The sequence below is a fragment of the Coloeus monedula genome (genome assembly GCF_965178545.1).
Source record: "Coloeus monedula genome assembly, chromosome: 5".
Classification (NCBI taxonomy): Eukaryota; Metazoa; Chordata; class Aves; order Passeriformes; family Corvidae; genus Coloeus; species Coloeus monedula.
In genome coordinates this window covers 27,813,279-28,101,636 of record NC_138785.1, presented here as the reverse complement: position 1 = coordinate 28,101,636, position 288,358 = coordinate 27,813,279, and the positions used below count along the sequence as shown (strand labels likewise).

Sequence of the window (288,358 nt, the reverse complement as noted above, 5' to 3'; positions counted from 1 at the left end):
TATTAATCGGGTGACATACTCAGGACCCGAGGTCATTCTCTAGGTAAAGATTCACATCAAATAAAATGTCACAAGAACTTAATTTCTTGATCATATATTTTAAGCTGTAAATATATTCAAATCCATGTAACATTAGAAATAACAGATAACAGTTCTCTCATATTTCCTTCATGGGTTTAAAAATGTTCTTACATGGTAGAATTCTGGCAGTATTTTGTGTTTGGAAGGGTATGGGTTGTTTGTTTCTTAAATGTTTAATGGTAGGTTGAAGATAACTTTTCAGTGTTATAAAATTTGAAAAAGTGACAGGGAAATAACCTTGAAAGTTCACAGGAGGCTATAAAGAAAATATAAAGAATGTAAAATGTTACATTAAGATTTATAGTCATTTGCTGAAAGCATTTAAATATATTGACCCATGTGTTAGTGCAGGCCTTTTATTATTAAGTGAATATGTTCTTAGTTTTAATTGCTTCTTTCCTGTTAGAGGGATTTTATAAACTTGGACTAATAATTATTAACTTTGAAATCTTACATATCGTGGGCAGTTGTGATTAACTTAAATTTAGGTGAAAGAAAGGTAAAGCATCTGTGATTCAAACACGGACACAAAACAGATGATACTGATTATATCGGTGGGTATAGGACTAAGCCATTTTTTGTGATTGACACCACAGAGATTGCAGGGCAGGATCACGGGGAACCCAAAACCAATATTTACGTCACTGAGCTCAGCAGGAATTGGCCAGCAGACCAATGGACTCTATAAACAGATTATTTGAAAAACATAAAGAGGACCATTGCAGGAGCAGTCAGATAGAGAAGTCTAGACCCCTGAACTCTGCTCTTGGCTCCTTACATATTATTGAATGTCTCAGTGCTTCTCATTTCCATTTATGAAATGAGACTACTATTTATTTACTTTTCCAAACACTTTGAGATCCAAAAATTGCTTGATATTAATAAATTGTTTGCAAGCCAAGCTCTGGCAAATCCCCTTTGTACTTCTGGCATAGGAGTCCCTCTGGCAAGGACATGAGGCTGGGGTGACCTGATGTACTCTTGCAGTACAGAGGAAGCTCAGGGCTGCTGTACAGCTCAAATGTGTCCACCAGCACAGAGCCTTTAGTGCAGAGCAGCCCTGAGACAACTGTGGGCAACTGCAAAGGCCTGTAACACCCCAGGGGCAGAGTCATCTGTGTGCCCTCACCACAGCTGCTGGCACCTCCCCAGGCTAAGGGCTTGGAGAAGATGAAAGGTGAGAAATGGCCATTAAATGAAGGTGAAATGCCAGCGACTGCCCAGGCAGACTCTTTTGGAAAAGGCCATGCTGCATGCAGAGTTTGTTCGTAACAGACTGGGCTGCAGCCGCACTGTGGAAGTCAATGCCCGTCCCCCCACTAGAGCTTCCTGCTCCTTTTGAGAAGCTTTGCATAGCACCCGTGGCCAGAGATGCTGAATGGCTCCCCAGAGTTGGAATTTGCATTTTAAATCTCATGGCTCCTAGGTGATACGTTAAGCTCTTTCTTGTCTGATGGTTTCTTAACCTTTTCTGGGCCCTGTCTAGGCTTCTTCATGCATATCACCCCTTAAAACCCAGTGAGACTCTCGGGGGCCTTACATTTGCTTGTACCTTGAGAAAAAGTGTGCAGAGATCATGACAGCAGGTAGTATTTCTCTTCATGTGGTCCTCTCCCCATCCCCTACTATTTCATGCTTCTGTGCTGCTTGGACTATGGCTGCTGTTGAGTTTGAGCTCTCCTTTCCATTTCAGTGTTGTAGTGAAGGCAGAGCAACTCAAGGAGCCACGATTGCAGAACCTCTGATAAAAGGCATTATGGAAATGCAAGAGCTGCTACCATTAATGTACTTAGTACTGTTCAAAGTCTCACATTGATTAATTAGTTGATTTGAATTTTTCTTCCTCTTTGCCACAAAAATAGGACCTCTCTGTATAGTAGAAGTATTGATTAAATTGAAAGTTAAATTGCTTCTATTGGATAGCCCCATTTTCTAATACAAATCCTTAAATAGTGACATTAGGATCATTCTACAGTAACAGGCCAATATGATATCAAAGGGAACATTACTTTTCCTAGCTGTTGTTTAGTAGTGAAGAAAAACAGCAAGAACTTGTTTACATGCAAATGTCATCTGTATAAAATGCGGGGAAATGCTCTAAAGAGAAGATATTATTACAAAGGCATAATTTTCCGGAGGCAGAAAAAACAGGAAGCATTTCATAGTCATCAGGAGTCTCTCCATAAATCTGTACCATCAGGCATGCTGTGCGGTTGGCATGTATACTGGTCTAAAAAAAGCCTGAGACCCTCAGCCTGGAGACTAAGAAGAAGGGGAAATGCAAGCAATGTGTCAAAGAATTTGCCGTCTGTGCTGAGCAGAAACCAGATGTTTTTGTTAGTAATTATTATTATGATAATTCATTTAAGCAGGAATAAAAAACGGGCATGATTGTTTACTGCAGCATGTTTTCCCCAGACAGTCTGGGAAATGAGAAAAAAAATCTCAGAGGTTTTACTCCTGGTTTAATGAATAATTTTTTCATTTAACCAGGAATAAATATGACAACAAAAATCGTTTTCATACATATTGCCCAGTAGCTGTGAATAGACATCAGACACTTTTTTATTTGACAAAGTCACTAGAGGCTGTTGAGGAATGTTAGGGAAGGTCACTTTGAAATTTTCTTTTTTTTTTTTTTTACACATTTTACCTCCTACTGAAATGGCAGCTGAACAGTGGAATAACTGAAATACTGGCAAAAGATTAGGTAAGTCTAGGTGGTTCTTTTAGATGAAAATCATCTATTGGGAAGGGATAGTGCAGTGTGAGCCAAGCTTCTGTAGATTTCTGCAGGATATCCATTGGATTTCGCCCTGGCATCTCTTACAAAAGTTGATTTCATATGTGTACAAAAGCTTAAAATTATCAAGTCCTTCTCAGTTCCTGGTTTGATTAGGAGATCCCAGTAAGCAGGAAGTCATTTTTTTCTTACTGCTCGCTGCCACAGCAAATGAGTAGCTATCAGTAGTTTTTTTTAATACAGATTAGAGAATAGTGTCAAACAAGTGCTCAGCAAATATAAATCGTGTTGATGTATTTAGTCTGAGAAGAGAGAGAATCGTTTTCAGCTGCTATCCTTTCTGTAAGCATTAAGTTGGAAGCTTTGAGTGAGTTAAATAAGTCCTATAGAAAAATTAAAATCTAAACAGAGTCTGGAGGAGTTTAATTGAGCAAGTGCATTATTGGGAGTCTCTCTGATGGTGAGGGTTAATTTATCACACCAAATCCAATCACTTGATAAAAAACCAGCGTGGGTTTCATTTACTTTGATGAGGTTTATTGCAAGATTCCAGAAAATCAATTTCACTGTGAGCCATATTAAACCCAGGGGAATAGAAACACTATATGTACTACACATAACTTCTTGTTATTGCTTACTGGATCACTGGGGAAATTATATGTTTACCATGAAGAAGGACTATGGCTACGTTCATTGTCTTGGGTGACTCCCAGCCTGCCCATCACAGTGAAATAAAACAAAATGGTAGAGTTTGGAATCAGCAAGACTTAACTTGTCTTCATGTAGCCTGAGGTATGGAAACACTCAGCAATGGTGATGTGATTTTCCAAAGGACTTCAAATAACTGTTATATTATTTGCTTTCGCAAACAGGTGCTAAATGCAGGCAGTGCAGAGGCTGCTGCTGCTTCACCAACCCCAACTAATTCCTGATCCCAGAACTTCTTGAGGTACAAAGGCAGCACTGACAAGCAGTTACTTGGAAATTGTCGAGTTTGATCTGCTGGTTAGGGACTATGAAGAAAATTTTAAGGAATTTCTATTGTGTATTTACTCTTTCTGTCTGTCATGGGTTAGCATAGCTATGGACGTGATTCTCTTGCAAAGAGGTGCTTACAGCTTCCTCTATGACCTAACAGAACCTATCAACTGGCTAGTTTGAATATTGACAACTTTTTAAGCCGCTTAAAGAGCTTGACACACCTCTGTGGTCCACATTTAAGAATGAACAAACCCCGGGAAAGCTCTCTCTTGTTTCTGGCCTTTGGATAGGTAACTGTGGGGGGCCGGGGGGGGGCCTGTGTGGCCCAGCAGGGCCAGGCCCTGCTCGGGCCAGGCCAGGCCAGGACACAGCCATCCTGGAGCCATGCGGCCCTGTTCCACCAGCGGCCCCCCCACCCCCCCAGCCCTGCCCCCTGCTGAGGCTGGGGCTCGTCTGAGACCGCTGCCCCGCTGTCCAGCAAAGATCGTGTGACCAACATGACCAACATCATAAGCAAACTCCAGCTGCAAGGCCCGGGTGAGGTTAACCCTTTTAGTGCCGTAAGTTTCCTCCAGAACAGATGAAACCTGCAGACATCAATTCTCTCCCGAGTCAATGCCATAAAGACACCAAAGTCAGTGAAGAAGGAAGAACTGAAACCCTGAGGAAGGAGAAAGAGGAGATGCTTCGAGCTTAGAAGTTGGAATTCTATTGTAAAGCTATGGTGGTGATGGACTATGATATATCAGAGTACCCGTTGTAATTTCATGAAAGCATGAGGGGTGGAGCATTCAAACTGTAATTGTGAGCAGAAGTACTTGTGCTGAAATAAGCAAATGACAGTAGATGTAATTTGATGAGGCCCCTTTGCTCCCAGGGGAGGAGGAGAGCCTCTATTCCTAGAGATGAAGATGCTCCCAGAGATGAAGAGAACCTTTGTTTCTGAACAGCTCAACCTTAAAATGGTACCCCAGTAGCTCAAGATTGGACCCTCAAAAGCAGTTGTGGGGAAAGTTGTAAGTCGGGGGAAGGGACTCTCATGCGAGCAGAGAACCAACCCGGCCGGCTGTCCGACTGTGACATTGAAGCCATGAAGAGAGCTTCTTGTGGAGATGTCTCCATAGCATGAGCAAGAGAAACTCGTCTCCCTAAGTGAACTGAAGAAAGACTAGTATAGAGGTGGTAAACTGAAAATCTCAAGGGTTGTCTTTTTACGTTGTCAGTGGGAGAAGGGAGAAAGGTGGGGGGAGGAGAAGTATTCTGAAGGTGTGGTCTGATTTTTTTTCCTTCCTTTTAGGTCTGTTAATAAACTTCTTTATATTCTTTTAAGTTTTGTGCCTGCTTTGCTTTCTCCTAATTCTTATCTTACAGAAGGTAAATAAGTAAGTAATGAGTATTTTGGACCAAACTGCTACACTGTCATCCCTTCCTATCTGATTTACATACTTGTTGAATTTTACATGAATTTAAAATGGTAGTAAAGTAATTTTGCATTAAAAGATTATGTTCCCTCTGGCAATAGCAGGTCAGAAGCTCATTTGGGGTTGCACTCAATAGATGATTTCCTGTTTCACTTTTTTTTACACACCAGTAAAGTCAAAACATGTTTCAATTATTGGTATTTTTTTTTTCTCCCCATCTGGCCTCACAGATTATGACATACTAGTTATGTTGAAACTGGCATAGTGGACAAAATAGTGTTTTTTACATAAGAAAACTTAGATTGCAAATAAATGTACTGAAGTCATTTCCCATACAAAATGTCATCAGAATTCAACAAAGTGTCTTTCAAAATCAGATGCATGTTGCCTGTTTCATAAGGATTTTAATCCTTTCTTTTCTCCAGTGTTGGGCTCTGTTGTGCTGTGACAGGGAAGAGCAGCTCTCTGTGGCCTCCGTGGCTAATCAGTGGCTAAAGTGAAAGAGCAGAGCAATACCTCCATCAATCTATGTTTCTATCTGTATTTTTCCATGTGAGTTTCATGAGACCTAGGATGGGACAGCTGACACGGTCTACATGTAGTTAAATGTCCTGTTTGATCTATTTTTTTGGAGTAATGAAGAGCCTAGCTCCACTATTAACTTTTGAGACTTCTTCCTTAAGATGTAATTCATGTTATTGTTTGCAGTTTTATTTCCACATCATATTTGGTAGTGTCCCGATCCAAAGCTCTTGATTAGGCCCAACTCCCAGTGAAATGTGTTTGGAGTAAGAGAGGATAGAAGAGAAATGTAACTGTTATTTAAAAGTATAAAGTCTGTTATGATTTATAGATGGTTGTAAAAGCATTCTAACAATGGAAAATCAGTCTCCCAAAATATTTATCTTAAAAGTCCTTCTAGCAGTTTTCTATCTAGATGTGTTTACTTACAGGTTTCCAAGGTAGTGCACATGTATATGTTGAAATAGCAATTAACAGACTGATTCACAACAATGTTGTCAGTAATCTTTTTGACTCTGTACACGGAAAAAAGTTACACTTTTTAATTAACTATTTCAAATAAGTAATTTTTAAAAAAGCAGAACTCACAAATTCAGTAAAGGAAATTTAATATGGACTTTCATTAACTTGTTGCCACTCTTTCCCTTCCGTGTCTGTTCTTTGTTGTATTTTCAAGTGTGAGCTCTGGAAGTGTAGGCCAGTCAGTTTTATTACATGACTGAGTAAAAGTGTGAAAACAAACAAGAGTGCTTAAAGAGGAAGGAGCACCTGCTCTTGTTTTGTGGTGTTCTTTTGAATCTAGTCACTGGGACTTTGGTGCAGAGTCACTGTCAAAAAGAGGGTGTAGATTTGTCATGGGCACTCCTGTGTTTGCATTGGATTTTGCAAATCCAGGATAAATTGTGTGCCTTTGTGTTCTAAATTGCAGAGTTCATTATGCGTTAGATTTATCTCAAAGGGAGATCAGGCTGAAATACCAATACCTTTGAATACCCTATCCACAACATCGCTTGGGTTCTTCATAGTTGTGTTTGTTCTTTGTATACGGAGCATTTGAGCAAGTAAGAAGTAGCCTAGAGCTGGTGAATACATAAGATCCTTTCTGAATCTGGAGTTTGTCTATTCTCAGCTCAGATATATTTCTGAGAGCACAGCCTGTGGCTGGGGGGAAGTCAGTGTCTTCAGTAAATGAACAAAAGCTTGAGAATCTAACACCAAACACATTAAAGGTGTTTTGGTATTGATATCCATACACACTTGTTTATTTGTAATATCTGGAGACTAGTTTGTGTACATGTGAATGTTTTCATACACCACACACAAGAGAATACAAAAAAATCTTTAGTTTTTGTCAAATATTTTGTTCTTTCTTCCATTCTTTTCTTTGTATCTCTGCACCAAGGAACTAAATCATGCTTCAGTAGCTAAACAAATTATGCAAAATTATACACCATGAATATTTTATACTCCAGAACCCTGAAGCAAGGACTTTGAATGGCTTTATGTCTGCAGCAACCTGGGTCATACCCAGATGAATTCCATAACTGATAAGTACCCTTCTTCCTAAAACTTTACTCAGGTCTTTATTTTATTATTTTTCTCTGCATTTGTCTGTAATTATTAATAGGACTGTCTCAAGGGTTTTATAGTATGTAATAAAACAGAAGTTACTGCCATCAGCCTTCTTTCTGCTACTGCATGAGGCTGGGAAGTTATTCCCCTTATAATTCTGAATTTATTTAAAATTTCATATAGACCAAGTAATGTGACAAAAACAAGACTAAGTATAAAAAACTAGCTAAACCATGCTTCATCTCATGCTGGACTGCACCTACTCTGATATATCTTTTCAAAAATTTTTTTTGGTACATGAAAGTATATTTCCTTAGAAATATATTTCCTCTTTTTCAGTAAAACTTTAATTACAAAACCATGTAGATGTTTTTTAGGGCAGGACGTAGCTATGGTGCACTGGAAAATTAGAGTGCTTTACAGAAAATATTTTAAATTTTTCATTATTTAACTAGTTTTAATTAGCAATCTTGTCCTGCTTCCATCTAATACTAAAGAGCTGGCATCTTGAGATCACATGTGTTTGCCCCTGAAGTGGATGGCAAAACAGAAATCATGTAATTATAACTTAACAAGGATTCTTTGGCACTGCTTGCTGGTTCCTGGGATGCAGAGCCTGTGAGTTAATGCCGTAATTTTTACTACAAGTGGCACTGAAACAGGCAGGGTAGGTACATTTCAGTGTGCTCATTAATTTTCAGTGTGCTCCAATAACTAAATATCATGGGCAAATGATGAGTCGGTTTGTAATTTTGGGGGGTAAAGTGTGCTATTTACTATTCATATAGTACCACTAACTTTTCAGGAGCTATGACTCCTCTAAAGTCTCTACTAATTCATCCAAAGAATGTCCTCTCACTCTTGGAAATAGGTTTGGGGATAGTCTATCTGTTTTCTGTCCATTTCATCCATTCCATGCATTTTCTTTATGCCAACCTTGTTCAAGATAAAGGGAAATTTTTCAGTTAAAATAAAAACATTCACTGCCACAGGTAATCCTAACATCATATTAAAACATATTTGGGTTTAGGTCATGCCTACTGCTGAAATATTTTAGTATTGATCTATTTGTCCTCTCATACAGTTTAAATTGAGTGTGCCAATACAGACAAGACAGTTGATGAGAAAGGTGCGTGTTTTGAAAGGTATTTGAGAATTTATTTGATTTAGGTATGTACCAGAACACTTTCTTGAACTGGAGCTGTAAAAAGAAGCTATGTGCTGCAATGTCTGTGACTTACACCTGTTTATGGGAAGTGTTCTCTAATTGACTGGCAGGGATGGTGCCAGTCAGTTAGAGAACACTTCATGGCTGCACTGCTCCTCAACTTGCTCTTCTTATTTTGGCAGAATTTGCAAGGATTTTTGCTCAAGTGAAATTGAGCAAAAGTTATTGTTACTGTCTGCTGGCCATGATGGATAGCACTATTCCAATATTAGTTAGCCAGTGTTACTAGGTAAACAGTAAGCAATGTATATAAGTGTACCTTACTGCCTGACAGACTGTGTATTTGTATCAGTATAGACTGTAGAAAGGAGGAAGAACATACTTTGTTTTCACCTTACAAAACTGATCAAAGTTAGCAACAAAGCGTGTTGCTCAACGGTAGTCTCTAAAAATGGTCTTATTTTACATCGTTCTTTGTGCATTGTAGAGATGTTTTGGTTTAGGTTTGACTATTCCATGTTTCAGTGAAACATAAAAATTAGAATTTATATTGTTCATTATTTTTACAGCTCAGTGGAAAGTGCAAATAACTTTCATAAAATATTGGTAGTCAGATAACATTGTAAAATATTATTGATGAATTAACCTGAGATCCAGATCAGATGAATGCAATGTTTCCATTTTACTACAGAATGTGAGTGTAGGCTGAGAAAGCACAACGCTAATATTACAATTTCCTGATGATTTTATAGTGTTTTACCTTTTAAAAGGTTTTTTACACTGAAACGCAGAATGGTCACTAATGTTGTAACTGACCCCATATACAGGATACAAGATTAGAGAAATACTACCTCTAGATTCATATAAAATAAAAGTCCTGATAAAGAAAAGTACTATTTAAACAATTGTAGAAATGGGACCTTTTTCAAGAGAGAAATGAAACGCAGTGTTTTTAAGAGAGAACCTCCAACCTAGCCTGCATTAAAAAATGTGTAAGTATAGTCCATGTTTTTTATGTAAGTGAAAAATATTGAATATTTATTTGCTTCCTCGGAAAGGAAAATTGCAATGCTCTGTCCACACATACTTCCAAATGCATTATTTCTTTTTTATATTAAATAAATCTTTCAGAGGAGGGAAAAATGTACACAACTTTATTCAGAAGTAGTTTACAATAGAAAAGCAAGATTTTAACAACTTTTAATAGAATAGTGCATATATTTTGTTTGCTTTTTTTGGTGGACTTTTTTAGTAACATTTAAGTGTGAGCCACTTGGTATAGCACACACAGCTGCAGGAAAATAATGCAAATTTTGACATTTGAGGTTCAATAAATTGAAGCTTTGTTAACTTTAAACCAAAACTCTAGTGTTTTGTTGTAAGCAAGCAGTGGAATTAAGACTATGCACTGAGTCCTAAAATGATTCAAGTCAGGAGGTGTTTGGTTTTGCTGAAGCCTGAGCATTTAAGTTAACCGACAACTATTTTAATCTTTTGAGGAGAACCAGTGCTCCTACATTTTTCAAACCCTTTGCTTCATTCTGTCTTTCCCACACTATGTATTTGGTATATTAGACCTGAGATATGCTGAGGCACATAAAACAAATGGAAGTCCAACTCCCATTGGAACCCAGTGGAAGTTCAGTATCTTCCTCCTTCAAAAACTCCAGCCTTACATGACCGCAGTATCTTTTTTTTTCCCTTTTTTTTTTTTCCCCAAATCCTTGGCATTGTTATTGATTACAGCATAAAAACATTAAGAAATACACAATCAGGGAGTGTAACTGAGATGAGGAGGAGTTTGGATATTTGAAGGAGGATGATTAAATGATATGAATTAGGCTGGGAAATACATTCTGGCTGTGGGAGGACACAATTTGGCAATTTCAAGTTGGCAGAACAGAGTAGTCTGAAGCTTGATTCTGACTTCTGTGATTGAACTTCATACCAGTGGGGGGAAAAAACTTGAAAAATGCCTGTGAGGATGAGGGAGGAATGAATACCTGCTCAAGGAAGAGGATTTCAGTTTGTCACTGTCACTCACCTTTTTGACCTCACACGAGAACAGGTGGGAAGACAGAAAGAAAGATTATAATCTAGATGGATTTATTCACAGCTATAATACAGAGGTTCTTAAGAGAGAATCTTGCTAAGATAAGCTTCTGCTACAATTCAGCTGTGTATTTTAAGGGACTTGAACATGTAATAAAGTCCTTGTGGATGTAGACCATTAGAACTTGGGTTCAGTAGTAAGTTGCTAAGTTCAAACCAAAATCAATGTATTCACTGATATTTATGCATTCATGATAAGTTCTAGAGTACTCGAGTGCTCAAGTAGTTATTCCAAGCCTCTTTCTTATTGTTCTTGATATAGCAGGATGGGTTTATTTTTAGACTATATTCTTCTTGTCAATTGAAATTTAAATGGCTTCAGACCATCCTTGCATCAAAATAAAAATTTGTGTATATGCATGTATGAAATGTTAGATCTTTTCTTGTCTTTTGAGGTGCTAATGTTTGGTTCTTGGAAATATTTTCTAGCTCTAGGGACAGCATTTGTGTAAGGAATTTGTTTGAGATTAACTACTGGTACCACTTAACACTGATCCTGCATTTAAAACTGGCCACCTTCAACATCTCAAGTTTAATATTCTTTTCATATGAGGTTTTTATTTGTAGTGAGAAACCAAAAAAAAAAAATAGTTACAGATGTAGAATGCTGAGAAAGGTTTCCTGTTTTACATTCTTCTTCAGAAGTTCTAATAAGAGATCATTGTAGAGAGTGAGGAAACATAGCAGAACTGGAGGCTCTCCTTGGTCAGGCAGACCTCCTATTAGGAAGTTGCTAACCCATATGGTACACTTGGGATAGCTAAGTTCCAGCATCTAAATGTGTGGAATTGTAGGACGTATCTGATTTCCAGTCTTTAAAGATGGGGCAACTCATAGAAGTCTCTAGAACTGTGACTCCCCTCAGGTCATCCATTCCTCATAGCAGCTTGCTATGGTAGGAAAGGTCTGAGCTAAAATTCCTAGGGAAGAGACCACAGGATAAGGTGCCTTCAGGTCATTTATAAAGCTTTCTGACTCTCCAGCATCCACAGGAATTCAGCTCTGCTACCAGGTTGAATACGTAATGGTTTTTAGCGCAGGACAGTTGGCTGGATTGGGGATGGCTGATAAAGCATATTTCAGAGGGATGAAGCAGTTGTACTCCGGGAATTCTTTTAAATTTGGTATCCAGTAATAAACTTACTATAGTGAGACTTTGCTGTCCCTTACAGAACATGTTGAAGGACAAGGTGTGTCCAGGAAGGTAGAAGCACTTAATTTCGTTTCCAAATGTGTACATCTATTTGTAAATGGCAAAAGAATTTTGCCTTTGAGGCACAAAGCTTGTACAGAATGTAAATTAACTTCAAATTGAAATAATTCATGGTTCTGAGCAAAAATGACATAATGGTTGTTATAACCGTGTTTATGAAATGCTAAACTTTAACACACAGCAATCAGCCAAAGCGATAAGGCGGTGTAAAAGACTGCACACTTAATAATTGTAAATGTTACATGAGTGCGAGTTGCTTGATTAAATTTATTAGAAATGTGTTACAAGCATTTTAAGAAATAAAGCATTTATCACAAAATGATGATTTCTTCACTTAAGCTCATTAGAAAATCACACATCAATTCATGCATAATTACAGGGGAATTTCTGCCACTCACTACAAATCATTACCACATTAACTAAAGTTGACTTAATTTATCTGTGATTTGGAAAAGGTGGTATCTAAATAGGAAAATTAGCTTACGCAGGGGATAAAACTATCAACATCCCTACAAAGGACCTAGCCTTCTCTTACTTGTTAGACAAAGATGCACCTTTTAAGTCTTTTATATGTAAACCTCGTACTTTTGAATGAGCTCTAAAGCTTTTCTTTCCATGTCAGAATCCCATATTATGGATCCAGTGCCAGGTACTTAATGAATCGTTGATAGTCAAGGCACGTTTACTTGCGCCAGACGTACTCATTGTTTTTAATGATCATTGCAGTTTGAGATTGAATTGAAAGGGTTTGGGGGAGGCTGGGAGATGGGAAAGGAACAAGTTTTGCAGTGCTGGCAAGCTGGTCCCACAGCAGCAGAGCTGCTTTCTCCCAACACCCACAGCATTTATGCTGCACTGTGTTTACATTCCCGCAGTGTTTACAGTGGCCATAGCTCTCCTGTGGCCTGTTGTACCTTCTTTCTTTCCCAGACTTTGCATAACTTTGAGGATGGTTGCAAGTGACAGTGTCCGAGCTCGTCGTGTGGCTTGGTCACCGGGTGATCCTTTTACACCTAGTTTGCGTGCTTTCTGTTTGTTAGCTCACGAGAGCACTTGTGAAGGACTAACTGAGGCTCAGAATAATTACGCTGCGTGCTCATCTGTTCAGGAGGCATTTCGAAACGTAGTCTTTGAAACTCAGGACTCTACATTTAGAGAGAAATCGCTCTCTAACTTTGCAGCCTTTCATTACATGATGCATGACTTAGTTTAAGCATTTCCCTATTCTGTATTCAAGTGTTGTATCATTCTTACTATTGAAAAGTATTTGTGTCACAGTTATTGAGTCTAATTAGAAGGGGGTTTTGTCTATTTTAATCTGGGGCATTTCAGTCACAGAGGCACCTTGCAGGGAACAATGGGCTGTGTATGGAGAGGTGAAGGAAAGCAGATGAAGACCAGATCAGGGAAGTCAGATACTTTTGGTCTTGGTTTTGTTGTCAGAAATAATGTACCTGGAAATACACGCTCAGTTTTGTAGTGAAGTACTTTGTTTTCAGCAGCCCTCCTGAGGGGTTCTTGTGTGTCCTTTGTTTGGGGTCTTTTGTATAAGCTCAGGATCTGCAAATTGAAAGTTATGCCCCTCCTTCCACATTAGCACCTCACATTTATAGACTGAAGCATTGTTTCCTGTTTCTTTCTAAATTTATCTCCCTGGCAACATACAAGCCACTTGGGATTCTTTAGCTACTAACTTTTTACTTCTTTTCTGGTTTCAAAGAGAGTTCTAAGAGCTGAGTAAGTTGTAATGTTGAATTGTGCATTTTAAGTTCATTACGTTTAGTGGCTTTAGTGTATTTTCATGTCATTTTTCACAGCCTTTAGTAAGGTAGGATGTGAATGTTGCATGAGTTGGCTGTGCCAATGAAATGGTTTGCAATTGCCAAAAAGGGCAGTCCTGCTCCCTCCTCCTTTCTGGTTCCTGTCTGACCCTATGTTAAGCTGACTTGGCATACTAAACTGACAGAGAAAGGTTCACTTTTTTCAAAAAAGAAAAAGATTTCTTACCAGTGTTGCTGGTAAGAAATCAGGTAAGCTAAAAAGTGCCTTGAGAAGCCCTCTATATCAGTGCCTTTCAATTAATAGATTGGTTCAGGTGTCTTTAAAAACCTGATGTATATAGTCACAATGTCTCTTGAGTCTGTTTTAATTTTTTTTTACTATTTTTCCTTTTTCTATTATTATAAATAATATTTTCATATAAGAATTATGATTGCCATTGAAATAGATGATTGTTTAAAGAATTAATTTGACAATCTGAGATAAATAATGCCATTTTCAGTTTTAAGAACTGGAAGGTATACATTTATATCCTAAATTTATAGGGAAATAATATCTCAGTACCTTGTTAATACACACATTGTCTATCCATTTAAGAACAAAATTTAGAGAAGGTCTTAAGTTGTGCAGCTCTTACACTTTTAGAGAATTTTCTTTCTTTAATCTTGGAATAGTCACTTGTAACGAAATTAGTAATTTGATTGAATGAATTGGGTTCTTAATCTTATTGCGCAGAAAATTCATGCTATATACAGATTTCATGTGTTAAGCTTTCATTGCTTCTGAATTTCAAGTTGGTTTTGATGAATCTTGAAGTGGACATTGCATTTTAGGTAGGAGGCAGTATATTCAGTAAAGAATGCCAACTTTGCCAATGGTTGAAGACACTGTAATGATAAAAAAGAAAAGGGGGGGAAAAATCCAAAACAGCGATCTGAGCAGCCCTTCTACTGCGGTGACAGCAGCAGTTTAGTACATTGTATCAAAATGAATGAGCTTTGCATAATTGATTTCAACATACTAGTGGCCTGAGGTCTAAACTGCTCTAACCCAGAACTTATTAGCCACGCTACAAAGAAGGGAGAAAACTGCAGTCTGCTACAGGGGAGGTAGAGAATAGCATTGCTGTTAGAGTAAAAGCATTAAAAGTAGGACAGAGCTACTAGGAGCTACCCCTTTTGTGTATGTATTGGGGTTATTCTGTTCATCTCATTCAAATATCGTAAAAAGCTATTTTAGAGTCTTTGTGCAATACCAAGTACTGAGACATAGAATCTTACTACTTAGTAGGTTTTATTACCTAATTTGGATGGCATGCCTGCACAAAGTGTAAAAGCTGTGCTATGAGATCTCTTGTAACTGGGAAGCATTTTGAATAAGCTCAGCAAAACTAGAGATGCAAAAACAAGCAAGATGCTCTTTTGGGATCCACTTTACTTGTTTTTTGTTGCGCATTCACACACAAATACTGGGTTTATTTAATAATGTTCTGCTCTGGTGTGAATCAACAAGTGTGTTTCCTGGAGCTTCCTAAAGAGAAGAGGATTATGTGCATTACAGAAGCACATATAACTATACTACAGGATGTGAAAACACTAATAGTTGGATGTAAAATAACTGTTGAACAAATGAGAAAATGTAATTTTAATGTCCTGTTTCCTTACTGCATTGTAAGTATGGTACTGCATGTTGTCTGTTTTGCTTTGCCTCTTCTGGAAAGGTACTTGTGAGTATATGAACAGTCTGGATTCATGTGAGTATATGAACAGTCTGGATTCATGCAACAGACTCCTGAGAGTAGAATGAGTATATATTTGATAGAGGAAAAAAAAAAAAAAAACTTTTCTGACTAGAATCAAAGGTGGGTAGCTGAGGTGAAGGACTGGAAAACGAGATTTGAATGAACTAATGTGTTCAGTGTCAGGATTCCCAGGCTATTAGACTTCTCCTTTAGAAAACCATGACAAAGCTCTTCATTAGTGTTCGTTATGCTTCAGCCAGCAATGTGAAATACTGACAGTGACTCCTTTAAACATGGGTATTCTGCATAGATCAGCATCAAGCACCTTAGTTATGCCCTGGCTCATATAAGGAGCTAAATGGTATTAAGAAGAATATTGCACATTTATCAGTAGTGTAGTGTTTATTCTGAGAGGATCCAGAGCTGTGATTGACTGAATGAGGTTCAGTACTCTATAATTAGGAGACTTTATAACCTATTTTTAAAAAGTTTGACTAAGGAAAGTTTGAGTAAAGAGAATCCCATGTTACTGGAAATGTTTTATTCATTTATTTTTTTATTTGCACTACTTTCACAGAATCTTCATAACCTTCACAGAACTGTAGAGGTTGCTGAAATACCCTATATTGTTTGAACAGAAACTGCCTCAGAAAGATAATGAGGTAAATCTTTGGTAATTTTTGTTTGGTTTTAGGCTATTTAAACTCATGTGATCCTTTACAATAGAAAGTTATGATCAGGTTCTTGTGACCTAATGGATGTATTGATCTATATGACCCATTTTGAAGTATCTTTTCTGTTCTGGTAAAGACATCAACTGGTTTCAGAGGCTGAATCATGACTTTTGAGATTTATTCTGACATTATTGAAGGAGAAGAATACTGGGATGTAACAGCTTTAAAAATATTCCAATGCTATTCTTGAGAATGTCTGGCACAGTTCATATGCAAAAAATTGTGTGGCAGTTCAGCTTTGCCTTACACCACAGGTTTGACTGATAGTCAGGGAAAATCACCCTTAATAATAATAACAATGATAATATGAAGGTCCTGGAGGACTGGTTGGAAGCACAAGCATGCCTGCTAACCTTTTTTTGCTTGTTTGCGAAGTAACCTAAGATGGACCTTTTCACGTTAAAATAAACACCAATGGAAACTTTGGATTACTGTAACATGCCTTTTCCATCAAAGAAACCTTGTTGGTGAATAACCTCACAATTCTAGTAACTCTTGATGAGAATTCTTGCTCTGTGGAGACCTGGATGACAAAGATATGCATGTGACATACACAGATGATTTCTTAAATTGTTTTTACATCTTTTCTCTGATGTTCATTCCTCAGAAGAGGAGACAGGCAAAATAATCAGGTCCAGTTTTGGAATGGAGAAACCATTTGTGCACTGTTTTAAGCACCATCAAATCATACTAACATCAGTGGTGAGCCAAGAATCCTCAGAATGAATTGTCACGGGACCGTTGAACAAGAAGGAAACATACCCTTGTTTAGTTTCTTATTCTTTCAAGGTGTTTGCTACATTTGACCACATATAGGTATCTTTACATGCTTTATCTTCTGAATAACCCTTTTCAATATTTTGAAGAAAGCTGAGAGAAGAAATACAGAGAATCTTTGATAGGAATCACAGTCTCTGCCTTCTTGAAAAGCTGGTCACTGAATCTGTTTAAATACGTAGTGGGCTGGCCTGTTCCCCCAGCAGGACAAAAGAGTTGACATAAACCAGTGGCTGAGTTTTCAAGGGTGAGGTTTACAGTAGGTGTTAACAGCAAGAAAGTGGAAAAAGCAATTAAAAAGATGAGTGTGTGTGTTCTAATTATGAGTGAAGATAGTGTAATCTGGTGCTTTCCTGTCATGGATTAACCCCAGCCACCAGCTAAGCCCCACACAGCTGCTTGGAGAAAATCAGGAGGGTAAAAGCTAGAAAACTCATGGGTTGAGATAAAGACAGCTTAACAGGGAAAGCAAAAGCCACTGTGCTGCTCTTCAGCTGGGGTGGAGTTAATTTTCTTCATAGTGGCTGCTAGTACAGGGCTTTGTTTTGGATTTGTGCTGAAAACAGAGTTGATAATACAGAGATGTTTTTGTTATTGCTGAACAGGGCTTACACAGAGCCAAGGCCTTCTCTGCTTTCTGTATGGAGACACTGGCAAGGAAGTTGGGGGTGCATAGGAGGCTAGGAGGGGACACAGCCAGGACAGGTGATCCAAACTGACCAAAGGGATATTCCAGCCCATGTCACATCATGCTCAGTATATAAGGTGGGGGAAGGAAGGAGGAAGTGGGGGATGCGTTTGGAGTGATGGCATTTGTCTGCCCAAGTCACCATTATGTGTGATGGGGCCCTGCTCGCCTGGAGGTGGCTGAACACCTGCCTGCCCATGGGAAGTAGTGAATTGATTCCTTCTTTTGATTTGCTTGTGTGTGTGACCTCATTTTAAATTGTATACACATTTTCAAATTATAAGCATTTGGGATTAATTTCTTCAAGCCAAGCATCTGCCTCAGTTAGGTGGCATTGTGGGAGAGTTTCAAGTTTGTCCATTTCTGAGAACAAGGTTAAGGAGTAAGGATGTTTTGCCTATCTTGAAATTAATGCATACTTGTTTTGCTTTTGAAGCTCTAGCTAGTTTTCAAGCAGAGACTTGAAATTTGTCAGGGCATCCATCCAAGTCTGCATACAGCTATGTTAAGCTCTCCATTTTTGGTCAGTTTGCGAGCCTCTGAAAATCCAAGCTAGCCTGCACAGCAAAGCAGACTTGTCAAAACCTAATGGATGAGTACAAGATTCACAGAGGTGTTCAGTATTCTGACCAGCTTTAGGTTTGGGGGGCAGGGAAGTACATGTTTAAGTAGGAGCTGTAAGCCTCAGTATGTTTGTGCACGTTGCTCTGGGGCTGTAGAGGCTCTGTGTCCATGCAGCAACCTCTGTTCCCTCAGGTGTTTTTGATGCCTGCTCAGCTGAATACACTTAGGACTTTGGGGTCTGAGTTGTTTGCTCTCTGTTTATCATCTCTTCCCGTTCCAGCACTGTGCAGTGCCAGGACTGATTTTCCCTTTGTCTTCACGGAGCTCGTGCCATTGTAGCCTGAAGGAAAGCTGACATGACTGCATGCAGGGTCGGGGCGGGGGGGATTGGGTACAGGAACCCCAGGAGAGGCCTGGGGAACTGGGGAGAGCAAGGAAGGAGGGGTAGGAGCTGGAAAGCGTGGTGGAGGGAAAGTAGGTGGAAGAGAAAGTAGGGGAGGGTCTTTGCAGGCAGAAGGGGGACCAACACTTGGTGCATGGGAGAAGAGTTAGCAGGCAGGATGGGGACAAGAAGTGCTGAGATTGAACCAAGGGTATTAGAGAGCAGGAACAAGCAAGATGGGCGGAATAAAAAAAGGGGCAGGAGCTGACATGGGTGGGCATGAATGGAAGTAGAGGGGAACAACAGGAATTGTGCCCTGGGGTACATTTTTTTTCTCAGCAAGTAGAAATTCCAGAATGAAAGAAAACCAAAGCGTGTTTTGGTGGCATTTCTCATGTGCAGGTTAAATATTTGGTTTAATGATATATTTGTTAATACATGGTTCTATTAGAATGCAGCATCTTCGGGGCTCTGATTCTGCTTGATTGTGATTGCTAAAATACTGTGTATGCTTTTGGCACACTAATGTTTTTATTCCATGAGAATAAGTACACTCTCATTACCATTTCCTAGTTACACCACAGTATTACTGAATTTTCTCTCCTGTTCATTCCTGGTATTTAGGAGCGAGGCTCTTTGTGTAGAGCTGCAACAGTGGGTTTTGATGGTTTTTCTTCTACTATCAAAGACATACATATATATGCAGATGAAATCTCTTTCTATTCCATGATCAACAACAAACTGTTCCATTAGTAATAAAGCATGCCTCTGCTATGGGGCAGAGCTGAACTCAGAGGCAGGCTCATCCTCCACGCCAGTGCCAGCTTTGTTAATTAGATACCTGCCATGGAGGGTTGTGGGAGCTTGTGTGAGCAGGAGGAAAAGCCTTCCTGTTTGCTGAATACGAAAGTAGGCCGGGTACCCCCACCAGCTGGGTCTCCAGGATTTTATATATTTTGTTCTGTTATCAATATTTTCCTCTTATCCATAGCTATTTCCTGGTAAATTCACCTTACCTGCAGCTAATAAAGCAAGAGAGAACAAGTGTTGGGCTCTGAGAGTGATCTGATAAGGATTTGTTTAAAAGCTGTGCAGCTGGCATTCCCGTCTTCCCTTCCTAGTTTTCCTGGGCTCACTCAGGATTTAATGACATTTCCTTAGGCAGCAAGTGGCCTGGGACATGGAATACTGAATTTACATCTAAAGAGGCAAAAGGTGATGGTGCAAATACATCTTGTAGTCTGTATCCCCACTTTGGCAACTCTCCTTGGCTTTCTAATTAGTTTCTTATTGACTCGTCTAATTTCAGAAGGGAAAGAACCAGTCTACTTGAGGAATACCTGTGGCCTTCCGTTGTCTTTGGCATGATACAAATGGAATTATTTTCCCAGAAAATAAAATTACTTGCAACTGATATAAATTAATTTTGCTAAGAACATTGGAGCTGATGTTTCCCTGGATGTTGGATGACTTTATTCTTCAGGATTGTTGTGAATTAAAGAGAGAGATTCCTCATCATGGCCGCTCTCAGCATAACAATGCATTTGTTAGATGCCATAGACAACTTTTAACTAGAAATTGTTGGTCTGTTTGTGTACCTGTACATATTAATATAAAATACAAAATTTAATGCTTTCAGTATACTGTTCTTTGAGCTGTCTTGCTTTGAGCCACATCTCAGCTTAAGGCATCTCAGACGTGAAGGCGAAGTTGTGATTCTCTGCTCTGAGGATGAAGGCCAGGACAGGAATGCCATTGCTGGTGTAGGCAGTGGAGAAGCACTGATGTAAGCAACCCTTCCTCCCCTCTCCAGGTAACTGCTGCCTACATACTCCAACTCTTTTCTTGTTCAGTGGGGCAGGAGTAGTTGCCAGCATAGCTGTCCTTGCCAGAGGTGAGGTGAAGCAGGAGCTGGACCCCTATCACTACTCCCAGCAATACGGTAACCTATACAGAACAGCTTGCTTTCCCATGGGTTGAAACAGCCATCCATAACCAAAACTGCAGTTATTAAGGAAAAAAAAGGAATTTGTTGTAAAGCAGTAGCGAATCAGAATAAGTGACCTGTAATTTTTAGTGCAGTGTTTTGGCTTAGTTTTGCCTAACATCTCTAAAGAATCAATCAGATGGAGTCCTTTAAAGTCCTTGAAGTAATAGTTCAGATCAGCTAGTAATTGGTGAGTGGCAAATTTCTTTTTTCCACCCAAGTCTCCCTACTAAATGTTCGTTTCCACCTGTTGTCTAGATGCTGTTCTAACAAGTAGTAATTGTGGGCTGACTAAACAATCATAGTCTGCTAGGGAGGGTGGTTTCCTTAGAAGCTGGGAAAACCTCCACATGGCTGAACTGATACTTAAGCTTTGCTTCCAAATCTGTGTGCAAGATCCTGATTTTTCCAGGGTTCTGAGCAGATGTTAGTCCCTAACAGTTTTGATACCCAGACCAGCTGTATGCACTCCTAAGTAGGACCTTACTGAACTTTCCTAGTTAATGGTATTACTGGTTAATGGTTGTCTTCAGAGCATACCTTGCCTGCATATGTTTTTAACTGTGCCTGTGTTGAGTTTGGGAACTTAAAAAGAAAGTGATTTTATAGTTGCCTCTGGATTATTCTCTTTAGGCATGGAAGTAGAAGAAGAGCATGCAGTCCTGCTTACTTTGCATTTGTTTTTGCCAATTTAAAAGAAGAAAATCTCTGAAGAAGCTGAAGTGAGGTAGGATGAGCCATTTTCTGCATTTTGCATATTCAATTACTGGTAGTTAATTCCTCTGAGAATTTCTTGAATATATATCTACTCGTGAATCTTAAACTCCAGATGCTGGTTGAGACAAGTACTAATTAAACAATGACTAGCCTTCCAAACTGCCCCCCTTGAGAGATTTCAAACCCAAAACTCCACAAAGAAAGCACCAAGGTGTTAATTTCCTTAACAAAAACGTTGCACAGAGCTACCCTAAATCTCCAGTTCCAACTTCTTTATAAAACATGGTTTATTTGAAAAAAAATTTTGGATAGGAGACGATACTGAGGACTACATAGTAGTCTGTTACTGATACTACAGAGTAATCTGTGTAAGTTCATAGAGGCTTGCCTTTCCCAGACAATGAGTTAACATCTTGAAATCAAGTTTATATGATCTAGTTTCCCCATATAATGGATGTGGTTTTGGAAAGAGCACTGATAAAAGTTATGCACTGATTGAAATGGAAATTCTAAACCACCTTCAACAGAAGTTTTGGTATAGAATGTAAAACCACCTGGTCCCTCTGGAACTCAGTAGAATTCAAGCCACCAATGCAAGCCACCCATTAAATATTTTAGTTCACCTGTTTCCTCCATGGATTTTGTGACTATTAGAAAAACTATCTTTAGGGCTAAGTGCTAAAGAGACTCCAAATGCTGTTCAATCCTGCATTTTGAATGAGGAGATTATAGGAGGGATGGAGACCATTTATGAAGTACCCTTCCCTTCGTCCTAAAAAATTCTATACAAATCTTTCTCTAAGTAGGAAAATCATAAAAGAAGTGCTATGCTAAAGTACTAAATTTACAGACAGTGATGGCTATCACATGTAAAGAAATTCTTTTATAAGAACAGATAATACTAAAGGGTTATAAATTATTAGCTGCAATTAGCTAGTAATTGACTAAACAAAAATATCTCCTCCTATGGTCGTTAGCTAACTCTGAATTCTCTAGCCTGTTGCTAAATCCTAGTACTTTGGAAGGACTTGCTCCTGACCTGTTCCTGTAGCTGATGGTCTGCATTCAGCAGGAGCTGCTGCTGTCCAGAAGCAGATTCCAGACTGCAGCTAAGAATTTCTTGGGGCAGTCGTAGGTAAAACTGAGAGGTTTCTGTTGTTGAAAACTGCAGCAGTGGTTTAAGAATATTGTAATAACTAATTGGAGCCTAGAGAAATCATTGTCCTTTGTTTTCCTGAGGACATATGGAAAAAGGTGAATCAGGTAGATGCATAGATGAATTAATTTCCCTTGCTCAGTAGGGATCCATGTTTCTGATGACCAGTTTTCTTTCTCACACCTGGATAAAAGCAGGTGTTGGGGGGAACAGCTGTATCATCTTCTTCCCTAACAAGATGAGCAGGCCAGCACAGAGAGCCCATGTTTTTGCCTTATTTACTCCTTTATTTTCCCTAGAGTAGAAAGGGAGGTGCCTCATCAAGAAATGCAGCTGAGGGAGTGGCATGCTCCCTCCTTTTCTAGTTCTAACAAGGGGTGGTGGCTGGGAAGGCATGAGGTAAGCTATGAGGAAGGGACTGTTGCTGAAAAGGGAAGTTACAGTGCAGCACCACCTATTCCCCTACCAGCAGTGGTAGCAGCATCTGAATCTCTGGGGTGGCAGCAGAAATCCTACCATTTCTTAGTGTGCTGAGCCAAGAGAAAACATTCTCACAGGCAACAGTGAACATGTCTGATCAGTCAGAAGTATTTCAGACATATTCACAGTGAGTGTACCTGTGTTGTATCTGGTGGGATGGTCTTGTGAGCATTGGGCATTCCTGAGTTCTGTATTTGGCACCCACTTTGTCCTTTGAGAGGCAGCAGAAATTTTGACTTAGTACAGGCAACCTACAAATCCCATCATACGTCAAGAATGTCAGAGAGTCCTTAAGAGAACCCTGAAGACTGTTAGTACCTGTCTGATGGTGTATACAGAATGAGTGGAGCAGTGCAGAGTGACAGTGCCATTTGCACAACATGTGGATGCTCCTATGAAGTGGCCAAAGGACAGAATGCACCTGCCACTCTTGGGGATACCAGAAGTGCTGTCCCAGATTTACCCCCTGAGATGCTCCCACTGGCAAGATGTGTATAGCTGGGTAACTGTTCTGGCTGCAAGGAAGCCCTCCAGGCTTTTCTACAAGCCCTGCCTCCTTATCTGACTCAGATGAATAAAAAATTATTTTTGAACCTGTGTGCTAACATTGGCTGCTGCTAAAATGGTCATAAAGGTGCTGAGCAGACAGTCTCATCACCAGCAGTACATTGGGAAAGGACTGGATATGCCTTTCGGTCAAATGTGCTTTTTTTGACATTTCAGCAATGAGTTTTATTAATAAGGCCCTGCAAAAATTCCAGATTAGTGCAGGTCTGTCCTATGTCAGTAACATGCAGAGAACTTTCTTCTGTCCAGAATAGGATGGTGAGGTATCTGCAAGGGTTTTTTCTGTATCAGTTTTCTTCTGGACTGACAAGAATGTAAGACATGAACTTTCATGCTAAGGGAAAACAATTTTATTGTGGTTCTGTATCAAGCTAGTTTAGGACTGGGCCGGTAATTGCAAGTTAGATTTTCCTTATCAATTAACAATTTTTGTGTACTGTGAGCATTTTTTTATTAATTCCTATGGGAGATTTCTGGTGATAAATGTTGGTAAGGACTTACCAACTATGCATTGTAGCTATTTCAGGATTGGTTTTGATAACACATAGGCTTACTTAGTGCCAGCATTGTGTCTTATTTGGAGAGCGCTGTCTAGCAAGGGAGCCCGTGGGTAGTCTGGTAGATATTGTGGTAAAAGTAATGTTGCTAATGCAAAAACTGAGGATATTTTTTATGTAGTTGCTATGGACCTACTGAGTCACTACATACAGAGACTGAACTTTTGCTGTCTTGAATGTTTTTTATACCCTGTGAAGATGGTATTCTAACTGCTACCAAATCAGAGCGGAAGCATTTCACACTTGGGTTTGTTCAGGTGTGAAGCAATGCTGGAGGGAGGAGGCTCTGGAGGATACAGCCATCAAATTCAATCATTATCTCTGAGAAGAACAGACGCCGTAGTCTAGAGGCAGGCAGGAGTGTGAACTGATGTGGTGCACGTTCATCACAATATGCTGCTGATACTACTTAAAATCCTGACTTACAGACACGCTACTCCTTGATGCTCCTAAACAGTGCAGTGATGCTCAAACTGTGTGGTGGGGAAATGGCTTCAGGTGTAGGCAAGCATACTCGTACACTCAGGTCTCACACCTGCAGGTTTTTGAGTGTAGCCTCCTACAGAGAAAAAATTAGCCTGTTCACTAATTTCAGCACAAAGTACCAAACATTTCATAGCTATTAAAATCTTTGTAAAGTCTAGCTTTCTGGCTGTGTTCCAGCCTTTACTAGCAAACACTTCCTTCAAATTAGTTGTCTTTTAATGCGCTTTTGCAAGAACTTGGTGATGCAAAATTTCAGTTTAAAGGAATATACGTTGTTGGGTTTTACGCTTCTTCACTATGTATATCAAAAATACGTGTAACAGCCTGATTTAACTAGAAAGAATTGGGGGAGTAACCAAACAAAATAAAATGTTTATTCTGATTGCTAAGTACTTTGGGCCAAAAAGGACTGAATGCTCTTAAGTATTTTGTACAAAGTTAGATGCTGGTGCTGTGTTACTGTGTAGGCAACCATTATGTACCCACAACAGCAGCTTCCACAAACAGCCTTGTGGACCGCCGCCGTCTTTATTTAGAAGAGGAGAGTTGCAATGTGTTTCATGGTTTTGTCTATAAACCTTGCAGAGATACTCTTGCAAGGGTTTGAATGTCTTGTGAGCAGGGTGGCACTCGTGATAGTGATCAGAGCTTATCTGTAGTGCTGCTTATTTGGAGAAATTAAGCTGTAGATGTGGCGCAGGCTGCCTGTGGCACAACTGACTGCATCTTGATACTGTCTTTCTCACAGAGACCATAGAATCATATGGCACGTTCAAATTGAATCATTAGAGCTATAAAAAATCATAGAATTTCCTAAGTTGGAATGAACTCACAAGCACCATCAAAGTCCAACTCTTGGCCCTGCACAGGACAATTCCAATAATCACACCATTTTTCTGAGAGCGTTGTCCAAATGTTTCTGGAACAGGTGCCATGACCACTTCCCTGGGGAGCCTGTTCCAGTGCCCAAACACCGTCTGGGTGAAAAACCTTTTCTTAATATCCAACCTAAACTTCCCTGGACACAGCTTCAGGCCATTCCCTTGGATCCTGTCATTGGTCGCAACAGAGAAGAGATCAGTGCCTGCCCTTCTGCTTCCCCTCACGAGGAAGTTGCAGACTGCCATGAGCTCTCCCCTCAAGCCTCCTCTTCTCCAGGGGTTGGTACAGAATATGAGCAAACTAATCATCATAGCAGAATGGGAACATGGGTTCAGCTTCCTGTTTTGCTGTGTTTTTCAAGAGCTTCATTAAATACAGGCTTACGTTTTCAGATGATGCGTATCACCCTTTCTGAAAAATCAAGGCCTTGCAAATTTACCTCAGGTTAGACATCCCAAATGAAGACTTTCAGATACCAATGTTCCTCTTACTTTTCAAGGCTGGGAGAGATTGGATATGGTCTTCCTTTACTTACAACGCTGTAGTCTCTTTGGACCTTTGGATTGATCAGAGATTTCTCATATATATCAGTCTGTTCTGGACAGGTCACTTGCTTTCCCTAGTCTAAAGAGTCCTTTTTTCCTTCCTCTCACAAGACCCCTTCCTGCCCAGAAACTTCTTTTCAGGGTATAATTCTGTATCCTTTTGATTCTAGGTAAGCATATTGGGGAAAAAAAGTACTAAAGTAATACTGAATTATACAAGTTAGGCAGAAGGTTTTGATTTTGTTGGTCTGTTTTCCTGTTTGGCAGAAGAATGTTCTTGAAGTGAAGTGTATCTCACAACATGGAGTGGTTTGGGGATTGTTATTTGTACTTGGTATAAGTAGACACATGTAAAACTGTGCAATGCTAGAACTCTTCTCTACTTAGCCGAGACTAATGTTATTAAAAGAAATGGTGGATAAAATAGGAAATGAACATCTTGTTGCCAGGTCAACCACATTCCTTGTTTGTAACTATCAATGTGTGTATGAGAAGGATAATATGCAGTGAGTACAGACAAGAGCTGAAAGCTCTTCATAGCACCGTGGGAGGGAAGGATTGTAGAAAATAATGCCTTTAGCAACAATGACCTAAACCCTTCATTCTCTTATCACTCTGTGTACATGTCAGTGAGAAAGAGGGAGAATTATTAGAAGGATCAAAAGGCAAAAATCTGTTTCTTGATTAACTGTATTTCAGTTTCCTGAGGGGACATACAATGTGTTTCTGTGTGTTTACTCAGATCTCTATGGTGTTGAGAGACAGCGGATCAAAGATGTTGCCTCACTTAAATGGCCCTCAATTTCCTTGTGTTTACAGTAGATGATTTGTTGCCTTTCCAGGTTTTGACTTTAATCCTGTAAATGTTATTTTTAGGGTTTCATTACTAACCTTCTTGTGAAATCTACTTGCTATGCGATTAAAAAAAAAATAAAAAGAGATAAAAGAAAGTTCAGGGGTTTTTTCTATTTGTATCATCGAGCAAAAATGTTGTTATGATGAAAAAATGCAGTGGTCAGAATCTTTCCTCTTTCTAGGCTGATTGTATGGAAGTCTAAAGAACAGTGGTTCACCTGTGTGAGAAACAGTGATGTTTGAATTAGAAGGTTTAATATAAGTCTGTGACACCACTAAACGTTTAAAGTGCGTATTTGGGGAGTGTGCTCTGCATCTTATTGGTACTGATTGCCAGAAAATTAGGTATGATTCTAATTCTGGTCTCTTGTTCTCTGTGTCCACAAGAGCTAGGAATTCTGTGGTGGGGAAAATGTGCTCACACTTGAAACAGGCACTGCCTGTCTCTATTCAGCAGGTATTTTTGCAACCTATAGAAAGTTGTACAGACAGACTCCAAACAGATTCCCTTTCAGTTTAAGTGAAATTATACAAACCAAGATAACTTTTTTAAAAGAGAAGATTAAAAGTTAGGCTTCCAAGTAAGTGCAATTTTTTTTTTTTTTTTTTTTTTAATTCTCTCCCTGATGATTACCCAGCCGTTCTTGTTCTAATCTGTAGAGGACTACTAGATGCTCAGCATTTAAGAAAATCAGGGAACTTAAGTATCTGTACATCATGCAGATGTGAGTCTGACAGACACCCAGTTTTGAAAGTCTTGCCTACTGCCTACAGCGTGGGTGGCCAAGAAATTTTAGTTGGGTTCCTTGGGGCTGGGAGATGGAACCGCTGATACAAAACACTGTTTTCTAGCTGGAAATAACTTTATAAAAAATGGCTGTTAATTTTCTACTCTAGTGTGTTTCATTTTCCTTCCCTTGTTTCGTAAGACATTCTTCATTTGACTGTGGGGAAATCAAGCCTAAAGTATTCTCATATCATGTGTTACAGCTGCTTCCATATCATTTTCTCTTCTATTTGCATAAGTCAGAACAGAGCTGAAGTACTCTTCTTTCCAGAGAAGATTTCTGTTTTGGTGAGGAGGAAAAGAAACCCAACAACTTGCCTGATAGGCTTAGAAACCTGTAGTTTCATCTTCACAAAAACATGTTACAAAACAAAGGAAAACAGTGGCCTTTGCAGAGATAGCTCAAGAGAGAGAACCTGGGGAAACCCAGGGTATTTTATTATTTCTGAAATGCAGATTGCAGAGAAGAAGGGACATTTTTCTGCACATGAAAGCTCTGTCTTTCTTCCTTTCAGCCAGCTCTGAACGTAGCAATGCAGTATTTGTCTTCGATTTAGGATAAGCATGTGATTGGCATTAAATGTTTGAGTGTGTGTCTTTCTTTTATCTCATACAAGTACTGTTTCCCTCTTTCTGTTCAGCTAAGTCGTGTTGTGTATTTTATGCAACCTAGAAGAGTCTCTGTTCTTAGTCTTGATATCTGCTTTCTCAGCATTTATTCATTTTTCAATTGCCTATGGAAGTGGAAAGGTTAAGATACAGAAACTGAGCTCTGTGATGGCAAAATCTTTCCTTGTAAAACTCCTGCTTACATTTTGTCCTCAATTTTGTTCTATACACTTCAGCTTTAGGTTAATCACATACCGTGTTATATACACGTCTTCTGTTCTTCCACAGGTGCACACTACATGTTCATGGAAACAAAATTCTGATATATGTAGGCAAGCTACAGCAGATATGATAACCCATAAAATACATGACATAATGTTATTAATTGGACAATATTACCTGGCATAACTTATTCAACACAGAAGGTGTCATGAAATTATCCATATCCTCTTTACTGCTTTTGTTGTAGCTGCGTGTGTGTACAACAGCATGTTACTGATACATCAAATTCTTTGTTTTGATAACCAGAAGTGTTGTTTGGGCTTTGGTTTGCTTCCCTGTATTCTGTCACACTCTATTAGAAAGCTTTGGGTAAAGAATGTTCTTGGTAAGGCAAATTAGGCCTGCATACTGCATGCTTTTACTAATTATTTTCTGTATTCTCTTTTAGATGGATACTTTTCAGGTTGGTCTTACTCTTATGCAAAATTGTCTTGATAGATGAGTAGCTCAGAACAGCATCTGTAATTTATGGATATAGAAAATGTGTGCAGTCTCTCACTGTCTTTACAGATGTGCTTTAGGGCAAGTGAAATGTTCAGATAATGGAAAGGGGGAGTGTTAATAAATCTCAGTCAGGAAGACAATACTTACTTCTTTTCTTTAAAATAAATTCAAAGCTGAATTCCAAATTACTGTTTTAAACATCATTGGTGCTTTTTTTCTTCATACTATTGCTATTGTTAAATTGAATGCTAGATAATGTGCTTGATGTGTAATTCAAAAATACAAGTAATTAGATTGGGATATTTGTTTTCCAAAACAGAACTGGTAAATCACTCAGACTCCATAAAAATGTAGACTAGTGCTTTTGATTAGTTGTTGGTGTCATTTAAGTTTCTATCGGTGTTTGTTTCAGAATCAGAGAGTCTGTTACCATATATTGGAAAATGACTGCTGCAGCATTAATAACATTATTGCAATCTGTAAGGACTGCGAAGAAAATGAACGGTACAGAAATTGCTGCTGTGGAACAGACCAGTGATCCGTACAGCCTCGTATCTTGTCTCTGACAGTAACCAATATGTGATGATTCAGAGGAAAAAATACACGCAGCCAATTGTGTTATAGTGTACCACAGAGGGAAATTTCTTTCTGGCCCCAGATGGTGCTCAGTTTATGCCTTAAACCATGAGGATTGATAGCCATTGTAAATTTTACCTTAGCTAGTGTAACCAAATTGGATTGCTCCTTGTTGTCCGTAACCTGCCCTTCACCTGGCCTTCATAGAATTACAGTCTTCTCCCTTACTGCTGGATTCATAGCTTTTACATTTGCTGTTTTAAGCAGATGCAGTAATGCAAGTCAAAGACTTGTTCCACCATTTTATATGTCACACACATTGTATTTTTCATCAATAACAGTCTAGTTCAATGCTTTTAGGTAAACTGAAAATGTTACTTTTCAGTGGGGCAGAACAGATACTACACTCACCCTGTGTGAGTTCTCTGCTATTCTGAACGTGTGAGCCTTGGTCTTGGAAGTAGTTGAAGGGTAGGCATAGAACTGACGCTCTAACACTTTTGTGTCATGGCAGTGGCCTGAAAGGATCAAAATTGTGTTTGGAGCATTACCACACCCTGCAAATCTTGGCCTCAACAGTCTCTGAAGACTGTTCATAGTGTCCTTTCACTTCCTACATTCCTACACTGGAGTGCAAACTGCTATTAGAGAAATGAATATTGTTCTATTACAGTGCGTATGTGACATTTAGACCAAAACTTATGAAAGTACACTGGGTTCAGCTGTAACAGAAATAGAGACCAAGTTCTTTGTAATAAGCTTTGGTACACTTCATGTGTTGTGCACCCATCTAATAAAACCCCATAGTCTGAGAGGAACTGTCTGGGAGTCTGGTAAAATAGTTGTTGCAGACAAAAGCTGACCTCATTTTAGGCTGTCATTCATGATGCAAAACAGCAGAGGCTTTTGAAACTGCTTGCACTGATGCTGCTGCCCTTCAAGACCTTGGGTACAATCTAGTTTGATGGATAACAGCACTCCATGTCTTACTGGTTTGTGCTTTGCCTTTTACTAAGTCCCTCCCTGTGTCCAGAGTAAGAAGAATCTGCAATAGTACTTACGCAATTACTGTCCTTCGTGTCTTTGCCTCTGCAGGTGCAGATCAGTCTCTGACATCACAGATAATATTAAAAAAGCAGCAAGCAGTTATCACAGGAAGCAGATTTTGCTCAGCAACTTGGAAACTTGTCATTAAGTCCTGCCTTTCTGCCTTCCAAATGCATGCTCCTCTGTCATTTTGTTCCTTCTTGAGAAATAATTAAACAACTCATGTCTCCTTGCCAAATGACCAAAGCCAGGGAGTCTGGGTATCCTGAATGACAGTGGAGCGCCATAACAATCTTGGGAGGACAAAATTTCCTTTCTCACTGAAGGGAGGAGGTTCAGATTTGTTTTATACTCCTTCAGTATTACTGATGATGAATCTTCTGGAGGGATCATCTGGGTTTTAAATCAGCATGAAAAAATAACTCTTTTGTTGGTTGGTAAGTGGCAGTTTTCATGTGGCCAATCTCTGAACCTCAGCTGATGGAATCCAGAAGGAATTGTCCTTGAGTTGTCAGGCTGTATGAACTGGCACATTGCCTCCTCCTTTACAGCAGATTCTAATTGTACCAGCACTGCAGTAGTTGAATACTCACTCAAAGTGATAACGTTTTGTATGTTAGTGAGAAAGTCCTTCCTTGTCCTATGAAGGAAGGGGCTTGTGGTGGTGATATGCTGCTGCCTAAACTTTGGAAAAGGCTTCTGTCATCCTGGACTTCCAGTGGCAGGGTTGGTCCTCATGGGCTTGTATGGTTCTGTCCTCTCACCCCATTCCCCATTCTGAGCTGAGAAACAGGACTGTAGCCACTCAAGTGAAATTCCTTCTGAAGAAACCTTTAGGTTTTCTTCTCTAATATGCCTCCTTTCTTCCAGCCCATATTGGTTGCACAATGGGGCATCCCACTTGGAGCCATCTGGCTGTGCATCTGCAAATCTGGATACAGCAGTCTCTGCACTCAACAACTCCAGAGGAACAGTGTTCATTTGCAGACATGCTGTCTGACAATGGGAAATTAGTAGATTTTTTCAGAAGATAAATGAAGTTTTTTATGCCAGCAGATGAACTGGAAAATTCTGCTGGCCTAATCTCAAATCCCAGATTTCCTTACTCTTGATCTTCCATATAGGTCTACAAAACATTTTAAAATAGTGCATAGGTGGGATTCCAAGGCACTGCAGTCAGTGGACTGCATACTTTGGGGTAAAAAAAAAAATCAGTTTGGTGCGGTTTAAAGATGAGATGCAGAGACAAAGTTTAAAGACAAGAATTATGAGGAAACCAGTTCTGTGGTTATTGATGCAGTTGACTAACATTACATACAAAAAAGCAAAATGCCTTTAAGCCTTCAGTGTTCAAATTGTTCACTAAGTAAATCTAACATTTCTCCAAAGCTCTTGCTCTTCCACTTGCTCTGTGATACACTTTACCTTACTCTTAACTGCCTCACATTCTTCCTCATTTTAATTACCTTATGTTTGTTTACAAGTTGCAAAATTCAGAGATCCCCAGGCCACAGCTTTAAGAAGAAAGCATGTTTTTATATTGAATAATGTAGATAAGCCTGAGTAGGTTAATGGGAATCCAGGACTTTCTTCAAAGTCTCGCTGTTCAGGTTTGTAGTAAGCCTTGGTACACTCTGGCTGGGCTTTTGTAAAATGGCTGAACGACAAAAAGGGGATGTGGGATGGTTGAACTCTCAGGGGGGCATGTCCTGCAGTGGCACTTACACAGCTGGAGTAAGACATGCCTGCCCCTGCCACCCAGTTGTGCCACGTTTCTTTCACTTTGAAGGAGTACCACCCTGGACTGTGGGAGCTTCCAGCAGTGTGTTCAAGGGACTAGGGAAAGTCTTTAAAACTGAGCTCCCCTCAGTAAATCCCGGCCAACTTCAGGCAAATGAAGATGAACAAAAATCTTCCTTGCTGATCCCATGCAGTCTTTTAGACCCTGTTGGCCCCAGCATGGTTGCTTTGACTCAATAGCCCCTCCTTGTCATGGAGGCAAATTCTTGTTTCTGATGTCTGGAAGTCTCCCTGTTCCTGTTGATGTCAGGGTTCAGCTCTGCCATGGGAGTGAGATGCTGCAAGTCATCTGTGTGATTGCATCTTTCAGCTCCCTGAAACAGCAGCCTCTTGGCCCACCTGTTCAGCAGTGCTGCAGGAGTTCCTGGGCAACAGCAGCTCCCACTGCATTTCAGAAAGGTGTGACTAATGCCTCACATGGCTCTGCTAGCTTCAGAATAAAATGGTGCCACGGCATAATCACACTATTCAGGCAGGGCTTAGAAAGGGGGCCTAGTGCAGGGGTGCTGAATGAGTTAACAAACGCTCATGGAATGGTTTTACAGAATGAGGTGGGGAAATTTTCTGCTGGGCAGGGTAAGAAAGCAGTTGTTTTGCATCATGTGCCAGCCAAAGCTGTGAGAAAGAAAAGAATATTCTTTCTCTCACTGATGTGCTTTAACCTCCCTTTGCAGGGATGGAACTCATGCAGTGACAATGTCTGGATGCTGCAGATTACTCAGGAGAGCATGTATTGTGCAAGCATCAGGTTTCATCAGTGCTGGATTTTGTTTGGTTTTTTTTTTTATGCAGCATAACAGCCGTGTTAAATTGATTTGTGTAAGCTGTGGAAGCTGTTCAATGAGAAGAAGGCTAATTGTTCCTTCAGTCTGTTCTTCTCCTGTCCCTGTGTGCATCCAGGGAATCTCAGACCTCCTGATAATCGCAAAAACACATTCACATGGTGTGGTATGATTTGTGTTTGATGCACAAAATGGTGTGCATTGTGATCTTCCCTATAGGTGTACTCAAGAGGCCAAACCTCATTTTTGTTTGGCTTGTCCCTGAGTGCTGTTGAATGGACTTATTGAGCAAAATAAGCATAAGTGCCGATCTCTGGTTTTTCACCTCAGAAATTAATAGTACTTTCTTGAGGCAGACTCCCTCAACTCTCAAGGCTGTAATACTGCTGAGTGGTTAGGCCTGGAGTGGGTTTGGGGACCAAGCTGCTGTGCATAGGTGAGATCATGATGTCAGGCCCAGACAAGCTGAACTAAACACACCTTGGAATTTGCTGTCAACATTACACATCCTTCCTGGAAAACAGCTGACTTACTTTCTTTTCCTTCAATTTTTCTTCAACTTTTTCCAGTCGTATACGGCAAATTTACATCTGTGTGAGATGCCAGACTAGCATGTACCTGTACCAGCTGCCAGAAATTCCCCTCCAGGAGAAACAAAGCAAACCCACCCATCCCCAACACAGTCACTGTGTGCTCTTAGAGTCAGCCTAGACTTGATGCCAGTTGATTGTAAGAGGTACTGTATGACTCCTAAGTGTTTCTTGTTAACACTGAGTAGAGGAGGGACAGACATGTTACTGCTAAGATTTAGTATTGAAATATGGACAGCATGAATCTACTTTCCTTAACAAAGTTAACTCATAAAAATATTTAATGTCAATGGCCAAATACGCGTTATGAATGCGATAATTTAGGAATTTTTTTGCTGTTAAGTTTATAAGCCAGGCATCCTAGCTAGGCAGCGTTATGTGTGCTGTGCTGAGTTAGTTGTACTCATAGGGGATGGTCTGTTACCTCTGTTCTCATTAGTGCCTTGGATTTTTTTAGGATTAAGCACACTTTGAAAAAAACCCAAAAACACTTCAGACATTATACACAGAAGTAATTTGCTTCATTACCCTGGAATTCTAGAGAAGATCTGCATGTCTTTTGATTCACTACTCTGTCTTTATTTATCAGTGTTGTTCCCTAAGACATGCTGTCAGTATTCCTGTGAAAATGTCCTCTAATGCAGTAGGAAGCAATAGCACCCACTAATCTCTTCTAAATTGCTCTTTACTGCTTTTGATTGCTGAAATGTGATAAAGTAAATAAAATTGCAGGCTTTTCTTGCTTCTCTTGTATTTCATGGATATTGTTATTATTTACTTTATTTCTAAATAAATGCAGACCAGCACATTCACACACATACAATTGAAAGTCAGCTTGGGTCTCTTGCTGTTGCAAGTTATATCAAGCACCACCATTAATGTAGTGACTGTTTTCTAATGGATAAGACACTTTGAACACTTTCTTCTTTTGCTTTCTGTCACTGCAGCACTGATTGGCTCTTCTGCAACAAAATTGTCCTAATATCTGAGAAACCACTGCTAATGTTCAGCCCAATGGCCAGTTCATGCTGATTTTTACTGTTTTGTCAGCTTTTTTTCCCTGCAGATGACATCCCAGTTGTCTATCGGTCTAAACATCTCATCTTCTCTGTCCTTCTCTTTTAAGATGTACACTTCTGAATGGTTGTGCCCTGTTCTGGTTTGTGAATCTGTGTCTTAAATGTTGAAGACATTATCACATGCAGTTTTTGAAAGAAAGTCCTTGTACAATGTCATTAATACTTTTCTATCTGCAGAAAATACCATGATTGACGCTTCCTAGCATTACATTTGTCTCTTTCATAGCTGAATCTTACAGACCATTCATTCTCCACCTTAGTAATTTCTTATTGATGACCTCTCAGCTTCTGGCAGCAGTTCTTCCAGTTAGCTCCCAAGTGCAGAATCACAATATGTTTTTGTTCATGTGGGACTCATGTCAAATTTCTATTGTTCTTGTCACCAAAGAAATCCATTTCTTTTGGGGTAGGTATTGCAATCTTCCTCTTATGTTGGCAACAACACCCCACATCAATGACTCTCATTAGCCTGGTTGTTCATGCCATCGTTATTAAAGAAAGTACTAAACTAGATTTATCCTTGAAAAACTCCAGTAGCCAAGCTCCCTGCTGTCTGAAATTCTTCCCCTTAATACTTCTCATTGCTGTTTTTCCTTTGCATAGCTGCCTACCCACTAGGCAGCTGACATATGGTTTCCGCTGGAAATGCTTTACTGAAATCTACCTATACAAGATGGACTGAATTTCTTTTGTCTTTATCTAAAATACAGAGTCTCTTACCATGTCAATCTGGAGAACTCTTTAAATTTTAGCCCATTTTGCCTTTAAGTCCATGTCACTCATTAGCCATCCTTTCAAAATTTGTTCTAAATTCTCCCATACTCCTGAGGTCAAACTTAGAGGACTGTATTAATGAGTATTATTTTCCTATTCTTAATGCAGGCATTACGTATACTGTTCTCCAGTCAAATGACATGACTTCTAACTGGATAGCCTATTACAAAAAATACTTGCTACAAGGCTATAGCAGACAATTATTTCTGATGTATCATTATAATGGAGCTGTGAAAATGAAAGGTGTAGTTCTGTCTAGCTTTATTTTCTGAAAGAAACTTCTAAGGCAAGGTGAGAGAGAGCTCAGTTTTGTGCAATATGGGTGAGAAATTCTTGTCTGTTTATTTTTACTTAGCCTTTAGTCTTTTTTAATGTATGCATGGGTTTTCATTTCAGTGGCTGTTTACAAAAACAGATCTTCTTCGAATAAGAATGGAAACAAAATGAATAATACAGTGGTTTCCATTAAAAAAAGAAAAAAGTCAACCACTGTCATTTTATACAAGAAAGGAAAATGACTTTGGTATCTCTCTTCTCACCAGCTGAGTTGGTAATAGCAATCGAGAAGCACTGAAATAATGTTCTTAAAGAGCTGTTCTCATTTTGATAGGGCTGTCTTTTCCTTGCATTTTAACAGGTTTTGAGCATTCATCAACTATCTTGAATGTGACGTGACATGGCAGTGCATGTTATAATAATTTTATAGTATTTTATTAACATAGGGAGTATGATGATAAATTATGCCAGCTGTGTACTCATTCACAAGTTGTGGTCAGCAGAATGTAATCTCTATATCAATCTAATTTAATGACTTTGATGGGAATTTTTTTTTTTTACTCTCTACTTCTTTGCTTCATTATGAACTTAACCTTAGAAAGGCAGAATGCCATCTTCTGAATTGAGATTAGGGCCAGCATTTAGACAAGACCTGTTCTCTTTTTAAGAAAAAGCTGTGAATTCTCTAATAAACCCAATGTTGGGGACCACTGCATTGCATTAATTTTTTCATAGTGCTGGTGCCTTGGTGTCCCATGGTATTCAGTAGGGAATTGCTGTTCAGGAACCAACAAGGAACAGAGGAAGTATAGTTCTGAGTCACTGGGAGTCCATCTGTGAAGGTGTCTAGTAATATGCTGACATCAGGGAAGTTACTGCCAGATGGTCCAACCATGGACCAAAGAATATTCTTTGATTTCACTCCATCTTCCATTTAAGTTTTCAGTTTGCTGCATATAGATTTCGTGGATGATGGGGTCTGTTTAAGAGGCAGTCAGACTTCAACTGAATGGTGCACGTGAATATAGTAAGCAAAATTTGGCCCATTTTGTTTCATCTTCTTGTGTCTTGCAGAAGTGTCCTTCAGCCAGAAAATTTCCACATTTAAAAAATGCCCAGAACAGCATTTGCATGTTTTTCCTTTTTCAGAGCTTTGAAAAAGGGTAGAAAAAGGAAACATAAGTATGGTTATCATCTAAATTGCATTGTGTGATTGACTCTGTAATAATAAACATTTCTAAGAGGAGCACATAGACTTTGTATAGAAGTTCAGTGAAAAAAATACGTTTCGTAATAACTTCTCAGACCCCAATTTTGCATTGATGGCAAATAAAAAAATAGTAGAAAAAAGTTGCTTGGCTTTGTTGCAATATGCAGAATTTGTGCACAAACCTTTTTAAATAGAAGGGACAGTTTGATAAATGTGTGGCCCAGTATTGCAATCACACACAGAATGGACAGCTGTACTATCAATTCCCCATCAGTAGTGCAGGGTTTACATTCATATCAGACACTAATGTAAATGTCTTTACATTTTCCCTTTGCTTAGGTATAAAATGATTTAGGTAATGGATTCTTCATTGCACTATGCCTTGTGGCTGTTCAGCTCATTTAATTTGGTACCTTACCTACTGTTTTCTATAGTAGGTAAGAAGATCATATAGTGTAGAAAGCTGTAATTTAATAAATATTTTGAAGGCTTGACAAGGTGTTTTGTCTTCCAGGGATCTCCATCTCAGTTTAAATATTTGCATGGATTTGCAGCTGCATGTTGACGTGGACATGTAGCTTCTCCTCTGCTGTGGTATTGCACCTGAGGAGGAAACGAATTACAAAAGTATGTAAGACATTTTTTAAATTCTTTTTGAAAGATTTCTAATCCTCTTAAAGTGGCCCCCAAATATTCATGCTTTTATTGCTCCTCAGAGGTGACCAGCCATTACATGTTTCTTGTCTGGATCTCATACTTCGTTTATGGATAGTCACAAGTTATCTAATAATAAGCAAAAGGGAGATGAATTGTCTGTAGACCTTGAAGCTTTTGTGTAAACCTTTGAAAAGATTTTAATGTACCAGGAAGGGTTAGCACTGAGCACCCCAAAAATGTGCTGTACTGTTGCAGTCTCACAAGTACCTAACAGTCCAGATAAGCTTCGTAACGTGATGTTGGATGTTCCTTGCTTGTCTTGGGACCAAAAAGCTGTCAATAGGTTGCAATTCCTTTTGGTACTATAATATATTGTTACAGAAATCTGTATATATACTGGTAAGTATAACTGAGCTTTGTTGAATGCAGAGATGAACTTACCCTCCTATACTAATCTTTCTTTGCAGGTGTTTTTTCGTATTAGTTACAGGACGGTCAGGTTTTCTAAATGATCTAAGTGGCATAAGATCATAGATTTCATTCAGAATAAATTTGGAGGTCTCAATTTTTCTTAAAAACAAAACAAACAAACAAACAAACAAAAACCCCCCCAACCAACAAAAAAAAACCCCTCCAAACAAATTCCAGGTGTACTTTCAAAAAACTCAGGAGAGTTGGTTTCATGTCTGCTTAGCCCTTTAAAGGCAGTGCGGTAAGTTGTCATTTTCCCCAAATGTCAGCTTCTTTGGTTCTGCACCTGCTGGTTGGCAGCTGAAACTTTTGCTTTTCTGACTTGTGACACCTCATGAGCCTGAATTCCCAGCTTCTCAGTGCTGCAGTTCCCACACTTCTTAGCTATGGAGTAGTCTAGCAGCATTGATTTACTTGAAAGGAAATCCTGAAAATCCTGTTTGGTAGGAAACACAGATAATTTAAATTTTTATTCCTTTAGGGAACAAATGTTCCCTAGGTATGTTCTGAAAGTTGGTATTGTTTGTGTAGTAGAAGCATGAGAATTCCTGCCCAGCTATGCTCCAAAGTCCTTTGGATGTCTCTTGGAAATCCCATGCTGAAATCTCAGTTTTGTATAGGTGGATTTCTTTGGCTGCATTCAAAAAGGATCAGAAGCAGGGAGAAGTTATTGCCAAGTTTTCTGTGGCAAGGAGAAAATCATGTATTGATGAGCTAAATTTGAACTTTTGTTTCATTTTGCCATTTGTGATCATTATTATTGCCTACACTAGAATAATTCTCAGTTTGTCCTATGCTGCAGCTATTACATCCCATCTGTTGGAGAGATGCAAATGTAAACAGGCAGAAAAATACCATCCCAACTCAATCCATGTATTTTGACATCAAGGCAAAAATCACCACTTTTCAGTAAAAGAAACTACTTGGAAAAAATGTTCTCTCTCTCTGCTTATCTTGGGTGATTTCATATCTACTCATAACACATCCATTCAGTGCTTCAGAAGAAGCAGGAGTGGAGGGTGTTGCACTGCAGAGAAGGCCCTCGTGCCTGCTGGTGCATGAACTGTATCAGACAAGCCTCCACTGATTTTACTAATGCAGTGGTGCAAACAGTAGAAACTGCCTAAGGCCCTTTCTGTGCCTTTGGAGTAATGGTAACATTTGGTGGAGTACCGGCAGCAGTGGTGATATTGATGCAAGAGCAGAGCAGTAGGGGGAAAGTGATAGCCAGATAAGGTAGTAGCTGCTGCTTACTAAGTGAAATAGGGGAAGAGAGTAAGTGCCTTGTGTTCTGTTTTTCCAGTTTGGTAACTGCAGTACTTCAAGTGTTGTGGCCATGTGAATAAAGTGGTACCATCAATTTGAAGGATGGTTTAGATAATACACCTTCAGTGTTCAGCGTAAACGCTGAAGGGACAAGTTCCACATCACTTCACTTCTATGTGCCCCTCCTTTCACTGTCCTTGCTAACAATTTCTCTAATTCCCCTGCCCTCCCTCTTTGAGCAAGGTATCACACTTTCATTGTTTCTTCTATGCCTTTCTGTGAAGGGTATTGTATTCTCTTCCTATGGCTGTTAGTGATGTGCCTTAAATCTTCTTTACAATGTTGCTCTGCCTGTTGGAAAGCAAAACAGAGCATTGACTGTGGATATAATGCAGACTTGTTTGAAGTGGTAATTAAATAAGAAGCAGTATGTTGAAAGGCAGAGTTACCGAGTGCCTAAGAAGGGAGTGGAAATTTTAATACTTTCATGGTCTTCTCCAACCTTTCTCTTAGGAAGATAGAAGGCATGAGAAATCTACCGTTGGGAAAGAAGTTCTAAACAAAATGTTGGTTTACAGTGAAGCTCCTGTTTGCAGGCCCTTGCAAAAAGTGAAACCCTCAAAAGCTGCTCTGACTTCAGTTTCCAGTGAAACTCATATTTGATTATTTCTGGTTTCCAGTTTCTTTGACAGCTCATCATCAGTCCCTCCTCCACCTCTCACAATTTTAAGATCCTGTTCAATAAGTAGAACAAGTATAAACATGGTTCTGTGCTCCAGTTGTCCTGGCCCAGGGTGGGGGAGGATAGGGGGAGAGGAGGGGAGAAAAAAACATGAAAAGGCAAACCAGCATGTTCAGTGGGGTGTTTTAACAGGACAGATCACTTTTTCCTTTAAGTTTGGAGTGTTGCCCTAACTTTGAAATTCTTTACTCTCTGGTCTCTTCTGGCTAGCCCTAGGTCCTTTTCATTTTTCTCTTCCCAGCCTACGTTCCCCTCCCTCCACAAGCACTGCTGACTCTGCTCCCTTCTGTTTCTCCCTTGCCTACGCTCTCAGAGTATCATTGGCTCCATGCCTCACTCAGCCAGGATAGTGTCATGAATACTGCATACTGTTCAAATGTGCATGTCTGATGTGCAAAGTTCTAAATTAAATGCTTCTGTAGATAGAAACTGTGGGGGGAATATCACAAATCAGAGTCAAGAAAATTGCTGTGTTTTCTAGAGAGAGAAAACACATTGAAAATAGTCATTTGTAAATGACACATATGCCTAGTGAGTGAATCATATGCAGTGTTCTAAAACCTAGGATTTATCATAAAAATCATGTAAAAATAGGGACCTCAAGTTTGTGTTTAATCCCTATCTCCAGGGCAGTTCAGCTGTACCTCAAACATTGCTACTAATGTTTACCTAACCTTTTCAGAGGGATTTCTGTTATGAAAATCAAGTAAGCAAATTAGATTTGCTGGTGGTTTCTTATATCCCTGAACAGAGAGGATATTTTACTTCTTCCTCTTTGCATCAGCACTTCATATTCATGTATGTATATATTAGCTGATTTCTCAGTATCTCTCTTCCTCAGATGGAGCATCTCTCATTCTTTCAGCATTTGCTCAAAGAGTCTTCTATCCAGACATCGCTCATCCTTGTTTTCTCAGCTCTAAATTCTAAGTGGTGTACAGTCAGTGGATTTTTTGAAATGTAGAATACTAAACTGGACAAACTACTTCAGGGGAGGTTTGTTAGCTCTTAATGCTGTAATGTTTAGGAGGTTTAGTTTCTTCTCCTAACAGTGTGACAGTCTTGATTTATGTTTGATTTCAGAGCCATTCTAACCCCCCAGGTTGTCTTCTGTCTCCTGGCTGGTCATCCAGTATTTGGGCAGTTAATGGTTGTGACCTTCAGCTCACTGACAAGGGAAGTATAGCACTTAGTGTTTGTCTTTACTGAGGCACTCCTATTTATTTCAGACCACTTTCCATTTTCTTATGTTTGTTTTGTATTCTATACCTGATCTCCATCAGTTTTTTCCCTTTTCAACTTTCCTTGTCCGCACACACAGCAAGCGTATCGCATCACCCAAGGCATTAGCGAAATGACTGCTCACTATGAGTTTTAGTAAGACAATGAGCTAGTGATGATCCTTCAAATACAGTTTTTGAACTGGGAATGTGCATGCTTTATGTAACTGACATTCCCTTTGGTTCACTAGGGAAATGTTGCATGACATAGGTCAGGGCACCATTGATAAGTTCTAATAATATCACAGGAGTTTGGATTGTTGTCATTTGTGTTGCCTGCTACTGATCACCTTGCTATCTTCTCCACGCCAGTAGAACAACAAATCTTTTTTGTTCTCTATTCTTGCCAGCAATTACAGTTAGGTGCACTGAAATCTGAATCTCTGTGTTCTCCTTTTCCTACTCCGTGTATCTGCCTTTTCCCAGTCTTTAAGTATCTCTTTGTCTTCCACAATTTCTTTAAGACTTTTCTTGGAAACTTTTCTCGTCTACAAGGTTGTTGTCATTGCTTATATCAGGCTGACACTTTTTACTTATGCTTTCTTGTAATTATTTGCTTGTAGGTGTCAGGTATTATACAAGAAAATGTCAGCTTTTTGATTAATAGATTCTTTTTAATTACTATTACTGCCCCCTCACATTTAGCAAACTCATTATTTAATAGCTTTTTGAGAAGAGACTGTTGTTCTTTTCAGATATTTGTGATGTGCCTTTTCTATCTTATTCTGGAGATTTGGGGCCAGGTTCAGACCTAACCTCAATGTCTCAGTGTCTTTGGCTGTCAGGAGACGTGATCTTCAGTCCAAAGAAGGCAAGGGCATTTAAACTCTCTTAAGGTAAATCATCCTAACTGTGCCCCAGGCCACATTTAGGAGGTGAAGCCATCTTTGCTTCTTGCCCTTCAAGGCAAGCTCAGCAGATATCTGGCTCATCTGGGAAATGAGCTCATTGAGTTTACATGAAATACTTCATTCACTTAACTTTTCTCCCCTTTGAATGTAGTACTTCTTTAAAGTGCCTTTACAAAGTTGTCTTTCTTCCCTTTTACCACACATCACGGGTGAAAACCTTGCCTGACTGAAATCAGTATAAGCTTCAGTTAGGTCAGAAATTTCACCCTAGAATTTAAAATACAATTATGTTGTGAAATCCTTAAGTAATGTGGTCATTTTTCTAAGCTCACTTGTTCTCTCTAATGACTCTTCAGTCAAAACTAAGTAGAGAATAAGGAAAGCAGTGCCTATAATCTTGATTTTTGTATAGAAAAAAACAATATTACAAGCTAATTTTTATGCTTTCAGAACAAGGCCAAGTTCTCTGCAACTATTTCATTACATGTTAAATAAATCTGGATAAAGAATGGATCTGTGTCTCAGTGAACAATCTCAGCAAATCTGAGTTGAATTGATGACCTTGACATTGGCATTACCTTCTCATGTTTTCACTTTTCCATCTGTAAAATGAGGATAATGATACTGGTATTTCTTTAAAGCCTCTGGAGATCTTTGGCTGAGAACTTTTGGCTATATTCTGTTAGTGGCACTTCTTTACTTTCCAGAAACCCTTTCAAGCTTCCATTAAAAAAAAAAAAAAAAAAAAAAGAGTTCAGCTTTTTGTACTGGCACTTGCAGACTTCAGTGTTGCTAGACCTGTGAGATTTTTCCAAAAATGAGTCATGAGAAATGGGCTCTTTCTTTTGCAGCCCTTGGTCTTGCAGCTGAGCTAGAGAAGGTTGGTATTTTTGCTTTGCAGCAGAAACACCCACCAGTTTTGATGTTTGCTGGGAACAAGCGTGACAGTTCTCTTGCAGTTAGAAAGGGAAGCCTGTATTGGACTCTCCTCTTAGAGCGGTTCTTTTGGAGTCCCAGTAGGGAGCTAAGTGTCTTTTAGAATATATTTAAATTAATGAAGGGATTAAAGGATGTTGGTGCTTAAAAATAGCACAGAGCTGTTCTTAATGACATAGAATAGTGGTTCAAAAGGGAACAGCTCTGACTACACCATTACGTAAGAAATAAGGAGAAAAGAAATCAAGTTTGCTCGAAGACCAAAAGTCCTACATTTGTAGGAGAGGAAGATAAAGAAACTGAGAAGTCTTATTACATTGTGGCAGTTTCTGGTAGACCATGAAAGTGAAGACTTTCTAATTATCAGGAGGGGAGGGTGTGTGGTTTTTTGTTTTGTTAAACAACTGAGGATTTCAAATGAGAGAAGTAGTTGTTACATAATATTTAGCACAGAAACATCCCAAGGTTTCTGTGCGATTCCCTTGGCATGGAGTCAAGCAGGGATAAAGTACTTATGTTTCTATGTTTCTTAAAATGACTTTTTCAACACGCTGAATGGTTCTGGTATCTCAGGGGAACAGTCTAGGCCAGACTTGACAGTGGAGTTGCATCATAGGCTGCCATCCCAATGGAAATGGGAATAAGCAGACAACTTCCATTAGAGCCTACTGTTGAGATTACAGCAGCTTGTTGGAAGTACTGTTTGCATTCCAAAGAGTAATTGCACATCACTAGAACATGTCCCTCTTTGTTGCGTGGTAGAAAAAGTCGATACTGGCTTGGCAAAGAAAGGAAAGAGAATTGTTTACTGCAAGTGGGAAAAGCTTTAGGCCCGTATTTCTATGCCATGGCATATTCTGTCTCCTTCCTTGCGGAAGACTTTAAGAGCTTGTACACTTCTATTCTCAATGATTTACAGCCTTATATGTTTTCCAAGTCTTGAATCTAAGCTGCAATTCTGTTTTTTTTCTTTAATGTACTTTCAAAGCCAAGGTTCTCCAAACTTCAGCTGCTAGCTTGGGGGAAACCGTTCCACTGCCTATTAAATTTTACTGTGAAACAACTTTTCCCCAATAATCCAATTTTTCTTGATTTCTTCCTGTTAATGCTTAGATACTTCTCTTTATTTTAACCCACAGATTTCCTAGTTTCACATCTTCAAATATTTGCAGATTTTTTGCAAGCTGTTCTTATGTCCTCCTCATTTTAGGTCTGTTGGACTCTTTGGATGTCTGCCCTGTGAATCCTTTTATTTATTTTCCCACATTAAGGTGATTGGCACTGAATGCATAGTCCTAAAATGATCCTTTTCTATGTACATCTTCTGCTTATGCCTCTGCTTGTGCAGCCTAATCTTTCATTTGGTAATTTGTTGCCAAAGCACTTGGCAAATTTGTCTCTCACAAATACCTTTCACAGGTCATTGCTGAAAGTTTTCTGCCCTACTCTAATGCCAAAATGCAAGTTAGCTAATTTAAACTCCTGAAAGACATTAGCACAGAGAAATGATTGAAAAGTTTATTGGGTGGTGGAAAGCTTTCAGGTTAACAGTTTTGCATTCAAAGGTGATTGCAAGGAAAGGAAGGTGGGAAGAGAAGACTATCTGGGTAATCTCTGTACCTGAGGAAAACCTATGGTAGCCTGTGACTGCTGTAATGAGCCTTGGTGCCACTGGCGGTTGGCATCTTTCAGCTCCACTGCCTTGCCCTGGAAGGCTGGACCACCACGAAGCAGCTACAAGATGAGTAGTAGAGTGCAAAAGCTCATTTAAAACTGCAGCTGCCTTTTCCTCCCTGTCTTTGCCAAGTATTTTGTGGTGAGAGCTAATGATCAGCGTTGCTGCCTCCCTGCGTGCTCCCCCTGAGGAGGGCGCAGGCCGCAGCTCGGAGGCGTGCAGCTCACGCACCCTCTGTAGCTGTGTGAGCCCTGCTCGCCTTTACTGCAGCTGATGTTCACTTGGCTGGTTCTGTGCAGGGGTGAGCGATCCTGCACAATACAATATGTCCCTTTTCTTAATATCTATCTCATACATTTGCTGATGGTTTTCAAGTTGTATCCTCTTTGTATCTGTAGCTGAGACTGCTGCCTTCCTAAGTCCTGGTGTGGGATTTGCTTTACTCTAAGGCGTTTGGGTTATTTTACCAGTCTGCATTTCCTTAGCCTATTCCTCAAAGCATTTTTCAGTTAGAACAGTAGTCAGATAAAATATAAAGGGGACTTACAAGAAAGACTGAGAGATATTTTTTACCAAGGCTTGTAGTGACAAGACAAGGAGCAATGGTTTTAAACTTAAAGAGAGTAGAATTGGATTTGACATAAAGAAGAAATTTTTTTATGATGAGAGTGGTCGGACACAGAAACAGGTTGCCCGGTGAAGTTGTGGATGTAGCTTTGTTGGAAATGTTCAAAGTCAGGTTGGATGGGGCTTTGAGCAACCTGATCTAGTGAGTGATGTCCCTGCCTGTCACAGGGGGATTGGACTACATGAAATTTAAAGGTCCTCTCCAACCCAAACCATTTTAAGATTCAGTCCTGAAAATAATTTGGCCTATTTGACAGGTATCTGGATGTTGAAAGTTGTGTCTGTTCTTTGTTCAGTGGTGTAGTTTTTAATGTCCTATCAAGTTATCTGAGTTCAGTTCTTTTTTTCTCAGCCCAACAAAGCCTGGGATAAAACTGTTTTCTTTCTGGGTACTAATGCTTGATTCAGCTGTACAGGTTCTCATTGCCCCTTTTGTCAGCCTAGGAGAATGCATATGGGAAGTGCTTGTTGCACCTTGGGTTTTTGTCATATGCTTCTGTTCAAATGAATGCTTTGTTCTGTGTTTGCTTAGCTAGAAGAAGAAAGCAATTCAATTTCAAGCCATTGTAAAGACCGTGTTCTACAAACCAAACTTCTTTTTACCTTCCTGCTTTCTCTCCTTTATCGCATATTGATTTACCTTACTCAATTAAGTTGGGCCAGGCCCAGCTTTCTGCCCAATTATGTGTCTCAGTGTCTTGCAATTTCACATCTTAAGCAGAGCTCAGGCTTGTTCCTCCATGCTGGGATCAAGCTCTGTAACTGCAGGTTCTTGCTGTGCATTTTCTTTGGGCTCATAATGGGCAGACAACGTGCAGCTACACCTGGAGGTGAAACAAGTGGGGTCCACTGCAGACATTGAACAACTTCCATGCAGAGCGTGGGGTTTCTGCTCCTCCTGCTTTCCCATGTGGCATCAGCATGGAAATGAGCAGGACTGGGCACAGAGATGGATTTGAGAATTTACTTTATGGGTGTTTGAGTTGTCTCTGCAGAAGGTGGTGTTGAGGGTGCACAGCCTATGGTGTCTTGAGCACAGGTCCATTTCCTCCAGAAGTGTTCTTTCTTTCCCTACCAGCAGCACATAGATTGGTGTTCAGTGTGGGCTAATTGCCTGGACATGGAAAACTAAATTGGGGCAAAACTTCTGATCACTTCTCTAAGGAAAGCAGCCTAGTCTGATCCTGTGTTATATCCCAGATGTTTGCTGGGATGGTTAAACTGGCCAGAGGATGTGGCTCCTAAACTGACCCGACTGATTACTGTTGCCAGAGGGGTTTAAGCATCTGAATGGAGTCTGGGTGTCAGGTGAGCATGGGGGTAAATGAGACAGGAGATGTGGGAATGGCAGGAGTTTAGATGAGTGCGGCACTTCTGCTTTCCCTGACACCTTTTGAGACATTCACCTAACTCGGTGTCTCCTGAGGTTTTAGCATCTCATCAGGATGCTGGGAGAGGCAGACCTGCTTTGCTGCTGGCCACTTGCTTCCCCTGTGCTGGCAGCTAACTGACCCCCTTAAGCCAGCTCAGCTCACTAAACCTCCAGAAAATTGACTGTTTCTAAAAATGTGAGTTCTCCAGCTGTCTCAGCAGATCAACTCACCTCTAGAGCCAGTTCCACAGGGCAGCAGGGAATCTCTCTTAGGAGCAAGGCTCACACTGACCGCTGTTCTGTGAAACAACCACCTGTCCTAGCTCCTTCCCCTAGGCTGAGGGTTGGTGCTTCACCAATGCCTTTAGACTGCCTCTAAACATAAGAAAACAGTAATTCACTGACTTAGCTGCACCTGGTGTAGAGAAAGATCCAGTGGAGTATTACAAAAGCTGCTTTGAGATTCCTGCTATGTTTTTGAAAGAATAGTACTGTATTTTCAAGAAGTGTCTTAGCATGCACATGGCTGTATAATTTCCAAATTGCATATATCTAGCCCAGAACACTAAAGTTTTTTATTCAGACACTGTGATCCATTTTTGTACTACTTTGTTAGAGCATGAATTTTCAGTCTGAAAAATAATGTTGTTGTCTCAATTTCTGTTGCCAGAGGTTGGTCATACAGGACTGTCCTCAGCAGAAGACAGCACTGTAGTTCATACCAGCAATTCAGCTTTTATGCAGTAATAATTAAAAGAAAAAAAATTGTGTTTATTTACTGGCCAATTATCCAATTTTTTAAGATTGGTCTTCACTGAAAGTTAAAATGAAGAGAAATGCAAAAGGAAAATTAGGTCATTAATGTACTCTTTGCTTCTAGTTTTCACTTCATTTGATTGTAAATTGTTTGCAGTAAAATTGCAAATTAGTAGCTTGGATAAAGCACTATGAATTCCTTCAATATCAGATTTAAATGAGGAAGAACTGGGCCTCTAACCTTCATGGAGTAAACTGTAGCTGGATGTATTCCTAGGGGCTTATTATCCATTCCTCCATATTATTTGCTTGAACTCTCAATTGCTCACTGTTCAGTGCACATTGGGTGGATGCTGGAAAATGCCTAAGAAGATGTGAGGTGGAAACTTAGGCAGTGGGATGCTCTTACTGCCAAACACAGACATCAGAGGATGTGCCACATCCCACAGCAGGCATCCGAATGGGAATGGCTCTCAGAAAACCATGTTGCTTTCCAAGCCTAGTGCGAAATTTACATCCTGAGCTGGCGGAGAGACAAGGGTTACACTGAAAATAGGTTTTCCACATTTTGTAAGAAGAGCAGGTTGAAATAGCCATCCCTCCTGGAAAGGAAAAACACTGCATGAAGTGTCAGTTCATGAAGTCAGTTGTCTCCATACCTCTTACCAAGTAAGGAGAAGTGTCCTAAAATGTTGGTAAGGTAAATTTTGCTTTAGCATGAGATATTACTACTGTCACTTCATTTATTTTATGACTAGGATAATTTCTTCCTGTTTATCGCACAGCTCTTCATTGCCTGTGGAGCAGTGTCTTTTGTTTCACCTTTATTGCTTTTACGAAAAGCCAACCTGACAGGAAGAAGGCTCTTAATGGGCAATATCCTGAATTTTGAGAGAATAGCCATGGAGAGATCGAGATCCTTTTATAGAGGGTCTGTTGGGTGTGGGGTGGCTGTGGCCAGCCTGGAGGGAAGGGTTGGTGGCTGGAGGGACATCTGTGTGTGCTCTTGCTAGACAGGCATTTGGGAATAGGGTGCTCCTATGATAGAGAAAATTTAAGCTCTGGTTTGTATGCATAAATAACTGGATCCAGGTACTAATTAGAGATAATTTGTCTAGAAAGTAGAAGATTAAAGGAACTCTTTTCTTCCTGTCAGAACAATTTTGTCTGCATTGTGCTGTCTGATAAATCAGATTGCTTAATAGGGGTGTCGTGTGGATTTTTTGGATTTTCCAAGAGCAAATCAGAATATGTCGATATTAGACCCAAGGCTTCTTCCTTCTCTGGTGCACTCCTTATGTCTATGGAAGAGCTTCTGTCCCCTTTCCTGTTGGGTTTAGCTCCCTTTGTCTGCTATGTGGTGGCTCCTGATAGCTGTGCAAGGTACTCGTCTGGTTGTCAGTGGGAAAGGTTTCTTCACCTCAGGCATTCAAGATACAGTGCTTGTCACATGTCCTGTTTTTTGAACTTTGAACCTCTGTCTAATTCTAACTTATTTTTTCTGATCCAGTGATCCTTCAGCCTGGAAAGGATGAGCAGGAACATTCATCTGTTGTCAGCCTTGTTCAAGCCATGGGGAAGTACAGTAGTTGCTGTTCTGCTCTGGCTGTAAAACAGCAAATAAGAGCAAAACATTTGGATAGGACAAGCAAAAAAAAAAAAAAAAAAGGTGTAGGAAATCCTGTTTATCTTTCTCACTGAGTAAGCACAGCCATACACTCTGTGAGTATGGCATACACAGTTTGGGCTGTGTATTGATGGGAATACAGGGAGAGGAGGTTACCTGCAATTGTTAACAGTGCCATTAAGATGAAATGAAACAAGGAGATAAAAGATATGGGAATTTGGGTTTGAGTTTTATTGGTTTGGCTTGTTGTTCTGTAGGTTTTGGTTGGTTGGTTTGGCTGCTTTTTGTTCTGCAAAGATGAGGATGTCTTATCCGTGACTTTGTTGCTCTGGACACTGTGTCCTTCTTAATAGTTGCTTCTCCTTTTGAGTAATGTTGGTTTAACACAATGCAGAAGCCAAGGCTCAGATAAGTGCTGGATGTCTGGGGCTTTTTCCAGTGGCATATATTGTGTCACTAGAACAGTAAAATCTCAGCAGCACCAGGATAGTGTACCTGGTCCACAGTCACAGCCTACGCTGGCTCGGGAGCTTTTATTGCTTGTGCTGTCAGTGCACATTAAGGGTTAGTGAGCAACATGCACTAGATTGTTTTAGACATGGGCTGTATATTATTCCTAACATCCCCTGACAGACCATGCTACCCCAGCTGTGCTGTGTTGGTAGCACCGGAAGGAATATCAGCCACCGTTATTGAGTTTGGAATATAGGTTCATTTACAGCCTCAAATTTTTATTTGTTATACAGAGCTTTATAAAATGGACATCTGTGGTGATGACCAGTTTCTGTCCAGAGGTGAATCTTCTAAAAGTTTGTTAACAAAAGTAACTTCCAAATACTGCACAGATTTAGAAAATCATGTGTTACCTATATTTCCCAATGAGGGATGTTTTCAAGATTGCCTTTACACACTAGATTTCCTTAGGAGTAATAAAACATAATTTTAAAATAAAATACTATATTTTGTCAGAAAGCAGAAGAGAGAATGCTTGATGAGTATTGAATTAGTATTAGCATTAGAGCAATGTTTCTTGCTCAGTTGTTTGTGAAATTTGTGGTAGACTAGTCTGTGCTTAAGAGGGCATGATCCTATTGCCGTTGGACCATTTGAGTTATTTGTGGACCATGGATAGACAAACATTAGATGCAGACAAATAAATTAATTTTTCTGAGTGGTCTATATTTGCTTCTCATCTGGCTTATGTATCTGCTGTATATATTGTATGTACAGAGGGGTGTGAAAAAGACTCCAGCTTGCCAACTCAGATCTTGGAATGAGGGAAGAAAGGAGAGCTGGCTCTGACTGTTCAAAACAGAGATGTTCATGAACTGAGAAAGATGAGGAAGATAAAAAATCTGGAAAATAGGGACATGAGTGGTAAAACATGAAAAGAAAAACAGAGGGAACAGGACAAAGGAGGAAAGGAAACATAAGGAAATTGAAGTGAGATTGTCAAAGAAAAGGGAAAATAAGGGGAGCAAAATAGAGGAAAACAGAAAAATTATATAGTTGTCAAGTCTTTTTTTAAATATGTAAAACTCTAAGTATTCCAAGAAGAGAATGCGTATGTATAGAAATGAATATGTAGTTTGAGCTTTTTTAAATTTAGGCTGTAGTCTTGAATTTTTCAAATCAAACTGGAGACCTGTGGGCTTAGTGGAGCCATATCCCATTTAATTGCAGTACAAGATGAACACATTAGTGGTATCTCACACAGGGCATTCCTCCTTCTTATTGCTCCTCTGCCCTGGGTTGTCCCTATTGTGCCATGTGGCCAACAGTGATAAACAATGAGGTCTCAAGAGCTGATTCTGCTCAGAAATGGCTGCCTGTAAGCAGGTGAATCCACACATACCAGTTTCTGGGTTTGAAATCTAAAAGTGTGTGTGAGACTGAAGAGTGGACACAAGGAACATCATGTTACTGTGTTGTTTTGCATTACATTGGAGTATTTGAATTGTTGCAGTAGTCAGCAGAATGGTAAAGAGCATCCAGTGCATGCCTAAAGTGTGTGCTGAGTGGGCAGTAGAAACACAAAGAGAAAAATGTTTCTGTAAAACTTGTTTATTTGGGAAAATGTGTATGATTGTTAATTGAAACACTCACTTCTGTCTACTACAGGAGGAACACCAAAGCAGACAAAGAGCAGCAAACAGGCACATTTTTGGAGCCCTATCTAGTCTACAGCTTTTGAATTCTTCCTTTTTCCAAAGTTTAATGTGAACATTTAAAATCGGCTCTGAAATGTATCAGGAAACTTCAAAGAAAAGGGCAGTTTGAAAAGAGAGGGGAATGTAGTACTCAGATCTGTATATCAGGGTAAAGGAAACATGATTTATACTCTTTCTGTATCTGTAAAGCTGTGGTATTTCTAGAAATTCATTTCAAACTGAGGAGCTCGAAATAGAACTCCAGTTTAGGGAGAGCAGTACTGCTCAGTTTACTGCACTGGTATTTACAGCCATAATCTGAATCTTTCTGTCCCTTAGAAACCATCAATCCTCTCGAAGGTGTGAGCATCTTCTCACTCTGTCAGATTTGAATATTTAATCTAGAGAATGAACTTGAGTTTAAATGCGACTCCTTTGGCAATGGAAACTGCCTTTGAAGTTTTTGGATCTTCTACATTCCACATTTCCTGTTTTAAATTAAAAGAACAAAGCACTCTCAAATAATGCACTGTAAGCACCCTGCATCTCAGACATGAGGAACCAGACAAAAGGAGGACGTCTGGGGGCATTTAATTCATCTTCCCATCAAACAATCTGCCCCAGGTAAGAGCAGCTCAGGTGAGTCAGAGCTAGCAGGGTTGGTTGTATCCTCAATTACAGGGCAGCCCAACTAACGGCTTCATTAAAAATCTTACTCTTGTGCTGTGTTGTAGACAATGATGAAATACACCACAGTAGCCATGGTAGGATGTAAAATTATGATCTCTTGGAAAGCCTCCCCTCCCCACCCCACCCTGCCCCCCAAAAGCCCCAAATTGTTGTCATCTGCCCTTCTCTGAATTCCATAGGTTACTTCTGATCCAGCTTACATAGACCTTCCAAGGTTTTCCACTGTCCTTAGACCATGGCCTCTCCCAGCTTCCAGGAGACAACACTTAACGATCCTGCTTAAACTGTGGAACTTCTTAGGAAGTGCCTATTTTTCAGGAGTTGAGATCAACTTGAAATTTACCTAATTGCACCAGGTCTAGAACATTTTTTTCAGTCTAGACTCAGGCTGGGGATGATTCATGAGGTTCATGATGGATCTCTCACTCTGGGATGAAGGATGTCTTCTCATCTTCGTGTACTACACCCTGGAGCATTCGGTCTTAGACTCAAGGTTGTGCTGTCCCTGTGCATTAAGTGGCAAAATGTACAGGGTAGATTCCAGCAGCATAGAGGACAGAAAGCTCAGCTTATCTTTCACCAACACCATTGCTACCACGTTAAGGCTGGACAAGATCAGCTTGTCTGTAGGGATCAGGGAGTTGAAGCTGTATCTAAGCAAGGCAGAGGTGAGGACAAAGGAGAGCTGAAGGATGCCTTTGGCCAAGTCTCAGTTGTCTCGTACAGTCTGTAATTTAGAACCACTGCTGAATTGGCAACCACTGTGATTAATGATTTCTGCCATCTCTAGTTCTTGGGGAGATTCTGTCCTAGCTTAGTTAAAGATTTTATAAGACTCTCCTGTCCCAGCTGGGCTAGAGCAGTGCACTGCACATGGGCATAAAGCCATTGGTTCTTAGGCAACTGCAGTCTCACAGAGTGCTGCAGCATTTCCCCCGGCAGCTCGTGCTCCTGGTAGCACAATGCATCACTTCTTTGCCCTGAAGTACCACTGCAGCTGCTGGGCCAGTGGGCAACTTGAAGAGGAAGCAAGAGCTTGGACTGCTGACTTTTTGGTGATCTGGTTTGTAAGACTCTCTCTCTCAGAAGGAACCTGGAACAGCTTTTATGTTAAGACATCTGTTGTATTTATAAACCTGCACTGATGCTTGAAGAGGTGTTTGAAAAATTGTATATGCCATTTTTAGAGGAAGTTTGAGAATCCTGGTGGACATCATATAGATCAGACACTTCATGTATAATCATAAACATCGTGTATCATCATAAAATGCTAAACATCATTCCACGGGTATGTGTATCTTTGCGCAGTGACAGGAATCAAGGTTATAGACAGAATGGCAGGAAATGGAAAGAAAATAGTATTCCCACTGTTATTAAAGATTCAGTGGTCAGTACAGCTTGGATATTACCCTTTAAGTAATAAAGAGTTTGTCAGAATGACAGAAGTAATTACTGGCAAGTTTTTCTTAATTCTTACTACTATTATTATTATTTGGCTCTTCTGTTCAACTGCTCAACTTCATTGCTTCTTTTTCTGAATGATCAGGTGTTCACTTAATGGTAGAAAATTTTGACCAGACTGATTGTAAGAGATTAGCATTTCTTTTTAACCGGATTCCACAAGCTGATCAGAAGGACCTCTCCATAGGAATGCTGGAAGAATTGAAGGCAGCTGAGCTTTTTGCTTTGGCAAAATCTTATAAGTGGTATCAGGTGGATTCTGTTGGGATGGGAGCTGGTTGCTGATTACAAGTGAGGAGCCAGGGGTGCTGTGGGAGAGGATCTGTTGATGGTTATGTCCACATCACTAATTAGTGCTGTGCAGTAGGAGCAGAAATATAATGCTAATTACAAAATTCTGGTCCTGAAAACCTCATGTCCACATGAATGTATTTTTGAGGTGTTGGACTAGTTCTGGTTTGGTTCCACATGCTCCTCCAGTGGCTTGAGTGCCTGGAGTGTGCTCCTGGAGAGCTGCTCCAGATTTAGTTACACCCTGAAGGAATCCTGTTAGGGGTCTCCAAGGCAGCACTGTGTTCTATTGGGAAAGCTGCTGATCTGAACTACAAACTGGTGTAGACATAGCTGTTAAATGTCTGGTCCTATCTCCTGAGTAAGCAAATTGAGACCACAGGAACAGGCTCTTGGAAGAAGTGGCAATACTAGTTCTGACTTACTGTTGGCTAAAATCAAGGTCCACTAAGAATTATTATGTTACAAAAAAAATCTTAATATTGTTGACTTGGTTTCATATACAGGAGAAAATAAGGAAGCTCTTTCTAGGGCTAAAACTAAAATGGGAATCAGCATGAAAAGAAGAGAGTAGAAGTGCCAGGAACACCACTGCAGTTATGTCTCTAGGATAGCTGCAGTATTTTGACATAGCCTACGATGACTAAGCCACTGGATTTAAAAAGAGCCTGTGTACTGAGAGCATAAAGATGTTATAGTCTTATACAAGTATTCTTAAATGTTTTTATTTAAAAAAAACCCCAAACACTCCACCCACCTTAAAATCAAAGTCTAATTACACAGAATGAAGATGTCTCCTAAGCAGTCTCACTTGGAGCATGTGCTGCCAAATAAGAAGAATTCATATGAAGTGAGCTATATTACGGTAAGTCAGCAAAAGGGGGGTGATAAGGGGGGTGTAAAGAGAAACTGCTCAGTTTCCTACATGTAACATGTTTACTAAAGGCCCACCTTTGAAATCCTGTCACTTTAATCACAAAATTTCTGCTTATTGAGCTGTGTTGTTCAGATGCCTCATAAGCAACTCCTACAAACCTGAACAGATTTCACAAAATTCGAAGTCTTTAAAGTCCTAACACAATTAACTTTGTAAAGTTTTTTTACTGAATGGGAAAGCTTTCTTAAAAGTATTTTTAAGTACTGTGTTGGTTTTTGTATTTAATGTGACAGTCAATCATATCTTGACTTTGCAGCCAATAGTTTATTTGAACCTAAATCTGTGATGAAGAAATCTGAAAATATGGTTTGCTTAACAAATTCAAGTTAGTCTGCATTAATTTGAACGTTTAGATACTACTGGAACTGCACCATCAACAGGAGATCCTCTCAATTCTGGTTAAGCACATTTTCCTCCTGGTCTGTTGGCTGCCTAAAATGTACTTGAACTGACTGTACACCTTGAACCGATTTGGATTTGTTAGTTTCCTTCTTCTGTCGTTTCCTTCTTCCATCCAGATTTGTACGCCTGCCCTCCAGCACAACATTACTCAGATACCTCTCATCCTCCCGCACCATCAGGCCAGCGCCTTCGCTCTTTGAAAACATGTAGTTGCAATTTCTACAAGTCATGGAAGAAAATTACATAATCTTAAAAGCTATTGCTCTGCTCACTGCATTAAATATTCATATTTCTACCCTTCTATTTCCATCTCCTCTCACAAGTACTTCAGCCCACACGGGTGCACCTTCTGCAATTGGGGAGCTCAGTCCTGGCCTGCACTCTCAGCAGAACCCAGCAAAGTCCTGGCAATCTTTCACTGCCATTTTAGAAAAGGATTGACTTTTTAATTGTTTTTACATAAATAAGACACAATCATACCTTTTATATTGTCAGTGCTTGCTGCAAGCTTTTTTTCTTAAGCACCAACCCAAGGAACAGATTTTTACAATTTGGAGCTGCTCAGTCACTTTGGATGGCTTTTTAATCTCGAGAGGCCAGATGGAAGCATGATCCTTCACCATTGCATGTTTTGCATAATGCAGGGATTGGAATTAAATTTTGTTTGCACATAGTCATAGATGTGTAAGTATATAAATGTTTTTCTTTTCCATCTATGCATTTTCTCTTCTAGTGTTTTGGTTTGGTTGTTTTTTTTTTTTTTTTTTAAAGACAGCTTTCTACAGGGGAAAACTGTCACAAACAAGCAAATGCTATGCCCTGACAGAAAAGCTTACGCAGAAGAAAACAATGATTTTGGTCAAGGAGATTTGAGACAGAACCTGACACTCAAGTGCTAAGTTTCTGAGAGAGATGACTTACCTTTGTTTCAGAGCACTGATAAAACTGCTGTTGGACTGATGTGGAATGATGGGGGTTTTTAAATCATTTCTTCTGAAGCTTTATTTCAAGCTCTCCTACAATCCTAACTTTGATTTTAGTTGTATTTATGGATTTATTCTTTGCTGTCAACTGCAATCAACTGATTGAAATCCATAAATAATAAACATCAGGTTTCAATTTAAGATGCAGTAACGAGATGCTATTGGAAGAAGTTTTACGCACTTTAGCAGCTTTTTATAGCTGACTTCCCCCAGAGCAAGGTCCTGACACATTCTTCGTGAGAGGGAGCGAATGTCTTTCCTGCATGTTTGTCCAGACCCATGTGACAAATCCTACCTGGCAACTGAAAGAGAGGACACTCACACACCTGTTTACATAAAATGTCCCAAGCCATATTTTAGCATCTTACCAGTAAGATGAGCAACTGAACCTGCTTTACCCCTCATAGGATACCTAATATTAAATTAAGAGCTAGAAAATAAAAAATTAAAAAAGAAAGACATACTAACATGAAAAAACACATTTTATTGCACTTAAGTTATAAGAAAATAAAATTTCTAAGTGAATCAAACCATAGACACAATCCCTTTAAAGGTTGTTTTCCTCCATCATGTCAGGTTGTTACATAACTAAAATTAACCAACTGGAATCTGATTGTTTTAAATCAGACTATAAATAAAACAAAAACAAAAACAAAAAAAGGAGGAAAAAAGATCGCCTAGGATACAGTGTTAAACCACTTTCACAGTTCAGCTTGAGTTGTGGCTCTTGGAGAATGAGGCAAACCATTTGACTCTTTCGTATCTCATTTTGTTTGCATGTGACATCTTTACAAAAACGTAAGTTTTTGCTCTGTCAGTTCCTCCCAGCAATAACTGTAACAGTTGTTTTTTTCTCAAATACTGTAAAACACTAAGACTGACCAGCAACTTTATTTTAATTTTTGTATTTTATAATATTTTTAAAAAATTTTGTCAGTTTTTTTTTTTAATGTATGTTCATTCCATTCACCACAGCCCTCACAAAGAAAAATTTCCCCACAGAACAGGCTGCAATAGCTTTGTTCCAAGGAATGTGTTTTAATTTTTGCCCAGAAAAAAGAAAATAAGCTTTGCACACACACTCAATTCTTTATTTGCAGGCAAACTTCACTCTTAATTGTCTGAAACTCTTCCACTCTCAGCCTCTTAGAGGCACAGTTGGCTCAAGTTTCAGTGGCAAAAAGTCTTTTTCTGTAACCAAACTAGAGCAAATTTGGAATTCAGTCTGGGACTAAAACGTCACAGCAGAAAAAAAAATAAAAAAAAATAATTTGCTTTTCTTTCTTTCATTTAGCAGCATAAATAAGTTTGGCCACTGGGAATACAGTACAGGGGTGGGACAACAATCCCGTAATTGAAGACCTACTTCTAGCACCAGCATTGCGAATTAAATCCATCAGAGGACTCTCAAAACCCAGGACAACTTGCCACCTCAGAGCAACTTATGCATTGAAGAGTGTAGATGGAAGCAACAGTAAATAGATTAAACAGAGGCTAATACTGTGATTGACATTGGCAATGATTGGCAAAAAAAAAAAAAAAGAGGAATAAAGAAAAAAAAGAAAAAGCTCTGATAAAACTGTACAAAACAATTCACAGTAATATTTTAGCTTTTCCACACCAGGAATGGACTCTTTGTTTTTGTTTTTGTTTGTTTTTCTCATTGCAGATGCTCTCTAGTTTTTGAAAGTCAACCAGTGACTGCTCGTGGAGGTTGGAAGGGACCTTGGAGGGAGTCCGGTCCAACCGCCTGCTTGGAGCGGGGCTAAGGGACAGCGCGTTGCTCGGAGGGGCTGCCGGGACCCAGGGTGACCCAGGGGTGCACAAGCAGGCTCGCCTGTGCAGCTTATTTCAAGATCTTTGTGGTAAAATAACTTGTTAACAAGAACTGTAACATTTTTTTTTTCACTCCAAACTGCTCAAGGAGCTTTTAGAGGAAAGTGAAGAAATTAATTGCACCTGGTTTCATTTCAAAAGTTGGATTTTGGCAAAGCTGCCCCGGTCAAAAGTGTAGCCTTTTTATGTGACGAGACAGCAAAAGCCTCTCTTGTCAGTTATAGTTTGTCATCTTTGTCTTCTCCTTCGTAGTCTGTAGGTCTTTAGGATCTGTTGCCCCAAGGCAACATCCTGCACCACCAAGGACAAGGGATTTTTTTCCTTTTTCTTTTTTTTCTTTTTTCTTTTTTTTTCAGGGGGGAGGGAAAGGAGAACATCGTCTACACGTTTGGACAAATTCATCTTTCTGCCCTTCACTTCATATCGACGTCAAAGTCCAACACCAGCAGCTTTGTTTCCTCAGTCCCGTTGCGGCTCCCAACTGCACACACCAGCTTTGTGTTAGAAGCTCTGATTCGCCACACGACGCCTCCACTTCCCCCACTCTCCAATGTGACTAGATTTCGGATAAATTCACCCGTTTTCAAGTCCCAAAGTTTTACAGTCCCATCGTCTGAGCTGGTAATTACAAAGTTCTTGTTGAACTGTAAACAGGTCACAGCACTCTGATGCTTGTTGGGACCTGTAAGAGTAAACAAAAACATTTCTGTTTGTAATTAATTAGAAAGCAATGTCAGACAGTGATGCATCTACAATAAATACCTTGCTATTTGCATACAGTTCTTTCCATCTACTAGAATTATTAGAGAACTATCTGTTATAACTCCTGGGTTTGTACATTAAAAGGTACAGAAGCCTTGCCATGCTTTCAAAAAGTGAAGGCAGGTATAAAAAAATTCCCCACTATTTTCTTTGTCTCAGTGATCTTGTTCTGCTGTGTATCAGCAGAAAGGCAAACATACACTTGGGCATCCATGAAAATTAATTTAACCATCCACAATGAGGTGACCGCTGTAAGAATTTGTCTCCAAGTCCCTTTGAAGTGTTATTATGAGATTACTCCATCAGTAAATATTGACAGTTATATGCTGACATATAAATATATATGTTAAAGCAGCAGTCTGCTTTACAGGCAAATTTAATTTTCTGCTCCAGCCAGCACTGCTGCATATGATATATGAGAATGATATAAGACCTTTTTTGTGGGGAGAAACACAACCATGTGTTTGTGTGCACGATGCCTGAGTGGCAGCTGTCAACATGAAGGGAAAAAAAAAAAAAACACCAAAATAAAGACAACATCTTCCATTTGCATCTCTTGATTTATTGCAACAGACAGTGTACTTTGCCTCCTGATCCAATTAATCTGTAGGCTTTGAAACATTCAAGTGACCCCTAAATAAATACATTGACTGTCTATTTTGAGATGTAATTTCCTACATATTTCTGTGGCTTATTAGGCTAATATACCCATAGCAAATTGCCATCAGTCCAGACCATCTGCCTTTCATAATAGGCAAGTGATTTGAATAGATTAGATTAAATACATTTTGTTCTTCTAGTTCAGAAAAAGATCATACAGCTGTTATCAGAGAAATATTTAAGTTGTAAGTGGTCGGCACTTGTTTCTTTGTATGTATTTATTTTTTTTAATGCAGAACCTGCAGCACAGATCACTGTAGGCTGCTTGATTTACATGAAGGTAAGCTTACCTTGCAATGTCTGTAAACATTGTCCTGTTTTAATGTCCCAGATTTTGACTGTAGAATCAGCATTCCCAGACACAAGTATATTGTCCTTGAGTTCCATTCCACTTGTGAGTGACTGGTGGCCTGTTAGAGTGTGAATGCAGTTGCCTGTCTCCACATCCCAAACTCGGATGGAAGTGTCAAGAGATCCACTCACCACATGGATACCATCAAACTACAAGAAAGGTACATCTATTACAAACAGTTATATTAGCATCTTACAAAGAAGGCTATTAAGCATTTAATTGACTAAATGCAAGGTTAGATACTATATATATTCAGAATTTGCAGTTCAAAGTAAGAACTCAGTAGAGATGGCCACGTTTGATACCAGAGCAGGCGATTCATGGTCAGTGCAATTCTCTGTTGTAGACATGGGCTCTTGAGGGACATGGTTTGAAAAGAGACTCTGAGCCCCTGGTCTTTGAAATGTAATACATCTCCTTTAAACACAGCAGATCCTGACTATCCTGCAGCATGCAACAATAAGATACTTTTCCTGAAAAAGATGTTAACAAGCCAACCTTGCTTTTTACAAGTCAGAGGGACTTTAAGCAGGAGAATGACAACAACGTTATTCCAGAATCATCTACACGAAAGTTACAACATAGGGAAATGGAAGGAAATGTAATTGAAAAATGTGGGGTTTAGCTATTTTGTTACCCTAATTGTGTACAGTAAGGAAGTGTAACTTTCCAGTCATTTTAGGGAAAGCATACAGGCTAAGATAGGAGATTCTTTTGACCATGTAGAGAACAGAAAGGTGGAAAATAACTTGAGCTATAGTGACAATGACATAAGAGTCCAGAATTCTCAAAAAAGGAAAAAAGCAGTGGAATAAAACCAGTGGGCTTCAAGAAGGAATACTTAAAAAACCCGAGACTTCCTTCCCATGAGGATTTTATGTATCTGTTCTCCGAGGGGAAGAAGAGTTCAGGACAGTTGGCACTTTCTTAAAGACACAAACTATCCTGTGTGAAAGAAAGATGGGAAGTATTGTAAATTACTGAGACCCACTTGGCTAAACCACAAGGAATTGTACAAAAAGTAGAAACTAGATCAATAGATGTGTATAAAAGAGCACACTGGGACAAAACCAGAAAGGCAGGGCAAAACACAAGATAAACCTAGCAAGAGCCATTTCACTATTGTGTAAAAAAGTCCCAACCAAAAACAAAACAAAAGAACCACACCAAGAGGAAGGCCAAAAGAACCTCATTTATCCTCGGTGGGAAGGAAACACTGACTGAGGCCAGCTATTTAACTTCTTTGTTTCAGTCCTCAGCCATCCAAGTGTAGGCTCACAGCACTAACGCCAATGACAAATGAGTACAAGCTTTTGCTAGAATGGGGGAACAAAATCACATAAGGCAAGTTGTTTTAAGACAATCTCAGAGACATCTGCTACTATCTTTGAGAACCCATGGAAGACAGACAAGTTTCAGATGGCAAATACAGTTCCTTCCTTTATTGAAGGTGATCAAGGCATCAAAGGAGATGACAGGGTAGGCGAATTATGGATCAACCAGTCTAACTTCAGTTTCCACAAGGACCTTTTAAGCCCTGAGTAATGTGGTAAGTAGCAGCAAACACAGATTTGTGGGAAAATTATCTTAACCAATATGATTTTTTTTTTCCTGTAATGGAGTAAAAAGCCATGTGAAACACCAAATGTCTTGGTTGTATTTTTAAAAAGAGGGAGACAAACTTGATGCGGGGACACTATTAATATTCAGAACTTTGTTCACAGTACTATTAGAGATACCAGAAAGTTTCAGAGAGGTCTGGCATTCACTATTTTCATTAAGTTTTGAGTGACATTTGAAACAGTAGAACTGACCAAAGGTGAAGAGTGTAGAAGTGAAAAGTGTGGAGATCTGAACTTGGCAGGGAATGAATGAAGGTACAGCTGCAGCCTGGGAGAAGGAAGGCTGGGCAAGAATCTTGGTTATATTTAAGGCAATCTGACACTCCTTGTCCATGTGGACTAACTGGTACCTGATAAGGCAAGGAACAAACCCAGTTAAGGGAACTCCACTATCTGGAGCCGCTGCTTTTTATAAGACCCGCAGAAAATTAGTATCTGAGATCTCTGCAGTCAGACATGGTTGAGCATGGCACCTAGATTCAAAAGAATGGAGAGTGACTGGCACACAGACTGCTTATCTGCTGCATGCACTGCATTCCTGGTGAAAATACACTAAAAAGGACCCTCTGGTATCTGAATGGAAGGCACAAAAAATAACTTTTCACTTGTAGCATTGATAAGACTTTGACTGGACCTGGTTTGGGTCCCCTGCTTTCAAAAGAGGATGGGAAATAATCTGTCTTCAGATAAACAGACAAGGAATGCCAAGTAGCCCAAAAGACTTGGGAACACTAGAGAATATTTTTCTATCCTAAAAAGAACTAAACCTGACTGATGTGACAAATTTTGAATTCCTTTCCCCCTTTCCCACAAACTAATCGTATTCCATGTTCATACGGTATTCAGAAAGAGAGCTTTAAGGCTGGGCATCAAGACAAATTGACGGTGCTGCAGTGAAACAGACAATGATTTGGATCAGTGAGTTATCCATGAACCTTGAGAATCTGTGGATTACTTCAAAGGCAGGTAAGAGAGTAAGAAAACGCAACAAGTTCAGTGGTCTTCAACTGCTGCACATAAGGATCTCTGGAAAATATTAGGTCTACACATGGGGAAACATTGTGATATAACAGAACCTGCCATGGAGCAGGGATAGGGAAGACTGGCTTATTTCATCTCATTCTTCTATTTGTGGAAGCTCTGCTGTTTGGGGCTACTTCAGGCTGAAGGGCAGGAGACACCATGCAATTTTAAAGAATCTTTCTGCTCCAAACCTGTAAACACCTGTAGCCTCTAGCTTGCCCTCCCTGATCCCCTTCCCATTTGTTTCAGAACGTATCAATGTGTAACATAACCCAATTCTTTGATCCATTATTACTACAGTATCAGAGCAAGACATAAATATTCGTAAGCCAGAACAAGAGCCACCGGTGAAGATAAGGTAGAATAACATCTGTTCCCAAACTGCCCCATGTGAAATACAATCCTCAGAATATTTTTGAGAGAGCAGTAGGTAGTACACCATTTTTAACTTACTTGCTGCTTGTCTAGAGAACACTCCTCAGCATATAAATGTAAGAGAAGGGCTGGAGTTTTTGATAAATTTTGCTACATATTTTTGGGAAAGGAAACCAATTAGAAACTTTGTTCATATTTAATATATTATGGTGAGATATGAAATACTTTATGAAAAATATCTCTAGCACTGACCCACAAACCAGAGCAGTTACATGTTGAATGCCATTTCCCAATTTTGAACTGTCTTTGTTGATTTCTTTTTCAAGTCCTGCCAGATTGTGGTGTGAACAGGCACAAGCATGAAATTAATTTCTTTCGCTTTTCAATGCCTGGAAGTGATGCTTTGACTCTATGAATGAACAAGATGATGTTTTGGGTTAGTAAAGGTAAGAAGACCCAAGACATGAGGTCTGTGTGTATCTTTACCAGCTTTGTGGGTGACTGGTGGGCAATAGAGAGATGCCACACAGTAGCACCATAATAACCTGCACCTACATTAACATGTTGCTGTTGAAAAAGCCTCACAGTTGTATATCTGGCCTGTACTCAGAGAAGAGGAAGTAGAAAGCTAGAGATTTACATAGGATCATTAAAATTTTAGATTCAGCCTTACTGTGAATTATAGTTTGGAATTGGAAGATGGGACTAGAAAATGAGGATAAACAGATCTCCATAAATCAGAACATTAATCCAATAGGGTTTTTGGCACATTGTCAATTGCTATATTCTCTGATTTATTTAAAACAGTAAGTTTGGAATTTCTTGGGGAAGGCAAAAACATAGCTCCGAAATACATGCAAGATTAAAAAAAAAGAAAATTCTGAACCAAACAACCCATTAATCCACAAAACAATATAACTTGATAGTGTAGAGATTTGGGCTTTATTGTACTGGGTCCTTTATAAAAAATGCTACTAAAAAAAATTTCAGTTTCTAACTTAAGACAACATATACCTAGTGTAACAAAATGAAAAAGGGGTTTATCACAGATGCCTCTGTATTCCTGTGGTCTCTATAATTCTGTACTAGGTACCCACAACTTAATAAACAAGGTGAAATAAACTGACTTTAAATGTTACTTAAGGAAACTAAAGCAGCAGATAAAAATCACATACCTGTAACGAGTAGACTCTGTTAGTATGCCCTTGCAGTGTGTGCAGACAGGTCTCTGTCTCTGGATCCCACACTTTGACCATAAAATCATATGCACCACTTACAACCCTTCTGCCATCATATTGAACGCACCGAACTGCAGCGACGTGGCCCATCAGAACGTGTAAACACTGGCCCGTCTCTATGTCCCACACTCTCAGCGTAGCATCTCGAGACCCACTGACCACTCTGCAGGAACGAGAAAACCCCTCTTGTACTTAGCAATGGACGTAAAAATACTACAACAATTTGGCTAAACTTGGCTACAAATGGGTTCTGAGTTTTAATTTGGGACATTAGATGGCATTGGTGCACCAGCCGCCAAAGTGCTGGCTTGGTGTGATGTTTGATTAGGGTCTCAAATGACTGGGGTGCTCTTCTTCCTTGCTCTACTCACCTCCTCAGGATCTATTTGATACAATTAGCAATCAGTATTTTAAAAGCCACTTCATTCCTGACCAGCAAAACAATGCCATGAGAAATTCTGTGGACTGTTGTATCTACCTATGAAAGCTTAGGAACATGGTGAGCTCCAGCCAGTGCTATGGCCTTTGTTTTAATAACTGAGCTAACTAATTGTAACAAATAAACAAAGATCTTTAGAAATTTCACTTTTCATAAAGTAACAGTTGTTCTGCTTGATTTTTTTTTTTCAGTTTATACTTCTATAAGCTTTTTTGGGCAATAACAGAAATGAAATGGAGTGAACAATAATGGAATTTATATAGAAAAACCTCATCATTCTTCAAAAAAGAAGAAATGCAACCAACAGTTTCTGTCAACAGCTCCATACCACAGCCAAGTAACAGAGCTCTGCCAATGTTTGTTGAATCAAGACATGATTTACTGTTGCAAAAATTATGTTATAATCAGTTAAAATTTAAATAAAATACCGCAGTGACAATACTTAAAAGGTTATTTAGTAAAATGAGTAAAAGTTTGTAGCACTGACAAAAGAAGAAATTATTCAGTGTGGGAGACTGGATCACGATGTAACAAAGAATTAGCTTTGCAGTAACGCAGACTGTGACTTTTTGAAGTACATGACTCAAGTTTCAGTTCTTCATTTAGTATTCTTATGCTTCTGCTTCTATTAATCATCTCCTCCCTTGTGTTGGTTTATGTTTTGCCTGGTTTGTGTTTCACTCAGTGCTGGATGAGGTCCCCAGGTTTCAGGAGCACTTTCTGTGAGCACAGGAGTGTAAAAGGCGGCCAGGCTGTGGCTGTAGCTCTGCACAAAGCCTCACCTTTTCTCATGGAGATGCATGCAGCGCACGGTGGAGGTGTGTCCATACAAGGTGTGGATGCATTCCCCGGTCTCAGCATTCCAGACTTTCAACGTTCTGTCTGTAGAGCCACTGATGATGATATTGTCCCTCATCTGTGATGACCACACTCCGCCTGTATGTCCAACCAGTGTTCTCAAACACTGAAAAGGAATATTTTCCTTAGTTACCCTTCTGACAGAGGGGAATGGAAACTTTAAGATAAAGCAGTCTTGGAGGTAACAGCCGGCTCTCATAGCAAGAGCCAGAAGACCCCTGGAGACTTCTTTCTGATTGAACAAAAAAACTCCCCTTTTTAAAAGATACTCATCAAATTTCTCTCAATTGTTGGTACTTCAACTATAAAGAATTTTTCTTGTAATCTTCCCCTTTACAAACTAAGCTGTCTTTCCAAATTTCTCAATACAAGGACGTGTTTTGCAGCCTTGAGTCATTTCCCTGGCATTTCCCCGAGTCACTGCAGGATTTCCAATAGCTTTTTGAAGTGTACTAGAAGTGGAAAGAGCACACACTTGGTAGTTTTATCACCAATCTATAAACCATATATTTTTGTTGTATTTTTCTGTTTGTTTATCCAAGAAACACTGCACTCTGTAAGCCACAGCTACAGCATCACTCCTGAAAAATCATGTTTCAGACCTTCTTCAGACTTCACTGTTGCCCAGGAGAGAATCCCACACTACGTAAGTACAGCCTCCCTTCTTTGATCCCAAACGTACAACATGATTTCTCACCATGTACAGACAGTGTTTGCTCACACCTTCTTCTATAAAACCCCTGTCGGCCCAGAACAATGGCTTGTCTCTGTCTCCCAGCCTCTTTTCCTTACAAGTAATGACTATATATGCTTTCCCACCAGGCAGCAATAAATGCTAATTAGCACAGACAAGGAAAGATCCTTGCAAGACTCCTCTAGAAACATACTCCATGAAGATTCTGCATTTACTTTAACAACATGATCTCTATAATTACCCATTTTCTAACCCATTTAAATATGTGCCATGTTTATTTTTGCATTGTTCTATTTTCTTCAGTCCTGTCGTGGGGATACAGTCTTTCAGTGCACACAGCCATCTACTTCTGCACTATATTTTTATCAGTCAAACCTGTAACTGCACGAGAAAAGAGGTCAAGGCAGTTTGAGGATCTCTTTTGCTGTAATCTAATGCTAAGTGGCATTAATTGCTGTGGCCTTCCTTTAACTGTTAGTTGACTCCTCTTGACGCAGTCCAATATTTTTTATCTGAGATAATGTATCCTAAATACCCAGTCTTTCATTGATGCATTTTAGCTTTCTAACTGTCCTGTCCTGGCTCTTCTCCTTGTGATCATACCTTTTGAAAATGCACTAATTTTAAGCCAAAGGTTACTTTAGAAAAAAACCTAAAAAACAAAAACCATCAAATACAGATTATCTGGATCAACTCTAATAAGAAAAACCATAACTTTGGTAGTTGTTAACATGTGAGTTTCTGCTGAAATGTTTTATTATCACTGCATGCTGTATTTTTATCACATGAATTTTCTTCCAAAGTATTTTTTCTGCATCAGTGACAGTATAGTAATTCCTGTTGTTAATATCCTGCTCTTCCTAGCATCCTTGAAAATGGCTTGCTTTTTTGTTGTACATAGATTTTCTGTTCTTTAACAATTTTTAAACCAATCTTCTGCAATTACTGGCTCCTAGCTTAATTCACTGCTATCAAATCCATCTTTTTCAGTTCAAGGCCAATGTTCACTTCTACAGTTCTCTTTTTTCTTATTTCATTCAATGTGCTCATATTTTAAGAAATCATCATGTTAAAGCAGTAAGAACACAGAATCCTTATTTTGGGCTTTACATCTGTCAAGGGAATTACTTAATCATGTTCATTTGCACAAACCAACCTTTAGGGTTTCTTTATTTTATTAATTTTTCAGCATCAATAAGCATGAGGGCTGATACAGCATGCTTCCATCTTTCAGACACAATTTCTGGTTCTCTTAAAGGTTTGTGGTAAATGGTCACACTAGGTTTTGTAATTACTTCCAAAAAATGACTGAGCAGTAATTGTTAAGTCATGCCACTGTGCTCAATTTTATATATTTGAGGGAACGTTTGCTTTTGGGAGTGTGGTATGTACAAAGGAAGTATTTTTCATTTGTGTTTAGGTTGCCCTTTTCAATTAAAATAGATGTAAATTTCATTATGGGATCCTTCATTAGACAGTTTGTTGTAGAGAAGCCAACAGCAGCAGGGTGAGGGTGCCTATGGCTCTTAATTTTATTCTTACCCACAGTAGGATTAACAATCCCTTCAAGGATCTTCTGGGCATGCAGTGACAAATGCTGAATACATCCAGCTTCAACATTATGAAGCAGATACGTTTTACATCTTAAACATGCAATCCTCAGCAGCTGTCCTGTTGTTATCTATACCATTAAAACCAAGCTAAGTGCACACAATACCAGTTTAAAAGGAAAAACTACTGTTTCCTCAAGGCCTTTTCGACATCCTTGGTCAGCCAGTCACCTCAAAAAAAACCTTGTGGGCTGAGTAGCTGTGATGTTCTAACATGACTGAAATGTTCAGTACTGTCTTTTTGATTGCACATATTGTTTTGCTTCTCTAAGCCAGAATTAAATTATTGAAGCTTATTAAATTCCTGCCTGAGCTGGATCTAATTTAATAGGAAATATTTAAACCTAAAGCCAGTTAATTTTTTTTTTTTTTGTGGCTCAGCAATATAGTAGCTTGGAAAGAAAAACAAACTCCGTACTTGAAATCTGAGCCAGTAAAATGAACACTCCATTTCAAAAACTTGAAAACAATAGAAAGAATGCTAGAAGACAAGTGAGAAAGGGAGATCCAGAGGGGTAAAAGCAGCCTAAGTTAAGCTTTAAGGAAGATAAAGTAATGTTTCTGTCCAAAATCTTTAAAATCCATGTCACAAATGACTCCACAAGAATAGCAGAATTGCCAAGAGAACAAGGATATATGCCAGTGGTAACATGAGCAGCATTGCAATTTCACATCAAGGTGACTTTTTTGAACTGGAGGAATTTCTGCGTGGGAAAAGGCAACCCACATGTTTATCTGGTACATCTTCCAAGTCCTGCCCCAGAGGCCCTAAAGGGCACCCTGCAGCACGGTCTGATGGCACAGCAGCATTTTTGCTGTGCCAGTGCTCTCTACCTGTGGCTCATTTCCCAAGGAATCAAGCGGAGCAGCCACCTCACCTTGCCTGTCACCGCTGACCACACTTTGAGCGTGTTGTCGTCGGAGCCGCTCACGATGCGGTTCCCGCAGAACTGCAGGCACGTGATCACGTGGTCATCGTGGCCCTTGAGCACCTGGCAACCAAGAACACAAAGCAACAGTCACAATTTAATGCAGGAGATTAGAGAGAAGCAGGAGAAACAAAGTGCTCTTCTGATTCATAAATTACAAAGTGCTAGAGTTGCTTCAGTAATAATAAGGCCCCTTAATCCCGTGTGTCAAGTCCAATTTACCACCAGCTGGGACCAAAGAAGGTGTTTTCCTCCTTCCATGGAGTGATGCTGCATTGCTTAGCAGGCACACTACAGTTACTGCAAGCGTCCTAACAGCACCAGGAAAAATCACTAACAAAAGTGGGCTGAATTCGTAACTGGACATTGCTCAATTCCTCTGCAGTTACTCCATCTCTTTATTTTTCAGTTGAGTTACTGTTACCTTTTGGTTCAATCTTGAATAAAAAGGATGGGCTGATTGTTTGCTGAGTATTTGTATTTCAGTGGTCAAGGCTGACTACATCTATTTTTTTTCCCTTACCAGCCAAGCATCGTATTGTGTTAAATGCCAGGCAGCACCAAAGTCAAAAACTAGAAAACCATTAACTCAATTAAATACAAACAAAAGCACCAATTTCATGTGCTGGGAATGCGGACTGGAATGTTGCTTTATAGAGGTGGGATTGTCAATGCTTGATTTTGGAAAAACTGTAATTCTGTATACAGCAAAAAAAAAAAAATCCTTAGCAGAATACATAGGATGAAGAATTTTTTATTGAGGATATCCGAACATTTTCCAAGATGTTCATTGGAATGAAATGGCATTTGGATAATGCCAGAGGCTGTAATTTTAATAATAATTCCAAGATAACTTGATGTGGCATATCAAGGCAAGAAATACAGAACCGTTGCCAGAGATGTACATAAGTCACGGCCAAATAAACAGCAGGATACAGCCATAGGTTTTCCATGGGTATTCTTTTGTTCTTATTTTATTTTGTTGTTTTTAATTAAGAAAGCAGGTAAATCGCCTTAAAACCTTAAAAAGCCATGAGTATGGGTTTTCTTCACATTTCTGGCTGCTCGTTCATTATCAGGTTTGATTAGAGAGTTGCTATTTTTATTTACAAAAGGTTTGAAATATTGCTTCATATCTTCATATTGGAAAGGATGTAATGATAAATATAAACGTCATTAAAATAATTTTAACATTCAGAAAACCCCCCCAACATCTTAACACAGAATGAAGTTATTGTCTTGTGCTGCTCAATTTAGAAGAATACATTTAAAAATAAAGCATGAATTGATCACAGAACAGTTGTGGAGTATTTTTATGTTGCAACATGACCCAGCTCTACCAATACATACATATACACTTAGAGATATACAATATATGTGTCTGTATGTTTAAATATAAGTATTTCCAATCAAGTCTCTGCAATTATCTGTCTCAAAGAGACTGGCATATTTATAAGAATTCATTAAATTGTACAGAAATTATTCGAAGAGCAGTGGAAGAATTCTGCAGTATGGATCATAACACATTCCCAATATGGGGGTCAGATTATAATTTAAAGCGAAAATACAAATTATTTTTTCTGGAGCAATTCACTGCTTTTTGTGCATGGATAGACTTGTTTGTCCAAAGGAAAGAACCCAAGCCACGAGCTGATCCTGCTTTGTTCACGGCCCCGTGCACAGAGCTCAGAACCTCACCTTGGGCGATTTCAGCTCTCCTCGCCGCCAGTTGGTATCAATCCTGTGCTGTCTGATGTAGGCGCTTTTCCACGGACTGTGTATAAAGCCTGGTTTTATTACTTTCCTCCTTTTGATATGTAATGGTTCATCAATCCCTAAAATGGAATTTTGAAAATGGGGGGGAGGGGAAGAGATGAGGCCACCCCGCAAAAAACACTTTCCCTCCCAAACCTTTACTGTGACCCCTGACATTAAAATACGGCAGAAATGTAACAACCGCCTGCATGCCAACATTTGTGTGTCAGTGACACCACCCTGCTCCTCCGAGATTTATACTCTGTCTGTCCTTGTCAGTTCAGCATAATCATTACCATAATCATGACTGAGAATGCTCTAGTTCATTTTGCCTTGCTGGCAACCTCCTAGCTTGAGTTTGGATCCCCCTTTCTGAGGCAATGCAGCAGAATATTGCCTTTTACAAATGGGTATTGTCCAAAAACCTCCTTAACCACTCCTATGCTTATTCAGGAACAGTTCAAGAAGTCAACCTTTCTGTCAGTAGTTCTCCACTCTGGTCACCCATCTTTAAGTTCACTGTGACTCCTAGTATTAGTGAGCTTTTAATTACTTTCTTGATCTGAAAGGCTCAGTGCTTTTGGTATTGTCCTCTCTTGGCTGGAATTTAAGTATAGCTATGCCCTTTCTGACTTGACACTTAAGCAGCAGTGTTTTGTTTTAGCCTTGATACTACAGATACAGCTTTTTTTACAATCTCTCACCCTGCTCTCTTTTCTATGCAGCTCCTCTCTCCACTGCATTTCATTACTGGCAGGAGTCTTGTCTCTTACCAGTATGTGGATTTCACTCCTCTGACTTTAGCCCCATCTCTGCCTTCAAGTCTTGAATTAAGGGCTCCTTCATGTTACTGAGCAGCTCAATGAGGCTAAGCAGGCTGCAATACTGGTCTGCTTGCCTGTGCTCTCCTGCCTGGATGTATTTATTCTTACTTGTAAACTCACAAACGTAAGCTCATTCCCCTTTCAACCTTCTCCTTTTTTCTCACTCTGTCCCTTTTAATGCATTTTCACTGAAATTTTTAAGAGTAGAATCTTTAGAGAAGATCCAGGAGGTTAGACACCTGCTTTCCATCACAAAAGAAAACAAATTAGTTTAGGTGCCTTTACAAATAGCCAGCTACAATTGACATTGTCGTGTTTTTTGAAGCCTTTGCATCAACCTCTCACAAGTCTTTGTCTCCGTACTCCAAGGCAGTCTGGACAGGGTCCTGTGTCCAAGACAATACTGCTCTGGGATCACATGTATGTGGTCTTACCCCCCCAAAGAGACTCCTTGTTCCTATAATTCTCCTTAAAAATAAAAGCTTACACTCTTCATGTGCACAAATACTTTCATGGGAGCCTTTTTTTGCCTATTCATATCAGTGCTGGACCACCATATCTTCTTGAATTGGCATGAGCAGGATAATATCCATGTGGCTAATGGACTGTGTGTCCCTCTCCAAGCAATCCTTTTAGCTCCTTCTCCCACTACTGCATGCCATCTCTGTGTTAATTATCCTACCAGTGATGTGAAATTACAGCAGCCCTTCTACCAACCACTGAAACAGTTTTTCCTCCATGTTACAAACTGCCAGACTATACTCCTATCATTTTTACATCTCAGCTGTTATTTCTTTTGGTTGCATTTTGAATAAACATAATCCTCAAAAAGCAAACCCAACTGTATTCTAAAACCATGCAACTGGTATACTTTATAATAAGATACTCAAGCCTAAACTCTAGCACTCCATGGATTATTTCTATTTCCTGCTTTCAACAGAGATACATACCATGTAGCCCAAAGCATAACTAGCACTAAATCTAAAGTCACATGAATTGCCTTCGTAAAACTTTAAGCTTATTATGTAAATGAACTGCACTTTTTATGACAGCAACACTTCGACCATTACATCCATCATTTTGCTCAGCCTTACCCTCCTCTTTGCATTTCTCTCTCCAGAGAAGATTATCTTCAGCCAGAATTCTCCAGTAACGGCATGTCTGGGCTGCCTGCAGAAGGTCCCTGGGTTCCAGGAATGACAGCACATACAGTGCCAGCTGTAAAAAATAAGAAGAAAATGTATTTTCTGCACTGCTTTTGAAGAGAAAAGTGAAACAACTCCATTTACTATCACACATCAGGGGCTGAAATACAGAAAATTGGAACGATAAATTATTAAACAATCTCTGAAACTTAAGAGACTCCAGTTTATTCCTGTGGGCATGTGGAAATGTAACAATCATCTTAAGTAACTAAATCCTTACAGATCATATCACAAAACAATTCTTGCATTTGCAAGAAAATAGATGTCAGCTGAAATACTTATTACATTTTTTAAAAATGTAATCCACATTACTTTGAATCATTAGAATTATTACCGAAGTAATTATGTCTATGTTCTTTTAGCTAACAATTACACCAAAAGTTATTTTGAGAGTTGAACTAAGAAGTACAGTGCTCGCCATGTGAGCAAATAGGGATGTGCATTGTGATGGGTAACATCACTCAGAAAGCCCAAATATAGAAAAGTAAGTGCTACATTCACCAGGGCTCAGAAACACTCTGCAGCCGTAGGGAAGGCAGTACAGGTATCGCTCATTTTCTGTTCAGAATGCAAACACACTCCTGGGTGGAGTTACAAGGAGCTTTATGGATTGGGATGCAGTAGGATCAAGATATGTAACTTGAGTACAGTGTGCTATCAAAACCACATAGCAAATCCTAATGAGCCTCAGAAAGTAAATATGAGATGAGCTTTCCATGTGACAAACTAAAGCTGGGAAAATTCAGACCTTGTCTGACTGAGCTAAGCCATATAGCTTAGCCCCACAATAAAGCCCCCAAAATCTCCACCTATATCTTCAGATGTACTGAAGGCTTAAATAGAGACATGTAAAACAATCCAAAACACAAGGACAGCTATCATTAAGGGCTTCTACTTGACAGCAACAATGCAACTCCCTAAGCATGGAAAATAAGTGTAAGATGCAGGGAAGTCACAGGAAATGCACAGAGTCCCAAAAAACTCTGCAGAAAGAACAGTATTGATAAACAGTGATGCAGAGAACTACTAACGTGCTCACACACTGGGGTCTTTGTCAGTAACAGGATGCAGAAGCTGTCAAGGAAATCAGATCATCCACTTCTCCTTCTGCTTGCCGTGTATTTTGTTTAGGACTTTCAATTTAATTTTTAGCTGAAGTTATGAGATAGATAGATAGACATAAACAGAATCTGCCCTTCAAAGCAGCAAAGACTGAAATTTACTGAGGAAGTCATAACTGCAGGCTGTTGGCCTCAGGAGATTTTTTACCTTATTTTGTGAGAAATATTTACTTATTTATTGTTTTTTATTAATCTAGACAAGCCAGTGACTGAGCAGGAAATAAATAATCAGCACGTCACAACTGTTTGCATTTTGGTGGCACACACACCTTGTTTGCAAGTCATCACCTGCAGCTCACAGGGAGCACACAGGACTCCACATTTGAGGGACCTGTGCCTTAAATTATGTGTTAGATCCCGTAGGCACCCCAGGCCACAAATCTGAAGAATTTTCTCCTGTCCTCACTCAGGCAGTCAGCATTTGGGATCTGTTGTAAGGCTCTCTATTACAGGAGCAACAAGTCCTTTTAGACTTTCTGTCGTAATTCCTGGCACGTGAAATTACTGAAGAAGTGTTGTTTCCTAGCACACATCACATAGACCTGCATGTGGCAAAACTCAAACATGACACAGATCCTTTCCATTTTTTCCTGAACGTTCCTCAGTTGATAGCAGTTTGTTTAAATATTACTTGTCCTATATATACAGACACAGACATTTGCTAAGCTGGTGTTAATTAAACCTATGAGCCAAATGATTCTAAACCAGGTTAAATATGGGTAACATTTATTTTAGATTACATTTATCTAAATAGTCATCAATGGTCAACACAGCCTGCAGCTGACTTTAAGATTAGTAGTGGATAAAAGATGACATCCCTTTGTCTCAGCTCATGGATCTAGTTGTAAGAAAATTTCAGGTAGCAAAGATCTGACCTTTGCCTGAACTGGATTTAGGACTACTCTCTTGCAGTGTTAATAGCACCCAATAGTAAGCGGTCTCTTGCCTTTTTCTTCATTTACATACACAGAACCAACAAAATTTCTATGGCTGATTTCAGCAAAACTCTTTATCTATTGGTTTCTTGACCTCATTTTCATAAATAATTCAAATAATTATTTCTAAAGTCCCAGCAAGAAAACAGGAGTATTTATTTCATATTAATTGTTTGACTGCATGTTTTCTCGGGGGGAAAGCAAACATTTCTTTGGTTATTTGGCTATTAAACTACTATCTTTGCATATCAGAAAATGGTTTTGAAGCAAAGCCCTCCTGTCCACATCATCTTCTTGTTCTGGTTTGGTAGTAAAATCAGTGCACTGCATCCAACAGCACTGGAGATAAGTACAGATGTTAACGTGGAGTGACAACCCAAGGGAGCGTGTTTTCACAGGATGCTGGCTCCTCTAGGGAAGCCTCTTCACAGAATTACTGACCCCAACAACTCACTCGTGCCCCCACAGCTCAGTGCGTCACCCCCCGTGCAGCCAGCACTCAGCAGCTGGGGACAGCACTGCTGGGGACATCTGGGTGAGGGAAGAGCAGAGGAGATGGTGGAGTCAGCTCAGTGGCTTTTTTTTAACTCGGGTAATTTTGGTGACAGTGACTCGGGGTTAGGAAGCGAAAATTATTCAAGCCAACTCCACTGGTGAAGTCAGCCTGTCATGAAGCTAAGCATTGCAATATTCTGGTTCAAGAGGCAGGAAACCCACTAGAAATAAACAAATTAAACATCAGTAGTTTACAGTGGAGTCAAGAAATCTAAGTGAGGAAGTTTTACTGCTAAGTACTGTATCTTTTCTGTGAAGAAATTGTGAAAACTGAAATTATAGCATGATCTTTAGTTACAGTGTAACTAGATCACTGGTTGTACTTGAATGAGTATTGCCACAAAACCATGCAAAGAGAAATTATCTTTGAGTTCCTGTTATCAATTCTCTATTAAATTTCCAGGCTGAATAGATGCAGAAGTGGCAAAGTATCTTCTGTCTCTTCCAAATATAAAGTCTTTGTTGCCTTCCTCTGCCTCTGATGCTTTGGGCAGCTTCTCTAGAAACAAGGCAACCATGCAGAGGTGCTGCTGAACTCTTCTCCTCCCCCAGTGTCCTTTCCACTCCCTGAGAAGGTTGCTGCAGAAAGTGCTTCCCTAAATACCAGTCTCATGTCCTGTGTACTAAGTTCATACTTGCTGCATAAATTGATTCCAACCCTTATAAATGCCAGCCAGCAAGGGAAGGCTGGGACACTTCCAGACTTGTGAAGATATGACAGTGTATTAAAGGAAAGAAGGGTTTTGTACTACTAAGTATTCGAAAATAGGATATATGCCAGAAAAGATGTCAAAGAACAGAGACATGAAACAGTCTTCAGGTAATAAAACCATGTCAAAGATAGCAACCAAATACAAACACCAGAATAACTTAAAAGAACTTGCTTTGCAAAGTGTTAGGAACTGAGACTTACCTCCCTAAAATCAATCAAGATGAGAACTACTATTTATAAGCCAACTAAAATACATTTATTCAATAATTGCAGCAAACTGGCTTTATAACCCTGCATATCCACCCTCATATTCAGGTTGTGATGACATCACAAATTACTCCTGTGTGGACCGAAATCTAAATCTCAGTTTCTCTTTAACTGGGTACAACATGATCTGATTTTCAGTGAAGGATTTACTGGAAGGTGTCTGCTTAATTACAGTTTGGCTTTATCCTTAATAAGAAGTGCTTTTCTGGGTTTACTTTTGGTCTATTTGGTAGAGATTTTAGGGTTCCGTTTGTCTAAAATAAATTCAAAAATAACATTAACAAAACACTCACCATGTAGAGCATTAAAAATAATGCTTACACTAACAGAATAATGTGCAGAGAGGTCTTACATCCAGAGGAAATTTTTGTGTGTGTGTGCCCTAACAGAATTAGCTCTCAAAAAAAAAAGCACAATTGGCCCAATTAAGATACAGAGATATTTTTAGAGCTATTGGGATTTTGTTTAAAGGGCCCATCTGTATTTCCAAGTATCTCAATGCTATCAAGAGATAGAGGTATGTCAATCTGAAATTACAGTAGCCATGTTATGGCAGTGTTCCAAACGGTGAACCTCTAACACGAGCTTACATCACTACAAAATTAGCACAGAAGTTTTCTAAAGATGGCAGCCAATGCACTGCAGGATCCAGTATTATCCCATAATTCTCACCTCTTTTGGGAGCAAGGAAATGAAGTCTCTTTGAAACTGGGGCTCTATCACTTGCATCATGTGTTTTACTTGGGTTGGTTCACAACTATCGATGAGCTCATCTAAAGCAAGTAACTTCTCTGGTCCGCTCCAGCTCTGCAAGGGAAGAAGAAGAAAGAAACAGTGAGCTTAGTTTAACAAACTGGTTTGGTTTATATCAGTAAGTGCCATTGCTGTGCCAATAAGGCAAATTAAGTTTCCTCACCGAACTATATACAAGCATATAAAAAGGCAGGAGATAAATGCTCATGCTAATGACACAAAAACGAGGAGTTAATCAACACAAAATATTCAAAATTACTACACTAATTCATAAGCTAAGAAAGGATTTGTTATACACACACATACAGATTGGCAATTAAATAGATAATAATATTTAGTAATAATAATTAAATTAATTAAGCTTCTTTTGAAGTTGATGAAATCTACACACACGTTACAGACAACGGCGGGGTTGCAATAGAATGAACTCCCTTTCCCTATTGTGCATTCAAGTGAGATGATAGCTTTTAACCTTGATGTTTCATCTGGTAGACCAAAATCTTGAAATGAGAGGAAAGTAAAAAACTTTCTCCAAAAGTACATTAGCTTACTGTCTGCTTATTACTACAGTATGTCCCTAAGTGACAATGTTGTAATTTCAGAATCCTGGCTATAAACCAATGCAGATTTTGTAAGTATCAATTTACACTTGAATAAACAGGGAATTTTGATTGGTAATTTTCTTACTCCACATTTTTACTAATGGGCACTATAAAATTTGAAGATTTTAATACGGCACTCAATTGGGAGCATAGCAGATTAGGAGCATCATTTGTAGAAAAAAAATAATAACTTAATATACTGTAGATCCAAAAATCATGTCTTAAACTCATCTGTGCTCATCAAAGAGCTTTGATTTGTTATGTGAAAACAATTTAAAAAAAAAATTACAGGAAAAAACAACAGCCACTGCTAGCTGATTTAGCAACAGAATTAGAGCACAAATAAAGCCTTAGAGAGAAAATGACACATCACAGTTTTTGAGAGCAGATTCACGTTCCTATTCTCAAATGTCTTCTAGAGTAACATTTACAAGTAAATTAGCATATACAAATGATATTACAGTTGCGGCAAGAGGCTAACTGAAATTAAAAAAAAAAGGCAAGATACATGGCAGATTAATACAGAAATCTTAATTGTAAGGTAGCTCAGGACCTTTACTAATGCTCTAAATTTCAGTTCCCTGGATTTGACTCTGACAATTCACTCCAGTCTCCACAATACTACAATGTTTGTGTACTGTGCAGTTTCTGCAGAACAATGAGGCAAGTGAAGAAGAAGGTGGAATTTCTGAAAGTGAATGCAAAGCCAGATAAACACCCAGCTTTACTCAAGGTAGAAAGATCACTGTGTTGCATCATTTCTCCCTAATTAAAACATCAAAATACACCAAATGTCAGTAGAAGTATCATTTACCCAAACGATGGCCCAGGAGACTTTCAGGTGACCCGAGTCCCTCAGGGCAGTGGAGGCAGCTCCGAGCTGAGTGAGCACCCTCCCATGGGACTGCTGTGGGAGCAGCCATGCACAGCAGCTGCCTCACCCCACTGCCACACTTTCACCCTGCAGCAAATGTGCACCAGGTACTGGACAGCCTGCCCTAATGGAGGAGGAAGTTCCTGACCTGAGCCTTTCCACACACCGTGTGGTAAAATTGGTAAATGGTTTAAGCTGGCAAGAAAACATTCTCCATCCACCTGTGTACACATAGAGTGTCACACAGGAGATGAGGGTTTCCATGTCTCATACCCAATACCTTAGAATATCAAAAAGAAACAAGAATGTCTCAGCCAAAGTTGCAGCAGTGCTGTTGTAAACGGCATTTATTATAAATTTCTTTCAATAGAAACATTTGCATCACAGAGCAGTTCTTCATAAATCATGCACTGAAGAACTGTTTATCTCACCAACTTTCCAACTGCTGTTTGTTTCATTAACCCACAGCTTAGCTGGTGTTAGGTACAAACGTGTGCAGTCTTTAATCTCATCTGTCAGCCGTGTTTGAATTTAGGAGAATTAAAAAGAGGGAAAGTAATACCTGTGCTACTTCCTCATAATATAAACTTCCAAGGTCAGTCTACTCTCAATTTATAAGCAGCTACATTTACTAGAACAACTCTACCTGATGAGCACGGTTTGCTGTTGTGGCAAATGTTGCTAGCAGTTACCAAAATGTTATTGATTAATAATGTCACTGTATGCTATCTTAATCTGTAACTCTCTTACACTTAGTTGGGCTTTAAAACTTAATACAGATCTGGACAGAAAAGTGAAAAGATTCAAGAATGGGAAAGAGTTGTTAATGACTAAAAGCAGCACCCTCTTTTATCTGTCCATCATCATTAGGGGATGGATACAGGCAGCTTCCTACAGATCTTTTTAAGCAATCAACTGCTACAAAATGTTGTCTCTAGGACATTGTCCCCTCAGTTTTTCACTTAAGCAAACAAACCTCCAGCTACAGTTGGTAAGAGGTCTCTGAGGGAAATGTCTGGCATGGAAAATTGGGAGGAAGCTTTGCCAGATGAACACAACTGTTTGCATTAACGAAGACAAGACTAGCAAATTCTGTTTCTGGGCGCTGTAGCTTGATCCATTTGCAAGAAAACTGCATGTAGCTCATTAGGCAGAAAGGATAAGGAGTAACTTGGTGGCTTTGATGAGAAACAACAGTGAGCAAATGTTGCAGAAGAGAAAGAAAAAGTAACCAAACAGTTTGCAAAGTTTCAAACCCTGCAGATAACCAGAGACTTTTGAGAAGGGTGGCATTGTGACCAGACACCTTGGATTTCTACCACCCAATTCCCTTTCAAATTGAAGAACCTTGGAAATAAGATACTTTATCTTTAAAATGTTTTTGCTTAATTGTCTTCCTGTGCTCTCTTTGTCTTCAAAACTGAAGTTTAATTTTAATGTAAAATTAAACGAAAGCTTTTATTATGGGCAGAGGTTCCCCTAGAAAAGGTAACTCCAGGATTCATTCACATAGCCCTTGGGAAGCCAGCAGAGCTGACTGACACTGCTCTTTTAATGACTTCAGAATCCTAAAGAAACATACACACTCTTTCCTCCCATTCCTCAGGGAGGTGTTGATTTGTCAGTCAAGGTCTTTTGGCTTTTCATACCATTTCCTCATCCAGTAAAGCAGCTGCTGCAACGATGGCACTTCCTACCTGAGAACTAACCCTTCTTTTCCCCCTTCACTACTGTGTGCAAATGTCATCCCTTTCTTACAATCAATATAAACATCTTTGCTGCTTCTACAACTTCCACCTCATACCTTCTGTCTAACCTGCCACCTGTTTTTTTATCATCTGTTTCTGCACCTCTCCTCTTCCATGACCTGCACTTTTCTATTGCTCAGCTATCATCTGCTACCTTCAATTTGTACAATTACAGCTTGTAGCAATTATATCCTTTTGCGATAATAGCTATATTAAGGACAATCTATTTTAAAGGGTTTAACTTCAAGGTACTGTTCTCCATTACTAAGTTCTGTTAATGGAGGTCTGTCATTACTGAGACCTGCAGAAGGGCTCTTCTTGGAGCCTGCTTCTGTCCAGCCCTTGGATCAGTTATCAAAAATCCTGCCATCCCCTACCTTGAGGGTATCTCAGTCTGGACAAAAATAGCACATAAGCACTGAAAGAAACACCATCTACATCAGCAAGTAGCTTGTCACATCAGGAGGGATTCAGGAGCAGCTGGTGCTGAAGTCCCCTCATTAACCCATATCAGAGTCCCAGTTCTCAGTGTGGTCCCCTGGGCTGAACATTTGCAGCACGTGTGATAGACCTTGTCTAGAGGAGCTGTGACTGGTTCAGACCCTACATCCCTGCTAGAGGTTGGATAACGTAGCTTCTCCTGAAACCAGTTGAATTTGTATGTAACAAATCTGCCACGAGAGCCAAACCAGTGGGAAATAAGCAGGGAAGGGCAGGAGACCTGCTGCAAGTCTGCACTCCTCCTCTGAAACAAACCAGTAATGGTGACACAGCCAAGAGGGGGCATGAAGCTGGAGTGCAGATCTCTCCAAAGCTGCATGTAGTGGTTGCACAGAAACACCAGCCCCTGACCTAGTCCCACCACAAGACACAGAGCAGAAAATGCTGCAATGCTGGTTATGATAAAATCTTTACTGCCTGCTTCACATAAGAGTTGGACTACCCAGTACATGTATTAATTCCTGAGCATCTCTGGAAAAATAAGAAATGGACAACGGTAAGTAATTTGAATTTAGGTGGCTAAGCCAATTATTTATGTAAAAAAAAGGAACAGTGCTCTCGCCAGCCAGATATGGCAAAAGCATTTTGGACACTATCTAAACTGCTGTGAAAAAAATGCTTCCAATTTTAGGTAAAATGATAGCATTCACTAGTTATTCAAAGTGATTGCCTATATTAGTGTGTATGGAACAACTTTTCAAAATCAGTTTTCCATGAAAATTCCATTTCTTAACAAATTATTTAAATGAAAAAAACCAACACCCTACGTATATGAAGTAGGAAGAATGGAGAGCTTAGTAATTTATAAAGCAAATACCAGCTCTGACTGAACTTAGCATCCAGCTGACTTTTTTTTTTTTTCCTTTTGGCAAGCAATTTGGTGACTTAAAACTTCTTGTAAAGGAAGAAATTTTGTAAAGATACACTGGGGCACTGGGTTTTAAAAACTCTAAGAGTGGAATTTAAAAAGACCTGAAGTCAAGAGCCACTGCAAAGCAGATAAAACAAACAGGCCTTTAAGAAATTACCTGGTTTGAATCTAATAAAATGCCTTTCTACTCTTTTTTCCAGACTTCATTGAAATCCATATACAACTTTACTTTTAAAGGGAAAGTAGAACTACACAACTGTTTCTCCCTTCTGCATTATTTTGTTACTTTCAAAATAATAGGCTTAGATCAACTATAAAACACAACAACAAGAAGTTCACATAAAAAGTAAAGTTAAAAAAACCCTTATAGATCTTCTTAAGTTTTCTTAATGTTTGCAGAGCGGTCTTGATTTTATCTGAAAAGATAACACAGGAGAAGGAGAAGGCAAACATACAGGTGAGAGTCTTCTAAACAACTCAGTATCACTGGTCACTGCCAGCTTCTGTGCCAAAGAATGGTTTTACCTGGAACAGTACATATGTCCCCCTAACATGCCTTTAGAAATTTAGCTTTAAAATTAATTGGAAGTATATTTTTATATAAGATAAGAGTGCTATTAAGCTGGCCTAGCAAGTGCACAGTACAAGAAGAAAGCTCTCTCATTCCTATTTCTCTACAGGAAAAACTTTGTATTGCAAGAATGATGCTGCATGTGCCATTTAATCCTGCCCTTTGGGCAGAGCTACCTCCCCTATGAATGTGCTTTTATCATTTGGCTGTTTAGGACTTGCCCCTTTCATGAAACTCATGTGAAAAATAAGCACATAGAAAATGAGGAGGCAAGCAGATGTAACACTGGGATAGAACCACATGACTCCGAAAGCTTTTCATTCTAAAGTAAGGGACTCCCTTTTGTGAATACAATAAAAACTACTAGTGACAGATGTGATCAATAAATGCTGCTCAATGATCTCCAGTTAGGAGAGAGAGGCCTCCCTCTCTCTCCCAATAGTATAGATCAACATTCAGGCATTTAGTGCTGCAACTAAGTATTTTGACAAGTTGAAAGTATCTAAACATATAAGTATTAAAACACGTTCTCTGCATTACACACTGCACACATTTGTCTACATAAGCAAAATTTTCATGGGCTTGCAGACTACTATCCTAACCAAACAGCTGATAGCATTGCTCTTCCTGTCATGTGTGTCTGCACCACTGTCTCAAACACTTCAGACTTCCATAATCTTTTTAAAAAATATGTAACTATTGCTAACTATCAGTCTTATGTAAAAATACGTTACACATTGTCAGTAACAAAATAGCTGTTGTTAGTAGAAATATTTTAACATTACAAAATGTTAAAATACAATGCAGTATTACATTACCATATGTATATGTAGTACCATTCAAATATGATTCTTAGGGGTTAAAAAGACATATTTCTATGAACAGTCTCAAAAAAGATACACCACAGTAATTAAATGTGAATATTTTTAAGAAATTGAATGATGTGTACAAGAATCTTAATTTCAAGCTTCCACTGGTTTAAGCAGATCATAAATGTGTAAAAATAAGGAGGAAAGACGTTCTACATTATTATTTTAATGTTCAGAACTGACAGTGATTGAGATCAATGGTATTATGTGGCAGCATGAATCAAGCCACTTCTGCCTGCAAAATTGTATGCTAGCTACCTGTATCTACAACATTGCTCTTCTATCTTTGCCTGTTACAGTAACTGAAACAATGCCTGTATTTGTTAGTTGCTCCTTTTGAAAATGCTTTTAGAAGGAATGGTTTATTAATCAAGACAGGAAGACATAATATTTCCATTTTTCAAATCAATGACTAAGACTCATCTGCTTCTTAAATTACAGAACAAAATGTACAGTTAAGAACCCCATGGTACAGGTCGTGGACCAGAAGCAGAGGCCTGCCCCAAGCTGTGCTTGTATTAACATACACAAAATTGGCTCAGGTGCTCCCCGACTGGTGTCCAGGCAGGTTTCAGTTTCAACCTGTGCAAGTGGTCCATAGCACTGTCCTTCACATCTTTTCTTTTGTCTACTTAAGTTATTTTCAGGCGTTGCTGAAGGGATTTTAAAAGATACGAAAAGCCTCTTCTCTCCTTCCCTCCCTTCAACTGTGTACACATGTGCTGGCTGACATGTTCAGTACACAGAGATCAGTAAAAATACACATTGAGGTTCCTTTTAATCTATTTTTGATAAACTTTTCTTTCTATTCTTAGAAGACACCAGACTTGTGACAAATCTAGTGCTATAACTGCACTGAAGAAAACCATGCACCAGTTTACTAGTCTCAAGTGAAAACGGCTTGAGGCCATGGAGGAAGCCATTACACATTGGACAGACTTTGCAGAAAATGTGAAAGCATTAAACAGGAAGGGTTATATTATTAGGAAAAAAGTGAAAGCTGTTATTTTTTATCAGTCTCTGCAGTAACTTGCTGAAACAGGGAACAAGTATTCTTTAAAGCTGATGCCCATTTGTTATTGCAAGAGAGCAAAAAATGGCAGAGACATTCTGGGATGTATAAGGAGGACCAACTCTCCTGAAGCACTCCCTTACATAAACCATGGAGGCAGAGCTGCTCCAGGTATTTATTTCTGCAAGCATGGTTACCTGGAACATTTTCAGCCATTCCTGAAGGCCCGATGGCGGCTGCACGGATGTGATGCGGCGCCGCTGCTGTCCCTGGCCATTGGCTGCCCGCAGGTCCCCAAACGTCGTAGGTGTGGCGGAACATGGCACCAGCCCCGTGGTACTGCCATACAAACAAAAAGTGACAGCCATAGGTAAAACATCAAGGAAAATTCACGAGTCTGTTGCAGAACAAAAAAAATCTAGTACATAATTCGCAACTATTACCTTAACTCTTCAGCTTCATGTAAAAGCATTAATGTGAAGAATTTTTCTGCTGGTCACTCAAGAGATCGGTCCCTCACTTGGATAAACCTGCCTGCTTCTACCACTGCAGTGACAGCCCCCCAGCAAGGAGAGAAATAGGGATCACATTTCAAGGCTGAAAAATTATCACTCTGTTAACTGGCCAGCAAGCTGCGTGTAAAGATGCAGGTTTACATATTCCCTTCCTTGTCAGAGTATTTCCTTTCCTTCTGGGCCACACTGGTGCCTTCTGACTGGGGATGTAGGAAGCCACATCTCAGAGTTCCACCTGTATGTGAAATGTGCTAGCGCTGCTTCATCTCCAAACAGAAAGGAAAAAAGTATCTATTTTTAGGTTTTAATATATTTTGTTGACAAAGAACTAGTAATATCAAGCAGTTCTAGTGGCTTAGTGGTCTGGAACTGGGCTTTGAAATACTCTATACAGTCTTTTAAAGTTTGTGTGTTGATGGAACGACAGGAATTAAGGGGGAGAGTGTGAAGTGAAAAGGGAAAAGGAGCCAAAGGTGCTCTCTGAATCACAGTTTGATTTTTTCACTCTGACATGTTAAAAACCAGCTCATTCATATGGAATGGAGCTTTTAAAAGAGCTGGGATTAAGCTACTATTGTGGGAGTCTAAAGAAATACAGCTGACTGTGTTTTCTGGTTTGGGATTTTTTTGTTTGGTTGGTTGGTTGTTTCTTCGTTTTTGAGTTTTGCGGTTTTTTACATAATATAAAGTACTTCGTTCACAGAATATCAAAGCCGTATTCCCTAGCAGGAAATATGGAACCCCAGTAGTATTTGCACAAGCATGAACACTTTAAATACAGTGTGAGACTCCAAAAAACCCTTTGCTCTTTTGTAGGATAAACCCAGCTTTTTAGTAGGCATGAGCTTAGCGGGTTTACTGATTTTTCAGTGGCTACAGGAATAGCTTTAAATGATGCAAGGCAGGTTCATTTTAATATTTACCTCATTATGCTCTACAAACATTTCACTCTACTCTTCCTTGTTCTGAAGGACAATCATAGCATGTCCTAACATTTACCCAAAGTGGTCAAGAAAAGTAAAGATTGGTTTGAGCACACCTACTTTTAACTGTTTATTTTGCTGAGTAATAACAGAAACTGGTATAAAAATACTGTTTCAGAGATGAAGGATCCTCTTAATGGCATTTGTTTACTGGCTTTACCTGTTATATGCAAACAGGTCAATCAGCTGGTCAATTTTAGAGTGCCTGATCCTAGGGAAAATGGAAACAGGCACAAGAACTGCATCATTTGCCTACATATTATTTAGATAAAACCAAATCAAAGAGTTTAAGAGAGGAGGATCAGATGTTTTTTAAGGATTTTTTATGACAATAACTATTCAAAATCCAAGTAATGCCGGTTAAAGGTATTGTTAAAACAAAATGTGATTTTACAGCTTACTCATTCTAATCACCTGCACAGAGATCCAGCACAAGGCCTATCGTTCAAGGTCCAAAATAAGGCACTTGAAACTAGCTTTCATTGGTTCTGAGCAGCATGTAGCCTTGAACTTGCCCCAGTAGAACAGTTATACTTTACTTTCTTCAGCTGTAAACTGGCTCTCAGTCAAAAACAAGTTATTCAAAACAGGATCTAAAAGCTTCTTTCCTTTGACCTGAGATTAAACCACAAGATACTTGTTTGTGCTTCATTTTTCCTCTATGTTTTCACTCCCCTGAAACAATGAGTCAGGTCTCTGTGGAAGCTGGACAAGTCCACCAGTTCCTCTGAATCTGACAGTTACACTTGACAAAAAAGTGTACTTTCTTTGTTGCTGAACCGCTTGCTCTTCTGGGAGTGCAGAGAACAGCGTGTCACCTGAAGAACTGGTGGCCAACAAGAGAGTCCTTCCATTAGACTGACTCAGAAATCAGAAGATACCACCTTGAGGCTTGGGGGGATGTGGAAGCTGCAACAAGTTCCTCTCAGCAACAACACATTGCCTCCTTTACTCTGCTGCAGCATTTACACATCTGAAAAGCAACCCTAAGACCTGTTGCCTAACTTTTCACTCATCACCTGATAAACCTCTTAAAGGAGGAGAAATAAAATATAAACTACTTTTGAAGAGCCATCAGTGACTGAACAGTACTGTAGCATGTTCAAAAGAAGCACCAGAGAGCCTGGGGAGGCAAATGCAGTGCTTATGGGAGGGACGATGCTTATAGTGGGGAAAAAACGTAAAATAGTGTAAATTCAAACAGGATGGGAAGCAGTGTGACATCCAAGCACAATTGTTATGGCAACTACATAATAAGCATGCAGTTGTAAGGTGTGCATCCACAGCCCTGCTCCACTACTGCAGCTCGTGGTTAGGAGTGCTTTACCCCCACACAGCACCTGATAGGAACAGCAGCAGATATTTGTGCTTCCTGGTACCATACAGGAGTAGCAAGGAAGGGGACCAGAACCCATAATACTTTCAGGTTGTAGATAGCAAGTACGTATGCGTTCCCGTTAAGATCAGATGGTCTGCTCTGCCTACATGAATTTCCATTCTCTCATTCCTGTTACCATAGCAAAGTGATACATTTGATCACAATTTTAATAGTCTTAGGGTTTATGGTTATGTCCCTTTTTAAAATCTGATTGATTTTATTCCCAAGAATGCTCCAGCCCTCAAAAAGTCTCTTAAGTAAATGGGCATGCTATATTTAGAATGAAACACAAACCTCAACCAAAGAAATGCAAGTCTGGCTACTTCATTAAAACTCATCTACAGTTCACATAATTTAAATTAGCAAAGCAATATACAAATGCTGATACCACCTCTTCTTTGCTTTACAGTGCTTTAACATTAAGAGGAGCTTAATTAATCAGGCTCAGCAATTGGAAAGACAGGATATACGCAGGAATCAGAATCCAGTGATCTGTCATTGCATTTAATTACCTTGTGTATTCTGAGACTTTGCAGGGTTTCTTTCCCAGAGAGAAAGAACGGACCTCGGAGCCATGGTCCAACTTTCTCTTCATCTGTAAGGTGAGGGAAAAAGAGTAATAACATGGATTTAGTTACACGACCAACCTTACTTATGTGTACTTCTATAAAATCAACACATTTTTACCTTCTACTTTTATACCAAATTTCAAAAAGCTGACACTCACAAAATGATTTAAAGCAACATTTTATTTTCTAAATTCAACAATATTTGATACACGTTTTATAGGGTGCATGTACATATTATTGCTCTTTTAGGGCCCAAAATCTATTGGAATTACATTATTTTAATTCCCAGATTTCAAATGTGAAAAAGTGTGCAGAACTGTGTTAGTTTATTTACTAAACTGTTCTTTCTCTGTCCTCCTGGGAGAGGAGGGAAGGAACTAAACCAAAGCCCTTGATTTTTTTGTGTTCAGGTTAATTGCTAAGTCTCTCATTGAAATGGTTAAATTTTAGGTAGCCTGTCTGCATTATAAACTATATTTATCTTAGGGCCTAAAAAAAAAACAAAAACAAAAACTGTATCTTTTCCTTTGTCTATACTTTTATTTTAAATTTGTACATTGAAAACATTTGTAAAACTGCAATAAAACTGACTGACAGATTAACCAGTATTTTTTCAAGAACAGTAAGGATGAAAAATGCTACACCCCAGTCTTGAATGTCACCCCCAATTAGATATGATCAAAACCAAATAACGAGCAGGGCAGCTGCTAAAGGGGAAGCCAGACTGCAAAAATTACCAAAGAGATGGAAACCAATGAAAGCCATATTTATCCAGGCAGACAAATAGAGATTACTTTCTACATATTTGGGTAATCTTTAACCACAGACTTTTGGGCTAAATGAGACATACATGTGCCAAATGCAACTTCTGAGTTTTTGTTGGTTTTCCTTTTTTTTTTTTTTGAGATGTGATACACCACAACAGTTTAGCCAGCTGAAGAATGTTTACTGCTGTTTACAACTGTGAGCTGCAAAATACATAAACTACTGGTATTACCCTTCAGACTTTAGTATAGCCATTTGCCTCCTTTTTCCAAAATTTTGCATTTAAGACATAGTCTAAAAGTTGGCATCTTTCTTACACAACTGATTTGATCTTTTTAAAAGTTGTATTATAATATAGTTATTTAACCATTTATTGTATCAGCCTGCCTACCTACCTAAAACAAAACACCCCAAGCCCAACAGCATTCTCTAAAGCTTATAGTCCATATACTTGTGTTGTGATTGTGGTTTTTATACTTTTAAAATACCCTCATGGCTTTACCTAAAAACAGCCACTGAAGATCTTGTGTTCTGCTTCATCAGTGGTTACACATGAAAGCTAAGGCTCCTTTTCACGGGAACAGCTACAACACAATCAGCAGAGCTTGCCTTGTAGCTGTGTTTTCTTGCCCGTGCCTCACATGGGACACTCCACAGCATTTCACCAGACAAGCACTGAGCCAGAACCGCCCTGAATGCTGCCGAATCACCAGCCTCACCCTCGCTGCTTCCCCACGCCCCAGGAGGAGCAGCCCCCCGTGTTTCCCCTAAGAAAACCAGGTGCAAGGATCACTGAAAAATAATGGATACCATCTTTTATTGCTGTGCTACGTGGGTGAGCCATTAAAATTACCGGAAGCATAAGTAAGATGTTTGAGAACACATTTCAGGATTTGATGATAGACTTTTCAGAAAGGATTTTTCTTGTTCAAGGAAAATTTTTATTTCCAGCTTGCCTTTCTGAGAGGTTATCATCATCATATTCCTCTTCTGCTTCTCATAAGAGGGAGATGCAGTTTTGCAAAAGCACACCTTAAAAATAAAAAGTAGGAAGCCTACAGTAGAATAACCAGCTCTGGTGATTTATTCTTTTGCCTTAGCGAAGAAACCAATATGCATTATGTTGCCCAAAAATTATTTCACCTGTTTCTTTTGGCTGGGGGTTTTTCAGGTATTTTAGGCAACTTTCACATGGGATCCACCACGCAGACTGACTTTCAGTTATCTCAGAAGGTGCTAAGTAAATACACGGTCAAAAATGCCGTTTATCATATGAGGAAGATAAAACTTTCTCTAAAGCAGAGAGGTCTAGAGACAAGATTCAGACATCAGTAAGGTCCCTGTGTAACCAAAAAACAGAAACCGTCGAGCAAACATCCCTCTAAACATTTCATTTGTCGCTAGGAAAACACAACTCCTTCAGACAACGTTTATTTATCAAAATGACCGAAACTGCAGTAAATCAAAAATTTTTTAAAAAAAAATTTAAAAAATGAAAAGAAGGGGCAGCAAACTGCATTCCGCATCACCGCCCGCCACCAAGCGCTGGCAGCGCTCCCCGGCAGCGCACTGACTGCAGCTACGGCCGGGCGGCAGCCCCCCGCCGCCGGCACGTCTCCGCCCGCGGACCGCCGGCGCGGAGGACGCGCGGCCCCCGCCCGCCCCTCCCTGTCCCCTCCGTCCTCCGCGGCCGCGTACCCGCGGCGGGGGATGTGGGGGGGGCAGCCACTCACTTTGTAGAAGATCATCTTGAGGGTGCCGTAGAAGCCCATGGTGTCGGCGCGCTTCCCCTTGCGCGACGGCGGCGGCGCCCCGCGGGCCCGGCGGCCGGGCAGGCGCTGGCAGTACAGCCCCTTCTCCGGCAGGTAGGTCACCGCCTCCCGCGCCGACATGCTCGGGCACGGCAGGCGGCGGCGGCGGCGGCGCTGCTCGGCCCGGCTGGCCCGGCCCTGCCCTGCCCTGCCTGCGCGGAGCGCGGCTCCCCCTGCCCGCCCTGCCCGCCGCCTGCCTCCGCCCGCCCCCCGCGCCCGCCCCGTCCCTCCCTCCCCGCCCGCCTCCGCAGCGGCGGCGCGGCACTGCGGGATGCGCGGCCGGGAGGGACCCGCGGGCCCCGCCGGCGGGAAACCGCCCCCACCCCGCGCAAAGGGGGAAAAATTAAAAAAATCACCAGCGCTGCGGGGCTTTGGGGCTATCTCCCCCTTTCACTCTTTCCCCCCTCTCCTTCTCCCGCACCGCCTCCGAGGCAGGGGCTGCCCCCAGCCCTCGCTCTGTTCCCTCAGTGCCACACTCTCCACGGTTTTCCAAGCGGGTGCAAAACAAGCTCATTTCCACTAATTATAATTATACGATCGCCCTCGGCGGGCCTGGCTGGACTCGTCCATGACTGCATTCCGTAGACAGACGCAAATTAGTCCTTCAAAAGTGCGGGTAATTTTAGAATAATTTGAAATGCGCTACAGTTTTGCCAGGGAAAAAGATGCTGAAATACCCTCTATTGGCTAAACAATAGAATAAACGGTTTTTGAAGATTTAGGAAAGACCCGAATCCAGCAATTATGTAATATACATTAAAATACTAATCCAGCGCAGAGCCGCGGCGGAGCTGTCTGAGGCAGGAGCGGGGTTTCCCCAGCAGGGAGGCAGGCAGCCTTCCCCGCGCACCTGGAACCGCCTGGACGCACACACGCTCCCCTCTCGTACAAGGCAGCTCTTGGGCGGCACCAAGCCATCTTAGCTCGGGCTTCAAATCCTACGCAGGATTCTCACCTGTATTTAAGCGAAAGCACGAGGAAAGCCCTTGGTAATTACTTGATAAAGAACGCTCCTTTTTTGGTCATTGTTCACATCAACAAATCTGTCCAGTTCACCCTTACGGTTCGATTCAAGGGCACTGAAGTTCCTGACATATGGCTGGGCTCTCAGACAGACACCTGGAACCCGCACAGCAGCTAGGCAGCTTGATTTTTTTAGTTGCTATAAAGACAACTCAAGAGACCTCAGAATTTTTTCTTTTCTCCCTCCTGCAAAGTTTTCTGCCCAAGTTCAGAACAGAGCATACCCTGAACATGATCTGAAGCTGCAACATTCCCCTATAATTTTCCCCAGGTGTAGTGGAAACTGGAGATGCTCAGCAGCCCTCCGGACCGATGCAGAAGGGAACTGAAGGAAGCACAGTCCATTCCTGCTGACCTGAGGGGAAACCATCTTCTTCTTTATCACCCTAAGCAGTACAAACAAGGTTCTACCTTTATAGAACACACATCTAAATGAGTGGAAATACTTTCTGTAAAACCCATTACCTTCCTCATTAGTACTTTAAAAAAACTCCTATGTATTATTACTTAGCAATAGCTAAGTGTGGTGGGTGTTAGCACACCCAGATAAGGGGAAATCACTACCCCCACAGCACACAAGATTCTGCCTCTATGTGGTTTTATGTATCTCCCATCCAGCACTGAGTCCTCACAGTCTTTTTCATCTCCCAGTGAAAATGGTTCTGCCCATCACATCTTGGCATTTATGCCATTATCCATTAAACTGCAGTGCTGTATATTTTATGAGAACAAAATGGTCTTGAGTTGACTTCATACCTCAGACATGAACAGAGCTGTACATATCCCAGGAGACTATTACTGCTTTCCTTTGCTAGCACATCACATGCAAAGGGGAAGGAAAAAAAGCCACAGGCTGCATATACACACTAAATAATCACAGGAAACAAATTAATACTCAAATCATCAGAGTAAGAATGAATTTGAACATTATCGCTGTGAGGACTTAGAAGTACTTTATACGTGTGCTTGCCTAATGCCCTGTGATGCTTGCAGCTACCTCTGCCTCTTCTCCCACCAGTGAATGCACTTGATGCAGAGGGGGGATGATGGCTACTCTTGCTCCAGCATAGCAGCAGAACAGGCAGGAAATCCCCAGGGATTAGCCTCTCCCCCAGGCCAAAGGCAAGTGTAATCTGACAGCATGGCTAGATTTATCTTTTGAACAAAATGTGCTTTGGAATTAAGCAGTCAATGAGTTGAATAATAATTAGAAATTACTATTTTCCTCTCTTTTGGAGTACTACTATTGCAGATTACTTCTCTTTTGATCATGATTGGCAGATATTCTCTCATGGTAAAAAACCCCACTGACTTAACTGCTAATCACTTTGCTACAGTCAGGACCCATGTAATAACCCCAACAATCCTTTGCTAATGGTAGAAAACTTGGTATGTCAGGTATTTAGTCTGTACAAAAGGTTTGGATTTTTTCCTAATTTTAGATACAGATATCACAGACAGATTTGACATTTGAACAGTGACCACCTTCCATCTAGCAGTCCGCCTTTCTCAGACCAGAAAACAAAAATTGCACAGGGTTATGGCTCTGGCTCTGACTTTTTTAATATTTTTCTCTATAGTGGTCCCACTTTTGATTCTCCACAAATAAAGAAACACTACCTCTATCTCAAATAACGTTTGAAAGTCTCTGGGAAATTGCAAGATTACTCAAGTTGGGTGTCTGCTCTTCCCCCAAAACACCTGACCACAGCCTGGGTTCTCCCTAGTTACTGGAGAATAACATGCTCCACCAAAGGCTGAGGGCACCTACTGTCGGACTCCCACTCTAAATTCCTGTCTAGAAAGGACTTTCTACTTTGACTTTGAGAACTATCCTGTCCTCAGAAGAATTTAATGTAATGAATGCACCACACTCTCCCTTGTAGGAAATTAATTAAGGTTTTGCAAAAGTAATGTGGAACTGCCTAACCTGGGAAGACTCAGGTCACACAGCTTCACTTTGTGCCTTGTGGGAAAATACAAGGGTGGAGGAATAAGACCCCAACCCTGCAGATGCTTTTAAGAACCTGACAGCAAGTAGCAAAGATGATGCATTAATTTACATCTCTACCAACATTTGAAATAATATTTGCTACAGTAACTTAATGCCCCAAGAATACTTAATGGTATAAAGTAAACATTCATCACAAATTAAGGTACACTGAAGAAGACTACAGTTTAAAGCAATGTCAAGAGAAAAATCAGAAGTTGCCACGTTTCTTTCCCTATTTGGTATATATTTAATTTCAAAGGTTGGTCCTATTTTGTTTAAGCTGGAGATAATTTTTCAAGTTCTTAAAACCACAAACAACATACAATTCTTGACATTTAGAAAAATGTCTACACCAAAATTACATCGTTTTCAGTGGACACAAGTCCAATCTTATTTCCCGTCAGTACTGCCAACTCTTAATTAAAAAAAATTCACAGCATCCAATTCTTTTCCTGTTGGCAACATTTCTAGCACCTTTACCAGTTTGTCATGTGGCATGCTGTAATTAAGACCGTCTATTACTTCTAATGAAAGACTAGAATGAATTACAGAAATCACCCGCAGAGCTATATAATCCCCAGAAGAACAGAGATTACAGTGCAACAGACCAAAGAAACAACATTTTTTGTTGTTTTTCTTTTAGTTGGAGAAACATTTTTGAGTGAGGAGACCACAGGATGGTCTGGCTTGGTAATGACCAGTCAGCATTTTGAAAAAACACTGGTGCTTAAACCAGGGAATGCAAAAACCATAATTGGCATTTCACATACACACATATGTGTGTCGGGAGCATAATGTGTGCAGGAGGAACTGCAGAGCAATATGGTTTGGTATCTCCATTAATATTGGTAAATGCATCATTCAAGACAGTGCCAGAAGGGATTCTGTGTACTCTGCACATTTAGCAGACGCTTAGCAGACTGACTCCTTTAGAAACATTTCAGAGGGATTTTTGTGTGTTGTCTAATAGGATTGCAGGGTTTTTCTATCCAGGAAACCAAACATCCTAATTGGGAGGGGCCAAATCCTTAGCTGCGCAAGATTTACCCTGGACACAGTGAAGATGACCCGGGAAGAATGGTCATGCTTAGTTGATTTTCCCTTTCTCAAATTTGGATCCACTTAGGCTTTACACACTCCCCTTCTGCTTGGTAATCTAGTTTGGGCAGCTGCAGCAGCCAGCACTTTGTCTTCTATATTCGACCTATTCATCCAACTACATACTTCATTTAATTTGCCAAATGCTCCCATTCAGGCAAGAATCTGGCCCCACAGAGAGGTACTTCTGCCATCTGCTTTAGACATTTAACTACAGCTTAGTTCAGGACACCTACATTTAAAAGCCTAAGTTCCCATTCAGTCAATGAGAAAGGCACATGCTGCAGTCCAACACGGATAAGGTCTCAGAAAAGGAGAAAAATATTTAATATGATAGCAAGTGTTTAACATGTTCCAAAGTAGTTCAGGGTGGGCCTTTCCACTACAAAAAGGCACTGCTATTATTGTCAGATCTTTTTTCTTTTGAACTATTATGAAATTAAACAAGTGACCCACTGGGATCATAGAAGTCCCACGTTCTCACGGTTTCTCCTAGTTCAGTTTGGGCTAGGCAGCAGCCTTACAGGCTATAGATTTGAGATTTATTAGCGTCCTAGGTGCTGAGCTGGAATTATTTTATGGGTAAATTCCACATCTATGGGGTGAGACAAAGGTTTAGCACACTCCCCAGTTAAGGAAAACTGGTATTTGGCTAACAAAGCTCAAGGGTACAGTGTATGATGCACCTATCACACACGTGTAACTGTGTAGAATATATGATTAGTATCGATTCAGCAGAAAAGACTTGAAGAAATGAATTTAGTTGCACCAGTTTGTGACCAACAGCTGCTGCATTTCAACTATGAGGGAAGAACAAAGGCAACTTGGCTCCCTGGAAGCAGTTCAGATAGAGGAATTTCTGCTCAATTTATTTATAATGCCTGCAGCAAGCTTCGAAAGGTTCACTCCTGCATGTTTGCCTCAACACAGTTACAGGAATAAATTTAAACGTATGATCTTGTGCTGTTCAAGTGAAGTACAAGCAATTCTGGACACTGCAATGTGCACTGATCAGCAGCTTAATGATAAATGGCATCTTTTTGTAGTATTGATGAACTTAAGGTTTGGGAGGAAGAAGTGAAAGCAAGAGTAACTCTATTATGGGAAGAAGGACACAGAGAGGCATTACATTAAGTTGCATGAAGTCTTCCAAAGCCTACTTAAGTGGAGTGGAGAATATGTATTATGAAGTATGATAGGTAATACCGAACTGTTTCACTAACTGTATAATGTTTCTTGGCAAAGCATTTTGAAGACTGCTTTCAAAATGAAATTCCCCACACATGATTATCCATGATTTCCATGCAAAGGTACCGTAGTCAAACAAAATTGTAAAGAGACTTTAAGCTTTGTTTCTGCACGGAAGGAAATGGCATCAGTAGCAACTGAAAAAATCAATTAATATTTATTTATAAATCCTGATCCTGTTAGAATAGTAGGAACTTTGATTGCAAATACCATTTCAAAGGTATATATCTGTAGCAGAGATTTCCTATAAACCACTTTCTTCAAACACTTGCCTTTAAAAAAATAGAGTTCTAAACACATTGTGATAGAATTCAAAAGGTGTGCTAGTTAATGGCTGTAAAAAATTGCTTTGAAAAGGGTTTAAACATGAAGTGTATATAACAGACTTCAGCATTGGATACTTTTAATAAATTTCATATTATGTTTTAAGAGCAGGGAGATTTCACAGACAGGCTTAATGTAATACAGCATCACTGTGTCTCCAGCAGAGCAGAACTCCCCTCTGAAGGTCATACATCCTGTCCTCTTTGCTGGTTCCCTGTAGTTGGGCACAGAACTTGCAACATATGCTTCGACGCTTAGGTTATTTTAAAGGAGTACAGCCAAAGCTGTCATACGCCCGTTAATGAAGGGAACAGATCCATGCACTCTTTCTTGGTGATAACACCAGCTTAAAGATGTCCCAATCTCACCTGCTCATTCCCGTCCCTGAATGGCTCTTGCCCTTATTTCTGCAGGAACAAATCTGTAGAAACACCCTGAGAACCAGATTCATTAACTGATGCAGGGTAAAGAGAGATGGATTAAAGTTTTTACCCTTGGGGTTTTCTTTTTTCTTTCTTTTAGAACTAGTCAACTAGTTTAAATTTCCACCATGCTCTCACAAACAACTGAGCCAGCAGAAGCAAATGAGCAATTCACAGGCAGGGCACAAACTCCTTGAGCCAGCTACACCACTGAGAAAAAGGTACGAGGAACTATGACTCGAGTGTCCCATGCAGAGAGGATAAGCCTATTATTTACACCTAGAGCCATCACTCCCTCAGCTATAGTTTCATGTGCGTTTAAGCCAGCACAGCCACTGGGAAGAAGAAAAAACCAAACAGTTCCTGCACTTGTGGCTGCCCTTGGCCATTCATTTCTATGCTTGCATCACCTTTTAAGGTGCCACCACAGCCTTCGTTGTATGGCTCTGTGGTCAACTATGGTGGCAACAGACCCTGGGTCATCTTTTTGCTAGGCTATTTTCCTGCCAGGTCAGATTCCTCATCTCCCTCACTGACCAGCCACACTCACATCTGTGCCTGCATAGCAGGACGTACAGCCCGCTCTCTCCTTTTTAACCTCCCCAAGCCCCCAGAAGAGCTACCTTACCTTGAACTCTCGCAGAACTACAAAGGCAAGGAACTGGGGGGTTTGGGCTTTGTCCTCCCAACCCAGAGGACTGTGTTATTACCAGAACAACTTATCCACATTGAAAAAAAAAATTCAGTCTGTGATAAATGGAAATGGACACTCAAAGAATTACCACAAAACAACCACAACAAGGTGAACCAGAGGCAGGGGGTATAATGCCAACCTTCTTTAAACATGTCATGTTGTAACTCCAGAAAGCTTCTCTCATTAAAACTCTATATTATTTCACTGAATAAAACCAATGAAAACAGAACATTTTTCTTCCCAAAGCATTTTTCTTCTTGTTAAAGAAAAAGATAAATTAAAACAAAATATCAGTGCAGCTAAGCTTCCTGTTGCTTTTAATTCCCTGTGACAATAACCACATGCAAGTTTCCTACACAGAAATACACGGTTTGTTTTAAAACTAGCAATATTATAATCTAATAAACATTTTTTTTCATAGTGCATATTCATAAGGAGCAGAGTTAATATTGATAATGCAACCTGCACTTTCACATCCTTCACTGCTTTCTGTGCAACAGGAACATTATGAGTTGCTTTTTTGAGTTTTGTTTTTACACAGTGTTGTAAGATTATTCATTTTTCAAAGGAAGAAGAAGGTATTGCATATAATACATCTTGCAAAACATTCACTAATGGCAGCAGACCTTCATAAGAACTGCATCTCCATTCATTGTGCTCCTATTAAAGTTAACTGTAATCTATTTATTATATCATTAAACTTAATATATTGTAAGATGAATTCTATTTATAGATGCAGTAATAGCTGCACTAATCACTCAAGTTCACATTGAACCAGGCTGTGCTTCTGAGCCGCAGGAGCGGTTGCTTCAGAGACCAAAGGACATTCCTAAACTTCCTGAAGAGATGACCTTGCTTATTACACACTGGACAAGCCCGAGTGGCCCCGCAGAGCAGACCCTACAAGCTGCTGGCTCCCACAATTGCACTGTGGAGGAAGCTAGCACCATGCATCCCATCCACTTTCCTGCCTTGGCCCACTCTTCTCCCAGATATCCTTACACACCACACCAGCAGCCAGAGACCACCTGGGCACAGGGTGTTCAGCTGGCACAATATGAACATAGCAGTACCTGCCTGGGCTCCTTGTTAAATAATTTTACCTTATATTCCTATTATAGTAATTTCACAGATTCTGCATGTGACAATAGTCCATCAAGTTAGAAAACTATGCACTAGAGACTGTTCTTAGGCACATAAAGCAGAAGCCCTTCTTGCTGATCAACAGATGACAAACACAATACAAAAAAAAATTAATAGGGATCAGTTCCTTTTTTCAATATTTCAACAAGAGAGCTGAGTTGTTTTGTTTATATTGACAAGAATGTTTCCAAATTGGAGAAGTGTGCATTTCTGCCTTTTGAATGCCAATGTTCAAACTGTTTTCACTCAAATATAAGCAGGTTGACAAATCACCTTTGTACAGAAAAAGAAATGTGTGTTTGGACTTGGAAGGCTTACCAAAAATGTCTGTCCTTTGCACTGAATACAAATAGAGGACTGGTATCTACTGATGTTTTCTGTTAAGTTTTCCTTTTGTTTTTTTAGAGATAGCTTAATTTTAATTGCCAAGAGAAGTGCTTGTTTATCTGGCATAATCTATACAAATTTATTTACAAAACAGTTTCTGTCATCATTTGTGGTACATGAGGATGATAAGGGGTTAGTGGTGAGTCTTTAGGCTACAGACAGAAGAATTCCTGGAATTACAGATTAAACCAGAAGGATTTAGGAAGAATGCAAAGAAAAAACTATTAAAAATGTCAAATCTTTTTTCCTACTTGTTTTACCTAAAGGGGGTATAAAGGTTACAAAGCCAAGCATTCAAAAGAATTTGAAACTACAGGAATAAGATGCTTTTACTCAAAAAAAGCTGCTTACCAAGACAGCCCTGTGCATGGTACATACCAAATAAGACACAGATTCTGTGGAAACAAACGTCTGAGGCTGTGATTTATTATACATTGTTATCCACCTGTACACGTGCATCAGGTTTGCACAGGCAAACATTCCGAAGTTTTAGGCATGGCATCCTGGCATCCCTTTTATAGCATGAAGGGAATTCACCCCACCATCTGGCAACGCACTGACTCCCTGTCCAGTGAGCCAGTGGCATGAACAGCCTGAGCCCCCAGGTGATGCCCCACCACTGTGGGTAGCCAGCAGTGAGGAATACAGCAGGATACAAAAGCACTAGAGGAAGATGAAACACGATGTGCCAGGGTAGTTTGCTGGTAACAGAAGTGCAGGATCCTTGAGTCTCAGCTTTGGAGAGGAGATTGTTCTGTTGAATGTGCATGGATTTCCTGGGCTGTCTCCATCTTTTCCTCCTCCTTGTTTCTCCATAAGCACCATCCTCAAGGTCCTCCATTCCCTTGCCCTGTGCTTTCCGTATCAATCTTCTGGCCCAGTAGTTTCCTCCTTCCTGCCCTCTCCACAGCATCACAGTCTAACCAGACTTATTGTCCCAACTTACAACTCCTTTCCTTCCCCACCCTCGACCATGTTTTCTCCCTCCCTGGAATTCAGGACAAGCATTTTTCCATACAATGTTCAAGCATCTACAAGGCAGGGGACGTCTGGAATGCAGGACACAGAATCGTATCAGCCTGGGTTGGAAGGGACCTACCTTCAAGATCACTTAGTTCCAACCTCCCCCACCATGGGCTTCAATGCCACCCACTAGATCAGGTTGCTCAGGGCCTCATCCAACCTGGCCTTGAACAATTCCAGGGATGGGGCATCCATAACCTCTCTGAGTAACCTACTCCAGTGCCTCCGTACCCCCTGGGTAAAGAACTTCTTCCAAACATCTAACCTAAAATCTCTCCTCTTTCAGTTTAAAACTGTTTCCCGTTGTCCTGTCACTATCTGCTCATATAAAAAGTGACTCTCCCTCTATTTTATAAGCCTTCTTGAGGAATTGAAAGGCCACAGTGAAGTCTCCCTGGAGCCTTCTCATGTCCAGGCTGAACAACCCCAGCTCTCAAAGCCTGTCTTCACAGGAGAAGTGCTTCAGCCCCCTTCAGCAGTATGACCTGGTAGAACACACACTCCTTGCAGCTCAGAGTGTCTCTGGAAATGGTCATTTTTCCATGACACACACTCTGCGCCCTACCATTAAGTGGCAGTGGTGGCTATAAAAGGGAAAATTGCACATTATACCTGCTTGATCCAGCTTCCTTTTCTCACCCAACCCATGCCTATGGTAGAGCACAGAGAAGGGGATTTATTCCTCTTCCATGAACCCTCATGATTTATTGCCATGACAACTCTCCCCTGTCCAGAGGCCTGGGAGAGCCATGTGAGCTGGTTTCTCCTGAGTACATTCTTCCTGCAGTGGAAGATGGATGCCAAACCTTTGCAGAGCAGAAAGGAATGCCAGGCATGCCGGGGTCACACCAGATGCTTTGAAGGCTTGCTAACCCATTGTCATTAACCTTATGCTGTGCAATTGCATGTCAAAATGGGCTACAGGCAGAGGAAGCAGGCCAGCAAACCTGCCCCATCTAAAAACACTCTTCCCCAAACAGGTGCTTCCAGTCTAGAAACCATACAGTATGCTTGCCTGCCTCTACAAGAAACACAGCTCTGCATAATTTAGGGTAACTAGTCCCTCATCCAGATGAGAGGTATGACAATTGCTAATAATTGGTTTTTTACACGGAATCTAGCTTTACCAGCACAGCTCTTTGTAATAGATGTTTCATAGAATGTGAGAAGTAAGAAACAGGTGGCACATTTCACAGTGTTTCAGAGATATTTTCAAACAGTGCTACCTGTACAAAACCTAAGAACTACATAATAAAAAAAGAAAATGACCATACCTGTCCACTGTTATGTCTAAGCTTCTTTTGGGAAAACATTTTGTTCAATAAAAGCTTATGGTCCCTTTATAAAGCTACTTGAATTAAAAAAACTACTAGTCAAAACCCCTGGTTTCTACCCTCAAGGAAAACTGCATGTTGCAACCTTTACATAACCTCAGACATCACATATTTAAAAACTTCTGTCAACTTGCCAGATCAGTGTAATGGAACTGATGTACTCCCTAAACCAATCCATTCACTGTGGGTTAAATAGCAAGACAGTTAGCTAAACTCCTGGGTTTTGAAGCTTACAATTTCTTTATTTATAGACAGGATGGAGTAAATGAAAGATTTCAAAGTTTTTTGGTTTGCTGTTCCATCCACTTGCAACCACAAAATTAGATGGCAACCGTGGTTTTAAAGTTTGTAACTTTTGGAGATTCAGTATTTCACAAATCCAATTATTTAAGGAAATGTAGTCCATCTAAAGTTACTGATTTACCAAAGCAATGCTACAAAGTAAAATGTCTAGGAATAGTCCAAGTCACTGATGTGGTTGGTTGTACAGGGAAGTATCTTAAAACTATTATAAAGTTAAGAGGGAAAAAATGCAAAATATTGAAAACTATTATTTGAAATAAGTGCACGAGAAGAAGGATTTAAGATTCTGTAATAAAGCCTGTGCAAATATATGTCTTAGTTCCTATTCCTTTTATTTTGCTGAAAGCAACTACTAAAGCTTGTTATTAGCTGTAACATTGCTTAAGCAATGCCAGCAATGTTCTGACAAATCTCTACGGATTTTTTTACCCACTTTCTTTTTATTATCATACTCCATCTCTAATATTCAATCAGTGCCAAACCGGTTTATGTATGCCAATCTTTCTCACAGAAATGGAAAAATACCCTGCTGTATGTCATAGGCCTGCTGATGTGACAGGGAGAGACTGAATGGAAGTGGGAAAGGGAAGCGGGAGGGAGGAGGATGAGAGCACCAGCCTGCAGTCTGGTATTTAGTGAAGTCTCATTTTTTAATCAGAAAGTTGGCAGAAAATCAAAGTGCAGACTAGAGTTAGTTAGGTCCCTTGTAATTTAACCTTCAACACAAGCTTGCACATTGCGTGGACTCCTCTCTTTAGTCTAATTTCATACGCAGAACAAACCTGTGCCTTGAAAACTGGCCAGATCTTAATAATCCCCACTTTACTACCTACCTTCAACAAAACATGCCACGAGCCACTGACCAGATCATTCACTGATGAACCTAAATTTCAATTTCTATGCAGTTATTTAAACACAGCCCAGCTGTTAGCTGAATTTCACCACTTAGACAAGATTGTAAAATGTTCACTTTTGTCCCTGGTAAAATCATAGACAATGTTTAGGAATATTTGATTAAAAAGAAAATTCTGGGAAGAACTCATTTGCTGCTTGTGTAAATATAGTTCCTCATTAAAATTTGATAACAACAGTCTTAATGGAATACTACAACCTCATTCATGCTTTTGAATAAAGTGATTTAAATTGGCATGAACACAGTTTAAATACACTTCTTCCCAGCTAACTGTTGGCAGCTTTTTAACGGCCTGCAGGGACAGGTATGACTCATGCCTGCTCTTCAAAAACTTTTTTAAAATGCAGATTTTTTTCCACTGGTCTATTGTGCTTTACAAGTAAACTGAAAGAGACTAAAATTAGAAGGCAGACCACTATCACCAGAGGGATTAGGAACTCCTAGGCTATGCTGATTCCAAATGCTGAATTGGTTGACCCATACTAGGGACTCTTTTATTCTGGTTCCTGCTAGATTTCTGGCAAACTTCATCCAAAGTCTCTCCTGGTTACAAATTATTTTAATTCCCTGTGTTTAGGAACAGAGGGTGGTCTCTGGATTCGCATGCAACATCGCTCCAAGCAACCATCATTCTCTGGTATGCAAGACTGAAAAAAATGAAGGTGTTCACCCTAAGTCAGTCAGCATGAGAACACTATGTGGTCACAAGTCAAATGGCAAAGCTCTGGAGTTTTTAAAACAACCGCAGAAACAGCCTTTTCATGTGCCTTACATAAGGTATGCTAATACTTACTAATTCTGATTAATACAAAGACGGTGTGGTGGACAGCTAGTTTAAGAAGGGAATCCAACAGCCTCAAGTTTAGCCTGAGCAATCAACCTGTCACGGAAAAGACAGCAGAAGATACTAACCTTCCCTGTAATTCAGGCATTTTAGGTAGTGAAGACTAAAAGCTAAAACAATAAGGTACATTTCAACTTAAGATAGGGATGTCAGCCTCCTTATCAGCACAGTCCTTCAAAGAGCCCTCTGAAATTCTCTTCCTTTGAGACAGACAAGCCTCACATCCATGGCAAGATGTGTGGGCTACTCAGTCCTGAAGAGCACAATAGGTGCTTTCAGGGTAGTATCCCTGAGAAAACCTGCATAAGCTTTGTGTTTCTGTATGCAAAATACCAAGGGAAAAAATGTTATGTACTTAATTTGCCATATGACATAGGAAAGTTAAATGTGACTCAGCAGGTGTACATACTGAGAAGCAAGAACATTAACACTAACTGGGATGTGTTCACTTTCCCGTTCATGATAGCTGGTTATGTTACCATATTATGTGCATCTAGTTTAGGAAAGGTGGGTTTTTGCTTCTACAGCAGGTAGACAGCTGGCAGCTTTGTGTGGCTCTCTGAAAGCAGCTACAGAAACGTGACTGGTACGCTGGGTTTGCTGTTCAGCACTACAGGATAAACATGGAAAAGAAAAAAGAGGAAGACTCAGCCAGAGCCTGCATTGATCTAAAGCATGGGTCAACAGTTCCAAGACACAGAAAATCCAATTCATTTCCCATTTCCAATTTCCAGGGGACATCTATTACAATCTAAAAGGCAACTGTTTTGAAGAGCTGTGATACTAACACTATTTTCTAAGCAGAGGCAGTGTACACTGAGGTTAAAGAGACGGCTGTACCAAAAGAAATCTCATCTCAGAATTAAAAAAAAAGGTTTGAAAAACAATCATAATGCCCCCTTCACCTCCACAAAAACTATACTTTTTTTGTTGCAACAGAAAGTGGAACTCTTAACTTAAAAGTTTAGCAGATGCCCAAGTACAAGAATGGGGATACCAGGCTAAGGAGCAGTCATAAAGGCTGTGAGAACAACCAGCATTCCAAATCCAACCTTCTCGATCATCTGGAAGGGTATTTTCTACATCTGCAACTGGCAGTTAATATTTGTCTGATTTTATAGCTATCTAAATATACAAATAAGCAATCGAAGTGTCTTCAGCTCTTGAGGAGAATTTGTGCTCAAGGGTATGTGACACCTAGAAAGATCCCAAGGAGTGGTTCATACACCCTGCATCTTTTCTCACTACTGAGGTACTGACTCAGCCCCTGAAACAGAATGTGTAACTGGTCTCCAAACAAGACTCCACCATGCAACCAGCCAGCTGACGGTGTCAACAAGTGAGTCAAAGGCTGCTGCAGTTTCATCCAGCTGGGCCACTATCACTTACACTCTCCAGCTTACACTCTCTAACAGAAGTCTGAGCAATAACATCTACATCTGAATAAATCCGGTCCTGCCCAACCAAAACCTCAGTCTAAAAGAAATTATCAACTAATTTCTTCCAGACAACACAAGAATTTCAGGAATGCAAATGAATCATTTTATGCCCCTGACAGGTCTTTCTAAACCTTCTAGCAGTTCCTCCAACTTTTCATTTCCCCAAAACAAAACCACAGTTCTCAGAAATATTCTGGAAGAACAGACAACTAAGAAAAAATTTCCCAGTGCTCAGATGTTAAGCCTCCCTCCCTGCAGCATTACTGTCTTTAAAATGTTTTTAAATGAAAGGGAAAAGAGGAGTAGCTTGCATTAGTTTCCAAATAATGCAGTTATACTACCTTTTATCTGTATGGATGCCAGCATGGAATTGCACTATTCCTTTAGGGGCCTTTGGGAATGAGGTGAGAATATTATCTTGATCTGCATTAAACCAGTAACTGAATTGAGTATATTTGCTTCTTCATGCTAAGCTAATTTCAAGAAGCTCCTAATTTGTTAGCACTTTTCGGAGCGATCTTGCAGCTGGAAAGGAAGAGAACAGACAGCTCAATGTGTGTAACAAAGGTTTGTCAAATAACATCAATACTCCTCATAATATGATTGCCCTTTCAAAGTAAGAACTACTCAGAGCTATGGTAAAGACCCCAGCTCAAAGGGACCAAATGCAGCAAGGGGTTCACAAGCTGAGGGCTTAACCTAGAGGTGAAACAGACTAAAAACTTGGCTAGAAATCAAGAGTCCTTCTTTATGTTGCCATTCCCATCTTTTGGTTGTAAACAAACTCTGGGGCCATGGCTGGGAACACCAAGTCTGCAAGCCCACACTCTCCACATCAATGCATCTATACAGAGCAGAGAGGATGACTTTAGATAACATCAGCAGAAAACCACAGCTGACAAGGAAATAAATCTTTCAGAAGAGAGGGATACTGTGCCTTTACCAGTTCAAATCCCATCTTCAAATCTATGTGAAGAAGACCACTGAGAACCAAACATGCTTTACATCAAGAACAATTCTAGATCAGAGGCCCATCTGCTCCAGAAGCAAATGCCCACACCTCTCTACAGATAGTCTTCACTGTAAGACAGCATACCCTTCATAAGCTTTTCTGAAACAAACTTGTCAAAACCAGCTCTTGAAATGGCAAGCCATGGGCATATTCTCTGCTGGATATAGCTGTACCAGAAGAGATTACTCTCCCCTCCTTAACAGATTTCAGTCAGTGAGCTAAATTGGCTTATACAACTATATATAGCAGTAGATCTTTGGCAATAAATGCACGTTTTTCCCCTTAAACAGGCTAAGAAGTGATGACATGAGCAGCTTAAGTGGCAGATTTGAAACAGCAGAAGTCTGCTGGCAGGATGCATGACAAATACCTGCAAGTAGCCCAAAGCATGGCAGCTTATCCAGCCAACTTAGCTGAGCTGGAAGATGACATGTTCACAGTACCAAATGGTCAGAATCACAGAAGCCAAATTACATCAGATTCCCTATCGGTAGGGTAAGTGATCTGAATTCACTGAGGCCTCACGGTACTGCCAGGATTTGGCCCAACACTTTATAATCCCATATTACTGCTGCTTTAACCATTAAAACCTCCCAAATCCAATACCTGCGAAGAGTGGCATACCTGACTTCAAGAGCAGCTTTCTTTGAGAAACTCTAGAGGCAATTGACTTAATCCAACATCAAGATATCTGTCATGAAATTCAGTTGTGTTTGCTATCCACTGTTGCAGTTACGGGAGCTTCTCCTGTACAGGCAGTCCCAGCTCATTCACACATATACACACTAAAATCCCCTATTGTGAGATGGGACATGCCAAGTCATCTGTTCCATATGTGTTTTCAATAGACAGATACACAAACAGCATTGTTAAAACACATTTTCATTATTCAGTTCAAAAGACAAGTTAGTTGAATAAATAATCCTTAATTTATCTTTCTTTTTTTAAAAGGTATCATGAGTTCTGTTTCTAGTGTTGCTACATGACTTAGTGCGACATCTTAGCCCTGTGAAGGGAATACTGTAGTAACCTAACTAGAGGATAGATATGCCAGAGGTCTAAGTACTGCTAAGAATTACATGTTAGTAAATATACACGGCGTGAGCTTGCACACAGCTAACAGCAGCTGGTCGAAGTGAAGGCTTGGATTCATGGCCCCTTGCTTTCTCAGTGTATGAGACAGGTTGGAGAAGCAGCGAGAAACAGCAGCAAGAGGTTTAATACTACTAGCAGATAAAGCATAAACTTTTCAGAAACCCTTGATTACATGCTCTGAAGCCCACTTCACAATGATTCTCTTACTATCAGTCAGGACAACTAAATGAAACTGCACTTTTATTCTGCAGGCATAAAATGATAGACCAGAGAAACAAACTCTAGTAAATTTTATTGATGTATTTTGGAGGTGGTTTTGGTTTCACCAAATGGATAGTCTCCCAGTGAAATCATTCTGCTCAGACATTATTCATAACACGCACTTGTACTCACATAAGTTTCAACTTCAAAACCAACTGACTTTTATTAGTGAGGGTGTGTTCTCCAAACCCACTGATGAAATATCTACAATACATTCAAATCACACTTTTTTTTTCACTACTTTCCACAGACCTCACACTGCCACACCAATTCACAAGACAATTTTATAACAGAGCCCTTGCTCCTGCTGTACTGATGACAACAGAGCCTCCCTAGGACTGTGACTACCCTCCAGGCTGACACTTAGTTCTGCTGCACCAGTGGAAGCAGTGCCCACCGTGCCCCAGGGGGTAGCAGGCTTTGCCTCTCGTCTGTCACTCATCCTTTCCTCTGCAGCCCCCTGCACCCACCTGCAAATCACCTCTTATACAAACAGCCCAACCTAATCCACTCCAATCAAATAAGTCAGGCTGGCAGAGCCTTACTATTTAAAATATTTCATTTAGACAAACAACACTGCCATCAGATTTGAGAGAGCATTTCCCTTTAACAGAGGGGATGTTTACCTGAGCTTACCTAGGCAAACAATCTGTAAGAATTCAACACGTGTTTATCAGTGACTGCAGTGGTGTAAACTAAACTCCTGGATTTTGCAGCTATGTGGTTGTGGATCGCTAGCATATTCCTTCTACCAGTTGTGCCATGGGAGCAAAGTACCCAGAAACAGCTGGATAAAATAGTACCTTAAGTTGCTACAGCTTCTTGCTAAGACTGAACTCTTTGCCAACAAAAGTGCTCCTTGCTCACCTGAACTGTAACCAAGTGAAGGGTTTGGTTAGCAGAGAGATAGCAGGTAAAATTAGAATTTTCCAAGCCATAGGACTTTATGGTTACATCAGCAAAGAGATCATCACTTCTGTGAAAAGTACTCTGGCAGAAGCAACCATACTCGCTTTTTTGTCTAACCAGAAGACCTTTGTGTGCTATCATGAAAGCATAGTCATAATCCATGTGATTTGCCTGAAAGAGTACAAGCTGTCACAGAAGACAATACCCGCTCCCCCCCCCCCCCCCCCCAAAAAAAAGCCCCTCAAAAACCAAAAACTTCAACAAAGCCTAATCTGTTTACAGAAGTTGAGACCATCTGCTAACTGACCTGGAGGACACCTTTAAAGGCTGTATCTGCAAGGTCTTTAAGAAATCCAGTCATGCACAGAAACCTGCAATATGAAAAAATCCTGGAAGGGAAAGTTCAAATATGCAAAAAAGTACAAAGCCAAAGATGGTACAAAGAGTTTACAAGCTTCTCTCTTTCTCTGTGTCTATTTTTTTAAACTTCTGTTTGAATACCTGGGTTTTTTGTTTTTTTTTTTTTTTCTTTTTTCTACTCACTGGTAAATAAACAGACCAGACAATTTCTTTCCCACATATTTTATCAGTCATAATACTAAACTATTTTTTTGTTTGTTGCAGCAGTTGCAAGAGGGGAAAAGTTATTACTTACCTGAACCTATTGGATTTATTTAATAATTCTTTTATCAGTAAAAACATGTTTTTCTTTAAACATGGTAGACTTCTCTTGAAAGTTTCTCTCTCCCCATAAACAATTTTCTTTCCATTTTAGCTGAGTTTCTCATGCTAAGATGTTTGAAAAAGGCGACTTACACAAATATTAATATGCAAAATCCTCATGATAGTAATTACAAAAGTAAGTTTACAAAAGAAAGTGACTTTGTTTATAATCAGAGTCCAGAATTTGATGCTAGTATTTAAAAAATCTATAGGAACATTACCACAGGAAAATACAACACAACATCTACCTCAACTGTCAGAGTTAAATTTTCTTGTATGTTTGGAAAAGAAATCAAAAGAAAACAGTAGGAAAATATATCAGCTTTGCTTTTGAGAGTTGAGAGTAAAGAACTTCCATATTTTTGTTAACCCATGTCATATTGGAATTCAGCCATTATAATTTATATCCTTTTAGAGTTCCAAAAATGAACAGGAACCTTACTCTCAGAACACCAGAAGCCATAAAGACAACACAACAAAGAACCGAGAATGTGATGGAACAAGTAATGAGAGCGTAAATCTGAAGTTCGGTGCTTCTCTCCATTATCAGTGCATGGTAATTTTATGCTATTTTCTGCTGAGGCTCCTTTGAACAGAACACTGAAGAGTGATTACATGTCCAAACTTTAATAAAATGTCAAAATCCACTGCTTCATCGTATCTGCAATTGTGATGGATTCCTCCTACACATGGGATAAGAAAGGATAGAATTTTGTATTCATGGTGCTCTAAGTACTATGTTTTAAGTTGGGGCTTGATGTAAATCAGTTATTTGCCAACCAGAAAGTCATTATTATAACCTCACTTTTTAATTAAAAAGGAATTTTTTTCTTTTAAAATACAGATTCAGATCTTGAATACACTTCTAGAGAATGAAGATTTTTAAAAATTTAGTGGCTCTCATCACAAAACAAATCCGTGGCCAACATCATGCATCACCACCACAAGAGGGACAGAAGACAGCAGACTGGGTTCTCCTGTGTAGTTGCAACTCTGCTTAAACTCAAACAGGGGAAAAGACCTCCCTTTTTGGGAAAACAAGCTGCAAAATCTCTGTTTTGGTCTCAAAGCTTCTCCCCTTTACAGGCCAAAGCTCATGCCTCCAAACTTTGAGGTCTGTCCAATATCAATGTTAAAAACAGCAGAGCCGACTGGGGTGGTCCTGCTTCCACCTTCCTACCTAAGGGGGTGCTATCAATGCCAGATGGAAGATGGAAACTACAGGCAAACCAGAGCCAGCATCAAAGACGCATTTGTCCTGCTCTCTGGAACTCCCATCATGTGACCATTTCTGCAGTCAAGGTTAACTATATCCTAACCTGCAGGCTAAAATTCCCCCACTTATTTTTCACAGCACTGACAACATCTTCAGACAAAACAGAACCAAACTTTTAATATTGATTTCTCAATGTATTTTGGATGGACCCTCTTTTTACAATAAGACCACATCTGGAAACTTGTTACTCAAATTCCTTTTTTTACTCATCCTACTGTCTACAGATGGTGACAACAGTAGTTCTTCCTACTTACTATAGAAAAAAAGAATCACTCTCTGAGCTTCAATAACCAAAAGCATCATAAAGATTGCATACAAGCTATGCAGTTCCCCTTGTAGAGGGAACAGATCAAAGAGAAAAAGTCTGTCAAGAATGCACAGCTAAATGTTACAGCCAATCCAATGGTATTTAGTCAGCTTTTGCACACTGGCTGTTGCAGAGCTGAATAGCAAATCTTACCACAACTTTCTTGCCAGAAGATTTAGCTCTCCTATGAGCTGGGCTTTGATGCGTCAGAGAGGAAAGGATAATTCTTGTATTTTCTTTGGAAACAATGCAATAGTGATTGCAAGACATACTTGTCTGAATTAGATGTGTAATACCAAGTCTCATAAGAGACGCTCTGAACTTTTAAAGCTTGCCTGGCTGTGATAGGAGCTATTAAGGGGTCTGCTTTAATGGATAAGAAACAGGACAACTCCCACAGAGAATCAACTGGTGTTGTGCTGGAACAACTGAAAATGCAGTCCTACTGTTGCACTGGTCCTCACAGAGGGAGAAAGGAAAACAGTTCACGTTAAGATCTCCAGAAGTGTCCATCCTGATTTTTGCTGAGAAATACGAGTGAAGAACTTTGACTTCTTACATCCCTTCTGAAAGAACTTACTGCTATTAAACTGAGCATTCTTTTGTGTTCCCCAAGTGTAGGCAAAAGAACATTGGCATGTCCAAGTGTTAATCACCATTTTGAATCTGATGGCACTGAAAAGAACCTTGAAATAACAAGTCTGACTGGTGAGGCAGAAACATGAAGCTAGTTCACCACCATCTTCATCAGCCTGAATAGCAGTTGTCTGTGTTAGTCCTGCTCTGAAAAATGACATATTGCACCTAGATTATTGCCAGCTTTGTGAGACAGCTCTCTCTTAAATCTTGACAACTAGGGAGACCTAATAATAATAATAATAATAATCATCATCATCATCGTCATCATCATCTTATTGCTGCCCCTTGCTCATTCCCCATATGTAAAAAGGTCAACCAACAGCCTATGGAGTGAATTCTCAGGGAGGATGGGTACCCACAGCCCAGGTGTCACCCCAAAATTCAATTTCTGCCTGGTAAACCATGCTGTCTGATGCACATTTCTCATCTGATTTAGAGCACACTCTGCAATAGGAAATTTCTGTCACCAAGAGGAAGGTGACTATCTTCCTGCCTTGGAAATAGCTGAACCCATGACGGTTATTACTTACAAATTCCTCATCAGATGATGTTTTCAGCTGACCAGAATAAATCTATTAGCCATAGTTTCAAGACCTCAGTGTCTCCCTGCATTGTAGCCAATGGAGGCTGTACTCTCACTTGCCCTGGTACACACTGCCTAAACTCACATGGACAGAATAAGTGCTTTCCATTATTCACAGCTGACATCTGTCATAATAATTTGTCTGTCTGTTTCACAAATGGGGGATATCTTTGTATTTCTCATATTGTCTTCAGAAGGCATAGGGTATTTGTTTCTTTGCAATTCCTATCTTGAATTAAGGCCATTTTCAATTCTTTTATCAACATTATTCTCAGAGAATAACTCACTCCCTGTGGTTTTCTTTTTCAATGGAGGCCTCCAGGCTGACTTCTTTGACACTGTATATCCACCCCACTTACTGGAAACCATGATAGGCTGAAAAAATGCATCCATTTGATTCAGTTTTCCACTCATACATGTACAAAACTAATGTGAATTAGGACTTCCTTCCCTCCCAAAACCAAATGTAGGATGCAGCAATAGAAGTTACTTTAACGGTCACTAGTCATACACACCATAAGAGAACAAGAGACGGGTTGGGATTATGCTAAAAGACTTCCTGAAGAGACTTTATATCAACATGCTGTATAATTCCATTCTGAATTTTTACATAAGATCCTTTGTAACCTGAACATACTCCCAGGGATAACTCAAGACTGGAAGAAAATAAAAATATAGCACCTGTGACTTCTGCACTGCTTTACATAATATATTTCCAGGATAACATCCAAGAACTTTATTTAAACAAACTTATGGACAGCTGCTTGGTGACTCAATGAGTAAAATTGAAGAGTGGCACCAATGTAAAACTAGAGAAGGGCACATGTCAGCAAAGTGGATTACTGCAAGGTTGGTGAATAAAGCTATCAACCATCTTCCTGCAGGACTTTTACGCTGTTGCAGGTATATCTTGCCTTATGGTATTTCCACCTGCCATACACCTCATTATGCTTGTGTTTCATCAACACACACAAAGGGCCAACACCACAATAATTTCCTAATTATTTTAATTTGCCCCATTTTTTGGAGAAGGTTTCCTAATTAATATTAAGCATCAAAAACTATTCCTCTTGAAGTTTCACTGAGCTCTTGAGTTTAAAGTGCAGCTGTTAAAACAGGTTCCAGGGATACAGGAGTGATTTTTTTTAAACTGGATAACTTCACTGGTTTGGATCATTTGTCCAAATCCCTGATGAGCTTTGAAGGCTGATGAGCACTGAAGGCTAATCAGCAAAGCTCTCCAAGGCAGAAATACCACCAACAGGAAAATTGAGCTAAAAGTCTGTCTTTTACTAGGGAAGCAGAAAATCTTTTCACAAAAGCAAAAAACTTCAAGAGGACATTCTCTGCTGTCAGCAACTGACAATTAGGTTTTGCCCACTGATTGCAAACACAATGAAGCAACCAGTACAGGAGATCCAGGACCTCATCATGGTGAAGACAGAACCACAATGTCTCTAAACACTGCAAAGTTTCAGTAATTTCCACCCTTTCTCTGAAAACTGTCTTTGATGTGCTCTCATTGCCAGTCAGTTGCTTCAGATGTTGATTGCTCATTACATTGATTTCTCCACTGTTTTCAGTTCACTGAAGGTTTTATTATGAAGTTTTTTGAAACAAATCAGTATAAAATATCTTTAGTGGGATGAGGTTTTGGATGAAGCTTAATTCTATTTCATCCACAGTGCTGCCTGCTCTCCGTTTGCTTAATAGGAAAATTTCTTGTAGCTTTTAATGCATCTATTACCTTATGGGCACTTTAGATCCTGCCACAAATTCTATCACAAAACTCATGTGTAGACAGTGTAACAGGCAAAGATAGATAGCTGGAGATCTCTGAGTCCATTCAAACCTGTACATCTGTTCTGAGCACCAAATGTTTATTAGCCATTAGGTAAACATTAGTCGCTGCATGCTTTATTTTTTAAATAATGTGGAAAGTACAAACAATACACCTATAAAAATTACAATGCAAAGGAATTCTGTACATTTTTAAAAATATTTAAGGTAGGAACATACAAAAGGTTTTCAGAGGCAATTCTCAGACTTCAAAGATGTAACTTGCTTTTCACAAATCTCAGTCATTTGAGATTCCCTACCACGAATAACAAAGATGACATCATAGATCTGGAAAATTCTAACTTGTCCACAAATTTAATAATTTTGTATTTAGTATGAAAAACTTACCTATGCACTGACTTCTTTTACAGCAAAAGCTTAAGTTATTTACCATCCAAACACTCCCACTGAATTAGTTTTACACAACTTAATTCAAATTAACATCAAAGTTACATGATGCTTAAAAACATCCAGACTTGGATAGTAAGTTCCCCGTTACCACCTATCCACAGCCTGAAAAGTGTCTAGTACTTTCTGCTATGGAAGAACAAACTGGCACAATAATTCACAGTTGTCCTTAATTTAGCTAAAAGGACTTCTGAAATATACTCACAGAGCCTTTTGTTCATCTCCACTCATCAAGCCACCTCCCAGGAAACCTAAAAAGGTTGGGCACAGTGCTGAGTAGGGTCCTTACTCAAGGAGCTGCCAACTTGTCACACGTGGACACCACGCAGCCTTTGTACCATGGCTCCCCTATGTTTAACTGTGACAACAGAAGATGCTACTGTCCCTACTGCAGAACCAAAGGAACAATAAATCCACTTTATGTGAAATTAGCTGGGTTAGTGCAAATCACCCATTTAAATTGGCTAAGCTTTTCTGGCTGACTGCTCCACAGCCAGTGTGGGAGCTCTGCTGGCTCCAGTGAGGCCATAATTACCACCAAAGGGGCAATAGGAACTTGCTTGGGGGAGATCAAGGTTTCCAGTGGCATGGATTTTAGCCAAGCAAACTTCTGCCTACAACCTCCAGCATGTGATTTTTAATCAAAGTAGTGATACTAGCACAGGCAGTTGCAGGAGGGCCTTTACAGTGACAGCAGCTCTTATATCTGCTCTTCATGCACCACAGACACATGTTCACTTGGCCAGTTAAAGATGTTTAACCCCTGGGTATTGTACCACCTTTCTGCAAGAGGTTACTGACCTTAGAGCTCTGCTGCTCTTTGATCTTCTTGATGCAAAACATTTTCCAGGTAGCTTAAATCACTTTTGACAGCCTTTTAAACTTAACTAACTTTGCCTAAAGCAAGTTATATCATTTATAGGATCCATTTGCCAGCAAAGCTGAAGGAAGGAAATAACTTCTGGCATACTAGGCAGTACTGTAAAAAGAGGGAGAAAGCAGGAAGGTGGGCTGGAGGCAGAGGTGTGCAAATAAAGCCTCCAGGCAGCACAGCTGGATTCAGAAGACAACAGCTGTTCATAACCTCCTCTTGTACTTTCATGTAACTGCATTTGGAGGCAGATGTGTGAAAGCCAAGGCTAGAGTTTAAAAAGTCAGGGGGTGGAGGGGACCTATCCCTGCTGCAGCAGCTATCACAACAGGCTCTTACTTTGGCCATTACTTTTTTTCCTGTACTTCAGTGCACATCAAAAATTCTAATAAATTACATTTGATTTAAAGAGCTTGAAGAAGTTGCAGTTAGGGAATTCCCCACTTCACTCTTGACAAACACAGAGTGAATGTGCTTCAGATGTGGAAGCTAACCAGTGAACAGCATTTAACTTGCAACTCAAAACATATATAAAACTGTGCTTAAATCTTCGATGTCCTCAATGTAATTTAGAATGTGATCACTAACTCATTCAAAGCAGAACTCCTCACATCACATTTTCCAAGTGTTAGCTCACACTATAGATAAGTAATGGTATTTTGCAGCTGAACAGTGCTTTTCTTCAAAATCTCTTAATGTTTTGTAACTCTTCTTGAAATAAAACCCTGGTCAACAGTTAAGTAGGTAAAAAGGATCTCGATTTCTTCTCTCAAGAACACAAAAATCTGGCCTAAATTGTACATACATCTGATAACTGGTCTGGAATAAGAGGTTGTCTTCTCACTGCCAGGCACTGGCTTTACACACTACAACCATTTGCTGTGCTGCAGGACCAACATCTGCAAATGAACCACGCCTTCTTATTATCAGTAAAGGAAGGTTTACGGGTAGTGGCAGTATCTTTCACTACCCCACATAATACAGCTGGGATGGGGGAAAGGGAGGAGACCAAAATGTTGAGCTGATAAGGTTCCAGGTATATGTGGAATGGTATACATCTGAGACTTTCTGGTTCCCACCGAGCAGAAAGGGCAGTGTTAGTAATGAAGGAGGAGTTTGTCTCCAACGGGAAAGAAAGAGGTAACAAGGGGAAAGAACCCCAAGATTATAGCATCCAGTGAAATCAATAGCTCTATTGACTCTGTGGTTTTATTGTCCCTGGCTCAATGCTTTGGAAAGCATTCCGTAGCTCTTCCTGGAGGATTAGGACTGAGAGGGTCAGAGACTGTGTGGGTACTCTGAGAAATGTTAACCCACCAGTGTTTCCATCCTTCATCAGCTGTCAGAGCACTCCATCTGTGCGAGGCGACTGCTTAGTCACCCCTGGGTGTCCCAAGGGGCTCAGAGCACTGCTGAAATGCACCAAATTCCAGAAGGAAGCCAGGAATTTGATGATCCTGTTACAAGGGCCATGCACTAGACTCACATAGAGCTGTGCTAGCACATACCAATTACCTTGTATTTCAGACAGTGAATGATTAACTTATATGTCTAAATGCAGAACACCTGTTCTCAGCTTGCACTTAGCCTCATAATTTCCTGCTTCCATTGCAGGCCTGGAAGAGCAGTCCCAAAGCCTAAAGCTTGTTTCCCCTTCTCAGCTATGGCAATAGAGCCAAAAGATGTACTGGCTCTAGACACAAACTTTGTTCAATCATCTCTTCAGATCACCTCCGCCAGTGCACTGCTACCCATTCTGCTAGCAAGAGAATGGATTTCCACGTATATGTAAAGGGTTGGCTTCTGGCAAAGGTTTATATAATTGTACATAATGCAGTTCTCAGTCACAACATCAAAGGGAAAATTATTTTTCCTTTCATGAGATCTGGGATTTTACTGTTTGTTCATTCATTTGTTTTGGCAACAGCCCTGATCACGAACACAGTATATACAATCCTGTGGGTTTTTTTTAAAAAAACCCACAAACCAAATCAGGAAGGAAATGAACCGTAAAGTAGGGGCAGCAGGATAGTATCTAACATTTTTGCAAACAATCCATTTGTCACTTTCATGGACCTGGGTTAATTAATATTCTATAAAGGTCCTCCAAAAGCTGAATACCTCTCAAGTTCTGAATTCATGGGGCTGACCTTAGACTTTCTCAGAATGATTTTTAATGCAGTCTGTTATCAGCAAAACCCGTTTAAACACATGCCCCATCTGCCAGTACCCCATTTGCAAAAGAGCTTCTTATACTTGCAGACAGTAAAGCTTCTGCCTGCTTCCCTCTCTCCTCTAAATACCAGCTGTATGGTAATGAGCACAAACAGCTGAAAAATACTGCACAGTAACAAAGCTGGTACGAAGCGGGCAGAACAACGCATCCACTCAATGAGGCAGTTGTAGCATGAATTTAGCAGATTAGCTATTGAACAGGGGTGGGGGGAGGTTTGGAAAAAATGTAAAGGGTCTACACAGATAGCAAGAAAATGAAAAGAGACCAAAGGGGTGCAGGCTACCAAAGAAAAGCCCAATTTCTAAAGTACTTTTGTTGGAACTGCATGAACCAATTCTTCAAATTTTCTAAGGCTTACTCGTCCTGTACTAATGATATGCCAAATGGTATTCTCATCATTTGCAAGTTCAGTTAGTTTTTAAAGGAGGCAACTTGTTAATGAAAGTTTTCCATTCATTAACAAATCCCTTCATTGGCCGGGGGTGGGGGAAGCCCTTAAGAACAGGAACACGCTCTCCTACTTCAGTCTCTGGTACTTTCAGCATGTGTGACCAACAAGCACCATATTATCTATTAACTTTTTGCAGAATAGCCCTCTCAGTCTATCCATTTCTTTGAGGACATTTTTTTAAATGCTGACAACATTCACACTACCCTCCAGACGCTGACAAGCTTTTTACACAGTGAGCATAAAAGACACTTGCTTTTAAGAAAATTTGTGCGTAACAGCATTCAGCTGACACGCATACAAGGCATGCAGTTGAGTATTTGTTTATACAAGTAGCAAATTTGATAGACACTGTTTGCATAAAGCCTAAAAATGGCACATGCACTTTTGCACTTGAAATTGCACACATCTGTCTACTGGCAGATGTGAAAGATGCATGCAGTTTTGATACATAAAGCTGATGTGAAAATACAGGACTTCTTTCTTATTTGCAATTTCCCAACGGCATCTAGAGTGTTACTGCTGCTTTTGAAGAACTGGAGTCTAACACTTTCAAAGAAAAACATGGGAAAAGACAGTGTATTGACATTGCCCAAGCAAGTGCTCTGTCAAAAGTTTGATACATAGAGTTTGGGGGTTTTAAATTCTTAATTAAAAAGCCTTACTGTTACAATCCCTCAGCATCCTAACATTTGTCTTATGTGACAAGTAAATCTAGTTAAGATGTTTTGCAAAGATTCATCCACTAAGACATACTGCAATAAAAATACTATATTGTTTCTAAAAGTAATGAAGAATGAATACTTCTATCTGGGGGAAAAAAGTATATTTACTTCTAAGGTCATAACAACGAATCTCTTAAGAAAGCAAACAATCTTCTAACCTTTATACATTGTACTTAGAGAGTTAAACAGAACAAATAATCTATGTTACTGGCTTCTTTTCACTGGTGATCACAGAATAAACAAAAACAAAAAAGAGAAAGCCATTTTCTCAGGGCATGAAAGAACTTGTCATGCAGTTATACAATAGTATTCACAGATGATATTTTTATTGCTCATGTCTATCATAACCTGCTAATAAATAGAAGAAGAACCTCCACTATTGACATTCACTGGAAGTCTCTACCTAATTTCAAATTTTAATGTAAGTCAAATCTATTGAATTTAGGTTAAAGAACATGTACTTTGATCTTTCCTGGAGAATTCCAGCACACATTAAAAATATTTTTCATCTTTTAAGCACCTTAAAGAACTAATAAAAATTTTATCAAAAGAAAAAACAGGTAACAGACATATTCAACATACAGAGATGCACAAAATATTAGTTAATGATTAATTAATCATAAATGACTTACTGGCTAAAAAAGTGTTAATGTTCAGTCTATATTCTTATTATTAGTCATTATAATTATCAGTGATTCCCATAATTTTCTGTACTTAAAACTTAGCACAAATATCACTCAGTTCTTATTTTAATTCTGTTCTCTGAATTGTTTAATATGCACCAGGACGAAAGCTGTCAGCTTAAAAATGCTAAGCAAATTAAAGTGGTTTATTGTGAGAAAAGGTACAATACTTGAATCGATGCAAAACTTAACTGCCAGAATTACTTTTGTTCTTTCCAGAAACATGTATTTCTTCAGCTCATCAGCACTCCAGAAGGAAGGAATATGATACTACAGAGGGGCTGTTTGCTGTGCCACTAACTCAGGTATGCCTTGACATCTTCAAAGGAGCCTGAGCTGCTCAGTATCATTATTTAGCTTTTCAGACTATGGTCCTGGGGTGCTAAAGCAGCACCAATGAACAAGGAAAGCCCCACTTATTCCAGAAGATTTAAACTCGAATGGTGAAAGACTTTTTTGTATGTTCCGTATCAAATATTCTAAGACTCTGTATTTTATGACTTAGAAACAAAATTAAACATTCACAGAAACAAACCCAAAGTTGTCTATGAAAAAAACACAACATAAAATATTCAAAAATATGCAAGAAAATGTTTGTCACTGAAACCGGCAGAGCTACACTCAGTCATTTTTAAAGCTTAAGCTCAAAATCTTCATTACACTAGCATTTGGACTGAACACCAACTACAGCAACCAAAAACATTGTTGTAAGAGAAGACTGAAGTGAATATTAGCTCTGTTGAGAAAACAGTGACATGAGAAATAATCACAGAATCATAGCATGGTTTGAGGTGGAAGGGACTTCACAGACCATCTAGTTCCAATATGCTTGCCATAGACAGGGATGCCACCCACTAAATCAGGTTGCTCAAAGCCCCATCCAGATTGGCCTGGAACACTTCTCAGGATGGTGCATTCAAAACTCCTTTGGAAAACCTCCTCACCCTCACGGTGAAGAGTTTCTTCTTTTTATCTTTTCTTCCTTACATCTGAGGATTATACCTGTACTCATTGTTTCAGAGAATACATCCCAAGATGATGACCCTTCTGTTTGCAATGGTGGTTTCAGGAGACATTGACAGAATGCCCCCTTTGGATACCAACTTCTGCTACTGGATAAAAATATATCAGGCATCCTCAATATTTCAGTTCTGCAGGATGTCAATTAATTCATACAGAATGGTTGCCATTCACGAGGAGTACGTACTTCAAATGTACTTTAATACTCAAAGTGAAAAAAACAACCAAAACCAACCAAAAACCGCGTCAAAGTTGCTTTGTTGATACCCTTTCATATTTCAAGTCTAGCTGTACTTTGCCAGCATTTGTCCATAATCTTCATGTGCTTTTAGCATGTGGAAATCTTTAAACTAACAGTCTTAAAAAAAAACACTGAATAATATCTATATTCATGAGTATAAACAGTATCAAGGAGAAAACAGTGACTCATTTTAAATAACAATGATCTTAACTATTGACATTTCTAGAATATTTTTTTAACTTAAAAGAATTATCATACTTTCTTACAAGTAATGCACATATACACAACTGATAAAATAATCACATTTTAAACATGATATTCCACAAAAGATTGAAAAGATGAACACAGAGGAAGATTTATCAACAGCACTACACTGCCCCTTCATGTCCACTAAAGAAACAACACCACAAGCTGCATAATGTAAAAAAAAAAAATCACTGAATATTAACATAGCAACTACATTAAACTGCAAATTTCCTAAATTTTTTTATAAGATAGCTCCTTGCTCCCCCAATAAAACATACATATAATGGAGGAAAAGCAGAATAAAATCAAACTCTCACTTTAGTGGAAAAACCACCTCTTTTCCCCTTGATAGGCATGCTTAGGCCTTTCCTTTTAAAAAAGGTATAAATTTTCCACCTTGATTACACAGTGGGTTAGAATTTATGAATAAAACCAATTCAGATAACATTTCTCTGGAAAGAAAAATAATTCTAAAATGGATATACTTAGCCATGACACAAAGTTTTATCTATAACAATAAAGCTTCTATGAGAATCAACTCTTAATGGCATGAGAAATTATTTGTGTCTAAGCTATTTCATACCTCTTACAAATTCCCTCAACTTTTTAAATAATACAGTTTTTCCTCCAAGCATCCTGTTTCTTCTAATTTAAAATTCAACTGCTATTTTGCTTGTCATTTAATGCTAAATGTGTTGTTCTGATAGATATATGGGGTTTTATTTTTGGTAGCATTAAGTAGAATGTCAGTCAGGAACTTCTGATTGACTAAAAAAGGTGTCCCATATCTCCATGAGGCAAATCTCTTGGTGTATCATTAGCACACTGTAGTGGTTTGGTCCAAAATACTCATTGCTAACCCATGACACACACACATTCTGAAATCTCTCTCAAGCCAAGACAAGAACTTGCAGTTCCTCCTACCCCTTCCCACAGTACGACAAATTACCATAACTGAAGTACAAGATGACAAGGACCTTCCTCAACACCATTGTGATCCAAAATTATACTTTTCACTATTAAAGAAAAAGGGTACACAATAAGACCATGAAAAAAAACCATTACATTTCAGAGGTCAAATACATTTTTTAAAAGAAGCAGAATGGTAAAATTGGCAATTTTTTAAAAATTAGGCTCAAATTAGTTTTTGTGTGCTCCAAATATTCATATGGTACATATGGTCAGCATAGTCTTAAGTAGAAAATGTGCCTTAGAAACCTCTTTTGCTTATAAAATATCCTAAATGTATTCTGTCCATTACGTTGGTATGATAACTCTAAATAAATGATACATCAGAGTTCTTACTTCTAGGTGCTCTTTATTAAATCCACGGGACATTTTAGACATGCTATAGTTCACAAGAACATCACAAATATTTCTCTGGGTGAGGCTAAAAAACCCACCTAGATTGACAGAGTCTGATGACAATTTAATTTCCTCATGGACTAAACCCATGTCTACCAGGCTATTCAAGTCACCTGAATACAAGTACAACCTTTTCAAGGAGGAAGAGAAAAATTAGGTTGGCCTATCAACAGTTATGAAAAAGGGTGCAAAGCATCTCTCTGAATTCAGTGTTTTGGAAATTTATGCAGAGAAACTTCAAACTTCAGTGCAATTTGCATGCTTCACAATAATGGTAAAAAGGATGCTTAAAGACTTTCCTGTTTTTTGAACTTACAGCATTCCTCATCAGATTTTACTACATTATTATTACTGTGTCTTTGTGAGTTTACACATACACTATGTATTTCAGAATGCAGCTTTACAAGGCCTTCTTACACAGCTTCTTAACCAAGGTCAGGGCAGGGGATCCCCTTCCTAACAAACTGCTACAAGAAGCAGTTTCTTATAAAAAAAAAGATGATAAATAATGGCATGCTAGGTATCGCAAAAAACCACATTTTCCCACAACCATAAAGATAATATCCCAAGAATTCTCTACTAACAACAGGAAGACAAAATTCAAGCTTTCTCTTCTGACTACATGTAAATAGAAACAGAGACTTAAAAGACAAGTTTGAAGTTGTTTCATAATAAATCTTGAAAAGTAGTTATTACAGTTAGTGACAGTATCTGGGCCATTATGTATTTTATTTTCTCCTCTGGCTACAATTTTTTTTACACAAAGTGTCTATCAACCCACTACCTTTCCCTTAAAACACATTCTGAGCTATGAAGTAAAGCTGGAACTCAAAGGAACCACCATGACCTCTTCAGGGGTTTCTCCTCTATGAAAGGGGCTGTGACAAACAATTTCAGTACTGGGTTAATTGAAAGGTTTTTGATTAAGAATAGGGGTTGTATTTCTATCCTACTAAAGGCACCTAGAGGTCAGATCTCTACAACTGCAAATAATCCAGCTTTGACTCTGCAAGCAAGGCATAAAACAAGATTAAAAAAAGGCACTACGGCATAGTTTGCCTGTCCAACACTTGGTGTCATGTCTTCTTTTTAAGAAATTAATGGATTCTCAGGTCATGATATATTCTTTCTCAAGAATATATTCTTGTTTGAGAGATGTCACTGTATAATGTAGTGTCACTTTTAAGAATGATGTAAAGCTCTTGTCAACTGGGACTATCACCCTGGGAGTACTAAAAAATACCTCAATTCCTTCTACCACTATGAAGATATTCTATTTTGCTGACATGCATATACACAAACAGCCACATTTTCAGCAGTACAGCTCTGGGTGCTTGGGACTATAGCAACTCATTTTTCTGTTCCACCTTTTGTCAGTCTCACTTTCTGTATATCTCATGTCATTTGCAGCCAACAAAGCAATGCTCCATCTATGACACAAGCCTGACCAGGGTGGCACTGCATAGCTTCCTCTACCCTGTGATAACTATAATATTGCTAAACAGCCTCTGAAATTTGAACCATCTAACAGAGAAGCAGAAAATGCCATTTCCTTCAAGCAACCACTGTAAAGAAACTAAACCACTGCATTAAGACCACAGAAGTGCAGCTCAGGTTGCATCCGCAGAAGATGAATCTCCCCAGTTTTTATTTAGAGTAGTCTATCAAATGCTCCTGATCACTTTCAATTTTAGTTTCAGGTGAGAATCAGATTCAAAGATATTTGTATTTTTATGAAAATAAACATGGCTGTAAATTGGAGCACAAACATTCTCATTCATAAATGAAGAAAGAAAACACATTTTACAATTCAAATGTAGTGGCGATTTCTCATCTGCTTTTGTCTTCATGCTAGATGTATTCTGGACCAGGGACTAGTCTGAACATCCCACATGTCCAGCTCTTGAAACATTCTGTATTATCTCAGAGACCTCCAACTTCTAACTTGCTGCAATCAGACGTGCAGTCAGCATTCAACACAAGTATTTTTTTCCATTTCAGTTTAACAGAAAAAAAACACTCCTGTTTTCCAAGTCAAACAAGGAAAGACAAGCTTTCTTAGCAGCAGCTGTTTCCAATTTTGGGGACTATGACAGCAGTAGTCCAAAAGGTGAAAGAAGCAGAGAAAGGAAGGACATAAGGCAAGATTACCTTAGTTTTCAGATTTGTTTATAAAGCTACTGCTTACAACTCTATCTTGGTTCTTGTCTCCCCTCTTGTGTGTACAGAACAGCAAATGCATATAGAAGATAAGCTGGGATTTTTTATTTCATTTTTTTTTTCAACATGTGAGGAGCAAAGGACTGAAGAAGGAAAATCAAGCTTCCTTATTTATAATACATTATAAGACAACATGCAAGGTTTTTCCCATTTAATATTTTTCCTATTAAAAATGGGCTCTTGTTTATACAGAAAAAAATACCTGATTACTTTAAAGTCAGACTATAAGATAATATACATGGAAAGAAAAAATAATTAAAAAAAAATCTTAGTTTTTTTTCTGCTGGATAAAAGTAGCAAATTTACCAATTTGCCTATTTGTGAAAACCATTAATGAAGGCACACCTAAAAGAGGCCAGATAAAACCTTTGTGTTTGATATGGTTTTTGATATGTCTGTGATAGATACACACAATCTAGGACAAAGTCTTATGAAGCAGCACTGATGCTACCTATTGGCAAGAAGCTAGAAGGAAATCTTAAAACTCTCCCTGAAAGAAGAGCATCTGTATCTGTGTATGTATTCTGAGGACTATTATTAAGTAGTATTAGATAACGAGATACTACAACTTCCCAATTCTGAATGGAAGAAGAAAGGAAACAATTGCCTACCAGCTATAATATTGTGTAATACAGAATGAAAATTATATATTGTATTTTGTATTTTAAAAATAGACCATGAAGTTCACAAGCACTGTCAAAGGAATTCAGAAGTTCAGAAAGGTTTTTAGCATATTTCTTAGTATCAACTGACATTCTTTCAGAAATACAAAGATGGTTGCATATATTAGATTTTCAATAGGGCAACATCTTTGTGATCTATGTCATTACATGCTTTGGAATGCCATATCCAATATCTGGCACATTGATTCTTCAAAGACAACATACGTTTTATGTCCTCTCTACTGGAATGCTCTCCTAGTAAGCTTAAAAAAAAAATTTAAAAAAAAAAAAAAGGCAATTCTTCAAGTTTTCAACAGTGTAGTCTCAAGACTCCAAATTCATCTCCCATACATTCACATACCACCAAAACATGAACTATCTCTCAAAATTCTGTACAGAATTTATAACTCCTAGTAAAGAGAGAAATCAAAAGATGGACAAAAAAAAAAAAGCATGTGTCCCATGTTGCCTCACAGCGAGGAATTTCTTGCATGAAAATGCACGAGTAGGTGTCCTGACTATACGGTTCTGAAGGGTAAGCAAAAAAGAAGAAAAACTCTAATATACAGGCAGTCTCAAAGTAAAATTGAAGTGGAAAATAGTTTAAATGACATTCAAAACTACTACATAATATACTTCTTTATTTTTCAGTAATTATCATATGTTTCACCCCAGTGAAGTTTAATTTGTGTCAATGTAAGTACCTTTGTAAAAAGGATTCTCTTTACCTTCTTCCAAATACATTAATATACAAATACTGTACATTATGCACATAGTTGTTACACTATGTAAAAAAAAAAAAAAACAGACATTTTTGTATTTATATCATGAAGATTATTTACTTCAGAGAGAAGACAGTTCAATTTAAAGGCTTTTTGCTCACTAACATTGCTCATGCTTAAGTAGTGCAAATTTGAATTACAAATCTTAAAATCACTGAGAAAACACAAGGCCTTAGGGCCAATTATTAAATAACATGTTTCAATTTTTCTACCAACATACATAAACAAAAGACAGAATATGCTGAGAGCAAAGAAAGATGTCTCTTGAAAGATTAGTTTTATTAGACTTGCAGCACCTATTATGACTAGGTAGATATGTATAACCTCAGGGGGGCATGAATTGTCTACTGAAGCCCAAAGAATAAGCTGAAAATTTTCAGCAATTATGAATTCATATGGTCTGTGTGTCCACTGCAAGGGGCTGCCAATGCTTCTTGTTTCTATAAATTAGATCCCACAAGTCAGTAAGACTCTTTGAGAGGTGCAAATTATGGGGTTTAATACTTTTACGTTTCAATAACTAGTGAGAATTTTTACTGCAGATTTCCCTTCGTATCAGGAAGAGAGAAAAACTGGGGCAGGGGGCATGAAGGTTTGCATACCCACCTCTCCTCATTGCCATGTTTTCAGGAATTAATTAATTCCCTGAGGATGCCTTGGATGTCTTGAAGCGTTTACTTTCTCCACACACCAGAAAGAACAGGTCACTTCTGATATGAGCTCTTCCTAAATCAAGAAAAGTAAGGCTGGACCTGCTACACATGGCCATAAACGGACAAATATGCAGTATTTCTGGAAATTTAAAACTTGTGTGCTCAAATTAAAATGGGCCAGTACTTCAGAACAGGAAACTATTTCCTCTTCACCCACTCAGAAGTTTGGATGCCTTCCCAGAAATCTCAAGACTGGTGAAGGGCTTAGTGCTGTGCCGGCAAGACAGCTGCATCTGGATACAACCCTTCATGGGAATGCACAAGACAAACCAAGGAAGACAGGTTGAACAGATGTAATTAACGGAGGTGGTGCCAGAAAGTGATCCGTGTTAACCAGATGCTCCAAAGAAATTCCTCTCAGTAAGGCAGCACAAGATGTGGGCCATTTGGAAAGCTACTTGAGCCGCGCCAACAGATCTCACGGACACCCACAATCACTCACACAGCTTGGAACCAAGCAGTTCAAGCTGCCTCCTCTTCTTCTTCTGGGAGGGAATGGCTACAACTCACTGAAGTTTTTTCCCCCACGATGACCAGGTCTTTATGCAACAAGAAGAGAGGAATGGACAAGAAGCTAAAGGAAATTTACATACAGCAAATTAATCTGACAATTAAATTGAATAATTCCAACAAAATTGTAACAAATGTTCTCTAACCCATGGGGGAGGGACATGGAGTGTCTTAAAAAAACATAAAGAAACAAACCCCCAAAAAGAATCTACTTTTGCAATTTTAATCCATGTAATATTCATACTAATTAGGCACTGACCAAATTAGCTATTGCTATTCTAATCCATTTTCTTTCCAAAGTGAAGAAGCACTGCTATGTATGTGTCCTTAATAAATCTGGATATTAATTGCAATTAGTGTCAAATTTTCATAGTGCAAAGTGACCTCAACGCATAATGACATTTCAAACATGATGAGAAAACTAACCATTTCTGTGAGAAGCAATTTGATACCATTAAAAAAATTCCAGTCAGAAATAGCACAGACACCATAGATCGTGCCATAGGTTAAAGGGATGATGCAGTCTCGTTTCTATAATTTGTATTATTAGGGTTTTTTGTCTGTTAGATAATGTTACCTATTTCTTGCATCACTGTGAATGGAAACTGCAAATAAGTAGCAAATAAACATGCCTAATACTTTAAATGAACAGAAGCTTATTATTGTTTAAAACAAAAACATCCCTCCCAAAAGAGAAAGGTGCACAAGCGTCTGTTCTGAATGCTGTTCAAGAGAAGAGAATTAGTACCCACTATGAGAGTTTATCTTCTGCCTGGAGATAATAAAGCAAGGGTAGGAAGTGGAAATTGACTGACAGGTAGTATTTTAATACTGAATTTATTATACTTAAAGCTAAATACATGTATTTTGAAAATCAAGTGATACATGTTGTAGAAATTGTAATTTTTGTTTAGCATGATAGCTTATCTGGTTCTCTTAGGAAATACAGCCAGTTACAGACAAATCTTTATTTCTTTAAAGGTGGTGTGTGGGCAGAAAGGATCTCCCAGAACTGTTTGCAGGATAAGCAGAGAGACAAAGGACAGGAACCCTGTGGGTGTAAAAAGACAGGAAAGAAAAGAGAGATGCTGTATAAAAACTGTGTGGACAGAACTGGCACTATACAGTAGAGGACCTGTTCAACAGCTCGGTATATAGACAGGATTTGGAGAAGGGAAGTAAAAGAAGGGAAGACTGTGAGGCCATGAAGAAATTAATGGTAAGAATTCGGTCTGAAATTTCACTAACAACGTACCATAGGAGAAATGCAAGATGGAATGTAGCAGTGCTGTAAATATGTTAAAATTGCAAGCATTCTTGCCAGCTGCTGCTGTTATCATGAGAAGTAATCTTGTGTTAGGGTTTATTAATAGCAGCATGCTTTGGAAGAGACTGCCTTTTGTACTTACAGAACACTGCACCACGCAGATTGTCCTAGAGCAACAAAATCTTAACTGTTTAAATATAGTAGTGAGTACCCAAACACAGGACAAGCAGCAAAAAATATGGCACTAAAAGTATACCAAAAATACCTTTGTAGCACTTTCTCTGCTGTTCTTTTTCAAATTTCAAAAAGTTAAATGCTGTTGGGAGCATATCCTTAGAAAGAGACCAGTATGGTGTCACCTACAGGTTCCCGGCCAATGAGCCAAAGGAACAGTTTTCTGTTCGCAGCAGCTAACATCACATCATGTTTCTATTCCCATTTTGTCTTCTGTCTTTCATCTCTCCAAGGAGTAAAGTCTCTGTGCAGGGACAATTTTGCATACAGCATATCAGACTTCTTATATTTTTTATATATATATATATAATACTAATAATAATGTTTGCAAATAAAACCGTGCTTTTTAAACCCATGCCTCCGTACATAATGGGGGCATCTAAATCATGGGGAAAGATCCCACATGATACCATCTAGGATCAGTACGTTGCAACTGCTTGCCTTCATTGTATGCTAGCTACATTATAAACTTAAAAATGCAATTTTAGAAATTCCACAGGAAGTTATGAATATTAAAATACCCGGTCTCAAATTTCCTTGTGCTTACATATTACAGATTCCTAAAATAATTTTTTTACCTACCTGCATCTTCTACACACAAGTTGCCTCTTTTTCACAATTTACAAATAAAATTCTATTTACTACCTTGCATATGCAAAGCCTTACACCATATACAAACTTAAACTATCTAAAATAATAAGTCATCTGAAACAGACAGGAGAGAAAGAAGCACGTTTCACCAAATACAACACAAAATTTGACTATCTTTGCTACATTATTATACTATTTCCTGAAAAAAAAAGAAGTTTCCCTAGCTCTTAAAGAAGTTGAACACATTAGCATTTACCATGTCTTAGGAGTGCCTTTGATACTACATATAAACTAAGTTGGGTTAAGGAAGCACTGCTAAACATAGATAATTCATAAGGGAAGAACATATACAGAAGAATGTATTTAGACTTCTAGCATCATTTATGTATTTTAACTTATTCTTCTTCTCTCCTCGCTTTATCCATTAGTTTAGGGTCAGCAGAATTTTGGTTGTCCTTCAATATATTAGAATATGATCTACAAAACAAGTGAAAAACTACCACAAACAAATCTTACTTGCCTACTACTTCCAACTGCGACAGTAGCAGCAGAATTATTAAAAACAATTTTACAGTATTCCCTTCTTGCACAGCATCAATGTTTTCATGACATATATAACCAGCACTTCCCTTTCACAAGCATTTATATTCGCAGTGTATCAGAAATGCAGTACAGCTTGTAACTATCATCCGATTTTTAAAGAAAAATCATTACCCTACTCCACAGACTGTATATTTTAGTATTAAAATCATGTCCATGTGAGGAGCAAGTAACTAGAGATGTTTTTCTGAAATGTAATCAAACTACACATGACCACACAAATGATCTGCAACCATCTCAAACCTCTTACCAAGAAACCTTGCAATCAAACTGGTTACTCAAAACATATGTTAAGGACCAGAACAAATTAAAAGTACAGGCTTCCTTGACTAAAAATATATAAAGACAGGGAAAAGTCATGTCAATCCCAGTGCTTTTTTCTTGCCTTTTCAGAAAAATGACAAACATTATAAAATACCTGAGCAGCATGAAAAGACGCTGCTGTTGTTCCTATGCAAAACTGTATTTTCAAACAATATTATAATGAAACATGGTAAATAAGTTTTCCAGAAAAGAAGCCAACTTTTAACAGAAGATGAATATCACTGAGAAGGTGTAGGGAGAAAGCAGAATTACCAGTCCAAAACTAGGTGAAGGGAGAGTGAGATAGAGTAGACCAGAGCCTGAGACAGAGTTTGAAAGAAAAACACAGGCCAAGCAGTGAGTCTAGGAATGAGACGGGATTGTTGCTCTGAGGAGTGGAGCTATTCAAACTGGCAAAATCATCATTTGCTGACAGAAAGGGTTCATCACATAAGGAACAACAGGCAATCGGTTGTGGTAAGCGGCAGAGATCCAAGAGCAAGGTGCTAAGGCTACGACCCTGCTTATGACTTGTCTGAGTGTCATTCTAGTTCAGTTTGACTTCCACTCAAAAGCTGGGGAACATCAGAACAAAAATCGTCAGTTAAAATTAATTTGCCCTCTTTGTGTTTCTGAACTAAGGATAGTCATGGCACAGCAGAGCAATATTTTCCTCACAAAGGATTCTTCCCCCATACCTGAAAAAGATCTGTTCAGGAAATTAAAGTGCCTTCATTTCTTGCAGAAGGAGCAAAAGTGTTTACCTAGCGATAGAAGGGACTGCAAAAAGAGGAAAGGGAGACTCATAGTTAAAGCAATTGGGTTTCAAAGCAACACATTAAGTATTTAATTACACATTTCATGAGTTCCCCTCTGGCATGATCAATCAGCAAAGAGGCAGCTGGGTCAGTTTATGGCATCGTTGTTGTCTCCCATTCCCTCTTCTGCTGGATGCTATAACCTCCACAGTTTGAGACAACAAAACAGATGGACTTTAAGCAGGTAAAGACCTTTCACAAAGTCAGTCCAGCATGTTTGAATAGCTCAAAGTGCATGACAATAAAGGCTTCTAAAGACATCTAAACAACTGGGCACAAAGCAGTAAAATCGCCCAGGAAACCTTTATTCCGATACCTCCCGAAGGGAAGTGACTGACTGCATCATAACATGCTTTTAACATCTGCATTCCTGCAGTCCATAACAGACAGCAGTGCTCATTGCAAGAGGAAATGGAAGTTTTAAATGCATCAAAACCACAAACACTTTAGCTAGTGTTAAATATAAATGAGTTTCTGATTACTGCTTTTATCTCAGCCAGAAATAGGTAGAAAAATTTAAATAACAGTGTTTCTCAAAGAGTCAGTATGGTGACAGAGGATCCCTGAATATTCTGAAAAAGCAGTCTTTGGGAGTACTATGATGGGCTGCAGTGCAGGTTTGAAAACAAACAAACACAAGCATACACACATCCCCCAAACAAACAACAACATAAGTCAAGCAAGTTGTCCAACTATTTTTGATCCAGTACAGCAGGCTGGACTAGATATGCACAGTTTAGCTACCAATTTTATCTTTTCCAGGGGATACAGGGAACAGCTGTTTGAACAGCAAACTGAGTGCTTCCTCCTACAAATGGCTATCTTAAGCCCAGAGATTCTCTAACAACCCAGAGAAGGGGAGGGGTAGAGAGAAGCCTATTTCTGCCCGTATCTCACTCCACAAAGCCAAACACTGGCTCTACATCTGACTGTATCCACAGTTTAAAAGATGGATTTCAGTAAGGCTTCGCAGAATTCTTGTGAGCATTGCCTGGGAGACCATGGGACGCTTCAGCTAAGCCAGGCTGAACCACCCCACCCTGAACTGACCAGAAAATTGAGGATCTGTACACTTCTTTCCACCTCTGTGAAACCTGTATTATTTCCTCTCAAGTACAGTACAGAGTAAGTTTGTTTGCAAGTAAAATGAAACAGAGAATTGCATAAAGAAAACAGGGTGTAGAAGATAATTTTTAGACTTTCTCTGTTCCATATTGAGAAAATAAATAGCATTTTGCTTTTTCTTCAAGGCTACCACTTCACACAGGAAAAACATTTATTTCCCTTGTGCAAGTAGATGAAAGGCATGGGAAGAGCAAATTCAGAGTGGAGACACTACATATATGTAAAAAAGAAGACAAAAAAAGAAGACTAAGTTCATTATCCAAGACTATTTATCTTCTAAAGGCATGACCCTCTAGGCAGAATGTTACAGAAGACTTAGCCTTGCTCATTTCTGTAACTATTCAGTATTCCTTTCCTTCCACTCAAAACCATCTGCCTTTGCAGTTAACTTCCTTCTGCTGAACTTTTGAAGTACTTCTGTTTCCTTCCAAAGATTTTCCAAAACTGAAACACCGAAAAAATAAACACAAGAAGAAAAACCCCACTATAAATTATGAATTCAACAATTAAAATATCTAGACTATATTTATTGTGAATATTTGGAAATCCAGAGCAATGGACACACCCCTTTATGAAAAATAAACATAGGGCAAGAAGAAACTTCCTTTCCTGTAAAGTATCAACTGATCAGTCTATGACCTGTACTTCTCTGACAAATTTTCTAACAGAATCAAGGGAAATTGAAGTAAAGGCTAAACCAGCTTTGAAAGAAAGCTATTTCTGACAGCCACTCAAAGAGATTTCTTAACACCAGTGGCCATAATGCAAGTTCCCGCCACAAAGCCCAGAAACAAAAATTCTCTTGTAGAAGATGCAAGCATTTGGGAGTGCTCTGAAGCATTTGGGAGACAGACTCTGAAGACTACCTTTAGTTTTACATTAGAAAACAGTACACATATACATATTTATACATACACACATGCATATTTTCCACATACTTTTTCCTCTTCTGTCTGTCTCTTCTAACCAAATGCTTAGAAATTCCAAGGGAAATTACTTATTTTTCGTTTAAGGGGCAAATAGATTAGTGCTTTTTTACATTATTCAGAACCTGATACAAAGTCAGCTGCAAAACAGGGAAGTGTAAAACAGGAAGATATATCATTTCAGAGAAAGCTAAATAGTTTTTTGTCCATTAACTAACTTCTTACTGTCATCCATGAAATAAAGTGCTGTACTCAAGTAAGAAATATGATTTATTACAGAAAAATTCAGGACTACATTTCCCTGAAAAACTGAATGGACAGACTACTTGGCTGAACTGCTGGTGCAAACATTTACATAGATTTGACTGACAATGAAAAGAGTGCTTTGGTTGTTTTAACACAGAAATTAAGGGATAAAGAAACAAGTCCAAGTAAGTGGAGCTGTTCATGTCACATCAGTATTTTAAATACACTATTAGCATACCTGTCAACCAGAGGAAGGAAAAGGAACTGGGGTCTCATTCCAAGCGCTCTATTTTAGTAACAAATGTGTAAGACCAATGGATGCTCTTATATATGACAAACACAGGCTGGTTAAAAGTAATGCTTCAAATGCTTTACCTTGTGTTCACTTAACATACAAATACATCCTACAGATGGAAGAATTTCATTGATGAACCAAGCTGATGAATTGCCAAAATTTGGTTGGATGCATTTTAAGGGTGAAACATACACACATACAGGAAAACTATTCTCAAAAAATGGAAGAGTGTAACAGAATCCTTGGTGTTTCTGAGATTACAGGCACTGGAAATGGATACATTTATTACCTTGATTTTTCCAGCTTGGAATACCACAGGGTGCACACTGAAACCCCTGCTTTGTAACAATTCAGTGCTACTTTAAATCACTTGAAATGAAGGAACACTGCAAGTGAACAAGTGACTCTCACAAATTCTCCAGCTTATTAGCACTTCTTAAAAAGTTATATTCAATGTGATAAAATAGCTATACAGCAAACTTCAAGAGGCTATTCCAAGAAAATTCAAGAGAAATTTAAAGGGGAAAATACCTTGTAAAACTAAAGAGGGAATAAATCTATTTGTTAAACATAGCTTTTCAAATAGTTGAGAATATAAGAGTTCAGAAGGAAGAATACTTCTGTTAGTGGTTTAAGAGCATTATAAAGGAAAAAACACAGTTATTAAAGAGACCAATTTTTTGTCAATTGACAGTATTTACCATGGCAAACCAAATGCTGCCCTTGATTTTGGAACACGCGTGACATACGTGACCATCCTGTAAGTATGTTCAATGATCAGCTGCAGTTACATCGCACTGAAGAGCTAAATGATATCTGATATTTGAAGCGTGTACCAGCTAAAAGGTATTCATTGCTTCTTCACTTTACACTGCAAAATCGACTCCAGTGCCTATGAAAGACATTTCAAAGGCTAAAGAGGACCATTGCTTTGTCTACGTTTGATGATAGTGCATCAGTGTTTTCCTTGACAGCTTTGAAGGAATACATACATTTACTGTGTAAGTAGAGTACTTTTACAGCTATGCACTTAAGTTATTCTCAAGTGCGACACAAAGAATGCTAAGTAATACTATTTTTAACTGGATTCAGATTAGTGGTATTGCAGACAAGTGTTTTAACTACTTGAGCAAACTGACAAAATGCATAAGGGCAAACTGCTAAGTCCTGTGACCATTTATAGTGCACTTCTTGCTAGAAGCCCAGTATAACCAATGCAGAGGATGCAGAAGCTATGAACTGTCAGCTCTCATAACGGAAGTAGTTTTGCTCTCATGGATCACAGTACACATTTTAAAGATGTTTTGTTAGGTCTAATGTACAATTAAGGAGGGGAAGAAATGAGTTCAGACAAGGAGAAGGTCAGTATTACAGTCAGGTCAATGTCTGAATGGCCCAATCATACACTCTTCCCAAAAAAAGTTGGCATTGATATATTGCCAAGTCAATAACCTGGAAGAAAATGGTAGGTCATGTTCCAGTGCACATCAAACTTAGCTCTGAACATAAAATACTAAATAATTCAATGCATTACTTACTAAATGAAAAGTAGAATTTTAAAAAAATAAAACTAGAACTTGCATATTGGTGAAGACTTTGTGTCAAAAGTCCTATTTTGCATAAAAAGACTTTTTTGGTTGTTGTTATGTTTAACAAAAGAATAAATCTAGAAAACACAAGTATTGCTTCTCTCATCTGTTGACATGAGAAATTAGGTTGGGTTCTACTATCGGATTTTTTTACATGCAGATCTTGTATGCAACCTCTGTGCGTTAGTTAGCATGGAAGGAACCCAATATGGTAATCGCTGGGAGTTACATGCAGGCTTTGAGTGCTGCAAGGCATGGGACTAAAGGTGGAGCTCCCATATTTTCCATTATCAGCAGCCATCATACTGAGAATTGTTAGTTTCAGAATACAAGATAAATTGATGATAGCTTAGCTGGTAAAACATACATTTACAGCACTTCTAAATTTTCTCCTTAGTCCTAATGCTAAAAGAAAAGTAGATGCTGAACAGCTTTCCAAACCCTCCTAGAAATAAAACATTAAACTGACTGACTGAACGGGGTGTAGGACAGGACAAAATGAAATAATTCTGGTCATTTTGGAACAGTGCAAAATCTTGAGAAGACTGCTTTAGATTTTGGTGGGGTTTGGTTGTTCTGGTTTTTTTTGTATATGTGATAAGTTAATGTCTGATCATATTTCTCATTACAGAAAATACACACATAAGACATCAGCATTAAAGTTCCAACAGTACACCATGTTAACATAGCCACAAAAAGACTTGTGAAGTGTATCTACTAAATTTATCTTCTACACTGTATTCTATGCTTTATCCAAGACAAAGGAACTAAAACTAACCGAAACATATTCCAAATGTTTATTTTCAAGTAAACAGTTTCCAAATCACATAAAAAAAAATTAAATCACTCTATTAAAATACAGAAACTTACTTTATCACTTTCAATATTATGAAATGTTCCTATTCCATGTTCAGCAAACACATATGCATAATATCTAATTTCAGAAAAATATTTTTCTGAAATGCACATGATGAAATATTAAACAGTCACATGTGTATATATATATATATATATATATATTCTAAATTTTGCATTGTTGCAGACTGACACTATGTTCCTGGCTTTCACTGCATGCCATGTACCTTTTATATATAAGAAACATTATAGTACAAAAAAATCAAACCTTACAAGGTGATCCTATCCAATTTAAATTTTGTCTGGAACGTAACTAAGTTTGCTAAAAAGTAGTAAGTTGACATTCAAAGAAAGCCAGCATATTTACAAAAAGTGAGCTAGATTTAAAAACTTGCATCAATAAACAGAAACAGCAGTTATTCAGCAGCAAGAGAAAACTCATAAAATGTATTTTAAGAGCCACTTAATTCATATGGTTCCTGAAGCTGTAGTATAAGACCCGTGATAGTTTGTCAGACTAGGATTGTCTATATATAAACTATATCGCAACCTCCACATAGTAACATGCTATTTTTATTTTATGTAACAGCGAAAAATGCTATCTCCCTTACTGAGTTACAAAAGTATTAAAATCATATTTCAAGAATTCATACTAAAAATGCTTAAATATTAATTAGTTTAACATTTTAAAATTCTCTAATATCCAACAAGTTGCATATGCCAGTACAATTCAGAACTGAGTTCAATGAATTATACACCAAACTACCTTCATGACCTAAAAGACTGAATAGCAGCAAAATACACATTTATGAGTGCACCTATTTTGTACAGCATTTGTTTTCACCTACATGGTTACAGCTATAAAAGAATCCCTGGCGTGCTCCTTTAAATGAGTAATAGCTAAGACAACATGTACAGATTTTAATTAAATTAAAGCACAAGAATTAATGAATTACCAAAAAGCTCCTGTATGGCACTCTGCGTGAATAGATAATAACAGACATAAGTACTTCCTCATGGAATGAATGCACCATGACAAAGCACTGAGCTACAAGCCAAGTGATGAAAATCCAAGTTTTAAAGACTTTTACACTTACCCGCCTACGGCAGAAGGGCAAGCCCTGTGCAATGATGCTGATGCTAAATATCTTCATCACGGTTTGGTGTGGTAGAGGTTCTTTGGCACTTTTAAGATCAACAGGAACCAAGCCATGGTTGATGGCAGTTTTCCCAGGTTTGGACATTTTATCGTTCTTACTTTGTCGAGTCAGTTACTAACACTGCAAGAACATTGCTAAAAACTTTGCTTTAAAGTTGCATGTTTTGGGGGTTTTTTAAAAGTTTCAGACTGGTGAATCAGCTCCCCACAGCCTGCTGCCTTTGTCTCTCAACGTTCTCCTGCCAAGTGTCCTGACCTGTCTGCTGCTCAGTGAAGTGCAAGCTATCCTAGTATAGACAGGAATTAAACCACCAAGGGGCAGGCAGACTGCTCGTGTCAGTCAAACAGCTGGTGGACCTCCCCTGCAATGTCAGAAGAGCCCTTCTCCAAAAAGGGATCTGCAGATTGAAAAAGAAGAAAATAATGACTGCCTGGAGTTTTAATAGACACAGCCACTTATACCTGCACTTTAAAGGAAGAATTTTCTTTTAATTTTGTTTTGGTTTTTTGTTGTTGTGTTGTTTTTTTTTTTAACAAGTTGGTATTATGCTTTCAGAAGGGGAATCCAAGGAGATTGCAAGGAGATTCAGAGGGTAACAGTGTTGCTGCAGTATCAACTCTATCACTTCCCCAAGCAGATTTCTTCTGGACTGCCAATAAAATTAAATGAAAAACTGATCTGGACTTTGCTCTTCCTCAACCACAGTCTCTAAAAACATAATATATTGTCCAAAAGTTAAAAAAAGAAATAAAAATGGGTTTTTAAAACTTGAAAAAAAAAATTAGTCTCCTAAAAATTGGTACAAAACTTGCTAGTGTAATAGAAGTAGATGCTATCACTGTATTTTCACCTACATTATGATTTTTAGTTCCTTCCTCCTGGCCTTCTTTACTCATGTGCAGGTACTCCAGCCTGCACCTCCTCCTCTCTCCCTGCCACCGTAGGGGGAGCAACATCCGGGCAGCTTTGGCTCTAAGGATGCAATGGTACGGTAGCTTTCCCTCTTCTGGCCAACTCATTTCCCACAAGCTTGGGTACCAGTTTGCTCAGGCCTATTCATCACACCAAAGGTAAAGGAAGAGGGCTCTTCCTCCAAGCATCTCTTGAAAGATGTGGGGAGAGGTCTGCCTGCCCTTAGCAACAAACCTGAGGGCCATTTTTCAGGAAAAATGTTCTTACTCCACTGAACAAAGCTAGAACAGCAATGTCTATTACTCAGATTTTCCACAATTAGTTTACTTCCATTTTGAATAATCTCTTGATTAAATTAGCTTTCCTACAATCTCTCTATGTTCCCAAAATCCCTTTCCGGTGCCTATACTTGGACATGTTTCTTAAAACCATATTCATATTTTGAAAACATTTTGAGCAAAACTAAGTAGAAAGAAACAGAAGGCTGTGAAGATGTCATATGAAACTGCTGAGAAGAGATGCAGAAAACCATCAAAGCCCTTGTACGAACTGAGTCATACAGTCCAAAACACAGTGAATAAATGACCATTAAGAAATCTTACAAGTCTCTTTCTGCACAAACCAGCAAAGATAATTAACCGTATAATTATGTGAGGGCAAAAGAGGGAGTGCAGTAATGCTTTAATGCTTGGAGCACAACAATGTAACTTGACAAAAGACAGCATTAAAATATGACTGTATTAGCATTTCCACTTAGCCCTTTGTTTCCCCTTCAAAAAGCCAAGCTGTAAGCATGTTTCATTTGCATATAGAGGGCCTCCCTGACCAAACATTTGCATGTGGAAAGCTTTTTATTAAAAAAAAAATAATAATAAAAAAAATAAAAATAAAAATCCCTAAGATTTCATTGAGAGTATATATACATTCCAGTAAGCACCTACTTATAACGGTGTTTTTCTCAGACAAACAAGACAATCCTTATTTCTTTACAGATGTTGCGTACAGAAAAGCTGGGTGGCACAGTACTTTCATGCACAGATGGCTGGTTTTCTTTTCTACCATCCCATTCAGCTGTTATTCTAAAGCACATTTAGACATACATTTTCTTCTAAAAGACTCTTTACATTTCCTACTTTATACTTCCTCCTATAAACTCCAAGCAGCAGTTTACCATTAGCCTGTACACAACAGTAATGGCATTATATTAAAACTTCATTCTGAATTATTTCATATTTTATACAAATACTAGGCTTCCACTTGACTGAAAATGCTTCAGAATAATTGTCTCGGAATCTTGGTTTTATTCAAATACGAAAATTTCACTTTAATCCAAAGAGGAAAAAGAGCAGCCTTTTGTTTCTACTTTGAATCACTAAAGTGAAGAACAGAACCAACAGCTCAAAAGAGATCAACTCACATACCCTACTGATGTATCATTCAAAAAGAAGCAACAGACCACTTTTCTATTTTTGATGAACTGGTCACCATCTCGATTGTTCCAACAAAGTGTGAAGTTTACGAAAGTGTAATATATAATACATAAAGTAATTATAGAAACATGATTAGAGATCAGATCAGGATCAGATACAATATCCTGTACAAAGCAAGCCTTACTTCCTCCTTTAATAAATACTCAATATTTCATTTCATTGCATACAGAACTGTCTGTGTGCACTAAGAGAAACTGCTGGAATAAACTCAGTTTTAAGAGTATTTCATTGCACAGGTGCTTCAAAGAGTTTGAGAGTGTGGCAGATCACCAGCTGTTATTATATATATATATATAATATATATTATATAATTATACTATATTATATATAGTATATATATATTATTATATACAAGAACCTAGCATCTTACTACTTTAGAGGCTTCCTCCCCTCCTTTTTAAAAAAAAATATTAGCTTATAACATACGTGCAAAACAGGAACATAACTTGGCCCATTTACAGATTTACATAAAACTGGGGAGTAAACAAGACTCAAGTATTGCATTCTCCAAGCACTGCTCACCACTCAACTTTCAAGTCACAGGTTATTCTCACACCTCTGAAAACACAAAACTTGGGATTGTCAGCCCTTCTTCTTTGTGGTTTGAGATAAAGTCCCAGTGGTACATTGTTTTTTCGCCAGGAACTTCCAAACTATTCTAGAGTTATTCCCCAGGGACGCACTTCTAGCTGAAAAAAAGGATCATGTTCACAATTAGAGTAGTCCCCTTTCTATGCACATAAAGCCATGGCAAAATAAGGTCCTTTCTTTTGTCCAGTGTGAAATTGCAAAGCTAAATTTCATAGTTTACCACAGCAATAAGGAAAAACTTTAGTTCTTACCTGTGTCTACTTTACCCTGCTTTTTTATCATTGTCTCCCAGGAAAAAGACTCACATTAGCAGATGAGATCCTGTCCCAATTTTACTTCCACATACCATCACTCTAGTTATTAGTCTTGTATTTGCTACACATTACTGACTGTAGATATCACTGTCTTACAGTAATGTTTAAAGGTCACAGGCTAATGCTGAACAGTTATAAACTTCTAATAAGTGAAAGTCCCTAGGCAGAAAATAAAAGACAGTCTAATTTAAGCAGTAAGAGAGAAGACAAAAATGGTGAAGGCTATCTCAGAAGTGTCAGAAATACATTGCATATAGCAGATATCACTTACTTTTGTATTTGTACAGTACATATATATTATAAATATAATTCTAATTTAAGCTTCAAATGTAAAGTTGAAGCAGCCACTCTGTTGCTTTTATCTTTAAAAGTGTGTATTTTTGCATTATATGGGGTGAGAACATGTAATAACATGACAAATGTGAAATTACAAAAATTTGAGCTTTAGTGCTTTGTAATACATTTTTGTAACATCCTGTTTCTAAATACATTTGGGCTGATTTCCAGTGGTGCTCTTTTTAAATGCCTGCCTGTCCTTTTAATCAGAAGATCACATTTGAAATGAGATGGCATAAAGTGCCTGAAAATCTAGTATTTTTAAGCTCAAGTTAAGGCTGTCATGGACTTTCAACTGTAAACATAATAATCCAGAAGACTCCTGTTTCTTTTTGGCCAGTCCAGTGAAGAGAGGTGTCTGTAAAATGAAAGCATGTATAAAGCATCAATAATCTTTACACCTTCCAGTCAGAGTTAATTCAAAGTCAGCTTTTTAGGAGCTGCTTACCAGGAAGCAAATGTTACAAAATTAACTAGCTCTCAGTATACTGAACTCAGGAAGGCCATAGTTTTAAGACATGGATCTAAGAAATTATTCCAACACCAAAAACCAGTTCATGCAAACTTTACAGAGTTTTCTTCTAGAGTTGTTTTGCATATTAACATTACTGGGAAAAAACCCAAACAAAATCATGACATTTTAATATGGTGATGGAACAGTACAAGAACTAGAAAGACCTAAATGAAGTATTTGCAAGTATAGAAAAACTAAAATGCAGACAGCAAAACCCCACAGGTTCTCCACAGTCCTTAACATCGGTGAACAGCTGCCCTCAAATGGATAAAGCAGGGCACTGCAACATTTCAAAAGTCACCGTCTCAAATTAATCATAGTAACATAATACTCCTTTCAATATATTTGATAATTTATTTCCTAAAAAAATCTGTAGTAAGCTCTGCACAACCGTAGCATTGAGAATGTGCTTTAATTTACATTATACACAAGTGTTACTATTGACTTTGTATTCATTTTGGTTCCTGACCATGCCTAGAAGGACTGAGAACCACTTTGTCAGCAAAGAACAGCAGCCTATACTACACCATTAACTACTTATCCAGTGACTGCGGTCCCAAGTTTATGTGAGGGATTTCTAATACCAATATATAACTAGTTTTCAAATTGCACATTGCACATTAGCCTGCTTTGTACAGGCAAATGAATAAGCTGTATAGATAAAAGGCACTGCTGTACAAGAGTTAACTGCAACTGTATTAGTGGTGCTGGAGAGATAAAACCCCATTGCTCTAAAATGCTTCTGTTGTATCCAAGTTTACCCAATACAAAAATCTGCACTTACAAGAAAACATAACGACCCAGACTTCTGAAGAAGGTATAAAAGAAATCAATGGAAAGGATAATTTTGATCTTATGAGATCCAAATGTCCTTAAAAGTGTACACTTGAATAGTATGCAAAAGGGGCAAAACTACTAGCAGAACATGCAAACTGCTGGCCTTTTCCATAGTCCATGAAAAAAACTCAAGCGTAAACCTGTTGTAACACAAGCCACAGAAAGAACGAAGCCTGGCTCCAGGTTAGATTATCATGCCATCTCAATTGCATTTGAGTTACACTACCGTTTTTCCAAGGCCTGTGGTCCCATAGTGTCAGCAGACCTACATGGAAGCATCACTCTGAACAGTCCAGCCACAGCATAGCTTTATTTCAGGCTTATGGGTAACTGTGAGTGTTGACTGATAAATGGCTTCTATGGTGCAAAGGAAGGGACAAATGTTGACTGAACCTGTCTACATGATCACAGCAAAACCCAATTCCACAAGGATTCAATGATGCCTAAAGAGGTGATAGTCACCTTGTAGACCTCCTCCTCAGCAGTCTCTCCCTTTCCCACCTACCCTCTATTCATCTTGCAAACTTGTGTAATCTTAATCTCTCTTTGCCAAATGGTGTGAAAATTAGCCAAGAGATGTATACAGTCTGGAAAGGATGATAGACAATGACATATAAAAGTTTCAACTGCACAAGCCTTGTTTTCTTTGGCAACAAAGCTTAAGAACACAGTGAAGAATAATCCAGATTTTCTGAACTTGGATTAACTCAAATGATATTTCCTGGTTATAATTCAGGCTCTGAAATCATATCAAGGCATGGTCATTAAAAACTACTGTGATGAAAAAGGATTCTATCTAATACAAAAGAGCTACCTTACAGTTTTTGCCGTGGAAGAGCAAGAAGGAGCTACGCCTTTTGTAACTGCTGGTGGAAGACAGTACAACTTGTATAACACTCCTATATTGAAAAAAAATTCTAAACGTCTGAAAAAATATAGATAAGAATGATGGTAAAGCTGCTGTCTGGCAAAACACTTCACATTATGCAAGATAGCATTCTCCGAAGTCCACTTGTCAAGGCCAGGAAAGATGAAATATCAAGTATATCAGCAAAGGGAGATCATCAGATAAACACACCTATTACATATTTTTCATGCCTATATGCATGCTCATATATGTTTAAGCATCCTGGCATTTGAGTGTGAGTGCACAGAGAAATAAAATGAGACTCAGATTTGACCTACTGGATTTAAATACTTGTGTATTTAATACCAGCAGCAAGTCACACTAACCAATAGCAAGGGTTCACTACTTTTAGTTTCTAATTGCAACCACCAATTCAAGTGAGTTTGAATGTCACTCTGTAACAAAACAAGAGCTCTACTAGATCTGTTCAATCCCACAGCTGATTGTCTTTACAGCTGAAAGGAAACAAAAATGTCCAATGGAGACTCTAGCAGCAAAAAGAAGAAAACTTCTCCCTTCTAGCTTTGGCCAGTTTTTCCAGCTCTTCCATAAACCGGCAGTAAAATTTGTCAGGCTTGGGAGCTCTGAAAGAACTCCAGTAAGTAGGATACCTGAAAATCCTCAAGTTTTGTTGTTGTTAAGTCACTTATCCACTAGATTAGCAACTGTATATACAGCTCACAAAGGGGCCAGATGCACGAAGAGACTGTTTAGAAATGGAGAGCAGTCAAAACCTCCACCTTTGGGCAAAACGAGCTATTAGATCACCTCTCTTTGTCCATGGATCCCTTAGCATGTAATGCTGGTCCCAAAAAGATGTCAGTGATGACAGCTTCCTAGGCTTCTCAACAAGTGCAGAATTCCATCTCAAAAGCAAGGGAGGGGAACTTGCAGGTACATGCAGCTATAAGCATATGATCTGCCCTCAGTCATGACAGTACTACCACAATAGAGCACATTTGCATTTGCACAAGATAATGGGTTGTAAGGTCTCATGAAGTGTTTATGAAAGCAACATAGACTGTCTAGTAAAGTACATATTGGCGAGACTATATAATACCACTACTAATGATGCTATCATAACATTAAAAAAATACTTAACCATGAGCATCTAAAAAAAGAGAATTCCTACCTTACGTAACCATTTGAAACCAGAGGCCTCTATCATCTGGCTTTACTGTACAAGTCCCCTAACTTTACAAGTCCCCTAACTTTATTCCTGTATTTACTGTACTATGGGGTCTTGTTGTCATTGTCACTTTTTTTTAAACTATCTTTAAAGCACGTGTCTTCATTTCGCCGTTAAATATTTCAGAAAACATTCCAGGTATGCGACAGAAATCCAGCTGCATCATCTTGCATTTTACAAATATTCCAGAAATGTCTGCCCAGTTCTCATTGGCTATAACACGACTTGTTGGACAAGCAAGTTTAACTCTTTAGCCAGTGTTGCAACAGCTGTTAAAAAGAATATCTACAGCTGCTCTGCAGGAATTTATTTGCTGACCACGTATTTATGCTGGTTTTGCACCTTTAAATAAAGCTGAGACAAGAATTAAGAACTACAACAGGTAGAGAAGTCATGCAATATTTAACACTGGATTAAAATGCAAGCCAAATTCCCAGCTGAGAATAAGCTGGGGGAAGGGGAAAGCAGGTGGTTTTCAGCAAGGAGGCTGCCGTTATGAAAAGGGAAGATAGGAAACTGAAAAATTAGTTTTCCATACTGCAAAATTCAGCTTTTCTTATCACTATATCACCCTTCCATGTAAAATGCAAGACTTTTAATAAGAAATTCTCTACTTATATACCTACACACACAAAAATACACAAGGCAGTACTAAAATACTTAAAACATGTTTATCAGTTTCTAAATAATGTACAAAAAGCACTATTAAAAATGAGGTTTGGACTTAGACTTTTCTTTCTACATATTAAATGGGAACAAGAAAAAGCCCCAAAACATCAAAAAGGTATTAAAAATATTTCTGCCACCTTACACACCTAAACAATTTTTTTTCTTCCATAGCGGAATTCTGGCCAGACAGTGTTTATTCAGCATCAAAAAAAAAATTAAAACCTTGACAACACTCTTCAGATTAGCTACATTGACTACTACCAAGTTAAAAGGCCAAACAATGCAAAGTATTACAGTTTGTATGCTTGAAACAAAATGGTTTTCAAGGTTTTCTTTTGATATGAGACTGTTTTTCTTACCAGCACTGTAAAATATGTAAATACACATAAATCTAACAAATGCAACAACTGATTGTTACAATGGCATTCATTTGATAGTGCCAAATTAAGCTATATAATCCTTTTCAGCTGGTAAAAGCATACTGCAAAGGGGTGTGAGGCTATTTATAAACCTCAAGATATGTGAAGTAAAGAATGCTTAGAGCACAGAAAAAAGCAGGTAGGATGTGGAAGGGCTGGCATTCTTGACTGGTATGGTGATTGCCACCCGACCCTTGTTTTTCCTTTTTTCACCTTTTTCTTTGTTTTCCAGAGGAAAGGGCAGTGTGTTTTTATTTAACAAACACTGGTTTTCTCTGATTTGTTCAAATATCACTTTTATTATTTAAAATGCTCGTACGTATTTAATAGAATTTACATTTTGTATATGGTCAACTAAATCCAGCTTTACATTTAGGGGCATTCTGATACTAAACCCTGCCAAGAAACACATGCAGTGCACCAGCACCAAATTCTGCCTGGCACAGTGTGGGAAGAGTCGGAGTCTGTCAACAGCCTGTCCTCCAAAACAAATATACAGGAATACCTGAACACACAGTGTGCAGCATACTTGCTCTAGGGCATGGAATACTAGTGGTTTACACCAAAGCCAAAAATTGTGCAGAAGGGTAAGTGCCTCTGAGTACCAACTGAAAGTGTCCTTCTTTTGGATGAAGTCCAGCTTAAAAGTCAAGGGACAACATTATTACATTTGGCACGAATAAGTGATCCATATTGAATGATTTTTGGTCTGATTTCTTCTATTTAGCTGTGTCATTTCTTCTTTATTTTATTTTTACACATTCATTTTCATTAAGTCACTTATTTTCTGTGATTTTAGAAAATCTGACCAAGGGATCACAACTGAAGGAATTATGACATTTGCAAAAAGTTTGTTTATTATTTGTTGTCTTTTAATTTTTTTTAGTACTCAATATATTTGGATCAATAATGATCATGGTAGCTGCCATCCTTAAGGGACACTCCATAATTTAAATGAGAAGAACAAAGGGTCTCCTGCCCACTTTGAAACATCGACTGGGTAAGAATGTGATTTGCACTTACAGGAAATGTTGCTAATACTTTACTTGAAAGTAGTAATGACTTCTGATGATGAATAAGGTGGAATTTATCCCTGCTGGCAATCTGTGGTGGCAATAAGTACATTTTCCACTTCACAGAGGCGCCAGGGATTGAAAAAATGTATTAAAATTTTATTAGCATTAACTGAGTAATATGTCATGACACAGCTGGAAAGTATAGCCATTGTCTTCCAAGACTGAATTACACTGAGTATTACTAAAATTCACAATTTGCTCCTTTCATACTATGAATATGTGGTCTGGTAGTGAAGTCGGTAGAAAACATCACCTTTCAGTAAGAACAAACATTAAAAGAAGCAAGGTTTTATGAAGAAATAGTTGGGACCATCTTGACTTGGGATAGAAATCTCTGCACTTCTTTAGTAATTGTGTCCTTCTCAGGTCCTCTCCCTCTTTCCAATTCCTGTTGTTACAAACTAAAGAAACAAAATTTAAAATTAGCAAGAGTAGAAAGGAGAAATAAGACAGAAGAACAGAAAAGATGCCCAACAGCAATGCTTTTTACTGGTTATTATCAAGATACCTATTTATGCACAAGAACTCGTGATTTTCTCCTTTAAAATCTCAGTAACACTTAACTATATGTAATATTACACCAAAAGTTATACCATACAGAGTCAAGGCACATAAAGTTTTGTTAACATAAAACACATTTTACAATGATTTGGTGAATTCCTGAACTTGTTTGGCCAGAAGAGAATGGGCAGAAGTCTCAAAAATTTTGCATGAAGTTTAGACAGCATCTTCATTAACCACACTATGGAAAAAAAGGGAGAAGATGCCTGTGACAAAAAGAATCATTTCTAGAAATACCTGTTCTAGGTTTTACAGGGATTTTTATAATAGAAATTTCACGAATAAACCAAACTGTAAAACATTCACATAAACAAAACGTAACAGCTCATCAATAAGTCTACACAAAATGCACTATATCATTACTACACAAGCACAGCTGCATGCACAGATCAGACACCATGTACTCGCAAAGAACAATTCATGTGTCAAAAATCATCCTTTGATGATGGACATTAGATGCTGTCTGTTCAAACATGAGCTGAGACAGCTTGGAAATTTTGGTTTTAAACATTCTGCCTGTTCAGAAATTATTAAACTAGCAGAGAAATTGACATTGTCTAGTTTTTCTCCTTATACTCACGAATTTATAAAGGTATGCAAATCCCTTCAGTGTGCACATTTTGCTGAATAGCCACATGTTCTGCAGATAATGAAAACTCTCCTACAGAAATAAAGGACATACTGTAATCTGCAAAATAGCTCTGAGTCAGAAACTTATCAGGCAAAAAATGTTAGTCCTGCAGCAGGTGTTAAACTTAGTTTTGGTCTTCAGATCAATTTCTATTCCTCCAGCCCCCTAAGCTAATTTCAGATCTCATGATTTTATAAGCACAAACATCAGCAAACGCAAGAAATTTACTGTTCATAACTTGTATTTTTTAAGCATACACTTCAAATTCACAGCTACAAGAATATTTAACAACCGTTTGGGAAAGGAGGTGTCAACAAAACCAAAAACTAACTCCCCAGGAAAAGCTTTACTTTCTCTACACTTTGATTCATCATTTGCATTAAGTTTTATAACTAGTAATACCAACTTCAGTTAAGCTTCAAACGGAGAAGCAGCTTAATACCAACACTCAGAGCAACGGCATCCACTGATAAATGCTTGAGTAAATACAGCTGTATCACTACAGACTGGAAATATTTGGGCTAACAATCACATCAGGCAATAGCATGTGCCACAGAGTCAAGAACAACAAAAGGAACAAATGGCATATTTAAGTGGGGCAGAGCTCTCAAATGTATTTGTTAGACAAGTCACATATCCCAACAGAGTAAGCACACTTAAAAGGATTCTGAAGCATGTTTGCATGATTTCTACTTCATAATGTTGTTGTCACACAATCGGTGAGTTGAAATAGTACTACTGCACATTTTTTTCTTTCTTTTCTTTGAAAAAAAAAGCTCATTTTCATTTTGACAACAAAGATGCAGACCAAAAACCACGTGGGCGCTGAACCGACACTGACTTCTAAGTCTACAAAAAAATTTGCAACAACAAGACACTGCTTCTGGTAGTTATCCTGAAGGCATCAACTTAATTTATTCTACAGAAAGTAAACTGATATGGAAGTTTGAGTAACATACATAAGTAACTCCCCAATAATTACCTTTAGGGAGCAATGCATAAGCCAAGCAACCAAAGGACAATTCAAGTACTTTACCCTGTTTCTGCACACCCCTGCCCAAGGTGGCTGGCAACCTTCCTGCTTTAGGAAACTGAACAACCAACCAACATAGCTACAAAAGAATTACACATATGTTTAGGAGAACATACGAGACATGTCCGGTAAGAACCACCAGGAAATGGAAGGTGTATGCTCTGATGTAGGCTTCACTGCAAAGAAAGGGCAATTGTATATTGTCAGATGCCTCAACAGAGACGACTGGCATGATCCAAAGCTCTGTACATTTATTTTCCAGCATGGCTAGTTGAGGTAAATCCCTTGACTGGAGTTTAAAGACTGACCTCAATTATTTGCACAGAAGTAGAAAATTGCTTGTGTCTTACTCAGCTAGGACTTCAGTCTAGTAAGCAATCTCTGTAATGAGAAACTAAATCAGCACTACCTCTTTCCACATTAAAAAAAAAAAAAAGGCAACTTTCTGCAAAGAAGGGAAAAGAGAAAATCAATTAAAATCTACTTATTAAATAGAACTTTGTAGTACAAACTATGACCTAAACTGTCAGAATCAATGTTTTCTCTTAAACTACCTGTCCTCCTTCCTAGGCACTAAGATTCTTGATTGTACTCTCTATACAGAATTACTTCACAAATTATATATTAGCACTGTCCTTTAATTGTTGCAATATTTGTAAAAATCATACTGAAAAGTGGTAAGACACCCTACATAAAGAAAAAACCACAGAATTTATTATAAATTCCCTTAATTTGACTGTGACACTTTACAGTCAAACTTAATTACTAAATATTTCAAGAACTTTGCATGAGAAAGCTGAACTAGATAGCAAAGTTCTTAGGTAAGCCACAAACTCTATCAATAATAACCACATTACTACACACATAGGCCACATAGCTATTGGCAAACTTCAAGATCCACTTACAGAGTAGGAAAAATTAGCAGAACAGCAATTATTTAACACATCAGTTTTATGTACAAGTGAAAGTGTAGGAGCAATTCTATTTAGAAAATGCAGAAGCACAGCTGACAAATCATCATAATAATTAATTATAATTAATTTATGTTAATAATAAATTAATATAGCCCAGAAAAAGCACAGCAAGTAAGAAGTATTTTTCAAACAAAACACTGGTGTTTGTAGTAAAGCATGCTGCAGGTTAGTAAAATTGGGGAAGTACCTTGCAATCTACAGAGAAACAAAGAATCCGCATTCCTTCTATGGATGCTTTAATATTTAACAAACTACATCTAATGACAGTTGTGTAACCTTGCCAAGTGATCCTGCATGCTTGGAATGATTAGCACTAAACTGTGGGGTATACAAATGAGAAAGAAATCAAAGGTTAGAAGTGTTGATTTATATTAATCTCCAAGTATGAATATTTCTAAAGTTATTACTGCCCAATACAAAAACAAGGTTCTGTATCAGAAACATAAAAAGAAAATGTATTTTAAAACAACAAAACTTGCTTGAAAATAACTAAACTGTCATGGTAATGCAAAACTAATTCCAACTGGCAGTTATGAATCACAGAATCATTGGAAGGGACCTTTGGAGATCCTCCAGTCCAGTTCTCTGCTACAGCAGGTTCACCTGGAGCAGGTTGCACAGGATCATGTCCAGGCAAGTTTTGAGTATTTCCATAGAAGGAGACTCCACAGGCTCTTTGAGCAGGCTGTTCCAGTGCTGTCACCCTCAAAGGTAAGTTTTTCTTCATATTCAGATGGAACTTCCTGTGTTTCAGTTTGTGCTCATCACCCCTTATCCTGTCCCTGGGCACCAATGAAGAGTCTGACCCCAACCTCTGAATACCCACCCTTAAAGTATTTACATGCCTTGTTATGATCCCCTCTTCAATTATCTCTTCTCAAGGATGAACAGGGTCAGCTCTCTCAGCCTTTCCTCATAAGAGACATGCTCCAGTCTCTTCATCATTTCATTAGCCTTCCACTGGACTCATTTCAGGAGCTCCGTGTACTCTTGTGCTGAGGAGCCCAGAACCGGACACAGCACTCCAGATGTGCCTCACCAGGGCTGAGTAAAGGGGCAGGATCACCTCTCTTCCCGTGCTGGCAATGCTCTTCCTAATGCTCTCTGCGACACCATTAGCATTCCTGGCCACAAGAGCACTGCTGGTTGGTTCAGGGACCCCAGGACCTTCTCTGCAGAGCTGCTTTCCAGCAGGTCAGCCCACAACCTGCACTGGTGCCTGGGGTTATTCTTCTGCAGGGGCAGGACCTGCACTTCCTTTTGTTGAACTTTGTCAGATTCCTCTCCACCCAACTCTCCAGCCTGCCCAGGTCCTTCTGAATGGCAGCACAGCCTGCCGGTGTATCTGTCAAATCTAGTTTTGTACCATCAGCAAACTGCTGAGGGTGCACTCTCTCCCTTCATCCAGGTCACTGATGAATAAGTCGAACAAGACTAAATAAATGTAAAGACCATTTATTCACTTACTTGACTAATTGCACTTTAGTGGTGTAGTTCAGAATAACCAAGGGATGAAAAATTTGCCAGTTCCTAAGCTTTTAAAGAGTGATGAGAAAGAAGTTTCAATTAGAAAGGAGAATCATAGGAAGGAATAGGAGAAAAAAAAATTGTCAATGCTTTTTTGTTGCCTTTTTTCAACAATCAGAGCAATTTTTATGTGTAGCTTTTCTGACACAGCTTTAAGCAATTACTTAGTTAAAAACCATTTAAAGCATTAACTGAAAGGCATGAAGAATCTACATACCTTGCTTGTGATCCTTGCAAAAAAACCAGGTAAAAATAACTATCTTTTTGTAGTGTGAAATTTTTTCTCTTTCTCCTGTGTACTCAGAGCAGAGAACTATACATTGCATTCTCATCACACAAGCCCCCTGAAAATAAGTTTAATACTGGTTCTTTTAAAGGAAATATTCCTACATCATTTTCTATACTGGAAACATATTTCTTGACAAATAAAAAATACTGAGTCCTTCTGTTCCAGTTACATTTATTCCCAACACTTAAAAAACATGCTTCAGGCTTTTAGCTGCAGGAGCAAGGAAAACCTTTGCAAAGGAAATCTACACAAGTCTGCATGGGGCTGCAGCAAAGCAATAGCAGCCCCCTCTGCTGCTCAGAGAAGGAGAAAAATATTAACACACACTTACAAACCACCCTCCACCTACACACACCCCAACTTTTGCCTAATGGCATGTACTGCCTGTGCACAAAAAGTAAATCCACTTCCAAGGATCAGCATTTCTGTAATCATCTTTGATTCCCCCTTATCCCCCTATCCTGCTTTTAGTGTACCAGTAATTCTGACAATAAGCGCAGACTTTCACACAGGAGTCCTTTTCACTTCACATATGCACAAAGTGCCCAGAGTAATCTGAGGTTTCCTCAGTTTAAAAAATTAATGCTATCTTTCCACACAAAGCCAAAACCCCCTGAAAAAATAAATCCTTCTCATCTCTGTGGCTCTATATACAAGCTTAGACCAGTCACCTTGCAGCAAAAAACTCTGTCCCAGCCTGCACTACTTAAGAATGAAAGCTCTGTATGTGAGCACGGCTTTAGATTTGTTTCAGAACTGAAAAGATGGGTATTTAAGCTCCAAGGGACAAGTTTTCCTGTGGTACAGCCTCTTCCAGCCCACCCAAAGTCAATCCAGCTAATCTCTTGTCTTCCCTCCCTCCACTCTCCCATGCCAATAAACAACAAAGAAGAGGCACTCTTGAACAGCACCATTACTTACACACACGCTCTTGTGACTTACAGCCAAATGGACAGTATGGTACATAGTATGGCAGAGGATGCTGCAGTCAAAGTACACTGGTTTTACATGAAAATTAAACTGCTTCTCAGCCTTTACCATTGTTGTCTGTAATATATGTTATGTATTAAATCTATCCATTAAAAAAATTATCTTATTACCTTTAGTAATGAAGCAAAGCTAAAATATGACAACTGATGAAAAGGGTATAGAAGTGTTTTTTGTGGTTGTAGATGCAACTATACACGAATTTTTAATCTTCATTTTAGCTAATTTGTTTTCTGTTTCCTTGGAAGCTCTGGTAACCAACAAAACAAGCACAACTCACAATCCTGCAACAAGCAAACCTGCATCTGAAGAGGAGACTAATTAGTGAAGTAATTGGAGGGTTCTGCACGCACAAATGCCTGACCCGTTATGAGAAGTCACCATCACAATCCAAATAGTTAACACAGAAGTAATGTTTCACATTCATATAACCTAATTTGCTAAGTTTTATGACAGCCTCAATAGAAGAAAAAGAAATAAATGCTGAAGTAATAGAGGGTTGTTGCAAAGACTCTTGCTGAACAGTGCCTGTTGTCCAGAAGGATACAGCATCTCACATAAATGGGCTCCACCACTCCTTCAGAAATCCCTCCAGTCAAGCAGAGCAGACAAAAGTGTCTTCTGAAACCCCGAACAAGAAAAATGGCTACGCACCAGCTAACAATCTTCCTCCTCTACCTGCTCACTTGGATTTTAAAATTCAGGTCCTTACACTTCACTCCTGTTAGTCAGATATCAAGTAGCTATTTTGCCTAACCATAGAAATCTGTGACAATATTTGCTGGAAATAATGCAGCTAATGCTTTTCATTAATTCATGTGTTTAATTGTTTTTTTAAAGTGGTTATTTCCTAACTGAGGTGGGACATTAGAGACATTTAATATTAAAAACATTATGTAATGTTGAATTTTAGATTAAGAACACCTAATTGAACAAAGTTAGATTTGTAGGAGCTTGCATACAAGTGATCATGACTTTTTTCCCCACAAAACACGTCAAACCCAAACCAGAGATGAATGAACCTGTAAATTACTGTAACAGTTCAGAAACAATTTCTAAGATAACCCAGAAGCCAATGCTCCTCTCAATATGAAAGGCTTGCAGCAGTTCAAGAAACACAACTCATCTTAATGGGAGCCAAAAATGTCAATTAAAACCAAAACATTTAAGTACACTGAAGTCATTAATATTTAAAAACTATGAAACTGGGAGTTACAGGAACAGTTATGCAAACAAAGACAAAAATAATGGAACAAGTAAAAGATTATACGTATTATGATCAAAAATATTTTTTAAGAATTAGAACAACCAAAATATTTCAGAATTATCAAATAAACCTAATGATTTACAGAAAAAAAACTTGTAAAAGTAAACAAAGTACAACCTGGATAACCCTATGCTGAAACCCAGGTGTCAATACAAGAGAAAATAATGCACTGGCTGACATAAAATAGGATTAACAGGATTGATGAAATTTTCTTCCACAAAATCATGCCAGTACCGCCTCTGCCATAAACACCACTTTTGATAAACACAAAATATTGCTGGCATGATATATCTGCTAGTACTACAATTTCAAGAGTATGAGCACAGGTAGGCAAACAATTTAAATCTCATGTAAGCAAGAATGTTAATTTACATGAGCTATTTCACAGTGGCAGCAACTACCAGTAATACATTCTTGTCCTTGCATTGCAACAGAATCCCACATGTACAGAGGGATAAAAGGATTTAAGTGCAGTTGCTAAGAAACATGGGATGTAAGTGCATTTGTTTGCTTATGTGGCGGTTAATTGTTACCCAGCAGAATTCAATTAATACAAAATCATCATGGAGCACTGGAAATGGAAATGCCATAAATACAATGCAATCAGTGAAGAATCAGCATCAATAACATGTTTTTGTCTGACTACTATACATATTTACTTAGCTCTCTTGTGCTATTTAGTATTTTTAAAACAGATATGACAACATTTGATAAGACACAGATCAACTGGAGTAAAAACTAACAAACAGTAAAGTATTTAACATGTGAGAAATCTCTGGTCACTTTAATACAACTGAGCATCAATTCTCTAGGTACAAAGGACACAGGCCAACCTTACAGAACAGAAAGCTCTCTGAAAAAGGCTTGCATCATATTAGGCAAATCAGTCAAACATGAAATCCCAATGCATGGAATTATTTGGTATATAAATAGGTAAATACATTGCATAAGCAAATTTTAACTGTCCTTGGCACAGTTGCTACTGAGTTTTAATCGCAGTTCTGATATCATAGAATCATTTAGGTTGGAAAAGATCTGAGATCATTAAGTCCAACCATTAATCTAACACTACTACAAGTCAAACACTAAACCACGTCCCTAAGTGCTACATCTACATGTCTTTTAATACCTCCAAGGACGGTAACTCAACCACCTCTCTGGGGAGCCTGTTCCAGCATTTGACAAACCTTTCCCTGAAGGAATGTATCCTAATATCCAATCTAAACCTGGTGCAACTTCAGGCCAACTTCTCTTGTCCTATCACTTGTTACCTGGGAGAAGAGGCTGACCCTCACCTGGCTACACCCTTCTTTCAGGTATTTGTAGAGAGTGATAAGGTCAATCCTGAGCCTCCTTTTCTCCAGGCTAAACAACTCCAGCTCTCTCAGCTGCTCCTCACAGGACTTGTGCTCCAGAACCTTCACCAACCTCATTGCCCTTCTCTGGACATGCTCCAGCCCCTCAATGTCTGTCTTGTAGTGAGGGGCCCAGAACTGAACACAGCACTTGAGGTGTGGCCTCACCAGTGCCAAGTACAGAGGGACAATCACTGCCCTGGTCCTGCTGGCCACTGTAGTGCTGATACAAGCCAGGATGCCATTGGCCTTCTTGGCCACCTGGGCACACACTGGCTTATGTTCAGCTGCTCTTTACCAGCACTCCCAGGTCCTTTTCTGCTGGGCAGCTTTCCAGCCACTTTGCCTATGCCTGTAGCACTGAATGTGGCTGATGTGAGCCAAGAGCAGGATCTGGCACTCGGCCTTGTTGAACCTCACACAATTGGCCTTGGCCCATCTATCCAGCCTGTCCAGACCCCTCTGTGGAGCCTTCCTGCCCTCCAGCAGATCAACACTCCCACCCAACTTGATGTCACCTGCAAACTGACTGAGGGTGCACTTGATCCCCTCATTCAGATTGTTGATCAAGATACAAAGATATCTGCAATTCAGGACAAATGTTTCCATATCAAAGTGCTCAGGGAAGTTTTGTTCGTAACAAGAACAAAAAATAGAAAAGTATGCCCAATGGATATATTTGCCTTATTATTTACTTTTAAGAGATCTTCCAGGGAAGAACTGGATTCCTTAACATATGCGGATAAAAAACCCAATTTGTTAAACAGCTCTTCAATACAACATGAAAATAAAACGAAATTGTAATGGTCAAAAAAAGTCAGATGACAGGAAGAAGGCAGAGCAGAGTAAAGGTGAAGAAGTTTAAACATTGATGATAACTAACAAACTATTAAACTAGGCTTGAGAGACTTGCCTTGCTGCACAATTTCCTGTTTGCAAACAGTGACATTTTTCTAAAAATAAGCTTTAGCTTGCACAGAAGTCAATACAGCGCAGCCTAATATTTTATGCAGGAAATCATGAAGGTAACCACAAGGATCTTTCTGGATTCCTTTGTGGTGTTGGTGAATGCAACAAAGTCTCTCCTGAACCACTGTCCTTCTCATTTCAAGTGCCCATGCCCATTAGTCATAACATTTTCACAATATTATGGCATCAATTAAATCAGTTATTTGCACAGAACAGTAGTATGAGGCAAGTATTTTACATATTTTTATATATTTATGTATGTATTATATAAACATTATATAAAACATAAGTATCTATAAAAATTCTTTTTATATAAATACAATGGGATTTATGCTTCTGATGAAATTTATCAGGTAGAACACAGCGAGCTTGCTGCTACTAAGGTGACAGGCAGCAAACCCAAGCAGGGTGCACTGTAGTGTTATGTGGGAAATATGACATTTCCTCCCTTAGCCACACACAAGTCTACAGGTCAACAAGCAAAAACAAAGTCCAATTAAAGAAAAACTTTATTTAGTTTATGAGGAAAAGAAGACAAAGTAGAAGGACAAAGAACAGAGATATTAAAAAGCTAGGATGAGCTGCACAACAGCACCTGCAGAAGTAGCAGTTGGTATTTTGTCCAATCTCACTATTATCTCTTGGTATTTGATAGTGGTGAAAGTGTGCTGCCCATATGTACAAGCAGACCAAACTGTGTTGCATCAGGAATGCATGCATTTGAGGAGACAGGTTTACATCTGACACACAAACGTGAAGTAGGGCATTCAGCCATCACTGCCTATAATGGTGCCACAAAGCAAGTTTCACAGAGTACAGCACACAGCAAGGTAATTCAGCCAGAGTTATGAGAACTGTACTCGACTACAAATGCTGAGAAACACGTCTGAAAAGCTAAAAATAAGTTCACCAGGTTCAAGTTCCTAGGATGAGTCTATCTTCAACAGGTAGAAGCAGAAATTACTTGTAAATACAGCTGACAAGTGTGCTAACACTCCCTTTTCTTATCAAAAGCAGCATATTAATTAGTCATGCTTATTTTTGTTCTGGTAATTCACTCATGCTCACACAGATGTATTTCCACAACACTTTGTAACATAGAATGTTCTCCTGTGGTTAAATGTTGGTTTATTAATGAATTGGTAACATTAATGTTGCATGTTGTCAGCTTTTATGTGCAGCCATTGTGCTGAGCAGTGCCAGCTCAAGCAGCTTTCTAACCTGCGCTGATACTTCAGGTACACAGTTGAAACTTACTAAAACAGACCTGAACTATAAAAAAATTCCCAAATATGGTTTGCTACCTGAGTCCCCAACAATTCTTGCGGAGGCAAAGCCTGAGGACAGAGCACAGACAAAAATGGCCAGCCCTGCATTGAATATGCAGAGCAACTATCAGACCACACAGAAATTTTGCATCTGTACAAAGGTCTTTCAGACAGCTTCCTTCAGGCTAAAATGGCTTGTTTCAGTTCATGTCAAATACACCTCAAGAAAAGAGAGAAAAAGCTACATTCATTATTGAAGTCAATAAAAAAAACTTCAGAACTGACCACTGAAATTACGCTCTGCTCTGCCTGTACATAATTTGAGTATAGTTACTTACAAAGCACTTCAGCAAGTTTCCAACTCAGAGACTTAAAAACACATTTTTGAGTATAAAAATTTCCTACATTAAATATTGTCCATACTGGATGCAAGTTATTATATGATACTCAGTAAGTCACACTAATCCAGGAAAACTAACGCATTGAAATAAAACCAAGAATTTCAGTTGTAAAATCCAATTCAATTATATGAAATATGACAGTATTTCACTCCAAATTAGAAAGAACATACTTCAGTACCTTGAAGACTAGAACTATAAAAATAAAATTATATAAAAAACTCATGTGAAAAATCACAACTTTTCAAAAAGCAAAGATTTTAGCTGAGATACTTTAAACATGCAAGTGAATTGCATACTGTTGTTACTAACAAAAACATCGTTGCAGATTCCAAAAGCAAATGTTCATCCTATATACCTGTTCAGGCGCATCTTCAAGACTGATTATCCATCTCTATACATTTATGCTCATACTCAACCTGTTAACTTATGTTAAATGACTGGTTTTTGTGGTTTTGTTTTACATCAGGTTTTAATTACGTTTTTAAGTAAAATTTAAAAGGTTTTGTTTTTTGAAAGGTGAGAGGAGGCTAGGTGTTCTATTAACAATTAATGAGTAAGAAAAAGAAATTAGTATATAGGCTTAGGAACAACATTCTTCCAGAAGAAGGCCTGCTCCTCTTTCTTACTAGTCAATAACACTGTTTTCATTGTTTTTCTGCTCCTAAGAATTAGCAGAATTCCTCCTTTCCAAAGAATTTGGAAAATACAGTGAAGTAAGAATGCACACTGCAGGCAATAACCCAATAACTTTTTAAAATCTAAAACGTTAGGTGATATAAGTAGAAATAAAGATGAAGATTAATTTCCATATTCTTACTGCAAATCTGAAGCAATGACCAGCACACAGGTTCAAGGTCCTCACAAGCAGGATAACATAAGACATTATGTAACGATTTTCTAACTGAATGACTGGCTATCACACTTTCTTTAACCAGTATTTTGTCAAGGAACCCAGCAGGCCAGCAGAAAGACCTTCATGTTTCTATAATATTCCACCCTACTTTTTCATGACAATGTTTTAACTGAGATGAAATCAGATCTTGTCTAAGATCTTTTCAGATTTTGTCTGAGAACACAACACATGTACAATTGCTTACCTTTCCTTCTTGCCCACTTGGAGAAGGAAAATATCATAAATAATGCCAGGAAGGTCTTAAGTAAAAATATTTATAAAGAAACATCTTGGTATTTTGACCGTAGTCATCAGAACGCTATTCCTTAAAATATACAGTAGTATTTGCTCATGTCAAATGCATGCAAATATTTTGAATATTAACAGCTAAAATAGCATAGTTTTTGTGGAGCGCATAAATTCTTCATCGTAAACTCTTTAGGAAATAAAATCTTTGCTTCATTGTAAAACTTTAGTTTATGCTAAATATGCCATTTTATTTCCAAAATCCAAAGTTAATGAGGATTAAGAGCACAAAAAAATGTAGCTTCTCACCTTTGTCTTCATGTAGAATGGTGATGACTGGTGAATGGGCAAGTCCATGAGGCTATTGGAATTTGTGACACTATTACTGTTAGCATGTTCATCTTCTCTACTGCTGTCATCAGACTGATCAAAATCATCACTGTCCTGGTCCATTTCCTCCTCCTCTTCCACCTCCTCCTCTTGATCACCAGCATGTTCATCATCATCATCTTCTTGGTTACAAGTAGAATCTTCATCCACTGTAATAAGTCTATTATTATTTTCTTCTAACTGTTCCTGCTGAGACTCATGCCTGCCATCAAATCCAGGTTCTTCTCCTCCTATCTCCCCATTCCTCCCAATGTGCTGCTCCTCTTGTTGTCGTCTTTGCTGCTGCTCCTCCTCTTCTACGACCCGATTCATCTGCTCCTCATCTACTTGGCTTGAGGAAGCATTACCTCGAAGAGATCCACCAGTTCGCCGCCTCTTGCTGCCCACAGAGAGCAGTTCCTGATTCATTTCCAAAAGCCAGCTTGCTACTTCTTGGACCTTGGCTAGGCTATCTGAAGATGCAAATGCCTTCACATTCTAAGGAGATAAAGAAAAAGCAGAAAATTACAAAAGTTATATTTTTTTATTAGATAAAGCAGTAAGACCCTATTTCACTGTATTATTCCTAGCAACTAAAAACTTCCAGGAAACAAGGAATAATTTCTACTTGACACACAACTAGAAAAACCCAAATAAACTGCAGGCAACTTTCTAGCAAGAGCATTATTTGTTCTGTCAAACTGTCTGATCATGGTCTCTTTAAGCACCAGATTCTGCAAAATTCAGAAGAACTAGTTGCCCTCCTAGAGAATCCACAAGAACCATTAACATTCATGCTAACAGAAGATACAAGTATGCAATACCACTTGCAAAAAATTGTACATGAATAATTTTAAACGGCATTTATTTTCCCTCTCATTTGATTACAGACTTTGTATATTATTCACAAACTGCTATTGGTCTTATGCCTTAAGAGAAGCATATTATCAGATATAATTGAAAGCTTCATTTCTTGTTATTCTAATTTCCTTTTAGATTAATAAAGGAGAGAACACCTATTAAAGAATACAGCTTTATCACTGCCAAGTCTTAAGTTGGCCAGAGAGATGCCCAGTGGTCAAAAGCAGACATCACTAGGCAGCCTGTGCGGCCCAGAAATGGCATATACCTCACCTGGAAAAAAAATCACTGTTAGCAGTAAAGTTCTCCAAAGTCTAAGAAGCTACAATAATTGTTAAATGAGTCTCTGAGATGTTAAAAAAGGCCAAAATTAGGTGCATATTAATAAAAACTGAAAAATACTAACGTAATTTCCAAATTATTCATGCATTCAACTACCCATGTGCATCCAAACAATATATAAGTACAGACAGCTATAACACAGACTAATTCATTATTAAATTTGGTATCAGATTTCCAGCTATACAGCCTTTGGGGCTGGCACATCCAAACTCTGGTTTCCCTAGATTCCAGCAATGTTTTCAGTAGGTCAAGTCAGACACAACTCAGCAAGTAGTCAGATTCACAGCCTACGAAAGCAGTACATGAGAACATGTGCAGAGAGAAATTAGCTTAGAGCCACTGTCCTTGGGGGCCCACAGCCCACACACACCACACACTCAGCAGGCTACACTGAGAGAGAGAGACTCGGGAAGCACAGCACCACAAATGCTGGAAGGGAGCACAACTTCTGAGTATCCTCGGAGTAGGAGCAGTAAAGGACATTTCCATGAGCACAGGACAATAATCTCTGAACCTCGACCACCAACACCATCACCCCCTCCTTTTTCTTAAGTCATCTATCTCTTACAGTTTAATTTTTTTTTTTTTTTTTCAAAACACAAAACCTAGGGCCTCAGATGATGGAACAGATAAACCCCAACTTTTTTCCATTTACCTTATTGGTGACAAGGGAACAAAGTACCAGAAACCATAGCTCTACTGTAATTTCAGTGTGTTGTACTATAAAAGCCACAGAAACACATTTACAGATGTTTTTCAGCTCCTTCTCTGAGGAGGATTCGTAGCTGAGATTTTGCACTTCTCTGCACCCTTCTTCCTCAGGGAAACATTACTTACATCCCAAAGACAGGGTTCTCAAGTTTCCACGTATCTACCCAGGTGAAGATTCCCCCAAATAAAACCTTATAAGATCAATCACTGAAATATGTGTTCAAAGAAAGTATCCATTAAGTTCCAGTCAGTGAATGAGAAGCTAACACTAAAAGACAGTTAAGCTCCACACATTCAATGGAAGGAAACAGACTCTGTGCTGACGCTTGATTTTTCCATGGATAAAAAGCTTAAGGACACTTGGGTGCACATGACCCAAAACAGAAGCTAATGTCTCTGTTTTTATATTCAAGTGGTATCAAAAACAAATGTGTGTATTTTTCTATGTACAGTAAGGAGCACTTGAGAAAGATGCCATGAAGAGTACGCTTTCAGAGAAATGTTTTCACTTAACAGTTTCCCCAAAGCTCACAAACCTTAGCATGTGGGAGTGATGTTTAATAACATTTCATCAAAAGACAAGTTTGGTTGCACATATAATCTGATGTTATTAGAACTTATGTATCAGGCTTGCTACACAGTTTGGGCATTACGAACAAAACAATACTACAACTTATTTTCTCAACTTGGAAATTTGAAGCACTACGTAATGTAAAAATCTGTAGTAAAAAAAAAGCAAAAAAAAAAGCTGAAGATGTTTACGTCTTCACAATCTAGCAATTCCAGTTTCCACTACAAATGTTTCTCTAAGTAGCCATGAGTGCAGCTTAGAAGTTTAATTGCATTTTTTCAGTATCAGCAGCATTATATATGCAATTATTGGTTTAGTATGTACTTGATAAAACTGCAAATGCTATATTTGTTTCAATAATTTAATACATACTTTCAATTTGTATCTGTAAGCAACCAACATAAAAGGTCAGCTTTGAAACATTAATCAAATGCAAGAATCCGCTAAATGTTTAAGTGACAAAAATATCAGTGTTGTTACTGTTATTATACCCAAATAAAATTCCAGCCAATTAAAAATGTACACTAGTACTATCATATATTTTTAATTATTCCTACATTTTTGAGTGACCATCAGTTCATGAAATTAGCTTTAGTCATTAGTGGTTTCCATTTTACTCTGCATCTGCACGAATAAACTCAACTTGTTTTTTCAAGAAGCCTGTAAAATACATTATCAAAATTTAATTACAAGCAGTGCTACATCAGAAATCATCAGTATGCAGAGAGGTGATGCATTTGCTAAAGAACAGATGGATGTACATTATCTGAGAGATTTGAAACACTGAAGCTGCCTTCTGTCATGTAAGTGCTTTCAGAATTAACTACTGTCAGCTAATACACAAGACACAATAATTTCCATATATAAGGTAGATAAGGAATAAGAAAGGATTATTATTTTGCTGGACAAAGTGTATTTACAAATCAGCTTCCAGAGAACTGAAATGATGTGTTTTCAGCTGGTACAGTGTCTCCTTCATTTATACAGTAAGAGACCAAAATTACTCAAACCAGCAAAAATTCAGAAGAACCACTGAGGAAAACCACTGTTTCCCCTACCTGCCTCAGATCACAAAGATTTTTTTTCAGACAGACATCAAAACATTGCAGTGCAAGACTTTGCATAAACATGAAAAACTCATTAAACTTGGTCAATGAATCTAAGTTGCCAATTCCCAGGTAAGTTTCTTAACACTTGCATTGCATGGGAAAACAAAATGCAAGAGACCCCTAAGGAAAATGGAAGTCTCCAGACTCACCCAACAGTAAACTCAGAGCTGATGAAGGCATCCCACACTTCTATTGAAGACTGCATGCAGCCCCCACCTCTATTGAATATTAAATGCTGTTTAAGCATAATTCTTCAGCTTCATCCATTATATTTTCACAGAAGGTAGATTATAAAAATAAATATGAACAACAGTTGCTCAAAACGAGAAATGTCAAGCAATACTAGAAGACTACAGGGAAAAGTACTCAGGGTTATCTGCCACAACAGGTTGCATTCTGTACTGAGAGGATGACCACTTCACTTCCTGCTTTACTGCTGAAATATCTCTATCCTGCTAATACAGATACAAAAGTCGTTAAATATTTTTAACCTACAAACCCACTAACTATGGGAAAATGAAATTTCTATCAGTACTGCTTGTTTTTATTACTCCTTTTTTATCACTTGAAACTGCAAGGAATAAAGGAAATGAGGTGGATGTAAAGAGGTGGAGGTTGGGGAGTGGTGGGATTTGTTTTTTAACAAAATATAACAAATTGTGAAAAGGTTTTAAAGAATTAACTTGGAAATTAATGTATCAGACTAACTTGGATACTAACCTAAGTATCATGACAGCATTTTGTGAAAAGACAGAATAGCTACAGACACAACATGGTTTATGCACAGTGAATGCTGCTAGAACAAATCTTTTGAGATTACAGATTTAGTGGACAAAGACAATTGCACTAACACACAAACTTCTGTAGATATTTGACTAAATCGTAGCACTGTAGTGTACCTGAGCTTTTTATTGTGTTATTTAACTGTGCAATACTGAAGTGACGTAAAAGCAAAAAAGGAACATCCCACCCAAGCTAAGGATCTCCTCAGGTTTCATTTCAACATCCAAATCTACCTTCTGAAAAGAAGTATGAGACCCTTACAAGCACACTCTGCCCAAGACCGACACTGGTGCATTGGTCCTCACGAGCAATCAGCACAGTGCTGTAGGGGCAGATGTGCAAAGCTGAGACACAGCACCCACAGGATACCAACTCTGGGAAGGGGAAATGACTTATTCCCAGAGCTGCTTGGACATCCCAAGCCTAAAATGACCCTCACAGTTGGAGCACACCTTCTGCTTTAGTTTCACCCAGAAGGTGCTCTGGGACAGCTGTGCTTCAACTCATTCTACTGGAGAGCAGGTGTGGACAATCAGGAACCAGACTTTAAAAGGTGCACTTGATCCAAACCCAAACTACCACACAAAGTGCAAATACATCTCACAAGCCAGGCTAAGGCCTGCTAAGCCCGTTTGAAAAACCCCTTGCATACAAAGGGGATTTACATGCAGCATCAAGCAGGCACAAATAAGTAACACAGTTAATACTGAGACTGTGAACAGTGTTTTACCAAATAAAAATATATATTTGAGTATGGCCATGCTAGCTAATGTTGCAAAACACTATGAGCAAGACACGTACATGATGTATTAAAGAAAACAGTTAATTTATTGGTCTGATTACTGGCTACACAGTTTTATATATGGGAAGGATTTTGAACAATAGCAAAGTAACAAACCTGTGTTGGATGCATTGCACAGATGAAGAAAATAAAAAACCTTCTGTATTTCATCAGCACATACGTTGATTAGAGCAAGACTGAAACACTAATTTTCAGTAGCTTTTCTTGAAAATAAAATACATCATTAACAATGTATCTCGTTCTACAAGCATGCATGCTTCTTCTAAGAATGATAAATTACTTCTTCCAAACATATACATACCTCAAATATCTCAGTCAACCCCATTATTCACAGCTCCAAGCTCCAGAACAAAATAGCAGCTAAAATGATTCCCTGCTACTACCTTACTATTAGCCTCCAAGCAAAGCTCTGCCAACACTTAATAGAATAGCATGTGCAATGTTTCTGTTGTATTAGAAATTATCCTGCTCCTTTTTCACTATCTCAATATACTTTAACAATCAATAGTTTATTCAGTGCAAAGTGGCCAATGCAACAAACACTAAATGAAAGTGCTCCTCTAATTACTTACTTATGTCAAACATAAATCTAACAGCACACAAAAGAATAGATTTAGTATTCATTAAATTTAAAAAATACCACAATTAACATTTCCTGCTTAAATTTAATTAAGTCCAGCTGTATTTAATCTTCTTTTGCAGCCAGTTTTAATTATCTCCCTCTCCACTGAAATTCAGGCCCAACTTTCCATATACCTGCTGAAGCTTTTCATCAAGTCCTGGTGTCCTGACCTCGCCTCCCGAATGTTTCTGAACAAAGACACTTCCAGGTTTCCCACCACATATGGTCTACTGTAAGATGTCTCTGCCTCCTGTTCACTTGCTTCTATTTAACCTCACAATCCTATTTCAACAGACTTTACCCCTTCTCTCCCTATTTCACCATCCAACTTAGTTTTTTCCTCCCAGGACTGCCTCTGAAAATGGCTCCCTCTCTAATCCCAGGCCTCAATTTCCCAATCCCCTTTAGCCTCCAGTGCTACTTTACAGTCTCAGACACTTTGCTTCATTCCGATCCATTCCCCACAGAAAACAAAGAGATTTAAAAGAGAGACAATATCTGATAATACATATGACAGAGCCACATCCCTGGCTATCAGAGGACAACCACACAGAAACCATTAAAAACAAAATTTTTCTTTAACTCTGGGCATGAAAGACCTACCACGTAATCCTACCCTCTTCTGGCACAAATACATTAAGTATTTAACGTGGGATAAAATATGAAAGAGTACACAAAACCCACTAGAGAATAAGAATACAAAAAGCAGTTTAGAAAACAAGTAAATGCTACAAGAATTTACATATATTTACCAGTATTTAGGCTAAATGGCTCAGTAAGGAAATACCAGAGGTAGAAGAGAGATGAGCAAGAGTTTAGAAGAAAGAGTCTGAGCTACAAGCAGTCACATTCTTTAGATTATGATAGAGTGTGTATGATCATACAACTGCATACAAGGTTCAGGCACACACAAACACAGAACCTGGATGTGTTAGCGCTCATAAGGATTCCACAGATTCTCTTTGCAATAGCAAGAGAAGCATCAAATCTTAACGCTTTAAACCAAGGGCCTTTTCTTCCCTCTTTGTGCATTCTCAAAACAAGGGCTGCTCTGGCTAAAAGAGGGGATAATCTGAGTTGAAGCTGTAGCAGTTTTTAATGCTCTAGCACAAAGAATCACACTATAAAATGTACTAATAGAGGCTTGATGTCCAAATTAAAGCAATCAACATATAAGAGGAAGAGAGAAACGAGGGGATTTTTTTTTCTGCCAACACTTGTTTGTAAGTAACTCATGACCTTAATTCTTGTATTTGAAGCGTTTCCGAACCTCCTTGCATTTTCCTTGCTTCAAAAAGAAGAATATCATAGCAAATAATCAGTGAATAATGTCTTACAGAAGTTATGATTTTACCTTAAAATTTGACACGAGAAAATGAGAATTACTGTGTAATGCTGTGGCAAGGATGGGGTGGAGATAAGAGGGAAATGTGAAAGTGACCCATGAAGAAATTGTTGAAAGCCTCCATCACACAGTAATAAGAAAACTGCACTTAAAAAAAACCCAACAAAATTCTAAGTCCCTTTCCTCAAAGCCATATCCCAACTGAGAAGTCATTAATACACCAGTACAGTGTTATTGTAGAAGTGGGGAGCTCAAGTCACTCTATCAAGAACACTGTTCACACTTCTTAGCTCCCTGAAAGTCAAGACAAACAATAAAAGTCCAAAAGTTACTCTTTAATTTAAATTCTGTGTTGCTATGTTCTTATCAAGAACATTGAATGGATATAATCTAGAATAAAATCACTTGCATTCCTTAAAAGATATAATGGGAGGCAACAATCCACAGTAGGAGGAGACCTGTATTATGACTAATCTTACTGTGTTCATATAAACAATTCTGTTATTTTCAGTATTTATATTAGTAATGACTGTTATGCAGAAGATGACTGGTTTGTCTTTTCACTAACAACTCTTTAAAGAAGGATTAAGCTGCAAAATCTGACAAGTTAACTATCATGTAGAACTAATGAAAGGATTCTCTCCCCTTTTCCTCAGAAAAGGAAAAGCTGAAAAAAAGCCTTGAATTATTTAAAGGGTGCCAAGTTTTCCAGCAACTACTAAAAACAAAACAGGCAAGTCCTCCATATACTCCTGCATGCTGCCACTCAATATCAAGCAGTGATTATTTTTCCATTGAAAGGACCTCTGAAGTATAAAAGCTAAGCACACAATTTTCAATTGTCTTAACCTTTCCACTTTGACAACTGTACCATTATTTGGGTTCTTATATTAAAATTTTTATCTCTCCAAATGAAAAATTCTTACCTCGAATACTAATGAATACCTGCTTATTGTTTTGCTCATAAATTAGATTACTACAAGAAGCCTGCACTACTACTGCTAAAGATCCAGCACAAGCATCCTTGTTTGCTCAATTTAGAACAGAAAGTTAATATTTCAGCCTCGCGTAAACTATGCTTTCTGTGCATACTAACAAGGCAGAGTTTCTTGCCAAAAGCAAACATTAGATCATACTTACAACAACATAAACAGAGTATCTTTAGCTACATTACTTGAGAAGCAAGTGGGCTGAAGAATTCTCAGTTTAGAAAACCAGGCAGGCAGTTTCTCATACGCCTTTCAAATTTGAAGATGCTGTTTTATAGCTACTTACCAAAGGCCAGAAGTGTACCAACAGAATCATCCCAACTCTTCATGATAGATACACATGTAACAAAGAATTTCTCTACAAAAAAAGGATCACAAATCCTCTTACAGTACAAAAGGAGACTAAGTACTCCTTAAAACTCAACAGGTTTGGATAATTTTAGGTTTGAATTCAACCTTCTTTTCAAAAAGTAAGTAAACGAAGTTTGTGGCAGTTGTGAGGGCTTTCCAAGCTGGCCCAACATCTCCACAGTACTATGCATTCTGTTCTACTTTCACATGCCTTTCTGCCCCCAGACCAGACCACCTATATTCCCTGTGAATCAGTTTTACAGCATCATCAACACCACTGCATACAAGGACCTTCCCAGCTGCCCACACCAACAACTGCTTATGATAGTTTTATACTGCTCAAGGCCTTTCATCCATAGGAAATTAGTCTGAGGAGCAATGAGGATGACTCTGCTAGTCTGGCTTTCTAGTAGAGAACTTCAGTTAAGCTGTGCTGGAGTGTTACTGTGTTGTGGAAAAACTCTTCTGAATTAACACACATTAAGCCATAGGTACCAGCACATGGAACCAGAAACCTCAATGATGAAGTCCATTTTATGTGAACAGGTAATGTGATTACTATGCAGAAACAACTCCATTATTCCCAACTGCCTAGGTGAACATGGATTTGATCCAATAGACAAGAAGCAAGATCCAATCACTAAGTGTTGAAATGAGAAAAATACAAATGGAATTAACTATGAGGATAATTACTCACTGTAATAGTTCACTAGGAAGACAGTAAATTCATCACCACTTTAAGGCTTAAATTAGAAATATACTCCATCTTAGTTTAACACATACATTCAACAACTGCAGAACATGCAGCACAAGTGCACCTACCAGAGCATGGTGAGCTGCCTGCCTCTCCCTGAGCATATACACAAACGAGAGCTGTTGTCACCTCCTCTCTGCTGCCACAGTGACACAGAGGCAAAATGTATTACCAAACTGCTGATTAAACCCTGCCTGGTTTCAGTGCAGACTTATTTCCCAACTACTAGGTTTAACACAAAGGCTAGTGTTGTATGGCCAATACAGCCTTAACATAAATTTTTCTTCAGCATCCATAACATTGCTGAATGTGGCCCTAGGGCTGGGATGCATTTCCAGTGAGAAAAACCTTAGCAGTACAGTATGCTGAACCACTTTACATATCCATTCACACAGACTGTTACCCCTCCTGGTGCTTCTTTGCGAAGCTGCATCGTAAGAGCGATACATTAATAACTTCCAAGCAGAGCTGCTCATTATTAATGCAAACTATTCGGAAGGCAAAAGCAAAACAGCATTTGGCAGCAAGACCACTGCCATTAAGACATTTGCCTGCAAACCTCAAAGTGATTTCTGAAGTACCCAACTGACTTCTCTGTCTCGGTTTCTTTCCTGTCCACTAATCATAAAAGTAATTTTGGGTGCATTTCCTGAAATTATAGGTTTTGCTAATAGTGAGTTGCAATTTTACCAGATGGCTGGCGTCCACTTCTAGCAAAATGGTAGCATGATTTCTTGCACTAAAACTACAATTCAAATGCTGCTGAAATGCAGCACAAACAAGCAGACACACAGAAGAGCAGAGACATCAAAAAACCAAAAAAAGCCATTTAGAACACAGGGCACAAAAGATGGACCAAAAAAGGTCATCTTTAACTGAAGTGGGCTAACAGACCTTGAGAACAAATAGCAGCTAAATTTAGTTGAATTTAAAATTAATTTAGTTACATGGAAACGGGAGGAAGGGCAGGAAATTAACACCAAGTACCAAATTGTCCCCTACCTCAGAGCTGTTTGAGAAAAAGAGTTCTCTAATGTGGAACAGCATACAAACAGATGGGAACATATATACCCTTCAGACTGAAAAGCATTCCAGTGGTTAAAAAAGAAGATGATAACAGGATTAAAGCTGAGAAAAGTGAGAATCAAGAACTGTGACTACTATTAAAGAACGTTTTTCTTTGAGTGATTAAAACCAGTTGAAGTAAATATTCCTTCTTCAAGCAGCTCTTATACCACCTCTAATAAGCAAGAATAATCAACTCCCTTTACACCCAAGAAGCTTCAATGCACAGAACAGCATTTTCAAGCCTGTTATAGTAATGACTAACGAAGTAAAGGAGAAGCAATGCAGGTTATGCCATGAGAAGTCCAATCTCACTATTCTGTTCAGTTGCAGGCTTCTGCATCAGACTAACCTCCTAAAAATTATTATAAGGTTATGGTAAAAATTAAGAATATTCTACCAAGACTAAATAGCCACCCCTCAATTTGAACTCTACAATTTTTTATATTATTCTAAGCATACAAGATGATGAGAAACAAGAGAAGAAGAATTAAACCCCCAAGTCTTTCCAAGTTATCAACAACAAATTTTACCTCAAGATCCACAATGGACAATTCTTATTCCAGGCTACTGCCCAATTTTTTTATTTTAATTTCCTGTTTTCAATTGCCCATTCTTTAAAAAAAGTCTGAAGGACAAGGCCAACAATATCCTGGGTGCATTAGGAAGAGCATTGCCAGCAGGGGAAGGTAGGTGGTCCTACCCCTCTACTCAGCCCTGTGAGACCACCTGCAGTGTTGTGTCCAGTTCTGGACAAGAGACATGGAGCTCCTGGAATGAATCCAGTGGAGGGGAACAAAGATGGTGAAGGGACTGGAGCATCTCTGAGGAAAGGCTGAGGGAGCTGGGCCTGTTCAGCCTTGAGATGAGATGATTGAGATGTCTGTCAGTATCTGAAGGGAGGGTGTCAGAAGATGGAGCCAGGCTCTGCGCAGTGGTGCTGAGCAATATGACACAAGCCAATGGGCAGAAACTGATGCACAGGAAGTTCCACCTGACCATGAGGAAGAACTTCTTTACTGTGCAGGTGACCGTGCACTGGAATGGATGGTCCAGAGAGGTGATGGAGTCTCCCTCACTGGAGATATTCAAGAACCCTCTGGACACAATCCTGTGCCATGTGCTCTAGGATGACCCTGCTTGAGCAGGGAGGTTGGACCAGATGACCCACTGTGGTCCCTTCCAACCTGACCCAATCTCTGATTCAGCTATCATGTAGTCCTATATGCTAGGGGAAAAAAAAAAGTAGTTCTATCAGTATTGTTGAAGCAGATTGGAGTAAAAGGCTGTAATACAATATAGACAAAACCATTTTTTATTTGTGTTTTATTCACCAGTTATAAATCAAATCTCTGACATAAGAAAAGGTAGCTGGGGTCAGATTGGGGTAGAAAACATGCCTCATGCAAGCAACACAAGATACAAACACTGGTGTGTTTTACCATTTTGGTGGGGAAAACTACGGCTCAGCCTTATTCCTGTGAAGTTGCTCTAAAAGAACAAGGAACAATATATATATATTTATGAAGAAAGTCCATCTGTTGGCAGTCCCAATTCATATCTTATAAAATACTCTGCCATGAATGCTAAATCAGATTTTTGCAGTATCCGCTGATCAATACTGTCTCCATCCTGAATGCCGTACTTTCAAAGATGAACTCCAAATTATGTACTTTCTTCCAGAAAGTCAATGAACGTGTTAAAAACCTTTGCATCAATATCTGATACTGAAGAGCCTGTGATCTGCACTTCTTTACTTTTAATAAAAGCAAGAAATACAAAGAGAAACATAAAGGCAGCATTTACCAGACTTGCTGAAATACACTGGTTTGTCTGCATTTTCAGCACCTTCATCAGTAGAAAGACGTAAGTAAAACAAGGTCACATACTACCAGAACACAGCAGAACACATTCCTTTTTCTGGTGTCTAATTTAAAAGAAAAAGTTCCAAACCAATTACAGTCTCCACATGGTATTAAAAAAACAGTAAATGCCTTCTCATTAACCTCATATCTCCAGAACACTGCCTAGCATGCATTGGTTCCTAAGTGTTATGTTCTCTGTGTCACAGAGAATCTTTATGGCACTAGATTTAAAATCTGACCTTGCAGAACAAGGCACTTGCTGACAAACAGCATGAGTGAGTGCCAGGTTTGAAGGAAGATGATATCCCAGCCTATCTAAAAGAATCTGGCCCTGGCCCAAACAGACTCTTAGCAGGCTCCACTGGAGAAATGGAAATGGTTGCAATTATTGTTATTGATTTAATGCCCTTAAAATGGCTCTCTGAGAATCTTATTTCAGTAACTGATTAAGCAGTATGATTCAGCAGCAGGGCATCTGCTAACAACCTACAGAAACATAGATTTCTTTGCTCAAGCTATTTCTGGGACCAGGAAAGTAAGTTTTTGTATTTGCATGTCCAGAGGTAGATAAGAATGTAAGGTGGCCTACAATATTTATGTCAGGCAGGTATTCAAACTTTCTTTCCAATTCTACAAAACTATCAACTCTATATCTCCTGTTTCTGCTCTGCAACACTTTCCTAGCAGGAAAGATGATGTGACTACAAGCAGCAAAGAGAGCCATGCTCAGAGCAGAAAAGCACTGACCACATATACAGTTAACAAATAATTTACCTGAACTACCAAATAAAAGATACTGACGCAGACAAATATAAACAAACTTAAAATTAGAAACTGGGATCACAATTTGAATGGATGAAAAACATATAGAGATTCTTTTCAGTGACTAACGTCATTTAAGATGACATTAACATGTTACTGTTATCCTGTCACAGGATATCTCCAGCGGAGCTTCACCAAATCAATTGAATCCCCCATACCTATTCCAGAAAAAAAATACTCAAATCAATTTAATCTCACCAGTTTCCTCTAACATATATTGTGTTGCTGGCACTGGGCTAAGAAGGACAGATATTAATTGTTTTAAGGACAGCAGATCTTACACCTTTCATAAGAGATGGGTAATGACTAGGGACCAATTAACATCTCACACCACAGCAAAATAAACACCTACTAATAAACTTGAAGCTGTACTCTTCAGTAAAAGCAAAGCATGCTCTACTGCTAGCATTATGGGTATAAACTTGACTACTGTCAGGAGTCTCACCAACCCACCAGTCTGACACAGCTGGCATCATTTCTCATGCTTATGTGGAAAGAGGCATGCAGAGCTAGGAGAGTTTCTTCCCAACAGTGGCAGCTGCTAAGAGGAACAGCCCCCCATGTCACCACCTTGGTCCACCTTTACTGTAGGCTAATCTACGTTCCTGACTTTTCAAGACCCCTGTAGGTGAAGAGCAGTCTCTATCTTTCCAAGACAGTGCTAGCAGAGTCAGCTGCTACATCAGGTGTATTGTGTTTCACAAAGGTCAGCTGCCATGGCACACACCTGCCTTATGGATATTGGAGACCAGCATATTTTGGAAGCAAGTAGATGAAGTTGCTCAGGTCCTAGTGAAGTACTGATATTCAGAAGGAGAAATTTGCTAGATTGCTGGTAACAGGTGGAAATACAAAGCAGATGAGATCTACAATCTGTGAGACAAAATGGTTTGTCTCCTAAGTGCCACAAGAACCCACAACACAATAGGCAAGAGAAAAGTCAAACCCTGTTGACACGAAAGAACAGAGCTCTGGATGCACTGAACACACAAAGCACATTGTTGAGTTGGCTGTTTGTTAATTTTCTAACCTAGAAAAGCTGTTAAAAAACAGAATTAATAAAATAACTGATTTAATGCAAATTTTGAGGCCATTATCAAGCTAAGTCAGAATGTTGTTTTATCACTATTATGTAAGAGTGATGTGTGGAACAGTCCAGCTGCAAACAGTTGCATTTCACTCCAACTGTTTCTACTGATAGAATGCAAGATTGGATTACTTTCTGAATAATACATTGGTTGTTGATAGCAACAGCACCATCGAAAACAGGGCATTTATATTTGTTCTTACTGGAAAACCTGGCTGATTAGGTTATGTCCTATGACATAGCTTGAAGCCTGCAAAATGGACCTTACAGTAACTTTCTCACTGCAGCAGCCCAAAAAGGCTTTTAGCAACTGAAAGGCTCTCTCACTAAATAGCTCCATGTTTCAAAAGGTCCAATCCTCCACTGAGGAAAAGAGAATATAGTACAGGCAATATGAAGTTCAAGTCATCTCTCACAGCCTTCATGTCTGTGTCTATTTTAATTTTTCTTATAATCTACACATGGGCCTCCATGTTCTCAGACGCACGGACGATTAACAAACGGTACCATTCTGTCTGAAGTTTGAAGTCACTTTTTAGTGACCAAGACATAGGAGTCAGCTATTTGCTCAACAGAAGTAACGATTAGGTATGAAGTATAAAACGGTACAGAAAATACGGCTGAACTTTTTAAAGTATTTACATTTCCATTGTAATCATCTTGACACCTGGGAAATATATAGCACACCAATTTTCTTTCTTTCTTTTTTCAGTAAGAATCCTGGAAAGAAATTAGGCTCTAAGAAATCCTTTTATTTCCTGGTGACTTTTATCAAACCCAAGCAAGAACGTATTTTCTACTTGTAATAGTGCAGAGTTTATCTACTGAAATCCATTCCAACAGAGCTCATAGCCATTCTCAAAGGTATTGCAGTTAACATGGGGTAACAGCACCAATGGGATGTACAGATCAGCAGTGATTAGATCAAGTATGTGTTTCCAGGATATCTCATCTTCATGGGTGGGCACTGACCTGAAACCCCTAAGCTCTTTTAGGCACTTCTGGTACATTTTTTCAATATGTTAAACAACTACTTTGACACTGAAGGTACCAACTGATACAGGAACAGGGCTGTTCTCAGCAGCAGCTCCTGCACTCAGTGTTCACTTATCTGCTAAAGAACTGACCATTTTAAAAACACTGATCAGTGTAAATTTATTGTGGTTCTTCTTGGAACTTCTGGCCCAAAGCCACTTCTCACAGATGGACCAATTAGTATTGCATTCCTTGATTTTTGAGTCTCAGGAGTGCAGGGAGAGAGTGAAGAAAGCCTGCTGCACATCTGGCTTGGAGTTGAAACTGACACAGAGAGCAACATCTGCCACTCTCAGCTCTAAGGCTCACCAGAAAAAACAATCTGAACCATATCTGAACAGATATGGACCTGTTTTAAAGGACTTGTTACAAGTGGACAGGAGGTAGAAACCTAAAAGTCTGATCCAAAGCCTCTCCAGTCCCAGGTGATAAATTCACAAAACATTGAAACATTCCAGACACTTTTTCTGATGAGTCCTAACATCTGGAAAATGTCACAGTAGCAGGACAGCAGGCTGGGCATTACCAGGTCTTTCTGTCACTGGTGAAGGAATAGACACTGGATGATGAGTGCTCCATCATCTATACCCCAGCATGGATCTATACCAAGCCACTCAGATGCAGGCACCATCCATCAGTGACAAATGGTTGACATTACCAACCTCAAAAAAGCATGAGATTTCTATGAGCTTGCACAGAAATTCTCTTAGTCGTGCAACAGAGAAAAGTGGAAGAATCTTCAGCAGATTTTCTAGCGGGACTTTTTTAAAATATAAAAAATCAACTTCAGAAGTGTGACAGCAGTTTTTTAGCAGACGCTTTTGAAAAACCATTTAGTTGGTCTTTTTCCTTTGTAGTTGTGTGCATACAGTTCCAGTGGAAACTGAAATATTAGTTGAACTTTTTATACTTTTTATTTTATATAGAGATATACAAGAACTAAAACAAGCATCATAGGGAAACCCTAGATCATTGAATTAGATAAAATTGCAACAAAGCAGTCATATATTAAGTTTAAAATAGGTAAGGACTAGCAGCTAATAGAAAACAAGTGCTCAGCAAGCACCCCAGCATGCTTGTTCTGCGCAAGATTTATTTTGCTTTCAAAGCACACTTCCTGACACATTAAAATAAGCTATTTAAAGGTACTTCTGGAAAGAATAGGAATGCAGACATACATGCATACATTCTTCCTGAGGCATAAGCTCAGCCTCCCACACCCAACCTGCTTATCCCTGCATCCAACCAGATCTCCTGGCGTATTTGCGCACATAAGCATCACTAATCCGCCTCAGTCAGAATGAGCCAGGTTAGCTTACAAGTTTAAAGGCTCAGCTAAGCAGATTCGTTTTGCCTGAAATAGATTAGGAAGCACTCACACAAGCAGTTCCACACACAAATTAGAGGTGAATAATCTCCCTCAGGGGCACAGGGCAGGCAGCACGCAGCCACAACATGCAGTTGGCAGAGGACTCAATGCCCACTATGGCCCAGTCACATTCACCTGGGAAAGTAGTAAGAGCTCACTTCAGATTCATGCTTTGTTCTGTTCCACAGTTTCCCCATGTTGATAAGACCCACCAAAAGTCAGCCAAGGATCTCAACCATTGTCTTAGGAAGTAGGTGGCATCTACAGCCTACAAAGTTTTATACGTAACACACATCTCAGCAATGGTAAGTACCATAGAGGTGATATGTAGAAATGAACTGCTTCCACTTCCCTTATTTAATCAGAGAACAAGCTGTAAATGCAATTAAAATGTAAAATATTTTCCAAGTGATAAATTTTTTTTGTTGTTATTTTCTTTGTGATAAACATACGAGGAAAAGAGTACTGGTCAATTGGAATTGCCAGAAAGATCCTATCTCACTATTCTAATTCATGGGCTTCCTGCTTCTTTAGCAGTCACTTATAAAAGTGAATATCCTGAGAAAGCTCATGAGGAGAAATAATTTCAAGGGAGAAGAAAAAAAAAAGTTCATGCCTATATGCAGATGGCAAATTTACCACAGAATTTACTACTTGGACAGAGTGCTTTGCTCCCAACTTTACTCTCAATTCTAAAAAAGGGGTTTTTTTAAACTTCCTTAAGTTGTTCCAATAATCTCACAAATTTAACAAAATATAAGATAAGTCTGCAAATACACTGAAAGCATACGCAAAGGTATCAACAATCCCATCATCAGTGGGTTCAAGGAGATGTGCTGTGCAAGGGCATCTGTATTCCACAACCAGAACTATAAAAAATGGTCTTTCTAAAGGTAAATGTTTTAGTGGTTTTTCTACCACTATGTTGCATTCACATGTACCTGCTTCTGTTCTGCTACCACTTCTTGTTACTCACGCCTCCAAGAAGGTCTGAGAGAAAAATTTTTGCTCTAGCATTTTTTTATCTACAAGAAGAAAGCAAAGCAATCAGGGAGAGCCTTGGATGCAGACATGTGGGCAGGACTCCTACACTGTTCAGGTTGATGACAGAACTTAGAGCATGCCTCAGGGAAAGGAACATCATCAAGAACTTTCCTACCTTTTTGGTTTGTTTGGGTTTTTTGGTGTTAGACTTTTCATTTGTTTTCATGGAGTGGTTTGGGTTTTGTTCTTTTTTTAGCAGATCATAGATGCATGGAAGAGATTAGAAGGTAGAAGAATTAGGAATTTTTATCTACAAAATGCAGTAATATTGTCCAGGAATACATGCTGCTCTTACCAAATCCCCATCAACAAGCAGCAAAAGATCACAGCTGAAACAGCTGAACAGCTGAATGTAGAAACAGCTACAGACTTCTAATACTCACAGAAGTGGTAATAAAGTAGAAGAAATAAAATGCCAACTGAATCTTTTCTGTTCTGGTAGCAGCAGTGCCATACACTGTTTCAAGAGTGACCTGGAATCATCCAGCCATTAACACAAAACCCTCAAAAATCAACACTTGCAGACAATGTGTTAATTTTATAAAATACTTACTAAAGTTTAGAAGAAGCAATGAGATTCAAAAATACCTGGAGAGAAGTTTCTTTGTTTTGAAAAGCATCTGCAGCTGGATTTGAGCATTCAATTATTTGCTTCTGTAGTGACCACACGCTCAGTGACCATATGCTTCAGTAGTAATGAACAACAGCAGGGATAGTGAAAGATGGTAACAAAGTAGTCTGTAAAAGTTCCACCTTAACTCTTAAAAGAAAATCCAAAGAAAGAAGGACATATCTTTCCAAGTGCTAACATATCCTAAAAAAGGCTGTAGGAAATGATTCTATTCCTGCTTGTTGACTTATTACCTCTATCCTCTTCACTATACTTTCTCCATGACTGAAATGCTCCATGCTGCTCCTGCCTCAGTGCATTTCTGAAAGTCTACTGAAGTCTTTTGGATCTGCAGAAGTGAAACAACCTCAGATTTTGTTTTTCAATATGCACATTATCGCCTCCAAATTAGTTACCAGTAGCCTTCATGCCCAGTACATAAACATGAAATCCAAAAGCAGCTGCTTTTATTTGTCCTTCACAGGGAAAGTCCCTTCTCCAAGTACAGGTTTGACAAATATCAACCAGGATCTCTCACTATCAATACATGCATTCCTTTCCAGAAGGAATAAGCCAAGTGGCTCTCATACAGTGGAGTCCATCATTTATACTGTCTAAAGAACAGAATTTGCTCAACAGAATTCACAAATCTCAGACCAAGGAGAGAAGATATACATTTAGCTGCTTGCAATGGGATTGATAACGCTGTTTATGAGTTCACCCACTACTGTTTAAGAAAATTAGAAGCAGCAACACAGGAAAGAGATGACTGAAAAATTGTGTTTTGAAAAGAAATTGCCAGGTGAAGTTAGAAGCTGCATATCATAACAGATGTACATTCCAAGTACATGTGGCAGTGTAAAACTAGAAGTGAACTAAGCATAAGGGGATAGCAAGGGGAAAAAACGTGAAGTGCAGAATAAATTATACAGTCTTAGAGGAATTATAGATAATTCATTACTAGATACAGAGTAAACAGGATCAGATCTGTTCAGCGCCTGTAGGCAAGAAAGTGCATTATTGATTTACTGTATTATGCAAGGCTTGGAGAAAGACTACGACTCAGGAGTAAGTGTTCCAGCATATCAACTTTTATATTTAGTAACAGCTGAAACAAGCAGAAATGGACACTTCATAACATTAGTACTAGGTTGTTTATTTTATGCTTCAAGATAAATTGGCTTTATGCACCAAGAAGAGGAAAACTGTCATAAAGGCCAAGAACTCAATTCCTTAATTTAATAATATTTAAAGCTTCTCTAACAATGGAGATGAGTCCAACCAGCATTGTCCTTGCAGCATACTATCAATATTATTAGGACAAGAATTACATAAAGGAAACTAACAAGTATGATGTTAAACCAGTCAGCCAGTGAAATTCACTAACCAGACTAATGAATGTCTAAAGTAGCTGAAGCACTTATAAGGAAGTATTTTCAAAGAGTGTTCATCTCTCTTAACTCCTTTTAACTGACATACCCAACACAGGCTGGTGTAAATCCGTATATGATCCTGAAATGTACAGGCTGCTAAAACCCAATTCAAGTTTCACATCATGTGAAAGTTGCAGAAGTCTATTTACCTTTGCATAGGACTCTTTGCCAAGTCCTTTGGTGCTGATACAACAGACCAACAACGGGATCCAAGGAGAGTTATTGATGAAATAAACAAGCAAAAGCAAATTCAAAGTAGAAGATTACAAACAACAGGCACTCTCATTGTGACTAGTAGAGACAAAAAACATTACCTTGGGACAGCAATCAATTTTATAGAATTAAAACACAGAAAATACCAAAATAATGTCCTTTTTTTATTCTAATGAGAAAATGCAAAGACTGTACTACAATCCTTGCACAAAAATTAAATAAAATGTTCTATTTGTGACAGTTTTTGCCTGATACCAGAAGCTGTTTGTCAGTCATCAATACAATTGCTAATATAAACCAAATAAAGAGACAAATGTCTTCCCATATTAACAGTACTTGCCTATACTTATAGCCATAGAAAGTTTTAAATATGGAAAATAATGGACTCATGGTTGCAGGAATATCAATCCTGCCATTGTGATAGACAGCCTGTCAAGATACAATAACCACTGTATACTTACACATTTAAAAAGCAGTCTGAATTTATACAGCACTGTACCTGCCTTCCTCAGCATCAAGGCTATCTTAACTGGCCTCTGAGAACTTGCTTTTTAAAACCAAAAGTGTAGTTGCATTCAAACGGCATGAGTAAATGCACAAAATCTGAGGGTTTGTGAATAGAGGCAGCTAAATAAAGTGCAAAAATAGCAGTGTGTCCTTACTGTTCCCTCCTCAAAAAACTATGCCAACTACAAGTGCAAGTGAAGTTTGACACCATCTGTCACCTAATTACACCTTATATAATATATGTCATCAGGACATTTGCCATAGCCATCCCTCTGCAAGTGATGGCACAAGGTTTCAATTGTCAGCTACCTACATTTTCCTGCTCATGGAACCAGTCACAATCATGTGTAAAGGCTACATATACCGACACAAGACCTTTTCAGACTATGGTTAAAATAAATTCATAACAGACAGCCAAGGAATTGCCATCACTTCTTTATTTCTCAGCCCTTCCCATAAGCAAGTACTGCTACTGTGCATTATTTTCCATAATTCCTACACTTAGAATTTTAATTCTGAGAATCAAACGTCGGCTACACACGCTGGAATAGCATCGGTTTTACTGAGTAAGTGGAAATCTAGCACACATGAGAAATTTTGAAAGTGTGATTTTCTACATGAGCAGACAAGAGAGGACAATTAAGAGTTTGTTCCTTAAGTTACAAGAATCTGATGGATTCTTGACTGGGTTTTAGCATTTCTGCAACTCACTATTTCACAAACAGCCACTCTGTGCACTAGCTGTGATGCAACAACTAAGGTCCAAGATTTGTCTTCCTGTGCTTACAGCAATCAAACCTCCTGCCATAAAATGAGCTAATACCTCTAATATATTAATACACATTTTACATCTTTGCTCTCTCAGAACAGGGTTCACGGCTGGTTTTCCTTTGGTGGTAGTGAGGAAATTGTTTGGGGATTGTTTTAGATGCCATGGGATCATAAAGGATCTGAAACATTCCATAACCCAAGTGATTTTTGCTACCTTTGTGGGGTCATTGAGTCAATGTAACAGCTCAGAACAATTAACTACAGTTTCCAACAAAAATCACTATACTTCTTTGCCTACATTTTTTCACAGATGGAAGGCTGCTATTTTACTTTATTTACAAAATTAAAGGTCCACAAGAAACTTGAAAGTGGACTACTACTGGGAGGAAAAAATAATTAATGTAACCATACCAGCAATACAGAATAGTGATAAGATTTATGTTATGTGTTGCATAAAAAAGGTTTGAGGAAGACTTTGATACTGAAACACATAAAAATTCATTATGTTCTTCATAAAGAAGGATGCCTCTTCTGTAAGTTTGTCCCCAGTGGAAGGTACGGTCACCAAATGGCCAGACTCTTCTCAGTTTGGAAAAGATTACCTCTGCATTTCTAGTAAGAATCAACCTGGAAGGTAGTTTATTTTTTCCTCCTCAGGCTAACAAATATCCTTATGTGCAGCTTTATTATTTTCTCTTGGAATTCAATGCATTTAGAAACTCCACAAAGATAGAGTACAGCAAATACATGTTAACTACTCCTTCTTCTGAAGGAAAAAGTGCCAAATGTGCAAAATGTTAACCAAGATATACAAAGTACTTAAAAATCAACCTGTGTACAGGTTTCAGTGCACCCATTTGATCCTAAGAAATTTTTAATGAGAAATTTAAAAGGCAGTGTGTATGTACACATAAGCAAGATAAAAAAATCTTGGTTACAATGGAACAAAGAACTTCTCTGACCAATAAAACTTGCAAAACTTAATCAGCTTGTAACTGCCAGTTGTTGCTGCTTTCTTGAGCTCCCAAACAAAAATTGACACCAAATCAACTGCAAGTAAATATATAGACACATGCAGATATTTAAAATAAATAAATAAATAAAATTGAGCCTCAAACATGCATAAGCAGCAGGTAGAATCTTTCCATATAGTTCACTTGATAGAGGCTAAGTAGTTTGCCAGTTCATGTTTTGTTTCAAATTCAGCTGGCTCATCACACTAACTGTGATGCTCTGCACTAACTTAGCAATGTGCATGATTTGCACATTTTAACATCTTGAATTGCCCATGATATGCAAGGGATCTTTCCAAGTAGAAAAAAAACCTAGTGACCAATCTTCCATCAGTAAACTACCACTCAAAATTAGGGGTTGTTATACCTTTAAGATAAATAAATTACAGAATTCCTTTCCCAGCTCCTGCACTTATCCTTCAGTCCACGTTGTCTAGCTGTTTCCTTTATTCTTCAATTTAAGCCACTTAACCAAAACCTGCTCAAGAAAAATATTTTGTTGTCACTACAGATAGTGAGAAATAGCTGTAGCTGTGGGTGGAAAGCAGATGGAAAATGCTTTGGTATACATTAGTTATGACATGTTTAGGAAGTCTCTTCTACACTCCATCCTGAATTGTGAGTATGGGCATAAGCATTTAGAGGAAGGAAAGGTGTAATCTGCATCCTCTGGGGAGACGGGGGGCAGGGAGAGGCACAAACCGACTATTACTGACAACTATGCATCTGGGAGGCAGCACAGTAGGAAATGGAAAGCAAACAATGGAAGTGACCAGGCAAGCAGATGGAGCCAAAAAGCTTGGGGGAAAAAAAATAATCAAGTGACAGCTGCATTAGTTGGCACACAGTTCCCAACCGTTGGCAAAGACACTGCACACGTACTTGTGAAGATGTGGCACAAAAGAAACTGAAGCAGTAAGGTCCAAGAGGCTACAGAGACCATTTTGTTAAATGTGTTAAAAAGGTAGGGAACGGTTCTGATTTTTATCCCAAGTCCAGATGAGAGAATTTCCGCAAGTCACTATCTTCCTTGTGCCTTATTTCTCCAGTTACATGACATGGAGATCACGTTTTTAAGGTACCTGGAATACCCCTACAAATGTTTTGCCATCTTGCAGTCACTTGAGACTTTTCTCTGTGCTTTTCTCACAAAGAAAATACTATGTGGAGAAAATGTGACCTAGTGGGAAAACTGCTGAATACACTCTGAGGAGATTTTGTTTCCATGCTCAGATTTGCCAGGGGCCTGAAGAAAAACCTTCATCCTTTTCACTTTCAGAGTCTGTTTCCCCATTTATAAAGTGATGTTTATTACATATACTTCCCTGAAAAAGAGCTTTGAAAAAGTGAAAGGTAAATAAAGAACCAAAAATGTCATTACCTTGTGAACCCAACTTCTTCCCGCATTACAAGTCTCACACTCCAATTTCTGCCCTCAGGGTCCATCAACATGCCCACAGAATGTAAACAAGGTGTATTTATATATGTTTTCTAGACTGCTCGATGCAATGGTATGTATGTACATTTCATAGTGAACTCCTTTATCTTAGCAACAAACAGGTGAAAGAGTGATTCTGTCAAAGGCCTGCCCAGCAAAGTCAGCTATGCTGAACTTAACTATGATATCAAGTTCCTGTGAAATCCAGACTTGTATCTGTAGCAATGTAGCGTAGCTGTGCTTTGAACTCTGACAACTCTGCCTCTTTAGGTTTTTTGAGCATTACATCTCTTCCTTCTTCTTTTCACTTTTTGTTCTCATTGACAGTTGAGTGTACTGGTTATATGATTTTTTTTCCTCTAGCATTTTCCCATCCCAGGAGGGCCTGATGACCAGGATGACACCTACCCACAAACCACAAACAAAGGAAAAAAAATCAAAACATGATAAGGTCTGTATGTCAGGATCAGTTAGAGGAGAAATGAAAAAAGATACACCTGCATTATCAGAGCAAAATCTGATGAGGGAGATTTAAACCAGCATTTCTTTCTCCTCACTACAGCATTCTAAGACATCAGGACAGAACAACATAAGCGATGATGATTCTAGGATATCAGCTCCTAGGTGTAGTCCTGCTTTTTCCATATAGTTGTTAAATTTTTGGGAGAGACATGGAAACAATGCAGGGAGCAGACCCTGGTGCTTGGGCATCTCTTCCCCAAACTCAGGGGAAAGTATATTAAGCCTGCAAAATCATACTCCTTCTGCCTTTCTCTCCTTATCCTTAATCACACAGTGGCCTACACACCACAACAGAGATGGAAGATGCCCCCACCCGAACAATTTCTCAGCACTCTTCTAGAAAAGGGAGAGATGAGCACTTACACCCTTGCAGGTACAAGCAGGAACTGAACCCAGCCCTGAGTGCTCAAGCCATTCCCTTTCCCACAAAGGGTAGAGACTCTCACTACCACCATTAGAGAAAAACCAAATCAATCCTGTTCATTTAGGCTCCCATGATTAGCTCTGTGCTCTGGGCTGTGAGCCAGCATACCACAGCCTCAGTCTGTAGTATGAGACACATTCTTTTACAGTAGCTGCTTTACGTTTCTAAAATAAGGAGAAAATACCCCTCTGCAAACACTTCTTTCTCACGTGGGATCAAACATTTGGTAAGTATAAAACACAACACCAGTGAGACAGCCATCCTTCATTCTTGCTAGGTCCTTCAGTCAGAGTAACTGCAGGCTTGGGAGAAGGGGAAGAGGAGGCAGGGCGAAACCAAGACAAAGAGGCAGGCAGGTTCAAGAACTGCTGTAGGTCCCTTAGAGAGTCCCAGAGGAAGAGAGCATTGAAATCCGCTGCTTTTTAGATGCTGAATGGCAGTACCTCAAGTAAGGAAAAAAGCCTTAAAAAATAATTTTAAAACAGTAGTTGTAAGCACACATAGTGAGTCTGTGTGTAAAAGAGGTTATAACCTCTCATTAAGTCAGATTTATCTGAATAGTTTTTAATATAGTGAACTCTTACTGACTCACCCTGAAGGCTAAGATCTTGCTATGCTTTTCCTCAAAGCATTATTGTCAGCATTAAGTCGCTGATAAAAATGAGAGATTTCATATGTAAGTGCTGACACAACCCTAACTACAGAGTTCTGTGCAGCATACTGGCACAGCTGTAATTAAAAAGACAGCCTACATCAAGTAAAAAGCTTTACCACAAATCTTTTTAGTGGATCAATACAATATCATCAGTGACATCTCAACAGGGATGATAAAGGAAAAAGAGGCTTCCTACGGAATTAAGAAAACTTATAAGTATTTATTAAAAAAAAAACTCTTTTGAACTCTGTGGAGAAGAAGTTGTTAAATCGACACTCTAATTCTAATATTAAATACAAAGAGCATAACATGTCAATATGTGAGATGTTTGTTTCTCTGTCTTGCACTACAGTGTAACTGCAAAGGTAATTAAGGTAACACACAAAACACCACGAAAACTGAAATAAAAACAGTACTGAGGAAACAATTGTTTAAAAGCTTCAGAACAGAAGTTTAACAAAATCTACAAGGAGCAAAGTCCTCACAATTACTTTACCAAAACAATGAGCAGAGCATAGCATTTGGCTTACAAGGCTGCAAGATATTTTCAGAAAAGTGTTGCAAGAATGACCAGAACAGTTCATACCACGTGTTTTATTCTTTATGTGTCCCTGAACACCATCTCCCAAGGTTGAATGTCAACAAGTTCTAAGTCACAGCACAAAGTCACAATAAGTAAAATCTACTACTTAGAAAAACAAATATTCATAGGAACTAGTAGGTAAGAAGTTTCTTGGAGGGCCTTTCATACCAGCCAAGCCAAGCACACCAACTCAATTTTGCTCCAGTGATATTACTGCTCAAGAACCTGAAGCTCTCTGTTGCTGTGATGACATTTCCCTCTCCATGGCTCATTGGTGCCTTGTGAAATTCAATGAGTAAAATGCAACCTTGGAGAAGGAGGGAACAGGGGGGAGAGTTACTAAGATTTTATATGGAAAGTTGATCAAAATTGACAACACTTAATTTGAACCCCAGAATCTCATAGTCTTTAATACTATTAACAGGACTGTGTGTGCTGTAGCACTTGTAATAGCATTTCTAAGAAAGCAATTGTACTCAAATCAAAATTTGCAATGTCAGCCTGTTGGGGTGAAGAAGAAGTGTACCATTCTGGTAAACCATCCCAATTATGACTTTTGGGAAATCTCATTTATTTCTGAAATTGATTTTTTCTAAATTCTGCTTTGAGCAGGAGGACAGTGCAATGGTTTTGCTGTCTCTTACACTGCTGTTCTTCTGATAATGACAATATTGATGCCAGTAATAACATTATACCACAAAATGTTACTGTTTGCTAGGTTGTCATCATTTTTCCTGTTGGCAAATAAAAAATTATAAAAAATTATATACTTAATATATAAGTATATATATAAAAAATTATATAAAAAATATATATAAATATATAAAATATATTTTAAATATAAATAAAATATAAATATAAATAAATATATATTTAAATATAGAAATATTTATATTTATATAAAATATTTATATTAAAATATGTATTAATATATAGAAATATATAAAATATATTTTAAATATAAATAAAATATATTATAAATATAAATAAATATATATATATAAATTATATAAAAAATATAAAAAATTATGTACTGAAGGAAAAGACAGAAATTACTTTAGCTTGATAAAGACCCAGGAAAATCAAAATACTACTATAGGATCTTTAGAGTTAATAGACGACAATGCAACAAGTGCTAGATTAGGGCTTTGTGGGGAGAACAGTCTGAATCAAAAGAATGAGCAGTATGATTTAGCTCTGAATGCTGAATACAGTTACTGAACCTCCATCTTGGGGTTACAGCATGGGCACAACCCTGTGCTGTGCTATGCAGATGGTCGGAGTAGATAACCACAATATTTCCTCTAACCTTAAAAATCTGTATGTCCTTTTTCCCCTGGCTCAGTTCCTTGGCATAGTCTGTCATCTCCCACACACAGAAGGCTTCCTCCCTCTTGGTTTTATGTTCTTACCACCATCTCCACATTCAAATACCACCAAGAAATGTTCTTTGCCCAATTATTCAGAAGAAATATGTTGCTATTTAAACTTATTCTTTGGAGTATTCACAGGCCATTTTACCATCTTCACCCTTCTGATTAAAGTAGGACTCCTTTTCTGAACATGTAACACCACGCACCTCCAGACTCTCCCCATTAGGCCTGCAAGACTCCTTCACTGTTAAGCTGCTGGCAGAGAGAACAGCCCACCTGTGCTGAGAAGGACCAATTTAAAATGAACAAAAAAACACCCCATAAATCATCATTCATTCATAAAAATCATAGGCCATCATACTTCAAAATTTAGCCAAGTCTTCTCTCTCCAGTTGTAATTACACTAACCTCTTAACACACAAAGTGGCCGTAAGATGGCACAACCAAATAAGCTGCAAAAAACCATATCTGCTTGGCTAGCTGAAATACTTCATGACTTGTTCCTTGCTTTTGCTGTCCCATACACAAAACAGGGAAAGTAGGTATCTCCACAAGAAACAGGAGTTTCAGTCTTCAGCATCTGTACAATACAGCCTTTAAAGATGAAAATATATTTACAAGAAGAATTAACTTTAAATTTACTAAAGGTTTTGACCTAAAAAGACCTAATTGTTCTCTTTTTTTAATTGGGTATATCTAGATTGATATTTTCATTTCATTCCACTAAAAGAATACTTTAATTTTTATTTTGGGGATTTTTTTTTAAACATTATTCTTAGCAGAGCTAAATTTAGCCATGTGGGAGTTACCAGGTTCCCTTTAGACACATATGAACTCCTATCTAAAATGCAGAATTATGATCACAAATGATATTTCTTAGAGGATGAAGCCTGACATTCAGATTCCATAATAAATTTCTAATGATACCAATTTGGAGGGCAGCATGAAACAAACAAGAAAACACAAATCCCAACTATAACACTTGTCCATGTGTATAAATGCATACACACTGCATGTTATCTGCAAAAGTAAAACAGAATCTGTGATTGGCAGCTGGGCAAGATTCATACATATATAGATAATAAAAAAGTGGCTTACAGCAACGTTTTCCACCTTCAGATAAAACACCTGCCTGTTTCTAGTTCCTTATAACTTACTGCTTCTCCCCTTAATATCCAATCTTTAGCGTTCTCAAGTCTTTGTTCAACTTCACACAGTACTCCTTTTTTTTAATATTCCTTCTCCACTATTGGTACTTTTCCAGTTTAAGATGAGGGCTTTAAATGCAAGAATACAGACAACTACACTCTTATAAAATAAACATGTCTGACAAACTTTGAAGAGCAAGATAGGTCATGCATCCATTTCCATGGTCCCATTATTTTATTCTGGACTTAAGTCAAGTTAGGTTTAGGTGAGACCCTAAAACAATCTGCAATTGCCAGCAACCTAGTATTTATCTGTTCCTACTGAAATCACCTGGAGTGGAAGGAGAAGCTATTAATCAGTCTGGTCAATTCCTCATTAAGTAATCAGATGCAGAAACCCTCAACTGATCTGGAAGGTCAGGCAGAGCGAGAAAACCAGTTTAGAAGATCATTATCTTCTGTCTGTAGCTACACAGGCGTTCAAAAATAGCAATGCTTTTCCACTGTATTTTTGGAAGGAGATCAGTAAACAAAAGTATGGGGTTTCTTCTATTGTGAACGCTTGTTACCAATCAGTAACAGTTCTGGGTTCCACAGAAGCTGGTATGGTTATGCAAAACAGCACATACACACAAAAACCTAGTACTATGATATTTCAGGAAAATCAAATTAAACTTGACAGCTGAAAAAGTTTCCAGAAGACATCATTTTGTCAAGTATTTCTCTGCGAAACACTTCCACAGGTTCTGTTAAAACAGGTAAAAAGTAAGCAGAAGCACCAATTTTTATAAAATGGATATAATTATATATATTATATATAATCTTGATCCTTTTTTTTTTTTTTTTTTTTGGTTGGTTGGTTGGTTTTGGTTTTTTTTAAATAAAGGCACCAAATTTGTTGGAAGATTCCTTTTGCTGACACTTTGGGAGACACTTTAAACATACAATATTTTAAGTCTACAAAATTGTCTCACTAGATGGTGTGCACAATTAAACCAATTTTGCAAATGTTGAAGCCTAATTACCAAGGTTAATTTTCAACAGTGAATGTTCCATTTAAGACAAAGCCAGTTTCTTTGTGATTTTAAGATACCATTTTACTATAACGTTTACCTCGATGTTTCACATGCTCAAAGTCTCATTCTCATGACAATTTCTTTAGAAAACAAATCCTATTCAGGGCTATTGTAGTGGCTACCACTACAAATATCTTCTGGTTGAACAGTAAGACAGAAACACTCATTTTAAATCTGGCAAAGTGCTGGCTTTTGTTATTTAAGCACCAGAGCACCAGGAGGTGCCAGGACCTAAAATAACAGTGCTGCTGCACATAAGGACCAGCTGTCCCATCCACCCGGATGTGACTGTGGGGCGGGAGCTGGGAGGCGACACAGGGGACACAGTGGGTGGCCATGGGCAGGGGCACCTTGGACTGTGTTACCCAAGGGTCACCAACACACGCCAGAGGCATTTTGGTGAGTCTCCAGTTGAACTTTTAGACTGCTAAATACAACTTCAACACTACTGATACTACTATTCAATTAGCTCTATTACTCCTGCTCCCCTAATGCAACAATACCTGCAGCACGTATTTATTCAGTGCCATTTCAGAAACATTTCACTCTCCATAGAATAACTCTTTTCTCTTCCCTGCCCTAGTTACAGTTTCACACAGTTGTATGTTTTCAAGTGCAAGTTTGCCCACAAAACACCATTTTACAAAAGAGCTTATTATCTGCCTTCTCTGAAAAATGTAGTTCTTTTCAACTACTTTTGTCACTGACTTACACAGATTTTTCTCTTGAACTTCAGAACTTAATCCCCTAGCTCTTTATCATCATGTTTAGAATTCAAAACACAGCAGATCACATCAACTTTCTTGCAAATACTTTTATGATATACATTATGGTAGCAAAATTTCCATGTAGTAAAAACTAACCTTGAAAAAGATGTATAAAAATAAAAGCAAAGTAAAAGCGATTTATTTAAGCTTATTTTTCTCATCATGTTAACCTCTTTAAATGGAAGTGATTTTTAATTACTCTCTCTCTTAAGCTAATAGCTGTGTTTCCTACTGCCTGTTAAAGCAATTTACAATAAATAGCTGAAACACTGTGAGATTGTTGGCTTCACATGCACCTTTTTAAAAGTCAAATCACTAAACTCAATAATCACTAAGTTAATCCTGCAACTGGAGCTCAGTGAAGTGCTACCCCCTAACACCATCAACACCTTTGAATACTACTCCACTTCAGGTTCAAAAAACACTCTTGGGCTCATTCTGCTACTCCAACACAATGACCAGTTCTTCCAGACTGAAAAAACATATTGTACACTGGAGAAATAGGAATCTGGGAGTGTAAGGATAGGAATTACATGTGTAAGCTGGTGAGATAGAAACCTATTTCTGCAAAGGGACTCATGCTCATTTCACAATGTCAAAAAAACCAAACCAAAACAAACACAAAAAAATGTAAATACAAACCCAAATCAAACAGCCAATAAGAATATGAATGTCAAGCCATACACAACAGGAGCAAGCGTGGCAATAGTATATTCTCTTTATAAATAAATAGATGCAATAAAATAAATGAGTGACAATCAATTTTCTTTTAGTTACCTTCACTGAGGTATAAATGGAAAACAAAACTAAAATCAATTGGTTTAAATCATATGTTTCCTGCTCACTGTTTTTTATCAAGAATTGGCTGAAGGAGCTTTCCAGTTTAGTTTAATAATAATCAGGTTCAACCATCTTTAATCCAGCCACCTTGATTTACTTCAGGCCACTGAAATCACTGTACATACGATCAGTTGAGAAATTGTTACGTGTTTGATCCTACCTATTAGTTATTCAGTCTCCTACTGTACACTGCATACTGATGTCCTCCAGCCAAAGCAAGTGTCATCCTCTAAACTTCAGCCTAATGAAGTTATGTTTTGACTGTTTCTTACTTCAAGGTCCCTGTGAGACATTTCTACTTCCTGATGTAATATTTTCCCTATCAGTTTTCACTCCAAAATAGGCACAACAGCAATGAAAATCCATTTAATACCTCAATGGTGTTTTTTTGTATTTAAGTTTTCATTATTATATGATTATGGCACGTAATGGTGATCTCAAAAGGGCATGTTCATTCTTTCACAATAATGGATAAAGACTTATGACTTTTCTGAAAGTAAAAAGAACTAGATACAAACTATTAATACTCACTGTAACACACTTTGTACTTATACTACTCTCCAGTTAAACTGCAGATGCATGGTGTACCATGTATCTTGAAAGCTCTTGGAGTTTAACAACATGTTTCATCAGCCTAAAACAAATTGATTCAAAAAGTAGACCCAATTAAGCTCCCCAATTTAATTCACTGGATCACAGCTCCTAATGGCTTTTTCTACAGTAAAATCCATATTCTGATATGGAATGGTTTTTGTTTAGTTCAGTTTGGTTTGTTTTCTAATTAGAGCCAGATTTCTACTTCCAAAGTATAACATATTAACAGAAAAAAACCCCCAGTGTTTAATAGCAACCCATAAAGAACTGTTCTGTACTCTCCTCTAGGCACAAACTTGGACTACGTTTAGCATGGACCAAATTCTCGGGGAATGCATAAAGCATATGTGTTAACATATTCTAAGTGGCCATCAGGAAAGGGGATAGGCTGGCAAACGAGATGTTACATCTTTGAGCATCTAGCAGTTTCAGAGCAACTCGAGGCTGCAATCAAAACATCCATTAGAGTGCTCCACGTTTCAGAACAAGCAAGCAAGTGGTTGTCAGTGCATCCAGTAAATCACCTGATCCTATTACAAAATCAATTACTGCAGCACATTTCTATTGCTACACAACCTGATAATGGCAAAATGATATTGGATAGCTACTCAAGGTCAAGAAAACTGCCAAAAATATCTGAAATTTTTCTTTTTATCATGTAAATCCAAATTATACAGCATCCTTTTAATGGTATAGTTAAAATTAAAAATATAATTACCTTCTTCGGCTGATTGAGACATTCAATGGATAGTCTCTGCAACTGCTCTGATGTATGACTGCAAGATAGAAGATTGGAGCAGCAGGTCGAACAGCCCAGCCTCTTCATTAAAGAAGAAATAATGCTGCAGCCACAGCCACACATTGACTTGCTCATCAGACGAGTTTATTCTTAAAGAAATTGGGACCAGTACTGTCCCATAAACACTCAAAATTGGCCAGCTGCCTCATTCTGCAGCTCCCTGGCTGAAATTAAGACTGCTAAACAGAGAGGGAAGAAAAAAAAAGAAAGAAAGAAAAAAAAAAGGAATGTTTCTCAAAAAAAAGTCAGCCAGTCTCATCAGCAAGTAATACCTCGCATATAAAAAAGGGGTACATTTTTCCCTCTGCTCCTCTTTGCAAAGTAAGCTGCTTTGTAAAGACAGACAGCTGTCTAAGAGAGGAGCAAATTCAGGGATGGCAATCTCTCCAAACTGCTTGCTGACTACTCCTTCGCTGGCTCTTGTCACTTCCAGTCTGTTTTGCCCTCCCCAGCAGCGCAGCCTATCCAGCCTGGGCCGTGGCCAGAGGAGGCTGTGCCAGCCCAGAGCCGCCCGCCCCACCCCGCACAGCCCCACGCGCTCGCCCACGGACCCGCCACGCCACAGCACAGAGCAGGTGCCTGCCTGCCTGCACACCTTGGGGGCTGCCAACCTGCTGAAACGCCTCTGCTGGAAAAGGACCTTCCAATTACACACGGGGGTGACAACGTCGACTGCTACACTCCCAGACTGACTACTTGGAGCATCTGGGAAGAGGGGGAAAAGTCTTCTTGGAAAGTCAGAATGCATGAGAAAAATACTATCCAGGTCTACCAGATCCTGAAATAAGAATGGCTGCTACAAAGCTATGGGAGTGAGAACAACATCAGGAAAAGCCAACACAGATTTAAACCCAGGAAGAAAGAAGCATGAAAGGATTCGTAGTAGAATGTCCAGAGGTACTGCAACCAAATCTCAAAGCAAGTTAGAGGCAGATTGTGTAAGCAGCTTTAATAAAGTCTTCAAGGAGCTCTTTGCTCTGAGAAAAACAAAAATTGCAAAACTAATTCAAACGAGCAGTGAGACATAAACAGGTCTCCTAACCTTTAAAAAGAAGTATACTCAGCTCAAAATACAACACTAAATACCCCCCCAATTTAATACACAAAAAATAACTTACTGCTGGAAAAATTTTCTTGTTTGCAAGAGATAATGATGCAGTAACTGTATACTTTTTGCCTTTTCATGGGGAAAAAAATGCAAATAATATTGTTAAAAGCTCATTTTAATTGGTTTAAGATGGTATGGTATGCAATACTATTCTTGAAAGTAGAAGGTCTCACATTAACACAATTGCTTAACCTGATTACGAGATAATCTGACTTGAAATAATTGTCACTTGCATTTATAGAGCTATCAGTGCTTGTTCAATAGCATCCTTTTTAGCAAAAGGTTAAGAAAAATACAAGTGATGTGAAAGCAGCTGAAAAGAACTTCTTGCTTTCACAATGCATTGAAAGCTTAATTTCTCTCTTGCTCTCTCCCCTCCCCTTTATTCCCTCTCTCTTCCCCCCTCCCTTTCCTTGGTTTAAAGCTGAACTGAGCCTCTCCCTTCACCTTGCTCTGCCCTTTTTATATTTATGTTCCTATTAAATCGATTGCCAGTAGTACCTATATACAAGCATGCACAACAAATTGAATGGTAAAAAAAAACCTTCCATAGATAAAGACTACAGATGCAAACAAGCAAAATAATGCAGTAACCTTTTACTCGCCTGCTGGAGGTACTGTCTGCTGCATAGAATTTTAAATCCTCATCTGCAGATGCAATTGAGCTGGCATTGCCAAGGACTTTGCTCTTCCCGTGCTGATTCTACATGGCTATTCATCGAAAGAGCACGTTATATTGAACATTTAAAATAATATCAGGTGAAATTACTTAAAGGTCTTGAAAGGAACCAACTTCCAAAAAAAGCAGCTATAGCTCTGACCAGCCACATTTCAGAGATATCTCAGACACATTACTGAAGAAAGTCTTATTGCTGATGCATGCTTGCCAGCAATGTGCAGGATGTGGAAGCAGAGAGAGCTAATGAAAAAAATTAATACACAGATTTAAAGTGCAAGGATCATGCTCCAATGCTCAACACTTCACATATCCTGCACACCACAAAAATCTCTTTACAGAAGCATCTACTGTTTATAGAGCTAAGAAAATGCTGAAAGCAGCCCCAAAATCCCCTTGCTTCAAATCCTGGTCTCTCAGTAGACTACAGATGAGTTCTTACACAAGTGTTCTTACTGTACCTGTATTTCTAATATAGAGACTAGCCTTTTCCTCTGGCGGCACGTAGTTAAGGATTACACAGACATACTTCTTAACAAGAAATAGACTAAAGGAAAGCATCAATATTTGGGATAATGGTTTCAAGCCTAATAGGGTTAGGAAGTACAAGGGTACTTCACTAGAATTTGTATTACTCTGGGTAGAGATGAAGTGCCAGCAGTGCAGCCTGCTATTTATTATTTATGAATCCTTCTCCTCCTCAAGTCAGCTTCCTTAATGTACTATTGATCCCCTGGTGCATGCAGATAGAGCCAGTGACTGACAGCCACAGTTTCATAGAAGAAGTATCTGCAACACAAATTAATATCTTTAAGAATATTAAAGTAATTTTACTGGGGGGGTTTCTATCTATGGACAGCAGAATTGAAGTCCTACTCACAGTGACACGGTTAAGAGAAGAACAAACTTTTTTCTCCTCACCAAAAGCATCCTATGGTGCCACCTAAAACATGAAGACAGATTTGCTTAAATTTTACACGAGTGGTACCACTATATTTTGTTTATTTTATTTTTCTTGTTTCTGATCAGTAAAACTTTAATTTAAACTTTATTCCCCATGTTTCATCTGAAATTAAAATTTCTTGCTATGAATCTTTTTCTTGTCTCTGTTTCTAACTAAAGTATTAAATGTATCATGTTCTCCGTAATACTCATTGACAGGACAGTCATGAACACAACATCCTCAGAACTGTGGTTACCTTTCAGAATACCAGCAATTTTGATCATTATCTTAGCTCTCATAACTTCCACAAACTTGGTCAAATCCAAACTTTAAAACAGAGCAGGGTTGTTTATGGTTTTAAAGAAACATTTATCATGCTAACAAAGCTTTCTTGCAATATTCTTCATCACAAGCCACAGACTGTTTCTTTTAAAAAAAAAAAATGTAAAGGAGACATGATTTTATGCTAAGGCCATGCTTTCCTGTATGCAAAATCTCAATAGGCAAGCAGACAGACGCTCTTCAGCACCGATGAAATATCACTTGGACACAGAGGGGAAAAGACAGTAGACTATGAAAAGTGTAAGTAAAAAAGTGCAGCTTAGATATATGTACAGAAACAATATATAAATTATGAAATATAGTTACTGAACAAGTAATCAAATACAACTTTGAACTTGTAGAAAGTAGCCTGTGATTAGTAATGCACAATTAGGACAAAATCACTATATTATATAAAAGACATTGTAAAGTTTAAATGTCTAAACTTATTGCAGAGTTCTAAACATACAACACAGCTGATACACAGTAAGATGCTAAAACTGAAAAAAGCCAACAGGTTTATTTGTTACGTATTTGGAAAAAAGCAAGAGAATGCAAGAGAAGCTGTAACTTCAATGGGTTTAGAAGGATGGAAGATACCTCTCACAACAGTTAAATGAGTTTAAAGGCAACTCTCCCAAAAGACAGTTGGAAGCACCAGAGACCCTGGAGCTTGCCACAGGATATGGCCAACTCCCCTGTTCTGTCGGCAGCCAGTTCCGCTGCCTTGGAAAATAAATCCAACATGCACAGCAACCCCCTTCTCAATAACTGGCTAAGAAAAGGGTCGGCTGCATGCTTCCTTCAAATGAATGGATCTTCTCAAAGTTATGCTCAAATTGTTGCTTAAAAAAAAACCAAGCTGTTTTCAATACATACCTAACTTTATTACTACAGTCAGAATATATTTGTTTGTGCAGAGCAAAAAATTACCACAAGATCAGAATGTAGGCTTCTTGAAAGGGAGATGACAGCAATCTGAATGAAGTTTCACAAACCTAATTAAGATAATAGAGGAATTTGTAGTGCTATAAACTCAACCTAAGCTATGTTTTTCTTCAAAATCCAAAAGCTGCTTCATATGGGTGCACATAAAAGAACTAGGACTCCTTTCATACACCAGTACAATAGGTATACAGGTAACAGATAGCTTCTAATTGAAGATTTGCTACTGGTAATAAAAACTTTGAAATCCTACATTGGGAGAAGCAGCAAACTGCTTTAAAAATTGCATCATCTGCTGAGCTCCCAAGATTGCAACTTGAAGATCTGAAAATGGTCTTTGGGTATTTGAGTTCTCATGTCAGAGATAATAAAACAAAACAGAAATTTAAAAAACACCATCACAACAGATGAGTACACTGCCCCTCTACAGACAGATTTCAAAGCAGTTAAAAGAAGGATATATGAGGGCATTTCCAATTTCACTCAAGACACAATGTAACAGAAGTGGTGGTTTTCAGCTTCATCAGCTTTTCTCAAGGCCCCCTCCCTCTCTTTGGGGTGGGGAGAGATGAATGGGTAATCAACCTCAGGCTCATTCTTTCCCCTCTTGCACAAGAGGAATCACAAAAAAAAAAAAAAAAAAGCATTGAAAAAGACAACTCGTTGTTCCAAAACCGCAATTTGCACAAGCTTGTGCAGGATAAACACTGGCTGCACCTCCTCAGGTCCCCATCTCGCACCTGACTCCCTTTGTTGATGACAAGTTTTCTAACAAAGTCTTTTTCACTCCATATGTTCAGTTGCCTTTATTGCAGGTGAGCAAGAAAACAAGCAAGAGAAAAACCCAAAACCAAAACAAACCCTGCAATATCACCAACATTTCTTTGACTGTGACTGAGTGATTCCTCCAGCCCCTGGTTCCGCCCCTCTAGCTAACTTGCCTCTACATTGCTCTCCAGAGGAATTATATTTATCTTCTCATCTGGTCTGACTACCTAAGTAAAAAAATCACACCTCTTTAACAATTCCCAGCACCTGCTAAAACAGGAGAACGTCCTTTCTACCATCTTCCAGCTATGTGAGACAATAAAAGGTTTCGTTCACACAGTGAGTACAGTCAAATGAGGGCAATCAGTGTGAGGCTTGTGAGGACGTCTCCTGAGAGAGCAGGAGATGATCCAGTGGCAGATTTCTGAATGCCTTTTCTAGTGGGCTTAAGAACAACAGAATTCATAATTTGGCTTGGGAGCTAAAATCACTTAGCTTGAGTGGTGCTGTTGATAGACATGTGGTTCCTGGCATTAGACAGGAAGCCTACACTTGAGTCATGAACACAGGCAGCAGCAACCACTCGCACCCAATTAGGTATGGAGCTGTTACAGCTAAATACAGGGACATCTGCACAGGAGCCCTTCCTCTCCTCCAGGAGAGGACTTATAGCTTTAGTAGTCTCCACTTTTCCTTCTCTTCTTGCTGCTTCCATAAAAACTACATGTAAAAGACAGTTTTCTGCACAGCACCAGAAACAGCTGAAGATTATAAACTAACTGAATACAAAAACTCAGCAATCATTCAAGTAAAGAATAAATTCATACTACCATATATTACTTATGCATTTTCAGTATACTGAAAATATTACATCGTAAGTAGTAAAAGTTGTTGAACATATGCACATGTGCCTTTTTTTAACTGATGGTGGTTTTCCTCCTTTAGAGTTTTGGGGAGGAGCTTAGCTGACTCCCAGATTACAACCCAGTGTTGAAATAGTTAATATTTTCCTCAGAGGTAACTCTCAGGGCAAGCACCAAATGTTTCTTTCCTTCAGAGCTCCTGTTTCAGGCTAGATGCTTATTAAAGAAGGAAACACTATCAATTTATGCTTGGTACTTCTTTTTTAAGGTGACTTACTTATGAGAGGTACTCCTTTTCAAATAATGGCAGTGAAACAAAATCCCACAATACTGTGAAATAAAACTGACATCTTCTGGAAAGAGGGATGTTGCTACAACACCTTAGCCTGCAACAAATATCAAGAGGAAGCAAGTAGCTTGCCATCTACTGCAAATTTCAGAGCCACCCATTTCCATTACTACTGACGGAGACAAGAATGAGGACAACCAGCTTCTCAGAACAGACACACCATCACCTCTGTCAGGATGGTGAGTTTTCCCCAAGCAGCACAGGATAACAACCAGGGAATTCCTGCTACACCCTTGCTAGAGAATGCTGCTGGCCTGGTAAGGCACAAATATGAGTCTTAAATGGTTGTTTTCAAACCCTTCATGTAGCGTTGCCAGAAGTAACATTGCCAAGACTTTGTATGTGACCCTTGGTGCCTTTGTTTCCCTGGGGCATATGGGGAGGGATGAGAAGTAACAGGGACATAATCTTACATTTATGTGTCATGAAAGCCTAATGTTCACAGAATATCAGCAGACTGACACTACTGCCTCTTCACAGGTGGGTCCTGCTAAGTGACAAGGAAGGTGTGACCCCACTCCTTCCCTGTTACTGGAAAAAATACCACGTCATCCAGCAAGGTGTATTTCTGGGAAGAAAGGGCGAAACACAAGAAGTTATCAGTGGCAAAACAGTCAACCATTCGATAAAGAAAATATCATGTCAAATCACACCATAAAGCAAGACCTGCAATTCTTTTTGTTCGCTGTAATTTCAAGCAATATTCAGAATTGACACTCTTCTCAAAATGCAACTTACTCTCATTCATAATCTAAGTGTTCATAGAGCTGCAGATAGAGGTTAGATTAATGAAACTCAGTTTTTCAGCAACATTTTTTGAAAATGCAAAAAACAAGCAAAAAATAACACACCAAAAGCAAGAGAGACAGAAATTATCCATGTCTGAGTGTGAAAGACAGCAGACCTTCACTTTCTGGTTAAACCAGTAGGAATATTTCAAATAGGAAACCTTACAAGCCCATTTCAAAGTTCAAGAGAGAAGGACAAGAGCCTTATAAAGATCAGTATTTCAACTATATCTCATGTTAAATCAAGAACCACAACAACAATGGAGCTATTCTAATCCTCTGTGCTCTTCAGGCTGCGTGAAACTAGTGGATTGGCCTTTATTATGCTTGAGACATAAAAAACTCAGAGAACACTGGCTACTTCAAATAAAAGCTAACAACATTAACATAACCATTATCAAATAACAGATATTTTTTCCCCATTTCTCAACTCTAGCCCCACCTGCAGGCTTTCAGTAAGGCAAAATATTTACTATAAATATTTACTATAAATATTACCTTTTGCAATATTCTGTCTGAAGTCCTTATTCACTGCCAAGTGCATTTTCATTAACCCTTTGGAAGCCACGGTCCAGATCTTTCTGCACAGCATTAGCCATAGCTACAGTTAATACAATCTGTATGAGTGAATCACATGGGAAAATGCTAGCTTAACAGCAGTAGGTTATGAAAGTTTAAAAAACTATTTTTACTTTAGATTCAAGTTCATCACAACACAATTATGTTCTATGGTCCTGTTAGCTTTCTCAATAGGAGAAGCTGGCTGCATGTAACAGCAGAAAATATTAACAGATGTTGATGCAAGAGGGAAAAAAGCACTTTGCCTGTTCACTTTTTTCATATGAGATCATCAATCTGGTAATCCTAGAAGGGAAAATGTGTCCTCCAGCTAAAAAAAAAAGTTAAGGTAATCCAAAGCTATAAGTCAGAGAAAGTGAGCATTTTGCAACCTGTACTTCCTAGAGGTCACTCCACATTTCCTTAACAAAATGAACTTCATCTCTAAAAGTGAAATAGATAAAAATAAAAAATACAAAGTCAAGGTAAACAGAAATTACACTCTTTCATCAGCCTCCTCCGAACAAACAAATCTGCATGTATTTAGATGCAGTGCAGAATTTTTTCACAAAAATACGTAGCATACCCATTCTTAAGCTGAGGATGAGGGGCAAGGAACAACCTATGAGGACATTCCATTATTATGACTGCTGTATACAGAATCTCTTAATATACTTTCTACTACTTTCATCAATGCCAAAATCAGAGAGTGATACAAAAAAGACCTGAAGCAATGGTTAGTCTTTCCTAAACTATCAAATGTATTTATCAATTCATTTGCAGGACAGAAGAAAAAGGGCAATTAGCTTCTCCCTACCTCTGCATGGCATGCCATCCATTTTCTACACAGAAAAATCAAGGTATTATCATGCATGAGCTATACCTAGACAAGCAACAACACAAGCAACAACAGCAGTATAGATGCTTTAGTACAAGCCTGAAGTGTGTGCCAGAACTCAAAACCAGAGGCAAGCTCCATCCCTAATGACAGTAGCTAAACACACACCAGCACAGGGCTATTAATTCCCACTACGGTCACATCTTGAATTTTACTGAACTAGAGCAGCCCAGTGTCAGTACTCACAGCAGGGAAGTTCACCTGAGGCTGCTGCAGGCTGACAGGCAATGGCAGCAAAACCACTTACACTGGCTTCAAAAACATACTTCATTCCCCTCTCAAGTGTTTCCACCCCCATGTCACCCTTGGCCTTGTGCTGGCACAAGAACCTGTGTAGATTGCACAAGCATTTTAGATGTTATTGAGATAATTAGTTTTATCCTGCAACAATTCTGAGATCTAGATCACTGCACAGATGCTCCAAAATTTCTAGAACTCATGAGTCAGAAGCTGATCAGCAGAATTTATTTCAGTAACACTGCCTACTTTAAAGTGCTCAGAAACTGTAGCCTAACACTAGTTTCAATCACAGCAGTTTTGTTGCTTATGTCAGGTTACACAGCCAATGATTCCTTGTTTCAAACTACTCTCCCTCCCATACAGAGGGGAATACAGAGGTATAATTGTTCATTTAGTTGGACAGGGAAAAATAAGAATATTGATTTGGATAAAAAACACAGGAAAAAAAAAAAAAAAAGAAGGCCACGCTTCATAAGATGGCCAATCTAGACAACTCTGCTATGCTGCACATGACTTTATCACACAATACAGAGGGAGATGGTGACATGGAGGGTAGAATACAGCCAGGGAGGAGATTGGGGATATTGCTGTTTGAGACAGCAGGTTTACCATAGGAAATCAAGCACAACCAAATCCATGGATGTCATATAGCACACTGATGAAATAATTTGTTGCTATGTTCCTCACTTCCTTGTCAATAAAACTGGACTAAAGCTTACTATGCTTAGGGCACTTGGGTAAAGTAAGAAAGTTAAAGACTAAGTTATTTACTTACTGTATTATTAATGAGCAGATAGAAAAGGAAGGATACAATTCTTCCTGAAGGCAGGACAAGAAGACGACAGCTAATGGGAGAAATAAGTAGCTTTTGTTTCTTTTCCTGGGACCAAAGTTTAGAGAAATAGTTGTTAAGGGGTTTGACATGCTGCAGACAGCTTGCCAGGGAGAAGAAAACTCAAAAACTGTGAAGTCGTAGCAATAAACATTCCAAACCCTGCTCAGAGGAGGCTTGAGCTGGATGTGATCTGATGTGCTGCTTAAAGCCCTCCAGGCATTTAATTGTCCACAGTTGCCATTGCATTAGTGCAGCAACTGGATCCACCATCACAGGGAAAGAAGAGAAGAGCTGACTGAGAACAAGCACCCTAGTGATACAGAATGATCAGCCATCAATGTAACATCCTAAATAGACTTCATTCTGTATTACCAAAACAAGGTTTTACTACTGATTCTTCTGTTTTAAGGCTCGTTATTTTCTTGTATGTTAACAACATTTAATTAAGATGTGAAAGACCAATTAAGCAGTCAGGTCACCGGTGCACATACTAGGAGCCAGGTTTTACATATAGGCATCCCTGCAACCACTTCACAGTAAGCAGCTAGAGCGGATGAAGCAAGCCATACAAAGTCATGAAAGGTTTAATAACTTAAAATTATTAACTGAAAGTGGAAATACAAGAATCTTGCAAAATTCGCATCTGATTACATGCCTTTTAACAGTTTGTATTTTTATAATTAAGACAAAGTATTCAATTTCTCTACAGTTCTGAAAATCTTTGGTCCCAGAACATCCAATTTACAAGTCACCTTTAGAATATATGGCTTACTGGTTTTCAAACTTCAGGAACTACTTTGTCCCTAAAGCAAGATCAAGATATGGTGCATAGTACAGTGCATCCTGGGCAATCCATTCCCAGTTTAGTTTCCTAAAGGTGATACTGAAAAACATAAAACAGGATAGCACTGGATCTTGTTAGACCAGCTGATGTTTTATTGTTTGGCTTATTTTTCATTGTTTGGGGATTCATCTTTTTCCTCTTTCAGTTAGTTGGCAGTGGGTGAGAAGGTGACAATGACACCAAGACCTTTTAGAGCATAAAAAGGGTCAAACGTCATTCATTTATGTAGCTGCCATTCAAAACAAACCTTATTTCATTTCATTTGTTGTAGCACTGTAAATAGAGTGCTTAGGGACACAGTCAAGGTGAAGTCACAGTTAGCTCATGCTTTTTTTTTGTCTGCCATAACCTAACTAAATCAACTTCAAGTAAATTAAATGCTTTAGTTAGTTAATCAGTGTAAGCAATTTAGCAATTTCCATTTACGCCTAAGAATTCACACACTAGAAAATTCCACTCCCTCCCTTTTTGTTAGCTGGTCTAATAAGGGATATTTCTCTTCTTTCCTCTCCTGCCCCTCAATGCACAACAAGCCTGGTTTTACTCACTCTTCTATCCCATCACAGCTGCAATGCTGTTACGATTTGCTGCATTCACTCCTCAGGATGGCTAGTACACCCTGTGTCTCATGCATTCCACAACAGAAAAATTTCCAGTAATTCCAAAACTCTTAGGCACTAAGGTTTTGAACTGGCATGAGAAAAATTAGATACAATCTGGACACAAATATTGAATTTCTCAGTGACTAAAACTGAAATCAACAAGACACAAGGGAAAGTTCTCTCACATGTTTTCTTGGAGATTTTAACTGATGTATCTCAGGCCTTCTAATTGATGTATCTTCAGTGTTTCAGTTTCACATAAACAATAAACTTCTATATTTCATTAGCTAGGAGTGACTTGGTCAAAACATGCAAATACTATTGTATGCTGATGTTTCATATGGACACCAGTGGTACAGCCAGAAGCATGTGAGGAGTACAAAGGATTATAGAGCCCTGAGAGTGACAATAAGGAACTCTGGAGCACAGGTAGATTTTTATTATCAATCCTTCCAGTCAAATGGATTTGAAAGGGCCAGTGGAATCTGGAAAATCACCAAATGGTTCCAGGACTGGCACCCCTGCCAGGGGCTATCTAGACCATGGGACTTGCTTTGAGAAACCTGGATCTCTCAGGGGCTGATGCACTCCATCTGTCAGAGAAAGGGAAGTGTATCTTCAGCCATAGCCTCACCAAGCCAGTGAAGAGGGCTTTATTAACAGTGTCGTGGGTGGGAAACTTCAATTCATCCCACTCATACCAGTTTGATGCCAGTGCCAGCAAGAGATGCCCAGAGCCTGGAGCAGGATTGCAGGTCAGTCAGAGAGCACCACAAGGCAATTCCAGCCACTTCAGCCAGTAAATTGGCTTCATCATGGGCCCAGATGAAATGCCTCTATGCAAGCACAGGCAGCATGGGGAATAAACAAAAAGAGTTAGCTGTGATCTTCTTGGCACCATGCAGATGTTGTGGAATGGCTCCTATGACTGGACTGTTGGAATGGAAGGATACAGGCTCTTTAGGAAGGACAGGCAGGGCAGACAAGGAGGGGTATTGCCCCCTACATTAGTGGCCAGCTGGAGTGCATGGAGTTCTGCCTGTGGATGGATGAGGAGCTGATCAGGAGCTTATGTGGGTCAAGATTAAAAGGAGGGCAGGGACAGGTGACATTATAGTGGGGGGCTTCTACAGGCTGCCTGGTCAGGAAGAGTGAGTGGATCAGGTCCTCTATAGACAGATAGGACATGATTCATGTTCAAAGGCCCTAGTCCTCATGAGGGAATTCAACCACCCCACTGTCTGCTGGAGGCACAACACAGCAGGACATAAGCAATCCAGGAGGTTTCTGGAATGTGTGGGTGATAACTTCCATCTCCAAGTGACAGAGAAGCTAACAAGAAGAGGTGCTGTGCTGGACCTTGCTCTCAACCAACAAAGAGGGGCTGGTGAGGACTGTGAAGCTTAAGGGCAGCCTGGACTGCAGTGAAATGGTGGAGTTTGAGATCCTTACGGCACCAAGTAGGGCGCACAGCAAGCTCACTGCCCTGAACTTCAGGAAAGCAGACTCTGGCCTCATCAGGGATCTGGTAGAATACCATAGCATAAAGCCTGAGGGAAGAAGGACCCAAGAAAGCTGGCTTATATTCAAGAACTGACTCCTCCAAACTCAGGAGAGATCCATCCTAAGGATGAGGAAATCAGGCAGAAACTGAAAGCCTGCATGGAGAAACAATTATGTCCCAGACAAACTCAAACACAAAAAGGGAGGCTACAGAAGGCAGCAGCAAGGACAGCCTGGGAGAACAGCAAGGTAGCCTGGGAGGAATACAGAGTAGTCATCTGAGCAGAAAGGCATCACCTTAAGAAAACTAAAGCTCCTACCGAATTAAATCTGGCCAGAGGCAACCATGAAGACAGAAAAAGCTTCAGTAGATATATCAGTGATAAAAGGAAGACTAGGGAAAATGCGGACCCCCTCCAGAAGGAAACGGGAGACCTGGTTGTCCAGGACATGAAGAAGGCTGAGGTACTCAACAACATTTCTGCCTCAGTCTTCACCAGCACATTTTCTGTTGCCTTCAGTGACTCAGATGGTGCAAAGGCAGGGACTGGGAAAATGAGGGACTACTTGCTGTAGGAAAAGATTAAGTTTCAGACCATCTAAGGAACATGAAGGTGTGTGTCCATGGGACATGATGAGATACATCTATGGGTCCAGAGGGAACTGGCAAATGAAGTGACTAAGCCTCTATCCATCATATTTGAGAAGTTGTGGCAGTCTAAAAAAGTACCCACTGACTGGGAATGGGGAAGCATAACCCCATTTTTAAAAAAGGGAAACAGGGAAGACCCAGAGAATTACAGGCGTGTCAGTCTCACCTTCATGCTCAGGAAAATCACGGAGCAGATCCTCCTGGAAACTATGCTAAGGCACATGGAAAATAAAGAGGTCACTGGTGACAGCCAACATGGCTTCACTAAGACCACATCATGCCTGACAATTATGGTGGCTTTCCACAACGGAGTTACAACTGTGGTGGATGAGGGAATAGTGTCTGAAGTAATCTACCTAGACTTGTGCAAAGCACAACAACCTTGTCTCAAAACTGGAAAAGCATTTATTTGACAGGTGGACTGCTCAGTGGATAAGGAATTGTCTGGATGGCGACACTCAAAGAGTTGTGGTCAACGGCTCAACGTCTAAGTGCAGACCAGTGATGAGTGGTGTACTTCAGGGGCTGGTATTGGGACCAGCGCTGTTTAACAGCTTTTTTGGTGACCTGGACAGTGGGACTGAGTGCTCCCTAAGCAAGTTCACTGACAACACCAACCTGTGTGGTGTGTTCGACACACTGCCACTCCAGAGGGACCTGGACAGGCTTGAGAGGTGGGGCCATCTGAACCTTGTGAAGTTCAACAATGCCAAGTGCAAGGTCCTGCACCTGCCTGAAGGCAACCCCAAGCACCAATACAGGCTGGGCAGAGAATGGACTGAGAGCAACCCTGAGAAGAAAGACTTGGGGGTGTTGGTCAAGGAGAAGCTCAACATCACCTGTCAACAGGCACTTGGCAGCCCAGAAAACCAACTGTATTCTGGGCTGCATCAAAAGCAGCATGGGCTGCAGGGCAAGGGAGGGGATTCTGCACCTCTGTTCTTGTGAGAATCACCTGGAGTGCTGCATCCAGCTCTGGGGTCTCCAACTTAATAGGTCCATGATTCTTTTAGAACAGAATCAGAGGAGATCCAGAAAGATGATCAGGGGGCTGAAACACCTCTCCTATCAGAACAGGCTGAGAGAGCCGAGGTTGTTCAGCCTGGAAAAAATGAGGGCTCTGAGGAGGCCTTATTGCAGCCTTCCAGCACCTAAAGGGGGCCAACAAGAAAGCTCGGCAGGGATTTTTCATAAGGGCATGTGGAGATAAGACAAAGAAGACTGGTTCTAAACTGAAAAAGAACACATTAAGATTAGATATTAGGAAGAATTCTTTACTGTGAGGATGATGACGCACTGAAACAGGCTGCCCAGAGAAGTTGCAGATGCCCCATCCCTGGAAGTGAAGGTGAGGCTGAATGGGGCTTTGAACAACCTGGTCTAGTGGAAGGTTCCCTGCCCATGGCAGGGGGAGTCAGAACTAGATGATTTTAAGGTCCCTTCCAACCCAAACTATTCCAGGATTCTGTGATGAAAGACACTGAATATTAGTCTCCCCAGCTAAGCAGAAGTATCTTTGGAGCATGTCAGATATGCTGAAGATTTTTAGGAACTTTCCATGTTACCTTCAGGAATCTGAAAGTCATACTTTCTCAGCTTTCCACTGAGTTTATATTCCTAGCCACTAGTTTTTCTACTCACATTTTTCATGCAAACTTTCCAATTCCTGTGCAATGTAAATCAGTCACATATTGAACCCATTAGCCAAAATATTGTGGCACTGAGAAGCAGAAAAAATTGTATAATCAATTCTAGGTACAAATTATGCCTGTAACTACGTCAAACCATTCCCCTCACAGTTTTTAATTCCAAGATTTTATTTTTATTTTAGCATTTCATAAAGTTCAAAAGTTTACACAAATTTAAAGAAGCATTTCCCTTAAATTTTTCCCATAAGAATCATTTTCTATTGAAGTTTATATTAAGCTAAATATTTCATCATCCTCCAGTAGCGGGCAAACCAGCATATACTTCACAACTTCAGTTAAAGAGACAACTGCAAGTATGTTATTAAATATTCATCTATTTTGTGCAACTGAATTATAGAAGTGGCTTTCTGACCCAAACTAAATTGGTGCTTGTTTACCTTAAAAATGCCTGGCTGTAAGCTGCAGCAGTTGAGGAACTGCTTCATAAGCAGCTCAGTCCACAACACAGACAGAGATGCTCCGTTTTATCATCAGCTCTCTCAATTAAGACCATTCCAGCAGGCAGTCTCAGGACGAGCTTAATCCATGAACTATCCTGCAAAAGCTCTCCTTTTGCCCCCCTGCAAGCAGACAGCAGTGGCCACCATCAAAACAGCCAGGTTGTTGTGTGTTGGGGCAATGACAGATGCTCTTCAGCTTTATCTCACTGGAGGCAAGTCACTCTCCCAAAGGCCATTCAAGGAAAAAGACTACAAGCAGCAGCACTTTCTTCACAAGCATCAAAAATTAAGGGCTGGCTATCATATTAAATCACTAGCTGCAGTGTTCTCATGCAAAAAGACTTTGACAGCTGAAGAATATTTTGCATTATGTTTAGCTCTGGAACAAAGTGGAGTAATATGCATGAAGAAGCCCCCTGGAAATGTACTTGTGGATTCCCAAAGAAAAAAGGAAAAAAGTACATGAAGTTACTAATTTGTGTTGTTTGAAGTGCTAAGTTAAAGAACAGAATTATAAACTCAATTTGCAATTGGTATCTAATTAAATTGCTAGAAAACACTCAAGATCGTTCTCTGCATAATAGTTTATGAAAGTACAGTTTCATTTAATTATTCAAAATGCACCTAGCTTAAGTTTTTAATAACAGAAAACATTACACAAAAAGATAAAAAGATTTTTAAAATGAAGTTCCAAAGAGGATGAAATAAGAAACAACAACAAACCCCAAACACAACATTGATTAATCAGCACTTACTACAACCACTTAATCATCAACACAAAAGCTGACTGTCCCAGAAAATTCTATTAAAAAAAACCAACAAAACCAAAACCCATTACTTTTTCACTGAGAATACTGAGTGAAGAAAAAATTGGGGTGTTAAATTTGTAGAAGAAAGCTACTTGTCAAGTTAAACCAGAGACAACTGGCAACTTGCTGGGCAACTTTCCTTTTGCACCTTTTTAATTAAATATGTCAAATCATCAAAAATTGATTTTTATGAAAACTCTTTTGGAAATAATTAAAGCACTGTTTTAAGTTACCTTCCTTTTATTGCAAAGCATTATTGATGACAAAGTTAACAATGAACACAATTCACAAACCAAATAACACAAGCAACAAAAGGTCCTAACAAGGATCAGTCTTGATGGACAGATGAAAGCATGGAGGCTGCAAGAAGGGGATGGTATTCCCAAAGTGAGTGTGACCCTTGGCCAAACCCATCAAGAGCACCTCCCTTTAAAAAGCTCATTCATTAACTTCCATGGGCGAACAATTCCAGTGTCTTCCAGGAAGGCAGCTAAGAGCTTTGCTAGTCTAGTCACTGCTGGCTGGCAATTGAAGGAAAGGATGGGAGGTGTCAGTGCTCCCTCCCACAGCTTAGATCTCCTGTGGGACCCAAATTCCAAGTTTTGGAGTTCAACCTGCTTCGTATTAGCTGGCACAGACCAAATAAGAATCTTCCATAGATTCTAAAATATGAAGGATTAGTTTTAGCACTGGACAGAACAAAGAGTATGACCCATAATTATACCCTACTCCACCCATGGCTTCACTGAAGGCAAACTTCTCTCCATATATCAAAAATTCTGACTAAGTTTACCTTTGAAAGCTATAACTCCTGTGAAGACAAGCATCTTCCTACACTTATTTATACCAGACAGAGCTGCTTATACTGTACCAGTGCTCAAATTTATATGCTTCTACAGAAGGCCAAATGTATTAATTTTCATGTCTTAAAATGAATAGACTAGAAATATTTTCAGGTACTTTCATACGTTATGGGCCTTTTACTGTCATAGAGAAGTAACAAAAGTATTTTTACTGTGCATAACTGACAATGTACCCTGCAGAGAGCCTCTCTGGCAGACTCTTCTTGGAGACAGATAGTGACAGGACGAAGGCTACAGACACAAGTTGCAAGAACAAATATTCTGACTATATGTTCTGAAAAAAGTCTTACATCACAGCCAAATACTGAAACAGGTTTTCTAGAGAAGCTGTGGAATACCTGTCCTTGGAGATATTAAAAACTCACCCTGGATAGCAACGCTGAGCAACTTTATCTAAGCTGGTCCTGCTTTGAGGGGGGTCTGGACTAGATGACCTCCAAAGTGCCTTCTAATCTAAATCATCTTACGGCACCATGAAAAAAAATCGCCTTATGACTCCATGAAACTGAAAGGAGGATTGGGGGGGAGGGGTGATGGTGCTGGTGGTGTCAACTGTACTGCACTGTAGAGCTATACATTAACATACATATACCAGCATACAGAAAGCTGTCTGATTTTTGCCTGTAAAAAGAAAAGGGTTGTAGGAACCCTTCTTAATTTCTTTTTAGACAGTTCACTGTCTCCCCAGTGTTCTTCTGGTTTAGCTCCTTGTAATCAAAATTGAGCCTTTCCAATGACAGTAGTCAATATCATCTAATTAGCAAAAATTTCAATCTCAACTTTTTTATAAGAAAGTCACCACTTGCTTTTACAACAGAAGACTGACAGGCCTTTTTAAAAACTTACCAAATGAATTGTACTCAATATTTTAATGATTTAGAGTTGATTGCCAAAAGAGGGAAAAGCCATAAAAATTCATAAAAAGTATAAGCAGTATTTTTTGGATGCAATGGAAGTGAAGATGGGCAACCATACAGACATGAGGCCAGTAGGTACACACTCAGGACCAGGAAGCTTTTCATTCTGCCATTGTGCATGTGAACTGAAGCAGACCCCAGCACTCCACCCAAAGTAGAGAGACAGGGAAACACAGGATACTTCTGATATATTGGTTTGGTGCTCCATTACATTGATAGGAGTCAATAGAAGCTCATTTGCTGCTCTTTGACTCTCCATTGGGTTAGTTCTTCAGCACTGAAGCTCTGGCCCCTACTACTGACTAGAGAGCCAGATTTTCAATCTCCCCAGGAAAAGAAAAAAGATTAGACTAGTTTAGACTTAAGGGATTCTCAGGAGGTCTCTAATCCAACCTTCTATTTAAATGATGGTTCAATACTGAATTCAGATCAAGTTGCTAAGGGTTTTGACTAGTCAAGTCTTGAAAACCTCCAAGGACCTGGTGGAAAGTTTGCATTTTGCAGTGCAAGTCTGTCGATGTATATAAAAGCTTACCAATTAAGGATATAAGAGAAAGGAAATACTGTAAGCAGAACTGAAACAGAATTCAATAAATGTAAATGCCTGTGCAATTAGAAATGCAAAGGAGTCTAGTGAGCAACTGATTTTCAAAAATCCTGTCCAGTTTTTAACAATAAAGTGCTATATACTTACACTGTGTGAACACACGGAGGTTTTATATTTACAAAAACAGCACAGAAAAGATTTCAATATGGACTGGCATAGAGCCAAACACAGTTGGCACCAACAGTCACGGTATCTCCTCCACCGCCTCCTGGAAGCATTGCCCAAGCACTTTTGAAATGGCTTGTTGTACAAGAATAAAATTCAGCATGCAGCAATAGTCTGAGACAATACAGCGAGAGCAAAACTGCATTTGTAAAGGCCTGATAAAAGGACACTGCAGCAATCACGATGCCAGATGACGAGAGTTTAACTATGTGCACAGAATATGAATCTCATGTTTTCTGCAGGAAAAATGAAGGTGATTTCATGTGTAAAACCACAGCAGCAGTTTTGTCCTTTGTGGAGGCACACTGTCTCTAAAACCTCTATTGAGACAGCATGAAGTGATGCTGCATGGGAGACCACATCTGTGTTTCTGGCGGTTTTTCTGTCCAGCAGGCTGCTATAAATACTCAGCCCATTGCTTATTACTGATCCTACCAGTCACACATAAAAGGACCCCTTCCCACTCCTGTAAAAATGCTGTGGGGTGGTGTTTCTCAGGACATCGCTTGGTCTGGCATAGCCGCACCAGCAAGCAGAAGCAGAGAAGGAAGGACCTGCCACTGGGAGGAGCTGTAGCCATACACGATTTTAAATCCTTGCCCTCCACTCGGGACTGAGAACCTGCCAGGAGTTACCATTCCTGCAAGCCAGGTTCTGCCAGGAAACCAGAGGCTGCCTGCTGCAATACTCCAAACTGACTGAACAAGCACAGAGAAGTAATTCTGCATTCTACAAAACAGAAGTCAGACTTCTGCACATTAAAACAGTCGATCATTTGTGTTCTTCTCTAGGTTAGTCCACAGTTTTGTCTGAAGCTACACTGTCTGAACAAGTGTAGAGAAACAAGTAACCCAAATACAAAAAAGGTACCAGCTTCCCTGAATCCACAAGTGTGAAAATCAGTTTCTCCATAATGCTGCTTTCAACAATAGATGAAGTATCGCAAACTAAAAAAAAAAAAAAAAAAATTTAAATCCTATTGATGTTTCTCCCTTTGACCACACCTTCACTAATCAGACAACAGGAACACTTCAGTATTCACCACATTATCCGTGAATATAGGGAACAACAATGGCCAGACCCTTGGAATGGCAGCTTACAACAAAAGACTGAAAAAGATGGAGCTTAGTTAGAAGGAGAGCTTTTTTTTTTTTTTGGTGACTGCCATCTAGCACAGCATAGGAAAACCGGCAAGGTTCAGCAGGACTCCTCTCAGGACACAGCCAACTGCCCCCCTGCTGCTTTCACCTCCTCAGCCTTGATAGCAGGAGTGCTCCAAATCCCTGCAGCATGGATAAGGACGGCCTCAGCCATGCATGGCCCTGCTGGCATCATGGTCCCTCCTTGGCAAGATGCAAGTTACCCTCGGAGCATTGTATCGCCAGGCAGAGCCATTCACTGCCACTGGTAATGACTTTAGATGCAGCTGTCTCACCACTGGATGCTCGCATCCACCACCACTGGCAACACTACAGAGCCGCTCTGGCTCCAATGACAAGAGTGAGGAAAGGTAAACACCACTCTTTTAAAAGCAAAAAGCATGTGTGTACGGAGGAAAAAACCTAATTGCTATTTGTTCTGACTACAGTAAACACAGAGGAAAAAAATGAAACAGTTTAAAGAAAGGTGACACTGAGAAGGGGGCAAAAAGATAGGGCAGGTCTACAGATCACAAAGCGGCAGAAGAAACTGGCTATGAAAAACAAGGACTTTCCTTCACTGGCAACTTAAAAAGAGATCAAAACATTCCATTGGGTCACAACAGTCCCAAGCCACACTACCGGCTGGGTAAGAGTGGCTGGAAAGCTGCCCAGTGGAAAGGGACCTGGGCGTGCTGCATAACAGCAGCTGAACATGAGCCAGCTGTGCCCAGGTGGCCAAAAAGGCCAATGGCATCCTGACTTGTACCAGAAACAGTGGCCAGCAGGACCAGGGCAGCAATTGTCCCCCTGTACTCAGCACTGGTGAGGCCACACCTCAAATCCTGTGCTCAGTTCTGGACCCCTTGCTAAAAGGGCATTCAAGTGCTGGAGCGTGTCCAGAGAAGGGCAATAAAGCCAGGGAAGAGTTTGGAGCACAAGTCCTCTGAGAAGTGGCTGAGGGAGCTGGGAGTGTTTAACCAGGAGAAAAGGAGGCTCAGTAGGGAACTCACTGCTTTCTACAAGTACCTGAAAGGAGGTTGCAGCAAAGTGGGGGTCAGTCTCTTCTGCCAAGTAACAAGCAATAGGACAAGAGAAATTGGTCTAAAGTTGCACCATGGGAGGTTTCAGTTGGGTATTAGGAAAAACTTCCCTGAAAGGGTGGTCAGGCACTGGAATGGGCTACCCAGGGAAGTGGTGGAATCGCCATCTGTGGAAATGTTCAAAAGGTGCATGAATGTGGCACTTGGGGACATGGTTTAGTGGTGAATATGGCAGTGTTCAATTAATAGTTGGACTCGATCTTGGAGGTCTTTTCCAACCTTAGTGATTCTATGAGTCTAAGAGATGCTGGTCTATATACAGTAGAATTTTGTCTTGAAGAAGTCCAAAGTCCCTTCTGCTCCTAATTTCTCTTAATGAGCACATGTGGTAAGATAACAGGAAGTCAATACAATTTCTAGTGACATTTTATCCAGGACCGACTGCCACCTCACAATTATCATTTCAGTAAATACATGAGAACTTAGCAGAACAGCTGGTAGTGCTCTCTAGTGGAGATAAAGGAGGAAATGCTGCAGGCTTCATAGCCATTGTGGCTTCCTGAAACAGAAAATAAACTCATTTCACCGTATTTTAATCACAATTCTCTGTAAACATTAAAAATGCCATTCCAAGCTGAAGAGGCAAAAGCAGAGTGAGTCCCATCAGAACACAGATTTCCTAAATATCTACAAAAGATAAAGGTGGGTTTTCCCTTCATCAGTTCAGCACATTGCTTCTTATCAACTTACTTCACTACAGGCATATGACAGAAGAAAGACCAGAGAACATCATTATGCAGTATTTAAAGTGTGCTTTATTTTCCACATCCAAAAGCAATATATACTACAGGTAACTACTGCAAAGCTTAAGGTAGATGGATGATAAAACAGAACATGGATGAAGTGGAGCCCCTCTAGTGTACTCCTCTATAACTAACATCACAGTTGACACAGAAAATTTTGCAATAAAAAACTTGACTATCGGGAGTCAAGGAAGCTAAAAATCTTGCAAAGAACTCTGACCAAGACCCGCATCTTTGAGTGCAACACTTTGTGGACAAAACAAAAGAGTATCCTTACCACACTGACACAGGCACAGGATCTCAGCTGCATATTTCTGAGATCTTCTGGCTCCCAATCCATACACAATGCAAAATCTTCATGGTATGCCAAAATTACTTTCTCAACAGTACAGTTACACATCCAAAGCGGAAGCGAACACACTGTTTTAGGTTTCTGTCAAGATGACCTTGGATTCAGAGCTAAATCTTTAAGTTTCTGGTGCTGCCTCTTCCTTTTTATTTTGAAGGAAGAAATGAGACTAGTGAATACCTCCTGTGTGATGAGTGAAATTTTGGATCAAAGTGGATGCTAATTATCAGAGCTGGTAACACAGAATACAGTAGGAATGTTGATACGATCTTTTCTGATTTTAAATACAGTAATAGAAATTCTAAATCCCAATTAAGTCCTCAGTTCTATCTGTGCAGCCTTTAAGCTTTCAAATCAAAACTTAAAAGGACATTTTCAGTGCAATCTGAATTTATTCTTCATGGTTATGTAAGTTCAGTTCCACTGAACAAAACTGAACAAAAGTCAGCAGCTGCTGGACAAGGAGGAAATTATTTCAGCAATTTAGCAGTAACATGAAGAAAACAAATGGGTGCCACAGCATACATATGAAGCTACAGTGAGAAAAATTTCAAGTTTACAAAGGCACAAAAATTTAAGCTATGGTCACTGTGAAAGATTAAAAGTTATTTGTGCATTTTCATCACCATCTGTCTGCACAGGCAATCATAAAGTGGTACAGTAATGAATTAAACTTGTCCTGTGTGAAAGATGGAGATGGTTTAACAGATCTATGAATGCCACTGGAGGCTTACAATGTGGATGTGATTAGGATGGCTTTGGTGGAAACACTAAGCAACAAAACAGCCTGCACACTAATTCATGTGTTCTCTCAGTTTTCTTTAAGAAAGCTTCAACAGCACCCCTGAGGTGCCTCTTTAATCAGTTAATTGAGGGAGAAGGAAGAAGAAATTTTATACAACCTCACACCAAGAAATACAAAACATTACTAGGCCATTAATGAAGTATTTAACGTTGATCTTTTGGTCCCATCAAGGGCTCATTCTCCCAGAATCTGTCTGAAACTACCCCAGTGATACCTTGTTTGTAAAGGATTTTTCTTTTAATTTTTTATAAACATTGGAATACCCAACTTTTCAGGACGCAACAGTTCCCATGAGTAATTCACAATAATCCCAAATGGTTCCAACACAATGACTCAAGCTACTCACACAATAATTCTGTTTTGCAATTGGAAGAGAGAGTAAACACAAACAGTGAGGCATTTTTTCAATGATGCTTTCAGAGACACAGGCTCACCTCTCTTGGTAGGGGTAATCAATGTAACATTATCTTCTCTCAGACTAAAGAAAAACTACTGCATAGGGAAATTATTACTTCTGACTTTGTATATCAGTCCTTTAATGGCTTACAAGCTACTAAATTAACATAAAGTTAGACAAACTTATCTCTGTTATTGTTCTAAGGCAGTACTCTCCATGCCTGTTTTCAGACCAGGATTTACAAAGAAAACTCACAGAGCAACACAGATGCAAATATATGCAGAAAGGCTGCTAAATTTACAGCAATGGGAATCTGCAATACCAAAAGAGGTAAGGTGCCAAGTGTTCTATGAAACAGCTGAAGAACATAGCAATCAGTCTCTGATAGTAAGGAGGGTTTGCAATTTTATTTTCTGCTGAGTTTAGTTTGCATAAGATTAAAGAGCAGTGTGTCAAAGCAACTCCTAACAGTCCCTAAGGTCCTTCAAATTCTTTCAACAATCTAATTTTAGGGCCAGGTATGGAAAATTTGCATTTCTGTTTATTTACCTTGTACCAGCAGCCAGAATAAATTTTGACAGAATGATTTTCACTTTCTGGCAAGTATAACATCACTGAAGCAGACAAACATCAAGAAATTCCTCAATATGGTCTCGGATAGAGTTTCTACCAAAGGTATCTAACATTTTTTCTATATTCATACAGATGTGTGAGATGAAAAAATTATGAGAGACACAAGTAGAGTAACCACTCTGGTCTACAAGCACCATACTTGTCATTCTATTGTACACCCAGAATCCAGTGGACTCCTTTGAAGCAGTTGGTCCATTCATATATACATATGAAAATATATATATATGGAATTTCTCACTTATGTAAATTCAGCTGATCCAGGCCTTACCACAGTGAATTACCACAAGGTACAGGATAGACAGGCAGCTGTTGAGACAATCTTGAAACTATTCTCAGTGAAAACATGTCTCAGGTTCTTGGTAACTTGCATACAGCCACCCAGCATTGTGTATCATACTCTAGTAAATGGAGCTACTCAGATTAACAGTTAAGTCTGTGTCTGCTTCCAGATTCATATGCAGTACTGTTAAGCCGTCCTCCAAGATCTTTCAGTTCTGTGGCTATCTAAATATTTTCATGATATTAGTATTTAAACAGGAAAATAAATATTGTATTTATTACATGTATCATCCTATCTTAACTGGTTGCAACTCGATTCTTTATAGTCCATGCCAACAACTAACAATAGTTCAAGGTGAGATATTATCAGTATAATACTAAACTCCAATCTCACAAAAAAACCTAAACTAATAATAACTTAAAAAAAAAAAAAAAAGAAAGCATTACTCTCAGTGTTAGCAAAGCCAGTAAGTCTAAACTTAAAAAAGACAACTCTAAAGAAGACATCAGGCACCTTTTAAAATAAGAATTTTATCAGTAACTTTATCCATTTCCCACAACCAAGACCGTATTATCATTTCTAGCTTAGCTATCAACTCAAGTTTGGCCCATGACATAACATTCTAACTACTAAGAAAGAATAATGGAAGCATTTATGAGAAAAGGAAGGGCTGCTTGCTTTATACTTCCCACTTGTTTGCTAACAAAACATTCTGCCTGACTTTATAAAATAGCAGCAGTCAGAATGAACAAACAGAAAAGAATTAAAACTTAAATGGGATACAGTACTCTCCCCCAGTAAGCACCATTTCAATAACAAACCATAAAAAGGGTAAAAATGAAACTGACTTTAAATTGACCAATCTTGTTAAAAAAAACAAAACAAAACAAAAAACAAACCACCAGAAGACTGTCTTTGCTAAAAGAATTCTATTTTAAAAATCTAAGGAATATATCTGGATGTGCTTTATACCAATTCCCAAAACTGAAATAAAGGAAAAAAGTCAATCCTGTCTAATGGCATACTGCATGCTAGACCCTCCTGCTGCCTGCTGTTTAAATTGCTCCAGACACCAGTGTCCACCAAGACGAGGTTCCTGCAGCTCTGCTTCTGCTCATGTTCAGGGACTGTAATTCTACCCACACAAAGCAGAAGGATCCCATTCCTTCATGCAGTGGTAACAGGAGCATCTGTAACATGTACTGTTTTTAGAAGCAACTAGTCCACGGCCAGCTGAGAGGAACGAGGAGCTGGAGACCAGGACACTGATCTGCCTGCTGGCTGCTGCTGTATCTGACTCAGTGCGATGTGCCAAGCTCTCCCTGCCCTTCACTAACACCTACATCATGGACTCCACTGAGAAAAATTTGCTAGAGCCATTTTTTCACATCTCTTAAACTTGCTTCAAGATCTCCTGGACACTTCCAACAGTTTTTGCACATTTCCAGTCCCAGGCAGACAATGCTTTGTGGGTTACACTCTGGTGATGTCTGCATGCTTCTCTTTGCAGCTCGCAGGCTTGAGTATTTTGTAGACAGCTCAAGGCTTTGGTTGCATCACATGATGGCAGGTGCCAAAACCAAAATTTAGCTCTCTAATTGATACACATACTCAATCCCGTTCAAAACGTCTAAACTTTCTTACAATTATTTTGACCCACAGGAAGATATGTGTATCTGAGCACCAAATGATTTCCAGGCTTTTATATCTTGTAAGAGCTCAAAATCATTATTCTTATCTAAACCGTACACTGGCAATTGGAGTAAAGCACTAGTTCAGTAAACAATAATTCTAGCACAAGAAATTTTCAAGCATTAAAAAATCAGAACATCTTTTTGGCTGTTCTGCGAAATTCATTTCAGACACAGGGATTGAGCACCATTTTAAAATAAAGCGTAAATGGGCCATCCTACAGATCCAGATAAGGCACATCCCATATTCAAAAGAAGAGAGGAAAGTCTTAACATCTCCTCTCAGAAAATCAAGCATTTTGGTAAAGTTTTTACAGAGTACCATGAAACTTTAATGTGTATGTCTCAAACACTGAGAAAGGCAAACACAGAGCCATTCAAGAGCCCCATTTATTTTTAGCTTAACTGTTGCCCATAGGGCACTATAGAGACTTTTTTTTCCTTCTCTCTGCCTTCGACCCCTCAAATAAATCCCCTTTATTGGATTATGGATTAATGCAGCAACTATAGCAGTAAGCTGTTTCCATGAGAGTGAGAAAACATAAGATGTGTACCATTAAGCAGAGTAACATCTCACTTGGAACTTGTGGGTCTGTCTTGAATATTACATTCATTACATGATGACAATATATATGTTTCATTAAATATATTTTGAACAACATCAATAGCATAGAAATTTAGCACCTGCTAAAACACTCCCACAAACACTTTATTCATATAACTACCTATTTCCTTAAAGCATCTAATGTCCAGTAAATCTACTAGCAATTCATTTTAAGTCACTGCTCCCATTAAACAATTAATAGCTATATGTATGTTGAAGAACACACTAATTTAATGCAGAATGGTGAACTACTGATGCTGCTTCATTATCACAAAGAAATTAAACTGTATTATTATATTGGCATCACAAACTTTGATCCCCTGAAACAAACACTCAGAACAGCATTTACCCAAAGACCTCAAAACATCTGACAGATGTGTACTCTCATTTTATAGAGTATCATGCATAAAATGGAATAGTATGCTCTTGAATAAGAGAATTTCAGACAAAGTCAGTGGCAGAAGCTAGGAATAGAAACCCCAGTTCTTCCAACTATCACACCACTGCTCTGTCTGCATTTCCACCTCCAAAAGACTGATGAAAAAGGCAGCTACATGAGTTAAAAATAACTTCTGATTAGCAAGGCAAAAGCTCTACAAAAACCAAACAAGCCAGAGTCTCACTCAAGGCTGAACTAGAACCTAAACTGGGGAAACAAAATGTTGTACGGCCAGATTAATGTTTTGCTCAAATTAAGTGAAACTGAGTTTTCTAAGACAACAATTTTTGTCCAGTAAAGCATTAGAAGCTCTCACCTATAAAGCTTCTTCTATTAGTCAAACTGATATAGCTGAACAGACTAGGCACAGAAAACCTCCAGATTTTAAAAAGACAGAGAACAGCCTTCAGAACAACTTCAAGTTGAGAATATGAGTTCTGATTTCATCTGGGCTATGTAAATTAATATGAGGAGGCTGAAAACTTGTGAAATGGAGATTTTTCTAGGAAGATGGCATAAGTTTAAAAAGCCTTTGTCTTTTGAGAAGGGCAGAATAGACAACTACTATTTACATTCTGCTATTCACTATTTACTGAAGATTTTAAGGAGTGGGAACATTTAAGCAATTTCATGAAACCCCTTTTTTGAGGCCATGATAGTCTACATAATCCCATACTTAAAGACACAAATTTGTCTTCTGAATGTTCCTTTAGGCCCACCTTGGTTAAACTCCAGCAACCCATTTTCTCTTGATACCTTGCTTACCTAAAAGAATAGAGTGGTTAGGTCTCTTCCATTTGTAGATGTGTGCTCACTTGGGTGCTGAGCAGTTATTTACTTTTCCTCCCTTTACTCCCATAACAACATTTGGTGGCCTGTATTGAATATATTTCATTCTGGTGTGTGAATATATAAGACCCACAGATTTTGCTGATTTTAGTGGGGAGGAGAACAAGTATTTACCACGGGATGGTGAAGATTCATTGGCAAGCTTCGCATTTGCTGCTCTGCAAGGCCTGGTACTACTATTTGATGCAAATTCACCTAAAGAAGTTTGGCTCGGATCATGATCTTGATAGTAGGGGATTATTAGGAAGCTAGGGAAAAGTGTTGAAATTTCTTCCATATACCCTTTCCCACTATAGCTGGTAATGTTGAATCATTTTCTGTATAGATTCCAAGCCACAATGCTAAGCCACCACAGGGATTTTTCTTGTTGTATTGCAGCCGATTCATGCTTGACAGTCAAAACTTTTACTGTTCCTCTTGAGGAATAGTGTTCTGAGGTACATGCTTTGAAAGATGAATATCAAATGCACTCTCCTTACTGCAGATGCAGTGATAACTAAGAGCTATACAGAACATATTTAACTGTATATTGCAGATGGCTGCTGGTTTTAAAACAAACAGATGTTCATCGTATCTTCTTTCTTCAATATATGCAGTTTGTGGGCTGCCAGTCAATATTGAGACTGATGTTTAGGAAGTTGATACTGATGAAGAAATGTATAATGAAAAAGCTAACTGCAGCACAGTTCTAGACAGCTAAAATTCCCCAATTTGTTTTATTACTTTACCTTTACTTAAGCTATCTTTCCAATGAAAACTGCATCAGAATTGCCAGTTTTCTCTCACATGTACAGTTGGCATCAACTGCTATCACGTACTCCAGTTACAGATGGGTGCGCAGTCATAACATCAACACAGCTTCAAAACCAGTTCCCCAACAGTGGGGTCTTAAAACACAAGTTTCCATATAGTAGTATGAAGGGTTAAAATGTTTTATTTGAAGCCCCACAACCTCTTCAACTCCAACACTCATAAGGATACTTTGAACATAAAGAATTTATACGAGTTGTGTTTAGTCAACTGCTGCCATGCTGACTATTCTTACAGTACTTTTATAGTAACTGCTATACTGTCAAAATCCTTGGGTACCTTAATTGAGTCTAAACAATATTGAGGACATAACCTTCAAAATTTGCACATTGGGAAACTGAGGTACAGACACATCAGCAAGTACAGAATTGCTGAGGAACATCTTTGAGTATCTGTCAGATAGGGGTGCTAACATGACCTGTGGAAGGGGCCATTCCTTTAAAAATCCAGGCTGACTCAACTAATTTTTAAGCTCACAAAGGGAAAAAAATATTTTGGAGAGGTATAAAACTACAACAACATTAAAATGTAAAACAAGGGTGAGAGGGCAGAACTGGACAAGCAAAGGGGTAGAGGAAAAGAACTGCAGCCAAAAGGAGACACAGAGGAACGACCAAGACTGTGATAGAGAGCAAAACAAACCTCTGAGCATATGCCGAAAGGCCAGAGAGAAAGAGGAAAAGCAGGGAAGGCAGTAACCAGAAGAGCCAGGCAAGAGGAAACAGTGTACTGTGCAATCAACTATCCTACCCAGCTCCTCAAAGGAAGGGGAAATGAAAAAATGTGCTTTTTTTCTGCTCTTAAGTTTCCTCCATGCAAATTCTACATTAATGACATTTTGATGCTATAGGATTAAGAAGAAAACTAAAGAAAGTTCAAAGCTACTTCCTCTTAATAGCACTGTTGAGCTATAGCTGTTAACCAGAGTATGATGGCAACTCAGGTCCACTCAGAACAGGATCAGCAATGCATAATCTGAACACATGCTCAGTGTGGCTGCTTCTCCTCAACATGTTCTTATGAAAGCTCACCCCATCTCATTCCTAGTCTCAGAAACAAGTTTATAGCAACAGGTGTCTCAAAAATGAAATCTTGATGAATTTATGCATGGCCAGTTTCACTGCTTGTCACAGCTTCTCCCAAACCGTTGCAGGGAAAACTTGCTTTTCCTGAGGAATTAGGAGCATATCAGGGTACAAAACTGCTCCATGACAAAAATAGTAATTCAAAGACTTTATTTGTATTACAAATAGAGTTACTACTATAAACTAGACCCAACAACCATAACCACCAAGCATACAACACAATACCTTATAACAAAATTCAGAGTGTAACTAAAGTGCAAAGTATATTCCAGCAGCTGCTCCCACCAAATGACAAGTGCAAATCTGCAAATCAGAAACCAGCCAGCTACAGAACATCCATGCTGCACTGTATTGCCCCATCCTTAATAAAGAAGTATTTGCAGAGAAGGATAAATTGGTTTCATACAGTGCTTTCACTAGAGAGAAAGTCTCTAATCCTTTTAATCATGATTATAACTTCATGTGTTATATAATGTAAATAGATCTGGCAAATCTATCTGAATCTGGCACTTCAACTGCAACACTATAATTCTAGTTACAGGAAGATGCTCATCTTTAACAAGCAATATGATAGGTTTTTAAAGCAAGCTGATAATTACAAAAATGACTGCTATGTCATCCCACCTGATTTAACAACCTTTCATTACAAAGACATCAACTTTGAGAGCTAATTATTATCGTTAACAAAAGTCTACAGCATCTAACAAATTTCTTCTGTGTCTTAAGCATACAGCCAGGAGAAAAAAAAGCCATTTGCTCATTTAAATAAATTATTAGGAAGTAATTCAAGAAATAAAATAAGGTCACTTAATTAAGCCACAGGCTATGGTTAAGTCATGTGTGTTAATCACTTAATAAAACAAGTCAGACAATCAACAGTAAAAAAAAAATTTTTTGAAGACTAATACTAATACACTTTCAATTCAAAACTAAATGAGTACCTACTTAATATGCTTCCTTACATTTACAACATAAATACCTTCTTTCTTTACATACATGTTCCATGAAAAACAACCTTCAGAAAGTCAGTCCTGCCTTTTCTTGTTTCAGGTGGTTCACTATACTGAGCCACCTAGCAAGAAAAGCAACAGAGAGGTACATGGTCCCTTGATTTTTACGTTGCTGAACTCAAGACACAGCACTGCATTGCTCTTTTCCCTGCACACTTTCCTTCTTCACAAAAAACTTTTTATTGTGCTTTAACAGAAGGTCAATGGCTATCACTTCTCTACTCCAGCACAATGGTGAATTGAAACAAGAACCCATAGCTGTTTAGACCGACAAAGCAACCAGTATGTCTAAGCCAATAAAGCGATTTGTTCATTAAAGCTACTAATAAAGCAACCTTTTGTTAGTCTATGAAACATCAGAAACCTCATAGAATGCATTTAACTATGCTTTCTTAAAAATCACCAACTCAAAAGTTCTAAAATCTTTTAACTTCTCCACTTCCTTGAACTCATAGTAAAATACCTTTGTGTTGACTTTTCAAAACACAGCAAGTGCGATGTGAACTTTCCTGCCTATTCATCAACAAAAACGTTTAGGGCTTTTGGTGAAGAGATTCCTCCCTGACAAGAGCTCAAATTCATCATATTAATGGCTTATGTAAAGCTTCCTATGGAACACTGACAACCTGTAATAGTGACCACCACAGTTATACAAAAGAACAAAATCATTCAAGGGGTGCACTTGGTCTGGATTGAAAGATTCACTTGGATTTGACAAACAAAAATGAGAAGAGCTGTAGTGAGCAAAGATCAAAAATGCTGTTAGCACTTGTACCCATTGCTTTCAATTAAACTGAAGCAAAGTCTGAATCTGAGTCCCCAGCACTCACTGTTGCTGTGCGGAGAGGGTTTGTAACTATTCTCAATAACCACTAGCACTAACACGACAGCGGCCACAAACTTCCTCCAAGCAACATCAGTATTTTTGCCTTGACTTTAGCTGCACAATACCAGCAATCCTTGAAAGCATTAAAATGAAGTCTCCCCCCTTACTCACGATTTCTAGACTTGCTTCATTAACAGGTAGCTCCATTATTATGTGATTAGAGACTGGGCCACCAAAAAGGGAGGGGAAAAAAAAAAAAAAGCAGTTTTCCATCTAATTACCATCAGCTAGACAAAAATGCCAGGCAGGTATTTCCTCTAAACCTCTATATTTAGAACCTGTGAAAGACAATTTTACCAGCAGCAATATATAAGTATCGAAGCTGCACAATGTGTTAACACAGGAAATAAAGCGGAACAGTATGTGAGGGGAGAAAGTATAATGTACTCTTACTCATATTTAACAGTGAAACACCCCTTCTCCTAGAAACAATCTGAAGCCATTCTTCTGCTGCCATTTCTCATCTGCATCTTTTTGTCAAGCAAAGCTCAACTACTGGATTTTTTTAATATGCCCAATAAACCCAAGCAAAAAGAAGCAAGTTTCATCCTTGTTACTGCAACTTCTCCAGAACAAGATTTCCATTTGTTACACTGGATATAGCATTTGAATTTTCAGTTAAAGTTCCTGTAACAGAATGACAGTAAAATATTTGTTCCCACTCAGAGATATTTACAATCAGACAAAGTTCTATCCTTTGCTATTCAGAAAAAAATAATCTTTATTTATAAAATAAACAAGTCTACTATCTAGGACAGCGATAGCATCCCTCCCTCTACACTGTGACTCTCACTATCAAGGCATGAGATTATATTCTCCTTCTGGAATTAAGTGCTTATTCTAACAATAACACTTCAATAGCATGCGAAACTTTTCAATTAAATAGTTGTCAAGCAGCCTGATAAGGCACAGAAAAACAACTGATAGCTGAAACGAGTCATACAACAAGTTTTGCAGACTTCCTAGATCCTGCCAAGCAAACACTTAATCAGTGAGTAGCCAAAAGGCAAACAAATGACTATTAAAACTCACAGCAAAAAGAGACAGATAATTTTATTTAATTGTAAAGTTTTGACCATCTTCTAAGGTTTTCACTTAAAGTTTTTTTTTACTTTGGAGCCCTTTACTTACTATTGTACCACTGACATGCACTGGCAAAGAGAACAGCAGGACAATAACTATTGCAAAGACATTAGTTCTAAAGAGAGTTACACAATGCTTTTCTTACATCCTCTTTGAGAGAGGATACACATGACTTTCAAACAGCAATCAAAAATAAATTTAAACACAAAACTTTTCTATTTAAGTTCTAAAGTCACACTTGGCTAATTCTCCCTGCCCATACCTGATCAGATCTTCCAACAATTCTACAGTCTAATACTCATTTAGGCAGAGAAGATTTATATAAGAATCAATCAAGAATGCTACACACTGCCTGGTATTTGTGCTCAATTGCACTTTTCAGTTTGCTTAACTTCCAAAATTAATCCTCTCCTTCAGTTCAATTCTACTTCTCACACAGTACAAAGTCAATGGAATTTATGTTCCTAAATGACTTAAGCGTACTTGAAAAGTCCCACTCTTCAGAGATTAACTTCTTGCTCTTACAAGTAAATAAATAGAAGCTTAGACTAACATTTTTTATCAAAGGAAAACTGACAATTAGTTCTTTTCTGAGGCAACAAAAGTACATGACTAAGAAGTTTGACAAATTTACATTTGTAGCTACTGATGCAGCAAACATTATGCAAGCACATAGCTTTCTACAGGTATTGTTACAGCCAAATCTAAGTGTATATTCCAGTGACTGCAGGATCAGACCTGGATTTCATTTATCTTCACCTGTATTCCAGAAGAACTAATATGATAGCCCACCACTAGTGGCAACAGAAAATTAATCACTGAGTTAAAATGCTTCACAACTATCTTTAGATTTTTCCTCCATGATTGCAATCAATTTAACACTTAAAAAAAAAGCTTTAAAAAAAATTAAAGTTACTTAAATAACTTACATAAATAATAACTAGTATTTTAAATAAACACTGTAAGTTACATGCCTTTAACACCTTAAGACCTAGAGCTGTAGGTTGCAGAACCCTTCTGTATATTTCTATAAATAATACATTCTTTAAATGTATACACTTATAGGAGTGTTTAAGAAATAGACTCTAATCTATTCTTACAGATTCTTATTCCCAAACACAATCTGTTCTTATAGGTCTCCTACAAATCACCCAGTTAAATAAAGGCTTTAGAGGCATACAGAAAACCAATAAGGATTAAATTTACTTTTCTTCACAAAAGTGCTCACATGGCATGATAATAAAACTGAAGTTCACAATGCACTCTTAAAACCACAGACCAAAAGAAAATTTCAATTACAAGAGCTGAATTTTTGTTTGCTCTGCCTGGTTGCAACAGTTGTAATGCTGACATGGGAAACTTGCTATTTATCATTTCAGATAGATCCTAGTGTTTCTTTATTTTTTCATGATCCATAACATCAGTAGACTGAAACTTCAGAGTTCCTAAGCTGATGTTCTAACCACATTAAAAGATGACCACAGGAACAACTACACAGGAATTGCCATTTCCTAGAGACACAAATGAGAATTCCTCATCCTTTACTTTAGGACCCATCATTTTCACAGGGTCAAGGAATTCTTCAGCAAAAATTCCCCCAGTACAGCATAAATTTCAGCTGCAGTTGCCACTCATAGGGTTGACTTCAAAGATGAAACAGGAGTAAGCACTAGTACCCAAACAGCACCTCTACATTTCTACAAGAAAAATCATGTAGTGAAGAAGCATGTCATCTTACAGAGGTGAGCTCTTACAGCAAAAACTGCTTAAATATAGAAGAACTGGGACCTGAAAAAATGGTCTCTTTAGGAACAAAGATCCCCATTTCAAAGGACTATGCCAGAGGCAAGTGACATGAAAGGCAAAGGACAGTAGTTGTTCATTGCCCCCTGCAACAGAACCACTAGGCAGCAGCTAAGGAAGCTAGGAGGAGCCACCTTCAAAACATGAGTGACTCTTCAGGCAACAGCCAGCAGATCTGTGGGATTAGTTGCAAAAGGATGCAATGGAGATGAAAAATTTACACGAGTTCAAGAAGAAATTATACAAGTTCTCAGAAGAGAAATCATTCAAGAATTTCTGAATAAACAGAAACAACCTCTGGCTCAGAGATCCATAAACTGAAAGTAGCCAGAAAACAAGCACAAAATGAAGAGCATCTAAAATTTATCTTGTTCTCAGTGTTCCCCATGCATCCACTTACACATTTTTTTGAGATGGATCATGTGAAGAATTAGGGAACTTCTGGGTTCCTGGACAAGATTTTCTCTTTGATGGCTGTCAGACACAGGATACCAGACTAGAAAGAACACCAGTTCTGCCAGTGTGATCCAGTGGGCCAATTCTTCTAGAATACATTTAAAACTATTTAACACAATTTAAAACAGAACATTTTAATTAAAATATAGAAAAAGTATTTTAACTTTTGGACACCTCTCCCAAAACTGCCATCTTGATAAAATATATAACACTCAAATGTTTTAATGAGCTTGACCTTTCAATCGAAATATTAATTACAAAATTATATCTCTACTGGAATAACATTACTGATTATTCTCCACTAAAACAACTACAGCAGTTTCATGGCTTTGCCTCCTAGACACTGTCTGTGTAAATGCTTACTGGGCAACGGAATGGTTCTACTACTGAACAGTTCCGGCTGCATTTTGCTCCTGAGAAAAGCTAAATGACTTACTTTGGTTTTATTCGAAGGTTGTTTTCCTTTCTGAAAACTGATACAAAATAAAAAATAGATGGAAGAACATGTCACAGGCATCAGCCTGTTCACTAATTAGGGAGACCTCTATAGCCTGTTTTCTCCCTTTCCACTACACATCTCCCAGTGTTTCTGCCATCTGAATTCAACATCTCCTAGACACTGCATTCAAAGTCTAAGAAAGACTACTTGAGCACGTAAGTTTCTCAGCTGCCTCCACTCCACTACACAATTTGAGGGAGTAGAACAGAGCTAACAAACCTAAACCATGAACACCTCAGCTGGAGAAAACATGGCACTTTTGCATTTTCTCTTTTTACTAGCACAAATCCGAACTGAGTGATTCCATAGGAACAAGAAAAAAATATATTTATAAATAACAAAAAATTATATTCACCTCCTGCTAAAAATATCTAGTATTAGAATAAGAGAAAACACAGCACTTACCTACATTTGAAAGAGCCAGTAAATATGATTTAACATGTTACAAACAAATAAGCCTTTCATGCATAGCAAGCTAGCTGAAACAATTGTTTGGAGAATACAATTGTAAAACATATGCAGGTTGATATCAGAGAATTTACACAGCGTGGTTTCTGGGAAGGAAACTATGCTTTTTTAGGCTAGTAGAGTTTTATAATAACAACAGTGAACTAAGGAGAAATTGCCTAAAAAAAAGACTTTCAAAAGGCCTCCCTCAAAGTCTCAAGAGGCCATTAAGTAAAATTAATATTGGTGTTACAGGAAAATTTGCATTTAGATGCCAGCAATAAAGCATCAAAAGAAAAAGCAGTAAGTGTCTGTTAATTTGCAGAAAAAAAGGGTTAACAGCAGAAGGCCACAGTTCTGCACTAGAACTGCAACACATATTCCCTAATGGTCCAGAAAGCAAAAAGTGGCAAAAGTGATTCATATAAAAGCTATTAAGGTTAAGATAAGAGAAGGAACCTTGAGAATTCCATGTAGTCTAACCATGCTAGATAAAATAGGAAATACATGACAGACAAAATAATCAACAAGGTATTGTGTGTCCGGGTGAATATTTTACTCACCAACTTCCTGGATCTTAATTGCAGATTCAGAAAGAAACATGTTGACTCTTGATAGTCCATAGAAGAATAATACTCAGTTAAAAAAAAAAAAAAATAGGATGTGTATTAAATATTTTAAAGAATATTACAATTGGTACATTACAAACTGAATACAGCATTTTAAATAGGCACTTTGTATATATATACAGCACTCCTGGGCAGGCATACTGTAAAAATGGTTTCAAATGGAGTTAACTAGAAGTTTAAAAAGGTGAAATTTGGTAACAGGAATCTTAAAGGGGAAGCCAAAAAATCATTAGAAAGTTTGGGTATGTTGATTGTAACAGAGATGCAGAATAATATAGAGGAAAAGGTACAGGAAAAAAAACCACCAAGAACTTTAACTGGATTTTTATAACAAAAAGAATATACTCAACTAAATTGGGGTTAAAGCATCACAAAGAATGTAAAGAAGAACTGTGAACTACTTGAAGCTTTATACGTGAAACTTTTCAGTGGCACAATTACCTTTCCAAAAAGTGATTCTGAAAAGAAATAAAAAAATATACATGCTTTATAATGAAATCCTACTGCTTTTCTGGAGATGGCAACTGACAGGCAGAGAGAATACTACAAAAGTTAAACTCTCAGCTCTACAATCAGTAGAATTCTTGAATGCAAATGTTTTTCTCTCTTTGGCAGCTGCCACTAAGCATACACATAGCTCTGCAACCATCACAGCACATGCTGCCTTTACTCCAGCTAGCGGGTAGGTTATATGGGGAGTAGTGTAATAGTCAGGCTGCAGGATCTGACATACTGTGATAAGGGAGGTCACAGGAGATAATAGGACAGTAATCAGGACTGTTACTGCGGTGATGGGATACAGCAGCAGGCAGAGGACACAAATCCACAGGAAACTAGGTTTTGTTAGCTCCGCTGCTCACAGAATAATTTGTTTCCCTTGTGTTTTACAGATTTGAATACTAGTATTTCTGTACATTGCAGCTTTGATCACTGTGTTAAATGTAGCTCTACTGAATAAAGGATTCTTTTGGCCAGATTGGCATGCTTATGACTGTGATATGAAGAGAACTTGAGGCAAAAACCTTTGAAGATCAAGTACATGCTCTATTTTATAGGCTGAATTGGCAGTAGTAGCTGAAGGTGGTTTATATCACGCATATAGTTTACAGCATGATACATAATACTTCTGCAGTTTAGTATGAGGATTGTAAACATTTTTAGATTACTTCAATTTCTCTTGCTGTTAAAAGGGGCAATACCACTCTCTCCTTACTGAAAAGGCTAAGAAGTCAGGCAGCAGCAGCACTCATGTTGCTTCACAAGCAGCTGGATTTGAGAAGCAGATGGCACAACCACAAAAATGAGGAAGGAACAGGGGGAACAAGATCAGCCCTTTTGATTATAGCCCATACTCCACACTGGTTTCAGCAGATCATCAAACCACAACCATGAGGTTTCAGGGCACAGTTAAGCTGATCTAATGGCCAGCCAGTGCCCAAAGGATTCGCTGCCAGCTGTGCATCCCCCATGCCAGCTCTAACGCACATTCCATATCACACTGAACTGAGCCAACTCAATTTTATTTTTAGTTCTCTTCTCACTTAAATTCAGGAAACTAAAATGATAAAAAACCAAAATTAATTTGAATAGTCTAGACAAAAAATTCGATTAAATCAATAGCAAGTGCAGGAAGAGATATGGGTAGGAGAAGCTGTTTGGAGCCATTCCTCTCAGTAGCAACTAAGCAGCTCAAATACAATATGAAATGACAACCCCATAAAGGACAAGTGACTATAACATCTCAACCTCTGTGAGGTTTGAAATTATCGTATGAAGAAAGGGTAAAATGTTTAATGGCAAGTTTCTCCTTTTTAATCTTTGCTAGGTCATGCCTAACCTACGCAATCAATTTTGTTCCCACCACACTGCAGTGTAAACAAACAACAGCAATGAGAAGGACCAAAACGTTAACATTTCTTTTGTGCCACTAAAGAAGCTTTTGTTTTTCCAGTCATTCCCAGCACCCTTTTGAAAGGTTCCCACAGCCCGTGTAAACAGCCACAAGCTGAGTGGGATGACTGTACGTACCTCCTACATAGGCAGGCAGCAACCACAGCATGCAGCTCCCCTCACTAGACAGCCACACATCCACCCCATGACAGGGGACAACACCCACCTCTACCCTTCAAACAAAACTCCTGCCTGTGCTCCTGAGTCACGCTGAGTGCTATCTAGTGCTCCCACCAGGCCAAATGTCAGTAATGGTGGAGCTGAAGTTTGACCCTCAGTTATTTCACTGTCAGCCCACCTATTTTCTGTAGCACATCAGGAATTTTTTTATTTCAAAATATTCAAGCATAACAGCGTTCAAAGCACAAATAACAACAGATTCACCATGGCAATAAGCTATAAAGCTGGGAATACAATACAACACCTGAAATCATAGAATCAAAGAATGGTTTGGGTTGGAAGGGATCTTAAAAGTCATGTAACTCCAACCCTTTTGCCATGGGCAGGGACACCTTCCCCTATACCAGGTTGTTCAAAGCCCCATTCAGCCTGACCTTGAAGATAGGATGAAAACACAGGACATCCTGGAAACAAATTAAATGTAACTGTGCATGTCAAAGTTGTTTCGCTACAGCAAGCCATGTCTAAGAACTGCCCTAGTTGTAGTGCACTCAGGTATGTAAAACTTGCAAATTTAAGTTAAACATCTGGACAACCTAAGGAAGCAGCCATTATGGAGATAACCAAGGTTATTAACAAACACTTCTGCATTGTAATATTGCAAAATGTAAAGTTCAGCCACCTGTGTATTAGAACCCACCTAAGATATTATTAGTAGTAGCTCTTTCACACATAGAATCACTCCCCCGAAGACACAATGTGAAAACACAGAATGACTACCATGTTACTAAGCGGCTACCAAAGCCTGCATGCTACTCTTGAAATGGTTCATGAACATCAAGTGGCCCCCTTCAGGGCCATGTATCACACAGCTGGTAGTGTGGAGCAAGTGCAGGGCAACACAAAGTCCAGCAAGCTGGAAGTCAAGCAGTGACCAAGTCTAGCTCTGACTCAGACCACAGACAGCAAGGTCAGAAACCTCTGCTACCACAGATAACACAATGAACACACCATGAAAATGGAGGTATATAACTGCCCCCTTCCACCAGAGGTTTGTCATAAGGTTTGTGTCTGCCCCATCTTGGCTACACAGACAAGTTTAAATACAGGCCAGGTGGATGAAGCATAGCAGGTTGAATCATTGCCTCCCTCTTCCTCAAGTCCTGCAGTGAATAGCAAGTTAGGAGAGAAGCACGGTGCCCCAAACAAATTGATTATTTTAAATTCATTCCTGCTGAAAGAAAGAATAGGGCCTGCTATTTACACATGTGGAGAAAGAAACAGTGTCAAAAGTTTCCTGGTTAAAAAAAAATAAAAAAAACACTGAAAACCACAGCAACTTTGCCTTAGCACGATTTAAAGGACGCTGAAGATACCCTCAAGATCTATAAAAACTGTCACTATTGTACTCTGTAGTAAAGAAAAAAAAAGAGTAACCTGTCATTGCAGTGATCCACCCACTCAGAGAAATGCCACAGATCTGCAGACATACTCATCAGCTCTGGCAACAGCAGATGAAACTGCCACAGCAGGACTCAGAAACAAACATTAAAAATAACTTAGACAAGGGTATCTCCAGGATCACAGTTTCAGGGCCCTTTTCTGTTGTGCTAGATCATCTCTTGCTTTGAGTATCATTGCATGAATTAAAACAAAATGACAAGACATAAACAGCAAGAGAAGTAGACACACATAGCAAGCTGCAGGTTTACTGGCCCAAGCTCAGGGCCACAAGTAACACAGCTTAGCAAAGACATAGACAATGGTGAAGCAAAGGTGAAGACATCCTGTTTTCAACTGAGATTCAACACTATGCCAAGCTGTGTGGGGTCACATTTGCCACAAAAGATGAGTAACATTTCCTCAGAGAGGTCTGAATCCATAGCTGTAGTTTTGGTTATCGGTATTTAATGGTTATGGCCTTGAACACTAAACAATTTAGAATATTCTAAAGCCTTATTAGGGAATGAAGAAGTCAATGAAAGCAATGTACCCACTACTGTCAGGTCTAGCAAAGAAACGCTAGATTTTGCAGCTACTGCAATCGCTAGCGAGCAACTTCTCAAGCATGAAGTATGCTACAATGCTGAAAAGGCTTGCACTTGCCAGGGAACACACTGAGCAGCTTACCCTCCTAATAAGGGAACTTGGGGAAAAGCTTGAAACCTTTTCTTCCCCATTGGCTTATGATGCTTCGGGCTTGTTAGTCATTTAGTGAGACAAGTAGCTTGTCCTGAAGTAGCCTGTTCAGTTCTGAAAACACTGTGACTATTTTCATTACTGCAGATATATATGGACACACATTCTATCCCATAAAGCATATCACATATTTTACATAAAGACAGTAATAACCTTTCACAAGCAATTTTGCAATACAGCAAACTAACTCCTTATAAGCATAGGCAGATCCTGCATGCTAGAGCAGATCTAAATGTAAAGTTTCACCTTTAAGAAAACATGGTAGACTTTATACTGAAAAGCACATGCTCCAAAAGTATCCACCAGCATCTGTGGGAACGCAGAGCTAATGCAGTAAGGACATTATGACAGTCAAAGAGGGCAGAGTTTAAGTAGACACTGTCAACAACACACACCCAGGGTTTGCAGTTCCTGTCCTTCTGAAATTCACAGCAGTTGCCACAACCTACAAGAACATAAAGCCACAGCTGAGTAGCTCTGACTCTGCATGACCGAATTAAGGAGTTCTTCAATCTATCAAAAGGACCCACCAAAACTTCACGTGCAATTGCGTCGCCACTACCACCCTTATGCTCTCTGATAAACCCACCACAGAAACACACAGGAGAAGTCTCTGGTAACCTGCATCATGTAAAGGTCAACTCCCACATTCCAAGCCATCCAGAGCAACATTTCTAAAGAGCGAAGTGCTGAAGAGGGAGAACAACAAGCTCTGACATTGGACCAAAAAGCTGAGTAATAGGAGAAGGGTACATAGGAACAACTACAATGATTATCTCAGAATCAGTTCAGATTTTTTATTTTCAAAGAGAGACTCGTGTAAAGAGGGAGAACTGGAAGGGAAAAGATTTAATTTATTATTACAGCCCAGGATACTGGAGTGGCAAGACTCATTGATTGAGGTTTATGAAGAGTTTAAGAGGAAATCATTGCAACTTTACTGCAATCGTCCTCTAACCTCCCACTCACCACAGCTCCAGCTCCACAAGGCCAGGTCTCACCACAGCACATGCACACCTCTCAGCTCCACCCTAGGGCAGCCCTCCTGCCTCAGTAAGGAGCCAGATCTTGTGCTTAGAAAGTGTTCAGCAGTACACTCTACCCTCTGAGTGCACTTCATCTCAGCCTGCCCATGCTGAAGAGTTCCTAGACTTCCCAGTGCTACTTCTCCAGAGAAGTATCAGGCAGGTCACGCCATCCACACCACTGAAAGGTTTTCAAGCAAAAAAGCACTTCAAAACATTCACACTTTGGACAACTTTGAATAGTCAGCTCTTGAACAGGACACATTACTTAACTACCTCAGAGCTGTCCCTCTGCTGTAAGCAGCCACCCAGTCTCAGGTCACAAGACAAATTAGATTCACCTAGGCCAGCTTAGCCAGGCACCGCCTGTAACAGGCTTCCCCGATACTGGAGCTGCTAGAAAGCAGTCTTGTGTGATGGACCCATCAGAGACACAGACCATGTAATTTCAAGAAAACCCATGCCTTTCCCCTCCACATCCCAATGACCCCTGCCCACACAACATCTAAGGTACATCAATATCTTAATCAGTTTCATAACAATATATTTGGGTTACAAAAATCCAAACAGCCCTCAACCTCTTAAGAGAGTATTAAAGGGAAACTGGTTTTCTTTTTTTAAATATAAGCTGAGGTGAATAGCATTGCAAAATGTATCCTACTGGTGTAACTCTAAATTACAGACAAAACTGAAAACAGCATATCGTTTTTTGTTTAGTTGGGGTTTTTTGCTTGGTTGTTTTATATTTTAATTAAAACATCCCTCATTTCTCTATTTTATGGCCATATTTGTGGTTGGTCAGAAAACTAGACAAATTCTACTAGTTTATAGTGCAACAGCCACCACTGATCATGCTGAAGGGATTCAGGCTGGGAAAAAAAGAGCTGTTTGCGAGCAAGTCTTGCTGTTGCAGCTACCTGTGAGCACACAGCTACTAAAACCATCACAGCAGAAGTGTGCCACCAAAGCAGCACACACCAACACTCTCCATCCTCCAGCAGAAAGCAAAGCCAACTGTCCCAGCTTAAGACTCAGGCAAAGCTCACCTGAACTAAGTAAGCTAGTTTTGGACAATATTTCACACACCTCCTCTTACCAACCACCGGTGGATGTTGTATTCTCTAGCTGATGGTAACATCTTCAATTGCCCCAGCAAATGGGAAAAGATGTCTGCTGGTAGGTTAAACATGACATTATAGAAAAAATTGCATTGTTTCACCCTTGTAAAAATAACTGCAATTATTTCAGAGAACACCGAGAAAACAAAATAGAGAAGAGCTACTGAATTACACAGATCTGTCTATTTAGCAAAAATGAGAGCAGTCTTGAGGAGACGAAAACATACTTTTTGCTGTAGTGAGCATGAACAAGACTGAATGCAGTAGTTCCTTTGACATTCCTTACTTTTGAAGTACTTGACCTTACAGACATAAATCATGTTCACATTACTAACAAAAAAACCCATCAAGGATCTATTTGAAAGTACCTGACTGCAGTGTATGCACTGATACAGGACAAACACTGGAGTAGCTGGCAAGAACCACTGGTGGAAAGACCTAGGCAGGATTCACAACATTACAACAGTTTAATTGCTCCCATTCCCTCTTCCTGCCCAAGAAATGACCCCTCACAAGTGAGCCACAATGCCTCTCGCATTCGTTACAACCAAAAAACATTTTGCTTATGCAAAGTTCTCAAAGAAAAAAAGCAAATGTGTACTCTAAGATTTAAGTAAGAGCCTAACCAAGCTGTTATATTTATTTATTGATGTTGCCTGAACAGAGAAGGGAGCCAAAAATTGATTACTTTATTATTTCACCAATAATCTTTATAAAGTGAAAGATGGAGAACCAAGTTTCATTTTCAATTAAATGCAAAACTGTGACAGGTGAGCAGTGGACAGGGATTTAATATTCTTCCTCCCTCCTAACATAGGAATAAGAAGGTACCCAATATACCTGACATGTTTATTCAAAACCAGTCGCTTCAAAACAAGGACTTGTCCACTCCTCCCTCAAAGCCACCAAACACGTTCACCCAAGAGGAAGCCACTAAGGGTTGCCAAATGTACAGAAATGACACAGCCCTAAAGTACACACTGATAGCAACTGGAAGGGTGTTCTAGGACGGGGACCTGTAAGCACCTAGTGCTGCCTACAGTCTTTTGCAGACACCCACTGCTGACCACTAAGACACACAGGAGACTGGGCTAAACTGTCCTTGTTTGATTTAGCCAGAAGAGCCTGCGTAGTAACCACCACAAAGCAACACCAGTAAGTTTGTTGACAATAAGTCAGCTTCCATGCCTCCATGGTTCTAGGTCTTCATCAGACAAATACCTGAAATCTTTGTAGCCTTTGCTGTCACGAGAGACTATCTTGATGTCCATAGCAATGATCCAGGTAAACAGATTTTGTCTATCCCGTGAATAGATACAGCATTTCAGTACTGAACCATCCATCAGTTTCCACAAATTCACTAAAGCACAATACCTTGTTGTGGAAGAGCATTTTCATGAGCAATTACACGCAATGTTTATCGTGTCTTTCCAGAATTACCTGACATACACAGTCCACATACAACAAGGCTGAAGCAGGTCTGCAGGCAAGGTCTTTCTGCTACTTCTATTTCAAATGTAATGTACATATAGTCAGTTAACAAGCATGTGCTCTTTACAAAAAGATTCAGAAGATTAAACATGTTCATTAAATACAGCCTGAATTTTAAAAACTCTGTTTACTTCAAAGAGACAGAAGAGTAGCATTCCTCTCTATTTAATAACATCGCCTGGCCTAAATCATCACGCACCATTCCTTTCTTTTATTGATTCAGAGACAACAAATTCCATTGAAGTAATTAACAGAACTTTTGAAAAATACCATGTGTGTACATAATAAAGGGAAGTAAAGTTAATTTGTCAGTCTCAGTCTAAAGATAAAAAGGAATTCTCTCCCTAAACTGAAAAGCTATTTATTGTAAAATCTTTCCTAACAGTTAATGGAAATGAAAATCATATACTTTCTGATAAACATTTGTTTCCAAACAGACACCGTTGTACTAGTAAATTATTCAGCTTGAACAAAGGACCTACACTGATTAGATATAAACTGCAATAGGAGGAAAAATCTAAACCTTGACAAAAATAATTTCAAAAACATGAAGTGATAGATCTTTTTGAGATATTTATGAACCTGGAACACCAACAAGAATGCATAATTGCCATCAAGTGACAGAACTGGGCTGCCATTAACAACTGGATAATGATGGAGAAGAGGAAGATTTAAGTTTGGGACTAGGAAGTGCCTTAAAACAAATGTAATCACCACATGAAAAAAGGACATCATGTCATTTAGCTCCTGTAGATATTAAATACAGCATAGAATTGACCATCTCCTTAACACTGTGTCCTGAAGAGAATGCACCTTCCTTTCCTAACCTTTGAGTTCTGCAATCAAGAAAAGCTAGGAGTGAACCAAATCGAGAGTTCAACTTCTTTTATATCCCTTTTTAAAACAGCAGTGATGAGAGAAAGCTTAAGATAGGGAGATACTTCAGACTAAAGAAAATGAATGTTCTTACCTTCGAACTTGGTCTCAAAATGAAACTGTGAAAGATCAGGTGCCCTGCCTACCTTTAAAATCCCTACCAATGTCTAGGTTTTCCCGAGTTTTCAGAGCTGTCTCCTTCTCAGTGGAATGTACAACTACACAACTGGGAAACAGGCAGTAACTGCTCTCAAAAGTGTAGCACAAACTGAAGGACAGAGCAAGCATCCATAGCTGGAATTCTGGAGTATGGCCTTCTGTTCACACCCATGTATTTTAGAGCTTCAGCAACTGTGTACATTTCTGCTACGTTTTATTTTCCTCTGCTTTCAATTGCATCTGTTAAAGAAAGCACAGGAGAGCAGGCGCCTAGCAACTGGCCCACAGGATGTTCACAAGCTGTACACTCTTCTTCTAATGAAAAACCAGACAAATCCTACAACCTTCCCCTTCAAAGTCTTTCTAGACTCCTTCCAGGAAAATGTGGAGAGGACTCATGCAAACAACAATTTCCACACAGAGTTACAGTTTCTGGATCTCTGTCTGAACACTGTCTCATCAAATAAACGACATTCAACCTACTCCCTTCATTTTTTATTTAGTTCATCCTCCTCATATGTAACAAATTACTGTATAAATTTAACACCCGAATAGTACAATTTAACACTAGCAGACACAATTGTTTCCTCCCCGACAAACTACTGAGGTGTTTTTTTCAGTTAAGAGGAAGTTAAGATACTCTATTAAAACAATTTAAGTTTTGATACGGTTTTTGCTCAGCGGGAAATTATGCACGCGGCAGAAATGCTAAGAAGGAAAGCAAAACAGAACCCAAGCAAAGAGAGTCCCGTTCCCAAACGAGACCCTTCGTTCCCCAGTCACGGAGTAAGGTCTGGAGTAAGAGCAAGAGCACTTGCTCGCGCCTCGTGAAGCAGCAGCTACTCCGATAAACAGGAAGAGCCAAAACTACTCCTGGCTTTTAAAACGCATTAAAAATACTTTACATGGAAACTAAGCAACTCTTTAATAACGTTTTTCCGCGACAAGGAGAGCTGCATTTTCCACCTAAGTGTTATGTAAATGAGCGGGCAGGAGGCAGCCGCGGGGTCTGTTAGGAGCCACTCAACCCTATAGAGAAAAGAAGGAAAACGGGGGAGCGGGGTGGGGGATGTTTGAAAGCCTCGGGGCTCACAGCACCGCGGCCGTGCGCTCCGCTCCCAGCCTTGCACAACTTTCCGCCGCGGCAGTTCCGCTCGGCTCCCCGGGCGGGGACGGGACGAAGGGTCTGAGCCCTCCGGCCGCCCGCCCGCCGCCTTTGTTCGCGGGGGCCGCCGCTCCCGGCACAAAGCGGGCGGCAGAACTTGCGGAGGAGACCTTGGCCGTCCCCGGGGGCCGCGGCGGAGCCTCCCTCGCCCCGTCTCCACGGCGGGCGGGAGAGGCGCGTGGACCGCGGGGCACCAGACCGTGCGCGGCCGGCAACGTGAGCCGCATGGGAAGCGGCAGCGGCCAGCGCCTTGCCCCCCGCCCCGGCCCCCTGCCCGCTCCGCCGGCAGCCCCGGGGCACCCAGCCCCTTCCCAAGGCGGCTCCTCCCGCTCGCACTCACTTTTCGGGACGGGCTCCGCTGGGCTCTCCCTCCGCTCGCGGCGCGCGCGCCTTCCCGCCGGCAGGGCGATGCGGTCGGCGAGGCGGAGCCCCCCTCCCCCGGCGGGAGGGGGTCCGCTGTCCCCCCTGCCCCGGGGCTGCCGCCGGGGGCCGGGTGACTTCAACGGGGCAGGCGGGTCCAGCCCCCCCCCCGCCCCGGGCGGGCTGCGGACTGGTGGCCCTCGAGGAATCCCCCTGGTTGCGGGTGTCCCGGCGGCGGATCAGGTGCGCCGCCGCGTCCTCTCACATGGAGCCACCGCCTCGCCGCCCCTCGGCGCCCCCCGGGCCGGTCCCCGCGCCGCCGCCGGCCGGGAGGCGAGTGGCTCGGGCCGCGGCCCCCGCCCCGCTCTCCCTCTCATGCACTGCGGGCGCCGCCGGGCCCCGGCTCCAGCGGCGGGGGGGCCGTCAGGGCCCCAGCCGGGCGGCGCGGCGGGGCAGCCGGGCGGCGGGGCTCGGCGCCGCGGCCGCTCCGCTCTGCGGCATGTGGGGGGAGCGGCGGCGCGGGACGCTGGGCGGCGGGGCAGGGCCGGGCCGGGGGCGCCGGGCGCGGTGAGGGGAGCGGCGGCAGCAGCGCCCCGGGATCCGCTCGCTTCCTGCGGCGCCGGGAGGGGGCGGGGAGGGCGGGCGGGAGAGGGAGCGAGCGCGGCGGCGGCGCGGGCGGATGACAGCGGTAACCCGGCAACAGGGCCCGCCCCGCCCCGGTGGTGGCGCGGGGCGATGATGCCGAGGGCGGGCGAGGCGGAGCCGCGCAGGTCCCACCGCAGCCGCGCGGTTCAGCCCGGGACAAGGGGGCGGCCCCACGCCCGTCCCGCCCGTTCCCGCCATGGGAACGGCCGGTGCTGCGGCGATCCTGGTGTGCGCCGCTCCGTGCCTGGCCGCCGCTCGGTTTGTCCGGGGACCGGCGGTGGGAAGTGCTGGTCACCCTCGGTGCTTCCAGAAACCGCAGCTCACCTGTCCCCAGCAGCACTTTGTCAGTCGGGCACCGAGCGCCGCGAACCCAGTAACGGGAGTAATGGTTACCACGTCCCTGCTCTCCGAAGGCTAAACCAAGTATTAATTACAGGAGCCTCTAACAGAATCACAGAATCAGTTCGGTTGGAAAAGATCCCTGAGCTCATCGAGTCTAAGCTATGGCCGAACACCACCATGGTCAACTAGATCATAGCACTAAGTGCCACATCCAGTCATTCCTTAAACACCGTTAGGAACTCCACCACTTCCCTGGGCAGCCTCTTCCAATGTCTAATTACCCTTTCTGTGAAGAAATTCCTTCTAACGTCCAAGCTAAACCTCCCCTGGTACAGCTTAAGACTGTCCTCTCATCCTGCCACTGGTTGCCTGGGAGAAGAGGCTAACCCCCACCTGGCTACAGCCTCCTTTCAGGCAGTTGTAGAGTGATATGGTCATCCTGAGCCTACTTCAAGCTAAACAACTCCAGCTCCCTCAGCCACTCATCACAGGACTCTTGTTCCAGTTTATTGCGGAGTTGTGGCCATCACACAGAAAGCCCACTAGGCCTCCTTTGGTTCGAGATGCTGAATATGGAGCACTGTTCAACAAACGACAAGGTAAAAACGGAATGCTTAATTGTCAATCATTAAGCGTGTGGGAGGCCGAATGTAGCACCTAGCCTGGGTGCTGAGAAAAGCTTAGGCCTAAGGAAGAAAGGAAAAAAGTGGCATTTGACTGTGTTGCCATCATAAAACACATACAACAAGAGGAAAATTAAGGTTACGTGTGTACCTTAGGTCTGGTGTTTGTTCCTTTTGAGTTGCCATGTCTGGGCATCCTCAGGCAGACATTGGCTGCCCTGCCCAGACCTCACGCCAGCTCTGGGCCGTGGGCCGTCTGACTGAACTAAAAGTCTTCCAATTGCCCACTAGCTTTTTCCTGTCTGCTATTCAGTTTTGATTCTGCCTCTTATTCTCCATCATCTTCTGCTTGGTGTTTCTTCACCCTTTCCTGTTTCCTTGTTTACCTGATTTTTCTTTTCTCGTGTATTGAAAACAGATGTTTGAGCTTACGTGAGTCTCCAAACCTCTCCCATGTCCCCACTGGGACAATGCAGCAGAGAAGCACTCTCACTCTTGAGAGCTGCAGGCAGCTGCCTTCCTCACCACCTGAAAGTCCACACAGCCATTCTTGCCTAGCTTATGCTTTTTGTAACAAATTGGCAAGGGGTGCTTTTGCAGACGGCAGCCTCCTTCACTAGTGAGCCCTGCTTCCCCACAGAACATCACTCACATTTTCCACAGAACAACAAAGCAGCCCTGCAATGAGTATGTAAGTAAATATATAATCAGGTAATTGATTTTTTTATTCCTGGAGCAGGCAGGAATTAAGTCTGCATGGATAATATTTTCATTTTGGCAAGGTTTTTTCCCCCATAAGTTTACAAAAACATGTGCATTTTTTGCCCTCTAAAGAGGAAATAGCAATGCTAAAACTTTTATATCTACAGCGTGGATCTCTGCCCCTTGAGCTAAGAGTACACAAGTCTCTCTCCTCTGATCCTATCCATGTCAAGGGGTTACTGGTTCCTATTTCTTGGATCTATTGCTTATTCCACTGGCTTTCCATTAATTGTGGTGTTGTCTCTGCCAGTTGAATAATAAATTCACATATGGGTCAGACATAACTGGGATGCTAATACTGAGTACACATTACTTGGGGCTGAAGGAAAAAGTTGGCTGTCTAATCAGCATAGATCACTGACAATGGCAGATGCATCGCTCAAGAAATGGAAAATCACTGCTCTGCCAGCACTGATGATAGTGCTCAGACTGGCTGAGGAGTTAATGAAAATGTTACGATTTTTTTATTAGTCACAGATTAAAATGGTTCAGCGTGTAGTCTTTAATGGAAATGTGGTCATGACTGACTATACTTCAAACAGTAGGGATAAAAATAGGAACTGTACTGCAGATCAATGCATTGGCAGAACTAATCACACTGTCATAGGCCAGACTTGAATGCCACCATACAGACAGTTTCAATAAAACTTATTTTAAAAATAACACACAGAGCAATTTTAAGTGGAACTGTATTGTTTTCAACATACAATTCAGTGAGAATGCAAAAACCTTGCCAGAGGTTATTACTGTACATGAAATCATGACAGAGGAAGGGAAACACTGGGGCTTTTAAGCATCCTGCCAGAGGCTGAAGGGATACTTGCTGTCTGTTTGGATGAATTTTCTTCCCGTGGTGTTTTCAATCTTGATGGACTACCACCTGTACCAGAATTTGGTATCAAACTTAATGGCAAGACTGCAATCTACCAACAACCTTGGTAACGGAAAAGATTCCATGCTAAAAGGCATAGAAAATTAGGTGATGATTTGAAAATGAGAGTTAGCCAGGAGAGAGAGTGCACATGCATGAGTAACAAATCTGCTATAGAATTGTTATTATAGAGGAAAGCTGACCCATAGTATCATACTATATCATCTTTAAAATGCCATAAATAATAAGGTGAAATAACCAAATGAAAGGAGCACATTCGAATACTAAACCACCATTTAAAAAATCTGCTTAATTTGCCCATATTTCTGGTTTTATCAGGCATCTATGACAGATTTTCTAAGCTGTTTACAGATCAAGGGAAGAATAAAGGATTTCTTTGTGTGGGAAAACATGGACCCAAATGATGGTAATGCTGAAGGAGGCCTTCTATACAAGGTTTAGTCCATTTTGACTAATGCAATTTAAATTTAAATCTTTATTTTCTAGACATTATTTTCCCCACGTGTTTACAGGTAGATATATCCTAATGGCTGGCAGTGCCATACATCCCACTGCCTGCAGGAATGAGAATGGAAACTGAGCTCTGTCTCGGGCAGATGCTTCAGTTTCTTTAACCTGCCCATACCTGAGGCTGCATGTGTCAGGGTTTGAGATGGGAGAGGCAGGCAGCCCACATAATGGGGTCATCAGTGGTGTGCACATGTGCGGTCCTGGACTGGGGAGGTTTTTCTGAGGCATAGCTGGTGCTTGCGAAACAGACCCTTTAGCAAGACTCCTGTGAGCAGGGAGTTATGCCAGATGTGAAGTCCTGGCTTGCAGCATAGTGCGTATCCATGTTCTGGATCCCCCCTGCCAAACACAGAGCATAGGTATGGGGAAGCTGTGCTGTTGTGCTGCTGGTGTAGGAGGAGGCAGGCAATGGAGCAGGGGACACCAGATCAGCAGCTGTCTTAATCACGGCTTGTTCTGCTGGGTGAGAAAAAAATCTCAGGTAGCAAGGGGCAAAATAAGCAAACCTCAAGGGAGTAGAGCCACACTTTCTGTTGTTAGTGAAATGCAGATTGATTCACCGTCTCCAACTTCCCACTTTGAGCTGCAGTGCTTAGGCTACACATGAGCTGTCAAAACCTTACTTAAAACTAAATCTACCAATTCAGACTGCCTACTGCCACTTCCTAAATGGTATGAAACGTCCTCTCTATCTGCTTTATGTAAGGATATAACTGACTTGAGGTAAAGAAGCAAAGAGCTCCTTTTTTTGATAGGCGATCTTCCCAGCAAAGACACAGTTTGTTCTACCTTTAATTCCCTACAAATGAAACTGCTGTCCTGGCTGACCTTGGGAAGGTCATTTTAAATACCCCCATGATGGGATTGAAACCGTCTCCTTCCCAGCAGACAGACATTTGGTTTGTCTCTCTTTTCTTGCTGTTCTTTTCAAGAATGTTTTTAGAGTCACTGGTAAGGCATAATTCACATTTCTCTGGTGGCATTACTGAGTACTGTAAAGTTGCTTGCAAGCACATTGCACCAGACTTAGACAATAAAATCATGGTTGTACATAGAACCTATTGCATTCAAACAAAATAGAGGGGATACAGCAGAAGTAATAAAGAAAACAAGAATGAAAATCTTTTTCATCTTAATTCCTGTAGGGAGCAGGTCATCATGGACATGCTGAGCTCAAGCAGGAGTTATAATGTATAATCTTCAATAATCTTCAATAAAATGAACAGATAAAGAAAAAAAGAGCTATACAAGAGATGTAGTCTAACACTTTCCAGTTGCAGATAAAAAGCCTGGAAAAGAGACAAAATTTCCAAGATATGTAAGGCAAATTTTCATGGGTGCAGTCAAAGAACTGGACCCTATTTCCCAAGCCTCCTCCCCACTTGGGAGGCAAAGGGAGTAAATTTACTGCAACAAACATTGATGAAAGTTTAGCCGGACATAACTACAGCAGTTCCAGGATCCGACTGCAAGTAACAATAAAGGACAATGCTGCGACAGCATCGGCTCAGAGAGCTGATAGCACAGATGATCTCATCAAGAGGAAATTTCAATCTCAAACCCTAGGTCTTGGTAGTAGCAAAGCATCCTTTACTTTGGACATCTACATATAAGTTTCATAGCAATAATACCATATCAGAGAGAGTTTGTGAATTCTTACCCTGACTCAGGAAAATGGCCTCATTTTTGATACTTACAGAGATGATACAGTGCAAGACCTTTGGGATTTTTCTTCCCTTATTCTATTGCTCCATTTCTGCTCATTCTGTTACAGGCAGTGTAATGGTTTTAGCAGAAGTAACTTATAAAAGAAGAGAAACAGTACAATCAGTGAGAAGGCTGGCAAAAGACCATCTATACAAATATACTAGTTTCAGTGATAGAGTTAATTACCTTCGTATGTCTGGCTGTAGCTTAAAGCAAATATAACTAGAGTTAAAACAGCTCTGGCCTAAGTGTGCCACATACTGATATATTAATTTGCTTTTAATGCAAGGGTGTTGCTGATGTTTTTCTTTTTGCACTGAATGCAAAATTGTACTTTTAAAGGACACAGCTTTAAGCAAAAACATGGGGTTTGGTGAAATGTTTTTAACTGAACCCCAGTTTGACCTGACCTGTGCAGCATTGCAGGCTCAGATATCCAGTCTTAGAAACCTTACAGGTAGGTTTTTCAGTCCATTACTAACACCCATGATAACTCACTCAAGTGAACCAATTTCTGAATGTTCTCCAAATCCACACCAAACCACCAAAAAAAGTTTGTCAGGTCCACCAAGGCCATGATTACACCAGGACTAAGCCAGCACTAGAACTGGAATTAATTGTACCCTGGCAAAATCAGGGCAGACGCAGCAAGGGTAGTGCAAATCAATGTATTGGCAAAACTGTATTGGGCAGCTTGCTTGAAAGCTTGCTGCTCACAAGTCTCTTGCTGCTATTGGACTTGAAATTCATTGTAATAAAAAGAGAGCTCAGATATCTAAGGCCAGCTAATTGTCTCATAAAAGGAACAGAGGGAAAAAATTCACACAGGAAAGCATGCAGTCTGTGCCTCTGGCAAGTACTAATTTACAAAACATCAGCCTATTTATAGTATTTGTCTAAGTGTGTGCTTGAAGTTGAAAGTGTTAGCAACTTTCTTCTATAATCTATATTTAGCCATGGCAGCCTGACTGTCATGGTAGGCAAAGAAGGTTTGGTGGGAGCAAATCCTAATAAGGTATTCCCCGGTATTGAAAATAACTGAGTCACAACTGTAATATTTAAACTATTTATAATTCCATTAAACAACAGTTCATAGGAAACCACTGTGGAAACCTGGTGGTAACATCACTGTTTTCTGCTATGGATTGATCTTAGTGCTGAATATCCCCATGCTGTAGCAGAGCCCAGGTTTTTTTCCCAGAAATTTCCTTAAATTCTTGTTCATGTCTTCAGTGATAGTTCTACAAAATTTAAGAATCATTTCTTGACATAAATCTGAATACCTGTATTTCATATTTATTTCAAATACGATCTGGCACTGTTCTGCTCTCCAATATAATTAATATTTTGTTCAGCCATTTTCCTTTGGCCATCAACAGCCTCCCCCCCCCCCCCCCCCCCCCCCGAATGGCTGCAGTTTGTAAGAGAATTATTCAGGAAAACAGTTCCTGCAAAAAGGCTTGCTCAAATACAAAAAAGACAGGGATAAAAAGACATTGGACTCATGTATTCAGCTAAATCGCAGAATACCTACTGACTGTAACAGGTGACACAAAATTCTCATCAATTAAAGTTTTTGGAGCCATTTTTAGTTTTGATTGTAATATTTGTCTGTAAAATGGGACACTGACATTTTAGCCCACTGCCACCTGGTCCCCCAAACTAATAAGGTCAGTGGAACAGGGTTAAAGGAACTTTCCCAAAGTCTGCTTGATACAGACAGCTCTCATTTTATCTGAATTAGGCTATTAGCACTGCCCTGGAGTGGCAACAGTATCTCATCAAATTCTAGGCTTTGAGTCTTTTTTGCTATAACATTTCGCAACCAAAAATACTGGCAAATTAATATAGGCCTAGAACTTTATTTCCAGTACTTTTCATGCTCTCCAGTTAGTAACTTGTTTACTGTGTTGTTCTCTTTTCCTTGGGAGTTCATTGTTATTTCTCCCATATCTAAGCAAATCAAACTCTCCCATTACTGAAGAAAATACAGTCAGTTTCTGTAATTGTGTTGCTCCTGAATAAATCATCATTAACTACTTATATTTCAATCATGATATTTTAATTACATATGTACATACAGAAAGGGAGGAAAAGCATAAGAGCAACTTTTAAAGTACTTGGCTATGTACTAGAAAAATCAAGATATAGCTGTTACACAGAATTGTACAATAGAATCTGAAAACTGTACAAATTTGGCAAACTTTATGAAAAAGGAATTATCTTCCTCTCTTCGTGGTGTATTCCAAAATAATAGTTTTAGTTAGCCAGTCATGCTGCTACCCTTTTGTATTTAGCTTCAGCTAGGACCCTAAGGAAAATGGAAAGACAGAAAGGTTTAACATTTTATACTTGCACAGTGCTCTTTGGGATATTTTTTCAGTAACTCAGCAACAATTTCAGAGAAAGTGATTAGATTTCATAATGAAAAGGGGCTTCTGCATGGCAGGGTTAAAGCCCGATGCTACACTTGCTGGCTTCCTCTAGAGAATGCTTTTTCTCATCAGGTAAGCCCAGATCACATTAAGTCCAATAGCAACTAAATGTATCAGGAAATAGAGACATTAAGCACATAGGGAATGCTAAGCTTTGAAAGTATCTGCATCCAAGAGCCCAACTTCACAGAGAGAATTCCCAAACTTTCTTTTCGAAGGCACAACCAACAGACATTACGCGAGGAACCAAGCAGACAGCTGTGGGTTTGTTCTTCATAGCATAGCTTTACTGTAGGCAGGTGACACAAAATTTTCTAGAAGAGAGTAGTGTAGAGAGCTAAATAGACTCCTAGGGATGACCCTGGTTCAAGGGAGGGGAAAAAAATGATACCATGAATTTGTGTTGAATACTGTCTTTTTATGCTGAAAAAGGAAACCCTGAAGAGAGAGGGTGTTATTGCCCTGACAATTGCTGTGATGAGTGATCCTTTCAGATTATATTCCACCTATCTCACATATACAAGTTAGCAGTGCAGTATAAATCCTCTTTCCAAAAGGGAAAAACTAGAGTTCTCCAAATGTCAGTGGGTAAGATGGTTTTGAAAAAAAAAAAAAAAAGCGAGAGAGAAAACACATTTTTGATTCCCTAGTGCTTTTCAAGAGTTATTCTGAAGGTCATCAGCACATTCAGAGGTGATGGTTCTGTGAAGGCTATATTATGCAATGTAGAAGGCTTTAAAAATTTTAATTAAAGAAACCAGACTGAAAGCAGTTTCTTACTAGAAGTAAATAGTAGTCTTGGGTGCCTGAGAGGGAAAGCTGAAGGCAATTCCAGGATGTTCAGAGGCATTTCATGTAAGTCTCCAAAAATGTAAAGGATTCTTATATAGTTGGACCCTCTTACTGACCCTGTTATTATAAATGCTGATTATTTTCTATTTTTGAAATGTGTTTATGGGAATCAAACTATTAGTCTGAGTATCCTCAAATGTGGATCTCATTAGCAAGCTGTTACCACGGCTCTCTTGACTAGTAGCTGGTATTCCTTTGGGTAATATTAACAGCTGCAATCAGAGACTGTTAACTATTACCCAGATTAAATAGCTTGTCATTCAGATTTATGTAATCAGGGTGGAGGAAATAAGGATGAATTCCCTTCTAGCATTCACAGGTCAAATATTTATTGTCACTCAGCGAGTATAATGGGCTTGAACCACGTCATAAGCTTGAACAAAGGCAAGATAACATAATATCTCTTCTGTAGCTCTGCTCGTTTCAGGTTCTTCACTGTTTCTATTAAGCAAAGCAATGAGCCTATACATGTTATTTTGCAGAATTACCCTTTAGCAGAAGCACTACTAGAAAACAACAAAAATTCCTCAGTCAGAACATCTTTTCAATTGTCATCTTCACTGATGCTCAGAAGGCTACTGCCATACAATAAAATTTCTCCTAAATCAGCAGGAAACCTCAAGACCCTTGTTATTTGTAGAAAAAAAAAATGCCTAGAGTTATAATACTCGATCCGTTACATGAATATTAATTGTGCTGAGAGCCTTAATCTAGACAGTTCTCAAACTTTGCAAGTGCTGTTCAGCATTGTGCTCATCAGGCCTCCCAGGAGCATGCCTCGGTGACAAAGAACTGAAAACACTTGCTGCAGCTCAGGAAAAGCTCCTGCTGGTTCCTGACACTGCTTGCAGTACCTCTGTGCACACTTTAGCAGTAGAATTTGGAGTGGACAGGAGTAGGAAAAAGCACAAACTACCACATACAAGGCTGTGGAAGAAAAGCAGCATGCTAAAGCTCAACAGACAGCATTGCTGCTTTCCTGTGGGAGCCCAGGCTGCAGCAGGAGCCTTTCCTTCAGCCTCTGATTTGGTGTGTTAATGATGCTGTACACAAAGCATGATGATCCCTAGTTAACTGCTGCTAGACAGGCGTGGCTTTCTGGATTCTTGTTAATGCTGCTACCAAAAAAACCCCATCATTTCCCTGTCCGATCAGCTAGGCTAGCCAACCTGAAAAGGTGAAATCACTTTCAGGGGTTTGGCTTTTCACTCAAGGACAGAGGAGTAGTAAAAAACACTTTGGAATCTCAGACTCTGAGACCTCTTTAGAAAAGTCATGTCTGTATTAGTTTTGTCCCCTGACTTGGCAGCAGAAACACAGGCTGGGCTTCCCCCATGCAACTGCAGAGGACAGGGCACTGAGTGTCATGCTGCAGTTTTGGAGTGTGCCGGCCCTGGGGCCCCCTCTCACCTCCTGCTGCACAGCCCTGTCCCCAACCTCACTGCGATAGCAGCTTTTTGTACAGCCTTAATAAAAAACAGATCAGAAATAACCCTTTCTTAGGAGGTTTATTTTGGAGCTCCGTCAGCTAACTGCTCCTTTTTCTTCTATGATGTGGTGATGCTGGGGGCTGGTGTGCTGAGCCCACCTGAGAGCAAGTGACCTAGGAGGCAGGAACTTGCCAAACCCAGCCCACAGCTGAACCTAATGTGGGGCAGGTTGTGTTTCATTCCCAAAGGCTTCACTTGGTTCTTTAAATGGTTGTTAAAGCAAACATAACACAGAGGTTCCTGAGCTGTTGGCAGAAGTCACTTTGACCTTGCTAGAGCTAGGACTTCACCCATTTAAATAAAAAGGCAATCCAATATGTCATGCAGTGTTGTCATCAACTTACCTGTCCCACGGCAGCCACAAAGCCTTCCAAGCTGTATACATCCTGATTTTCTAATGCAGAAGCTGAAAGACCATACATAACTTAACTTTTACTTTCCCCCAAGAAGGAAAATGTGAAACTCCTATCAATCACTTGGATTTTAAGCACTTGATATTCAGGGCTGAGTCTCTGACTGGAGCAGGGGGAAGCTTGTGCCATGAAATTCGAGTCTGTTCCGTGTCCTTCGGATCTGAGATTTAGTTTTGTCTCTTCTTTTCTTTCAGTGTTCATATTCCATACACTTTTTTTGGTTATACCTCCAGGAAAGTCACTGAGTATCTTCTGATAAATGCTGAATTACATACTTACATCTGCATTTGTGCTTATTTCAGATATCTGTAGCTGTAGTTCCTAAAAGCTCAACTACATCAACAGAATTGCAGGTGTGGCTCTGATCCCTGAAGGTATTTACCAAGTCAGAAGGAGAGATTTATAACTCTGACTTCAATAGTGCTACACTGATTTACGTCAGCCAAGGAGCCTCTGTGTGCTGTTTAGAGTTATCTGCTTGACAACTTGTCCATCTTCTCACGTGATTCAGCTGTTTTCTGTTCTTGGGCTCTAACCTTCTGCACATTAGTGGGTGTCATGGTAACTAAGGAGCAACCACACTTAGTAGGCTAGCAAAAAACCAGAACTGCTGAAGGTTAAAAAGTAACTGGAAGAAATATTTCAGTAACGTAAAAAAAGAAAACAAACCTCCCCCCATCCCCAAACATGAAAGACACTCCAAACTGAACTTTGTGTGTTTTTTCGGTAAAGTAACCCAGTGGCAATAAATGAATAGCACAGCTGGAACATCTAACACTGGTGTGATGGTTCAGTTAGGCATGTTGGCAAGCAGCAGGGTATGGGTTCAAATTTGGGCAGTCCTTTTGCCTACATAGGAAGGAGGCTGAAGACAGCAAACTCTGGAAATATTTAGGTTAATGTTTTGACAGGTGTCTGTGGCCAGAGAAGTAAAGATGAAACTTGCCTTTGCACAGCTAGGAAGTGGATAAAATCTTTTTACAGCACTTGTTCCCAACAGGAATGTAGAAAGTGCACTGGGAGCTTGCTGTGGTGTGAGTTTGAAAAGAAGCTCTAGGGTGGGATGCGCTATGGTATTACCCACCAGGTGGCTGGGGTGGAAGTTGGGGATGGGGGGTGCCTGAGCAAAGAGGGTCATTGTGAACTTTAATGCAGTGTGATATGTGCTGAGGGATTGCAAGTCTCAAAAACACTCATTCAAAAAAAGCCCTGGCTCCCAGTTCAACTACTCTTAATTTAGTGACTTCTAGATAGTCTAAAGATAAATGGAAGTCAAGGCATGAGTCTCCCAGCCTGTAACTCCCAGATCTTGGACTTTCACCTGTGCTGAGATCTTCTGGCCATACCCACGTGTGTCTTTGAAAAAAAGACTTTTTCCAGGTGCAGAGAAGACAGTGCACAGGAGGCCTCTTCATAACTGCAGGATCTTAGGGGTGTTAGAAACTCTTCTAACCATGTCTCAGCAAACAAATGTCTCTACTTTAGCCAATATGATGGTAATTCAGAGTTCCTAGGTCATGGAGGGGAAGTGAGGTTTCCTCAGAAGAAGCATTAGAATAACAAATGTATCCTGATCCTATGTCACTTACCCTTTTTTATTTGAAATGTTTCTTATTTCTGCTTTGCATTTGTCTAGCTCCAGCTTTCATCCATTGAATATTTTAATATTGACTATAGATTCAGTAACGCTCTACGGTGAAAATCTCCCAGTGTTGAGACACAGAAAATGCTACAATTTCAACTGAATATGTCACATGACAAGGCAATATCTGAAAAATATAATTATTTTTTTATATATAAACATTCTTCACTAAGGCGCATTTGTATCTGGAGAATTGCAGGCTTTGTCTAAGGCATCTGTCTGGAAATATCTTCTAATGGCATCCAATCAAGGCACTCTAGAGCTCTGGGCACATTCAATGCTGAAAGAACATTTACAGGGGTGAGGAGCCTGAAGAGCTTCTCGCAGGTGCTGTAATCAGAAGCCCTTTTCTCTTTCTGTGTTAGTCACTTTCATACTGAACAATTTGAAATCACTGTGTTGTTCTGAGGGGTTTTTTCACAATAAAATTAGCAACTGCTCTGCTTACTTTCTATCAGTCACTAGAAGCTACATGCCTATATATAAAGGAAGCTATCATGATGTGGGGATGTCATCTAATTTCGGTGCCTTTTTATGGAATAAGAATTTATTGAGGCAGCAGTTGGATTCTTTGGCTCTTGCTTTTCCCCTCCCTCTTCTCCTGGGCTGTTACACCAGTGTCTTTCTTGCACACTGCCTTTTGGATGTGAACTCAGCCAGCTTTGTGTTCCCACCTACCCCCATCCCAGTACTTCCCTTGGGTTAACTTCCAACTGCCTTCAACAGTACAGGTGGACACATTTGCCTCTACCTAAAACATATTGGTTTAGGCATGATCTTGGGTTTGAAAATGTGTAGCTTTAACTGGAAAGGAGTAACAACCCTGTTGGCTTTCTCTTAAAACTAATGATGAATACAGGCCTAACCATGCTTGTGCAATCTGTATATAAAGATCTTCTTCTCCCCCATCTGCTTGTAGACATCCTCTGACTCTGTCTTTCAAAGGCTGCTGGTGCTGTGAATTTGAAATGTTCTCTCTGCCACTCTTAGCTGCTCTGCTCAGGCTGAATCCTGTCAGTAATTCCCAGCACTGATGGATCAGGTGCTGAAGCTGTTGGGTTGGGTGAGAGGAGGTGTGCGGCCCTACTCTGGAAGCTGTGTGACCACCCACCCTGGCTGCCCAGGAGGGAAGGGATGCAGCTGGAAAATCACCACACTGCGGCTACGGGAGGTGACCCTGCCTTGGGGAAGGGGGTGGTATAATGCCTCAATTGCCTTTGTCTCAGAAAAAATGACAAATTGAATTCACAACTGGGTAGTGATTTCAGTATCCTTTGTAGGGGTGGAGTGACAGAGCTTTAAGCTGTATTTCTGCGTCTCCCCCGTTTAAACCTAGGAGGAGTAAAACCCAGCCCCAGTATAACCTGGCACAGACTCCATCCTGCTCTGAATTATCCCCTGCTGCCAGAAGAGACAGCCAAAGCTCCCTGCTGCAGCCCAGTGCCACTCCCTATGGATAATCTCGTTGCAGAGTGAGGTGAAAGGGGAAGAAAAACAGAGCAGCAAATTATGCCAGGAGGAAAGCTTTGTTATATTTATAAGGCAGCTGGGTTAGGAGCCAGGGAGTGAGATGCTCATGCAGTAATGGAATAAATTCTATAAATGTAGTTTAGAATGGATGGGAGGATGCAAGCAATTAACTTGTTTTATTATTTTTAATTTCAGCTTTATATTCAAGTGTAAAATATTTTATATGCACAAAAGCAAGAATATGCAGACTGAAAGTAAAAACAATATATGTGAATTTTCGTATTACTCTGAAAGAGGTTAGAGGTTTATTGCTGGAAAATCACTAGGGGAAGTGATTTTTTTAAAGCAAGAAAGATGCAGGCCGTGTCCGTCTAGGATCAAGGACTGTGTTAAGACAGCAGGCAGAGAAACATCAGGAAAATAAATAAGGCTCAGAACTGCATGCAAGAAAACAGCAAACAAAACCGTAAATTTGTGGTCCAAAGTAAGACAAGGGTAATGAGACTAGCAGCTAGTGGGAATAAAATGCTTATGTGTGTGGATGAGGTCAAAACTCTAAAAAGGATTTCTAGAAGAGAGAAAGAAATCATTAGGCATTTTTAATAGAGTGGGAGGAGGGAGAAACACAGATATTGGGCAGGGCAAAGAGCTGAGGAGTGTAAAATTACAAACTACTGTGAATCAGCTCTCCAATGTAATGTGGAAAGGACCCTAATAATAAAACTGTAGATGTCCAACCAGTGTGTTTCCTGTGGGGACAAACTCCCCACAGCTCCCCACGACTCCATGCCTTTGTGAGGTTTAATGAATGGGGGCAGGCAGAGATGGGATGCAGTGAGCCGGGCAGGGACTGTGCCAAGGCTTGCTTGTCAAGTCATATTTGCCACAGGGCTGCAGGGTTGGAACTTGAGGGGCTCTGGAACTGACTGGGGTGTGGAGGCACTTGCCAAAGCCCCCCAGGCTGGTGAGCCCTTGGAACAGCCCTGCCTGGACAGGAGGAGGGGGCAAGGTGGCTGCTGCTGGGGCACCCCTGCTTGGGTCACAGGGGTTGCATCAGGGAACAAATTGGCTCCACAGCTGGCATAACTGAGGTGTCAAGTGTCCCTGGTTTTAAACAACTTTTGGTTGATTTGTTTATTTTTGATTGCTTTTTTTGGTTTGGGGTTTTTTTTGGCTTAGGTTTCCCAGAGCTACGTAAATGTAGTTGACTTTCCCAGTTGATGCTTAATAACATGGGGATGGGAGGGAAATGAATCACCGAGGCTACAGGAAAATTTATTTTCAGGAGAACAATAATGCCATATATCAACAAAATGTTTTGTTCTGTCACTTGATAGCTCATTGGCCGTGAGGCACCATCCTGGAATCTCTGTAGACTGAGAGCGATGGCCTCTCTACACCTGAGTTAGCTGAAGATAAAAAAGGGCTTCATGATTCTTGCATGATAGTCATTAAAAGAGTCCTATAGAGATGAATGGTAGCTGGATTGAGGCCAAAGCCATCACATGCCTCTTTGTAGTAGTTGCATAAACAGAGGATGAGTAGATAATTTCCCGCTCTCTTCTGCTCTTGTCTAAGATCTGTCTTGTCATAGATAATTATAAATCAAAAATAATGAACTTGCCTTTTAATGCATTTGAAGCTTTGGCATGAAGTGGTGTAAACAAGTTCTGAAGTCTGGTATATGGGAGCATTAAACCTAATTATTAATAGATAAATAACTCTTCATCAAAAACTGGGGGAGGAGTTTGAGGTTGGTAGTATTCTTTGCTAACGTGCATATCCATAAATAGCAATAACTTGAGGGTCCTGTGATTAATCTTGTGTTCACAGAATAGATGCACTCTTTGCAAAATAAATAAAACAGAGAGGAGCTAGTTTAGTGTGCTGCCTGCCTGAACCTACGAGTCCTCCCCCAGACCTCAGCTCTTCCCGTGCTCCTGGAATGCACAAGGATAATACTTCGATTCATGCCTCCTTCTGGTTTGTGCTTTCAGTTCAGTGATTTGGCTCAAGTGAGGTAACACAAGGATCTGGCCTTTTTAGACTATGGTCTTTTATGAGTGGACAAGTTCTGCTCTTATATTTTCCAGTTTTCCTACAAAGCTGTTCACAACACTGAAAACTGGAAAGAATTATCTATTATTAAATTAAGTGTTAGCAGTACAGTTAACCTTAGTATTTTAATTTCGGCAAAGAGGCCTTTTATTGTTCATGTGTTTTCTAAAAATAAATCTCTTCTGTGAATCCAAGTAATGCATGGCTGTACAAATCCTTGTTTTTCCTCTAGGGTTATAAACTCCTTATTATATATCCACTTAATTATTTCTCCTTCATTACCCCTTTTATCTGCATACTCTGGCGGTCACAGCTCCCCGGGCAGTGAAGCTCATTGCACCTATACTATTGCTATTTTACCCCTGCAGCATTGTCATCCAAACCCTGGATGAGCCACTTCCAGAAAGATTTCCACTTTACTATTGCATGAGTCCTATTTTCCCTCTGAATAAAGACAGACCTCTTTGATAGGTCTGGCTGTATAGTGACTGGAAGAAACAAGGCTTCTTACATAAACCTGCGCCTGGAAGTTGCTCTGTGATTTCTTCTGCTTTAACTTCCTATATGAACACCATACAGCCTAGTGGATAAGAAGTATTTATTTTTTTCCAAAGAAAATGCTTATATTTATTCCAGGCAGCAAAAGATTTGTATCTTTTTGTTCTTTCTTAAACTGCTCCTATTTTGCTACAAAATATTATTAGGATTTATTTAAGTTAGTGTATCGGGAAAGTAAATGCTGCAGTTAAAGAATCAGGTCCAGCTTTGCAATCTATACTGGAGAGAATTCCTGCTTGAGAGAAATGGTCAAAATACAAACTGTATGTATAATTTTCAATGCTTTAACAAGAATATTCTTGTATAATTTGGACTGGTCTGCATGACTAGTCAGGCTGAAAAGGTCAGGCTGAAGATCATACTACTCTGGTGTGCTGTAGGAGTCAAAACCACATGCTCCCGTGTACGTCTGCTCTGTGGGTGACCCCCTCTTGGGAAGAGTTTTCCTCTGGCTGTGGCACTGAGCAGCCTCCTCCCCTGGGGTGATCACCCTCACAGCAGCCCCACAGCGACAGCGAGCCCCAGAGTGAAGGGCAGCGCTGCTCCCCACAAAGTGTTGGGTACCCCTTGGCTTCACTCGGTTGGTACCGCCCCTGGGCCAAACCCTAGGGAGCAGAGCGGGTAGCTAATCCAGTGTGTCCTGGGGAAAGAACATTCCCCCTCTCCTGTCCCTGTGCTGCAGGCGCTGCTGCCTGGGCAAGCTGCCCCAGCCCCGGGCTCCTTCTCGCCGTCATGCGAGTCCCGGTTCGATGTAGGAGACGCGCTCCTGCAGCTGCAGGTCAGGACTGCCTCCTGGGGGTGGCAGTCACAGTAGCGTTTCGGACCGGAGCTGGAGGCATCTGGCAGAGCAAAGTGGGTGCCCTGAGCCGAGGTACGCCTGGGAGAGACCCCAGCAAACCAAAAATGCTCCTTTACTGAGAGCTGGGCACCCAAAATTGCTCCTTTTCTGAGAGCTGGGCAAGATTCCAGCCACTGTCTGGAAAGACGCTGCTTTGGTGCATAATTCACGTGTTTATAATAGTTTACTGGGCTTGTGAGATCCCACTCGAAATAAGGCCAGAGAACTGATCCAGTACAAAACCAGACCTGAAGCAACCTCGTTGGAAGGGCATGGGAGTCTGTAGCCGGTGCTGCCTTTTGCTGTGGTGTCACACCATGCTGATGCTGTTTTCTTGTCACTGATATCCACGGAAAGTACAACTTAAACCATTCTTAAAGCCAAAGCAGAGAGTTAGTGCTTGGGGTGTGTTTCCATGTATGTTGCTGATAATGTTGGTGCAGGATGTGTCCCTTGCTCGCCCCTCAAACCCCCTGCCAAACCAGTTCTCCCACAACTCCTTCCAGCCTTCTTTTAAGTGCACATTTGAGGAGCCCCTGCTCTGTGGCTCAGCATGAGGGTACTGGAAGGGGCAGAGTGGGGCAAGAACGAGTGCCTGGGGACAGGGGAGTGACTCTGTGGTACTCCCCAAGGTGTCACAACACTTCCTGGGACTTTGTAGTCAAGTCCTCTTTTGCACCTCCCTTGAGAACTAGATAAGCATTGACCCAAAATGCAGATTTCTAAGTCTGTACCTTAGACAAGTGTCTTGCTGATGTGCTGTTTAGGAAAGAGAGAGAAAGAGGTGACTAATTTCTGCCTGGTCATTGCTAGGATGCTCTCGTACTGAGGTTGTTTGAACATGAAAAGCATTAAACAGAATAAACACTGTCTCGAAGTTTCTGGATACCCCCAGGCCATTATACACCTCTCTAATGAAATTGTTGCAAAAATAGATGAAAGTAATGCTTTACTTTTTAAATCTTTTCTAAATCTCTATTTGGAAATACATCTCTCTTTTTCATCTTTTTTCCCCCCTTCCTTTTCCCTTAAATTCACTGAAAATTACTTTAGCAGGTCTATCAACTTGGAGACTCCCATTTGAGTGTTTTAACTGAAATAACCTGAGAAATGATTGATCATTAAAGAAAGATGGCAACAGTCACCCAAGAACAAAGCATGGGAGTAATTCACTGGTTTCCCTGGAGTCAGAATTGGTCTATTAATATAAACAATCTGAAACATCCCAACAAAAATATAATGAAATATAAAGCAGCATTTGTTTGTTGGGTTTTTTTTTTTGCTTTGCCTGAATTTTAGAGAGCTGACGAGAGTAAGATAGCTACATACCATATACAGCTGTGTACATCTTCTAAGGCCTTAGTAATTGTGACATCAATAACAAGTAATTAGCATCCATAGACTTGAGTGGATTACCAGAACTATGGAAAAAACAGAACATTTAGACACTAAAAACATTATTTGAACAAGTTGTTTAAAATCTCAAACTCTTATATACAAATAAGTAATACTGAGATTTTCAAATATTTACATGACAAAATAATTTGGAACATTTTATTTGATAAAACAGTTGAGTATACAGCAGTCTCACATAAGAAAGTTAACAAAAGTTCATTTTAGAGTACCCCAATGAGTTTAGCATTACAAAAAATATTATTTATTTTAATCTCAGAGCAAGAGTTATCTACAAATCTATAACTTATAATTATCTAGAAACTAAAAGAATGTTCCTTTTTGCTGAGGTTGATGCTAGGATTATGTGCTTTACAAGTGCAGGACTCTTATGGAATTAATTAGCTGCTGGTAATGTCAGCAACCTTTTGTTTGTAACTTTATGCAGGAGTTGTTTCTATTTTGTTCAGATACTGGGTTTTAGCATATCTAGGAGAGATGTTGGTTCTTAATTACCCTTCTTATTACCTTTGTATTTCTCAAACAAATCCTCCTTTGGATTTGTAGCTTTTCTGCAGGATAAAAAGGCCTCATACTGTAAATTAGATGTCAAATTCTCTTGAAGTGCTGGATAACTATTGAAATTATTGAAGGAAATGGAAGAAGAGGTAGCAGTTCCTTAGGGATCATCACATTTGTGAAACATTTTAGAACAATAGGTAGTGAGAGACACTTCCTGTTTCCATATTTTTCTCATTTTCTACTGAGGGAGATAACTTGAGTTACAAGTTACTGGCAGATGTTCCAAGATGATGGTGAGATGGGTTGGCTCAGATCAGGCTAATGATGAGGATATTACCACAGAGGCTTAAATACTGTGTAGTGCATGGTGAAAAAAAAAATTTTAGAGTCTGCTGCTATCTTATGTGCTGTCTGGTTGTTCTCCTTTTTATTTTGTGGGTTAGAGGACCTGACTGTGTGAATGATTTAGGAAAAATAAAGGTACATCAACAGAAGGTGTACAGTTAATACTCATGAACTGGAATATTATAATGTTTTGCCTGTATTAATGTAGGTGTGAAATGTTCTAAATCCCCTGTAATTCAATCCACCTACAAAATTAAAATGCTGAGGCAAAACTGTGCAAAAGGAAATGACCAGGAACTGATGACAAGTGTAAAACAAACAGGAGAGCAAGGGGCACATGAGCAAGCAGAAGGGGGAAATACCAAACGGGGTGAGGGAGGAGAGGGACCAAAGGAGAGGGTCCATGGTGAAGCTGCACCCCTGAACCTGGTGTTCACAGAAGGGCTTGGCTGTAAGCGAGTGAGTGGGTGCTGGGCAGTGGCCATGGCAAATGCAGAGCTCAGTGTGAAAATTGTGATCAAAGAGAGAGACCAGTGGGGTGAAACGGAGCAGTGCAGACCTGGGCTGAGGAATCAGATGAATGAGTGATCCCCTCCATAGTTTAGGGCTAGGGGAAGAATAAAAATGATGTAAAAATGTTCAGGGAAAAGAGAAATGCTGCAAATTGTATTTGTCTAGTACTGAGGGAATCTATTGGAAATATCCATAACTATACTGAAGTGCAAATTACTTGACCCTTGGTCTGTTTCACACAGGGAGAACAGGACCTGACGACAGGTGAGATTTGATGGAATGGTATATTTTTCAATAGTAACACAATGCATACTAAGTTGGTACTTCTAAAAATCAGCAGATAGAGAAAACTTCCTTTGGCCAAGGAAGTGCCCAAAGCATTATTTTGTATTTTTAAATGCCTAGAAAAGTTCTTGAAGAGGCAAATAAATTCTCTAGCGTGCCAGAATTTAGAGAGGGTAAGTGACATACCATGAATAATCATAAAGCTCTAACCTAGACATTAGTTCTGGAAAAAATTTATTTTAAAGCTTTATGTAGAGATTGATTAATCATGAACACTGGAATAAGAATTAATGCTTAATGGCATAAGTTTACAGAAAATACATTCTCTCAAGGTAAACTTGAAAAATAAAATATTTAAGTGAAACTTAATCTCTGAGAAACTTATGTGGAACTGTACAGCTTTTTATCTGGCAGAAGGACCATCTAGAGTTAACATTAATCCCAAACCATCAACATGCACGACACAGGCTCTTTTCAAACGCCACAGCAAACTGAGTGAGTGCATTGCACTATTATCAATGTGTGGCTCGGACAGGGTGATGGATCACCAGTGTGCCAGAACTGAGTCACCTTTGGGAGTTGGTTAATTTTCAAAAGCAAAAAAAAATAAACTATGAAAGGCAAGGACTCCTATTCTTCATGTCCAGCTGTGCTTCAGCTCTCTCCAGGGAGAAGGCAGTGGCTGTTGGACACAGAGCTGTGTGGACTGGAGCAAGGTGTGGTGAGAGTCACCACTGGACACTGGTGTTGTGAACTGCTAGGTCCCACTGACTGCCCTCGAACCACATGGCTAGTAATGGTCTTAAAATACAGCCTTTTATCTTGAACCATTAAAAAACCAGTCTCTCTGTTTTGGGCATCTTCAGGTTACTGCTTTGCAAATTGTAGGAAATCTGAGCAAAACATTTTTGTCTGTTGGAAAGACGTTGCTAACAAACCTGCTACCGGAAAATATCTACTTCCATTTTTGAAAATTTTCTAAATTTCAATCTTGCACTTTTTCTTCCCCTTGTGACTGCATTCTTTTAAACCAATATTCTACAGGATGGGTTCACTGTCAGGAAATAGTGGAAACATTTAAAAAAATAGTTGTGAAAGATGAACTTAAAACACTTTTTTCAAAGTTAAAAATCATCCAAGCAGGGAAAATTTATTTACCGTCACTCATCTACTAAATGAAATATTTGCAATAAATTGTTTTGAAACAATGAAGAAATCTTTTATTCTTTGAGGAAATTACTAATCAAGTCAAATTAAGTAATGAATGAATATGGTTAACTCTAAGCATCTTTTTCCTTCTGTATTTTGACATGTCTTTAAGTATTTAAAAAGCTGAACCATCCTCTGTATTTGTCAGCTGTTAGTGATACTTAGACGGCATCACGGAGGCTTGGGGCATTTGTTTTCTCTCTTTAATCAAGCTATGCATAGTAACGTATCAGTGAATTATTTGCAGGCAAAAAAACCCTGATCATATTAAACATGTATTGAGTGAGAAGGCATTGCATATTTAAATAGAAGATGAGGATAGGTAGGATATAAGATATGGTAGGATATGAATTTGCTATTTTAAATAAGGCAAGAGAAGCTTTGCCCAGACAAGGATCCACTTTTATGTGTGTTACATATTTAAGCTACATCCCTAAGAGATATGCTATCTAAAATCAAGGGACACAGTTACAACATTCATATTCCCACCTTCAGGTATCCCAGGAGTCTGATTTTTTTCATTGTAACTAAAGGTGACCAGGCACACTTGGAAGTCCATGTCTTTCAGATATTGCAGGCTCAGTATTTAAAAACAGAAGCAGCAGCAAACCTCTTGACCAAGTAGTTATGCATAACATACTTATCTAAACCTGTATTTAATGTGAGTACTGAACTGTGAGTACTGAATTGTTCAATTTTTCAACCTCAGTCATTTTTTAAAAAAATAAATGTTTTTAAGTTGAATATTCCCGAAGTAGGTGGTTAGAGAACAGCCCTGGGCAGGGAGGAGAGTTACATGGGGAGAGCTATCCCAGGGCACTCATCTGTGGAGATAACAAACTGAAAGGCAGTCTCAAAATAATACTTTTCACTTCTACAGTGCCTTTAATCTGAAAATCAAAAAGCACTCTGCAGAGTCCATGCAGTCGCTGGGTTCAGTCACTTCTGGCTATTCCTTTGAGAGGCTTTTCAGCTGCTGTCTGTCCTCAGAGCTGGTCTGTCAGTCCTAGCCTGGTACCTCCCCAGGAGCAGTCCTGTGCAAATCAGTGCACCGTTCAGAAAAAGAAAATTGAGAAATAAACACTGCATAGGAATGAGCTTCACATTCACCAAACCAGGGCAGTCCAGAATTATGGACACTGCAACAAACACCCACAAACCCAAAACAAAACAAAGAAACCCACGAAACCTCGAACAGAATTGGTTTTAAGGGCTGCACAATACACAACTGCAGAGCTAGACAGAAACATGGACTACTTTGAGAACTTTTAGCCAGGGTAAAAAAGAGGTTTCTCTTGATTTGTGGTGAATCTCATTGCAAAAAGAATTTAAATCAGTCCTTAATCTTGCTACAGTGCTTTTCTTTTTTTCTTTTCATTTTTTTCTCCTTTTTCTTGTCTTCTTTTCCCTTGGTGATGTTTCCTTTCTGAAGACCATATAAAGCAGGACACAACAAAAGCATTTGCTTCCCTGGCCTTTTGAGAGGAATTATATTTAAATCCAGTTTTTCCAATATCTGGGAGATAATGAGCTTGTGTGCTGCTTCCTTTTAGCCAGTTCTTTGCTGTTCTGAGGACTTCATGATTCACCATCACTGTGTACACAAGGAAAAGAAAAAAACACCAGTGTCACACTGTTGAGTTAGTTGTCTCAGAAGGAAATAACATGCAAGACTATCTCTAGAGTTCATGAGAAGGTGTTACCAGAAAATAAATCTGTCACTCATGCAATGGATGAACCAATGCTGGCAGCAAGGGCTGCTCTGATTCCTGTCTGATGGTTTGTGGCAGCCCAGCACAGCCTTTCTCCTGCTCCTGGCCCTCTTTCCACAGCTGAGGATAACTTTGGAATTTTTGGTTTACATCTGACCTCATAACAGGTGCGTTTTCTCTTTTTCCCGCTGGTTTCTGCCCAAGTGGCTTGCTCCCTAGCACTTCCTTAATAATGTTTGGCTCATGCCAATGTTAAAAATGTGACATCTTATATTGGCTGATTTGATTTCAGTCAGCAGGGATAACAGCAAGGTTTTAAACCACCTCTGAAGCTTAAAGGGCCACTCGTAATATTTTACAGGTTTTCTTAAGTCTCTTGCCAAATTGAGGCACATCCTGGGAATGCAGTACTTCTTTGTGTACCGACTTAGCAGCCACCCAAAACATCTCTCCACAAGAAGGAGTCATCCTTTCTCAGACAGAAAGACTAGGAGGGTACCCAGCAGCACCCAAGATAAACCAAACCTCTTAGGTGATAAAGCTTATGGGCATTGCTTGTACTCCACACCCTCAAATGACCCATGCTGTGAAGGGGACAGGCTGCATTTATTTTTCTGGGAAAGTAAAGGTCCCTGGAGCAGATATTGGTCTCTACCCCCTTGTGCACCACAGAAGATCATCCCTCGCCTGCTGACCCTGCACCCACTGCCTGCTCCCTCCCGCATGCATGGGATGGGAGCCCTGGCCCAGGGCAGCTGGAGAGGCTTTGCAATTCTGTGCTCAGGCACAATCAGGATTCTAGCACTAGGTTTCAAAGGCAAGAGTTTTTATTTCAAATATGTCTTTTGAAAATTGTATGTAAATTTTGAATATGTGCATATACATGTTTGTAACTTAGCCTACAAAGCCAAGGTAGGGGACCCCACCTCCCAGGGAGCCCAGGCTATCGTATCTTGCCTCCTGTGCACAAACGTGCAGCCTTGATGCTCATGAGTACACATTTTGCCATAATCATAGCTTTATTTCATTTTACTTCTTAGTCTTTCACTTTCCTTGCTCAAAAGAGCTGCTGAAAATGTCTATTTATCTGTATGCAATTATCTTTCTGACATTATTTATTCATCTAAGAATTTGGTTGGGAAAAGCAGCAGATCTTGGATTGACAAGATTCAATTGGAAATAAATAGGAAGCAATTTTTTGTTTGTTTACCCAGAAATCCCACCACTTCAAATATCTTTCCACATGGAAATGAAGCATATTTCAAAATTTCACATTAAATTAAATTTTAAGTAGCCTTGGGGTAAGGGAAACACTCAACTTAGAAATATTTTACCGCCACACCATTCTGTTCTTTAAACTTTCAAAAATTTTTATATTAAAAATTCACTTACTCTGAAGAGCAGTTTTGGAACAACTTTAATTCTGGAAATGTCAAAGTGTCATTATTGAAATGTTTTGTCTCATATGTTTTCAAAATTATATCAAAATCATTCATAGTTCAAGACATTTGGGTCTTGATGAACTCCCCCTCAGCATCCTTATGAAGCAAAAAAATACCATCTCTGTTCAGTGTACCCTCAAGATGTTTCCCGTACTGAAATATCAATAAAATCTAAAAAAGAAGTTACCTCAATTTTAGAAGAATTTTGCCCAAACAAAGCAGTCTTTCAGAATCTTAAATGGAATCTAATATTCTTGCACTTTGTGTTCAACTAATATCCTTTGTATGAGCAGCTCTGAATGTTTTAGAGATAAATCTCCTATTTTTATTTGCATTTGTTTGCCTTTCAACAATTTAAGGGCATAAATTTCTCTAATCTAGTCTGATTCTAAGATACCATTCACAAGAAAATTTGCTTAAATAATCTGTGTGCCTTTGCTCTGACTGAAGCATACTTATCTGAACAGGGTTGCTTTTTTATATCAAGGCTTAAGCCCCACTGTAGTGCTCTAAAATAACTCTGTTTTACAGGTGGGGAGCTTGAGGTAGGGTGTAGCCCAAAGATGCCTTTTGATAGCCAGGAGCAAAACCCCCTTCTTCTGATGGGCTTAATGCAAATCCAGTACAAAAACTCCTTTAACAAGGATGGTATTTAAAATGTCAGCTCAAGCTGGTAGGTCATGATGATTTTTTTTTCCTTAAAATGAATTGTTAAAGATTTTGAAAGTCAGCAATGCTAAGGGTGGTGTTGTGTAGTATGACTTCTGCTGGTGTTAGCCTATGGCTCAAGCATTCTTTGTCCTATGCTCCCTGCTATAGTCAGTGGTAGGCTCAGCAAATCTGCTTTTAGAGAACTGCTGTGCAGCTGCCTCTCCTTAACAATTTTCCCCCCTCTGAGTTATCATCTAGTGGCAGGAAGGGAAGACCCAGATGGCTAACAAATCCAGGATATTTTCCAGTTTCTAAGGGTAAAATTAATGTGCTTGCTTTCATCTGGAACCTAGGAACTAAGCCTCTTTTTTTCAAACAAAACTGAACTACAACAACAACGATTTCACTTGCAACAGGTGTAAAAAGAAACCTTTTAAATACAACTGGCTGTAGGTGACAAGCCCTATCCAAAGGTTCCTCTGAAACTGCAACTTTGGAGCAACTGAGTAGCAAACTCTGCAGCAGTGGTGATTTAACATCCCTATTTTACTCCTGAGAAAGGAAACTCAGAAAAGAGGATTGGAATATTATGACAAGTCTGCAGTGGGAGGTGAAATTCTGCCAGAGTGGCATGTTCAGCTGAATTCTCTGATGCCATGGGAAGCAGAAGACCTAGGTCGTCTCCCTGCTCCTGGCCTTGCCTGATTGCATCACTGCTTCTGCTGCACCAGGGATTTTCTTGGCACACAGGATGGGTTGTTTGTTATCATAACCTGGCACAGAGCAGCTGCTTTGCCCACTCCTCAAAATGCAGCTGCAACACAAGTGTGCAGGCAAGGGCAATGTACAGCCTCTTGTTTCCAGCTGGAACTAGAATTTTTGATTAGGGAAAATTGCAAGGGGTTTAGGAGTTCTGGGCAAAAGCCTGAGGAAACCAACCAGAAAGATTTTAAATTTACAAGCTGTCAGGATTGCGGTTTTGCATCCCACTGGGATCTCTGCTTGGACTATCAACTAGTGCCAGCTCTGCGGGAGTGCTGCAGGGGGGCACCAGGAAGGTCCTTCGTGGTTCTCATTCTTGTTTTTTTCTTGGAGTCAGACAAGTCCCTGTCTGTCAGGTCACAGCTCCAGCCAAAACATCTGGTAGTGGTTCCCAAGAACCTATAGGCACCAGGTGGCAGAGGGGAACTGGGTGCCTGTGGTGAAGAGTGCCAAGGAAGCTATGCTGAATGCTTGTATTAACACCTTGGGAAACTGTGATTAAAGTCTGATCAGTGAGTGAAACTCCATCTGTGCAATCTGGTTGTCTGTCTTTCACCACTTTGTAAGGCATAAGATTATTTAAAAGTGCAGTTTACAGGAAGAGACCTGTTTAGAAATAAGCGTGTCAAGCCTCTAGTTTAAGTTGAAGTCAAGGTCCCTATATATAAAAATTTTAAAACTTAGGTTGACCAAAGAATAATTCTATAATTACTTACAAAAAAATTAGATTATTTTAGAATGACATTGACAATATTTCTTCAAATAATATAATGAATTAAAGTACCTCGGGTTGGCAATTGATTCTTTTTCTTCTTCTCTTACAGTAGGCAAACATTCACAGTCACCTGGAAAAGGGTAAGAAACAAGACTATAGTTACTCTTGGCAGTTGTTCTACATTTATTTAAAAAATGCATCAACTTTTATCATGCAGTCACTCTAGAATAATGATCTGCAGATGCACTTCTGCACCCTTTTATCTGCACAGTCCCCATAGCATAAATCTTACATCTCCTTCCCTTTGGTAGGTGTTGCCATAATTTATTTATTACACATATTCCAGTTGTCTATGTACACCTATACAAATCAGCTACTTTTGAGGACTGTCTTCTACACACTGCCACAGGGAGGGTTGTTTGCTCATCTTCCACTGCTGACAGTTGCACCTATGCTGTATAGTCCAGCTGGGAATTTGGGGCTGGAGTTTAAGGAACGCTAACACACACACACACAAAAAAAAAGTATGTAAAATATTTGTTTCCTTCTCTCCACAAAATTTTAAACTATATTTTACACCACTTTTTCCCCATGAAATACACTTAATGCCTCTCTTTCACTACTGCCACTTAGCACATGTTTTCTACAAGAGCTTACAGACCGCGAAGGTCAAAACCCCATCATGTGGAGCACTGTGCTAATGCAAAGAAATGCTCCAAAGAGCTTTATGTCCTGAAAAACAAAGCATGCCTAGTAGGTCAGGCAAATGAGCCATTTGGATAGAAGGCAAGAGACCAGGAATGAAAAAAATATCAAGTGTTTCAGCATTTCCTGGCCAGTGAAAAGCTGTTCATCGTTCCAATTCAGGCCTTGGTTAACTCATGGCTTACCAACAACCTGCAACTTCTTGAGGACAATGAAGACCCCCTTAGAGATTTTGACTGGGGAATTCACCTGGGAGAAAAATGGGGAGTAAAATGCAAGACACTTAGAAGTAACTGAGAAGGGAGCTGAAGATGCAGCTGCTGGTAGTTACTGTATGTTCTAGTTGCTCCATGGGCTGATAGCTTTGCAAGGGAGGGGAAGGACATATTCAGAGGTTCCTGGCAGCAATTTTAAATAAATGGTGGTCTGAATTATGAGCAAATGCATATTTCTTCTACAATGCCTCAATGTGGAGCACAAAACTGTAGAAATTCTGGAGACTGAAAGGACTAGATACTTCAGAGAAACCAGTATTTAGCATTAAAAATATGTATTTAAAAATACAAATAACATTCACAGCTATAAGTGTGTTTAATAGAAATGTCTACTGAAAACTGAAAACATTTATGAGTTTCCATCACATATTAAAAATAAACTCCCACACAAACTAAAATACTCCTCTGAAAAATTCTATCCCTGACATTTGTTCAGTTATTTTAGTAGGAGGGAGTCAAGAGTGCAACTAAAAATGTTGTAGGAAAAGCAGTGATATGCATACAAAACACCTTCCATTGACTTCCTATACATGGGATCTACGTCAGCAGGCAAGAGAGGGAGGATGGAGTAGAGGGGTTACCGTGTACCATTTTTGTTCATGCTGTTCATCCATTTATCAAGCTCTTCCATTTCTATCTCCATAACAGAGGGCGTGTCTTCTTCAAAAATAGGACTTGAGAGAAGAGAGGGGGCAAAAAACCATTACACAAAATGCTTAATTCAAACAATTTACAATGTAGTGATTTTGTATGACTCTCTTATAATTCCAGACACGTGTATTAGCTGTGGAAAGCCATCCTAGCCTAGTAATCTGAGAAGATGTCAGCCCAGTGGGTGTGAACCAAGGGGCCACAAACAGATGCGAGGGAGCGGCGCTGAGATGCCAGTCCTGGGCAGAGGTAGGGCCAGCTGAGACATAACACGCAGAGGGACTCAGATAGTGCAGCCAGGGGCATGCCAGAGCACAGGGTCACTGCAGCTTCTTGAAAACTCTCCCTGCTGTAAATAGAAAACTAAAAAAAATTTGTTCCTGCCCTCCTGGAACACATGACAGAAGTGCCATTGCTCCAGTGTTAAAAGCTGAAGGCCTAAAGTTTCATCATATCTGTGACTGACATGTGCAGTGACTTCAAAAGGAAAGGTCAGGAGTGGAGTAGCTGCATTTATTTAAATGTCTCTGCTTAGCTCCCTTTTGCTTATCATTCCTGCAGTCATATGATAGAAAAAATATTTTTAGCAAGAAAACCTTTTTTTTTTTCTCCTAGAGCCAATTCATGAACTTTCAGCATTGATTAGTGAGATGGAGCTCAGTAAAAGGTACCAATAAAAATTATCACTCTGATATGAGCCACACAGCTTCTGTCTTGTTTTCCAAGCAGCTAAGGCATTGCTCCTGTGGCAGCCAGGCAAGCCTTTCTGCCTCACCTCTGAGTAAGAAGAAAAACTTGAAAAACAGGGGAGCAAGACACAGAGCTTGTTCTAAATCGTAAAAGCCTGTGATGAGCCTGGGAACTGATCCCCTTGGCTCATGGGGCACCTTGTACCTCTTGTGGCTGGTGGAGCAGGAGGTGCTTAAGAACAGGCGTAGCAAGGGCTGTGGGCTGTGGGTGTCTGTGGAGCAGCCCTTGCCTCAGTCACCACTAAGTCTTGTTCTCCTGCTCTAGTCTTAAACCTTCAGCCGGGTACTGAAGTCACACCTTAGCCACCTGTTGAGATAGCTGGTTCAATTGATGGCAAAAGGCAATGATGTTTAGTGTACAGCTAAATTAAAAGAGATAGTGAAGGAGACAAAGGTTAGAGTAAAAGAATTTTTTTTAAAAAAAGAATGGTATTCATAAAATTTACCTTTTCACATTTTCACTTCCCAGCTCATCTGGAAAAGAAGAGAATTGGTGTTCATAATTCTGCATGATATATACTCCATTGTATTTACAAGGTCCAGACTGCAAGCCTTGAATAGGGTCAAGTAAAATAGGTTGCATTTTCAAAAGGCATAAAAACTAAATTGCAGATGAAAGACAAAGCATCTTATCCTGTTTGTAATTTTCAGAGGACCCCATTATTTCGAATCTAAAAGCAGCTTGTTATTAGCTCAGCCACACTGGGAGGAAGCCCAGTGTTGGTGTTGCAGTGGGCAGGACAGGGCAGATGCACACTTCCCTCAGCAAAACAGATGTGCTGAGAGAAATGGTATCCTGAAAAGGAACCATCTCTGAAAAAAAATTGTTTACTGGAAGCATCGGGACATTTTGCTACAGATTACACTCAGGCAATCCAGCTCTGTCTGGAGACTCTGGGAGCCACTCATGGGGAGAAGGGTGGGGAGGAGTTGGACTGCATGGCAGATTTGATCTTAGGCAAATGAAGCTGAACTAGCCAGATGTCAAAAGGGATCCAATGCTACTTGTGACTCCAAGACAAAGTAAAGATGGGGAAAGCAATGGTGTCATAGACATAATTCTGATAAATATCTTTACCTTCAGGAATCAAGTGACTGAAAAACCTGTCTTAAATCACCTTACTTTTAATTCATTGTTGCCAGTGGGTGATACCTCCCAGTTGTTCCAGCACATTCCCAGACTGCAGAGCCACCCCAGAACCACAGAGCCATCTGCCCCAGCCTTGACCTTGAGGATGCTCAAAATTCCAGGTCCAAGCAGTTGGCACGGGGCATGAGATCCCAGGATCCTGAAAGGCACCACATTTCCTAACCCTCTGAAGAGTGTACCTGCATTTCAGTCATCCAGAAACAAGCAGACAACTGGGTGTCTGGTTGCAAATTCAGATTCTGTTAGAGGGAAACCCACTGATCAGGCAAATGCAGCCTAAAAATGCCCTGAAAACTTGACTTAAAATCTGTGTTGAATGTGTTGCACTGTCTGCAGGCTGATGAGCTTAGAGCTGCACTCTGACCATGTAGAGACACTGATATGACTATTTCAGGATTTCACTTACCAACTATGTGGTTTTAATATGACACCTCACTTTGTTTTCTGTGGCCTGACACTCCAAGTTACCAATTCCTTTGTTAACAGATAATGGCACCTTCCTGAAGCATTGCTCACCCTACTGCAGCACCCAGGCAGTCTGACCTAGCTCATTTGCTGTGATGTCTTCATAGCAGCCACCACCCTATGGAATCAGGATCCCTTAAAATTGTTCCTTAAAATGGTTTTGCTTGTTCTTATTTTGTTGAAGCTCCAAGCAGCTTTACCTTGTGGGCACTATGGGCTATAGAAGCATTAATTTCACCTTGCGTTAAGTTGTTGAGCAGAAAGACAGAACAAGCATTTGCAGCCACAGTTACATCCCTGAGCATTCTCAGCATTTCCAGGAGCCAGAGATTGGTGCCAGGGCTCCCATGGGTGTGGCAGCATGAGCAGGAAGTGCCAAGAAGCAGAAGTAGCTCCTGACCAAGGAGAGGTCCATCACCAGGTACTGCTGGCTGGGGAGGATCCCTCTCTTACTTGTCAAATGTGCAACTACAATCAGAGAAGGGCATTCTAAATGTGGCATCCCATGCCTCAAAATAATGTTCTGTTAATGTTGAACACATCCTGAAAATAGCCTTTTGATGCACAAGAAGACAAATATACCTTGCTTAGACTTTTTCCTTTTATGATGCATTACAAAAAATATGATCAAGAAGATCAGCAGGACCAGCAACACCACAGGGACAACATATATCAAGATAGACTGTTCTGCTGCTTCTAGGCTGTCCTCATCATTCACAGCATTCAGTTCAGTACTTGGAGAACTCTGTGTTTCAAAGCTGCTTTCAGTAGTGCTTGCTGTTACAAGTACTGGCTCATGGTCATCCACGGTGGAAGGACCCGTAGCAGGAAGGTGTGTTGTTGTAAAAGTGGGTAATATCACCAATCCGTCTCCTGATCCATCGGTTCCAGGGCCTGCCAAATATATGAGGACAACTTAACATTTTATGGGTTTCATTAGTACTATCAGTGAGTCACAGTGTACAGCTTTAGTATTTACTTCCCATTTGATGTATTAAAAAAAAAAAAAAAACCACCAGATGCCCCATACACACAGATTTGAAGTCTTGAGCATCAGATGTAAAATTAGATCTCAAATTTGTCACAAAATCTTACAAGTCATGACCACGTTCTTCAGCTGACTTTTACTGGGACACGTCAGCATGTGTCATCTATCTGCACAGAGCTGCCTTGCACAAACAGACTTATTTTCCTGCAGGTTGGCAATCGGTCTTACTCTCATGTGAAATTATTCTACTTCTCAGTAAACCACACCAGCCTGTTTTGTGTGTCAGTCTTGGTACATTCATCCCTCCCCTTACCCAAGGAGTTACGTACTGCCTTCAGGGAGACCATTATCCCTGGTTCACCAATTTCTTTGGTTCGCTCATCTCCCTGTTTCTGTGCCTTTCTCAAATCTGTTAAATTTGTCTTACTGTGAAAAACAGAATTGACGAAAGGAAGTCTGAAGGATGCAAAAGCTGCTGCCTTCCACTTCCGCATGGACTAGAAGAGGTGGTAGTAACATGGGGACTTTACTGCATACAGGTCCAATTAGCTGTTCCTCTGTCTGATCCTACAGGCTGGCTGAAGGAGTGTGTGGCAAAGCATCAGTGCTCAGTATTCCCCATAAGTGCTAAGAGTGGGGGTTTTGAGCTCTGATCTCAGTTCTGGTTTCACTTTTCATGCATTTTGCAAGAAGAATGGCTAAAATTGGCTGTTGGTAATAGTGAAACAAGTGCTTTTTGTGTGTCTAGGTAAGAGTCTATTGACTGTCATAGAGTTTAAAAGCTTAAAAGAAGTACAGCAAATTCTGGGCTGATATTGTATTCTATACTGACGCCAAAAATCCTGTTGTAGCCAAAAGTGCAAGAATCAGTCTTTAGATAAATTACAACAGCAAAACCTTCAATAATTTTCTTGGCATGAAATTAAACTATGGGGTTTTTGTGTTATCTGCCCTTTCAGATACAATGCCGGCACAGTGCATATCTCATTTTATGCAATAAAGCAGGATGGGATTTCATGACTTTTGCAATTACATGTTTGTCCTCGTTCTTGTAAAGTGCTGGGCAGCCAGAGTTTCCACTAGAGTTAGCAAGAGCTTAAGGTTTTCAGCACCTCAGTGCTGGCATTTCCAATCTCACAGGACTGGAACCAAAAGTACTTAGCATTTCAAATGCTTTTGTAAACACATTAATCTTCATAATGGCCCTGAGAGATGAGCAGTTATCATCTCCATTTTACAAATGAGAAATCAGAAGGACGGGGATGCTGTCCTTCTCAGGGATGCCAAGTGAGAGAGAAAAACTGGGATTAGAGCGCTATCTCTTGCTTAATCCACTCTGCAGCATCTCCTCTCCCACCAGATTTGTCTCAAAGAGGAGATGAGTATTTCATGAGACTGTATTCAAGGAAACCCAATTTCAGATGAATAAAATGATTTGAGTGTGACAGCAGTGTTTTATCTAGATTTTTATGCTGCACATATCACACAGGCATCTGATTGTTTCATCCTTTCCTGAAAACTAGGAAAGAATTTGAATACTTAATGTAATACTGTGAAGGTCACCAGACTCTGCACCACAATAGGACAATGAAAATGATATCTCTTCTGTGGCAAAGCACTTTGTATCAATAGTCTCTCTTCTGTATTCAGTGTTTCAGTCAAGAGCAAAACACTCTCTGCCTCCCTTGCAGGTAATGACCCCTAGGTGTGTGCTGCTCCATGCCTTCCCGTGATCTGCTGGCTGTCCTTAATCTTATCGCAGAGGACAGGAGGAAGAGCTCCTCTCCCCTATTAGTTTGGCCGTTTGACTTTTCTTTTCCAAGGTAGTTTGTAGTTCCCAGTGCCTGCAGCCACTCCATTTCAATTGCTGTTGTACAGCGCGGCGAGGCAGCACTAGCGATGTCTGTGCTGCAGACTGTGGCATGATGGACTGTGCCACAGGCAGAGCTGATGGGCCACTGCAGCCTCACTGAGCCTCTTCAATGACATTGTTTCATTTTCCTCCTCTAGCCATCGCCCTTGAAACCTATTGCCTGCCACATTTGATATATCAAGAGGGACAAGCCTGTTGCTTAAAATAGGGAAAGGGTGTGGAGAAAATACCTTACTTTTCATTTAGTCGTAGAGCTAAAATGGATTTTTCAAATGTCTAAAGCATGGTGTGGCTTTAAAGCAAAGCAAACAGTCACACCTCATTAACTGCAGTGATAAACTTTCAGCTGCAGAGTATGCTGTGCTTGATTTCTGAGAGAGACTTTTCCAGTATCTCTGCTACTTTGCCTGGTTTTGAACTATGAAACAGACTTCAAATCATTTGTCTCTGTGTGAAATAGAATTACCTTTTCTAGTCTCTAGGCAAAGAAAATGGCAAATCACAGAGAGTGACCTTGCTGCATATTTTTGACATATTTTTGTTCACTTTGCATAATTCCAGGGACAAAATGGCATCTCTCTGGGAACACCATTTCCTCTTACAGAGATCTTTTCTCTGACTGAATTAAATACATCTTTCAGCAGAAGGGTAGCCAATTGCACAGTATTCTTGCAAGGATATTGCTCTTATTTCCTGAATTTTACCTGCTGCCCCAACACATCCCGCTCCCCCATCCCCGCTGAGGAGCAGAGTTCGGCCTCAAGGGATGCCTCACCTGTCACCCAGCAGTTGTTCTCACTCTCAGGCCACCCACACATCACCCTTTTTACACAGTAGGAAAGCACAGCCTGCACCTGTGTTGGCCCAGTGGCTTGCACCAGGGAAGGATTTGTGCCTCCAGTCCAGCAGGGAGAGTCGGGCTCAGGCTTCCTGGTGCAGCTGTAGTGCTTGCCAGAGCTACCCACCCAGGCCACATCAGACACACGTGATTGACCTCAAGATCGTTGCTATTTTTCATAGTGTTTCAATTTAAAGTGCTCAGAATAGCAAGTGGGCTGTGTTGCAGCTGGCCCCAGTGGCTGTTTTGTGGGGTGAATTAAAGCTGGGCATTACAAGGTTTGGAGCAGGACAGAAGAGCATCTGAAAACTGGAGATTTTGTGAGGTGCTGTTCATACATTTTCTCCACGCCAGATTTGCAGTGATAATGCGTACCATGAAATGTCTTGTCAGCTGTGCTGTGGTTTCATCTTGCAGAGATCTACTAGCTCCCTGCAAATGGGAATCTGACTACAATACAGCATGACATTCAGGATGGAAAAGCAAGGCCAGTGGAGTGCAACAAAGAGCAAGTCACACGTGACCATAGAGATATCTCCTTGACTTTGCAAAGCCTGTGCCCTTTCTCCTGTTGAGCTCAGCCTCATGCTGTTGGCTACAGTCCAACATCCATATTCATCTCTCTGCACATCTTGTCCGAGGAGCAAATGCTCATACAACAACCACATCAGCTTCACCTTTGTCTGGACCACCTGGGGCATGAATGCCGGTGACTTCTTCCCATGTTAAGGGAAGTGGATGGGAACACACCACAGCTTCAGCCCAGCCTGTATTGCCACTTCCCATGCTTTCAAGAGCAGAAGGGAGAGGGGCTGGCATGCAGCTGCATCCCATCCTGATGGGAAGGTGGACACAGCTGGAACTGGAAGCTAAAAAGCTGGAGGTGGAAGGCAGGAAGTTCTCAGGTTTCCACAACTGAGATATTAGAGGACGTGGTACTCAAGGAACCAAAATGCTTGAGCAAGCATTAGCAGCATCTCATAAAAGGTCCAATTAACAGTTCTTACAAATTATGAAAAAGCTATGTCCCTGTATGCAGATACCACAGTATAAGGTATTACTCAATATTTTCTACTTTAAAAATATGCTTAGGTCACTGATGGACTTTGCTTGAGTTTTGGAGGTGCTCCTAAACCTGCTTTTCATGGGAGACAGAGGCAGTTGAACATACCAAGAGGTTTTACAGATTGGCGTCCAAAAAACGACATCTCAATCAAACAACATTTCTGTTGTTGCAGCATTTCTTCCTCTGAGGTTTGTGCTGCAGCACACAGAGGTGGTGATATGGGCTTCCTGATGAAGTAAGCAGGCAAACAGGTTTCTGAATTCACTTGGATGCAAGGCAAAGGAAAATAGCACAGGAAAATAGCTGGCAGTCAGCACATTCAGTTCTGTTGTAGAACCATTGGTCTCTCTGCTGCCTTGCCATCAGACTCAAAGACTGGGCTCTCTCAAGGGAATTTTCCAAATTACACTATAGTGCCTACGGACAGAATAAAAAGCAATGAGATAGAGAAAAAGCGAGAGCTATGTCACTGGGATAGCCAGGCTTACTAGTTTGAAAGGAAAATTTTTGTTTCTCCAGACTTTACCATAAGCTATAAAAATGCAGTGAAAGGAAGGCTCATGGGCAGGTGACAGAACAAGGCTATAAAGCTGGAATAAAGTTACCATATCCTATATCATTCTGCTCCATACACACCTTGCTTTGGTGGTACAGTCATACCACTCCACATGGTCTGTATGATTCTCTCGTGTACTGCTTGGCTCGTCCCTGCACTGTTCCTCTCCCCACATTTCAGGTTGCTGTAAGAAGGGCTGTTCCTTTCCATGGCCAGGGCTTGCCCAGCTGCCTGTTGTGGCAGGTCTTGCCTGTCAGTCTGGCTGGAAGAGGAATCCTTAAAAGCCTGCAGGCTAGCTGTTGGGAGCATAAGTTCCTCTGATGAGGGAGCACAAGCATTTCAGGGTGGCTAATCTGTAGACAAGATCCTATTAAAACGAGGTGCTTAGAAAGCGTTATCTAGGTATAACCTGAGAGAGGAAACAACTGTTTAAGCTCATTTATACAAGATGGAAACTGCTTTTCCTCACTCTATTTCTATCCAGCTGAAGTGCTGCATTAACAGCCAGTGTTGCAAATTTAGTCACATCTTAGAGTCCAACTGTGAACCTGTAGTCTCATTTCTCACCCCCAATACTAAAGGCTTTCCAGACCAATTTGTGCATTTAGTTGCTTCTACTTAATCTGATGGCCTTCTAGCTCTGCATCTGTGATACCCGTGTGACCTCACTGTGATGCAAATCTCTCTGCTCCTTGCTCTCAGGAGGACCCTGAAATTAAAGATTCAAAAGCTCCAGAGGCTTTCCAGCTATAGTACAATCTCTTGAGGGAAAAGAGACTGGTGTCACTGACTGAAAATTAGTATAATATCTTGCTGATGTAAATGAGAGATTTTCTGAAATGTCCCTGAAGCATTTGAATAAAACAGTGATGGTTCATGTGTGTGGATAAAAGGGAGGAATAGTAGTAAATACATAGGAGAAATTGATGTGTTCAGTAGAAAGGATTTTTCATCTGCTTTTTAGGACACTGCACTTTGGAAAGAGAAAGTGTAGCAAATCCTCTCTGTAATTCCTTACATTGTTGCTGTGCTAGAAAATTTTAAAAGGTGACTGTAACGGGTTCAAATCCATTCTCAGTTCATTATTCAGGGAGGGAACAGGTCAAAACTACTGCTCCCTTAGAGACCTTGGCTTTGTAGGGGAGGCAGCCTAAAAGGCACTTCTCTGCCAAGGACAGAGTTGCTGTCTGTGCTCAGGGTACAAGCTGCTGAATATCTGGATCTCTGATAGTAGTGTTTCTTTGAATGACAATTCAAAACAATAGCACAGAGACACAGACAAAATAAAGCACTACCTGCAACTATCCCAGCTCTTCCACTTGGAGATCTTACATGTTTTACTGATCCTCTCCCTCACACATTTTCTTGCTCCCTATTTCAGACCACTGATGCTGCAATTTTCCATGTGTTTCACCGAACACAGTGCAAGATAGCATGGCCTGGGAAATGACTGGAGAGTCAGAGTCTGTTCCTATAAGCTGTAGTAAGGTTCTTAATGCTTGTTACTAGGGTCAGCACACACACCTAGGTAGGTCTTCAGGCCTGCTGCAAGGCTGAGCTCTGGGTCTACAATAGGGGTGATGCCCTACACTGTTACCTGTAGGGCTTCCTGACTGTATTAAAGCAAGGGGAAGGGAACTGGTGCAAACCCCAACATCCCCTCAGTAAGGAGCTGGGAGAAAGCCAGCACCCACAGCTGAGACCTCAGGAATGCTCTCAGAGCTGCTGGATTAGAGTGATTGTAGCGTAGCAGGAAGAAAACCATCCATAAATCATAATCCAAATGGCAAGGCTAGGCTTTTACGAGGCTCTGGCATGGTATGGGAACAGGACTTATAAAGACTTTAATCTGTCTGTGCTGCAAGATTTAATCATACTCTGTTTGCCTATTTTGTGAATGGTCTCTAGACAGTAGACCACTTAAAAGGTGAAGACTATGTCTGGCAGAGGGTAAAAAAAGCTCCCTTAAAGGTCCTGCCCTGTAGATCTGTGAGCAAGGAAGAGTGAGAGCAAAGGAACTCCCTGGGAAGCTGCTCTCAGCAGAGGGGTTCCTGACCCACCAGTGCCCGTGGGGTACGTAAGTCCTACATAAACTTTCCCCCCAGCAGTTTAATTTCACCCCCAAGGCCCAAGTTCACAACTTCCCTGTCCCATCCTTGCAGTCAGAGTACGCCCCCAGGTACATTTTGAGGGTGGTTGCATAAGCAGAAGCCACCTTTGTATGGGGTGCTCTCCTCCCCTTCCCCTGTGACTGTGGATTGGCTCTGTAGAGTCAGAGATGACAAGGCTTGGGGAGGGCTCTGGCAGGACTGAGTCACTCCCAAAGAGGAACCCTTCCAAAATCAACCAGAATTTAAAGGCGGACCTACTGATAGGAATGCTCTGAAGGCAGTGGGGAGTGGGTTGGGGCACCTGGCATGTGACATCTGCCTGGTGCTTCCTGCAGCCTCTAATGCCCATTGCAGAGAAGGGCAGGGGGGCACCGAGGCTGAGGAGCCCCGGGACTAAGGCGTCCCCCCCCCACGGGGGCATGGTGATGAAATAGTAGCTCTCAGTACCCTGCACACGAGCTAAGGAAGCAGGAGCCTGATCACTCTGCATTGCCTTCATTGTACTCCCTTTCCCTGGGACCTCTGTTTTGCTCTGCCCCATGGCAGGATTTTTGTTCCCCTGACCGCTTTGATTCTGAGCTACATTCAATGCTCGCAGCATATTTTCCTTAAGTGTCTGCAATGCAGCAGGGCTGTAGTAACACAGCCAAACCCAAACCATTTTATACCTCGCTTAGCTAGCTCTTACAGCTAAGCAAGTCTCCTAAGCGCAAGCAGCTCAACAGCATGCCAGGAGCCTGCAGCCCAGCTCTACACCCTGCTTATAGTACTGCTTTTCAGGGGAAAAGCGTCCACACCAAACCGATTCCAGCAGTGCATTTTAGGACATTAAGAACAGTCCAGTGATATCTGAGAGTGACCATCTTCTTTCCCCGCCTTCTGTAGAGCTCCCGCTCGCTGCAGCAGCACGGAGGCAGCAAATACTTCTAGTCCGTACCGAGGCACTTTGGCAGGGATTTCTTTGACACCGAAAGGCATGTAGCACCACCTCGGCAAGGTTTCAATCCAAGAGCTGCCTGTCATGTTCGGTCGCTGGCTGCCAAAATGCCAGTGCAACCAATGACCCCGGCAAACAGGAGAGAGCCTCTACAACGACACCCCAGCGCCTCAGTATTTTGTCACAAGTGGCTTCTCCACTCATGGTTCTTCCCTTCAGAGGGTCAGGACCTAAGTCCATGGTGCCGGCCACTTTGTTCTGCAGCTGAGAATTCAAAATATTTGCCTCCGGAACCGGCTGTTCCTTTGTTAAACCAGTTTCAGTGCACCGGGACTGCGGAAATCGGCAGTCACCTTTTGAATGGAAGCAGTGCTCTGCCTTTAACTTTGCTATTAAACACTGATGGTATGGGTGTGGAGTTTAAAAAGTTCAACAAATAACTAAAATTAGAAGCAAAATGCCTGATAGGTCAACATGGAAACTCCGGTTCTCTACACACCTGCAGTTTAGGAAATGTAGGAATTGTAGGATTTGTTTGCTGCTGTTCGGGGATAGGTCTTAGGGAAAAAAAAGTCAAAGCTTTGAAAACGACAGGCAACTGAAAACAGAGAGGGTAAACACAGCAAAAAGCAGCAGAGAGCAAGTCCCCACAGATCTCCTCCCAGTGCTCAGTTTGGAGGGTGTTGCCCTCCAACTTGGTCCCATTGCTGCAGGCAAGACACGCGGTCCCAGCTCGGCAGGCGAAAGGCACTTTCTTACTCACCATCGCCGGCAGATCCTCCAGCCAGCGCCAGGGCAGAGAGCAGGGAGATGAGAGCGGCGCTCCGCATGCTGCCCCGGCAGCGCTGCCACCTGAGGGGCGCTCGGGCAGGCTCCCTGCTGCACCCGAACATCTACATTTCCTGCTTCCTGCCGGGGAGCATCTGAGCTGCATTTCTTCAGGAGATGGACTCTCTTTGATGGGTTTTAGGAAGTGATGTAATTCCGTCTGGGCCTGTCAAGCGAGCAATGATTGCAAAAGAAAGCAGAAGAAAAAAAAAACCCAGAAGTTGCTCTTCAGGCACGCACTTGGCTGAAGCACCTTTATGCTGTAGGTGAGGGAGCTCCCGCTCTCTTCTCCTTTCACTCCTGACTTTACTACCTTCTATCTTCATCTACACGCAGTGCCACAGATCATACAAATACCAACCAGACACAAAACTTCATGTATGTATGTTAGCAGGAAGGGTTTAGGTCATTTTTCAGGGTGGTTGAGCAAGAAAATTTCAATAGTGTGTCCCCTCTTGCCTTGGTTTTCAAGCTGTAATTCTCCCCCCATTCAGCTGGGAGACTGCATGCACTTACAGTCCCAAAAGGCAACCCCCAAGTGGGCTGTCTTCAGCAAATGGGATGAATGGCTGGCTCTCTTAGCAGTCTGAAACTGAGTATTCTGGGCTGGCTTGTGCTGAGGAAGAGGAAAAAGCAGAAAACCACATCAGTTTCTGTTTTGAGCAGGTGGCTTAGCTAGAAAGTGCTTAGACACCAGTGTGATGATGGCTGTAGATGACAGGGGACAGAAGGTTTCAATTCCCACCAGGAGGCAGGGCCTGGCATGGGGGTCCACAGGGCCATGGTTGATGGAGGTGGCAAGGGGCAGGTAATCCTGCCTCCCTTCCTCACTCCTGCTGATTTTCGCTTCCCCTTGGCTGTCTCTGTCTGGGTGAGCAGACCTTAGCTGTTGTGCCCCCCAAACACTGCCCTGTCCTCTGTTCCCACCACCCCATCACTCTCCACCATTTAGAAACACGTGAGGGCTGGCCAGGGGCTTCCACACATCGCCTGTTGCTGGGTAAGAGCAGCGGAGGACTTAAAAATTAAACCAAACATTTAAAATCTTCTTTCTATATAGAGTGTGCCTACCCAGAGCCCAGGATTTGGATCTGGATCTAAACCATACATGTACCCAAGCAGGGATAGTGGCTGGACCACAGATTTGGTTTGTTCCACTGTAGAAATAAGTGCTAGATCTAAAATTCATCTCTCTCTGAGTTGAGGAGAGTCTGTGCTCCAGATTTTAATCTGGAGCATCCCAGGTTAGAGTCATTTTAAATACTTGCATAAAATTTTCCAGTAATAATCTAAGGAAGGAGGGTTGAATGGTGACTGTGTAGGAGCTTCATAGTGCTTCCCCTAGACCTCAGTCTCTGTGAAAATCTGATTTCTCATCAGAATTTGTTGAGTTCTGGAATTTGTTGAAGCTGGTGAATCTTTCTGTTCACATTGGTGGGAAGTGATCAATTGCTGCTCTGCTTCTCCAGCTAATAATTTTTCTTAGCACACTGATGCTTTTATAGGTCATCAGTTATAGGTTATTTAGCTTGAGTAGCTGAGAAATAGGTCAGTGATTCATTTAATGACCAGCTTGTTGATAGGTTTAAGCCACTTGAATGATACAGTTAACTAAAAATCTGAACCAGTTGCTTAGTATTGGCAAAGTATGTTTATGAACATCATAAAATAGTGGGGGAGAAAAGCAAAGTTACAATGTTTGCATCTAAAGAAGATAAAGAGGAGCTCTGAATTTTGAAACCACTTCACTGACCAACTAATTAAATATTTCTAGGATATATTCTTTAGTATGATGTCATAGTCATTCACAATAACACTTGTCAGACAAAAGTGTCAGAGGTGAGACTTGCCAATACTTTTAAGATTTTTCTGTAAAAAATGACAGAAACTCCAAGGATTAGTAATAGTGTGTAGTTGACATAGTTTGAATGATGGAAGTCCAGAAATTTAGGCCATCCAGGCATCTGCTATGTGCTCATAGGTGAATTTGTCTAGTCTGGCAATAGGAAAACTGATAATGGGTCAGTGCCCAGCACAGGCAAAGCCTGGATGTGTTTTCAGGAGTGGAATCTCAGATCCTAGGGCTGTCACTATTGTCCATCCTCAGCTTTCCTTGAACTTTAGTCAACAGTAGGCAAAGTTTTACTGTTTAACACTATTTTCATTGTTTTAACATACAGAAAAGATGTGCTATACTGCTTTCCATTTCTTCCCCATCTCCTTCCCAAGTTTGCCACTCTGTTACCACATGGCCTGCAAACATATTCTGCTGATTTCTCCTGCCCTGCATATTTGTGGTTTTGCCCCATTCTGTAGACTTAGCCCAGCACACTCATCCATTACTAAAACATAAATCTAGACAGAGAAACTGGAAGGGAAAACAGGAAAGGATTTGGGTTTTTTGTACCTTTGCTGCATTTTTACATCATATTTCTAATGTAAAGAACTATATCCTTTTCTCTTTTCCCTTTCAGCCTTTCTACACAGGTTGTAGCATTTCCCCTCAAGTTCCCATTAACTACTATTGACAAATGTTTGGCTAACAACTCATTGCTGCCCTTGAAAGCAAGATAGCCATCTACTGCTGTGTATACAAGTATGATTTCTAAGGCAAATAAAAGTACAGAAAATGTGACTCTTGGCCACGGTACCTTTTAATTAAGATTTTAGAGGGATGCAAAGGCAGTTTGGCATGCATTTGACTATTTTAATTTTTTTTAATTGTAGAGAAAGAGGAATGAGGTATTTTGGATGCTGACAAATCAGGCTCTCAAGCAAAGGCAGTTACCTTGATCCATCTCCAGCAGCACTGGGATCATGCTCCCCTGAAGTACTCCCAGCAGGCTCCCTTTTGCCTGCCTGGGAAGCAAGGTTAGTACCTTTGCCTTGGTTGTTGTCTTCAGCCTCATGCGTCTCTCTTCATAGTAGAAATACAGAAACCAAAAGCTGTAGTGAGAACCTTACTGCAAAACAAACTTGTGTATTTGGAAATCCATGTGGCTTCAGTCATGGATGGTTTTGTAAGAGGGGTAGAGTGTATCTGATAATTTCATAGGACTTAGTGCATTTACTAGGATCCACAATGCACCTTAGCAAGAGGAAGTGTCTTTTCACAGGTAAAACCACAAAATTTTCTGGGTGCTTACAATGTATGTTACCAATCTAGAAACATTTGGGCATGTTCAATGTTACTGTTTCATCGATTTTTATATTCCAAAGGGCATGTCTGACCACCAAGCAGGGCTGTTTGCTAATATTCTTCCCTAATCGAGAAGGATTTGCATCACTGAGATGACAGGATGTCATCAGAGTGACATTTTCAGAAAAACAGAAATGTATTGCAATGCTGCAGCCACTTGGCTGATGCACTTCTGGTTCCTTTTTCCTGTGAGAACAACAGCAGCTAAACTTTTGCAAGTGATGTGGCAAGCTGATGGTTAGTTACAGGGCCTTTATTACAAACATGCTAGTGCAGCTTGTCTGCTGCAGACTTCAGCAGCTAATCCACCTGCCCTGAAGTGCAGGCAGGGGCTAGAGCCAGCCGAGTTCTGCTAGTCCCTTAATGACTTGTTTCTGTCTCTGACATATGTTGAGAAAGGACAGATAAAATTTTCCCACAAGTTGCTGTGAAGGAATGGAAAATAGCAGTGTCTTGCAATTCACTGCAACATTAAAAAAAAATCATCAAAGCAAAAGATTTTGTGCAAAGCCCACAGGAATCTTCTCAAGTCAGCCAGAGTGTCGGCTGCAGTGGCACTTCTGCAGGCTGCTGAGCTAAGTAAGATCTGCAGAATCAAGGCTAAAATCCAGAGCATCCTTGTGTAGAAATCTCATGGGGATTTGGAGCCGCATCCACAGATGCACTTGTTTCAGAGCAAGCAATGCCTGACTGAGTTGCAGATGACAAAGCTCTCTTTCCAACAAATCAATTCTAGATTATATGGAAAGACAAGTTATATTTTATTTCAGCCACAAAGGTACTATAGGAAAAGTTTTTACATCTTTCTGAAACCAATGCCACCAGTATAGATTAGAACAAGGCTTAGAACAATAAGATGTTGTCCCTAACTGGGACAATGTAATAGAACTAAAATGAGAGTGACAATAAAAGCATATAAACAAGTATTTGCCAGTTTTAAGAATCTCTTTGCTCAACTGGACTTGTATTTGTCTTTTATTTTCTCTATTTTCTTCCTTGTGCATAACACGGGCTGTTATATCATGCCGATAATATTTTGGATACTTCAATAGGAACAGAAATAAAATACAAAACTAAACTTGAAAATATCCAGATGTATCTGCAAAATTATACTTGAAAATATTCAGATGTTTGCACCTAAGTTTCCTTTAACAAAATAAAAAATGGGTTCAAATAGAGACTTTTAAGATCAAAAATCTCTGAAATGGAAGAGGCCTCAGGGGGCATTGAGAGCACTGGCAGATTTATATTGAAGTGTAGCTGGACACTTCATTTCTACTCATTTTTGGGAAAGCAGTACATGGATTATACATTTTGCGCATGCTAAAAGATTCGTAAGTCATTTGTGACTTGTGTGAAATCCTAAAACAGATGATGCCTCCATTCTGTTGTAGTACTGACTATGTTTTGAAAGATGCATCCTCCTGCGAGCTCAGCTTTCCCTCAGGCAAAATCCACAGCTGAAACTGCACTTCCAAAAGGATGATGTCTGGTGAGCAAAATCATCTTGTTATTTGACCACTAGAGAAACACAATTACTAGCTGATGCAGGTAGTCCCCAGCCGAGCTTTCCTTTAGCCTAGTGGGGATTTATGCATAAAATCCTTCACCCACAACCTTCCTAGACTCCTACCCTTGAAAGCTAGGTGGGACTCCATGAGGTCTATCTTTGTCTCAATGCAGGCTGGATAAAGGTGGGATGAACACCCAAAGTACAACCTTAGGGCTGTTTTTTTTTTTTAAAGCCTTCACTTACCTCAATACTACCAGTTTCATATTCCTCCTGGCAGATAAATATTAAGTGCTTTGTCCTAACTTTGCAACTTCAGAGTGCTCCTGGGCTCCAACAGTGGCTGTACCCAAAACTGTCTGGTTTAACATGTAAAACCTAGGTGTTTGGACCAGGATGCTGTGCCCCACTTATTTTCAAAACTGTGCATGAGACATGAAGCCATGAACATCCAGACAAGCAGCCAAGGCCTGAGCAATGCAATTCTGAGAATTGAATTTTCAGGTACTTTTATTCATTTTAACATATCACCACTGTGAGAGAAATTTACAATTTATTAATCTTTTATATTTTGTTCTTTTGAGACCAGGGCTGGAATGAAACCGAAATAAAAACCATCCGTTTTTAAAAAGGCTTGGGTCACTTTCCTGACCTTTTATTTATGAATAAATCAGGCTTTTGCTTCTTTGTGGAACAGCACAGGGATTTATTAGTTAAAGGTTTGTCTCATTCTTTAAAAATGATTATTCACATGTTGTATTAGGGTTTAAGCTGGAATTAGAGACTGAAATTATATAAATAGAAATATAAATTTTCTGCAGGGTTGCAATGTATCCCAAACTTGTATTAAGTGTGCAGTTGATACAAACAACCCAAGTCATAGTTAAAGGAACAAATGGGTCATCGGGCATGGCAACTGTTGTCAGGAGAGAGTCCCCTTCCACTCTCAGTCAGGGGGTGAGGAACACATCTGACCAGAAGTGGACCCCAAAAGTAGAGCCACGTAATAAGGTAGGAAGAATTAATTTGCTTGAGGTGCCTTGCAGAGGGATGCAAGTGTGTTCAAAAGCCTGTTCAGTGCAGGATCTGACTCCTGAGTCTCCAGTATTGGGAATAAAGCTGTTTTGTACAGAAATGACTGTGCAGGCACAGGAGGGGAGCAGACCTCACAGCTCACACAGATACACAGCAGACAATACAACAGTAATGCTAAAAGGAGTGTCTGTGCAATTTAGAATAACACTTCAGAGAATGGAAATTCTCTGTGGCTGCTACTGGGAGTGAGAGAAGAAACATAGCCTGGGTGTCCCATGCAAGGATCAGAGCCTTGTCTGGTCACAGGCTTTCATGTGCCAGCTGTCTTGATAGATGCATGGTCAGCAACTTAAACGGGGAAAAAAGCTGTCAGCCAGTGAATTATCTTTACATGAAACATCAGTGCTGTGTGTCCTACATGGAGGTGCCTACTCAGTAGTTGTCACTTCTGAGTCAATGCTAGCTTAAGATCTGGCTTGAAAAAACCCACAGTGCTCTGTAGAAATCGAAACAGTTCTCTTAAAGAGATAACAAGAAGTGAGATTGATGAAGTAAAGGATTGAAAACCAAACACAAATCTGTCTCAGGTGCAATCACTGGGGAATTTAGTAAAATGAAGAGTAGAGAGACAAGGTACTTGAGGGAAAGTCAGCTAGATTTTTTTAAATCCTGCTTACTTTCATTTCTAGGGTGCTTCAGCTGGATGTCTGAAGGTATTGTTTCAGCTGTGAACAATTCATAAGAAGAGAATAAAATCTGAAAAGCACATTCCTTCAGGAATACTAGACCATAAAAAAACACACCAGCAAATCCAAACTGTAATGTGAGTACTAAGATTTTTCCAGCCACACCTAAAGCATCTGAAAATAATCTTTGATGTCCTAAAATAATGCTGCTTAAATGTTGCTTGATACTTTTTTAGGCTGTGACAGCTCTCATTTGATCCTCCCATCTAGGTCCCTTTCTCTATTCTTGAATTAAATGTTCTTGTCTTTTTCCTTTGCATATTTTCACTGTAATTACTGAACTTTACTTCACAAATAGTTAATATAGAGTCCAGACTCTAAAGAAACATAAAAGACAAGCTTTTTTAAAGCTTCTCAGATACCTAAAGATGCAAATAATCACTACCTACATTTAAGAGTATGGATATCTGATCTGGGGCAAATTTTGTTCCTAGATGATTTGAAAAATTTATTTTTCATAGTTTGTCATTTAAATACTTTTAAAGGACCTAACCCAAGTACTCAGTTCTACTGTAGTGTTGTGAAACAACATTTAAAATCATGGAAGCAGCCTTCAATCCTGTCATAGTCCAGCTCTGAAGAATTTGAGGACATATTTAAGCATATAAATAATCCCAGTGGAATTAAAGAAACAGCATCCAGCTTTAAACCAGACAGATATTAAAGGAAGAAAGTGTGATAGTCTGTAGAGAGACTGTATTTATAATGTATATGCAAGCAAGAGGCTAAATTAAGGCTGTTTGGATGGCTCTCAGCTTGTGTTTTGAGCATGTGCCTTTTTAACTTCAGGCCCCTGTATCAAAATGTGTCGGAGCTCCTAAAGGCACTTTGCCTGCTCCTCTATGCCAGGGGAAACTAGGACTGAAGCAATGAAACATAGCTGATTATTTGAAAATGATCATATTTTTGAAATACATATTTTTTAAAAAAATATGCAGGTAAAGCATTTTCTGTATGGCACTACATTGTTAACACTGGTTGGACCATCACAGATGCTAATATATGATACATCCCTTTGTCAGGGTGATTGTATTAAACCCACACATCGCTAACTCAACAAGTTTTCAACAGCTTTTGCAATGGCAAGGATGCTGTTCCCGAAATGGTACGCTTTTGTCTAGAATCTGAAATCAGACACCATGCCGAAAGCTGGAAAATCATGTATCTGCACCCTCATTTTCAGATGGCAATGTGAGCAGAGTTGCCTACAATTCTTATTTCTCTGAAAATAATACCCTGTCTCAACACATGGTGTATTTAACCACTGACCAGGTCTTCACACAGGTGATAGTATTTTTTGGTGATATGCATCCAAAATACCATCAGTCACAACCCAGGGAGGGATATGCTGAGGGCATTTGTGGCAGAAAGCATTGCCTCTCAACACCCTGTGTTTAAATCTAACTTTCAGTTCAGTATAGCTGACTGTAGTGCTGCAAGACTACCTGAAAAAAAATCATAAATTTTGCCTTCTGATTGAGTCTGGTATGGGGAGAAATCCTTATCAAACAGCTGTGTTGGATGTACTGTAGCATATTTTCAGGTGGATCCATGTTTTGACCAGTATCTGTGATGGCATAACTTCATTAAATATTTACTTCAATGCTGTAGAGAGCTGTGACAGTGAAATATACTGCAGTATATATACTAGCAGCCCAATTACACATCCTAATAGCAGTGCACAGACTGATACCCCTTAACTCCTGTGGCTCCTTTTCTATGCATCTGCAGTCACACCCCTGTGCCAAAGTGTAGGTGCATCAAGTATGGTCTGAAGTGAGAAGATCGTGTTTCTGACAGGCTGCTACCTTGCCTGTATCCTGCTCTCTGAAGCTTGATCTTCTGTCAGAATGTACAGGTTTACCCTAGGTGTACCCTTAGCACGAGGCAAGCAATACTGAAATTCTATGAGAACTGGCATTCAGCCAGTTACAGGCAGATGCAGCAAGAATAAAAGAGGACAGTCCTAACTAATGACTGCTAATGAAACCCCTGATGGAAAGAATTGTAGACATGATCCTATAGGAAATAGGCGCTACATGGAAGTGAATGCATAATTCCTCTCTTAATCCATTTTGGTTCTGAGTACTTGTGAAGCTTTATGCCTTCTACCATGTCTGCAAAGGTAAATCCACACCTAGCCTGTGTCTACACCCTTCTTGAATGTCAATAAGGGCATATCTCAGCATGGTTTAAATTCTTATAACTGTATCTCCACACAGAGAGAAACGTGGAGTTCATTTGAGGTTCACGACTCATTCTTTTCACATTACAGCTGGAAATGCTTTCAGAGAATGCAAGTATCTGATACTCAAAAAAAAAAAACCCAAACAAAACCCAAAAAATATGCCCACCAAATATAGGCTTTATATTTAAAGCCTGTAAATTAGGAGGGTGGATGTCACAGAACCATCCCAGGTTTCCAAACCGGGGGACTGATCAGATCAGGCAGGCGGCTGACAGGGAATTTTTAATCTCTGAGGAGCTGGAATGGCAGACAGGAAGAAGAGAGAAGGATGAATTAAAAGCAAATCAGTACCTGCATTACTGCTTTTGGAAGATGTAATCTCACAAATATGTGCCTTGCCTGAGGAGTCAGCATCCTCGTAAGAGGCTGGCTCAGCCCACTTGGGAGGCAGAGCAGCAGTTAAACCTCCCACTGGCTGGATCCTATGGGTTGTTTTCCACACGCTGCAAAATTTCTTCCTAATCCGTGCAGACCAATATGCTTTTGAACACTAGCAGAGCTCCCCCCAAAGAACACTGTTCAAAATGATCCCCTTTGTGAGGCTGCACCAGTGCAAGCCACTGGGTTCTTCCCCTGTGAGATGAGGTGAGAGGATGAAGAAATCCAAAGGAAGTTTTAAATTCATAAAGGTACCTAATCCCTATTCCAAGGAATCCCTTAGGAATCTTACGTGAATGTTAATTTCATATAATCTCATTGTCCAGGATGCTATCTGCCATCCCAGCATTAGTCCTCAACAGATCATCACTGCAGATGCAGGCATTTCACAAGGAATGCAGGTTTGGAGTTGCACATGTGCATTTTGGCTGGGTATGGATAATGGTGTAGATATTGTTAGGGAATGATCAAGTTATTTTACTAAAGCTATTTAACCATGAATATTTAAGATGAAATTGCAAGATGATTTTTAGCCACCCAAACATTGTTTGCCAAATGCTCTCCTGTTAGCTCTGGTGGGTAAACTGTTGGTGACAGATTAGACTTTGACAAAGCTTTGAAGGTGTTGTATGATTTAGGGCACCTAAATCTACATGGGATGAGTGAAGGCCAGGTGAGAATGGGACATAAAAATGTACGAATTTTATTACACATTTACTTCAGCTTTACCTTTTCTAGTTTGGGTTTGTGTTGCCAACTTCTACACGGTGCAAGGGTATGAAGAACAACATTGCCAACTTGGCAAGAAATTATCAAACCCTGAATTTCTTTTGGTTCCTAAGAGAATTTCTGTTGCTTTTTGAAAAAATTGGGTTGGTAATAGGACATGTAGGAAAGCCTCCTGATGGGGCACTGGATGGCTCTTTGTATTTATTTAACAAGCAGAGCCAAGAGCCTGTAGCTCTGTCTGCCCGTACTTGTATTTCTGCCTTGCTGTTGCATGTCTACAACATTTGCCACATCTGCTCCTGCTTCTCTGCAGGCACTCACTGTATAATGCACTGAGTCTGGCCACCCTCAGCTCTCACAGGGAATTAAGGGTTTGTCTCTACTAGAATTTGAATTGTAATGTTTGTCTGTGCCGTGTGTTGAGTATACATGTAATACTCAGAGCCACTTTTTCTCAGAGCAGTAAAATTGATATCCATCGAGCCAGCTTTTCAAAAATAGTTCAGCAGTTGTTGGTAACAGCACATAATAAGTATCTCTAATTCAGATCCCAAGTCCCTATTACAAAGTGTCTCTTGGTTAACTTCTGAAAAGCCATGTCAATTTTCAAGCTCATCTGACTCTTACTGCAACTTCTAGACTCTGCAGAAACACTTCTTACACAGAAATGCTGTTTCAGCCTTGCCTTGTCTCTAGGCAAATGTCTTATTTGTTTACTGAATGTGGACGAGTCCTGGGCAGGGCAGTGACAGACCGTTTACACAGATCATGTGTCATTAGTTCTGGGAAAAAAAACCAAATGCAAACTTGTGTCAATTTTGAAGTGGTGCTGAATTGTAGGTGACCATTTCTTGCCATCCAGAATTCAGAGAACTTGTGGTGTTACCTCTCATAATAATTTCTGTGAGCTCATTTATATATGGATATAGACTTACAGAGGACTCTTGATATTGATTTGGAATAAAAAGTTCTGCTTAACCTGACTTAAAATTCTCGTTGACCTCCTGCAGGGAAATCTCAGTAGACCACGACCTTGCCTTTTTTAACTCCTCTTTTTTTATGTTCTTCCTGCCTTTCTCCATGATCTCAGGCCATATGGGCTGGCTGTGAAGCAGAACTGGGCATAAATATCTGAAATCTCACAAACAGCTATTGAAATAGCAAAGAGCAAAATAAACAAAAGACGTAGGTTCAAATAAAATCCTTGATAGAAATTAGCTAATGTCTGAGCTGGCTTTCAATCTGACTTTTTAATGTAACATTGTAACACAGTTAGCTCTGTAAACAAGCAGTCCCAAACTCCGTCTTTGTGCAGGTTTTGTTTGTGAGTTTATTTTTTTACAAGGTTAAAAAAAAACGAATAAAATTCATGCTGGTGATCAGGAGTGCAAAAGAAAGGTTCAAACAAAGGCAAGACTTGAAATTACTAAGATGGGAGAAAAAATAAAATGCAAAGAGGTAAATTTAGGGATGATAACATACTTTTAATCATTACATAATCTTTGATGGAAGAATATCATGGAGACATGCCAAGTAAGATAGAAAATAAAAAAGCTGGTTGTGTGCAGAGAGAGTTAAGTGTTTGTTTTTGGAGGAGAGAACTGGACATGAAGTCATAGAAAGGAGGACAAGGGAGTTTGAAATGTAGTTTAAATATTAGATGGGGCCAGTAAAAGAGGAGAGAACAAAGATCCGAAGAGCTAAGGGTAGGGATATGATATTTAGAAATGGAAATGTAAAAGTGAAGTGTGGCAAAGATGCTATACAGGCAGGTAGGGGTAAGAGATGAAAGAGAAATAGGAGCAGTTTAAACAAAGATACTAAATGTCAAATTGAGAGTTTTGAAAGAACAGGTCAGAAGGGGCCACTGACAGAAAGAGAAAATGGAGACACCTGAAAGGAGAGAGAG

The 288,358-nt window shown here is 39.6% G+C and overlaps 2 protein-coding genes across 4 annotated transcripts; both read right to left on the bottom strand.

Moving 5' to 3' along the window:
* Nucleotides 1-56,720: 56,720 nt before the first annotated feature.
* FBXW7 (F-box and WD repeat domain containing 7) lies at nt 56,721-236,710 on the bottom strand (the record flags this gene model as incomplete). Of its 3 annotated transcripts, none has more annotated exons than XM_082282249.1 (12): nt 56,721-58,658; nt 59,689-59,899; nt 63,946-64,171; nt 65,230-65,411; nt 68,488-68,601; nt 70,237-70,373; nt 72,212-72,335; nt 76,585-76,719; nt 83,911-84,052; nt 87,102-87,184; nt 157,669-158,226; nt 236,608-236,710. In XM_082282249.1, the coding sequence occupies 11 exons, from the start codon at nt 158,155-158,157 to the stop codon at nt 58,390-58,392; spliced, it is 2,112 nt and encodes a 703-aa protein (XP_082138375.1). In that variant the 3' UTR covers nt 56,721-58,389. The 3 variants fall into 3 exon arrangements, with proteins under 3 accessions (XP_082138375.1, XP_082138376.1, XP_082138377.1); XM_082282250.1 differs by lacking the exon at nt 236,608-236,710 and adding an exon at nt 224,534-224,621; XM_082282251.1 differs by lacking the exons at nt 157,669-158,226; nt 236,608-236,710 and adding an exon at nt 135,643-135,789.
* Nucleotides 236,711-259,605: 22,895 nt separating this feature from the next.
* On the bottom strand, nt 259,606-276,669 carry TMEM154 (transmembrane protein 154; the record flags this gene model as incomplete). Its single annotated transcript, XM_082281588.1, has 6 exons — nt 259,606-259,724; nt 263,482-263,542; nt 264,981-265,066; nt 266,239-266,266; nt 267,990-268,301; nt 276,540-276,669. The coding sequence occupies 6 exons, from the start codon at nt 276,667-276,669 to the stop codon at nt 259,709-259,711; spliced, it is 633 nt and encodes a 210-aa protein (XP_082137714.1). The 3' UTR covers nt 259,606-259,708.
* Between the last annotated feature and the right edge of the window lie 11,689 nt (nt 276,670-288,358).